The sequence below is a fragment of the Gymnoscopelus microlampas genome (assembly GCF_963454915.1).
Source record: "Gymnoscopelus microlampas genome assembly, chromosome: 8".
Taxonomy (NCBI): Eukaryota; Metazoa; Chordata; class Actinopteri; order Myctophiformes; family Myctophidae; genus Gymnoscopelus; species Gymnoscopelus microlampas.
In genome coordinates, this window is record NC_139945.1 from 43,333,628 (window position 1) to 43,621,985 (window position 288,358).

A 288,358-nucleotide genomic window follows, 5' to 3' on the forward strand; every position below is an offset into this window, starting at 1 on the left:
TATAACTATACATATATATATTACACTGTACTGAAAAATGACACCATTATCGCATTCTCTCAGCCACTGTTCGCTGTGGACACGCCACCTGCTGACTCCTGAAGATCTGATCAGTAAACCCAAACGGAATCTGCAGTTTTTTTTCTGTTTTTCAGTGGTGATTCAGGAGGAAAATCTGTGGGATTCTGCGGGGTGACTTTTTAAGGTTTTAGACAGTTATCCAGTACTATAATCAATGTGTTTGGAGCAAGAATAACAACCCTAAACATGCTAAATAAATCTTAAAGTACCACAAAGTAAGATCCATTAGTCAAACCTTTGATTTTGTCATTTTTTATTCAATACTAATTCACTCCTTCATGAACATTCTTTAGTACATATTCAATTCAAATAACAAATGTGCAATAAAATGTAAATTTGCCACTGAAATGCATTGGGAACAGGTAGATTAAACATTAATCTAAGAAAACAATAATTTACCAATGGGTCCAACATGAACATACATAAATTCATTCTCTAAATAATGTAATAAATACATAAATAAGTATAGTGCAAATGCGAGAACTGATATTTTTTTAGAACAATTTAAATAAAAAGAATTTATAATTAAACCACAGATGTTTGTTTTTTCTGTATGTATGCAAGTCTGTACATTGGAAAGGAACAGTTTACTTTAACTACTTACACTCTCTGTTCTAAGACAAATAGACCTGAGTTGCAACTGTACTTTCCTTTACACGAATTCTCTCTCATAAAAATAGCCGATCTACAAGCTCACATCGCGCCGCATTGTGACACGTTGTGAGCTTGTAGATCTGCTATTTTTGGCTAATGTTATCCCCAGAATATGGATGCTGGATTTTCTTTTTTTTAATTAAAAGGAGGGGAAAAAAGAACATTTTACATAATCGTTAAACATACATTAATTAATTTGTTCAATAAATACATTTGGAACAAATACATACAACAGATATAGTGCTTGTTCAAGAGAGGATACAAAGCACTTCCGGAACATTAAATAATCATTGAAAAACAGATGATTGTTTTTTTCTGCAAGTCTATGCATTTGAAAAGAACAACTTTAACATTCTATACAAGACAAGGCAACATTTAACAACCATTAAAGCGTGAGTGAGTCAGTCAGTCAGTCAGTCAGTCAGTCAGTCAGTCAGTCAGTCAGCCTGAGGCTTTCAGCCAGGCATTCTGAGTCAGTCAGTCAGTCAGTCTGTGGCTTTCAGTCAGGCAGTCAGTCAGCCAGCCAGCCAGATAGCCAGCCTCTGGCTTTCAGTCAGTCAGTGGGGGTTATTCTGCCGACAGTTGAATTTGGCAATAAGCATCATTGTAATGTTGTGTTCAGTCAGGCTCCGTCGGTACTGTGTAAGCAGCATAGTGTAATGTGAGAAAAGACTCAACATCCACTGAGGTAGCGGGGTGATGGAGGTACAATGATGCTAGTGGGGCAAGAGTGGGCATTCTGTCCTCCCTGGCAGCCCACCACTCCACAGGACTCACATACTCAGCATCACTCTAGTCCATGTGGACGTAACGATGTCATTCCTCAGCTGACACAAGGGTAAGGGCAGGGGCCACCTGGACATAGTCCTGAATGTTCTTTCTTAGACCAGCCAATTGCTTGGTAAAACACTGGGAGGGCTTTGAAGAGATCCATGCTGGGGTGTCTCTCCATCACAGCCTGCAGCTTTGCAGAGCAGTTACAGTGGGTGACCATTGACTTTGTCGTTTTTTTTCATTCTTCTCATGCGTTTCATGCAGGGCATGTATGATTTCCACTCTGTGCCACTAGGGGCAGCAGCGGTCTACTGCCTACAGCCCACAGCAGACAGCAAGAATATATTTGTTACTAGTTACTGTATATCCTCTCCAAACTGTACATACATTACTTTACACTTTTGTATTATGTTTTGACACTTGCTTTGGAAAATGTAAACGTATGTTTTATCATGCCAATAGCTCATTTGAATAGCAAAATTGTTTGTTTTGGGGTTTTTAGGCACTGTTTTTCTAGAAAGACAGAGAAAGATCCTGTATGTTGCTTACAGTACAAGATGTGACATTTATATTAAGCAAAATATTAAGCAAATAAAGTTAGATAGCATGATGCTGCGCTTAACATTAGTTTAATTTTAACGTCTTAATTGATAAAACGAGACGGGAAAATAAACGTATTTTTTTCTCTTGCCAATAGATTGGGTTTTCTGTTCAGCGTCGGGCAGTCAGGAACGCATCTCTGTCATTTTAGAAATGTTCAGACACACATTGGTTTCTGTCTGTCTGTCTCAAAAGTCTGTGGAGAGAGAGAGAGAGACAGACAGACAGACGTCTTATATGTTTTTTTTTTCTCGCATCAATTGTTGTGTAGTAATATTCCAACATTTTCCTGTATAAATGAAACAGCCCAGCTAGTGTAGCGGTTAAAACTGATGTCCGGTGATTTTTCGACCCGTGTTCGAATCCCACGTGATGAGCATACAAATTATTCATTCTCGTCTATTAGTTTGTATTGGCCAGTGCGTTATATATATATAATGTATGTATGATGGATTAATATATTCATAAAACCAACAGACAGACTTTTATTTTAAAACATAGCAGATCTACAAGCTCGCAAAGCATCATGGTGCAACACTTTGTGAGCTTGTAGATCGGCTATTTCCACTACTACTTTATGGGACACTGCTCTCTCTCTCTCTCTCTCTCTTTAGTTTGATGAACATTGAACCTCATAATAACATCACTCCGTTCGCGACTGCATACAGAACGTGTGTCGGCTCTGATGTTTATTAGACAGCATGGACCTCCGCTCAGGTCCTGGAATCCAGAGCCTTATGTCAAGACTTGGCTGCGAGCACATCGCACGGCAGAAAGCACAAAAACCAAAGTGGCACAGCCTGTCATGTCAGATAACCCCGAGCCACTTTGGCAGTTTTTATAAGACAGGGGTTATTGGCGTCTTTTTGGTTTGTTTTATTTTATTTCCTCGTTTATAATTATTTCCTCCTCAATATTGTTTAAGAATTAATGTGCTATCCATGACATGCTGTCACCAGTTTACCAGTTCACTGTCTGTTATTTAATGATGATCGAATATTGGCTAAATGTTTACAATTTCTTCTGTCCAAACAATGAAAAGCACTTAGAAAAGGCAAGTGAGTCTCTCTTTAATTAAGCATGATGAGCCATGTGTTTTCCACAAAACAATTGAATATCATTGAATATAATGGCACCCTTGTCATACTACTATGTTATTATAGCTTTCAGTTGGCCACCACAGGCACAGACAGTGCGTTTTAGCGCAGCGCGGCCTGGCGCAGCGCGGCGGAGTGGTTGCGTGCGGGGGGTCGGGGGGCTTTCGTGGGAGGGGGGGACGGGTGGATCAGAGCTTAACCCTAAAACCGAAATAAAGTAACAAAAAAAACTCCAATCCGCTCAAGAACCGCGCTCCCCCACTTCCAAAATTAGCACTAGCCTACAACACTGGCCCAGTCTCTTGCCAAACCGGTTATGTTAATGTATGCAGCCTATTCCAAATAAGCCAAGTGAGGAACTCTGCTATCAGGTTCCCCCTCCCCCCTACAGTACCTCTGTAGGCCTATCTCTTCTATCAAAGTATTTGTTCAGATACAAATTCAGAGCGGCCAATTTTGATATTTTTAATGCGCCTACATGAAGTTAGAGGGATGGGCAGAAATGGTGTAGGGTGTAGGCTATTTTCAACTGTTAATGGGTTTTTCTTTCTTCACAAATGAATTCTACTTTGTTGTACAACAGTGTCCCATAAAAGCTCACAAAGTGTTGCATCATGATTTGAATTCCGACTGAAAACGCCACCCTTGCGTCTCCGTGTGTACAACCAAATACGCATCTTTCCTGCACCGATGACGCTTGGGGCTTTTACAGCGCTGCTCCTACACTACCACGCACCGTCAGCAACAAGTGGACATGGAGTAAATGTACTTAGTTACTTTCCGCTTAGTTACTTTCACGTGCATATAAATGAGCCACGCGGTTTTATAAGAATGAAAACAAACGCCTCGCTGTTGGCCATGGATCACATGACGGTCGTCTGTTACGGTCATGGATGAACTCAAAATGTTACTTGAGTTCAATCAAAGTAAAAGTACAAAAGTATTGGCAAATATACTTAAAGTACTGAAATATTTGAAAATAGCTGATCTACAAGCTCACAATGCGTCGCAATGCGTTGTGAGCTTGTAGATCGGCCATTTTCAAATAGACTATGTGAAATAGGGCAAATAATGTATGTTTTATAATGTAATGATTTATATCTGCAAAGTAACTAGTAACTAAAGCGTTCAAATAATGGTAGTGGAGTAAAAGTACAATATTTTCCTCTGAGATGTAGTGGAGTAGAAGTAAAAGTAATTTCATCATGATTTGTGTGCATGGGGAACTCATTTGAAACAAGCTCTGTGCTTTTATGAGTCTTCCAGTTTAGTAGACCTTGTATTGTGAATTTGTACTTCCATGTACTGTTGTTCTCATGTCTTACTAAATAAAGTACATCAATCAATCAATCAAAAATAGCAGATCAGCATGCTTATAGCGTGGGATTCGAACCCGGGTCGTAAAATCACGCGACATCAGTTTTAACCGCTACACTAACTAAATTATTTCATTTACAGAGGAAAGAGGGACAATGATACTATACAGAAATTGATGCGAGAAAAAAAAACATATAAGACGTCTGTCTGTCTGTCTGTCTCTCTCTCTCTCTCTCTCTCTCTCTCCACGGACTTTTGAGACAGACAGACAGACAGACAGACAGACAGAAACCAATGTGTGTCTGAACATTTCTAAAATGACAGAGATGCGTTCCTGACTGCCCGACGCTGAACAGAAAACCCAATTTAAACGCTCTAAGCACACATAATTATTGCTAGTTATTATTATTATTATTATTAATATAAGACATCTATCTGTCTGTCTGTCTGTCTGTCTGTCTGTCTGTCTGTCTGTCTGTCTGTCTGTCTGTATGTCTGTCTGTCTGTCTCTCTGTCACAAAAAAAGTGACTCCAAAGCGGCACCTTGTGGTAGTATTTGGAACTTAAATTTACTGCAAAGCGGGTGAGGCAAATGAGTGAAGTGATTCTCTTATGAAAAGCGACAAAGTCAATGGTCACCCACTGTAGCCATGGTCTTCTGGAAGAGCTGAGAGTAGGCATCATGCTCATTCTCATCCAGCTCCCCCAGCTGCTCTTTGGTCCCAGGATGCCAGTCTTCAGCCCCTGCACTGCAGCCGTATTCAAACATGTAGAGGTTGTCAAGTTGACCATGGATAGTGGCAGCAGAAGGGTTGGATGTCTCCTGTTGAGGAGATGTGCCAGACATGTGATGTGTCTGGAGTTGGGGAACAGGCCATGAAGAATGATGTTGAAGGCTTTCTTCATGTAGCTTGCTGAGTCTGTGACAAAAGCCCACACGTCACTGAGGTTGATGTTGTAGCTGTTGAGGCAAGAGATGACTGCCTGTGACACAGTGTTGAAGTTGACTCTCTCAAGGAACACAATATCTGATGTCAGAGATGGCTCGCCAACGGGTTGCAGAAGAATTCCGAGGACACAGCGACCACAGGCATCTGTTGTCTCATCTAATAAAACATAGATGGCCTTTCACTCCACCGCACTCTTGATATCCTCCACATACTGAGGTAACAGCTCTAGCAGGTAGTCTGAGCGGAAGTGGGACAGAGCTGGAAGGGATCCTCCCTGCTTTGCAGCCAGTGTGGGAGCTTTCTCAAGGGGAATATCTGCCTCAACCAGTCTTAGTAAAACTCCAGCACAAACTCCTTCCTCTCAGCAGTAGATGGGGTCTTGGAGAGGCAGGCAGCCAGAGTTTGAGTCCTCGATCGTACTGGAAAACAAAGAAAGGTTCGATAATGTAAAATAAACACAATAATGCAAACCTACTGTAAGCTCACATATACAAGCCCCTCACAAATATCTGCCTTTCAGGTGTGTATTGTTGAGTGCTGGTCACAATGAAGCGCCTCTACCTCACTAATAACATAATACAGCTTTATTTTCTTTACAATTATCATACTAAACACATTACTGTCAATAGTAAGAACTGCAGTAGTGCACACATGAACCAAACTTCTCTGTCTTCATATTTGATTAAATGTTCTCACTACTCACAAAAATGTACATTACAGGTTGAGCATAATCATCCTGGCTGCTAGACTAGGTATATGTAACAAAACAAAGCAAACTGAAAACGAGTATTTTTGTAACCATCACTGGTTACAAAAAACATTCTCAATAGTCTTAGACTATTGAGAAGCAGTTGCAGTTGGGGAACAGGCCATGACCAGGGGTCTTCAAGAGGGGGTCCGGGATCCCTAGGGGATCCTCAGTGTTACTACAGAGGGGCCCAAATCTTTGCGTTACATTAACCACTTCAACCCTAGCATCCCTATTCTGAGGGGAACATTAGCAGAAAATAGCAGATCTACAAGCTCACAATGCACAACTTAACATGAATCCAACACATTAGTGCTGTCAAACAAGTCTATGAAGCTGTCTATGAAATATATGAAGATGTTTAACGTGCAACACAATTTTATACAATATGCAGTGAGGGGGTCCCTGCTTCATCTCTTAAGAGGTCCTTGGCCTGGAAAACATTGAAGACCCCTGGTCTACTATTCTCCCACCGGCTTCGAATGCTATCAATGCATTTGCACCATTCTCCTCTATGGGCTATATTTCTTAAGATAAGCACTAAAGCCGATTTACATAAAATAAAACTATTGTTTCTCTTTATAACGCTGCAGCTGTCGTCCCTCTGCCTTGCCTGGCCAGTGTTGCAAAAAATAAATAAAGTAATTTCATCAACTTACCAGTGAGCGTGGGTCTGAACACCGAGATAATATGAATGGAGCTGGACGGAGCAGCAGAGTGATTGGAAGATTGCTTTGCGGCGATATCAAAGCGTGACGTTACGACCTCACCAAGATGGCGCGTAGCGAGGGGGTGGAGACTCGGCTCCGCCCCCTCCCTATCCGTAACTTTGTATAATAATGCAAATGAATGATCGATAATTAAAAAACAGGTAATTTTCCGTTTTCCATTCATGTAGATGAAAGGCTAGAATTGAAAATCAAGCCAATTTTCGATTTTTGATTCTGGATTTCACATTGAATAATAGACTGAACGCAAGATACGGGCTTATAAAGTAATACTTGATATCTTGGCAAAAATTGTGTTTAACAAAAAAAATAAGTTAAAAAACGGGTCAATTTCCGTTTTCCATTCATGAGATGAAGCCAATTTCTTATTGTCGATTTTGGGACTTAAGAACTGTAACGGACCCGAAGGGGGGGTTTTCCATGTTTACTAGTGTTTACCTGCAACTTTTATTTTGAAGGGCATCCTGCCCAAAGTAAGGTCTCTGAGACTTCTATTCTGAAGTGTTTCCTGCCAAAACTGCCACAGATGAATTGGCACTGATTAGAAGAAATCAAGTTCACCTGTGTTGCTGCCCAGCATGGGGCTGCAGCAGAGTAGTATAAAACTGCCTTGGTGGTTTGAAGAGCAGAAAGGACTGCACAGGACATGTTTGCCAGGATGGTCAAGGAAGGACAGACACAAGGAAGGACGGACGGCTGGTCAAGCCAAACCTTGGACCAAACTGATGCGAGACACATGCCACTTTAATAGCACCTAGCTGGAAGGGGAAAAAGGTGATCATTTTATTGTTTGTCGATCTTGTTCTGTCTCTGTTTGTTGAGGGGTATTGGTCTTATTGTTGGATTCTATTGTTTATTGGTTTAATGTGAAATGTTATGGTGCAATTTGGTTTATGGAATTGTGTATTAATGTGATAATTGATTATGCATTTTATTTGCTTATTTCCTCCAGTTTCTACGTTGAGTACCGAAATAAAATCCTTAAAACTCATCAGTCAAGTCTCCACCCTCTTACTGTCCAGCTGGGTCGCTACAGTAGAAACTTCACCCAACGCCTGCTGTCATCTCACCTGCAATACAATGGACTTCTCTGAGGCACCAACTGAACTCTACTACACTATCACAGTCGCATGGATCTGGTGAACAATTGCATAAACACAACGGATACACGATGGAACATTCACAAGGTTAGGAACAAAACGAAAAATAAGGACTTCTACGGACATTGCATTTTTCTCAGTAGCTCATAAGTGTATGTAAGGGCTGCTGTATTTCAGTGTATGGTTTAAATGCAAATTGGTTAAATGCTTATCTTTTGAAGAGTTCCTTTTTTAATGTTCTATAGTGTTTGTAATACAGTTATCCAAAGTGCATATTGGTTTTATTGTCTTTGTTCATGGTTATTCACGGTCTTTCATTTATTTATACATTTGCTCTGTTTCTTAGACTGGCACTGTAATTTGAATACAAAATGGCAGATATGGTGGCCAATGAGTCAGATGGCAATACAGACTCAGAGAATAAGGTTTTAAGGCTTCTCTGCTTGTATGACCAATGGAAGATTATAGTACGCATAGTTAGAAAACAGTTGAAGGCCAATACTGAGAGCGACATGGGACTTATCATGGAAACCCTGCTTAAGAGTAAGGACATTTTGAAACTATACTCTGAAATCCGAGAACACATGACACAAGATAATGTTGTGAGACTAAAAGTAAAAGTGGATACATGTGAATTTATCTCAAAGGACATTTTTGAGTCAACTTATGAAAGGATTGTTGATGGTGAAATTGGAACAGAAGTGCAGGATCGTTTTAACAAACTGTTTGGTTGTGATCCTTTTCACTCCATTTTTTGTCATCCACAAGTTGATTCAAAGTCTAGCAGTCACTCTAAACTTGCATCTGTGGTAGAAAACCAGGTAGAGGCAGCAGCAGAGCTTGCAGTTGAGGAAGCTGTCATCCAGGCTGACTGCAATCCTGACAAAACCCACAAGGAAGGAGCAAAAGTGTCTCCCACAACAATTCACCACCCCAAGATCAAGGATGAGCTGGAGCGGCTGCAAGCGGAGAAGGACATAGGAGCAGCTCGAGCCGAGTTGGAGCTCCACAACCAGGCAATCCAAAGGGACGCTGTTATCCAGGCTGATGACGACAATCCTGCCAAAACCTGCATCCCCGGAGAGAATGGGTCCCCCAGTTTAATTCACCACTCAAAGGTCACATCAGATTATCATCCAGATGTCTTCCCCAACACAAGGAGTGAGACCGCACACAAAATCATTCAAGACCATAGCGAAATGCCTCTGCCCAAGGAGAGACTCAGTTTACCAGGCAGTCAGTTGACTACTGGGCAACTTGACCACCCCAAAGGGAAACTAGTTAAGGATGGAAGAAGGTTCACAGATCAGGACACCAAGGTTATGGAAGACGAGAATGCTGAGTGTGGCACTTTTGCCACTTTGCAGTTATATGAAGAGGAGTCGGAGCTAATTGGCAAGAGAGTTGCACTGCCATCCCACAAACCATGTCCCCTCAATGCCTTCCTTTATGAAGGTGGCGCACTCAAGGTGGGAGGGGTACTCAAGGTGGGAGGTTTGCACAGTCCTCCATACTTACCTTTAATTTTGAGAGTTTTAAATGAGTATGGGGTCACATAATTTGTAAAATCATTTGTGATTTTTGTAGGTTTTTAAAATCACTATGATTTGGTGGGAGTGTAACGGACCCGAAGGGGGGGTTTTCCATGTTTACTAGTGTTTACCTGCAACTTTTATTTTGAAGGGCATCCTGCCCAAAGTAAGGTCTCTGAGACTTCTATTCTGAAGTGTTTCCTGCCAAAACTGCCACAGATGAATTGGCACTGATTAGAAGAAATCAAGTTCACCTGTGTTGCTGCCCAGCATGGGGCTGCAGCAGAGTAGTATAAAACTGCCTTGGTGGTTTGAAGAGCAGAAAGGACTGCACAGGACATGTTTGCCAGGATGGTCAAGGAAGGACAGACACAAGGAAGGACGGACGGCTGGTCAAGCCAAACCTTGGACCAAACTGATGCGAGACACATGCCACTTTAATAGCACCTAGCTGGAAGGGGAAAAAGGTGATCATTTTATTGTTTGTCGATCTTGTTCTGTCTGTTTGTTGAGGGGTATTGGTCTTATTGTTGGATTCTATTGTTTATTGGTTTAATGTGAAATGTTATGGTGCAATTTGGTTTATGGAATTGTGTATTAATGTGATAATTGATTATGCATTTTATTTGCTTATTTCCTCCAGTTTCTACGTTGAGTACCGAAATAAAATCCTTAAAACTCATCAGTCAAGTCTCCACCCTCTTACTGTCCAGCTGGGTCGCTACAAGAACGGATATAAACTGAACGGACAATTTCCGATTTTTGATTTTGGGATTTTATTTTGAAAATCAACTGAACGCTACGTACACGGATTGGGGACACAATGACAAACTGTAATGGGAACCTAAGTTACACAAGTGGTTCAAACCATCTCGCTGGGGGGAATTAAAATGTTGAAGAAAAAACCTGTGACATTACATAAAGATGAATACACAAATCACTTGGTCTGGTTTAAGCTTAAACACCAGAGAACACAGAAGAGTGTCTCAGTGTGTATATATAGTCATTTCAAACACAATGTACAATCTATCAACAGTCTATGAGTGAATATAAGTACAATCTGTCAACGTTCAGCAATGTAGCCTACATCCTACGTCCATGTGCAACTGCGCAAGAGTACATGCAGGAATCATTAGTCAAAAGACGATATTCAGTAAAAGACAGACTGCAGGACTTAAGTTTGTCAAAATTGTCATATTGGGGTCAAATTTGGTTGCGGAGCCTGATGGATACTGACACAAAAGACTGGCTATGGCGCACCGAGGAGGGATGAGTATGTGGCTGAACCAACGTGCTCCTCCTGTCTCACCATATATTTCTACCCACACAAATCAGATATTCACTTGTAAATGTTAATGTAAGATAGAGTTCTAATATTGGTTCACAGGATATTTGAACATCGCCATGGAACATCGGCAAGAATGTTTGACAACTGGGTTCCGTTTAAGCCATTTATTTCCGTTGCACACATGAGCATATTGTTATTGGGCAAGGAGGTGATGAGGCTTCACGGTTATGGTTTTTACTAAGAAAGACAGAAACACATAATTATCATACAATTCAACAACACATTAACAAACAACAATTAAGACAATGATGAGTAGCACTCTAGAGGAATGGGTAGGCCTAAACACCAAACATTACATAATATTCTCTAGGTTAATTTGCTGCATTTAATTGAGTACTACCAAGTACATTATGTGCACTTTCAAGGCAAGCAGGTGAACTGTAACATTGATTACATTTATCACAACCCAATAATCATGAATTATCAACTGAACTCACTTCAATGACGCATAACCAAGGCCCACTGAGACACAAGGACAGAGGAGTTGCTGCTGACAAACAATAACTGAAATGACAGGCACTCAGGCAGTATATATAGCAGGCCTCTAATGAGGAGTGATTGAGGACAGGTGAGGTGGGTGGAGCCAATCAATGGGAATAGGCCAGGGGGAGGGTTGCTGTTTCTGACTAGGTTGACTCTTTTCTACAGTTAGATTCTATAAATCTGAATGAGTTGTCTTTCTCCAAGTTGATACACATGCTGAAATACAATTAGGGAAAAGAAAACAATATAAAACCGATTGTCTGCTCAGAATCCTTTGTAAAATGTACTTTCTGTATACAGTACAAAAGTGCTTGTACTTTCCAAAATGTCTCTACATAAAGCTGGCTGGGATTATCACACTCTATTGGAAGGTCACACAAGTGCAAACACACGCCACTGTAGCCAATGCTGCTTGCACAGTTTTCATTCATAAAATAGCAATGACACTGAAAGATGTTCTTTTTTCAATGTTGTTTTATTTAGTTTTTATTACTTGACACACAGAATGCATTCTGAAAGACAAATATGGTAAGTTTTGTTGATGTATGTAGACTATGTATGTTACTGTCTAAGGAGATAAAAATGTATATCTATATATTTTTTTATATTAGATTGACAGTAACAATTGTGTATGAATTAATAACCTCTGCTATCTTCTAACATGTACAGTACTGTTTACTTATAAGGCTTATAAAAGGCTAAAATCTTTTCTTTTTAACCCTTAAAGACAATATTAATTTAAATTCAACATCAAATGTCTAATTCATTAATTGTTTTTATTGCATGCATTTGATGATCATAAGCTTAAAGCCTGATTTTAACAAAACATGCGGTTACTATGGGCCTTGTATTTTATGTGGAATACAAACAAATCTGGTTGAAGATGACAAGCACTGCAACAAGCATAACATACGTTGCATACTGTAACATCAGTTGTAAGTAGTGGGATATGATGCTCATGTATATTATTTTCAGTATAAGACCATGTGCAATAACAGGTGCATAAAAGGATGACATTTATACATTAAGAATATGTTTGAATAGGTAACATACTTGTATGTCAGTAGAGTATGGGAGAACTTTTCTTTTGGCTTGTGGTGTCGATAAGAAGGAAAAGTGCATTAACTTCTTTCTAGGAACATCACATCAACAAGTGTCTATTCTATTTTAGCTTATTTGAGACAGCTTAACAAAGCTTAATTCAACTAAGCTTATTCAGCTGAAATAGGCCTGTGCGATGCATCCATCTTTAGATTTAATTTCAGTTAAGTATCATAGCAGTACAATGAGATATTATGTTAAACGCTACATTGCTGATGTGATGTTTTAGGGAAACCTTTACGGTGGTTCATCACACTCCACAGCACAACCAACACTGTGCAAATCATTGTTTCTCAACACAGGCTACTGTAATTCACTATATTAATTTGGAGGTTTCTCACCTCCCAATTATGCTGTAAGCATATGCATATGCCCACCCTGTGAATACGGTCAAATTTGCATTGGTTATCAAGAACACAGCTCTGACTGAAAACATGTCTTCTACATTCACAGCAATTTCATCCAGGGACACTGTTCCATTAGACATACAACAGTTATGCTTTTGTCCACAACATTGTTTAACATGTAGATTTTAACGTGCCTCTTTAATACAAATAAATATTGACATAGAAAAAGTTTGATGAATGAAAAACATCGTTTCATGTAATTTTTCAAAACTTGCAACTGGGGGTAAAGTGACTGAGCACCCACTGGTAGTTTGATATGGTGGTGTAAAAGTAATCAGCACAAAATGATTTATCTGACACAATCTCATATACCAATGTTATTTCTCCTTCTAACAACTGATGGAGCCATGTCACTTCAGAATGGCCCAAGCTACAGTTGGATACACAGTAAATCCTTAGTGTTTATATAACCATTTAACCACTCAACTGCTTCACCAAAATATTACTACTAGAATTGTTTTAGTTTGAAATTTTAATTACATTTTTGCCTATAATGACATTCCCAGAATTGGGATGCCAACGTTAAAGTAGTTGAATTGAACTAAATGGACCCCATTTGGTTCTATTTGGTTTACTGTCTTGAAAAATGAGGGCCTGCCCCTCAACTGTACTCCGAGCTGAAATAAACGTTATGATGATGATGACTGTGTAACTCTAGCGATCCATCTCGTCAAGCAGTGGCGTTGCATCTCCGGTGACAGACATGGGCGTGCTCTCAATCATGGGACTCGGCGAGGGTCGCGGTGTCATCCTGCTGGGCCTCTGCTTCTTGCGCTCTGCCTCCTTCTCCTGGAGCCACTGCTCTGCCATCTTACCCCAGTCCACTGCCGTATGTGACGTCGCTCTGAGGATTTGGGAACAGAACAGTAAACACATAACAAGAGAGCTCACGGCTCGTATTTATCACGCCACTCTTTTTGGGCATAGGAGTAGTAGGAGAATGTTATCAATATTCCTATCTTGTGTCATAAATGTTATAAACTTATATATACTCAGTTTATACTTAAAAGTATAAACTGAAAGCGATATACCAAAAGGTGTTTATGGATGCAAAGTACTGTATATGATCTCTTGAAGTCACTTTTTTGATATTTTTGCAGCTTTTCTGCCTTTATTTGTATAGTACAGCGGAGAGTGACAGGAAACAGGGAGAGAGACGGGGAGTGACACGCAGCAAAGGTCGACAGGCTCGTGAATCGAACCCACGACTTGCTGTTAGGCTGCAAGTGTGGTATGCGCCTTAACCACTAGGCCATCGGCGCCCCCTAACCTTTATTATTGGAAGGTTTGAAAAGTCATCAGCAGCTGTACATTTTTTGCCAATAGATTTCTTTTGCCAAAGCTACTGAGTTTGTTATTTACACACATACAAGTCATGATATTTTCAGTATTCCCTTTTATTAGTTTTCCTGAATCAAACTGAACGTAGCCTATAATTGTTGAATACATAGCACAACTATCATCATGAGTTGCATTTCTCAAGTCAGTGTCTTGATATCATTCATTCTCAAAAGAGAACTACTCTTTGCTGAAAGTGCTTGTAGGAAGCTTCATAATACAAGAGTATTTGAAGTCCTAGTCAAACTTTCAGGAGGTTTATTCCCTAGTGTGTTTCTGAGATACTTGATAAATATGGGCCCAGTTCTCCGTTTACTAAGAATTCGTTTCTTTCCAAGCAGCTAATGACGGGTTAACTGTATGCAGGCTGGTCAGAAACACTGATGTGACTTACTTTGGCTGTATCTGTGGCGTCCTGTTCCGCGAGGAAGAGGAAGATGGCGTGGAGGAGGAAGGTCGATGCCCCTGTGAGGACTGAGGGGTGCTGCTAGGATACTGTGGGGTGGTGATGCTCTGTGGTTGACTTGGGGTGGTGTAGGAATAACTGGGCGTCATAAGGGGAGTAGCAAGAGGCTGCTGGGCAGGAGTGGCAAACACCTATACGAATGCAAATCACATTCACGGATAAGTTGGGTTAAAAGTCTGGTGTAGCATAATTTACACTAGTTCTGTCAAAGGAGTCAAGAAGGTTGTGAACGTACATGGTAGGCACTACTGCTGCCCCCTCCCCCAGTGCTTCCCCCGCTGTATGCGTATTGGCTGGATGCCCACTGAGCAGGGGTCGTGTTGGGGTTTTGACCCTGGCCTGTCACTGCAGCAATGGCACTGAACATCTGAGAAGTCATGTTGGGCGGGAGGGCACTGACTGCCCTGGTCAGGTCTGAATAGAACAGAGAGAGGAACACACAATGCACAGTACGCCCTACTATGAGGTACTGAATACCATGCACTATGGTGGTGTCTCATTCATTCAAGAATCCATTCAACTCAATGCTATGACACAGATTGTACTGATTGACGGAAACAAACCTGCGATATTGATATTGGCTGGTGTGGCGTTGATGGATGCAGGAGTTCGTGTTCTACTACAACTGCTAGGTGTGATCCCTATCAGTGAAATACAAAGGGAAATATATCATTAGGTTCAAATGGCCCAGAGTCTCATTTAGTTGTGAGTTTTTTCTCTCTAGGCTCTGACCTGGCACTGGTTCCTGGTAGTGGTCCTTAAACCAGCGGAAGAGTCCATTGACTGTGGAAAAAATCTGGGCTCTGTATCTGAAGCCTTCAGGCGTGATGGTCACAAATTCAACCCTGTCAAACAAGATTATTTCAATGATTATTGGGACAATAAATATAAGGTAAGAGTAAGTAGGTCGGCATGGCTTATTGTCGGTATCGGCCGATAACGAGGGTGTCTATCCCCTTTTCAATGCGCTAGACCCGTGGGAGATGGATTGCTGAGGTAGAGCACAGCACCTACCATCAGCTCCTAGTACTTACTACCCCAGTCTAGTTACTCGTGCTACTCATACACACACACACACACACACACACACACACACACACACACACACACACACACACACACACACACACACACACACACACACACACACAGTATAATATTTTTTAACAATTGAACAATTTGCTGTTTTCTTTTTTATTTGTCAAAAATTGAAGATGTGCTTGATCCCAATTGCTCTGAACACCCTTTTTAAACAGTTTGTAAAATATAGGAAATACAGCGTAAGCATGTGAATGAAAAGCTCTTGTGAAGCACATGCTGGGATGACAGGAATTCTAATGAAAACAACATTTCAGTAGAAACCAAGAGAGAAAAAGTCTACTGCCAAAAACGTTACAGAGCTACATGTAATGAAATGTAAGGGTTAATTTGTTTGTTCAATCCTCGTCCGGTCTTAGTACGTCTCCAATGCTCACGATTTCTCTTGGCAAGCAGCACTGGCACAGACAAAAAAGCACTTCATGCCCCCCTTTCTGTCCTGACACACATTTTATGTTTGGGCGTGAGGAAGTCCAGTCTACGGCCAGCCCTGGCATAGATAGAAACTAGGCCAAGTGCCTCTGCAGCATTGCACTATGTATACAAAATGCATGCATGCTATGAATGGGTGGTCATTAACATTACAAAGATGGTGGGTGTTGGTTTGGCAGTCTCGTCTCCAGCTAACCTTGGCTTTCCTCTGGGCTGGTAACCAAGCAGGAACTTGCCTGGCAACTCTCTACAGGCAGATACATAGTAAGGGATGAAAGTAGGCTTCTCCTTCTTGCTTTTCACCAGGACCTCTTCCATTTTCTGTAATTCAGGAAGAACAGTAGCTGATGATTGTTAAAGAATACTTCAAAAATGTCCAAAGTGGTGTTGACAATCACACCAGCGAGAAAATAACATGTTCTTATACACAAAAAATATAGGCTTTTGCTCTGATACAACTGTAAATGAATTATATTATACACATATTACTCCCTTTCTGTCACCACCACTGCATTCTTGAAAATATTTGTGACCAAGAAGATCACGAGCGAATGCAGCCATCGGTTGGACGTATCGTGCAGTGATTTCATCAAGGTCTTCAAATTCCTTAGGAAACAGAGGTGGGGTATGAAAATTAGAATGAAAAGTGTATATTTAATGTAAATACCGTATGTATATCATTCATCTAGCAAGTCACAGAGCCTTACTTCATTGTTGATCCAGAGGGTGTGACCCAGGCTAAAGGCATTCTCCTTGCCCTCCTCCCGCACATCAATGTGCTGGTAGATTCCTTCAGCTACCTTCCAGGTGACTGTTAGGTGGTTCTCCCCCTTGCTGCTTGGTCTGATTATCAGGTCTCCCTGATCCATGGACTCCATCATCTTCTCCGCCTGCTTAAAGTTGATGTTATGGAAGGACGGGTGGGCGATTACTCTCTTTATGTAGGCTACAGAGAGAGAGAGAAGCAAGGCCAATATTTAAGCAACATAAATTATAGTACAGTATTCTTCATTTTGTTGGTCAAGTAAGGGTGTAAGGTCTTTACACACCGGGGGCGTTTTTCATGCTTATATATTTAAAAAAAATGTGTTTGTGTCATGAGTATATCCACACAGAACACAATGTTTTTATTGTATTTTATTCTCAATGAGGTTGAGCAAAAGCATCAAAGGGTATGAATTATGCATCAGCTATATGAATAGTTGAATGATAAATACTCACCAACACATTTTCATATAATTTATTCATCACGCCACAGGTGTGTGAAGACGGGGGAAAGCAAAGGGATACAAACTTGTTCTGTGCTGTTTCATCTTTGCCTCTTCCTCTTTCTTCACGTCTTCACTCTCATTATCAAAGTCATAGTAAGTGTCTTTGGGAAGCTTCCAGTCATTGTTCTTGTCTGACAGGTCTGATGTCCGACAGGTCAGGTCTACGCTGAGCTTCTCTATGTCAATCTTCATGATTCTACAGTGCACAGTCATGCCAACCTACAATATTGAGCACACATATTACAATCAAGTGACATAGAAGCATAATACTGTATTGGTGGTAGTCTCTATTGGACAAAGCCTGGTCAAACTATCAAACTGTTGTGTTGCACACAACGTAAGAAATTACGCTCCTGTCTCTTGCCCATAAATTAGCTTTTTGCTGTTTGCCTAGAACGAGTGGGTGTTTGGTGTAAAATCTCTATTTAAAATTCTGCATCAGCTATAAAGATCCTCTAAAATCCAGCATCTGTGTGAATAAGTAAAACCATGATTGTAGTTTCATTATTAATTTACTTATCTAACAGGTTGTCGGCAGGAGACGCTTTCCAACACCTTCTGCGGCCGAGTCAGGCCGATAATGGTGCGGTGGAGAGTTGGCTTTATAAACCCATGAAGGTTAGGCACTTTTGTTTGTTTGTTGTTGTTAATTTTTTGGGTTTTTGCTTCTCTGTTTGTACCTTATTTCTTTTTTTTCTTTCTCACTCTTCATATTTATCTATCTAGTCTCTATCTAATCTATCCATTCATTTTCTTGGCTATTTTGAGACACCTTGTTTATATACTCCATGTCCATGCCTATATAACCTGTGAGTATGTCAAAAAACCTAATACTCAATAAACAACGTTTAAAAAAACAAAAACATTTCACAACCTTGACCCTTTCCTCAGGGTGCTTCACCACTTTGTCACTGAGGAACTTTGTGGGGACAAAGCCATTGACTCCATTGTCCAAGCGACAGCGCACGCCTATAGCTTGCCCGGGACAAGAGCCACTGTCGAAATGGTTCCACACCTGGAAGGAAGATAAAGAATAACTTGCATGGAGAGTAACAGCTACTACGATTGTTACAAACATTAACATGAAAATAGTAAACGTCCCCATCATGCCAGCACTGTTGCATTTTCAGTACTTGTCCATACAGTAATGAAGAACCCCACTAAGTACAACAGTGAGATCTCTACCTCGCTGAGTTCAGGGAAGTTGTCCTGATGACAGAAAGGGCACTGCCACAGACCCGTCTCATCATTCCTTATAGCTTGGTCATAACTCTCTCCCTGCGGACGCCGATGAGCAATGCCTGTCACCACGCTGGTAATCAGTTTACCTAGAGGGAGCAATAGATCTTTTCACGACAGCCATATTGGCAAAAATGTAATGTGTAATGTTACATCCTGTACTGGTGACACTAATTCGGCTCTGTTCCATTCAAGTCAAATTGAGTCAGGGAGCTGGTCTTGTGCATGTGCACAGGGAACAGAGCCTTAACTAGAAAAGTGTGCTCCTCTGAGCACAAGTCTCCGCCAGGCCAGGTTGCCAACCCAGGGCCTGCAAACTTCGGTCATAGCCACTTGGAATGGGATATGAAAAATCAAACTATATTTGAGTGCGTTTTGGACAAAATCTGTAGGAGTAGTAGCAAAAAGCGTGTTTTGAAGAAAAGTTTATCTGGCACAAACAGGGCCTAAGAAGCGTCATGATCCAAGGAATCCAGGGAAAAACATATATTTCCCAACAATCGCTCGCTGCATTCATGATATGTGGCATTTTTAGCAAAACGGCCACCCTGACAAACTTTGGAAGCCAATCTTGGCCAATCAGACAAAATCGATTTCTGCAAAAAAAAAAAAAAAAAAAAATGATATACTGGTTTTATATTTTTATATTATTTTCTCCAAACATCATGCAAATCAGAAGACATTATCTCTATAGTCACGTGATCGAGACGGATCTGTCAAATTTTTCATATTCCATTGGTTGAGATTGGCATCTTGCAGGAGTGGCTCATTTGAACAACATGACTGTAATCATAAACGCAGCGTCCGATTGCAGTGAAACTTCACATTGGCCTCACTATTTCATCCTGATTGGCTAAGATTGACTTAGCGAATCAGAAGAATGTGCTCCAAGGAGCACATTTTTCTAGTTTGACCTGTTTCTATCCTTGTTTTTCCTTGTCTACTTCTATCTCTATTTTTCCTCACTTCATGAAAACTATGAATGAAGTATTTCACACACTTGTTTACACCTATAAACCTGTGATGTGACATGAAGCTGGTTCTGATTCTGACCTGTACAGGATGTAATATGACCCTACTATTTATGTCAATATGGCTGGGACGTTTATATTCATTATTGACCATCACCACTCGATTCTGAGATTCACATCACAATGTCGGATTCAAAACTACGTTTGCTGTCAGAGATCAGTTGAGTCTGTGAGTTTGTGTGCATTATAATCACCAATGTAGAATGTCTCTGGTGTCTCCTTCGTGACCAAGTTGAAGATCTCTTCTGTGTTAGGACTTCTGTAGTTGGACCTCAGATCTTTATATCTGCAGCTCAGTTCAGCCCGGATGTCATACAGAGTAATACCCTTGTTTCCATAGCCCTATTAAACATAGTCATTGTTAGGGTTGTAGTCGAGTCCACACAACGCGAGTCCAAGTCAAGACCAAGTCCGAGGAGGGAAGTATAGACTATAGGGAAGTGACATGCAGCAAATGGTCCGGCTGGCAAGGAATCTAATCTAATCTGTTGTGGTCAGTGGGTATCATCCCGGGAAAAAACTTTGCATTTGTTAGTTAAATGTATCTCTCTGGTGCACTTTGAGAGCAAAATGAAGAAGATAGACAGACCTATGTATAACTTCATGGGGTTCTCAGGACATAATTTAACATCTTGAAAAGTTTATATTTCCTTATTGCACCAGATTGACACATTTTCCGAACTATGGGTTTACTTGTTTTATATTTAAGTGTAGCAACAGTGTGACAACTAAGAATTCTTCAAAAAACAACTACAAATCAATGTTGCTCTTATTTTGAATTATATTAAAATGTTGTCTTATTTTTAAGTCCACCAACCGGAAGTCAAACGTTTACTTTAACCTGACTTGAAAATGTGTTCAGCTTTGCTCAGAAAAACGAACGTCAGTGATGCTGCTTTGAATCTGGCATAAGGAACTGACATAAACGGTAAAGCTTTTCATCCGGAAGGCTTTATGGGCTGTGTGCTGCATTAAACCATTTTCACACATTATCAAGTAATTCATCAATGAAAAGTAAACAAGCATTGGTCCTGATTCATTGCACAAATTAAACACTGATGGGGGCTTGTACGGACCGGACCGTAAGATGAAAAGCAGAATGGGTAAGTTTCCCTGTGCGTATTTACGCAAGATTTGGCACAACAAAGAATTGTATTGATTAGCGCACATCTCCAGACAAGCCGACGACAGTATCGATGTTTTGTTTTGCTGTCAATTTTTTTTTAGAACATTATTTATTAAAATAATCATACAGGCTACAACACACAATAAAGAAATCAACCTGGAAATCTTGCGCTGTTCATCCAAAGTGTATTGGGAGGGACACACTAAAATGATTGCATTGTATTGCACTTGGACTCGAGTGGTCTCGGTGGGGAAGAGTCCCGAGTCCCTTAGTCCAAGACCGAGTCAAGACCGAGTCAAATTATGGGCCAGACCGAGACGAGACAAAGTAAATTAAAATGCGGACTCGAGACAAGACTAGAGTCCGAGACCGGACTCGAGTACTACAACCCTGAGCAAAACAATTTTCCCTTGTGGATAATAAAGACATCTAATCTAACCCTTCATTGTTAAGAGAATTTCCTTCTAGAGCCTCAACCTCGGAAATTCAAGAAAGGCTTTGTCTGAGGATGATCTCAGGCAGTGTGAAGGTTCATGGTGAGATTAAAAGTTCAGAGATAGTCACTAAAATGTTAAACTCAATCTCAAACTCAAGAGTTATGTGTTCTCTTTTCCAGGATTACGAGGCTGGAGAACAGTGCATTACGGTAGTCTAGTTGGCTCAGACAAAGACTGGATGAGGCAAGGCAAGGCAAAGAAAAAAAAGTGTGATATATTTGAGCTAATAAAAGGCTACTACTTATGTCTTACAGACCTGCCTTTCCAATTCTTCTGCGAAAGCATCCAAGTCCAGGTCTTTCAGCCGCTCTGGATTTTCCAGGATTTCTTCCAGAGCTCCTGCAGGGTTGGCATCCTCTGCTGACTCGTCATACTCTAAAGCATCCACAGCCATCTTGCGTGCCCACTCATAGGTCTCTGGGTGAACCCGTGAGCCATCCAGAACCTCAATGTAGGAGTCAGTGCTGCAGAAAGAGATGCTAATGAGATTCTCTAAGACAATTACCCAATACTTCAGCAACAATGCAAGTGCAATTCATGACATCTTAAGACTGGACTGTCACGTCAATATTAAGTAGTAATTATTTCCATGTGGTTGTTGTTTTTCAAGTTTTTAATGTTGGTGCGTCTGAATCCTCAATCCTGTGTAGCATTTGTTCATGCACTATATCTGCACATGATTCAACAGTCTATGCCTGACCTGTCCCCCAAAGACGCTGTATCAATCTTAATGAATCCGGCACAGTTGATAAAGATTTTGGGACCCATGTGACACATGGTGACCAACTGAGTACGATTTTCCAAACGAGTGTTGTTCTGCTTCAGGATCTGAAAATCAGTTAGTGAATAACAACAGGTGCTGCAAGTTTACACTTTCACAACACATTGAAAGCAGGGCAAAAAGAAATGTAGGTAAACCAACTGCAAATGCTGCCTTACCTTTAAAAGATGGGTTCCTTTTCTAGCACCCAGTCCACAGATGTACTGGACCAGACTCTGGGTGTATGGGTGGGCCAGAGCCCGGTTCACGTCTACTCCCACCTCGTTGACCCGGTTGATGAATTCACATTGCAGAGCACTCAGCAGGTCCTCCTTCACCACATGATCCTGTAGACCAGGGGGTTTCAACTGATTGTGAACCAGGGACCAACATCCTGACTAAGAATCAACCTGGGGACCACTGTTGTGTCAGGGGGGTATGGATTTCTTCTTGTCTATTCGTGGTGGCAAAGGGCAGTCTCCGACCTTGCCCTGTACTTATTCTTCAAGTATGCCAGGGTGAGAAAACGTTTGTGTGACACTGTCATACAACGAAGAATAAAACAGTTAATTCATTTACGAAAAAGTATAAAAATATTAAATATGGAGATATAAGGTTTCTGCAAGACAGCAACGGTATGACCATGCATGTGTCAGCAATATGTTCCCACGTCTGGGATTGATGTTCCGCTGCATGCATACTACGACAAATTATTAATATCACAACATTAATATTACAGTTCGGCATAAGCACAGCAAAGCATATAGTTTCCATCACAATGTGTAAATGATCAAACCAGTGTTCTCAATAATCACTGTTCATCAATTGCTGTTCTTCTTCTAAGAACATCTGATGATTTGTACGAATCTGGTTTATACCACATTAAGTAATAGCTTGAAGAACAGAATTATTGGTTGAATTTCATCAAAATGACAATTGCTACGGTTATGGTCTGAGTCAGATGTCATTACTGTACCTGAAGGGGGTGCAGTTTCAGACAGAGGATGTCCTCATCACTGCTACACACTTGCGCAAACTCCACCAGAGGATCCTGAATCTTCCTGGCTACAGACACAGCTTGTCTCAGGAGAGGAGGGTAATCCCGGAAATCTGCCTGTACAGTGTATAAGCATAGGTACAATGAAACTAAAATATAAATATTAAGAGAGTGAGAAAGTTAAAGAGTGGTCAGTGCTGCAGACAGATATGCTAAAGAGACTATTTAATTACACATAGAGTCATGAAACAAAAAGACAGAGAACAGAGAGCTAGAAACCCCCAAAATACAAAGTGAGAGAATGTTTTGGAGTAAAGGGAGGTTTAGAAATCTTAGATGTGCAGATGACCTCTGATTTCTTGCTGTTCATGTAGAGGATGGCGAGCTCATTATCAACCAGTTCCACAGAGATGGACGGAAAAGATGCCTCCTGCTCCAGCTCACCGACTGTGCGCTTTATGTCATCAATGACCATCAAGGCGTCCCTGCGTACACAAGAAAAAGGACAGTCATTTCTGCAGGTTTCTTAAAAAAAGTGATGAGGGATGCACCAATTAATCGACCGTTACTCGCCTTGTTCACCATATCGGCAAATACGATGACCAATGCCAGTAAGTAAGTAAATAAGCCTTGCCGAGCCATGTGGCATGTTTCTGTAGCGTGAGGCAGCTTGATGTACATCCCTGGACATGACGCTAGTATGTCGCAGGGACTTACCCTCAAACCAATCCTGAGTGCCAAGCAGGGAGGCATCGGGACCCATTTTTATAGTCTTTGGTATGACCCGGCTGGGGATGGAACTCGACCTCCCAAGCTCAGGGCGGACACTTTAACAACAAGGCCACTGAGCTGATGTGCCAGTGGCCAATGTTTATCTGTTGTTTCAATAATCTATATGATAGCATTTGTGCTAATTAAAATATATTTTTTTGTTTTCAAATTTATATTTGAATGAAGATTTCTTTGTTTCCATGGCACAAAAGGGGGAAGGGATATATAAACAAAAACAAAACAAACAAACACATACAGTAAATTGGATCATATCTACAAATGATTCAGATAATTGAGTATAAAGGGGAAAATGAGTGACTAACCTGTTTTCTCCGGAAACAGCAATGATGTGAGGCTTCTTGGAGCTCAGGAACTTTTTCAGAGTGTCAATATCGTGGAGCTACAGTAATAACATATTGTTGCACAGAATTAGAGTGCTTATTGGTAACAATGCCAGCCCTAGGATTAATTCAGTGGATCCCAAACTGGTGTGACTAGTCCAGGTGTGCGTTGGTTGGGATTTTGTGACAATCACAAATTATTATTGTAATATATCTCTGCTGTACAGCGCGAAACTGCTAACTCCAAAACGCTCATTGTTCAGGAAACGAAAAAACAGAATATACGTTTTTCAGAAAATGAAGAAAACCTTATATTTTTAAAACAAAGCAATACTACCGCATCAAAGTTGGTATAGTGACTGTATATACAGTACTGTGAGATACTTGCATGTGTCATTATATTATCAACACTTTACCCAAATCGCGGGGAAATCAACACTTTACCCAGCGCGAGTGGAGTTAGAAGTTTCAGACGAGCAGAAATCAAGCTGAAATGGAGTTAGGTGTCCAAACAACAGTAGCTCCACTCACTGCTGAGAGAGAGGTTTCAAAAGGGTACAGATTCCCAAAAGCTAACAATGGATCTCCAAGCTCACAATGCATCACAACAACGTGTGAATTAATGCCCTGATGCTTCATGACACTTATTATATAGGCCTACAACAATAAACAGGACTTTAAATATTACAATAACTTCTGCTAAGAGGTAGTAGAACACTAGCGCGACAGAAATGCTATGAACGTCTTTCTTCTTATCACAATGCTCTCCTCATTAAACACTTGATAGATTTTAGAAATATAATTACTTGTTTTCATAACATTAGCGTCAGTGCTGTTTGATAAACAGGTACACTGCATAGTTTTAACAGACTACGGGGAGTCTGTTTACGTGTTCCTCCTCCTCGTTCACTGCGCAACGCGCACTGCTAATGCTGTGCTGTAGCACTGTGTAGAGGAGAGGGGGGAGTTGTTTGTTTTTGACGGACAGTTTGAGGATCCAATGGAGTTGGGAGTTTTCGTCTGAGGCGCTTTTTAATACTTTTCATTGGTTCAAATGTTTAGATTTTTTACACAGATGTGAAGGGTGTTCAATAGCGTTGATTTATGAAAAAAAAAGAAGATGAAAATGGAGTTAGCTGGTTCGTCCTGGACACCGACGAATACAACTATACAAAAAACATTTTTTTATTTACTATATCAGTACTTTGTGTACACTCATTTCCCAATACAGAGGTAAATTCTACACACCAAAAAATATATTTGAGTGTAGATCTGCTATGAATACAGGTGTGCCTTGAGATTTTGACTTGCCCATTGGTGTGACTTGGGCATAAAATGTTTGAAAACCATTGGATTGATGAAACCTGCACCTGAATTAAATACAAAGGGTTTCACCTTCCGGTCTCTTTCTTCTTCTCTCCATGCATTTCTCCTTTTAAGAAAATAGGGAAGCCTCAGGAAATCCCCCATCTCTCCGTCACCGTTCACTAGGGCGCAAAACACCGGGGTGTCCCTGAGGAGAAAGAGATAGATGGGGCAAACTGTCACGCACTGCTACAGGGATAAATAGACTCTAAAGCCAGAAAGGTGCATGACGTAAAAGCTAAATGGCCACTGTGACTGTCAATATGGTCATTGACCTACCTGCTGGCTGAAAAGGCTACTCCCAGTACACGAAAGCCCTTGCCCTGGGCCTCGGCCACCAGTTCCTCCTCCTCCTCCTCCTCTACTTGCTGATCAGGACGATAGGGCGCCACCTTCAGCCAGTTATACAGCTTCCTGCTGCAGGCCTGAGGAGTGGCAACCACTATCACAAAACTGTGGGCTCAATATACATCAATGCTCTGAGCCGCCTGCTTTGGAAAGTCAGTGCCAAAATAAGAAAGATGGTTATCAATACCTGGGATAACAATGGGATGTCAAAGAAAGAAAGATTGCTTTTGATATTATACATTGACGTTATATTTTACATGATCACCTTCAGTTTTGTCTTTGTTTGTATGTATGTACTGTATGTTGTAGTAGAAGAAATGTTGGCTGTGTTGGTTATGGAACGTGGTGCTGGTCCATCGGAGAACGTGCGCATACCTTGATAATGTTTTCTTTTGCCTCTGCAATCAGCTTGTTTTTTAGTTCTTTAGCCATCTGTGGGTAGAGGAACTGCTTAAGAGAACGCTCAATGGCCAAGGTGCGTTGGCGATTCCACTCCTGGACTTGGTGACTGAACTCGTCTCTGTAATAAAACTGCTTGATCTCCTCAAAGTAAGTCTGGTCACCATACCTGCCCAATAAGCATACATGAATGGTTCAGTACGTCAGTTTAACACAACAGTTTTACATCAAGAGCGAAAATGGTATTCATCCACTGCTCAATATCTAATAAGTTGTTGAATATCTTCCTATCAACTAATAAAAATAAGATGTACACAAGTATTCAGTTATCTTTATAACTTGGGAATATATGGCAACATTTTAATGAGGCTTTATAAGAACCAAGAAGTTAGATTAGTCTGTGACATGTAATAGTCAGTCCCCGAAACATCGTCACCTAACAGTGAGAAAGATCAGAGCTTGTCCTACTTCTTAGGTTATAGTTCGAAGGCTGTGTAACGCTGGGAACTCACAAAAAAAGCACCGCTCACATGCTTTATTGTGCACGGAGGGTGTGCGCGACTGTTCTCGCCAAAACTGGCCAAAGCGGGACGTCTGGTCAATATGTTTCAATGAGAATGAAACGCCCGGAGCAGGAAAAAAAATGTCACGTGCACCATCGTATGCGTCTGTAAGCGGCCAGTCATTCATTAACATGGGAGCGGAAAAAAAGCGGTGTCCACACACTCATGCTTGTGCGCCTGGTGGGTTTCAAGCATAACACTGGTCCAAGTACGTTAAGACATAGATGTGTACTGAAAGAAATGCTTACCCTTTCACTCCCAACAGATCAATACAGATGTTGATGGTGAGCAGTCCCTCCTCCTCTGCCTGACACATCCTGAGAAACTGGTCTCCATTCAGTTCCTTCACTGGCTTGTTCTTTAGGTACTTGAATGAGTAGCCATAATGGGCCTCATCTACATCCTGTAAGACAAACAAATGCGGCGCTTAATGTTGTTAAAATGTTGAGTCCGGGTTTTGTTTTACTTTGTTGTAAAGATATAGAAAACAGTTGAGCTTAAAGTCATCTCTCTGCTTCAACATGCCCCAGCAATGCTGCAAACATGGTAAATGTAAATAATGACTCTTTTACAACACTTTCTTCAAAGCTGTAAGGTATAGTCAACTTAATTATATATTTAAGAACAGTCCTATATTAAAATTGGATTAAAGGGATTACATTTCAAACTCCATTTTAACCATGTTAGACTCTTTGAAAACACATGTCCCTGGTTCTCATGACTGATATTGTTTCTCTCACGACTTCTAATGTGTGAGGGGGTCATGTTTTTTTAAAAGAAAAAAGAAAGAAATAAAAAACAAAGAGGTTCCAGAGGTCTCTGTCTCTCTCTTTCCATATTTGGGCATAATCAACTGTGGGGGACATCAGACACAACAGAAACCGTTGCCTAACAATGCATATCTGTGCATATCCATAATTGGCATATCTGTGCGCCTGCCCATCGATGCCCTGGTTTTTGCATTGAAAATGTTCAGTTCATATATGGGCATATCTGCGCGCCCACTGCAGAAAGACATCGTCCCCGCAGCACAACTTTAACTTTATATAGCAGATGACTATTGTAAACACATCCGTATTGGATGAACATAGTGTGTCCTTTTATTGTTGTATTTGTTATGTCATATGTTAAACCTAACCTAGATTACTTGATTAAAACAATGATTAATTCTTCAAGTGTACCTTTTTGCCTTTCTTGGTAGGTTTGGTGTTGATCTTGGCTCTCTCTTGGAATGTCTGCCTTAACACATGTCTGACCAGGGGCTCCCGGGCAAGTTGCATAGCAACCATGTAACGCGTACCTTCCAGCACTGCTTCCGCTGTACTGAACTGACTGGGCAACAACAGACAGATGAGCTGGTCAGTTAAATGTAAGCTTGAATGCAATAAGTTAACACCAGCAATGCCTAACTTACCTGCATATATATTCCTTGGCAAGCTCCAGAGGCTCAGCAGGAAACTGTTCGGTCTCATGACGCTGGTAGCTGTCACGCAGGTTCTCTCCAAACTGTTCTGGAGTCAGACCAAACTTCTTTGCCAGGCCATCTGATGAGACCAGATCAAAGATACTATGTCATATATCTCTGCTGTCCAGCCCGAAACTGCTAACTCCAAAACGCTCATTGTTCAGGAAACGAAAAAACAAAATATACGTTTTTCAGAAAATGAAGAAAACCTTATATTTTTAAAACAAAGCAATACTACCTCGTCAAAGTTGGTATAGTGACTGTATATATTGTGAGATACTTGCATGTGTCATTATATTATCAACACTTTACCCAAATCGCGGGTAAATCAACACTTTACCCAGCGTGAGTGGAGTTAGAAGTTTCAGACGAGCAGAAATCAAGCTGAAATGGAGTTAGGTGTCCAAACAACAGTAGCTCCACTCGCTGCTGAGAGAGGTTTCAAAAGGGTACAGATTCCCAAAAGCTAACAATGGATCTCCAAGCTCACAATGCATCACAACAACGTGTGAATGAATGCCCTGATGCTTCATGACACTTATTATATAGGCCTACAACAATAAACAGGTCATCCACAATGAAGTCACACTAGCGCGACAGAAATGCTATGAACGTCTTTCTTCTTATCACAATGCTCTCCTCATTAAACACTTCATAGATTTTAGAAATATAATTACTTGTTTTCATAACATTAGCGTCAGTGCTGTTTGATAAACAGGTACACTGCATAGTTTTAACAGACTACGGGGAGTCTGTTCACGTGTTCACTGCGCACCGCGCACTGCTAATGCTGTGCTGTAGCACTGTGTAGAGGAGAGGGGGGAGTTGTTTGTTTTTGACGGACAGTTTGAGGATCCAATGGAGTTGGGAGTTTTCGTCTGAGGCGCCTTTTAGTACTTTTCATTGGTTCAAATGTTTAGATTTTTTACACAGATGTGAAGGGTGTTCAATAGCGTCGATTTATGAAAAAAAAAAAAAAATGAAAATGGAGTTAGCTGGTCCCGGCTGGACACCGACGAATACTGTACACCAGGCCCTAAATAAGGCCCTAAATAATTTTCTCCAGATTAATTGCCAAGAACGAACTCATTTACAAGTTATTTCATTGTATATTATAGGTTTGGTGTTTTCTGAATTTTCACGATAAGTAATGATTTCATTTTATGCGAGAAACTGCATGGAAAATGGTGGGACATCATAATGCCTTTTGCTGCCAGCGCCTGATTATGTTTCAATACAATGACATCTAGTGGGCATTACTGGTAAGGCACTAACCCAGCCCAGCACTCTGGCAGATACTGTACATGTCCCTACGAGACGCCAGCTTCAGGTCAGGCCCTTTAACCTGCTTTTCCTCTTCCTCTTCCTCTTGCTCCTCATCATTTGGTTCTTGCTCTCCTGTGAATGTAACACATGATACAGAGGTTTTTCTTTCAAAGAACAATAATAAAGCACAAGATTCACGTACAAGAACTTGAACCTACCATCTTCATCCACTTCTTTAATCTTTTTAGACTTCTTCTGGCTCAATTTGGCCACATTTTGCATCTTTGGTATGTCTCGACCATAATATAGCAGGAAGTGGTTGTAGACATCACCCAGTTCTTCACCAGACTGGACATCCTTCAACCTGTAAGAATGGAAAGTTCAGAAACATAAGACATTTAAACTCTGGTAAAACAGCCATGCGTGAATAACAGACTAATTGGATTATTGCACCTGTTTTTGAATAATTTGTATAAGGCTATACCTTTCTAGATCTGGAGTGTCTAGTGGGCGGATACCATCAGAAAGTGGTTTATCTGGGTCTGCTGAGATCTGCTCAAACTGGTAGGCCTGCATCCTCTGGAAGAGGCGGGTCAGGTTTTGTTTACGGGTCCTCAGCTGAGTCCACTGCAAAGACAGTTACACTGGGGTTAAAGCACCATTCCAGTGGTCTGGCATTTTCAGTCCATTGACAACTCACTGAATACTTCACATTACTGCTGACCATTTTCCAAAGCATAATGCAGTTTGTTTGATTTTCAAGGAAGCCATTGGACTAAATTCAGTACGGAATAAGGATCAACTTGCAAAAACTTGAACCTTGCTTGAGATCCAACACACCAAATATCAATTGTGAGCTTATTTTTATGTTATGTTTTGTTATCTTTGCATTTTAATCTATTATAATGCACGGATAGATTGTAAAACATCTAGTTGAACAGTAATTGATTTACAAAAAAAATCAAACATCCATGAGTAAGTAATCATGCAGTGATGTTGACTCAATTATTTAGGTAAGTTCTGTAATGTTTTAATCACTTTGAAATTTTAAAAACAAATTCAATCTAAAATGGGAGAATGATCTATGTTTAAGTTAGATATGTGACTGAAATTGTGAATAGACAATTACATGTCATTAAAGCACTGTAAGTGCAATAGTCTAAAGGTACTGTATATATTCCATCAATCACCTTCTCATCCCATTGCCACACCTTCCACAGGTCATTAATATTGAGCTCTGGCTCCACATACTCTTTCCTGTAGAATGCTATGAATGGAACCTAGGAAGACATTAATAATTATTCAAATGTAACTTTAGTCCTTTGGCATTTTCAGACAATAATACAGAATCCTAAATCCTAAGCTCCGTGGTTTTGTTTCAAGCACACTCCCAAAGAATAAATACCTCAAAATGCTGGTTCCTCATGAAATTCAGAGCCTCTTTGATCTTCTGAATCATGCAGGGACCTTTTCGGCTGAAATTAGTAGCAGGGCCTCTTTCCAAATAATCTGTGTTCTCCTGAGTTCAAAGCAAGTCATGACAGATGAGTGAACGAAAGCCAACCAGTCTGCTATATTGACAGATCAATGTGAAGGTTCATACCTAGACTGTAGATTTACCTGCATAGAAATGGTGGGAGTGGAGAAGGCATTCCTGTAGATCCATTCAGCCTCTTCCTCCAGCTCATCATCCTCTGCAGGCTTCACAGGGAGGGAGCGCAACTACAAACAACAAAGATACAGATGTTTGACAGATGTTTGACTGCTTAAATCTAACAAAAGCACACTATAATTGGCTTAACATACTGTACCCAAAATGTTTCCACACATTTTTATATGGCTAAAAAACAACTCAATTCTCTACAATGTTAGGAAGTAGTTCAAGTCCTCAGTCACACCTGGAACCTCTCAGGCATATCTGTGGAGCGGATCTCGTTGTCCTGGTCTGTCATGTGACTGCTCTCCAGTTCGCTGGGCTCGTAGATCTCAAAGATGCTGCGACGGCCCACCCTCTTTTTAGCCTGCTTCTTAGGCCGGTCCCATGACTCATCTTCTGCATCCTCCTCCTCGTCCTCTCCGTCATCATAGGCCTCTGTGTCAAAGTCTGCAAAGTCGAAATCACCTCCAAATATCTCTTGGGCCTCCTGGAGAGCTCTGTGGAAATGACCTTGATGATTAGTGTTAATTGCACAATACAGGTATCTGTTTTCAAATGAATCAGCAGGTGGGCTTTCCCGTCTGAATCACTTACGCGTCCGTGTAGCCCGGCAATTTCTTCCTCCATTTGGGTTTCTTCAAAGGCTGCCCGTCGTCATCCACAATGAAGTCATCAATGTCTGAGGATTCATTAAATAAGATATTATGTAAGGCAAGGCAGTGGTTCTCAAACATTTTTAAGGCATGCATTTGGCCGCGGACCCTTATATGATATATATATATATTTTGCATCCATGTGATGTTTTTTATTTATAAAAAATAAATAGCCAATCTACAAGCTCATAAGAGCTATTTTCAAATAGCCAAAGTATAAAATAAGGTTAAAGTGGTTAAACAGATTTTAATGCTATGTTAACTAATTCTGCCGGGGACCCCATGAAACCCCCTCAAGGACCCTTGGGAGTCCCCGCTGAGAACCACTGATGTAAGTTAACAATGAACGTAACCAGTCAAAAAAGTATTTATAGTAAGGACCGTCTTCCTACCAGACTCTTCGTCCTCCTCTTCCTCGTCATCCCTCGGATGTAAAGGAACATTGACTGCTGGCTCTCCATCATCTAGGCCACTCGCACCCATGAAAATCTCATCCGCTATCATGTCCTTCTCGTGAGCCTCACGCACGTCATTGTCTCCTTCCTCATCGTCATCGTCAGACATGTCTCGTAACCGTCTGAACTTTTGCTGGCCACAGGAAAGAAAATGAGAACGTGAGATAATATGGTAGAAAATGGAGAAGAATGTGTCACTGTCATTTATATACAACACACGGCCTCTGACATTTACCCTTTTCACTTTTACTCCCAGGTTCTCTTCAATGAGATCAATATCATCATCATCCAAGCGGTCATCATAATCTGCAAACATATAAAAATGTATAATACATGTAATACATGAAAATAATGAAATTAAATAATAGTAATGCCAGAATGCACATGAAATGGGACCACGGAACGAGGAGCTGCATACTTCGTTTCCGTTTGCGGTGCCCAATTTCCTCCCCAGAGTCACTTTCTCCTTCTTCATCCCGCTTGCCTTCATCTGCCTCTTCATCACCATCTCCATCTCTGTCTAAGCCATCATCAATAAGACCGCGAAGGTTTCCATGCTCATCTTGATCCTCTGCGTTTTCTTCCTCCTCTTCATCATCTGAAAAATTAAGTTTCTCAACATCTTACCGTCAGCACAGACCAGTCATGAGGCCAGTATTGCCTTGAGATACTATAATGTCAAATGTAACCAAATGTAATTTACAGATTACCCATAGGCTGATCTTACCATCATTGTCCTCTCTGTGTTTCTTTGATGTTTTCTGCTCACCACCAGACCTTTCAAATAATTCCTCCTCTGATTCCTCAGCCTCACTTTCAATGAAGTCAGACATGACAACAGGGTCTGTTGATATGATCAGTGGTTACTTACACTGAGGAATAGTCTCTTCTCAGTCACATCATTCCTATAAGATGCATTGTGCATGATAAGGTGGCCAATTTATTTTTGTTCAATGCACCAATTATTTTATTAAATGCAAAGTCACAAGTCAATGTTCTGTTCTATTACATTTAAGTAATACCAAAACTATGTAGAAAGTAGCCTATGTTTGTTACAACATACACAATTCAATTCATTTCAATTGAATTAATTTAGCCTACCAGTGATTACAAATCTGAATTATGAATGAAGGGCCAGAGCGTTACCATGCAGTATTTGGCCTCTATCCCTATTGATTTCATATCATTACTGCAGATGTAGCTGGAAGGAAGTATTCGCCAGTGATAACATCAATGCACTTTATTCCGAATCCTGCAACATGACGACATCGACATGATACGCAACACTGATATTTCTCACGTAACAATTTGTTTAGCAAAAATAGGCTAGTTTACAACGTAGCGCGAGGATACATCAGGCCAGGGAACTCAAGTGAGCCACAGTGCAGTTCTGGGCAGGGATGCTGCTGCTCTAGCCCTGATACATGACTGTCTTATCATGACAGTCATGGATAAACTTCTACCTGGTGTTTGCACTTTTTCCAATTACGACCCGTACATCTTCTACATAAACGTTCTGATTCCAAATATAAAGTGCTTACCCTATGGCCACGGATGTTGCAATTGTGTACGGCCCCACAGAAATACCCGTATCGTCCGTATTGTTTAATGAAAAGCATTTTAATCCGACTGGTGGCCACTTTCTTCGTATTTTCACCTTGTGCTTTCAACTACGTAACCCTATCGGTTAGAAGGTGTATTGCACTCTGATAAATTATAACTCTATGAGAAAATGGCCACCGATCAGATTAAACGTTTTTTTTTTTTAACAATTCGGAAGATACAGGCACTTCTGATGGCCCGTACAGAATTGCAACATCCGTGGCCATTGGATAAGCACTTTCTATTTTAAATCTGAACGTTTATGTAGATGTAAATGGAGAAAGTGCAAACACCAAGTTGAAGTTCATCCATGGCGGTCATGACAGAACACCGTCGTGTATCCATGGCTACTGCTGCTCAGGCAGGCATGCTAACTGGCTAACACAACAGTACTGTACAGTCCACACAGATGCATGGTCCCCCTACGTCGCATTCCTTGCGATACCCAATCATTAACATACCTTGGATTTCGTGTTAGATCCTTAATCAGTTGAATAGGTCCCGTTTATAAACTACAACTGTCATTGCTTCGGGTGCTGCAAGGCTGAAGAGTGGCACATTTAGCAGTTAGGAGGACGCATAAAATGAATGCAGTAAAATAACCCACAAACTATATGGAGGAGGCGACGCAAAAACGTCACAATACCAGGTAACTGCCTGGAAACCTTCAGCCACCAGATTCACTCGCACACGCACATGTATAGCTTTGATTTTAATAGGCTTCAACAACTCAAACAACATCAAAGAATATTTCTTTATTGATCATTTAGCCAAGACATGCAGTTGAAATGATTTGTATTATACTTGTTCTGTACATGTAGAACTCAATCTAGCAATAATGTGGTAATACATTGATTCTCAAGTAAATCATATTAAATTGTGTTTGTCATAAATACATTCCAAAGTGCTGAGGACAAATCAAATGTCCAGTCTTGGTGTTCAGACTAAAAGTACTGTTCCACCGGTCTCATCTGAATGTCTCCAATCTATAAAAAGACATATCAAACAAAATGTTTGCAAACTATTACTGAACAACCATTAATATTAAATACACATTTATGCAAAAACATACAGTATCTCACACTGCATAAAGCAATGAAGGCAACATGAAACAAAGTGATTGTGTATACCTGCACATGTGGAGGTGCACTTAAGGCATAAGTGACAGCACTTGAAATGTCTTTGGCTTCCAAACACTAAGAGAATAAACAAGACACTGTTTTGGGAAGGCTAAAACCTCACAATGTTTAGATTATAGTTGTTACATTTGTGCAATTGTTTTTAGACCAAACAGATGTATGGAATATGTCACCTTTAGACTTGCATACTGTGAAACAGCCTTCTCAGGGCTGAGGCTGTGCATCCGAAAAGCAAATTCAGTCTCAACTAAACCAGGAGATATACACTGCAAAGGAAATTGACTGTTGCAATGAGCATACTTATTTTACTTAATACATGGTGGTGCACTATCAATAAACAGTTATAAACACTTTTTTAATACAGATTAATCTAAACCTATAGGCTTAATGACTCAGATTGCAGCACATTTAGCATGATGGTTATGTATGTGTTTTGAAATATGTTCAATGAACACTTTAGAACAAAGACAGGGTATCTTACTGTCGCTCTTATATGCGTCTTTGCTTCACGAAGTTCTTGTCGTAGGGCCTCTGTTAGGGCAGTCACTGCATATTTGGTAGCAGTGTAGAAGTGTGTGTCAGCATTGTGAACTACACGATGTCCACTCATGCTGCAACAGAGAGAATGGATTACACCAAAAATGTATTGGCACAGTAGTATCACTGCCACAGGCCCCTAAATGCCAAAATCTGTGTGGGCCTAACACTGGTATTGCCTCACATACTACATTATGCTTAACCTGTAAACAATATTGTAACAATCATGTGACATTCATTTGACTTAAGGGTGTTGATTAACCAGAGATGGCTGTACACATGACCTGAAAGTAACTCGAACATTACCTGTTTATGTTTATGATGTGCCCATCATCAACATTTCTCTCTTTCATTGACTGATATGCTTCACGGACGCATATAGACAAAGCAATGACATTCACCTGCAACAATATCATATGATCAGGACTGGGACACACAATCTCCCATAATTGATTACTGCCAAGTTCCAGAGGATGCATTAGACATTCCACATGGTGAAATGTCTAATGCCATGCAGAGCCCATGGCACTTTGGGTAATAACATCATATCCTGTGTTTGTAAAACATTCCACATGGTGGATGATATCAATAAATGAATGAATGAATGAATACATCAATAAAATAAACCTTACATCTGTCATGTTTCTCCAGCAACTGGTTTTACCACTTAACAGTGGTTCTGGGTGAGCCAAGCCAGCATTGTTGATGCAGACATCCACACCCTGGTGTTGGGCTTTAATGGTAGAGAACATGGACAGAATCTCATCTTCATTGGACAGGTCACACTTGAAGGGAACCAGAGTACCACTGTAGCCTGCATTTACACACTCTGCTGCCAGTTTCTGAAATGACGAGGTAGTTGGTTTCAGAGCCATAATCAGTACTTGTTGCCAGAGCTGCCTGTTACACAGAACCTTTTTTGAAAGTTGAAACCTCAACAACCTGCAAACAGCAGCCAGTGACATCAGGATGCAACGAAGTTACATTAATAGGCAATGTGAGCTGGATTCCAGCATGTGTGATTGATTGATTGATTGATTAAATACTTTATTTAGAAAGGCATGGTAACAGTACATGGAAGTACAATTCACAATACAATGTCCTCTAAACTGGATCGCGCATAAAAGCACTTGTCTTATTTAAAATGAGATACCCCGTGTAATAGTGGCTGTTTCGGTTTGAAACACTGAAACAAACATTATTTATCAATACAATGAAATATCTGTATAATGATAGACCGTTTCAGTTTCAATCTGGAGCACACCTCTACTTTCTGGACGTCCCTAGCGCAGCCTACGACTCTCATGCCGTGTTGAACAAGCTCCTTGGAGATAGCACCGGTCACAAGAGCCACTCTGCCTTTCCAGCGATCCATTGTAGCCAGGGGTGCAATGCTCAGTGGACGCGGTTGCACGCCGTGCAACCACTTATTTGGCCAGGGGGACGTGCAGGCACACGCATAGATTTAAAACTACTTTAAATTCACACTTCATCAAAGTTTACAAAGGCTCCCGACTCACGCGGTACATTAACATAAGAATTAGCCTATATGCATATCAATTGTCCATTGTGTGACCTGTACTGTAGGTGTTAAGCGACGTGCGCGTCACGTCATTAAAATAGAGAGTGCAACCACTTCTCAAATGAGCATAGCATCACTGATTGTAGCGAAAAAACAATACAATATTGTGACCAGGGAGTCAAGCTGTTGACATCTGAAAACTTTGCTGAGAGAGGCTGTCAAACGCACTTTGAACAGACAGACGGACCGGACAGCCTACCATAACATAACGCCCACCACCACCGCACCACGTGATAAATGATGGCCAATCCCAGCGCTCAGCGCTTCTAGCAATAGCATGTCGTAGGCTAGTAGGCGGGTCTTGGCAGAGCTGCATCTAAAATAACAGACCTACAAGCTCACAAGCTCACACAACTTGTGAGCTTGTAGATCTGCTATGTTCGACGTGCGACGCCGTCATGCGACGGAGCTTAAATTGTGCCTACGTACGAGCGAGGCGAGCCGCATGATCCAGGGTAACAGGAAGAGTAAGATGGACAATGGTCTTATGAGGACCCCCAGGGGCTCTTTGAGGGGGTTCCAGGGGCCTCCCAGCTAAATCAGTTAACTTAGTATGAACTTTAACCCTATTTTATTTTAAAGATAGGCCTATAGCAGTGGTATTCAACTAGATTAGGCAGTGGGCCACAATTGTAAAATGACAACAATGGTCATATTATGTCCATTATGGTAAATTATTAGGGCCTGCTTCATACTGCATTTATGCCTTTTGATGTTTGATAGTATCATTTCTGTTCCAGTTCTTTATAATGTCCTCTGCATGGTCCTTGAAACATACTGTGTAAAAGTGGACGAAGATGTACTGTAGCACAGTGGTTCTCAAACTTTTTCATGTAAGGAACCCCAAATTGACACTTATTAGCCCGCGGACCCCCATTTCAAAATATATGCCAGGGACCCCCATAAGAGAAGATTTTTTACGGCTCTAGCAGTGATTCTAATCCATTTTAATTGCAAGGACCCCTCAGTTTAACATGCATTAAGGCTACGGACCCCCATTTAATGGCATTTATACCTCTGGGACCCCCAATTTATATTGTAAAATCAATGTTAATTTAATTTGGTTCCATTTGTACACTCTCAGAGTTACAGACCCACAAGGGTCCATTTGGTTCCTGTCCATCATTTAGCTGGGTACCCCCTGGAACCCCCTCAAGTACCCCTGGGGGTCCCCGGACCCCACTTTGAGAACCATGGCTGTAGCAGATGGAAGATGGACAAAATCCCTTCAAAAGCTAATGGATGCTGATGCAGAAGGAGAAATCTTTCTTTCGTGTAATGGATAACAGCTACAAAAGAAATAGCTACAAATGGATGGCATATGATGGATGAAATGCACTCAAAACTCGCCTGTTGTGCTCTTTTATGTAAGTTCTAAGAATTCTAGTACATGATGTGCTACGGATGTGTAGCGATGTAGCTACACAGTTAGTCCACGGCTAAATACAAATACAATTTGGGAGTTCTTCTTAACATGGAAATGTATGAGAACCAGGATGGGTCCTGGCTGAGGATTCAAGAGTGGGCACTAAGGAAGAGATGTAAAATTGGCTTTTTTTGTCCAAAATGAACATGCACTGTCCGTCATTATCAGACTTAAAAGTATCCTTCAACTTCTCGTTTATACCCAAAATGATACAACTTTTGTATTGATTGATGTACTTTATTTAGTAAGACATGAGAATAACAGTACATTGAAGTACAAATTCACAATGCAAGGTCTACTAAACTGGAAGACTCATTAAGCACTGAGCTTGTTTAAGATGAGATCCCCACGCACACAAATCATGATGACATATAAGAGACAGACAGATATACACACTACTATACAGAATGTCATACAATCAGTTTACAGGTTACTGGTATAAGAGTGAAAAATATGTACAAGAGAAGAAAGCATAGATGAGACCTTAATTGTCGAAAGTTCAAGCATGTTCTAATCATATTTTACATTAAGACCATTTTCCAAATATTTTACATTCTGCCCACTCTTCCTTAGTGCCCACTCTTTTACCCAGATAGGCCTACTTCGTCTCAAACGCTATCATTTAACTAGCCTACTTCATCTTCAGGCTTACTTGAATCTATGTCAGTCCAACCTCACATATTTTACTGACACATCCTGGCTGTAGGCTATGGTCATTCAAAATTCTCTACACTGTGCACACTGTACATACTGACATACACTTTACACACATGATACTCTTTACACTTTATCAAGTTATAAGGCTACTTAACTTATTACTGCTTGGTTTAGTCATATTATAGCCATATAACCCTAACCCTGTGGTTTATTATATATTTTTGTGTTTGTTCATTTATATTGTTAGCACAGTCTGGCAGAGCAGTCCACACTTTCACACACATACTTGAGCATGCCAAATAAATTAGTTGAATCTTCAATCTTAAAAAGAGGTGGAGCTTCCACTTTTATTGACTAGATCAGAGACAAACAGTTCTTTGATAAGACATAAAGGCTTTTGTAAGATAGCTACTATCTACTACTTTCCTTTGTTGTCCAGGGCTATAATAAATGGATAAATAACTATTCAAATAAATAAAGTGGGTGGGATTAACAGGTAGGCACATCTGTGTTACAACAGTTCAATATAAGTTGGTCTGTCCTGACAGCATGATGACATTTTAATTCAGGTAGACAAGTAAAATACAATAGCAATGATTACATTTACTTTATTTGTCTGTGCAACTCTGGTGAAGATTTCAGGAGCCGGTAAGTTGGTGTTGGCTAGATTGCACTCACTGTTGCATCACTTTCACTTTTTTTGGGCATCATGTAGATTGCATTCTCTTTTACAATAGTGACAATTCTCTTGTATAATATTGTCTAGTTAACAGTTACAGAAAAGGAAAAAAACTTCAATTGGCTATAGGCAGCCAAGTCAACAAACTCTGTAGGGTTTTGTTGAGACCATTCTAGACTGTTGCACCAGCAGAGTGGAAGTGCTCTGTCCCAAAAGGAGTTGGTATTTGGGACAGATTTGGCAATTAGATCTGAGACTGCCAGTAGATGTGGACAGTTTGTGACCAAAGTGTGTCCAGTGAGTTTTTTGTAAATCAGGGTGTACCAGTGGGAATCACATCTGGCCTGGAGAGAGGTCAGGCTGATCGACTGTATGATGGCTGAGTGTTAGAGGGTTTCCGGTTTTGCAGGGTGTTTTTTGTGGCCGGTTGACATCTCTATAGACAAGTATTGAGAAGAGAATACATTATTGGAACATGGAAATTCAATACATTATAGTTTGATTGACACTGTTCTTTCTTGTGCCCATCACATCAGGGAAAACTCAATAATTTAGCATATAGCAAAGGAGTTACCTCAATTGTTTTATAAATTAAAGTAGTAGAAAATATAAAAAACGAATTTGTCTTATTCCTACTGCACATGTATTTCTGATGTGTGAGTAACTTGACCAATTTCTATCCATCTGTAATAGACTGGTGCTATGAGTCCCAGTATACATGCAACAGCACTTGCACAGGTAAAAATCAATTAATGCATACATAGGCATCTAACAGCTAGAATCCAGAGGTCTTGACACATACATTTTAAAGTACGCTAAATGCCTTTACAATTGTGTTCAGTTCTTTCTTGTTTGTTGCCCAGAACCTGATAGGTGGCCAGTGGTGTCAAAGCAATGTGACGGAATGTTCCAGTCTCCAATAAACATTGTCACAAGGAAAATGAGGACAGATGAGCTTCTCTCTCCATTCCAATTCACTGGCTATCAAGACATGTTTCGTGGTGTAATTAAAAACACCGGGCACAATGGTATCTTACAAAGAAAATATATTTATATCAATGTTTGTGTGTATTTATTAGCCCTATATAATTTGTCAAGAAATAGCAAAAATAGCTGATGTACAGTACAGGCTCAACGTATCACATTGTGATGTATTCTTTTCTATGCTATTTTTGAATTTGTTTATTTATCTAAAAACATGTAAGAAATATTTGCCCAAAATGTGGTTAAAATATATAGCACATTTCATACAATTTATGCAATAATTCAAGGGAAATATGTAGAATTGGTCAAAATAGCATGAGTATAAAAATGTATAAAGAGTTTATCACACTGTATGAGCCACATCAACTTAAAAAATGCTTACCCAAATTATCTATACTGCTCACCTTTTTAATGTCCTCATTAGTCTTTTAAGTTCACATGGCGGCTCTGATTAAAGATTTCTCATCTTTTATGACTTGAATTTCATCGTAGTTGAAGTGGACCTTCCTGTTGCTGCAACGATCAAAGGTGGAAATCTGACAGCAACATACAAGGCAATGCAACTTCATCTACATTGGGGCTCAGAACACACCATCGATGGAGAACGCTTTCCAATGGAGGTACCTGGTCCCGCACCCATTAGACCAGAAGACAAAATGTGATATAAAACCGCCATTGAATTTATACAAATACAAACAGAAATATTTATTTATTCAATCTGAAGAAATAAGTCATTAATGATCTTCATCTTATGCCATTTATACTAGATTCATATTGTCCATGTAAAAGAAGAATACAACTCTATACCTGAAGCTCTGGGAGACCGCACAGGTGTTGCAGTGCTTGGATTTTTCTACCAGGTGCTGTCTCTGTTTGGTTTTCTTTCATTGAAAAACAATACTACTACTGTTGTACTACTACTACTACTACTACTACTATTACTACTACTACTACTACTAATCAGTGGTGGAAAGTAACTAAGTACATTTACTCAATACTGTACTTAAATACAACTTATTTCAGTACTTATTCTTCTACTCGATTCTTATACTTTACTTTAAAATTGTGAGGTAATATACTTTACTTGAGTATGTTATTTTTCAATACTTTGTACTTCTACTCTAGAAACACTCATTGTACTTTATACTCCACTACTATTATTTGAAAACTTTTGTTACTAGTTACTTTGTATTTAGATTATTATTACAAAATATCCATTAAGCCCCATTTTATACTCATATTTGAACATAGCAAATAACATAACATCTACAAGCTCAAGCATTGTGAACTTGTAGATATGGTGTTATTGAAAGATTTGGACATATTTTAAAAACCTTTGAAAAAACTTTGGGACATTCTGCATAATGAGTATACTTCTGCTACTATAAGTATATTTTGATGCCAATACAATTGTACTTCTCAAATAAAATGTTCAATACAGGCCTTTAACTAACAGAGTATTTATACATTGCTACTTTGTTATACCACTTCTGCTACTACTACTCAAGGCCCAACCTGATGACTAACCACTAAAACAGAGCACACCCTATTCACTCTCTTCACATTTATTGTTGTAACATTGTAATTTATTGTTGTAATGTACAAACATGTGATTTCAATTTGCCAAGACTGGTTTATGTTTAAGTTTAATCTTATACACAATTTCAGGAATCTGAGAGCTCGAATAAGAAATACGACCCCATCATAGATGCTCTGGAAGAACTTAAACATCCTAGTAAGTCATATCTACCGTTATCTATCTATCATTATTGTGTATCATAATCTGATGGGACAAACAATGTCAATGTTTATTCTGCTGTTGGGGTAAAGTGCAACTGGTGAGTATTTATTGTTTTACAATGCAATAAAACATCTATTCACACATCTACAATAATAAAGTAATAACTAATTAATAAGATAGCAATAGAACTGTCAATCTGAACATGCAAAAAGGTGACTTTAGTAATTTGTTATTTCTGAATTCAGCTGGCAACACTACTATTAGTGGTGTGTCCTTAGACATGCTCCTTCCACCACTGAATGACAGTTCAAGATACTTTCGCTACCAAGGCTCCCTTACAACGCCAAATTGTGACGAAGCTCTCATTTGGACAGTGTTTGAAAACCCCATTCGACTCAGCAGAGAACAGGTGCTTTTCATGCAATCCTCTCCTCATTCTAAAGCAGAACTTTGACTCTTTTAAACAAGCATATAAATTGCGCCTCTTTATTAGTTTACTCTGTGTACTTTGATTATTATCTGATTTTAATGATATCTACTTATTTGTTTTCACAGCTTGCTGCATTCTCCGAGCTTCAGTTTGCTAATGGCATGCAAATGGCAGAAATATATCGACCGGTGCAACCCTTGAATGGCAGGCATGTGTATTATTCTGAAGGACATGTTGCTTCAGTTAGCTCTACATTATTCAGCGCTTCAGTTTTGGCAACCATTGGATATTTCGTGCACATTAAGAGCTGAAAGTTGACCATGCAGTACAGTGAAATGTGATGTAATATAATTCTCATTTCATGCCATGTAAACATGGCATTGTTCAGTTTCAACAATGAAAATCATAGTGTAAAGTGTACCATCAATTATTATGGGTTTGTCAAGATGAAGAGAATGCATTTTGTCCAATTTTGTATGTTCAAAATTACCACGATTTAAATAACTTAAACACTCAGGAGTGTTTTCAATTTCCTAGAACACTATGTCAATCAATCGAAAAATAAGTTGTGACAATAAATAGTACAAACACCTTGAGGTATAATCAAAAAACAACACGTGCGTGCGCGTGCACATACACACACACACACACACACACACACACACACACACACACACACACACACACACACACACACACACACACACACACACACACACACACACACACACACACCACATACACTGTTGTAAAGTTATCAATACAGCTCTGAGTATCCATTCACATTCAAACAACAGCTACGTGGATCTTGTTGACATAAGTTGGTGTCAGTTCCAGCATAAACCACAGTGTAGCAGTAGTGTATAAGCCTGGCTAACTGTTGACAGCTCACCTAGAAGTTACTACTGCACTCATCTGAGAGGCAGCACAGTAGGCTAATTCTGTGAACAACAGAGATACTTGTGGTTTCAATGTTTCAATGTTCTAATCTCTTGTTGCAAATAAAAACCCACCGATCAACATGAACTGATGCGACTCTGACTCAAAACATGTTAGAAAGAAAGAGGGGTTTTGAGTTGTACATGGACAGATGAGAAGACACAACACTGGGAATTGCCAGTCATGGTCAGGTTAGTTTGAAGTCATAGCAGGCCAGTTGCATATAGAGCACACTTGAAGGCTACCTCTCCTATTTGTCATACATTTATGGAACCCATATAAATTGTTTACTTACTCTACATTACTGTATTATGTAATTCTTATAAGAAATGTGAATCGGGTTCGGGTAGCACATTGGTAAAGTGCCTTCCCACCACCAGGGAGGTTGTGGGTTCAAATCCACCATCTTGCATCGGGCTTTGTCAAGCGTCTTTACGAACACAATTGGCCCGTGTTCGGGGAGGGAAACCGGGCAGGGAGGGTGAGATCACTGCATGTAATCCTATAGGCTGGGGTGGCACCTGTCGGCAGGGAGTGTTGGTCGGGAGGAGTAGAATGAAGGCTCTACGTCCTCCCGGTGGGGGCTCCTTGCTGGCAGTTGAGTCAGTAGGATACAACAGTAGTGATAACACACAAACATTGTGTGTGGGGAGGAATTAATTGCCATAACGACTAAATTGGGGAGAAAAAAGGGTAAGTGAGTACCTGCACAGCACGGTGTCATACACATGCTAAACATTTATTGAAATGCAATATTTCAATAAATGCTAAACTATGGCAGTGTGTGCATATTCAGTTTTCTTAAATAACTTCTTTCTCAGAAACCTAAACACACCTGACACCAAGAGTTTAGGTCTGTCCACACCAATTGTGTGGATGGCCCTTAAAAGGAGCCACGGCACCTGGTCAGATATGTAAAATTAGATCAGATCCACAATGACATAAATCCAGTGTAAGCGCTGTTCAAGTATTGTTCATTACTCTAACCGCCTAAGGGTAAAACTGTCTTTAGGTGGCTGGTCCGAGCTCCTCCAATGTTCTAATGTTTCCCTGAGGGAAGGAGAGAGAACAGACCATGTACTCTCTTCTTTTCGCAGATAAGTGAGGCTGGGACCGAGGCTACCATGTACTGGGTCGCTGGTGTCCTCCATGATGAGCAGTGGCCGATGTTCCTATGATTTTTGTAGCCATTTGATCTCTACGGTAGAGTGGTAGAAATTGATCTTAACAATGCATTTGATCTCAATGCCTAAAAACCTCTTCATAATAATGTTATTATTATTAATAATAATAATTAATTCTTAGCACAATCATTATAAAGTTCTTCACAATGTCAACAGGAACACCATTTTTGCAAACTGGTGTCTGAACTCTTGGATTTTCTAAAATCAACTATTATGTCCTTTGTTTTCTCACCATTTAGGGAGAGGTTGTCTTGCCACCATATGGATAGGTCGCTCACCTCCTTCCAATAGCTACAGGCATCCTCATTCTTTATCATTTATCAGTCCAGTCATTGCGGTGTTATCTGCAAATTTCACAATGTTGATATTTGGCAACAATGAGGTCTGCCTGCATGTCAAAGACATAACCACCACATACAGATGGAATTGCACAGACCAAGATCTCTAGTTTTAACACCAATATAGATGATACAAAAAAATGCTGAATCAATAAATAACATTTTTTTCCCTCATGATGTTTTAGTATACATGGGCCACAGCATTTTCCATGACAAACAGTAGTGAAGCAAGCTTGGCCGGATTGTAAAGATTTCATTATTACTAATGCTAACTTTGTTAGCTTAAATCTATTAGGACTTAAAATGTCCTTGGTAGCATAGAGTTGGGTCCGGGCTGATATGAAGGCAAATGAAGCAGCTTCATAAAGCATTTGAAATTAATTGTGATTAGAGTGACTGACCAATCCAGTAATATGCCTATATAATGAATGCAACACTAATCCTTTTAAAATAGATGTACACCACCACGTCTTTGCCTAGATTCAGTAAATTGGGCAGCTGTGGCTCAGGAGGTAGTGCAGGTCGTCCAATGATCCGTGGGTCGGCGGTTCGAATCCCGGCTCCTCCTGTCCACATGTTGGAGTGTCCTTGGGCAAGACACTGAAACCTACATTGCCTCCAATGAGTCGGCCGGCGCTAGCTTGCCACTATTAGTGTGGGAAAAGTGAGCACGCTGGTGTTGACTGTTCGCTGCCTCCCAATGCCCTGTATGAATGAATGAACCGTTGTAGTACTTAGAAAAATGCAATTCATTATTATTATTATTATTATTATTATTAAATGATACAGCCCCCCCTGTGTATTTGTATAGAGGGATTGATATCTCATCTCAGGGAGCCTTAGCCCACTTTAGCACCACTTAGAACCAGGCCTTTTGTGTGGAAAAGCTTCCCTATACACATTACATTTCTCAAAGGACATGTAAAAATATGCTATTATAAGGCCTTAAGGGTTTACAGAACTGTATACGAACAAGTGGCTTGTTTGCCAGCTAAAGATCAAAGATAATAAGATAATACAATCAACCCTAGTCCAATGACCTGTGAGGATTATACCCAGTGATTTCACTTGAAGCTGTACTTGTTTTGGGACACGGACGCTATCTATATCACCTTAAGTACAGGAGGAGATTCTTTACACAGAAATAGACATCTGATCCAAGTAGAGTCCCTGTCTGGGTGATCTAGGGAGATAATCTGCATGCTGCACAGTCATGCTAGACAATGCAACATAGCACTACCCTTGCTTTATCAGGGAAAGATAGATGTAAACTCATTATTGGTATTTATCTATTTATTAACATTGTGTGTTTGGGGAGAGGGTGCAGTAATTTTGTCACTATGCAACATATGAGGCAAGCTAAGATAATGATCAACAATGCAACAGTTGCAACACTTGCAACCTACAGCAATCTATCGCCAACAGCCCACTCTTGTCAGATCAGTATTGTTTTCACAAGGTCTTTTCTCAGTTTTGTGCACGCCACCCATCCCCCACTTCCTCTTATTCCACTGGTGTGGCTCTGAGGTTTGGGTTGTCTTGACAACAGAGGACACAGGCCTATGTCTATTCTATTTGTGAAGTTTCTGTTGTTGCATGCATATATTGCACATCTACTGCTGGGACGGAGAAGAAACTTAAATGAACCCCCCTTCCCCCAATCCCTCCACCATCATCACCACTACCACCATCACCACCCACACCCACCCCCAGTCAGCAGACTATCTCTGAATGAGTATTCAGAAATGTAAATGAGATGTCTTTGCTTCACCATCATTTATTTGATGCGTAATCATCATTATATATTTTGCAGAGGTAGACATACAGTGGTCAACATACAGATTGAGTAGCTATCATTGCTGAGTGTTTTGCCAGCATGGAAGCATACAGTTATGTCTCAATAGTGTGATATTCAAATGTCCTTTTAATCGTTACTTATGCATTGTAATTTTATTGTTATTTTTCCAGGCGTGATGTTTTATGTAAAACACATTGAACTGCCTGCTTGTTAAATGTGCTATACAAATAAACTTGTCTTGTAATTCAGATATATTTGGGGACACTGCTAACAAATTATGACACATACAGTAACATCAAAAAGAGTTTTGGGTGTAGTTACTGTCCATATCTGTTATAGTTGAAATGGATAATGTTTCTTTCTTTTTTTTTTCTTTTTACTTCTCTGTAAAAACAGGTGTTGTCTTGTAACGACATGACCTTAAAAGGGGAACGCAATCTTCGCAATCTTCTCTGCAACTGTGCCGTCTGTAAGTGTGTGTGTGTATGTGTGTGTGTGTGTGTGTGTGTGTGTGTGTGTGTGTGTGTGTGTGTGTGTGTGTGTGTGTGTGTGTGTGTGTGTGTGTGTGTGTGTGTGTGTGTGTGTGTGTGTGTGTGTGTGTGTGTGTGTGAGAACAGACTGTTAGACCTTTTCCTGTGTAAACCACGTGGGTGAGACAGGGTTAATATAAAGATCACACTCACTTCTGGGTTCTCTTTCCTCTGGGGAGTCAAGAAGCTGGTAAGACCCGTACACAAGTTTAAACTTAGTAGCTTTCTTTGGACAATGTATTGTTTTTCCTTATTATATACGTTTATAATTGTATATGCCGATGAAATGCCTTGATCTGTGCTTCAATTATGTATTGTATTAACATTTTGTTAAGGAGCTATCACAATGTTGTCATAGAGAGTGAAAGTCTACTTTCACTATATTTTGCATACTCTACTTGTCCTTGTCTCAAACTTCATTTGCCAGAATAATTCAGCAAGCCAGTTGTTACAACCTGCCCTTTGGAGAGACCAGTCTACTGATGTACAGTATTGTCACCCATAAAGTTGAAAGCACTACTAAACTTCTCTATACAGTGTAGTGTTTCCTACTTTATGGATGAGTATACTGTTGGCTACTGAGGGAATTCAAAGATGGAGGCCTCCAACACCATTCAAGTACTCACAAGGATTTTTTATTTTCTTTTTAACTGCTGACCATTTTGAAAAACGGATTTATTGTCCTGTAGTTGTTGTCAGTTCAATCATCTGTTGTATTTATCCATCGAATATTGATCTGACAAAGCTGGAATATTTTTGCTTATTGTAGGACAATTATGTAGCAAAATTCATACAGACAAGCGGCATAGCTGTACAAGTATCATATAGACCAAAATTATACGGACAACCTTCTATATTCAGACAAAAAATCTAGAACAATTACAAAGTTCTCAAAAAATAAGACCCTTTATTTGTATTTTTGTATTTCCATTTTTCATACATCCATGGATACGTTTATTGTTATTGGCTTCAAACAATGTTTGTTGCATATTTACAATATAAACTTCTATAAAGCTTTTATATCAAAAGTTTCACATTTTTCTTGATAAAATAAAAATGCAAAGACTATAATCAGAGGTTATGAAATGTACAAATACGTAAATAAGGCAATTATAGACATTCTACAGTCATGGTCAGCAAACATCTGAGACTTACAAGTGGGCTTTTAAGGCTAACATAACCTAGCTGTTGTTATCAGGAATAACTGTTAAATATCAGATCATATCTGGCTGACATTACATGTTATATTCATAACTTTTGGCTCATACAGTATGAAAGGTGACTCAGAAAATAAAATATAAAAATGTGTGTAGCTAAAAAAAAGAGAGCTGTACATTTGTTGAAGGTCATACACGCTGAAATGTTACCATTTATCTGTGCTTTCTGAATAAAGATGTATCTCACAAGTGTATGGGTTGAGTTTGTCTGCATTTAAAAGTAATAATCATGTAATGTTGGGCTGATCTATCACCACAGATAAACCGCCACACAAAAAGATAAGGGGGGAGGGGGGATAATAACTCATTGGTAACACTAATTCCATGGTAGGGCTTCCAGGAAGTTTGATGGCACCAGGCCCTGTCGTCCATGAAGATCGCCCTAAATTGAATTGTATGACATAATCAGATATTAAGTTGATGAGAAATCTAGGATTTAAAAACTGGTTAGCAGTCAACACAATTATTGAGTTACTTACATGATAGAAGCCATCTTGATCCACATTACCAAACACATATATGACATCTCCGGCACGAAAGGAAAGCTCTACCTACAAGAAATGAGTACTGAGTACTTTATTCAAAGACTGACACAAAATACTTGTTTTAATAATTTAAAAAAAAATGGGGAAAAAAAACTTAATACTTTGTACGGCATATAGCGAAAATGGCCAATCTACAATCTCTCAACGCCTTGCATCACAGAGCATTGTGAGCTTGTAGATCTACTAAGTTCACAATTTTTTAATTAAACATATTTAGTTTTACAAATCTGCCTAAATGCCAGGGTTAATGTGGTTAACACACATTTCTTTTTAATTGTTAACTTCTGATATTATCAAACATACTGTAAAAATTAAACATATCAGACAGCCTACATTTCCCAAAAGGAAATGCGTGTATTTCTGGGTATAATTCAGTCTGACCAGATGCAGGGGTCAAATGTATACTGTATCAGCCATAAAAATGAATGACCAGAGGGTGCCAGGGGGATATCAAAAGCATCCCCCGGCAACTCAAACCCTGGCTGGAACCATAGTGAAAACAGGACGTGGTTATCCAAGAGGCTTTATCATGTAATGCTTGCTTACTTCACTGTCCACGTTGGGAGAACTCTCCCATGGATCATAATCAAATATGGCCACCATTCTGCGAACAACCAACTCATCAGGAGTGTTGGCTGCATCAGTCAGATCTAAATCCGATCCACCTGTGGGTCAACAATACAGTACATATTTTTGTTTTGCAATATCAGGAAAGAAATTGCCATTTCTGTAATAAACATTTTAGATGAACTCCACCTTGAGTTTATGGATGCCATTGTACAATAGTGCGCAATATTGCTTAGCTGTTATTCTCTGTGCGACACCAATATTCCTTTGTAAAAAATGGGGCGATAGTTTACCTGTGTTTTCCATAGGAAGGAATCCCTGCTGTACGAGCAGTTGCTTGAGATACTCATCGTCCACTGGGACTTCAGCCACCATGTTACTTGGCACATAACCAGACAGGCCTCCGGACTCACCATGATAGAACCCATCACAATCTTGATCTCCAAACACCTAGCAAATGTACACATGGTTGATTTCTTTATTCTATTCTTTATTCTATATGTGTGTGTGTGTGTGTGTGTGTGTGTGTGTGTGTGTGTGTGTGTGTGTGTGTGTGTGTGTGTGTGTGTGTGTGTGTGTGTGTGTGTGTGTGTGTGTGTGTGTGTGTGTGTGTGCGTGCGTGCGTGCGTGCGTGCGTGCGTGCGTGTGCAGGGTGAATGAAAAAGGAGCAGGTTAGCATCAACCAGTTGACAGGAAATGAGAAAACCCACATATAGGCTTTACACATCAAGTAGGGCCTACACACGCACACGCACACGCACAAACACACACACACACACACACACACACACACACACACACACACACACACACACACACACACACACACACACACACACACACACACACACACACACACACACCAAACAGGAAACACCATTAAGCGTCTTGGAAGAGAAGTTTTAAACTCATCATCTAAGCAGGTGACTAAATAGCAGAACTGTACGACGATGCCTATAAGTTTCAAACCAAAAATATGAAAGGTTACTACTACACAAAGCGTTGCACTGCATTCATAACAACTGGGTACAGAGAGAGAGACACCCAAAATTCTTTACCTTGATTATCTGGCCGGGTACAAACGGCAGTTCTTCTGCAGCCGTTTCAGGGTTTGGAGACATTGCAGCTGGGTTGTATGGGTAGAGAGCAACAAAGAGTCTTGCGGTGGGTATAGACAACTGGCTTAAAGCCTCGAGTTCCCATTCCCTGATAGCTTCTGGTGTAGCAAGCCGTATTTCATCGGGGTAAATTAATACATCCACCTCAATCGTTTCCTCCATTTACAGCAGCGTGTGTGAAGAGCTGCACTTAGCTCTGCACTTGGCAGACAGATGGCCACTGTACACAGAGGACCTCTCCTTACCCTTATCCTTATTTGAGGTAACTAAGCTAAGCTTCAAGTACTGTACAGCTAATCCTCTTTGACATGGGTGGACGTGGATAAAGGCAATGGCTCAGCACTGCTGCCTGGACAGTGAGAGTGTACCATGATGCAGAAGAACACGAAAACAATGGGTCCTTGCTTGAAAATAATGAGTTAACTCGAGTCAAAAGTATGAGGATGTTTCAGGCCTTTAGAAGTAGATGGGGCGGGAAAAGATGAACATGTACACTTTACTTCATCAGTAATACATTCTGACTGTATTCCTGTTGTATCGACAATAATTGCTTTCTGATACCAAAAGCAGTCAAGTCTATACCTGATGTGTGGATTGTCCTTTCTGAATAAAATTGCATCTAAAATGAAATTGGTCATTTTCAAAAGCAAGCACTTCGAAGATGATGATTCATCCTTGAGTATTATCATTACCATTCCGTGCCAGAAGAGGGAGCTGTAACTAATCTGTCTATTCATGTCTTCTGCTTTGCTGTTGCTACAGCTCAGTTTAGTAATCTGCACAGAAAGTGTGCATAGAGTTATAATGTAACACACACCAGGGGTTCTCATTCATTCATTCAACCTTTATTTATTTTCACGGAAATACATTGAGGGTAGGACCTCATTTCCAATGATGCCGAGATTACAAAAAGCATAGCAAAATCATAATATTGAAATAAGAACATAATATAAAAACAGCCTCAGGTTGTGTACTGGAAAAGCAAGCAAGGAACAGAGTAAAGAAAACAATAAGAAAGACACCCTTATTAAAACAATTACAATGAAAAACAACAAGATTAGTTTCAATGTTTGGCATAGGATATACAGGTGTTACTGTATGATACATAATTTACCACCTCCTTCTGCTGTTGAGCAGTGGTGGAAAGTAACTATGAACATTTACTCAAGTACTGTACTCAAGAAGCCTACACTATATAACTTTGTCTTTGACATACATATACTGTATTTCCATCTGAGCATTTCCATTTTTCGATACCTTATACTTCTATTCCACTGCATCTCAAAGGCAAATGTTGTACTTTTTACTCCACCACAATTGTATGAAAACATTAGTTAGCAAGTTAACAAGCTGTTTTTAATAAAACTTAAAATCAAACTCACGCTGACCACACGCCCACACACACACACACACACACACACACACACACACACACACACACGCACACACACACGCACACACACACGCAGTCACACACACACACACACACACACACACACACACACACACACACACACACACACACACACACACACACACACACACACACACACAGTGTGCAGGGTGGTGGTGTATAGTCAATTCTATAGGGGGGGGGGAATTGCCTTTTTTTTAATTATATATATTTTTTGCCAATATATGGCAAGTATATGCTGCATATATGCCATATTCAGGTTCATATATGTGCATATACAGCATATAGGAAATATATGTCTCTTCTATGTCCACATATATGCCACATATGTACCGTAGATATATACATATATAGAGATATATATGCAGGCGGCCAATGGCGTTTGTCACATATATGATAAACATATGTTGCATATATAAAAAGTTCTTTGCCCCCCCCCCTCCTACTGACAGAGGCAAAAATCGCCTATGTGTGGTTTAGAGTGGCAAGGTATGGAGGTGTGTCCCACTTAGAGGACACGCGAGAACCAGACTGGTCCCAGTTGAGCGGATTTATTAGAGCTGTGATCTTTGTGCATCCACACACACCATAAAAGAAAGAATAAAATGAGAGCGGGACAAACTTGAGTGAGAGTGAGAGCGGGACAAACTTCCAGCCAGGTCAAACTATAATTGAACCAAACTTAAACAATAGCAGTTGGTATAAGTAGCTTAATTAAATGAGGAGCACCTGTGATCAGAGTAAATTAGTATGACTCAATAACCAATCAGAATCAGGAAGCAATTAACACAATTTAAGTAAGGTCGGTGTGACCTTGAGGCAATACACACTATCATTAGGTAAGGGCAGTGTGGCCTTTCTAACAGTGTCTGTCTGTACGGACAGTCGAAAACAGGTATTGTGTGTTGCATTTGTATGTTGTCGCATGCATAAGGTCCTTCCATGTGAAGAAGATACTGATATCAGGGAGTAGAGGATGCCAGTCACATGCTCCCATCTCTCTGGGTCTGTCGGACTGCATCATGCAGGTGTTACAGGGTCACTTGAGGGTGCAAGCATCAGGCATGTGCGATCATCTGCACTTCCAACATCGATCCACTTCACAACCTGTGTTCAGTCTTTTGAACTCTGGGCAAGCGTTCAGAAAGTGCTCTTTGTTCTTGCAATGAGGACAGTATGGGTTTGGGTAAGGGCTGGGAAAGTGAATCACTTGTTGTGGAGCTTTGGTCGTCAATCTCAGTTAAGAAAAATTACGTAGATGGTCTGACCGCATGCTGGTCTTTCCTTTTTGTTTGGGAGCCTCATGACTGTATAGGGCTGCAGCTCTGCCAGCTATGCGCTTGGCCTGGGATTTCACCTGTAGCCAATATGCCAAATCAGTTAAGGTGTAGGTCTGATCTGTGCCTGTCTGTAGAATGCCACAGTTCAGGTAGTGTTTTACAAATCCATCCCGGTAGCTCGGGGGCATCTTGCTCAATAATCGGTCCACATGGGACCCGCATCTTAGTTTGTAGCCATTCTGACATTCAGGTGTCCAAGGAGCACTTGATACTTGTATTGCTCACTAAGGTGTTGGTGGCTGTTCAACAGGTTGTCAAGGGCCATCTTCAGTAAGGCGAAATTGCTCTCTCTACCACTGTCAAAGTGGGGTAAAACTGGCTATGGAATGCCATAGGATGAGGCAGGTGCGCATAGTGCGCCTGCTCGGTGCTCAAGTCTTCTGCATTTGGGCACAAAAATGTTGTGCTCAAATCAAGACAAATGCAGAGGTACAGCGTTCTTCCGGGTGCTTCAAATGCACACTATTATGGACCTGTGATGGCTGACTCAGCAGCCTTATGATGGGCTGGCCAAATGAATGGGAATCAGCTGCTCCATATATGAAGCTAATGTGGATAATTGGACTGCACCACAGTCTCCCTGCACCATGGGGAGGGGCAGGGGTTATAAGAGTGTGTTTAAGTGGTAGTCTGTGTCTTTTCCCCCTTTGTGTTCACAGTGGTCTGACCCGTCCCTATATATGTCCACCTCATGTGTCAGTGAGTTCAGTTCAGTTGTATTGATCAGTTCAGATTTGTTCAGTTATTTAAGTTGATTTGATTTGTTTTGGGCACACTTATTTTTGTTATTCCTTACATGTAAATCATTTACTTAAACCAAAGAAAAAGAAATTTAAAAAAAGAACAATATTATAAAACCAACAAAGTTTCCCTGTGTCTCTCCTTCTGACCAACTCGGTCCCTGACAGATGGTGGCAGTGGTGGGATAACGGTGGAGAGCACAGGTTTTTTTTTATATATACAATTTGTTTTCCAAACCCTGATGAGCCATTAATCGTGGCAGAGGAGGAAGAGGACCACCAAAACCAATACAGGAGGAGGAGGAGGATAGTCCAGACTCTGGAGCCACTGGAGGGGACACTGTGGAGATCAGCTGAGAGCCAACACTGGCAGACTTGGCCGGTATTGTTCAGGCCCACATGGCAGGTGATGAACCTGGTCCACAGGCCGAAGCAACAGTGTCTCCAGAGGGTTCTCCAGACTTTGAATTACTCCCAAAACCCCTGAAATACAAGACGGCACCGTTAAACGTTAGCTTATCAATCCATGTGCCTCGGGATCGAATCCTTCTCATCGCACTGTTTATTTTTCATACAATAATTATTTTGTTAGAATTAAGGTTAGGTTGTCGCCCCCAGCAAGGCGGACCACTCGGACCGTTTGGTGAAAACAGACTACAGCCCCTAGTATTAAGTTAGGAAGTAGTTGGCCAAAAAACTGTTACAACGTCGGAGGCATGCCGTTTCTCGCAACGTTCGGCACAGCGACTCGCTCGCCTAACGGCTCGCTCGGTGGTGCCTCTCATTGCTCAAGTCCGCCAGAAGGAAGCGCCGTTCGAGTTATGGACAGAATCGTCCTTGAGGGGGTTCCAGGGGTCCCCATCCAAAATTGTTATTTTAGCAACAAAATAAGTTTAACCACTTCAACCCTATTTTGTACTTCAGATATTCGAAAATAGCCAATTTGGTACTTACTTAGAAACACAAATCACGTTTTTCTTTTCTTTCCCCCAGCCCAGATTGGTGTCTGCGGCCAAATAGGCCTATTATGAATTTGGGGGTCCTTGACTTAAAAATGTTGAGAACCACAACCACTGCACTAGGCCAGTGGTTCTCAACCTGTGGGTCAAGACCCCCAGGGGGTCCCCACATGATTTTTGGGGGATCCCCAGATGACAGAGAATTTAAGGACTTTTAAGACCTTTTTAATACCTCAAATAATATAAGAAAGAGGGGGGGGGAAAGCCGATCTACAAGCTCACAGCGGGAAGCAATTTATCTATGGAACCGAGTCAAACAAAATGTAAAGACTCAACTCCTACAATTCCAAGTGCTTGTCAGAGTGGGGGGGGGGGTCCCCGGAGGGGGGGGGGGGGGGGGGGGGGGGGTCCCCAGTTCAAATATGATTTTTTGGGGGGTCACGGCCTGAAAAGGTTGATGACCACTGCACTAGGCAATATGGGACTCAGTTTCCCATAAAGCCATTGTCCAGAGTGAAACTAACGGGTTCCATGTATGGAATGTTACATCACTAACTAGACACCCTCTTTTGTGAGTGATGACGCAGCCAAGGGAAAGTGTGAGGAGGGGGAAACCAACGGTGTCCCGTCGGCACGAGCACAGACAGCAGGGAACAGCTGCCGCTTGAGGTTCTAGAGTACAGTCTCACTGCATTGCGATTTAAAATATCAGTCCGTTTATTCCTTAAATTTAGAATAACGTTAAGAAGACCAATCAAATATAAACATGGTTGACCGTGAGCAGTTGGTGCAGAAAGCCAGGCTGGCCGAACAGGCTGAAAGATACGATGATATGGCAGCTGCGATGAAATCGGTAAGTGGATTCTTTGAGATGATGGAACGTGGAGCCTATAAATCAGTGTCCGCGTATCACTCAAATAACCGGGTTACGCTCGTAACCTATAGTTATCTGCTGGTGCTGAACTTCGTCTAACATTAAATTGCTCCTATATTCTCACTATATGTGGGAGGTGGGACTATTCTGTTTTATTCAGAGGTCTCTGAATGAGATCTCTTCAGCTCATTTAATATACAAGTATATAATGTGTGATAATGTGTAATTGTTCACACATGTTTAGGGAAATCGCCGTTATTCTGAGAGGTCAGTGGTTTCTAAGCCGATAATAAAGGTGGATCGTCTCCTTGGGCGGTGCCTTTCTCTTGCCCATACAGCCATACTACAATGAAGCTTTATTACAATGAAATAGCCAGTGGTACCCTGGTCCCTACAGGCCTAACATAGATCTCTCAACCGCACTGAGAGCTTGCATTTTTATGTATATTATTCTGTTGCATTTGCTCTATAATGGTTTACCATTAATGTTTTCGAACATTATGCAGTAAAACCATATGAGGCTGTTTTTCTATATTTTAAAAAAAATTCTATAAAGGAGGGGGGGATCAATTATTGCTCCCCCCTCAAGAATTAAGAAAAAACCATACTAGGCCTACTAATATTTCAAATATGCTAATATTAAGATTCATTAGATTTTTGATATATGAGAGTTCTGAACAGTTGATAAATATCTCAGTATCTAGTTCTTTACACTAAACAAACGTAGGAGGCAGTAGAATCTCTAGAATATTCTTTGTCATATTGCAGTGAGTCAATATCAGATTTGGTAGTAGGCTTTGTGTCTGCTTATATTGTTGCAATGGGGTTTAAGATTCACAAATGATCATTCTGTATACATTTTAGTCCCATTATGTGCATGTTAGCCTACTCTGTATGAGTTCTTTCTGAGTCAGGACAAATTCCTCATTCCCCATCTACAATTTGAGGAAATTCTGATTTATTATGCTGACAGGAAGGAATATTTGTCTCTGACTTGTGTATAATGGCATGGATGGCCTGCCTCATATAACCTTTCAAAGCGGATTGGCCAGAGTTGAATTAAAGGCCACAGCATTTAGAATGGCCCTTAAAATGACTGGTATAGGAATTGAATTAATTTGGGTTTGATCTGTGAAGGAAGTAACAAGTAACCTAGTAGTCTACTATTTTTTCTTAAATATGCAGAAACTTTTATCAATGAAAATCAGCAGCATTGCTTTAATCAATATTTTATTATAAAGCCCTTGTAGACCATTAGTCAAGGACAGGTTCTGGTTTCAAGAGGTGTGCATGGAGGTATTCCTTTCCCTTTAAACAATCTGCCATGTCAGTGCAGTCCAAACTGGCCTTTTTGCAAGGGGTGTGTACGCTCACTCCCTAACCAAGGGGAAATCCCTTGCCATTGCAGACAGTTTTTTCTTGATGGCAAGGAAACCCCATGACAATCTACATTAAACTATCCACCATTGTGATCTTCATAATGAGTAGGCTGCAAAAATATTTAGAAATCTTAATATAATGGTATAGCCCTAGATATCTTAACAAAATTGCTACGGAAAGATATGTTATGCTTTATAGTAGCATTAAAAGTAACGCTAGTGGTTACTGCCATGTCAGTGATATTGTATATGATTGCATATACAATTTTACCTAGCACTGAGGTATTTGTGTCAGTGTGTGATGTATGTCAGTGATTATTTTAATGACATCAGCATTATTGTAAAACAGTGAATGCATTAGCAGGCTTTATGGACATCATTCTGTTCCTGGTGGTGACCTATTTGTTTCTTTTTAAACTACTACAGCTAAACAGTTAGATGAATCCATTCCAGACAATTACAGACAAATACAATTTTAACTGATTAACTTGTGCACTCCTATGAGAAGTTGTGTATGTATGTAAGCTTAACAAGTAAAAGAAAAGGCCCTTCCATTTCTATCCTTCATGCACTTAGTGAGAGGCTGTGACGTCAGTGATGCTGCCTGCGCCATCTTTGTACTCTGGCTGGGAAGGGACTGTAACAGCAGCTCATGAGATTGAAGAAATGTTGGCCTATCGTTGAACGCAGATTTAGTCGTTTATTAGAAGCTATATTTATTTCTAAAGTGAAAAGTCCTTTGAACCATAGCCGACTATTTGTGGATTGATCTTCCGATTCTTACGCAGTTATTGATCTGATCATGTAAGGTTCTGATGCACGTTCATTGATAGGTCTAGTCATGCTGAGTAATATGGTTCGTTTGGGAATTTTGATGACTAACAGGGATGACTCTCCCTGTTTTACAATACCATGGTGAACTAATTTGAACGTGATGGAGCATAAAGTTAGCATAGAATTTTGTTTCCCTGAAATATGTATACCTCCACAGAAGGAGGTGTGGTGCTATAGGTAGACATTCAATGAAATATTTCAGGGATTCTATTATTTTATTATTTTATTTTATTCCACCCTGACCCTGATTGTATTGGAAAAGGCTTTTTAAGGGCCATAATAAGTGACATCATAACATGCTGCTTTAGACTGGTGAAAAGGTCAGAATTAGCTACAGAGAAGGTCACAGGGACATGTGAACTGCCTGGGTCAGTGATGGTTTCACTTACAGTGCAGCTGCCCCGGATTGCTCGTGGGAACATTTTAGACATCTCTAGAACTCCCCCTGCTTCCCTTCCCCAACCCCCACCCCAAATATCTTGAATATGGATTGGAACTATACTGTAGCTAGCATTAGCCATCCACGTGGCAGCTGGATCTACTGGTGCACTAAATGAACAGATTGCCATGGAAACTGGGAATTGCACATGACAAATGCAATCTTGATTATCCGACAATGCTGTGTGTTGTGCTGCTCATGCTGTTAGTAGCTTGTCTTGTTAAAACATACGTAACGGCATGCACAACAGATGCTCTTGGATATTTAACTTCTGATATATCTGTTTGGATGGGCTGCATATGGTGATGTTGTTAATAAAGAATTCTGTTCTGGAGCTACTAATGACCAACCAATCTTCCTTCTTACTCCTTTAGGTAACAGAGTTAAATGAGGCCCTGTCCAATGAGGAGAGGAATCTCTTGTCTGTAGCCTATAAGAATGTAGTAGGGGCCAGACGGTCCTCCTGGAGGGTCATCTCCAGTATTGAGCAGAAGACCTCAGCTGACGGCAATGAGAAGAAGATTGAGATGGTCAGGGCCTATCGGGAGAAGATAGAGAAGGAGCTGGAGGCGGTGTGCCAGGACGTGCTAAACCTCCTAGACAACTTCCTGATCAAGAACTGCAACGAGACGCAGCACGAGAGCAAGGTTTTCTACCTGAAGATGAAGGGCGACTACTACCGATACCTGGCCGAGGTTGCCACCGGGGAGAAGAGGGCCACAGTCGTGGAGTCATCAGAGAAGGCCTACAACGAGGCTCACGAAATCAGCAAGGAGCACATGCAGCCCACCCACCCCATCCGCCTGGGCTTGGCTCTCAACTACTCCGTGTTCTACTATGAGATTCAGAATGCCCCGGAGCAGGCCTGTCATCTGGCCAAGACCGCCTTTGACGACGCCATCGCCGAGCTGGACACCCTCAACGAGGACTCCTACAAAGACTCCACTCTCATCATGCAGCTGCTACGAGACAACTTGACACTGTGGACAAGTGACCAGCAAGATGACGAGGCAGGTGAGGGCAACAATTAAAGAGAAACCACACTCCAAAAAAAAAAAAAACGACGGGCCGGTGGACTTTGGCAACCGCTTTTGCCGACGATGCTACCGCAGCAGCAGTTCTTTATTTTTCCATGTGTTAAAAGAAAAGAATCAAAAGAGAGGTGAGAATGGAGGTTAAATCTTAGTTTAAATATATATAGAAATATATATACAGTTGAAAGGGCCTCTGTCTTCTTGATTTTCTCTTTGACCTTTGCCAAAACCACTGATATGTCAGTCAATCAGCCTGAAGTGGTCGTTGTTGGATTGAAATGGCAGCCTCACACTGGCATAGGAACTGATCTTGTTGTATCAAGATAAGCTGCTTAGTTAGGTTTTTGCGTGCATTTGAGACACTTGAAGAGAAAACGCTTGAATGGGAATGCCTCACAAAAATAGTTTGCATTGGTTCCAGTACTAGTCTGTATGAGAAAGGGCCCTAAAAGTCATTGATATTGATCGTGATATCAACCAGAAATAAAACGTTTTAAACGTACAGTACAGATGAATTTCCCAATTTACTGAAAGTTGGATTATTAAATTATGTTGTTGTGAAAAGGCAGAATGGAGAAACAAAATTACGTATTTCTATATTTCTGTCCAAAGTGTATTTGGCGTTTCACAGAATAGCACTGTCTTATCTACTCCAACTTTATCACTGGAACCATAGATTCTTTTGGAGGTGAAGATTAAAAAAGGCAGAGACTTAATATAAAACAGGAAAATAAAAAAAACTAAAAGCAGCTTCAGAGTTTGTGGTTTACTTCTGTGTTTGTTTTATTAAATGCACTTGCTATACTGTTTCTTCAGTGTAAGATGATGACAACAATAATATCGATTATTCAATATTGTGCATGCTGGTGATGTATTTATATACAGTAGCTTGACTTTATTAACTTATACTGTGGGTGTTAAGTATTCATATGATTGAAAAAACAGCCTTTGTCTGATGTTAATTTCTAATTTATTTTTTATTTTGTTATGGATTTCATTTGCTATACCAAAATGGTGATCGTAAAAATTTACCTGTAATGGGCGTTGCTATAGTGACATGCAATATGTGTATTTAATTTGTTAATGAAAGAGAAAAAAAAGGAAAATAAAAAGACACCAGGGATCACTTAATCTTACCTGCTGGTGGCCGTCACATTGAAGTACGATTAGCCTATGCTACAGTATACTTTGTTATTTCAACAGTATTTAAGTACTTTTTCTGTCATGCTATCCTGTTTTAATAATAGTGAAGTTTTCAGATTCAATGTTTCTGTTATGAATTCACAACCATGGACCATATTTTATTTCTGACAGTATAATATTTTTTCTTTGTTTTTATACCTTTTAGCTGTTCCTGAGTGACAAAATATCTTGAATGTCAGTCATTATGTAGCAGTTGCACAAGAACCTAAATAATAGCTATGATAATAATAAAAAAAATATGGCTAAATTATAAATGCACCATTTTCGTCGTGGTCTAGTGTATTATTGTCACCCATACGGAAATTTGCTTTTTTAAGAAAAATATTTTAACCTCTTGTTTTGTGCCATGAGTACAGTATGTGCTTTTATTTTGTGCCTGTATCATTATTTTGATATGCCTCATTTGCAAATGAACGTTTATGGAAAAGGATTAATCCTCAATGTTTTTAAGTTCCTACAAGCATGTGTGAAGGATGTCATTCTTGTCTTCATTGGATACTCATTTTCAAATGTGTGGGTACTTCCCTCCATACAGTACAAGTACAGTACATATGAATATTCAACACCACAACACAAATTGAATCACAGGAAAAACACAGTCAGTTTAATAGACTCTGTTATTTCTTACCAAGTGTGACAAAACCCTTAACATCCAAACCTTGGACATTAAGGAGCTGCTGACAAACACGGAAGCTGCTGACAGGATTTATTTCCATAGTGCTGCTAGTTATATAATTAGTTTAACATTTCATTCAAATGTTAGTTGTTGAGACATAATTTTTTATCTTTCAGATGTAATCACTCAAGAGAAAAACCAAAAGCCTTAAGGCTAATTCATGCTTCGGTGAAAATGTGTTGTGCGACATGTCACTAGACACAAATGTGGTATTTTCCATAGTGTTGACATTGCATGACATTTTCGCCAAAGCATAAATTTGCCGTCAAGGTCAGTCAGATAACCTTGTAAATTCAAAACTTATGCCAGTATTGAAACTCATGAGTCAGCTTCCATAACTCACTGTATGATGGAGTTGTTGATTTATTTTAAACATGGTAGGTTTTTGATTGTCAGTTAATAATGGTCTTAAAAGTTTGTATTATTTTTTATTTATTTAATGGCTGTTAAAGTCTAATGCCGTCCTGCTATTGCGCAACTGCTCAAACACTCATGCTGCTTCCTGAAGTCATAATGTCATAGTGAAATATAATAGAATGAAAATTGAGTTATCTGTTTTGAATGGGAAGATGAGAGCTATTATTTTTTTCCACATTATGTTTGAATACTGTGTCCAGGGGATTTCACTCAAGAATACATGCATTGTGTTCCCTGTTTATTTGTTTTCCATTGATTTCCTTTTTTTAAGTTTTATTTTATGTTGATCGATCCTCCTTTCTATGACATTAACAAAAGGAAAATAAAAAGCTCTGTTAATTAAAAACAAAATCAGTATTTAATCCTGAATATACTTTTGAACCAAGTTCACAGAACATATTTTTTTTTAATCTGAAGCATTTACCTTTGAAGTCTTGTGCTGACCTTAAGTCAAGGAATGAGGTGATAGATGAAAGTGGAAAACATATTGTATGCTTTGAGGACCTTTTGTTGCCATCTGTTGTCCATTAAAGTTCTTTATTTATTCAGTATTATTCTATATTGTTTATTTCTCTTTGTGTTGTGGCCATTAAATAATCATAGCAAACATGCTAAGGCCATTCCCTTTCATATAGTGTATTGGTGGGAGCAGGTTTTACTGACTGTTCAATACCAAGAGCAAAGACTCCTGCACATTGATGGAGGAAGCAATATAACCTTATGTAACCCCTTTGTGGATCACATGACCATTTATGTGGAAGTGTGTGAGAGAGAGAGAGAGAGAGAAAGAGAGAAAGAGAGAGAGAGAGAGAGAGAGAGAGAGAGAGAAGAAAGGAGTTGTAGTCTGGATAGCTGCATTGCAGAGCACATACACTGCCAGCTCATGGGGGGGAGCATTTTAGATGGATGTTTTCCTAATTATCCACACAATTAAGACGTGAAATGTTAAATGCTCCTTGTTTTACGAATGCAGCAATTGTTAATTCATAGAAAAGAGTTACACGATGTACATGGAGTCATAAATGCCTAGGGGGAAATTAAATTTGTCGTTTTATTACCAGTGCAATATTTTCTACACACAAGGTTATCTCTTATTACCCCTGCCCATCTGTTTATTTTAAAATTAGCGTGATTGATAAGCCAAGTATCAAGCTGCTGGCTCTTCCTCCTAGGCTGCAGCCTCTTGCTGCAGCTTGCTGCACTGAAGCTTTCATGAGATGGATTTCTGTGCTTTGAACAGTCCTTCTTGCCAGCCAATAGCTGATAGGCTCACTCACCACAACCACCAATCCCCTTCCTGTTGCTAGGGCTATAATAAGTATACCACTATTAGCCAGCTCCTTGCTGCACTGCTCAGATACCTATTGCATCCTCAAAAAAAGAAAAAAGAAAGATCAAGCCACAGGACGCATTAGTATTCAGTACCAACGTATCTTATATTCTGTGTTTGAATGCATTGCTATCTCTTCAGGGACATTGGCAATAGGTTATCATTTTCATTGGTATCTGGTGGGGCAATATACAGCAGAAACATGTACTGTTGAGTGGAATTAAGTCTCTGACTACAAAGAAGCAAATGCCTTCTACAACTGTTCTAGATGTCATAAAGAAAATCAGACAATCAGCAAAAATAATGTAGTGAAAAGAAATAGGAGCTAAAATAATGCATTTGTACACATCTCTTCTAAATATATGACTTCATTTCAAAAGAATAAAGTAACAAGTAGAATGTGTTGTTATATTCATCCAAGGATATGCAATGTTAGCTGATAGCTAATCACTGACCAAAGCTTTCAGGCTAGAGGATGACTTAAAGGTGACATGGATACAGGATATGGACAACATAAACTCCCACCACAGAGATGGGTTCTGGAGGCACTGAACCGTGCCAAGACTCTGATGATGCTCTGATGCATCTCTTCCTGGAACGGTTTAGTATACAGACATCCCTGGCATGTTCTATAAGCTAATGCTAATAACTTTTAGAATAATAATAAATAACGTGATGGATTTCTTTCCCAACAGAACTTGCATCCCCGCTTGAAAAGGTATACTTATACTGTCATCCCAGGGTGTGCACTGTGCATTGGACAGAGGGACTTCCCAGCATAAGTTTATCCCTACAGCTCATTCTTAACATTGAGTCACTGAGTTGTAGACATACTCATTCATCACTGCTATTAGAAGCTGTCAGGGATGTCGGTGCTCTGGCCTGGGGCAAGAGTGACAACTCCACGGGTGGACACTAGATGGCACCAGGGAGTGGGGAAGCAGAACTCTCAAGGAAATGTCATCACGATCCTGACAAAATACAATTTCAAAATAGAAAAAAAAGATAAATCAAGCAATCAAACAAACAATCAAACAAACAAACAAACAAACAAACAAACAAAGACAATTGTCTACTAGATGCGGAAGACTGGCTAGCTCTCTCAGACAGTGGTACTTATACATATGAGGTCAGGGTACTACTACTCAAGGAAAGAAAGTAGAGCATGTTGGAGATGTTGAAAATATAGATACAGTAATTATGATGGATTTGTAGAACTCATTTATACTCAGTTATACCTGCATCTAAAATATGTTTTTTGGGGGGGAGAAAATAACATAAACGCTGCATAGCTCCGGAAATATCTGTCCATTAGAGAGAGACATGATGAGAGAGACTGCATAGATGCTGAGGACAGAGACATCTCTATAAATAGATCTCCCTGCAGCCTGAGAGTCTACTGTAGACTATAGAGACATGATCTGACAAGCTAACCACTATAGACTATACTTCTTTTATAGTAGACCAGGGAACTTTTTATCTATTACTGACTGTGTTCTGTGTTTGAGGTTAGTATTTTTTCACGTGATAATTTTTTTATATGCCGAACATGGTTATGATATGGGGGGGGGGGGGGGGGGGATATGGACTCCTGTTGTACAACTATAAAAGATAAACGTTATGCATGACTGCTGCCAAATGAATTATTCAGATTTACATTTAGATGTTGTATTATTCATCAAAAGTTCCACAATGTTCAGCTGAGGGTTTTAAGAAACTATTTTTAGATATCTCTTGTCTCAAAACATTCCAATTTACAGTACACTACTCATGGGTTGGGTTCAGACCCCATGAATTCTGCTCCTAAAAACAGATGGACAACCCATGGCTTAGTGAATTAAAATCCTTATAAAAATGACAGCCTGATACTGATATCCAATAGATTATGTCATTTAATGACACCAGAAGTAGTTACTGTGTGGGGATGGCAAGGTTGGTATGATGAATAATAAGTTGAAAAAAATTTAATAAAATGAAATCTAAATTTAAGTAGTACCTCCCCCCTATTCTCACTTAGTTGGCATCCCATTGCATTTTGTTTAAACGTCTCATATTTCAGGAGGACTATTGCGTTTCTTTGGTATACAATAAGATAATAAAATATTATATAACTCGATGGTTTACTCTTTCAGAGCCACCCCGTACAAAAAGGATCTGAGAATCCACATGGGCTGGTGTACTGTAGCTCCAGTGTGGACCTCAGACGTGATGTGGCCAGCTTGTGACAAAATGGCCAAATTATTACGTAGCAGATACAAGCACCACATTTGTACACTCACTCTCTTTAGGATGTATCTCACCATTTCAGAAGGGGTGCCCAAAAATGTGGACCCATTAAAAGTTTTTTTAAAGGGAAATCCAAAATGGCTGCCAGAAATGACCCATGATTCCTAAAAGGTGATACAATTCTGTCATTTTGGCTGATTGGGCAAAGTACAACTTTTACATTTATAGTAAATTGACTATTACTTGGAATGAGATGACCTTCCAAATTAATCCTCCTCTGAGTGATATGTCAGATATACATAGATTAAAACTTCATATGACCAAAAACCCTTGCCTGCCCAGGAATAGGCGTCAAAATGGTCCTGAGCAAGACACTTGACCCCTACCTGCTCTCCTCCGAGCGGGCATCATGATTCATGACCATCTGAGCAGCCATCAGCTGAGTGAAACTGAAACAGAATTTCCCCCATGGGATTAATAATGTATACAATACAAAGAACAGACAGACAGACAGACAGACAGACAGACAGACGCTCTTAGATCAGACTCCTGCAAAGCCACACTGTTAAATAAATCTCTCCATTTAACTTAATCATCGGCTGCTTCACATTCGCACTTGTTTCAGTCCGAAACCCCATTGACTTCCATTATCAAATGATTCGGCTCTGCATACCTCGGGGTCATATGAGAACACACATGCCGAGACCGAGCGGACGGATGCTTTCCGAGTTATGCCAGGGACATCACACAGATTTCTGGGTGATACACAGAGATTTGTGAATGATAGTATAAAGATGATATAGTTATTATTGTGCTTGGTGTGAATGGCCCTTAAGGCTACAAACATTATAAAGGCTAGATAATTAATAAAAGATAGGGTGGTGGTTTCCATGTGGATCTCAGACTTCATATGGCCACTTGGCCAGTTTACGACATCATCTAATGTCAGTAATCTCCATATCTGGAGATATCTGATATATTAGGGGGTGTTGTGGACTCGTCTAATCTGTGTCACCAAAGATGTCATTCTTCTTGCGCTCCATCTCAGCAAAGTCAAATTCTCTGCCTGTCATTCTCTTGTAGATATCCTTGATGTCATCACAGGTGGTTTCGAAGTGAGTTGTGGCGTCGAATGAACGGGAGATGAAAATCTGGCTTTTGGAGCCAAGGTCAGTTGGTGCGTACAGGTCGCTGATGCTGACAAACTTCTGCTCAACAGGCTCCAGCAGGTCCAGGGCTGGCTTGATCTCCCACTCAGGATCAGAGGTCTCCACTGTGGTGCTGATGATGGCAATGTACTTGCCCTGGGCTGCCACCTTGTGAGCATAGGAGATCACGCACACATAGATGTCATGCTTCCTGTTGACCTGGTTCTGAGGGATGATGACCTGGCACGAATTGATGTCTTTGGTGTTCTTGATGGGGTGGCTCAAGATGCAGATAACCCGGATCACCTGGCCCACCTTGGTGGTGCGCTCTGTAATGTAGCTGGGGTCGCAGATCAGCTGCTTACAGCGGGCAATCTCTCCCTCTGACTTGACTCCCACCACCTTCCCGTTCTCGATGACGATCTCGTCAATAGGTTTGTTCAGCATTTGGGTCTCTCCATAGAGGGCACTTAATCTGGCAAACCCTTGGGGCAGCTCACCCAGGCCATACAGTGGGTAGAGGTATGGACTCTTGCCGTATCTCGCCAGAGACTCTCTGTAAAGCTTTATCTTGTTTATTGCATCCAAACAAGGAAGATCCAGGTATTCATCTGTGCGGTAGAGAGCGAGGGAGTGGCCTGTGAAGTCAATAACCTCCTGACCCAAGTCGAACTTCTTGAAGACTTCCCGCATCGTCGTCTTGTGGGGGTCCACATCTTCCATGGATTGGGGGTTGTTCTTGTCAAAGTTGGTAATGAAGACCAGGAACTTTTTGAAGCGCCGTTTCTCAAACAACCCCATTAGACTAGACTGCAGGGCTTCTCCCTCAGTTGAGGGGACTTTGTAGATGGCACCTTTCTTGTAGACGTAGCTGCCCTCGATCACTTTGAAATCCAGGTAACGTGTGACCTGTGTGATTAGCAGCATACGGACCAACTGACCATTGGCCATAAGGAACTTAGGGATGAGGTCCACATTCCAGTCCTTGCCTTTTCCCATTGACTCAGAAGGGCTGCCGGGGATGTTAAAGCGCTTGTACAGATCTTCTAATGGTGTGATGGAGGCGCTCTCAGCTCCATAGTATGAGTTACGGTCCATGTGGAGAACCTTCTTACCACTCACAGACATGATCCCTGACATAATGCATTCTGTCAGCCCAGTGCCCAAAACAATAATGTCATAGTCTTCATTCATCTTTGCCCCAATAGTCTTTGCTGTTGTCTGACTGGAAAGAACAACAGTCTGCAATGGATGGGCTGTTTCACAACCTTATATAGTCAACACAAACTCATCATGATGTATATGATGACTCTCAGTCATCCTTCGTCCTTCAATGGCGTTTCCAGTCATCTTGATACATCTGGCTAGCTTGCCAGTATCTTCTGCCCCTGTGTCTTTCTTTAATATCCATGAAGGTTGGTGTGGGACGCTCTTGTGATCGATGCTCGTGAGTTGGCTCCCACAGCACGTTTGCTGGCTGGGAGCTCCCGGTGACTGTGGCAGTGACCAGCCAGCCTCAGTCTCCTAGCTACCTTCTCGCTCACTCTTGTTAGCCCCCCCCCCCCCCCCCATATAGACGCTTGTTAGCAACATGCTCATTCTGTGGCCCGGTATTCACAGCCATTTAGAACAAACTAAAGTTGAGGAGATGGCTTGATATGTCAGGGGAGGTTATGATGACGTATTAATAATTAGCTCTACCACTTAAGGGCCCCCGGGCCCCTGGGCCATCAGAGAAAGTAAATACTGTATATATTTACTTAAAGGTAGGGTAAGTGATTTGCGTTGGTTAAAATAATTGTTAAATAGCTCTATATTCTGATAGTACTCATTGCTATAGAGTGTTTGTTCAGTATTAGGAGTCTCCTTGTCTCTCCACCTCTTTATAAAACAGAAAATGACAGATTAAACAAGTGAAATTGGAAGTGATGACACTAAGAAATGAGCATGCAAAATTGGAACTGGAACACTATACAAATTAAGCTTAAAAAAGGGTACTTTCTCCTGATTGGCTGAGATTTTGACACCTACCGAAAAATGTATTTTCTGTTTATTAAAGAGCTGTTTATCAAAGAGCTGGAGAGACGGGGAGACTCCTGTTACTGAACAAACACTCTATAGCAATGATTACTATCAGAATATAGTATTTTAACCTTTTAACAAAATACTTTTTGTTTTAACCAAAAAATATCACTTATCCTACCTTTAAATATGTTTTAAATATAGGTTTATGTTCAAATACTGTATGTGGGTCAGGGATAAAGAGCAGGTGCACTAGCTCCATATGCATGCTTTTTGAGTGGTGGGTGCTCTGCTGATTGAAAAATAGCCACCGAAGTGGAAAACAGCGGCACTACAAAAATGAATGGTGCAAGGCAAAAAGGCTCAGATGCCATCTTTTTATTCTGGCTAATGCGTTTTGGCCATTAGCCTTCCTCAGATCAGTTAAAAGTAAATGTAGGCGTACACGCTCCTCTTTTGTATGTGCACATAATCATCCCCACCTGTGTTGGGGGGAGGCACATGACTTAAAAGGGTGGCCTTTGTTCTTCAACGTAGTGCGAATCTGCGTGCAAAGTTCCACCGCTATGAAAGTCAAAAGTGAAAAATGCAGGGCAGATATTTTTCCTTGGCCTCTAGGGAGTGTGCGTGCAAAGTTTGATGCAGATGGTGCAGTTATAGTTAAAAATGCAAATCAGCCTGTTATAGCGCCACCATGAGGTTGATTTGAACATTCAAGTGGCATTTCTTCCTCGGCCTAGTGGGAAGGTGCGTGTGAAATTTCACGGAAATCGCAAGCTGCGTTCATGATTTCAGGCATTTTGTTCAAAACGGAGCAATCCTGCAAACTTTGGAAGTCAACCTTAGCCAATCAGAGGACACACGGACGGACGGACACACTCTCTCGCCATGCCTTGGCATGGCGGAAACAATAACGTGGAATGGCAGATTAGCTCTAATTGTCACTAGAAAATAGTTGACCTAACAAAATAAATAAATTACTGTATGTGGGTCCCTCAGCCATATACCCTCCTATATAAAATGTTTTACTATTTTGTTTTTACTGTACATGCAAATAAATATAATGTAAATACTGTAGGTCATAGACTGTAAATCCGGTACAATAAAATGTCAACAGGTGTTTTCTTACAACTCCAGTAGCATGTTTCTTGCATGCCCACCTGACTTACCATTCTGGGAATTGAGGGGTCGGGCCCGGGGTGGCGGGAGATATCTGGCCCAGGGGCCTCCTTGAGTCTTAATCCATCCCTGCACCTTTACACTGTGTGCTGCTGAATGAGTAATTCTGCAACTGAGCATCACCAGCCACCAAATTAACTTCAGAATTTTTATGGAAGGGCCTATAATATGAGCTTCAAGACATTTTATGTCATTAGTAAAATGTGCATTGCAATACTTATAGCAATGAAATAGCATGACAAGCAGAAAGACTGGTGTTGAACTGTGACTTGCATTGGGGAACTGAGCTTTGAGTAGAACGGAGTAGGCTGGTAGATAATATAAAGGCCTGCCATCTAGTGTTGGACATTCAGCACAATGAAACAAGAATGCTACGACTAAGTCCTGAGCTCTTCCTATACAATACATTTTATACATTCACACTCAAAAGATGTGTTTAATTGTATTATCTGCATCACTTATTAAAACTTGCAAAAATATATTTTATAATGGTACATACATACATACATACATATGTATTTATGTACATATATAAAACAGTCCAGTCCAAGTACACTGTATGAAAAGTTTGAAAAACACATTCAAGGTCAAGACTATCACAATATAGTAATGCATCATATTCTCTGCATATGAAGTATGATGGGAATAAGAGTGGACACTGAATGAACAGCATTAGTACAAAGTATTTGATCACTACTGCAAACATATTAAAGAAGTTTCACAGTCAAGGTGTCCTGTACTGATAAACAAAAACATATATAATTAAAATAAAGTTTTTAAACTGTGTAGGACTAGGCTTTCTAGTTGGACTCCAGAAAACCTTCATCTTCACAAAGGTCCTCCAATTCTCCTTCTCTGCTTCCCTCATTACTGATTTTCCTGTGGGTGACATGGCACAGTATGCACTATTATGTTGTTGAAGCTATGAGAGTAACACTGTATTGAATGCCATACCTGACATGCATGTCATATACGTGTGGTGTAATTCATTTGTTTATTTTCATACAATTAACCTTTACAGAACACAAGACCAAAAGGAGAGACAACACAATGCTTACCTCAATGAAGCAAGCACGTCCCAGGAACCACTGCAGTAAAAGGAAAATTATGAAGGATATGGATGATATTATCAAGTGTATTTATTGGCAAATCAACCACTTAAACCGTATGTTGACTGGGGTCTATAGGCCTACTTGGCCCCTCCTGTTTTCCTCTACACACCAAAATCGCTTCTCAGAAAATAACCGATCTACAAGCTCACAACGCGTCACAACAACCCAATGCGTTGTCAGGTTGTAGATTGGCTATTTTTGCGAAATATTCCCCTATTATGACACGCCCAGTATAGGGACACTAGGGTTCATGTGTTAAGTGAAAAGGGGGCATATTCTCACAATAGTATATATTGCTACTAGTACACAGCACAATGGTAAATCTTGTTAATCATGAAATGGGCGACTGGACATTAAAGTGTATGAGTTATACATCTGTGAGTGGACGAGGATGACTACAGATCAACATCACTTCACATGGAGGCATAATTAGCTATGGCACGGGCCTCCCACTGCTCCAGCAGTGCCCAGATGCACTTCAGACAAACCTGGCTTGTTAATGGAAACAAAGCTGCAAAACCATTTCCTCTGCCACAAGGGCTCCCATTTAGCTTATCAGGAGAGGGTAAGTGCTATCTAAGCTTGATGTAGATTTAAAGAGCCATTCGTACCACACCAACAATATTGAAACTAACAGCAGTGTTCAAAGATAATGACAGACATGATAGCTTAGACAATAACATTGTATATTGTAACAGCATATATCCAGGTTTACTACCAACAGTTGCAGGTCGTAATGGCCTATAACAACAGTTAGTTAGAAATGCAAAAGCAAAGTGTTTTTCTAATCCAATTAATGCCAATAAACATAGTCCTAGATTTGTATATAAAACTGTTGACCGTCCCTTAAAACAGTACACTTTTAATGTGTGTAAATCTTCTACTCTTTTCTTTCTTTTTTTACTGACATGGTTGAAGGTATGTCCCTGTCCCTACGAATTTGTAAATGTTTGTTGACTGCCCTGCAGATATCTAAAATAATTCAGGAATATATCCAGAACGAGTTTTAAAAACACCAAAATCATCATACTTAGATACATAAAATAAATACATAAAAACAAAAAGCACTCTTTTATGCCCACAGTATATGGAGATCCCTGATGTCATCAGTATATACCCATATATGGGCATGCCCATTTTTGAGCTCATACGTGGAGCTGAGTCATTTGTGTTTTTAATATTTGTATTTAATCTTCAGTAAATTTTTTTATTATCATTATCATTATTATTATTATTATTATTATTATTATTATTATTATTACATACATTACACACAACCTACTGCTTGTCCCATATGTTCAACATGGGCCACAACATACAGAGCTGTAGCATAGTACTGTTTATAAATTGACTGAATAGAGTGAAATACAGTAGATCCTGTCTCGCGAGACTAGTAACCGACTTTCTCTATTTATAACCTAGAGGCTACCTTTTGTTTTGTTCTGGTAGAGAACTAATCCTTTAGCAGGCACTTAGGCAACGCAGTCTTACCAGGATTTGCATGGTACTTACGTAAGGAGACCTCCAGGGGCAGACATGGACCTTTCAGCTCTTCTAGGTGGACACTCAAATGGATTACTGAATGATCGCTTCCTCAGCATTGATTTAATCAGGATCTGTATTAGGCATCAAAATGTTAAGTTTAAGATTTCCATTTCATAAAGTTACTCTATTAACTTGACCAAACGTTAAGTCTGTTAGCCTGTTCTGGATGTTATATGGTTGTTAAAGCTTCTAAGCCTTGAGTATTTCCACAATGCAGTATCGGCATGACTGACATACCACAGTAGAAAGGCTGGGGATCAATTTGACACAGTTCTGGACTTCCTCTTCAGTGACCTCCACGGCACTGCAGTGATCTTCCTCCAGTGGGAGAGGGTCTGAACCATGCTCTGTGATCCACCGATGGAGCTGTGACAATTAGACAACATACACCCATAGAACACCTTTACTATGAAAAGAAACATAGACAGCACTGGCAGAAAGATTAGAGTGTCTACACACAGTAAAGTCCTGAGTGCTCATTTACAATCAGGATGTGAACAATCTGTACACACTTGCCTCCCTGTTTTACCTTTATTTCATGGATGATGATTCTTGTTTCAGGGTTTTTATCCAGCATCAATTGGATTAACTCTTTCAAGTCCTCACTTATGACCGGTCTGTGTAACAAAACACTGAATTGAATACATAGGGTTTCCTATTCACCAGATAATTTGTGCGGTACAGCTAACTGGCAAGAAATGTTACCAGTGCTACTTAATACTTATTTGCAAGAGTCTAATATATTTCATGTTATAGTAATTTGGCAGCAGAGAGAGTCAAATACAATGTCAATGTTGACATGCCAATCAACACAACAGGCTGATGCTATGGTCATAGCCTATTGTGCAAATAACAATATAAAGAAAGCACAACAAAGTGCAATTGGGGGCTATAAAAAAACTTACAGGTATGTAATGTATATGTTACTCTTACGTTTTTGGAAACTCCACAGCCTTATTCTTGATCATATTGTGCAGCGCAACAATGAATTCATCATAAAAAGGGACCTGTAATGAATTGATCATTAAATAAATGTTTATTATATATTTGGTCCATTTATTTTTCATTTAGATTTAATTTAGTAATTCTTACATACCTTGCCAAAGACAAAGCAGTACAGTGTAATTCCCATCGCCCACACGTCTAAGGCCTGGTAAACACAGCCCAAGGATTATTTTTCATAGTAAATCATGGAACACCATTCCCTGACCCAATGTTTGTAAACACGTTGTTTAATAATAATCGTTAGTCGTTAGTAATTGTTTATTAAACTTCCTACTAAACAGTTCATGTATTTACAACTGAGAAACAATAGATTTGTCTAACCTTGCCACTGAAGCTCTGGTCATTTTCAGACATCACCTCTGGGGCCATGAATGCTGGGGTTCCAGCCGAACTGGACAGATGGGCATCAGTTCCCTCAAACTCGTTACTGACACCAAAGTCTGCAATCTTCACATGACCGTCCTCCCCCAGTAACAGATTGGAAGGCTTGATATCTCTGTGGATGATCTTCTGGAAGTGCACTGGAGATGTAAATGAAAACGCGCACAATAATGAATGGGAGCAGGAACAAGGTTGCTTATTTTACTACAGCCTACTGAAGGCTAATGTATACTTTGTCACAAATATACAGTATTTTTGTCAAACGACACTTGTCAAAAGGGTTGTGTGATAATGTCGGCCTAAACAATATACCAGAGGCTCAAGGTACAAATCAGATTTTGCAGTGCTTCTAAACTCACAGTATTCAATTCCCAGGATGACGTCTCTGAAGTAAAAACGAGCCTGCTTTTCTGTGAAAGGGCTGTCTGTGGGCACCTCCATCACTGGACTGACAAGCATGTAAAAGAAGGCAGACAAAGATACTGTAGCTACCACATCCCATAGGACCTACAGTATCACTATGCCATACATTATGTCTTGCATTCTGCAAATGTCTAATATAAACATGGACAGAACACATGCATAAGTAAAAAACATACCCTTTAATCACCAGCTCGAAAGCTAGAGGGTAAATAAACAAAATGTAATGACTCCTCAAACAATGACTCCTTAAAATAATGAAAGATGAATGAAGTCAACAAGAAAGATGTGAATGAAGCCCTACCCATGTGGAGACTGTCTTCTTTAGGATCATCAAGCACCTGCAAAAATGTGTGTGGTTAATGATCCATTTCAATGAACACAAAGGGCTATGAAATAAAAATGTGTAATGTTCTTTAAGCAGTAGACCTTACATTAACCAACTACAGACATTTTATTTTTTTGAACGGTGAAACACAGTATGATTGCATTGTAAGAGTTTATCATTCTACATTCAACACAATGTAATTTAGAATAGGAAAAGCCTGTAAGTATTGAGTCATTTTACCTCAATTAATTTAACAACATTAGGATGGTTTAGTTTTTTCAGGATGGCGATCTCCTGGTACACTTTATCTAGTGGCCCTGGAATTTTAGGTAGCTGATCTCGCTGTGCACTTGGTCCTTGAGGAGGGGGGCGTCCTAAAATGTCACACACAGACACACATCAGGGCCAGGACTCAGGGGCTATTTGAATATTCTTTAAAAGTATTACGAAAGTAAATTCTCACTCACGTAAAAATCCACAATGCCTCATCAACTTCTTTTTTGAAACGACTTTCATTGCCTAAAGAATATGAGGTAGCTATAGTAAGTAACAACATTACAAGTACACTATTGGTCAAAGAATACATGAAGCTACATAAAGTAGGCTGTAACTTACATAGTACTCTTCAGAATCTTCATTATAAGCTAATTTTACCACACCATATGAGCCCTATGGGTGTAAAATGCCAAAAGGTTAATGAACAATGTTAAATATCTTTCAGTCAGATAATTGTACTGTACTTCTGCTTCATATACTGTACATTTGATTACCTTTCCGATGTTATCCTTCAACTTGTACTGGTTGAGCTGAACACAACCCTGGGGAGTGGAAAGGTTTAATTAATCCAGTAAAGTAGCTCATGAGTAAATGTGTAACACTTTAATTAATGTCACACGTTGATGTTTCCATGAGCTATACAGAACTCTCACCTCTGCATCGGTGATGGATACGCGCCTGGTCTCAATGGTGGGCTGCCTGGCCATACGATGACTTCGCTCCTGGAGTGACAACTTCCTGTCTGAGAGGCGGCGGCTCTGAGGTGTGCTCCTTGGAGCGCCGGACCTGTAGCCATTGGGTGGGGTCATCTGGTTGGAGGCCATGTTCATGGCTGCCACCATATCCGCCAACTCTGCATTACACTCAGAGTCCAGCTCTGCCCCGCACACTGCATGAGCATTCATGGTAGCTATAGTCCCTGTTCACTCACGGTTGGAGCATTGGTGTCACGGAAGCCAGTGTCTTGAAAGAACCAAACAGCACATCATAATGCTGGAATGAAACAGGCATCCGATGAGAACTATGTACTACGATCGATGACATCAGTGTTTCCCAAACAGTGGGTCGGGGTCGCAGGTCCATTTTTATGGGTCGCGAGTAAATATCCCCTTTATTCCTTTCATTTCCTACATTTAGTTTTTAATAAAATGTAAAAAAGCACCCCCCCCCCCCAAAAAAAAAGAAGAAAAATCTAAACCTTTTGTGAATTAAAAACAAATTCAGAAATATTTCAAAATATTTTCATAAATAAATGCCAAAAATCTAAGAAATTCCATACATGTTTAAACAAATGTTTAAGAATGAGTGAAAATAGCCGATCTACATCGCAACGCGTTGTGAGCTTGTACATAGATCTGCTATTTTCACTATTTTGGGTCACGGGGAGACATTTCATTTCTCTTTTGGGTCTCGAACTAAAACGTTTGGGAACCAATGGCATACATCAAATAAACAAAAACGTTTCACTGACAATGAGATGATGTTGTAGCAACGCCTCCTGGCCTTCAATGTCTCATCGCCATTACATGCTGCTGCCTCAAGTACAGTACAGAACAGAACTGGCTCATTGCCATTACATGCTGCTGCCTCAAGTACAGTACAGAACAGGACAGAACTGAAAAGCTTCTTATGTAACCTGGGAAAAGCTTTCAGGTAAAGATTTTGCACGGAAATGAAAAGTCTTTATAATTTCTAACTATATAAAAACATCTTCAAATTCAATCATGGCATCCTCAAACAAGAAAGATTCCTGTCAACATAAATTTTCAATTGTCTGTACGAGCTTACAGTTACTTGATTGCATAGATTAGATAATGCAACAAAAGACACATTTCAAATAAATGTATTTTTCTTATTTTACTTACACATAACTGTAGGGTTCTAAATTGGAGGCAGGCGTGGGTTATCTGCATGCTGTCCTCTTATACTCAAGTAGGGAAACTCCTTTGTGTCTCAAGGCAGGACTTTCACTGATGACTCTGATGAGCCAAGGACTACGAGATCACTAGTCTTAAGGATTAACTCTGGTCAGGGAGGGTTATTTTGAGGGAAGCTTTCAGTGTCTACTTGCGAGGTAGATGATATTTTTAGGCTCAACCCCGGTAGCCTACTTTAGAATTCATAAAAAAATTAAACAGCATTCGTATACAGACAATATGCTGTATATACGGTATATAATTATGCGCTATATATTAGATACAGTATCTACAGTGTGTGTTTGTGTCTGTGTGTGTGTGTGTGTGTGTTATGTGTGTTATGTGTGTGTGTGTGTGTGTGTGTGTGTGTGTGTGTGTGTGTGTGTGTGTGTGTGTGTGCGTGTGTGTGTGCGGGCACGCACATACGTAATATGTATACACATACATACATACATACATACATACATACATACATACATACATACATACAGTACATTATATATATATATATATATATATATATATATAGTGCTTCACAGAGATAAAATACACCATACCCTAGGAGAGCACAAAAATATGAAAACATTAAAAGCAAATAAATAAATAAATAAATATGCAGCAATACAGTAGGACACAATGGGTAAAAGTCTTTAGGTAATAAAAGCGACTCTATATAAGTGGGTTTTCAGGAGGGATTTGAACCGGGGCACAGTCTCTGCAAGCCTGATCTCTAAGGGGAGGGAGAGCATTCCAGAGAGTCGGGGCTCTAAAAGCGAAGGCCCGATCACCTTTTGTTTTTTTATGGGAGAATGGGATTTTGTAGAGCTTTGTCTGAGGACCTCAAGTTGCGCTCTGGTTTATATGGCTCGAGTAGGTCGGAGATGTATGAAGGGGCCAGACCAGAGATGGCCTTAAAGGTAATTAATACAATTTTAAAATCAATTCTGAAAGTGATTGGGAGCCAATGTAGGGATGCTAGAATTGGTGAAATATGATTGTACTTTCTAGTGCCGGTCAGGACCCTGGCGGCAGCGTTCTGGACCAGTAACATATTTCATAGACCAGTAACCGTTGAATTGATTTGTTAGAAAGACAGGTATATAGGGAGTTACAGTATCAAGGCGTGAATAGATGAATGCCTGAATTACTTTAGTTAAATCGGGGGTGGATAGGAAGGGCTTGATTTTCACAATGTTTCTGAGGTGGTAGAAGGATATCTGAATGACCTTTTTTACATGGCCTTCAATGGGGATGGGGCCAAGGATCGAACCTTGGGGGACGCCGGAATGTAGGGGGGCTAAGGATGACGTTGCATCACCAATGCCAATGGAAACAAATCTGCCGGATAAGTATGATCTAAACCACTCAAGGGCGGTGCCTGAAATGCCCCCAGCTTTCCAGCCGGCTGATAAGGACCGCGTGGTCGATCGTGTCGAAGGCCGCAGTCAAGTCCAGTAGGACAAGGATGGAACAGTTTCTTAAATCTGCGGCCATTGACAACTTTCAGGAGAGCCGTTTCCGTGCTATGGAGAGCACGGAAACCTGACTGAAATTTCTCGAAAAGGCAGTTTCCACTCAGATGGCCCACGAGCTGAGTGAAAACTACATTTTCTACAACTTTGGACAGAAAGGGTAGTTTGAATATAGGTCTGTAGTTATTCATGGCGGAGGGGTCAAGGTTTGCTTTTTTGAGGAGGGGAGTGACTAGTGCAGTTTAGGGGGCGACGGCATGCTCATTGTCCCAAAGAGAGTTCTGGAGTTTTGATAGTTCTTGGCAATGAGATTGGAGAAGTACTTTGCTCTGGCATCTTTAACTGAATTATTGTAAGATTTCATGAGATCTTTCATGATTTCGTAGAACACGTGTAATTTTGTGGCTTTCCATTTCCGTACAGATTTTCTAAGTTCTCTTTTAAGTGCGCGGGTGTGATCATTGAGCCAGTGTGAGGTGATGTTGGGTGTGTTGGTACGGGTTTTAAATGGAGCGACAAGTTCATGGGTAGTTAGGCAGATGCTGTTAAAGTAGTTGAGCTGATTGTCAGTAGAGCGAGAGAGGGCAGGAGGAGTGGCAGAGGAGATAAACATAGAACTGAATTGAAAAACAGTGGTTAACAGTGGTTAGTTCCTACTGTCAGGGTTAAGTGTTGAACGAGGACCCAAATGCAGACACTGAAGGCGGCAGGTCAAATCCAGCAATTTATTAATAAACTCAAAAACGAGGCAGGCAAATTATACTGAACACACATGGTAGACATATGAGGAACTAACAAGGAACACATCGAAACGCAGGGTTTAAATAGACTCAGGGATAACAGGACACAGGTGAACTCAACTGACAATCAACACTGGGATAGGCTCGAGGACTAAGAGGACACAGGTGGAAACACAGACAAATCACAAGACAGGTTAGACAAGGCAGGTACAGTACTACAGGGGCTGACAGGAAACAATAGAACAAAACTACAAAATAAGAACCAGAAACACTTTAAACAAGACACAGAAATGCATATCCTGACAGATATGGGTGGTATGTTGGGAGTGACTGGGAGTAGTCACTCCGTGGGGGTGGTCAGCCGGGTCAGAAGAGAAGTGAGAAGTCAGTATATATATATATATATATATATATGCTTCTCTTTGGAAGGAACCGCACACTCCAAATGACGACGTCATTTGGAGTGTGCGGTTCCTTCCAAAGAGAAGCAGTGGGAAGGTTTATTTCTTTCTTATATGCATCTTCTTGCCAAACCAGCACCTCCACCCTGGATGTGCACGAGAGCTTCCTGATTATATATATATATATATATAGACATACATACATACATACATACATACATACATACATACATACATACATACATACATACATAAATACATACATACATACATACATACATACATACATACATACATACATACATACATACATACATACATACATACAGTACATACATGCATATACAGTATAGTGTATAGGACATAATGGTGAATAGAATGATAGGACATTTGACACCAAAGTCACACTGCACACTGCAGTGGCCAGAAGCCCAGGTGATAACTGAGATATGATAAGGTCAATGTGACGGGCCCTCCGGTCAGCCACCCCTTCAGCCCCCCAGAGTCTTTTTGAGATTTTAGATCTCTTCATTTCTTTGGCAGTAGTACAAGCCCTGCCCCTGCATCATCTACTCCTTAAAAATGCATAGAGGCCCGCCCATTTGCCATCTAGCTAAAATGTATTGGCCACATCTCCAGGCACACTATTGAGCATCCGGCACTCACCCGTTAAAGAAAGTGGGCTTTGGGAAAGGGTAGAAACTAAGCAACTGTAGCTTTGCTACTTGTAAAAGTGAGAGGGGATGACATTACCAGCTCATTTTGATGTTTTGAGGATCATCGAACTCCGGGAACTTCTTGAGGATGAAGGGAAACTAAATCAAATAATAAGATACAGCCAGAAGGTGAGAAATACAAACGAAATGAAACAATTGGTGTTATAATTTAGCATGTTGCTCGGTTTTCTTGTTCTCTTTTTTAGGTATGTGATTTCCTTCCTTTCTACCAGGTCTTAAAGTATTATGAACTACTTCCAGTATGTAAAGAAACCTTTCAAAAATGTATGTGACCTTTATTATCTCATCATTAGTTATTGCATATATAATTATCAGTTTCAGGGACTGAAGAGCGCTATAGAGAACATTCTAGCTTCAAATCACATATTGGCAGAGTCCAGCCTTTCCCAGAAACCAGCTTTTAGAAATACTAAGTTGCTTCTTGGAATAAAGTACCAAGAAAAGAAAAACCTTGTCAGCATCATCCAAGCCAAACAAGACCAACTTGGTGAGTTTTCATATCTTCAGTTTGTATATGTATACACATATTTCTCTCTCCAAATACGTCTAGCTATCAACTTTAATTTAAGTTTTAACTACACATTGTTAATTACACATTCATAATTTTAGAAGAAAGCTACACCATCCATGCTGCTCAGCGATCTCTCCTGAAAAAGATAACACATGCTGAGGAGGAGTGTGAGGTAAGGATCGATGGTGGTATTCTGAGTGACACTGTACATGGATGGTTCGATGTTGGATCATGATTTGATATAATGCTTTGCTGTTCATTTGCACAATGAATAGAAGTGCTATGCCTGCTGCTCCCTGTACCCTGGAAAGAGATGTGTCCAGAGCTTTTACACTGTCTAGAGTAGACCTTTTAGTTGGATTAACAAACAAAAATCATCCTGTCAGTGGTGGTCATATGGGCAAGCACTGTTGGTGGGAAAGGAGAATGCAAGAACTGTACACACTCCTGATGTTAGGATCAACATCATCCTGCTCACCCTCTGTTCGTGTGGAGGGACTCAGGACACAACCTGAGACACCACAGACCAGAGAGCATCTCCACCCACACAACACGCTTTTTTAACAGCTTTTTTCCTGCCACTGTACGCTTAGTAGCCGAGGACATTAGGGACGGTAGTCAATATGACAGATGAACTGAATCCGAGCAGATGAACTAAATTAGGACAGATCGTGATAAGACGAATTGCACCACTATTTGCACTGTTTTTTTATTTTTTATTATGACGGGCTTATTTATTATATTTGATATTGTCTTTGGTGAGTGTGGTAGGATATTATGTAGGATTGTAGGATGTACTGTATGTTCTCTCTGTACTTTCTGTCTTCTTTTTTAAAATGCTGACCCTGGGAGCTGAGCTCCAAAATTTCCTATGCACTTGTGCAAATGGCAAATAAAGTCTATTCTATTCTACACGTTAAGAGGCTGCCGCTGTGCACAAACAGGCATAAATAATCTGTGTGCTGAAACATTTTGGTTGGGACAAAATTGTAATAATGGCATTGAATATATGCAATTATAATGAATTGTTGTTATTCTAAATGTGCACCTGTACTGAAACTGTAATTATTTCCAACTACAGATACTTTTTCAAAACTTTGTGGAGGGGAAAACATCACTGGTAGATTTTTTGACGCACTATCAGAACTACAGGAAGCTCTACCACGTGAGGGTGGTCCTAGTGAAGAAAATGCAGGAAATTATCAAATATGAAAAGGAACCACAAAGATCCACAGAGATTCACAGCACTGGACATTTCTCAGTGGGTTTTCCTGAGGAACAACCTAACACCTGGCACTCTTTGTTCAGTGTAACACCCATCAGTATACCTGCCTTCTACCACCATTCTCTCACCTCTGTTCCATGCCGCCCTCCTGTCTTGCTACCCTTTGTTGACCATGTAAGCAATATCCAACCGTTACAGCATACAGCCTTTCGTTTTGATACTGCTGCTGAGCCTCTATGTCCCAGAACGTATGGACATGTTCCTAGATGGCCAGCCAGACCGTTCCGTCTGCAGCGTCTCAAGATGCAGCCCAGGACACATCCCCGAGAACCACACTAAAGTCTCAATTTGGGTTAATCTATTTACAGCAAGGTTTTTGCTTTATTTATCATTGCAACACATTTTATCAATGGGCACAAAGCTGTTGTTGGGTAAAATTCATAGTTGAAACCCTGCAGAGATTAATGTACAGAGCTGCATTTAGACTATTCCAACAGAAGGTCATAAGAATCGGGCGACATTACTGATGGTTCACAAAAATGAAGTCACTAGTTCATTTAGGGTATTTGTTTCCATATATACTAATGAATGTAATCCCATGCACATTTAAAATTGGGTTCCATGGTTGCAACAGATATTGATGGTCAGCATTGGTCACACATGATAAGACACAAGGTCATCACACATACATACAATTAGCCACCCCAAAACATCAGATTGTTGTGATTTTTGCAATATTTTTTCTTCTCTGTTTCTTTGGGTTATAAAAATCACCAACCGAGTACATTGGCTCAGTAGAGTGAACTTGAACTCCTCACCTACATGTGATACAGTAGCTCTGATCATCTGTCTGTATAGTCCTGCCAAGGTAAACAAAGGACAGTGAATGTAATTCTCTAACACTTTGCTTCTTCAAGCTTCAGTTTGTCTGCAGTAATATATGAACTCTAAACTGAAACCAATATTGTCAGAAGAACACTGTCTAGCTCAAAGTCTGGTTGTCTGTGCCAGTTTGTACTCATGAATTGGCAAGCAATCCACCAGGTTTTGCCTGACCACCCATAGGATAGGGTTAGCCAGAGTGCCATATGGCCCAGTCAAGCTCTCCATACTAACTGAGGCATGAAGAAAGCCAAGTGGCTTTACAGGAGATGATTAGCAATGAGGAGCATGTTAAAAGGCTTTTGTTACACAAGAGACTTCAGTTACATTTATGTCAGCAGACCCTATTCTCCTAAGTGACTCAAATTGGGCAATTTTCTCATCTGTCAGCTCATGATTGCATGCCTTTGAGCTCCATATGTCTCTGCTCTCTGATGAGCTGAGTGAGATGCTGCTCATTTGTGTTTGTAAAAGATGATCTACTGTATGTACACAACATTCAGCTTCCAAATGTACACACAAATTATCAGAGAATTATAGCTAAAAGTTGTTAACATGAGATTGCAGATGTGTGATACATTAGGTACTTTAGGTATTGACATAGAGTTAATTAAGACAGCCCCCTCTAGTCATTCATTTTTATTGCCGGTGTGGATATGCTTTATCCCTGCTTCTGGTCAGACTGAATGAAATACCTGCATTTCCTTTTGATAAATGTGGACTTTAATGTATCTATTTTTAGCAAAAATAGCTCATCTACAAGCTCACAACACGTCACATCGCAGCACATTGTCAGCTTGTAGATCGGATTATGAAGAAGTACAATATATGGGCTTCAGTGGTTAAGAAAATGTCTTGTCTTGCCTGTTTTTCTTTTATTCTTTATTGTTATCAAACACTGTTGTACAGTATCTGCAACAGCCTCCAGCGATCCAGCAGGCTTAGAGTACAGTGTAGGGGTTCCATTTTTTAAAGACAGAGGTCAGCTTTCCTTTGGTAGACCTACCCTGAACATCAACAAATAAAGTAGCCTACACCTGAGTAGAAACCAACTAAAAGCATATGGGATTCATGTAAGCCTTTATTTATTTATTTGATTGGTTTCTTTGTATATTTGGGCTCTGTATACAGTATGTACCCTGTATGTGTTTACTGTACAAGATTTCAAGAGTATGCCAATACACACATATTATACAAATATGTATGCAGTATGCACACTGAAATATTATCGTGTACAAAAGTTAAAATATAAGCAAAACATTAAAATACCAATTTCCATCCCAAACCTGACTGTTCATTTCTTTCTATACATTTCTAATATCTATATAACTTCTATACAATAGTTTTAGAGTATAGATTATTCAGAGTACAAAATACATACTGTATATCAGAATCAGAATCAAACTTTGTTGTCACATACAAGTAACATGCGTGAAATTCTTAATTGCGCAGGCCCATCAATGCAGTTAAAAGATAGAGAATTAGAGCATAGAAGTAGAATAAAGTGCATAAAAAAAGTGGCTACTGTACATATTATTAGTTTTATGATCATATAAGCATGATCTGCAACTGTAGCTCACTCAGCAAGACCCCCCCCCCCACGCAAAAAGCAAGAAGAAAAAGAAAAAAGAAAAAATATCAGTAGTTCAATTTCTAGCTGTCGGGAGTTTTCAGTAGTTCACGTTTAAACGTAACAGTTAAGGAGGTGAATTAAAAAAACATTTGGTGACGGAGGGAACGATATGTCCTGTACTCTCTGATCAATCAACAGGGTTTCCATAAACCATGTCTAGACTAATTGAACTTTCAGGTGTGCGCTGCTAGACATAACAACATGAGGTGCAATTGTGAGAAAAGTTGGAGACTCCCGTCACACATCATGAACAAAACAAATCCACCCTGTGTGTCCTGGGCCTTGAAGGCACCCTTTTAGAACACAAATGTCAGAATATTCTGTAACTTTAAGCCTGATTTATACATGGTTGCGTGCCAGTGTCACACGCTGAAAATAGCAGCTGTACAAGCTGTACAAGTTGGCAAATCATTGCAGTGTGACTTGTTGTGGGCTTGTAGATCGGCTATTTTCAGTGCATGACACGATGCGCAAACTAATGGGGCATTAGAATATGAACTTATCAGCTATCTTTGACTTAAGCCTAATTTATTCTTGGCCTATGAGTGCTACGGTTATAGGCTCTGTAATACCTTGATGGCAATTCATAATATTTCCTGTGTTTCCTTTCACTTCATTTAACAAGTTCCTACAGTTCATGTTGATTGCAGTACACTTCTCTGCCCATTGGAGGTAGTGTTTCCATACTGATCTCTTTATTTCCAACTTGCTTTGCTCTCTTTAATCTAAAGGCATGCTCTGCACACAACTTTCCATATCCAATAAAGCAATGTGATAGTTGTCCATGTGGCCAGGGCCCGACGGATCAGGTGTGAGATTCCCGATACTGTTGAGCTCTCATCATACCTCTCTTGATCTGCTCATACGTGACAAACATCACTATGTTCCAGGAACCCAAACGAAGGAAAGAGGGCACGAATCTAAAAAGGGAGAAAATGCAAACAAGTAAGCCATTGCTAGCAATTCTTACACATAAGTACCTAAAGTAAAATTTGGAAAATGAACATTTAACCTTTTTCTTTCTTAAGATAAGACAATAGGAACAAGGGGAAATGGCATAGACGAGAGACAGGAGAGAAGGCTCCAGAGTCAGGGACCCCACCAGCTACAATATCTCTGGCTAAAACACACATGCCAAATGTGTTCGTTCGTATGCATGTTTTCTCTCATACTGTAGTAAACAATCAAAGACTACAGTTTTCACCCTTTTTGTTAGCAACAATTATTAGATGAACTCTTATAACACTGATTCTGAAATGCTTGCTTGTGGCAATATTTACCCCTTATAGAAGGACAAAGGCCCTTCTTGAATCAGCATGGTTGCAGCACTGTTACATGCACTGCTGTACTGTCCAGGTACCGAGTTCATGAAGCGGGTCTTCACTACGTCCACTGGAGATGCCACAACAGTGGTGCAGAAGCCGGCTGCAAAGGCTGCTGTGAAGTGGCAGGGCATGTTATCTGTTGAACACAAAATATATTAATTAGTAATAAAGGACTACAGAGTCACAAAAAAAATGAAGATTAACATGTCTCTCTTGCACTGTATTCTTTGCTGAGATGGTGTGTGTTATAACTTGCCTGTCATGAGGTCATACTTAAGGATAAGCTCTTTAATTAAGTCATAGGTGACCAACTCAGAGCAGTTAACAATGGCATTCCGAGTTATGTTTGGCAGACAACCTGCAAAGACAAAACAGAACATGAATTTTACTGTATTTCTCCATAGTGGCTGTGGCTCAGGAGGTAGAGCAGGTCATCCAATGATCCGTGGGTCGGCAGTTCGAAATCCGGCACCTTCTGTCCACTGTCCACATGTCGAAGTGTCCTTGGGCAAGACACTGAAACCCTACATTGCCTCCAAAGAGTTGGTCGGCACTAGCTTGCCACCATTGGTGTGGGAAAAGTGAGCACGCTGGTGTTGATTGTTTGCCGCTTCACCTCCCAATGTCCCCCCCCTGTATGAATGATTGAACCATTGTAAAGCAGTTTGAGTAGCGCCATAAAAATACAATTCATTATTATTATTTTACCTCCAGGAAAATCAACCCCGTTATTAATTGAACAATTATTTTGAAACTGCTACATAAATATTTTTTACTCAAATTATGAACTGATGAGATACAGTATGTGTTAATTTGGTTGATTTTGTCAACGCCCCCCCTTTAGTTTACCTTTCCAGAGCCCTCTGATACCCTCGTCTCTGGCAATGGTCCTGTAGGCATCAATGGTACTACTGTATCTCTTTGCAGAGCCTCCTTCAGGAAGCCGCACCTGAGCCTGGAACCTTACTTTCACCACATCCGTAGGCTGAGCAACAGTCACTGCCATTGCCCCTGTTGTGCAGCCTGCCATTATCCGAGTCACAATTCCAGTATCTGTAACACACCAATGAATGGGACAGAACATATGGACACATACAGTACATGGTGAATAGGTCAATAATAGCCTATATAGATGCATTATGAAGACTGGGATGAAAATTGAGAAAAAAGTTGCTTCCAAAATACAGACATGTATTTCTTGTTGTTGTCATTTGTATAATAAAATAATGTGCGTGCGTGCGTGTGTGTGGGCATAGCCCGACCAAACAGCCACAAACTCGGCATGTGCGTCCCATATGCCCCCGGGGAGGTGCAGTGCCAAGTGGCACCAACGGTTTCCAAGAACCACTAATGTCTGTTTCTGTCTGTCTGCGAGACTGCCCACTGAATCTCCCTCTTCAGACTGCAAATCACCCCCTAGCACTTTCCCTGTACCCCTTCTGTCACCTTCTCCTCCGATTGATGCTAGCTACTGATCAAGATATGGCTACTATGCAGACATATCTTGGTCACTTGTTCTCATGCCTTTTGCTTCTTCTGTTTTCCTCGACCACAAAAGTGATTTAGATAGCATCTTGTGGGATGTGATTTTTAGACAGATGCTAGGTTCATTGCTTACCTGGTAGGCCTATCTTATATAGTTTCAATGTACAGAATGTTATTTAGATAGGATGTTGTTTAGGCAGATGCTAGAGGCACTGTACTGTTCTCTCTGTATTCTATGTATGTGATTAATACCTTGTTTGTCTGCTAAATGCCTAAATTGAAAATTGTAATATTGACAGCGAGGGGCTTTAAGGATGCAAATAGGCTCTATGCATAGCTGTAGTCCCAGGTTCTCAGAAGGTGGCATACTAATTTCCTGTTCCAGTTCATTTTCCCGTATCTTTGATAGCTTTGTGATTCGACTGGTTTAGCAGCAGATGCACATGTGAAGGTGTCATATTATGTGTTTCCAGTTCAAACTGCCAAGCCAGTTTCAAACAAAGCTATGGGAAAATAAACTGGAACAGGAAATTAGTATCACATTCTGAAAACCCGGCACAACAGTTATGCACATAACTGTTGTGCTGATTGTTGGTCAGTACACACCACTTGACTTTAGTCTGGTTGTGTGTAAGGAGTAGCACGCCCTCTAGTGGCTGCAAGCAGGCCTTATTTACATGACCCTTATACTGCATTCACACTGGCAGCTACTAAGTTATACATGAAGATACAAAGCCTAAACTTGCCATGTCTTGTATTACGCTCAACCATGGGACCACCCTTTTTGGGCCCTGGAGTGAACCCCTTTTCCTTGCTGGGATGTCCTATGGGTAGGTTGAAGTTTTAAGCACTTGTTACTTTATATGATATAACATGACATAAGTCATATTAAAGTTATGTTTATATATTTACTTGTGTGTTGCTTTGTGTGAAATAACGCTGATAGAGTGTATTGGATATATATTGAACTTTCACGCCTGTTTAATGATGTATTATGTTGTGATTTGCATACCAGTCAAGCATCACTTGATAAATTAGCTGTCACGTGGTAATAGGGCATCAACTATCGATTATCTTCTTAGCGATTATTCCATCATTACTTTTTCGATTGATCAAACAATCAAGAATTATAAAATATATATCAACAAATCCATTAACCACTTAAGCGTTATTTTATAATTTGTCGCACACTGCACTGGTATTGGGCAAACGATAGTGAAAACAATAGTTTTATTAAATTATCGATTATTTTTTACAATTGATTAAATGTATTAGTTCTATTGTTCTAACTGTTGCAGCCCTACATTGTTAGCCTGGTAAACCATCCCAGTCGCATGAATTCACACTATCATGTAAGAAACATGATGATGTGAATTTACGCGACTGGGATGGTTTACCAGGCTACTACATTCTATGCTAGGATATAGCAAGCTGTATTCCTTTCTCCATAGTGTGAATTGTGATTGACAGGTTAATAAATGGCTGCAAAAAAAATAAAAAAAAATAAAAAAGTTCACAAAGCTACACAGGCAGGACACAAGCAAACCTGTTTAGCAATGATTGGTATTCATCTTCTGGTATATCTGGTCACAAAATTCAGAGACAACCCCATGTTAGTTTCAGGCTCTTTTCTCAAGAACTTAACTTAAGAATTCAACCACTTAAACCCTGAATACTTGACCGGGGTCCCCCAGGGGTCTACAATAGGTCTGATCATTTGTTCCCTCTACACTAAATATTGTCCTAAGTCTGTGCTGCTGGGGACTACAGGGTGAGAGGTGGAAGTATGGCCATTGCATTGCCCACAGCATAAATGTCATTCCCAGTCTAAATTAATTCAACCTCTGTCTCTCAAAGGTACTTCCGTTGAAGAACAGGTCTTCAGAACATAAATGTCAGAATCTTATACAAGTGTCTTATAGAAGTGTAGGGAATATGAGTGTGTGTGTGTGTGAGGGGGGGGGCAGCAAGAAAGAAAGAAGTCCCAGTCAAAGTGTATGGTGTAGCTCGATAACGTCTAGAACATACCTTCTGCTCCTCTGGTGTAGAGCTGCTTCGTTGAGTCATACAGGCCAACGCGGATTGAAGCAAAGCTCATCTGCCTGTGGAGCCCTGCCACCAGGCCACTATAGAGGCTCCTTGGTCCCTCAGTTTTCACTATTGTTTTGATGGTACCAAACACACCCTTGTATCTCACATTCTGGCTCCCTGACGACGTTTCACCCTGAATCTGAAGAAGCAACAGTGTGTGGCATATAGTGTGGAAAAATCTGATCAGTACCCAAAACCATGAGACCTTTTAAAGAAAGTACAAAATCATGCTCAAGTGTAAAAAGAAATGCGATAGTTGTCAGCAATACAGGTCATAAATAGAAAAAGTGCTCCTCGTAGCACAGGTCTCCGCCAGGTCAGGTATTTTGTTGCCAGCAATGTTCGGAATTCACCAATCAGGATGGAATATGAAAAATTTGACAGAGACTTTTGGTTTAATGACCATGACCATAGAGATAATGTGTGCGGATTTGCGTGATGTTTGGACAAAATCTGTAGGAATATGTGTTTTGCAAAAATCAGTCTCCTGGTGGCGCTATGACAGGCCCATGTGAAACATTTGGGGCAGACAGAGACAGACGGACGGACGGACGGACGGACGGACGAACAGGGTGCAAAACTAAAGTCTTGGCCATGCCTTCGGCCTGGCGGAGACAATAAGAAACAAGTGAACAGTAGGGAAATAGCGCATAGTCACCTGTAGTCTAACTTTGGCTGTGTCCAGAGGGAATGTGACCAGGTCAGCAACACAACCAGCAGCTCCAGCTCCAAAGAACTTGACAGTAGTTGTAGGAGCCAAATCAGTGGACCTCACACCAACCATGATGGATTCTCACTTAAAGGTGTAGGCTACAGCAGAAAAGTTTCATTATTTCATATCCCACAGGATGGCAGTTGTATAAGTTTATGAATCACTTATACGCTTACCTTTTTTTAGCAAGCGACACTGATAATAAAACATTAAGTAAATGTATCAATACTGCAATGTAGAAATACTCTGTTACGTAGAAGTCCCGTATTAGAAATGTACTTGAGTAAAAGTACAAAAGTATAGGCATCAAAATATACTTAAAGTACCAAAAATAAAAGCACTCATTGTGCATAATGTCCCATTTCACAAGTTCAAAATGTATTAAAAAATCTTTAGAAAATAGCTGATCTACAAGCTCACAATGAGTTGCCATGGGACACAATGCAGACCTGCAATTTTCAAATGGCCGAAATATATAGGGCCTATATAGGGCACTAAGTGGTTAATGTGTTTTGTAATAATAATCCAAATCTACAAAGTAACTAGTAACTAAAGTAATTGTAGTAGAGTAAAAATACAATATTTGTCTCTGAGATGTAGTGGAGTAGAAGAAGTAAAAGTACTGAACATATATGACATACTCCAGTAAAGTAAAATAAAACTCTAGAAGGCTAGATACATACCAAGACTAACGTCAGGTTCAAGTTTTGGAGAACGAATAACTTCTTTCGTTTCGCCGTGGGCCATAAGTGTTCCAACACAGCATACCACCACTGTAAAATATAATATAGTAATGATAAGCATATACTGGAAATGGTGCATTAATATAAAATAAAAGATCATGCATGAAGAATAAGCATTTTACTTGCCTAGATAGAATATGATAATCGATGTATCCAAGCTGAAGTGCGCCCATTGAGTCACTCACAACTTCTAGATATGAACTGGAAAGTTGAGTTAAAATACCTGTTGTTCCACATCCACAATTACATTACGTGAGCAGTGAGCAGACTGAGCACACGGAAGCGCACGCGTCACGACAACTGGACAACTTTTGACGTGTCCGCGTTGAGTGGCCATGTCGATATTATTTCGAAATAGATTCTGTCTTGAACAATTTGGTCAACGGTCACCAAGTTTAATAATAAAAATAATAAAAACAAATTAAGTCATTAGCAAAAAATGTAATACTCCATTCAATGTAGGCTAAAACATATTAATGCATTATATATTAGTGCAATATACAGGGAGGATCTCTTGAGGACAACAGTCAGGCACGCCAAGCCCAATTACGAACCTCTCCCTACGCTGCCCAGCTCCGAGATGAGGTTCCACTGGGCTGGCTACCGGAATCGGTGGAACACCGGCAAAGGGTCCGTGGACCGTGGGTTACCTTTTTAGCCACATCGTATCCAAAAGCTAAAGGCAGTCCCCTAATTCTACAGATGTTTTAGGATTTTCCGGAACCCTAACCTTTCAGAACGGAGCGAAACAACCGCTTAAATAACTTATTTAGTCAGCATGTGGCCATGTTTCCCATTCCCCGAAGAACCCCCTACGTCAGGTGCCAGTACTGCTCCCGGTTCGGCTACAATGGGAAAACATGGCCACAGGCTGACTAAATAAGCGATTTAAGCGGTTGTTTCGCCCCGTTCTAAAAGGTTAGGGTTCCGGAAAACCCTAAAACATCTGTAGAATTAGGGGACTACCTTTAGTTTGTGGATACGATGTGGCGAAAAAGGTTAACTACGAACCCTTTGCCGGTGTTCCACCGATTCCAGTAGCCATCCCAGTGGAACCTCATCTCATCGCGGAGGGAGAGGTTCGTAAAGAGGCTAGGCACGCCCGGATTTCACAGGCTCACAGCTCTACCTGCAACTCTACTGCATTGCAAAACACTGCACAACATATATTCAAGATGAACTGTGTACGACTACCTGATGTGAAATAAAAACAAAAAGACTGACTCACACGATATAAACAGACTCCGACACGGATATGGTTATGTATGCCATAAATTATGGCTCATCAATAAAACCAGCAGTTTGTCGGTTTTATTTAGTCAAATCGGAAACAATGGGTGGCCAGCGATGATCTAAACTTAAAGTTTAGAGTGTGCTTATGAAAGGGTCCCGGTTCGATCCTCCGGGAAATACCCTTGAGCAAGGCTGAACCCCAACTGACCCAGTGGCTGTAGCTTACAGAGCAGTTGGGTGTGAAGCAGGACTGCTGAAAAACGCTCCAGGGTCCACTTGAAAGAGATGGAAAGTAACTGTGACTTTACCTGGTTAAATATACTGTGTGTGTGTGTGTGTGTGTGTGGCCTTTATGTATGTCTGTCTGTCTGTCTAAATGTATCATTATTATGATTTAGATAAATAATATGATAATATATGCCATTGTCTCTTTATGCTGCACATGGTAGGCCAAGATTTAACAAAATGCTTCATGCATGTATATATATTATGGCCCAGATGAATTACTAATGGTTCTGATCCAGAAACTCAAACAATACAGGTACTGTTACACAATACAAGTTCATTATTCATTGTCAAGACACTTCCTGGAACAGTGTCAACTGATGGCATAACATACACTGACAGTTGTGGAAGATATGTTTCTAGTTCACAGATGAAACCTAAAATATATAAAATCATAGGAATAACATGGATCAATTATACTGTGTATTATCGTATCATTTTGTTTAAAGCCAAGAAAACTCAGTGGGCAACAGGGCAAGGCAATAAGAGCTGCCATAGAATTTAACACATCCCCTACTACACCTACAGAGATACATACACAAATAAAATACAAAATAAATCTATTATCGAAAACACATAAATATTTATTATCAAAATAAAAAATGTTGCACTCACTTCATAATCTGAAGTCATGAAGCATAATCTGCATCAACTAAACAGTTACATCATACATGTTTAGCCAACCACTCAAGACAGATCTAACAAAGAGCAGTGAGTTAACTTTCTTCATTAAAATGAGCAGAAAATATTTTTGCTATTCTTTCAGTCTCTTCTCTCGTCATGGATGCTGCTGGTATATTGGGCCTTGGTCGGGGAGCTCGCCTATAGGGAATATCATGCCTTACAAAGCTAGATCCCTGAAAGAAAGAAGAAAGACAAGAAAGACAAAAAGCTAAAATCAATTTCTGGACTTCAGCATTTGACATATTCTCAGAAAAGTCTCCTAAACCTTTGGAAAAACTCTCTCATACCTTAGGACCTAAGGTATGATCAAAATAAACAGAAATGTATTGCAGTTTTGATATTGATACAAATAATTTAACCAACAAACAGACTAATGACTCAAAATAAACAAGCACACATCTACAAATAACGCAGTGTAGGAATATAATGACATAGCTCGCCCTCAAAACCAACTAAGCGTTGGTAACATTAGTATAATATATCATGACCACAGGAGCGACTGTTGACAGCCGGAATGTAGATGGCATTCTGGGAGCAGTATGGGCTAGCGCCCCAGGCTGTGTCTTCCGTGTGGAAGAAGCCCAACAAACCCACAGTGAGGCCTTTAGGAGGGCCATTCAAGCAATCCGCAAGTGGAGCCTGCAGTACCACCACGGCCCAAGGAACCAGAAGGAAATGTTTGGATCGGGGCGGTGCACCGGATCTGGTGCAGCGCTCAGGTCCTGGACCTGGTGAGACGAAGCAGGAGCCCGGCCAGGAGACAACCCACAGAGCCTAGTCCCTCCACGTGCCAGAGCCTGCCCGAGTCCCGGCTGAGTACTTCCGGAGAAGCGGACTGAGTGGCCCCGTCTTTCCCTATAGGACTGACCGTGGGTAGCTACTGGGACGTAAGTCGGGGCTTGATCACCTGGGCGAGGTTGTATGTTGCGAGACCCAAAACACCCGATGACCCCAGGCTACAACACTGATGATACATCCCAGTTGCATCCATGTGATGTTTTTCTTTATTATATATCATCATTAATATTTAGCACTCAAATTGCCTTCTTTGTTATATCCGTAATCCTAGTACACACAAGCTTGTGAACAAGCTGGAACCTGTTTTTCAAAAGGTACTACAAACTATGTACCAAGCCCAACCTCCATCCATCTCTTAAACTGCATAACGTAACAATGTCCACACCCATTCTTGAAATAGGATCCAGCTATGCTAGTGTATTGCAGGCATTTCTTTCCAGTTGTATAGCTGACCGGAGGTTACATAGACTACTCAACTGTATTGTGATAACACAGGCATTATAGATTATTCTGATAAAAAAGATACTACTATCCTCAGTCTCCTCAGGTATGCATGTGTATTGACATTTTCAATACAGTATACCATGTTGTTTAGATGGTGACATCCAGAGCAACATCAACTATTCCATTTCATAATAGGAGAACATCTTGTAACAGAGCCTGGTGATGTGAAACTTTTTGGGCACACGGTGCCAACCTGTGCCCCTTCTGTTGAGATTTGAGTAAAAGATTATGGGTAAATAATAATACTTTATTTGTATAGCATCTTTCATGACATGAAATGCATCTTTACATAAAAAGAGCAAAAGTTTAACAAAACATAAATCATTGAAATACATTAAGATAAAAAACATTGTCAAGAACAATAAAGCAGATAACGAGATCTAGTTAAAACAATAATGGGAAGAAAATATACAGGGCATAACTGATTGACTTAGTCCCTCTTGTAATGAAAATGGCACCTCAAACCTTATATCAACAGCAACGTGTCTATTAAAGAGTGAGTGAGCAGGCTAAAGCTGGACCCGGAAATTATCAAGGGAAAATCTGAGATGAAGAAGTGATTCATATAACCGGTTTCTATAAGGGTGTGTTCACACTGTCCACCTGTTATGAAGAAAAAGTGCTGCCTAGAGCAATCTTTCTACAGAAAATTAAAGACCCAACATCCTCCAACGCCGGCAGTGGTTAGGACCATATCACAACCTCGTCCTGGAGCTCTGTCTGGACGAAGCTCGTTTACGGCAAAGCAAGGGGCAATTTGAAGAACTGTTGCTGAGGGTTGAGCCAGCAATCTCGAGACAAGACACAAATTAGCTGATATGAAAGCAGCATATTTTAAATGCACATTTGTCAAAAGGTTAAAGGGGCTACACCATGAATTTCATTTTTTTTTAGGTTTTTAGTATTTTTTGGGCTCGCCAGTGTCTCTTGTACCCAAAAAAATATTTTTTTTTAACATTCAGTCATTCATGCTCATTTCATGGATTTCCTGAATGGGCGTGTCTGAACAGGCCATTTCAGAATGGCAGGGCAAGTGATGTCACTTGCCCTGATTTTGCATTGATGATGGCCAGACAGAATTGCTCAGTAGCTCCCCCCTGCCCAATAGGACGTTTTGGTATTGCAGCTGAAAAAGCTTGGAATGACAGACAGTCAGATTGTGAGAAAAAATATCTGGATGTTTTTTAGGCTTACAACCTGTTTAAAACGTATTAGGGGGCAATATTTATATATAATATATATTTTTTTAATTCATGGTGTAGCCCCTTTAAACTATTCTCAAGTGCTCCGCTCGGTTAAAAAAAAAGATTCCCCCCCCGCCCTCCCACTATGTGGTCTCTTTTTGGTACTTTCTCAAAGGTTTTAATGTAAAAAGGTGGTGCCTATATATATATATATATATATTTTTTTTTTAAGGAGGACAGTGTGAACATACTCTTAGAACTATGTCAATTCTAATCTGCAATCACTCACTGAAATGAGGAACTTGAATGTCAAGGGGGGGGGGGGACTGAAGAGTGATAAATACTCACTTGACTGGTGGAGGCATGGGTGAAGGCAGGAGCCAAACGCAAGGCTCTCATCGATGCCTCCAGGTGGTGAGACGGGAGGAAGAAATTGGGGATTTCCACATGAGCAGAGCTTCATTAGGGACTGTCAAAGAAAACTGCTTTTTGTGCATCAATAGAAGCAGGGTTGCAAACAAAATTAAAAAACATGGTAGCCTAATATGGTAAAAATGTGACAAACACCTGTTAAATGCTGCCATTAATAAGAAATTAGAGTATAATAACCATTGCTGGAAATGGCCAGAATTTCTGCACTGAAATCTGGGCAGGCATCAGTACCCTTTGATAGCCAGTATCAAATTGTACAGTTTATAAAAGAGAAATATAGCCTTATCCTATGATTTTGATTGGTAAAATATTGTAATTGTTAAAATATAACCTAGTTTATATCCCTGAGAAAACTAAGTGATAAATTGATTAAAAAACACTGATGTGTCTGTCAGACAGACAGACAGACAGACAGACAGACATCAAATACTGTTCCAAAGGATACAGTTGAGGTTGTGCATCTATGCTGTATGGAGGACAGGACTCATTTGCATTGATGGCATCCAGCGGGTCGGGAGACAACCTTGGAGGTTCATTTTCTAAATGAGGACTTCCGTCAGCTGTGTCGTTCATCATGCTGCCGGGGTCCAGTCTTTCTTCCTTGCCTGTAGCTTGTGGTGGCGTCTCCTCTGCACCTCTCTCTGTGTCTGAAACGTCTCCCAGTGATCCACTCCCATCCTGGGTTAGAACCTGGTGATGGCTGCTCGGTTGCCCCTCGAGTTCCCCCAGCTTCTCTTGAGAGTCAGACAGACAGACAGGCGTCTCCTGGCCACCTCTCTCAGTGTCTGAAACGTCTCCCATTGACCCATGAGAAGAGTCAAATTGTTCACTTGGACTCTCACAACTGTGTGCTTCATTCAGGCTCTGGGGATGTAGAGTATCATTCTGGCGACTGAACAAACTGCTCTGCCCACTCCCGTCTTGGGTTAGATCAGGGTGATGGCTGCTCGGTTGCTCCTCCAGTTCCCCCAGGTTCTCCTGAGAGTCAGGGTCTGACAGGACGCTGGTCCAGGGGCTGGTTTTATCCGTTAAAGAGGTCACCTCATTTACAGGTCTCTGTTCCATCACTGTCTCCTCATAATCTCCATCACCGTCTACCTCCTCCTCTCCCTCTTTTCTGCTGTCTGTCCCTTCTCCCTCTTCATCCTCAGAGTCCATGTTGTCTTCCGAGGTCCTCGGCAGCGCTGAGGGGACAGGAGACACAGCCTCTAGAGGAGATTCTGCAACACTGTGTTGACGGTCAACAATTTCCGATAAAAGGTCATGAGAGTTAATGGGCAGACGGTGGTCTTCTGGGTTGGGGGGAGTTTTGGATCTGCTATGGGAGTTAAAGGGTATTGTCTCCAAACAGGGTTCAGGTAGACCTAGTAAAGTAAAGGAACAGTGTGAGGTCAAAGCACAGGTAGACCTAGTAAAGTAAAGGAACAGTGTGAGGTCAAAGCACCATTTCCTACTAAATTGCTACTGTGAATATATTTCACAGCAGGCATAGATTGATAAACGCAGCTGAAGATAGTAACATTTAGGTGTTACTGTGTGCCAGCATCGACAACTCCTCCACAGTTGATTGATTGATTGATTGATTGAAAGGCAAAAGAATGTAAAACAACACAGTTACATTTATAATGCTTTTGTCTAAAAGGTCCGGCCAAAAAAGTCCTTGCGGGCTTGTTTCCGTTAACTTTTTGCTGGCACACAGACACAGCTCAAATAAAACAGACCCCCATCTAATGTCACTGGCTTCAGCTGTGTTTATCATTCTATATGGCATGTCAAAATGTCTGAAAAAGGTATATTTGTGATTACAGCGAGTGGGAGTGCGGTAGAGGGTTGGTGTGGAGACAGAGAGGCAGGGCTCATCCGTTTAAACGGACAGTGACGCTCACCTGTGTGTAATTAACCTTTCCCTTATATTACTTTTTGTTTGTTCAAGCTCTCAAGGGAACGTGTGGACAGGAAATACCTTATTTTGTCTCTTGCATTAGTTTGCTGAAAGACTGCAGATGCATGATTGTCTCTACAATGGCAGTTGTCCATGTCCTCCAGCGATATACAGTACTATGCTAAATGTTAGAGATAATTTCATTTTCATGTTACTTATTCATGCGCAATCAAGCACCTAAACTGGTTCATTGGGTATCTGCAGGAAGGTGTGTGTTCAGCTGTACTTCTCAAAGACTAATTTTTCCGACACAGCCAGGGGTTGAACTAGGGATACACTGAAGAAGGCACTTTGCCCCACAACAATGTAATGTTGTTCCCATTACCTCGCCGATCTTCGTTTCTGCAAGGAGTATGCTTCAGCCTTTACTCACTGCTAATGATATTGTTGACCTCTCCAACCAGTTGCGTGGACTTCAGCAGAAGCTGATGCGAGTGGGTATCCGAGTCCTGATGCTCTTCTTGTCTGGAGTGACAGACCGGCTGCTCACTCAGAGGGGGGAACGTGGGAGTGGACAGCTTACGGCTGAAGTATCTCTGGATGTCGTCGAGCTCACTCAGGTTTTTCCTGGGGGAAAAAAAATGTTGTAATATATATAATCTTTATTCCAGACTCATGCGTCCATATAAAAAGAAAAGACATCACATAATATAAAAAGAGACAGCAGTGTAAAAATATACAATGTAAAAATATACAATGTATACAAATCAAAACACACTATAAAATTGAGAATTTACATTCTCTTTAAATTACAGGCCGCAACAGAAACTAGACACCAGTCATGATGTGATACCTGAGAGCTGAGAAGAGGACTGAGCTGGGAGGGCGGATGTCAGTAGTACCACTGCTACTGTGATGAACCTCTGCCTGTTCCTGCAGACTTTGGTGATAAATACGTACATTGTCCATGTGCTCACCGTGGCGGTCACTCTCGCTAGTCCTGGGACCATTAGGAATATGAAATACAATCATGTTTAATGACATTTAATTCCGGGATCTGTCTCGTCAGCAAATCACCATTAACAGCACTTACAATAAATGTAAATGAAAAGTGTGTAAATTATAGCGTGTTTTAGCCACCTTTCACAGAACAGCCCCTCAATGTGCTCTGGAGAACAGATCTTCTGCTCAGGGTAGCGGCTCATGTGTGAAGGGAAGCTGTTGTAAGTGGCTGTGGTATGATAGCTGAGAGGGTGGGCCCGAAATAGAGCCTGTTCATGGAATACATTCACCGTTATTATGCAAGGGCCTCACACAATTGAGGCACTCTTATTAATGTTGAGTGGGTTTGATCCACATTACTTCTACATAAGGAGAACATGAACCAACTCACTAGTCTGTAAATAAATACACAACTCTCACCGATGAGTTTTTGGAGTCTTCTTCGCTCATAGCCTGTCTCTGCCCCCGAAATGTCTGGACTCCCACCAGGGGCATGATGGACACTTTGACCTGGCCTTGACACTGGCCACTGAAGTCTGTGATGTTGTACCAGCCACAGACTGACTGGAAGCCAGACAGCAAGGGGGACAGGTCTACAGAGGCGAATCCAATCACTCGCTCCATCTCTATTGGAAAAAGCCAAAGAACCAAAGATGAGAAATGTAACAGAAAAAGACCACCACAGAATTAATTCATTATCCAAGTCACACTCCATATCACCGTACCTCCTTTGTGCCAGACTTTAAACACCAGAGCTTGCTGTGGATCCACGAGCAGCTGCTTTGATAGCCTGTGAACATAAAACATGATAATAGTCTGATGTTGGTTGAGTCATTTTATACTTGCAATGGATTGGAGTGATCTCCAAACATTTCATACTTTCTTCTTGATAAGATTACCTGCACTCCTGGTGGTGGTCCCAGACAGGGCAGTCAGTGTTGGCTACAACTGCAGTGGAAACAGGCACATCAGAGTCAGCTGTGCTATAGGACACGAAGCAGCATGGCAGTCCAGCACCACGCTCCGCAAGAGGACAGCCTGTCAGAGAAAGACGACATACGCGTCAACCTATTGGACGTAAGCAGAAGAGCAGTTTCAAGAGGGGCAACACTGAGATCGTGAGCTCACCTTTCAGAGCGAGGTGCATGGCCCTGTCCACTGTGATGGTTACCGCAAACGACTCCTCCAGGCTGATGTCTGTGCACTGTGATGCTATGGAGGATTTGCTCTGCTGCCTCTCTTGTGTGCATGATGGCTTGGAGGCAGCAGCAGCAGTAGAAGAGAGACCATGATCTCCTTGCTCCTCCTCACCTGCTGAGAGCTCCCCCTGGTTGTCGTTTTCAGTACTGGGCTCCTCGGGGAGTGAACCTGTGGTGATGTGCACCCTGATGGCGGCTCCGCATAAATCTGGAGCAGAGCGACTGAACAGAGGGTACACTCCTTTAAGACAGAAAAAATACACACAGCCGTTATTGATCTAAAAAAATAATAACTGGTTATTTTCATCAACTGGTTTGCTGTGTCATTATTTATTTCATACCACTAATTGTCAGCTTGTTCCCGGGCCTCTTGGCGAGAGAAGACAGATCGACAAATGCTGAACCCACCAGCCGGTCAGTGTCATGAGGCCTGCATGTCCGGTCTTTCCTAAAGGCGACCCACAACTGTACTTCCAACTTTTCCTCTCTGAGGTACCACAACAGAGGTTGGCTGCCCCTCAGTTCCACAGTCCTGGAGCCCTGGAATGCCACCGACGAAAGGCCCTCCTTTCCCTCCTCTTCCAAAGAGGGGTGTTTCATGTGGGAGCAGAAGGCCTCTTGGTCATAGAGCTTGTATCTGAAGTAGCAGTAAGTGGAGCGCTGTAGCTCACCGTGGCCAGGCAGGAGCAGGCAGCGGACTGGCAGCCATGCTCTAGGCATCGAAATGCTTAGTGACATTGTCCTCTTAGGCGTTTCCCAGGCCTGCTCTTCATCTTCATCATCATCCTGCTCGCGAAGCTCTCTCTGGTCCACTTCCCAGCCCAGAACGTGTGAAACTTTATTGACCCTCTCCCGGTCTGAATGGTGGGCAAAGTTGATGGAGATCTCCAGGCCCCCAACCATGATGTGATGGTCATGGGATGAACCCAAGACCTGGGGAACATACACTCCAAACCAGCCTGAAATACCTGAATATTTAAACAAAATAAACAGTGGATCCATGAGAATTAGCTGATCGGTGTCATCTGTCTTCTTGTGTGGGTCAGGAAATTGTGCCCTGCAATCTATGAAATAGCAACATACCAGTTCTTTTATAGACGAGATCAGCCAATGGGACTTTCACTGTGCCCAACAATGTGTCTTCAGATTTAAGGGACTCCATCACTAAAATAAATAGCACAAAACAAGTTAGTACATTACATGATGTAACAAATTCATTGTGTTTTCTTTTATGTTGTGTGCAGAGTATGTTTGTAATTTGTAAGAAAGGTGCTTTCTAAATATTATCAAATATTTCTATAAATTATGAAAAGTTATTATTAATAATTTGATAATTATAAATGTAATTTTTTTGACATTGTAACGTATGTTCAAGGAGGGAAGACCACGCGTGATAACTCCACCCCCACTCACCTACCTATCTTTCTGATAACTGCTCCAACGCTTACCTGATATCTCCTCCCCTCATACCAATCAGTAAGGTATTTACCTATTATCTACCGTCATTTAGGCTTTGCATCTCGCATTTTATTGTTTGAAAGCGTTACTAGGGAATCTAAGCATAAAGAAAAGGATAGTATGGCCACCAAATGAAAAACATCTTGTTTAAGCAAGATATCTGCAGGTATCAGGAAGTTGCGACCTTTTTTGCGAACTTACAACATAAATAAACATGAACACCCTGAACATTAGTTAAAAATTTTAATTAATTATATAGTCGCGTCCGGCTTCTCCATCACCCAAAACAGGCCCCATTGTAACTGCTGACCTTTGCGACTGTCTCTGTTCCAGACATTAAAAATGGCAGATGCTTCTTGAAGCAGCTCAGCCAGGCTGTAGATTTCTCCACTACTCCTCTGCAGCTGTATTTCACAGGGGAATTCGGTGTGGTAGTCAAACTCCGGGCAGAAGGTCCTGGCGGCCACACGGGTGCTTCTCTTTTCACCATTGGGCAGGAAGGACAGCTGGACCGTAACATATGCGTTCACCCCTACGTCAGCATAGTACTGCAAGTTCTCATCTCGCTCTGACAATGCCCTGCATAGGAGAGTGCAGAGATAAACGCAAAGGCAGTGTTTTTAAGTCTTACAGAACACCTTTGTCCCAATTGCAACACTTGAGTTTTCACAAAGTTATTACCCTGTAATGCATGCATAAAAGGGAATGAAAAATATAATAGATAAATGCCTACACAACCACTCACAGCAATGTTTAGGCTTTTTGTTACTGCTTGAATGTGTTGTTTTAATCATGTCAAATACTAGTAAAATATGTGATTTATTAGTTTTTCCTCAGTCTCCCACTTCCATGTTTAACCCTTACATCTATCTCATAGTTTTTTGCTTTTTAGATTAAATTGAACACAGCTCCCCTCATAGTGATAAGATTGCTGTACCTTGCTGCTGCCTGCAGTCCAGACACTCTGTGGATCTGAACCACCAACGTCACCAGCCGGGAAGCAACGCCCCCAACCCTCTGTCCTTCAGGTCTGGCAGGACGTTTTTTGTATTGAATGCACACATCTAGCAAGCCTATAGGGAAAGCCACAAATAAGCCATTTTAACACTGTGTGTGTGTGTGTGTGTGTGTGTGTGTGTGTGTGTGTGCGTGCGTGCGTGCGTGCGTGCGTGCGTGCGTGCGTGCGTGCGTGCGTGCGTGCGTGCGTGCGTGCGTGCGTGCGTGCGTGCGTGCGTGCGTGCGTGCGTGTGTGTACCAGAGGGCTGAGGCTGACATCCAGAGGGACTATCGATCTTGGGCAACAGAGGAAGAGAAAAGACTTGAGCCTCATCAGGCTGACGTTTCTGCATGGTCACCATGGCGCACAGCTTGGACAGTGGGAGTATTCCCTTGGCTACAAGCTGATCTCGGACATTTGGATAATAGTATCTGCAAAAACAGTCATTGTTCACATGAAGCTGTAACTAGCCAGCCACACATATTTCACAATATAAAAAGGGGATTAAATGAATGAATAAAGCTTTTTTCATCTAATGATTTTGCCATAAGGTCTCTGGGGAGTTTAAGGTTAGGGTAGCTTTAAAATTATGATCACCAACCACTGACCTGCACCATACTTCAAACTGGATTCCCCCTCCACTGGTCAGGCCTTGACTGGACAGAGAGCTGAGAAGCAGCCTCTGGACAGGGACCCCTGCAGGAGCCAAGAGTACATGGGTTTCACTGTGGTCAAACATTGGGTCAGGGACACAGAGGGTGGTGGTAGTACGAAACTGCATCAAGTTGACACCTGGTTGGGATGAGATTAAAGGTCACATGGAATACAATGCAACACAATGAACATCATTATTTGGACATTTCTTCCAACTGATGGCCTTACTGCTCTCTATAAGGTTTGGGTCCATATTTTGAAGACGGTCTCCTTCTTGGGAGGGAAAGGAGTACTGGATGTAACAGTCAGCCTCTCCCCAAACAGTTGACTGCAGTGGTGTCAGACCCTGGACTTTCTCCACTCTTATCACAAACAGATGCTCTCTCATAGCCTCCTGTGGAGGTGTGCTCCCCTAGGGAATAGACAACTAAATTATCAAAAGGTGAACAGACCTGGTGATTTCTTGATAAAGGCAGCAGGTATCTTGTCTCTGCCCACCAATGACGTGGGTGGAGATATACAGTACATGTAATACAAATGCATGTTAACTTGTAACAGATGCAATTCACAGGTCTTTCCACAAAGAACTGTCAGCTTGATATACAAATAGAAATGTTTGGTAACTAGAATTGACTGAAAAAAATAAGGAAGCAAAATTTGCTATCTACAGCTCTGAAAGAATAGAAGCCATGTTTAGTTGTATGTGTCTGACAGTGACTGTGGAAACAAACAAACAGAACAAGCAATAACCTTTGTTTGTGAATATGGCTGATGATCAAGCAGATGGACTGGTCTTGTATGATGAGACACAGAGCCAAATTCTTCATCCCTCATACGCTGCAGAGCGACTATTTGCTCTGATTTGCCCACAGCCAAAAGGACCCTGAGCATTCCCTTGCAGCTGCCTGAGAACACATCAATCACTGGCATGTAGCAATCTACCCCTAAAACGGGGTACTGTGCCTGGAGGAGAAGGTGGGTGATCTTTGTGTCTCTGGAAAGAACAGACAAAATGATAAGTAGGACCTCGCTCCATCCACAAGCAAGCAGATTCTATAATATTATAACTGACCACATTTACCTAAAGGACATGTAGAACTGGTGGAGAGGTAGTTTAACAAGGCCAATGAGGCGGTCCTCCCCCGAGCCACCTGACCTGTGCCACACCTCAATCACCACCACATTGTTCTTCATCCGCTCTAGTAGCTTAGCGGTCAAGGCCACAGGAGTCACCTGAGAAAAGGTATACCATAAAAAAACACAAAAGCACCTGAGATGAACTACCAATAAATGCCTTTATGGAGTATTCATCATCTACTAAGAACAAAAAACAATGGCTTTTGTGTCAAATTTAACAGCTTGCTTCGGGATAACAGCTTGCTAACCTGAACAAAGTTGAAACAAGGGTTTGTCTGCCCCCAGCTGATGGCTGACCTTGCTGTCTCATCAGATCCCAAGAGCTTACAGTTCAAGTAGAAGTTAGGCGCCTGCAGAGATCCAGAATTAAAGTTCTTTCCGTCAGGCACCATAAGCAAGGCATGCAGAAGGACCACCGTGGCTTCCTCCACATGCTGGTAAGACTGGCTAAGAGATGTGTGTCCTTCTGGGTCCCTCTGGACAGTCCTTACATCCAACCTGGAGACTCTTGGAGAATTAGGTGGACGTTCAACATGGGGTTGTACATTGGGTTCTCTTTGTGGATTGGAAACAGCAGGTGAAGGAGATCTAGCCCTTTCAGCCAACCTGCTTTTGGCCGAGGAGAAGTCTCTGTTGTCTGTAGCAAGTTCTAGTGACACCTGTGGAACAGAATTAAAGGAATAATATTCAAAATGCCATATAAAAAATACTTGAATAGACGGTGGCCAAGAACAATGTCTGTGTAAAAATCCTTACCTTAAGGTCCTGGGACACATTAGTCCCTTCCAGACTTTCCACAGGTAAGACAATGGTCTGGCCCAGCTCTTTGCTCCGCAGCACAGAATGGAGTGGATACACTGCCTTACCAACAGGAACAGGCTACAACAACAGAAGACATGGTCTGCATTTAATGCCTTCAATGATTACCCAATGCTGGAGAGTTTCAGTGAATGGTTCAACATGTAAATTATATCCTGCTACTACTGTAGAGCTATAAATATGCATGGTCAATATTTGCAGGACTTTGCCAACTCAGCATACCTTCTTTTGGTTACTTTTTCGGGAATAGATCTGGAAAATTAGGTCAGTTCCCCACCACTGTTCAATTGTTGGTCCGCTGAGGCGAACAGGAAAAACACAGCTCTGCTGGAACTTCACCACTTAAATAAGATATCACAGAAGATATTACATTAGATCCCTTGTGAAAGCTACCACTAGTCAATGGCCTAGTAAAGATTTAGATAATAGTAATTTACAGTATATACTGTATATAATATCAGACATACCTCCTCCTGTAACTTTACTGGAGACAACTCTCGTCACCTCCCCTGCCATGACTTGACTGTGACATCTGCCTGAAGTGGAAGCCACAGGGAGCATGTACTCCACAAAGTATGAGCTACAGAGGGAATAACGTTGGGGAAAGGATTGTTACCCGTGATAATAATATACATCATCATCAAGGAAAATAGATCAAATATAATGTCTAATGTTTTGCTTACCATTTCTTGTTGACGAGTGGCCTTGGAGGTTTATCTCTAACGGAGGTCGTGGTGGTGGTACTGTCTGGAGGTGCGGTCAGGGAGTGTATAGTGACACGGGCCAGTCGGATTCCCCCCAGCACAGTCAGTTGGTCCATACCCAAGCCACACAGAGCATCACCGTCTTCTGGACGATGCTCATGTCCTGATTTTTGGCTACAAAGAACCACAATACAGTGTGCAATATTATGGCTACATATTCCTACACATACTGTTCATAGCAATAATGATGCATTCTGTTAACGTGACGTATTATCTAAAATACTAAGCTTTGAGACTCATGTCTGCAGTCTGGTTTAAATGACTGTCTGAATTCATGCTATGCAATGTCCTACTGCACCGTCCTGTATGTCCATGTCCATGTCCAAGTGTTTGTGCCAATGCAAATTCCTTGTACTTACATCATACTTATCAATTAAACATTTTTAAATTCTAATTAGGCCAATCAATTAAACATGTTTAAATTCTAATTAGGCCATTCATAGTGACTGAAAATACTGGGTTTTCACAAAATTGTATTTCTGATGAAAGAAATAAGTAAACAGAACTTCAGCAGAACTGAGACTAACTTACCCTTCCATTTCTTTGGCTGTGAGCAGTTTCTCTGCCCCTTTTTGGGAGCTGTTCTTTGTAGCCCTACTCTTCTTACCCTCCATGTCAGTGGCACCTGGTCCAACATCTAACATCTGAGAGACATGCAAGTAAAAAAGGGAATGGCCAATAATCCCTTGTCAGAAACGATCACTGTTGACGTGCCATCTGATATAGATATAACAAGCAGTACAAGATAAGTTAGAGGAACTCATCTACTCACAGGGTTTTTGTAGAACAGATTCTCCAGGAGGCTCTGGTCATATTGTGGGTCATTGAGCTCACTATCTCCACAGACACTGCTAAGCCCTGACAGAGATTCAGGCAAGGAGCAATCTCCATCCAATATCAGTATGGGTGATGTGTTGAAACTAACAAAAGGAAAAAGAATGGAATAAAAGTACATTGAATAGGTGATCTGATATATCAACACTAGCACACACGCATGCACACGCATGCATGAAGGCATGCACACACACACACACACACACACACACACACACACACACACACACACACACACACACACACACACACACACACACACACACACACACACACACACACACACACACACACACACACACACACCTGCCAAGGAGCAGATCCACAGCCCTGTTCTCTGTTGCAGCAAGGGAATCAGGATTGAGGTTGCCGGAGAACATAGCAGCATGAGGACACTGCAGAACGCCCGAGTCAGGCTCAGCATGCAGAATGTTTTGGAGAAATGTCCCACGGGAAGGAGGAGATGACCTGGACACATGCATACAGTATTTAGCAGAGAAACTACCATAAGCATAGATACATGTTAGGTGGGGGGTTTCCCCCGTGGAACACATACTTTGAGGATGGTAAAATGTTATCCTTTGGGAGAGGGAGAGGAGTGTCTTTCAGAGCCAAGTCACCCACGTCATATTTCATAGCAGACACCACCATGGCGTTCCTCAGCTTGCTCCCACGCTCTAAAAGAACTGAGACCAGCAACAAGGTCTTGAAGTTGTTAAAACAGGGCCATTTTTTATTCATTAATACACTGTAATACGATTTTACTGTGTAGAGGTTAAATTTGGATCTCTTTTTTTAAATATACATTTTTGGGGCTTTTCTCCCTTTATTGATAGTACACAGAGACACCGGACACAGGGAGAAAGACAGGGATTGGCATGCAGCAAAGGCTGTCTGGCTCAGGAATCGATATTCCTGAGCATTAGAGCCTTTAGTGGTATGCACCTTAACCTCTAGTCTAGGCCATTGGCACCCCTACATTTGGATCTCTTGTGATTCGGTACATCTTGTGTGAAATTATGCTGTAGCACAAACCTGAGAGGATATCGTTAGAAGTCTGGCCATGGTGAGTCTGCTGACTTGAAGGATACACCACAGCTTGTCTCTCCTGAGATCTGTCTGTTGCTGGCATCTGATTCTCCATTGACTCTTTTTTATGTTTATCCGTCTGCACCCTTTGGAAGTATAAATAATCTCTACCCCTGAAAGCATTAAATCAACATGTATATTAGAGTAAGAAAATAAATACATTCAAAGATTCATACTGCAGATATTCTGTTTTGACAAAAAGCAATTCTAACCACTACCACTATATTCACTACTGCAAACCTTGGTGTGTTTCCATTGCTGCTCCCAGCTGACTCTTTCTCACTGTTGACAGACAGGTGTCTAGATGAAGAGGGCACTATCAATGTAGTTACTTGAGGTGCTTCAATACTAATATCTGTGGTGGGAACAGAGCTGCTGCTGCTGTCGTAGGCTTCTGTCAGGGCCTCCAAAGAAAGTGACACCTAAGATAGAACAAAACACCCACAACGGTGCTAAGAATTAACCGAGTTGAATCAATTATACTGAAAGGCTGAGATTACACATTGGGAACATATCAAATATGATCCTAATGCAAATATTTAGCAAATATCTTCGCATCAAACTATTCATATAGTTCATGCCTCATCCATACAGGTTGCTGCTTTTATTTGTGGTGAATAAAATACCTTGTTCCGAATAAAATTTGTACTCAAAGTCATGACACAAACACCTGTTTGGAAAAAATATTTTCAGGCGAATTAATCGCATTGCAAACCTGGTGATGAATGTGTTGTTGCACACCTACCTGCAACTCTCCCAGCTTCTCAGATGTTGGAGACACAAGGGTATAAAACCCATTAATGGAATGTGACAGAGAGAGTCGTGGGATCCCAGCGACTTCTGCACGTGCAATTGGCAAATGGTCCGGCTTTGTCTGAACTTCCAGCACCAAAGAGCCCATGTCTGTTGAAGAATGACGGATTTGTTTTACAGTTATATGGCTGAGTGTTACATCTGACGTAAACATATCAAAGCCTGCTCAGTTACCTGTCAGGTATGAGGTGAACTGCTTTGGACCACAGCGAATGGGGAAGCGAGCCGTGGTCTTGACAGCCTTCTGTGATATCTGTGCTCCATCTCGAGGACAGAAGTAGGTCCCATTGGATGACTCTCCCCACCAGCGCAGTCTGACCAATGACGCAGGTGGAGGCTTGTGAATTGTCCATAATACTCTGCTTATTGTCACACGCAGGAAGCATCTCAGCTGGCCTTCGACCAAAGGAGGTAGACCGGTAGAGGGGGACACATCACTGGGCACTGCATAGGAGAGCACCCATTACAACATGATGGAAATTGTGTAGATCTCAGGGGATATTTAAAAAAGCCTTAAAAAGTTAAATAATTCCATCTTAGTGAATTATCTTTTCTTTTTATCTTGCAGAAGATATTATGTTTTTTTCATGGATTGTAAAGGATAGGCAATAAGCATTGATCTTCAGCCTATCATTTTTTTCAGTCATTGAATTTGGATTTTGTGTGTGAGTTGATTGGATATGTACATTTATGATGATGATTTTCTTGTAGTAAGTCCACAAGTGTTGTGTGGACACATTCATTGAAACATTCATTCATTCATAATGACACAAACAAGACCAAACGGTGTGCATGCCAAAGACAACACTTGAGTATGGTGAGAATCTATAAGAAACTTGCCATAAAGTTTTGAATAAGTGGAATATTGATGGTCTTGATTGATTGATTGATGTACTTTGTTTAGTAAGACATGAGAACATCAGTACATGGAAGTACAAAAAAAATCACAATACATATGAAGGACCAAATTTAAAACGTCATAACAAATTGACACAGGGAAGCACAAACGAATGGGGAACACAATTGACAGGTGCTTGTGATTGGTGCGGGGTAATGAATCACTCCATCTGCCAATTGTGTGTCCCAAACATTTGTGCGTCCTAAAGGAAGTTCACATATATTCAGTCCTGCACTCATTCCCGGGCCCCTCGCCCGTACAGAAAGTCGTCCGTGTGCAGCTCGTGGAAAAGTGGAGATATTTGACTAAACACACGTTTTCTGGCAGAACTTTCAAATGGATATGAAACCAGACAGAGGACAAAATATGACTCCAAGTCTTAGGAATTAATTATTGGGTGAGTACAGACGGAGTTTAGAGCACTTTTATGGCCGCGCAGATCGTCACTACACAGCGCGTCGACGAAGGTGATCTATGACTGTATTTGGAATACATGAAATGTATGTAAGATCAGACATTCTAGGGCTAAGCTTGTTTAAGATGAGATCCCCATGCACACAAATCATGATGACATATAAGAGACAGACAGATTTACACACTACTATACAGAATGTCATACAATCAGCTTACAGGTTACACATATTATTATTCGGTGAGTATTTTGAAACAATTTAGCATTTAGCATAGAAAAACCAAAGGTTGTACACATAAAAAAGGCATCACTCTCTCTCTCTCACACACACACACACACACACACACACACACACACACACACACACACACACACACACACACAGCGGTAGAGTGAAAGAAGGGGAGAAAGAAGTAATGGTGAGAGAGAGAGAATGAAAGAGAGAAATGAACAAAGTAATCACAACAACAGTAGCTAACGTTAGCTAAAGGCAAGCGTTAGGTTAATGACAGCTTGACAGCTGCTGCCTACAAAACAACTGAGCTAAAGTGCTAACACTAGCTTACCTTTCTTTTTGCTGCTTCCACCTTTGGCAGACCTAAGTTTTTTGGTCTTCATTCCTTAGTTGAGAAAATACGTATGAAGTGGACAGCTGGCATGCATCGTTTTGTAGCATCTCTGTTTGTGACTTACTGCGTTAAGCTCATACTGTAGTGTATGTACTATGTACACAGAGCGGTGCTGGTGCGCGCAAAGTGTATTCGAACTGTGTGTGTTGTTGATCGGAGCAACAGCGTCCCACAACGCCTTTCTGTCGCGCCTCCACTGCCGCTGTAGCCTACTCACTGTGGAATTGTGGGAAATTGAGTTCTTCTTCTTCTTCTTTGGTTTTATGGCGGGTCGCAACCGTTTGCTTTTAGGTGCATACCGCCACCTACTGTACCGGAGTATGTAGTCTGACTCCCTACACTTATTTATTCAGTTCGTCCGTTATTCTATTTTATAATGTGACTATCTTTTAGTGATATCACTGCACCCTGCCTAATACCTGTGATACACCCCTATCTCCTTCAGAAATTCCACTACTGCTTTTTGTGTGTCCTTCATGGGAAATTGAGTTTAAGTCACTCAATGGTTTTGAGACACATCCGGGGTTTTTGTAGCCTGGTATTGATTGATTGATTGATTGATTGAAATTTTTATTAGGCAAAAGAATGTAAAACAACACAGTTACATTTATAATGCTTTTTGTCTAAACGGTCCGGCCAAAAAAGTCCTTGCGGGCTTGTTTCCGTTGGGGTCCTTGAATGAATTTCATAGACATATAGTAGCAACCAAACAGTTCAAAAATCAACATAAGAATACAGAGGGGAAAAAAAATACCATTATGTACAAGAAAGGCATGAGAAAATAAAAAAATATATACAAAAAAAAGCATTAGAAAATAAAATAAAAAGTATGTACAAAAAAAGGGGGGGAGGGGGGGGGTCGTCTGTCTACAGGGAAACTGGTACTAGCTCCTCTTTAGGCCTCCAGAAAGATGAGTTTTTAGGGCTGTTTTGAATGGGCCCAGCGAACTGCATTTTTTGAGGGATGGGGTTAGACTATTCCATTCCTTGGTGGCTGTGCTATAGAAGGAGAATTTGCCCATGTTTGTTTTATGGGTGGGTGTTACCAGATTGTTGTTTACGCTCCCTCTAGTTTTGTGACTGTGGGTGTCACTAACTTTTTTGAGGTACTTGTACAGATATGCGGGTATAGGGGGCATTTCGGGCAAATCTGCATTTACAATTTTGAAGACCAGTCCCATTTTTTGTTGTATAACCCTGTCTTCCACCCTGAGCCAGCCTAGGCTGGCAAAGTGAGTGGGAGAGAGGTGGGTCATGGGCCCTAGTCCGAGAAGTAGTCGAATCAGTTTGTTTTGGGAGGTTTGAAGCTTAGTCTTCAGTGACACTGAGGTGTTGGAGTACCAAGAGGAGCTAGCATAGTCAAAAAGGGGCTGAATCAGGGCCCCTGATAGGGTCCTGAGTGCCTGAGGGTTGACAAAAGAGGAAACTCTGCCCATAAATCTGGTTCTCTGGTTTACTCCTTTGAACACCTTTGTTGCCATGCTTTCACCTGTCAGGTGTTTGTCAAGAATACATCCCAAATAGGTAATCTCTTCTTTGCTAGTGATGATTGTGTCATCGACTTTGACCTTGAAGTCATTTACCTTCATTTTACTGAGGGAATGTTTGGTCCCAAATAGGATGGATTCAGTTTTCCCAAGGTGTAGTGACAGTTTGTTATCGGTAAGCCAGGTACGGATTTTTGAGAGTTCAGAGTTGAGAGCTTCCTCGACTTGCAACTTGTCCTCACCCAAGATCAGGAGTGCCGAGTCATCAGCGAACAGGAACAGTTTGCAGTTACAGGCAGCATTCATGTCGTTAATGTATAAGAAACAGTAACGGCCCTAGAATGCTGCCTTGAGGAACGCCGCAGCTCACCGGGAGGGATGAGGACATGGTTCCGTTGATGTCAACCACTTGTTCTCTACCCTCCAAGTAAGATCTCATCCAATTTAGTGATGTGCAATCAAAACCAATCACCTTCAGCTTATCAAGTAGAATCTCGAAATTCGAAATTTAGAAATATACAGCCTGCTTCGCTACGTTCGACAGACTTTTTTTTCTCTCTTCGTCGAAGAGAGAAAAAAAAGTCCGCTGAACGTAGCGAAGCTGGCTGGATCCCAGGCTAGGGTTTTTGACCAATAAGCACCTTTGTTTGACCCGGCGCCGTGACAGGCTGCTGACGCTTCTCCGGGTCAAACAAAGGCATCACGTGACGTTGATCCCCTTCCCCTATTCGCTCTTACTAGGACATGACGTATGTGTAGGCAGAATTTAAAACAAATTGAAATACATTATAAGTGAAAGAACTTGATTCAATTATATGTATTTACATGTATTTTTAATAGGCCTGCGCCCTGTGCGTAGCGTTGTTCTAGTTGCTGATAAATAATTTGACGGCTAGGAGATAAATTCCTCCATCAGTGATGAGTTTGTTGTTCACCCCAAATGCAATTTTTGTTATGCTCTAAACTGTAAAACATCTGTAAACACTGACAAATTATTGAAACAACTGTGGATTCACGACCAAATACTATAATCATAATATTGACTAACATAACAGCCATAGAGATATTCAAGTTGTTCATTTTCTTCACCACTAGAGAGCAGCACTTTCTTACATTACTTTCACTATCATGAACCATGTGAACTTCATCAACTTCTGCAATCTTTAGTGTTAAAATAGTAAATGCCTTCATGTCTTTATCCCTCTAAAGTAGATAACTACATTAAAGCTCCATATCCATAGCTACTTTATTATAAAATAGAAATTGAAAATGCACTTAAAAAGTTGCCGTTCACTTACATAATTTGTGATATCCATCAGCCAGTTTTAATTTGCGCACATGCTAAGCCATTTGCATTAGATTAGAATATGTTTTGATATGTTAGTGGCAAAATATCTAATGTATAGAATCAAGACCCTCAGAAGCCATGTGTTGTGGTGCAACCATTCACAGAGTAACATATTGGCCTGCAAACCGTTGGAAAAAGTCCCACTTTGCTCCTGCAAAAAAAAATCTAAAAATTACAACGTTAATAAATAATGAAACTTACATAGAGGGTGTGCTCTGTAATTTTGCATTTTATTTTAGTGACAAAGAGGGAACAAATAAAAGGAACTCATTGATTTGATACATTACATCACAATCACATGAAAAATAGGCCATCAAATGTGACATGTGGGTGGTTTATGCAGTTCAAAATTACCCACAAGAGACACTTTACTCAACGTAGGTTCAGTTTACACTTTATTGCACAGATTTATTGTAAACTGTAATAAATCAAATCAAAATCCTGTTGTAAAACAATAATTGAGATGATTTAAACTCCACTTCCCATTCACCTTTATAATTTGCAAGCAGGAGACTCCTATCCATCATCCCCAAGAGGCTGTGCTGTTACTGTTAGAAGCATGCATCATTCCTCCACTCTATGGGCAACAACTTTTCATCATAGAGTTTATACATGTGGGTTTGTAATTGGTCGTGCCTGTGTGTGGTTGCTGTCAGTGTCCCTGTCTGACGTGTGTGTGTGTGTGCGTGTGTGTGTGTGTGTGTGTGTGTGTGTGTGTGTGTGTGTGTGTGTGTGTGTGTGTGTGTGTGTGTGTGTGTGTGTGTGTGTGTGTGTGTGTGTGTGTGTGTGTGTGTGTGTGTGTGTGTGTGTGTGTGTGTGTGTGTGTGTGTGTGTCGCGCACGTGGTATACTGGAGGGGAAATGTAGGTGAGCAGATTCGTATTCCTTCCTCCCCCTTCCCTGTCTCTCAACACTTCTTGTTTCTCAAATAGCAGACTTTCAAGGAGCAGACCACTAAAAGAATCCTCCTCACAAAGAGGCCACATGGAGCCTTGGTGAAGTCCTGGTGTGCCTATGACAACCATACATCATTATTGCAATATATACAACTATACATTTTTACAATCTTACAACTATATTTTTAATTTAATTTAACCACTTTAAACTTGGTTCCCTGTTTTGGAAAAAAAAAGTGGAAAATAGCAGACACAATGCAATGCGTTGTGAGCTTGTAGATCTGCTATTTTCGCTCTGAAACAATAGATTTTGACTTGCCCTTTAGTGTGCCTTTTGGTCAACAAAAAAGTTTGAAAACCCCCGCATTACAGTCCACCTTCCAGCTCACCCTCTGCTCAAAAACAAACAGTAAACATGAACTTTCTTTTCAGATGAGCTCTCTGACCTACTTATAGGCACTAATATCTGACTGACTGGTATGCAGACAGAGTGAGTGTTCAGACATGAACATTAGAGCAGATGGCTTCCCAGTGATTTGATTTACAGAACATGATTAATGGTGCTTGGCCTCCACAGCCGAAAGAATAAGAATACGCGGAATTGGCTCAACAATTCCACAATTCCACAAGCCACAAGACGGCGAGTCACGTGAAAACAAGTTAAAACCGTCTTTCATGACTAATAATGACCACATCTTTTCCTGTGGTCAACACTCACAATGATGGTTCCCTTTGACTCATAGCACACAGCAAAATCCGGAGTGATCATTTAACTCTTGAGGGCGTGCTGGTCTCGTTCTACATTCCTTAGCTCTGATCTAACTGATTAGATAAGAAGGGTTCTGAAACGATATCCCTGATTAGAATCATCAGGGTGGCAATTTGCATGTTGTAACTTGCAAATTCTTTGCATATGTTTTTGAAGGCTGTATAGTTCAGGAAAAACACACTTTTGGTGTCGAGGCAAACAGCATTACACAGTTAACTGAAACCAGCCCAGTGTGTGAGGGTAGAGGCCTCTCTCCATCTGCAGGGAGCGGGCAGTGGGAGCAAGAGCTGAGAGACCAGCTGCCAAAAACCTTATTACCCTTCTACCCCACCTTCCCAAAACCAACGCAGCCTTGTGCTGTTCCTGCCCCTCCAGCAGTGTCCGCTCTATGCTCCTTGCTTCTTGGAGCCTGCAGCCTGGAGCTCCAATCACACGTGTAGGCTGTTCCTTTACAGCTCTAACCTCCCCCGTCTATTCACGCGGTGAATAGACGCTCCCTCCTCTCTGCCTGCAAGCGTGCCCCTAGGAGGCTGGGTCTTGTTCTCCAAGCAGTCCAACATACTGCTCCACCCCCCTCACTCTTCAGGATCACGGCTACAGCGACGCAGGAACTCTTGGCCGTGTTCATGGATCCATTTATTCGCCACTGGAACATAAATGAACTCAATCACCCAGCCATCCAAGCAGAAGAACAAGTTCTCAAGTTTTATACTCAAGTTAAAAGTAATATAAGTAAAACCATTCTTTAATCTTTAGTAATCTTAAATAATTAACTGGTCAACACACTTTCTCTTCAATTGTTGTATTGATGAATTTGCAGGAAAAAGATACAGACTATGTGCAGAACTGTTGCCCCAGAGTTCCAGGTGACCTGCCTTTCTACCCCGGGTCTCAGTAGCGGGGGGTGGGGCGGGTGCGGGGAGAGACTGGCGAGTTGAGTGAAACGAGTTGGGGCAAACGCAGTCCCCACAACATAATTTACGATTCTGTGCCTATCGGTACATAACTCGGACGGGGCTGAGTAGGCTCAAAGCGAACTTCGCAGCGCTCGGCACGCTTTAGCACGCTCAGTGGTGCCTCTCGTGGCTCAAGTTCGCTTGAGACTGCGCCCCTCCGTCGCGGTCCGGTCCAAAACTATACTTTATCGGTGAAAAAAAGTAGTTGGCGGTTGTTTGAAAAAGTAATGTCCCAAGCAGGAATCGAACCCAGACTCCAAGCAGCAGTGGGTTGGGAGTCTAGTAGTAGGTAGTAGGGGCCTACAGGGCGGGGCTACCGAGACCCGGGGTAGAAACACTGCTCGCGGGTGGCATACGTTTCTTGTTCCAGCTAATTTTCCCATAGCTTCGTTTGGTTGGCTCTGCAGCAGATTTGAACCGGAAAGACATATGACAACTTCACATGGGTTCCCAGTTCAAATCTGCTGCCGAGCCAATCAAACGAAGCAGGAAATGGTTATGTCACCTTCTGGAAACCTAGGACTACAGTTATGCACAGAGCCTATATGCAATGCAATATGTTTCCCATGTTTAATCCTGCCACTGTGACTACACACACTTCTGTGAGATCAGTTTGGTCCTGGCCACATGTATCCAGGATGAGGTGAAATGGTGTGGAGTAGAAGCCAACCAGTAGCATATGTTTAGCATCCCAGAGCAGCACTCCAAGACTGACTTGCACTATAATACAGTACAGATGTTGTCTAGCTTTCATACAATGACTCCTGTATGATAGAACAACATCGCCATCATTGTAGTACTCTTACCCCATTTGTCCCCAACCAGTACAGGACAGCCAGCATGCAGGGTGTCACCATCCCCTTGGCCATTCCTGTGGAGATTCCACCAGAAGATGGCAGCATTCTGGAATATGAGAAACAGTGGAAAGAATAACCTCAGTTATGTTGTGAAACATATCTGTGTTCCAACTTCCAAGTATAATGAAGAAACAGTAGTTTGAGAGCTTCTACAGTCACTATATGTTCTGAATTCCCAGACAGTGAAGTGAAACCCCAATAAAATGCCAAGGGTAGGCTGAACACCACAGTGGGAGCAGTAAAGTGTCACTGTGTCAACAACAATTAATTTAACAAAAACAACCTCAGCCTCAACTTTAAACAATAGCCTTAATAGTCATGTCATAAATGTTTTTATGGCTGCCACATTCATGTTATAATGTGATTTGACCTGTTGGCATTTTGACAACTGCACAGAGTTAGGGTGTGAAAACATTCTATTGAGGCATAAAAGAGAAACTTTGTAATGCCTGACGTACTATAAGTCAGTGGTTCTCGAACCTGTCCATGTAAAGGACCCCCAAATTAATACGTATTTGGCTGCAAATACAAATGTTAAAATCAAATGTTGAAAATAGCAGATCTGCAAGCTCAGAACATGTTACATTGTGAGCTTGTATTGGCTCTTTTCAAATAGCCAATGTATATACTGTAGTAGTGGTTAAAGTAGTGGTTATTGTTTGCTGGGGACCCCTGGGGGTCCCCAGATGTCACTTTGAGAACCACTACTGTAAGTAGTGCATTTACCTTCACAACCGGGATACTGAAGTCAGCATAGATGAAGGCTGTGGATCCACCAGCCTCAACAGAGCTGAGCTGTGGGTGAGGACATTGTTATATGGTTTTGGATAAACATGGTTTGCGAGTACACTGTTAACTCACATTTCTCCAACTGACCAACAGTCAGTTGAACTGATTACATCGTCCCAAACCAACTCTGTCAGGGGTAAAGGGATATAATAAGAAATGATATCAATTTACTATCATATGCCAATTTAGCAAACTGTTACTTCAAAATAAATAAACACAAAATATATAACATACATCAAGACAAAACATTTAAATTCCAACAGAGCAACAGTTCACTCATCTGCATATCTTGTTAATAATAGTAATAATTACTAATACATGAGACATCTCAAATAGAAGAGTAGGGGGAAAAATATATAATCAGGGTAAAGGGTTAGGGTTAATCAAGCAAAAACACTGTAGAACACAATCAGGGTCTGAAAATGATTTGTGTGTGTGTGTGTGTGTGTGTGTGTGTGTGTGTGTGTGTGTGTGTGTGTGTGTGTGTGTGTGTGTGTGTGTGTGTGTGTGTGTGTGTGTGTGTGTGTGTGTGTGTGTGTGTGTGTGTGTGTGTGTGTGTGTGCGTGCGTGCGTGCGTGCGTGCGTGCGTGCGTGCGCGCGCGCGAGCGAGAGAGATGAAAAGTGATGTTCTGGAACACAAACACACTCCACATACAGTACTGTATAATTGTTTCAATAATAATTCACTTACATATATCATAAAGGTTGCCACACGATTCCCAGTTTTAAGCTTGAACAGGGGGCTTGAAGCTGACTGGTTGCATGTTGAATGGAATCAGAAGTAATTTGAAAGTTAGAAATATGCAGAGGATCACAGACTTTAACTTACAGCATAACCATAATGTCACTTTTTATACCTGTAAAATTTGCTTTGAACTTACCGTTGCATGGTCAAAATGGGGTTCATAGTGTCCACCAATTCCATAATTCACTACTTGAAGGTACTCCCCATATGGAGGATGAGCATTCAAACCTGTGAGCTTGGAAATCCGTTGGTCTAGCTGCCCAACAATGGGATGCACTGTGTCCTTGAGCCATGCACTGTAAAATATTTAATATTTAGTCATATTGTTACTGATCAACAAACATTTTACTTTGTTCATTTCACTTCTTTCATCTTCTATTGTTATGTTTTATTGGTTTATTGCATGTGTTGGGAAATTCTTCTGTTAAGCGCTTTGTGACTGTGCTCTACATATAAAAAAGTTTATTATCATTATTTAGATTTTGTATGCAATAAAAAATGGGCTATGTTATAAAAGCATATGTATATATGAAATCAGAAGCACGTTTCATACGATCTCAGGAGAAACTCCAAATTACGTAAGACAGTAGTGGAAGAATACACAAGTAAAGATTACTGATAAGAAACAGTATGTTCACATTGTACCTCTTGCTGATGCGATATCCTGCTGTTGCTTGCTTTTCTCCAGATGCCACCACAGATCTTTGCAACTGGTCAATAAAGATAGAAAACAGCCTTATACTTTCACCACTGATACAGCAACAAAGCTTTGCGCTCCATCTACACGCTTTGTCAAAACACGATTAAAGGCATGTGAGCGTGCCCAAACTGAAAACAGATATACAATTGTAGGTAGGTAAGAATGTGAAAGAAAAAAAACCTGGCAAGAACACACACAAGCTGTCATGATGGAAGTTGTGTTGATGGATTGGCTTTATCTGCCTGGCTTTTGATCATACCCAGACTCTCAAGAGGAAGCTTGATGTAAAATTATTTCACCACCTATAATGTTGTTACAAACTGTATTGCACAATATGTGTAGATGACAATAAACACCTTGAACCTTGAGGGTCTAGTTTGTATAACTTTTTTCAAATGTATCTAATAGTTGAATTAATTGACATAAAATTGTGTGCAATTCTCTGGCATTGTGGGTAGCTATATTATTATAGAACCACTCACTTCATAACATGGCTAATATAAAACATCAGTCTTCAATGACTTGCTAATTTCACGAAAGGATAACTCTCAGCCTTCTAGAACGTTAAGTGTATCTCAAAATCCAAGTCTAAAAGTCCAGATGTTCAGGATTGAGTCTATCACTCTTAATCAAACCACCAAAAGTTGTTTTCTTTTTTTTGTTTTTTCAACTGAGAAACGTTAAGAATAAAGCTTTACTTTTAGCTTTATACTTTCAGACTTAAACACTGAAATCCTGGAATTAAACAAAAGCAAAATGAATGTCATGCTGATGACACTGTTGACTTCTTCCTGCTCCAACTGACTAATCCACTGCGCCTGTTTTTAATCAACCCACAAGATGACATAATGACGGAATAAGTACAGGGCTTTCCAGCTGAGCAGGGGATGGAACTGGCCTGAAGAGTGCCAAAACCTCACAGCAGCTATAGGATATCATTTGCGTTTAATACCAGATATTTCCAAAATAACTGAGTCAGCATATATTTCTCTTATGACAATATACTGCATGCAGTAAACCTTCCAATAGCTACTGTAGTGATATGTTATAATATTGGGATAAACGTTTACCAGTGGAGCCCACGGTAATTTGCACAGTCTGAGGGACTTGGACAAGTCTTCATAGTAATGTATCCCATATTTCTTTAAGCCCCGCAAAATTGCAGAAATGTCTAATCCATTCAGCAATGTTCTACTTTCCTTTGAATGCCATCACAAAATAAAGGCACTCCCAAGTCCCAACACTGTGCTTGTGCTTGCTTGTGCGAGACTGATGGTGCTTTAACTGTTTGTCCCTGTAGGTAACCTGATACACAAGAACAGATAAGGCATCTTTAGTACTGAGGCCTTTGCATTAAAACCTATTAGAGATTCCACCAATTATATTGGTAAACTGGTCATTAATTTGCTTACACAGAAGCTGCTTATAACCAATGTAAGCAAAGTTGTACTGTAACTCAGATGAAAACCTAACATCTTAGCACAGGTCCAAAAGCTTTAACCGTGAGAAAGAAAAATAAAGTTTGATGGGAAACTTCCTAAAATAACTGTAATCCCTATAGAGCCCATACTAATACTGTGGATACCACTCTCCCCAGCAGTCTTAATATCAATCAATCAAACAAACAAACACAATGGAACAGCCAGACTACCGTAGGTGGCGTATTTTACAAATATCTACAAGGACATGGACTCAAGTTTAATAATAGATTAAAAATTAAATCTTATATGGGTCAATTGTACCCATGTATCTGTATTGATATTGCTGGTATAAAAGATTATGAGGTAATTAAGCCTAAATTGATCAATGTTCTTGTGTGAATGAGAATGAGAGCTCACTGTGCATACATACACCTGGCTGAGACAACAGCTTGATCTTCTCTGCCTCAGAGTCTGTGATGAAGTTGTGGTACAGGACCACATATGGCTGTGTGCTCAGCACTTCACGTCTTATTGGCTGCAGCAGCAGTCCAGGGTTTCCATTGGTGAAATAGTCACAGAACAGTCTGGGGTTTTTATAATGCTTTGGCTGTAGAAGAATGAAGAAAGTATATTTGAAGATTATTTCCAGTTGTGAACCAGGAAAGTAGCTTTTTTGCTTTTCTCCTTTATACAGTATATTAAACAAAAAAACCTTATATGGAATACTAATCATTTCCAAATGCACACAAAGCAAGATATTCTCACAGCCACAAGGTTGAGTAGTGAGTGCTATTACTATGAATTCATGTAGAAAATGAATTCCTGCAGAGACAGATGTGCCTTATTTGGAAAACATGAAAGATGTTAGTGCCATTTCAGTTTGAGGCTGCAGTCAGATCTCTACATTCTATTGCCACGTGCAAAAAGCATCGCACAACATTGACAGAATATGTCCAATACAAACTACTAGTAAACTGGCATCTTGACTTATCCTGATTACTTCAGGGTATACCCTCTCTCTATAATTCAAGAAACGATTAAGTGATGGATACCTGAGTGCCTTGGGTCTGACAGAGTCTCTCGTAGGTATTCCTTGTTCTTAGATAGGTGGTGTTGGGTCTCCTCAGTCCATCAACATTGATAGGTAAGGGTGGACTAATGAGCAACTTCTCATATTTCTCAACATTCTGCAAAACTCTCCCATTCATTGGATCTGAGACGAAATAAATAACACAAACCGTATCCAGACAGTTTCTGCGTTATCAGAGTTAAGAGAGGCAAGTGTCCACCTGCCGAAATACATTCAAATGTGCAGTGCACATGCTTTTCAAGCATTTATTATGATAATCATGCATGATTCTTGGAATGCATATGGAAAAGCGTAAATGCACTGTTTGTTAGGAATTTACAGTTACAAAGCAACAAAGAAATTAACTCATGCTGTTGCTTGATGCAAATGATGTTAGTTTAGACTTGTTGGATTTAGTCAAATGAGTGCCCTGTGTTTTATGTGGGAAATAATTACCATGATGGAGTAACTCCTGGGAAAGGCTGAGAGCATAGGAAACATTTCCCGTCTGAAACAACAGTGACTAAGTTTAGTATTTACGTAATGCATTGCAACGGGCTGACTGGCTTAGATCTGGTGTGAGTGAGCCTTTCAAATCCACCTTGAAGTGAGAGAAAGCCAAGTGGTCCAAAGCATCCTCTAACGTCCCTTCATTTTCTGGGCTCCAGTCCCCTCCTGTTCCTCTGAACAAACGCACTGACTCCTCCAACCACTGAACAGAGTGGTAGTAATCTTCCTGCTCATAGGCAACCTGCAAATAGCCACGCTCCATTATTCCAACATGTCATTATGTAGGCTACACTAAAGCAGAGCAATACTGTACATTTGTCCTGTGAAACACCCAACACAAATAGCAGGACAGTGAGTATTAACTTATTCAAAGGCTAATCATCAATATGGCTGATGCTTACCTCAAACAATCTATTCCATAAACTGTTTTGAATTTTGCAAAGAAACATTGACTAGTAAGCACAGCAGCTTAAAAAACCTGTCTATCTTTATAGGCATATAAAAGCAGTTGCAGCAAGCTGTTACTACATGCCAATCTGACAACACCCTAAAGTAACTAAGCATCCTGTTTAAAGATAGTCTGAGATTATCTCAGCCCCAGCTACCTCTATTGTCTCTAGATTCCTGTTGACTTTTGCAGAGTGAGATAATGTATTTTCCATACAAGGGGATCTCCCTCCCACACAGTGCCCTTCCCTACTACACAAGCACTCAAAAAAAGAAAGAGAAGAAAAAGGAATTCCTTCTGGGGAAACTTATAGGATAGGGTGACTTTTTCATATTAGCATGATAGATGAATGTGTCTAGTATAAGAAAAGTTCCAAGACATACATACAATTCACCAATCCCCTCTCTGTCTGGAATCCTGCCACAGAATGACTGACAGGCACTGAACTAATTTGTTTTACACTCCTCGGGTATCATATTAAATAATCAGTGAAACTAATTCACACAGCACCATCTGCCAAATGTCCTCACACATCTCACAGAGACACGAAGCGTTGGGCTGATTTTTGTTTTCCAGTTCAGGTTAAAAACTACAGCAGATTAAAAACATGTCAGGCTAGAATGCAACTAATCAAATTAATAATGTTTTTGATTTACCTAGAGCCATGTGTGTGCTGTGTGCCAATGTGCAAGCATAGACAGACAGTAGTCAACAGTATTGTCAATGCACATTGGCACCTACTGTATATCTAACACCAGAGACAGACATAGAGACAGAGAGACAGAGAGATAGAGAGATAGAGAGATATAGATATATGAGGACAAACATTGGGGAAACAAGGAGGGGGTGGTGTTCAGTAAAATGAATACCAGACAGACAGACAGACAGACAGACAGACAGACAGACAGACAGACATTGGGGAAACAAGGAGGGGGGTGGTGTTCAGTAAAATGAATACATGACACAAAAACTAGGAATGGTGTACCTTTCCAACCAGGAAGCAGTCATCACCAGATAGAGGAATAGATACTGTAGGCATGTAGATATCAATAGGCCTGCCGTTAGTAACTCGTTGGAAACGACCTTGTACGAGGCTCCCCACTTGAAGAGCATACACATCCTGGAGCCTCATCAGCCCCATAGCGGCCCCCTGAAGGTCCTCCAGTTTTGGAAGGCGTCCCTCCTCCTCCACGTAACTGGACCTGAGAGCTAAACAGCAGAAGGGCCAAAGGGTGTTTGGGGGTTGGGTGATGGGTGGTGACATGAGAGAACACATGGGGAGAGAGGGGAATGATGGATCGGTTGATGGAGGTGTTGTCAGATATGAGCACCAGATGTGTCTTTAAAGAAGGCAGTGTAAGCAACCTTGTGTATTCTCCTGGGCTTCGTTGCTGTGGACCACATTCATCCACTCAGACTGGAGCCTCTTGATCAGGGTGAACGCTACCAGTGGGTTTGCCATGGTGGTTGATGGTTCATCATCGTAAACACGCTGGTGAAGATCAGACACCTTTGCATAGAACCTGCAGAAGACAGCATAACCAGAAGGGAACTGGAATGGTTTAAAATGCCTTATTTCCAATGATCACTACAATCTCCTACCCTAACATCATGGTCAACATCATGGTCATCTCCCCCTTAGTGAAAGTACTGATATTTTTGTCTCCGCCAGGCCGAAGGCATCCGCCAGGCCGAAGGCATGTCGAGAGAGTATGTTTTACCCCCCGTCCGTCCGTCCGTGTGTGTGTGTGTGTGTGTCCGTCCGTGTGTATGTCCGTCCGTCCGTGTGTCCGTCTGTGAACAGCTAATCTCCGACATCGTTGGCCCGCTCGCTCCGAAACTGTGCATGGATGCCAATTCAGAACCTCTGAATTGGCCTCCCCATTTTTCAAATAGCCCTGTTATAGCGCCACCAGGAGGCCGATTTGTGCAAAATCCATTTACTCCTACAGATTTTATCCAAACGTCATGAAAATCGGTACACATTATCTCTATAGTCATGTGATCAACACGGATCTGTCCGTTTTTCCATATTCCATCCTCATTGGCTAAGGTTGGCTTCCAAAGTTTGCAGGATTGGTCCGTTTTGAACAAAATGCCTCAAATCATGAATGCAGCTTGCGATTTCTGTGAAATTTCACACGCACATTCCAACTAGGCAGAGGAAGAAATGGCACCCTTTTCACATTGGCCTGTTATAGCGCCACCAGCAGGTCTAATCTTAGCAAAACACATTTTTGGAACAAACACCTCAAATCATGAATGCAGTGTCTGATTGCCATGAAAAGCCTAAGAAGAAATGACACCCCTTTCACATTGGCCTATTATAGCGCCACCAGGAGGCCACAATAACCTACCTGACCTGGCGGAGACCTGTGCTCCGAGGAGCACTTTTTCTAGTTTTTATTATCACCTAGAGCTTTCAACTAGACCACCTCCACTAAAACTTTCATATGCACCAACATAAAACTAACAAACTGGGATCAAATGGAAATACATTTCTCATCCTGAGATAAATTGAACAATTTTACATGATTAAATTGGACCCCTCGCTCCCTTGTTTCGACTCAATTAAGATGCACACGCACACTACCACCCCCATCACCAGTTCCACTCACTCATGCACGGCGCGCACGCACGCAGCTCTCTCTCTCTCTCTCTCTCTCTCTCTCTCTCTCTCTCTCTCTCTCTCTCTCTCTCTCTCTCTCTCTCTCTCTCTCTCTCTCTCTCTCTCTCTCTCTCTCTCTCTCTCTCTCTCTCTCTCTCTCTCTCTCTCTCTCTCTCTCTCTCACACACACACACACACGCAAAACTCAAGCAACATTTTGCACAACACAAGCATAAATAATGCTGTTACTCACTTTCTTACGTCCTCCAGTCTCTCTAACTCGTGGTTGATGTAAGTTCCTAAATAACTGATCAATTTTCGTTCAACATCAATAGCCTGTTTAACATTCAGCAGCGACGTATACATTTCACCAAAGGATCTGGGAATCACCGTCAAATTCAGAAGACCCCAAATAAAATAAACATATTTAAAATAATCCATCTTGCAAAAATATTCCGGGATATCCTACTCTGCCAGCCAGTTTGAACTGAAGTGATTTCCAAAGTTTGGTCACATAATTGCGTCCCTAATTCTATCTCTGTCCTACTGTCCTGTTTTGGAGACTAGAGCTCATCAGCTGCGCTGCGTCCCGCCGTCTTGTGGAAATCAAATGCGCCTCTGTCTGTCCAGAGCTCAGAGGATCAGCTTTCACTGTCCGTCCGGGGGGTCGACACTCTGGTCCAAAGCGTTAGTGAGTTCTCTCTAACGCTCTGCCAGACGCCCTGCTCTGCTCATAGACAGAACATTCCACTACCGTGCGAGGTCTCCAACTTTAGTAAAAAATAAACAAAACCGTTTTGCTATTCACCAAAACAAAGTCAGTTTTGTGTTGTTGAAAGTCTATTCTCCAGGGTGGGAAGCCTATCAGGACCCCACTTTCTCTGTATAATACACTTTTTGGTAGAAAATAAAATATGTCCGCCAGATGGAAAATATTGTATTTGCTCCACTGCGCCCTCTACAGATCTGATCAATATAAATTACCATTGGCCAGATCTGTAGAGGGCGCAGTGGAATAAATACAATAATTTCCATCTGACCAGCTAGTCAACTTGTACAGTATCCTAGTTGCCTATGCAGAAATGTAGATTTGGTGGAGTTGTAGGCTATTTCCCTACATTTCTCTATAATTCTACACCTCTAATGACAAGGCCAAATAGCTACTGCTTATATTTTTGACCATCTGTATGTTCCTCAAAAACAAATATTTCTTATTAATTGGGCTACTGGGCATACATGAGGATGAGGAACGATCGGAGTTTGGGATTATAGTGACATCTAACGGCGAAATCTGTACTGTAACCACCACCAATGATCATTACTTTGGATGATAACCAGTGACAGTAACAAAGTATATTAGGCTACTTGAGTACTGTAGGCCTACTACTACTACTACATTTTTTGAGTATCTATACTTTATTTGAGTATTTTCTGGAACTTGGATGCTTCAATGCTGAGTAACCAAAAAGAAACACATTTACTTGTACATAACATAACATAATAATAAAATAAAGTAAAATAAAGCCCACTGACAAAATGAATCTAGAACATATTTACTAGCTCTGGTCCAGGACATTAGTTCTATAGAGAACTAATGCCCTGGAACAGAGCTATGTGTTTACATGCTTCTCATCAAGATGCATTGAAACATGATGTAATTATGTTGTAGGGTGTCAAAACCTTAGCTGGCAAATTGTTTTTATTGATGGTCTTGGCATAGATTCAGGTCAAAGAGAGGTTCTCAATTACATTTCTTGATTATCAGCCTTTTCTATCGCACGTTGATAATCTTGCACTTGAGCCCCCAACAGAACCTGAATGAGTCTGTAACGGTTAACCTGCATATATGGCAGTAGCCAATCTGTTGTGTGATAAACCCTGGGTGTGTACCTCCTTGGTGTGTCAACTCACTGACATGTACAACTGCTTTCAATGAACATACCTGTGATTAACTCAATGTAGCATTAATATACCATGGACTGTTTTCTATATACATGTTATTGGAGATTTTATGTTGTGTATTTGTTTTGTTGTCTGTTGTTGTTTTCTTTTATATGTTTCGTCTGTTTTGTTGTTGTTTTGTTTTGCTGTTTATATCTTATTCAATTCATCTTTTTTTCTTACTTGAGATTTGTCTATCCTGTTACTTAATCATTTTGACCTTTTTGAGGTACTCTGTTTTCTTGCTTCAATACTTACTGTATTACCTGTGAGTATGTAAAAAAACAAAAATTAATAAACATAACAAAAACATTTCTTGATTATAACAGAAATGCTCCTATGACGTTGCATTGCCTGGAAGTTCTGTCAGATTTGGCATTGAAGCAATCCTAAAAAGAAAATAAAAAGTTGATGTTGGAAAATAACCTTAGACATTTTCTTTTCTATAAGAAAAACACATCTTCCCATACAATTTGCATTGTTGCATGTCTTCAAATGAATAGAAAAACAGAAAAATACCCAACTTTACATAAAGGGTGGAATAAATAACAATTTACATTATACTGTATGATACTATTTGACATTATCAATCTGAGAATGTCCTCCTCGATGTTAGGATGAGGTTTTCAATGGTCTCAGAGTTATATTCCTTTTGTCATGCCACTGTCAAAAGGCATCATATGGCCAATTAGTGTCAATATGTAGACTACTTAGACTTGTATTACCTTAACCAAGGAGGTTATGTAAGGATGCCTGTGTGAGCCTGTTGTCTGTCTGTGACCCACATAAGTATCTTGAAAAGTAATGCCCAGATTTCCATGAAATTTGCTGTAAACATTAATGCTCACCACCTATTGATTTTGGTGACCTCATGACCTTTCATCTTGCGCCACCATCAGGACAACATCAGGACAACCTTTATAATGAGCAGAGCAATAATGAGCAAATTGGTAATTAGGCCTTGGTGGAGATATCATTTGAATGCTATGTTGCTACATAATGCTTTTATAATTGTGGGATCGCTAAAGCGATCACACTAATGTTATTGCCACTCTTTATTATATACTATACCATATATATTCCGGAACAGTACTTTCTAGTAACTATACTTGTTATTTATTTAAAAAATGGCCCTGTTGTTGGACTGAAAGTATCGTGCTTTATCATGTACAATCCAAATATTAATATTTTATATTCTAGACTGTATATGTTTGCTCTAAAATTAAACAGAAGTCAGATATGATATTACCATGATGATTCCCAAATATCCTCTGTGCAGACACAGCATACTGTATGTAAACAAATCCTGTCAACATGGAATATACATCTTTACACAAATGCACTTGCCATGTTTCAGTAACTGAGAGTAGAAAAACTGAAAATTGTTATAAAACGGTTTGGAGAGAGATCCCTACACCAATTAGTTTTTGTGTGTGAAGGAGAAAGAGTTACTGAAGAACACGTTTGGTGAGAACAGGGAGACTAGGGACATGCTGTATGGAAAATATTATGTCAGCAACTTATATTTTCTATAGAAATAGTTGGCACCAGTCTAGGACTTGACCTGTTATTGGGGCCCAAGAATCAAGAGTCTATAAGGTCAGTATGCTATAGAAATCTGTAGTGTGTGATGGGTGTAAAAATAAGACTTTTAGATGTATCGAAAGTTAAACTCTCAGACAAGACTGAAAAATAACATTTAAAAGTCCAACTATGTCCTGTGAAAGTTGGGTGATTTGTTAACACATAGATTCCCAGATCAGGATTTGTGGTCTTAAAAAAGAGCACCCAGGGCCTCTGGCTAAAAGGAAAGGACGTCTGTAGTATGGAGACCGATCTTATGACCTACACTGTCAATACAATGGCATAGTGACAATTCCTGGTGTAATTATTTTGCATACTCTTGTAACGAGAATGTGATACCATTTCTAAACTGCTGGACTGGCATTTGCAAGAAAGTAGTCAAGCCTTTTGGTACAAATCATTTTCTAAACTAGTCAGGGAGATAATGGACAATAGTATTGTAGTTTCTAAACTGCTGAGATGATTAATTCAAACCATGAGTGTGGGTCATTGCTGTTGGAACAATGCAGTTTCTCTTTCAGACCAAGTCAGCAAGTCCGTTATTCTATTACTGGGATTCATAATTTGTCTATGGGATATTGTAGGCACAGCTAGTATGTATTGTTATTGTCTTCGTCAGGCCGAAGGCATGGCCGAGACTATGTTTTCGCCCCTGTCCGCCCGTCTGTGCGTGTGTCTGTCCGTCCGTGAACAGCTAATCTCGGCACTGTTGGCACGATCAACTAGAAACTGCACGTAGACTCCCGACAGAGCAGAACCTCTGCCCCAAATGTTTTTATATTACTCCAACAGAGTTTGTCCAAACATCACGCAATCGGTATACACATTATCTCTGTAGTCATGTGATCAAGACGGATCTGTCCGATTGTCAGATTGGCTTTCATATTTTGCAGGAGTGGTTCAACAAAATTCCTCAAATCATGAACACAGCGCCCGATTGCCGTGATACAATACAATAAGCTACCTGGCTCTGAGGAGCAAATGTTTCTAGTTGTAGGGTGATTTAAGTGTAAAGCTACAGTAAGTACCAGTACAGGCCAGTACATAGCAGGGGTTGGTTCTGTCAACTGCCAATATGTAGCCTATTGTTAAGTCTTGTGTTGTGGTGGTGATGAAGGCCTAATTAGTGTGGTTGCCCGAATACCAGACTATAGTATATACTTTATTCTTTCTAGATAAACTTTTTTCATATTCGCTACTCCTCCCACAGTTTATTTTTCCTAATTTCGTGCCATATGTCATAATGACCGGCTTCACTGGGAATAGACTGCTTGTACCTTGCTAAGAGATTGGTTGCATAGTTTTATTGTCTCCGCCAGGCCGAAAGGCATGGCGAGAGAGTATGTTTTACCCTCCGTCCGTCCGTCCGTCCGTGTGTGTGTGTGTGTGTGTGTCCTGTCTGTGTGTTAACAGCTAATCTCCGGCACCGTTGGCCCGGTCGCTGCGAAACTGTGCACACCCACTCCCTGGATGCCAATTCAGAACCTCTGCCCCACATTTTTCACATGGGCCTGTTATAGCGCCACCAGGAGGCCGATTTGTGCAAAACCCATTTTTTCTCATTACACCTACAGCTTTTAACCAAACGTCATGCAAATCGGTACACAGTGTCTCTATAGCCTAGTCATGTGATCAACCCGGATCTGTCTGATTTCCCATACTGCATCCTCATTGGCTAAGGTTGGCTTCCAAAGTTTGCAGGATTGGTCCGTTTTGAACAAACTGCCTCCAATCATGAACGCAGCTTGCCATTTCCATAAAATTGCACACGCACATTCCCACTAGGCCGAGGAAGAAATGCCACTTGAACATTTTCAAATCAGCCTCATGGTGGCGCTATAACTGGCCGATTTGCATTTTTAACTATAACTGCACCGATCTGCGTGAAACTTTGCACGCACACTCCCTAGAGGCCAAGGAAAAACATTGGACTGCATTTTTCACATCTGCTTTTTACAGCGCCACCAGGAGGCCGATTTATGTAAAATACATTTTTGGAGATTATTCCTTCAGATTATGTCCAAAAAACACGCAAATTGGTACACTGCATCTCCATAGTCATGTGATTCTGATGGATCTGTCCGATATTTCATATTCCATCCTATTTGGCTTACAGTGGCTTCCAAAGTTTGCAGGATTGGTCAGTTTTAAACAAAATGCCTCAAAACATGAATGCAGTGTGCAATTTCCGTGAAAGTTTGCATGCAGATTCCCACTAGGCCGAGGAAGAAATGCCCCCCTTTTCACATTCACATTGGCCTTTATAGCGCCACCAGCAGGTCTAATTTAGCAAAACACATTTTTGGAACAAAATGCCTCAAATCATGAATGCAGTGTCATCCCATTGAAAGGCCTAAGAAGAAATGCCACCCTTTTCACATTGGCCTATTATAGCGCCACCAGGAGGCCACAATAACCTACCTGACCTGGCGGAGACCTGTGCTCCGAGGAGCACTTTTTCTAGTTTATATTGATTTATTAGTGCATTACATTTCCCCATCCACTTTAATGGAAAAGTGAAAAAACTCAAATTCAAGTATTTTTTTCTCAGAAAGAGCTAGAGTTACCAGATTTGGAGGGGAGGTTCATAGTTTATTGCCAAATTATTGATTGGATAGATTTCTTTATATTGATTTATTAGTGCATTAAATTTCCCCATCCAGTTTAATGGGAATTGCAAAAACTCCCATGGTTAATAGTTTATTGCAAAATGATTTAAAAAAGAATCACACCAGTCAGCCACATGGTGGCGCTATAACGGCCCACTTTACGTTTTGGCCTTTAACTCTTGAACCGTAGGTCATAAAATAAAAATATATTTTCCCTAGATTCCTTGGTTCATGACGCAACTCCCCATATAGACCACGCCCATTTGCGTCAGGATAGATTTTCCGCCATTTTGAATTTTCTGCAAAACACACTTTTAGCTCCTCCTCCCACATATTTTGTCCAAATTTCACAAAAATCGGTACACATGATCTCTGGGCCCATGCGGTAAACATATCCAAACGGCATTTTGATAGTCAGATTTATTTAGTGGGAGGGGCCTATTTCCTAAAATCAAAACGGCACGTATCGCGAAGGCAGGATCCGATCGGCACCCGATTCGAATGGCACGTCGCGCGGCCTCCGACGGTATTCCTCCCGGCGTATCCCTCGAGTCCCGGCGGCCGAGACTCGCGACCGGCGTCGGCGCAACCACACTTTGCAATTGCCCTGAATTGCGATGCGTCTAGTTCAATAATACATCTGTAATGGTGGCTGCGCCCTACTTAACACTCATTCAGTGCCAAAAATATTTCTGGCTATATCACCCCTGTGCCAGAGCCAAAAATACATTGTAAAAAAAAAGTGCTTAGGAAGCGAGATACAGCTTTTTTCAGTAAGATGTTAAACAAGAAGTGAATGGAGCAGCAAATCTTCAAACCATGATATCTTGGGTTCTGAACATTAAAAAAAAAAAAAATGTTTTTGAATTTTTTATCATTTTTTTATTCATGACGTCTCAGACGTCATTGGCACTCTGGGCTTATGAAAAACGTGACGTCTCAGACGTCATAGGCACTAAATGAGTTAATGTGTAAAATGTTCTGTAGATCAATTTACACTCTCCAACTCTGTGTTTGTTGGGATGTATATACAGTATTTGGGGGAGGGGACATATTTTATTTACATATTTGTGTGATATATATAAAAATACCGGTATATAAAACATTATACAAAGATGTTTTACAACAGACTACTGTACATATTGTATAATGTAACGTGCAAAAAGTCTCTTGATAAGGCATTCATACTACTTCCATTCATTGTAGTATTAGCACATCAGTGTTCATACAGTATGATGGTGTGTGTGTCATTTGAAAACAAAATACCATTTATATAACATTGTTTTGAATATGTGTGTGTTTTTGGATTTGTGTGTGTGTAGTGTTAAAAGAATATGAGCTATGCTTTCAGAGAAACAATTGAGAAGCTATTTCTGTTGCACTCAGGTTGACAAATCTAAAAGAAACATGTGAATGCTGACAACGTCAATGTAAAATGTAAATTTGTCACCCAAATGCACAACAATATAATTATAAAAGCATGATAGTAGTCTTGGGAAGCTGGCTAGTCTTATACAGTAAATGCAAATGGTAAATAAATACCATGAAAGACATTTACAACACATCAGTATATATTATTACATGTTTTTATATTTTATTAATTTGATGAGATGAATTGAAGTCTGTTTTTGAAACAATGATGAAACTTTAAATAGAACGTTACTAGAGTTGTTCTTGCATGCAATTCAATGGAGGATGCATTGTGACATATCCCCAGTGTAGAGTTAGAGAACATGTCCCCTGTCCCCTGCTTAGTAATTAACAGACTAGCTGATTATTAACATCAATCTCCTGAGTCTACCCTAATTGTGCAATCTCCCTTTGTTTGGCAAACAAGTTGACTCTGTTGAGAGCAGCTCCAAGGGGCCCGCCTGGTCTTTACGCAAGTCATACGTCAGTATTTAGGACTGCTAAGGCTAAGGGCACACCAAACACTGGGCCAAAAACAAAGTTGGCATTTTCGATTCCCAGCGGATGCTACATCATCAAAGAATTAGTGTATATGCAGGCTATCAAACAGAGTAAACTCTAGTAAACCTTTAGTGACATACCCAAAGTCCCACAAATCTAACAAATGTTTGTAGCTGATGTAAATCAAGCATCTTTCTTCTGAAATCCAGGAAGCAAAAGGAATGCTTGGGTTCACATTTTGTATGTATACAAAAGTACCTAGGGGTGTGCCGATATATCGTCCCACGATATATCGCGATACGTTTTCGTGACGATATGTATCGTTTTGGGGGGAAAAAATATCATTTTGAATTATTATTTTTTTTCCCAATCATTATAATCAGGCATGCAAACAGCCCCGAGGTGAAAAGGGTGACAACATGTTGGGTGTTTTTCGGGTCAGGTGTCACACTATTGCCCTATTTGGATTGAAAACGGCTATTGTAGCTGAAAAGCTCCAAGTTTGCATATCTGAATAATGCAAAAACAGAATTATTTGTTTGCATTTACTTTTTTCCTCCCCCATATATTTTCACATAATAAAAAAAGTGCGTATCGTATCGTATCGATATCGTATCGAAGTTGTGAGCCAAATATCGTATCGTATCGTTTGGTGAAATTAGTGTATCGGCACACCCCAGCATCTGCTACATGGCATTGCATTCCTGTAAATCCACATTGTCATCATTCATGTCATTCTTGAAACCTTTTTTTTTTACCCAATTTTATTTTTCAATTGTGCAAATTTTGTTTTACTTCGAGATTTTTTTCTTCAGGCATCCATAGAAAATGTGAAGAGTTTTAGAAAGCACAATCATGATTCACAATCATGATTCAACCCATAAACATTTGGAATGTTAAAGCTGCACTGTGCAACTTTCCTGTTCTACTCTGGATTTGAACACAGGTCTCGTGCGCATGTGCAGACATTTTTACCACTGAGCTAATGCCTGCCTGCTTGCTCTGGGGAGAAATTGAATTTTGACCTACATGTCTAAATTTGTGTCAAACCAGAAACAGGATCATGTCAAAGGTTGAGACTCGAGACTAAATACAACCACCCCAATTGTATTAACATATTCTACTATGATATATGTTTGTAATTATTACTATTGCTGCTACAATATCTGAGGAAACCAGAAACAAATACATTTACTCTTATGTACCTATACACAATATGTGACAATAAAGACAATAAAGAAAGTTAAAATAAGCAGAGCAACCTATCGTCTGTGGAGATTGCCTTTTTCTTCAATAAAGACACCTTGAACCTTGAACATTGATGTTATGACCACACGAAGTGGGGCACAATGGAGCCACGCCATTCCCATGTGAATAGTACTGAGAGCCACATGATTCGATTATTTTTGTGGTGTCAGCACTTTGTCTGGAAAAAAACATGTTTTATGGTGTGGCTATCTGTCTATGACAGGATGTGTGTGTGTGTGTGTGTGTGTGTGTGTGTGTGTGTGTGTGTGTGTGTGTGTGTGTGTGTGTGTGTGTGTGTGTGTGTGTGTGTGTGTGTGTGTGTGTGTGTGTGTGTGTGTGTGTGTGTGTGTGTGTGTGTGTGTGTGTGTGTGCGCGTGCCTTGTTGTTGCACTGTACTATATATAGTTTATTATACTATTTGTGGTGGGGGTGACCTATATCCGGTGTGCATTGATTAGATCGATGCACAACAGGTGTGCAGACAGATCCTGCTCAGTGTCTAACTAGAAATGGTGGCTGTGTGTCAGTAATAGTCACAAAGCATTGAAGGCAATTACAGCCAAACAGTAGGCCTGTGGAATTTCAAAACCGTGTTTGACGGTTATTGTCGCATGACAATGTACTTAATTTGGTGCAACAAACAATGACATTTGTAGCATTTGCGAATGAATAATGTGCACCGATTTGCGCGAGTTTTGGACACAATCTGCAGTAGTAGGCCTATAGCAAGAAGTGTGTTTTGAAGAAAACGCTACTTGGTGGAAAACCTAGTCAGACAGAAACGGACTCTCTCTTGTTTCGCCCAGGCGGACATAGTTTTGAGGTTACGTTTAGGCATAGTTTCTGAGGTTAGGATTAGGCATAGTGTTTGTGAGGTTATAGAATTTAAGTTTAGGCATAGTTTTTGTGAAGTTAAAGGTTAGGGTTTTGGCACCCCCTGGGCGACACACAAAAGAAAGGGGGAGTGCAAGACAGAAATGGTGGGCAGGGCAGGGGCAGGGGAGTCGCATCATGAGTTATTGGTTGAAATGTGAAGGGACCTGTTATAGCCACCATGAGGCCGATTTGATGCTGCATGCCAACTGCCAATCGGATGCGGGATTCATGATTTGTGGCTGTTTGTGCAAAACGGGCCCTTCCCACAAACTTTGAAATTCAATCTTAGACAATCGGAATGGAATCTGAAATCTGTGAGCAAAGTTTCACGCAGATCGTTCCAGTGGTGCAGGATATTAGCTGCCCACAGACGGCCACACAAACACACACAGACGAAAACATAGTCTTCGCATCCCGACTGTCCAGGCCTGGCTGGCGATGACAATTACTTTGGATTCAGGCCAGTCTACTTTCATGTGTTGCCAGCATCAGAGGAACCCCAGCCACAGAGGTGTTGCAACATTGTGCTACACTATTAGCAAAAACAAATGCTGTGCCATATAATTAGCTATTTTTTGCTGCTACAATATCTAAGGAATGTTACTCTTATATACCCGCACACAGGATGTACTAATAAAGAAGCCTTGGACCTTGACCATTGACATTGATATCATGGGCTGGCCACGTGAAGTCCGATATCACAATTTGAGGCACGCTGTGCCGATGTGGATCCCAATATCCACATGATTAGATTTTTCTTTTGTGTGGTGTCAGGTGTGGCTGTCTGGAGGCTATCCATCTATGAGGGTCTTTGTGTGTGTGTGTGTGTGTGTGTGTGTGTGTGTGTGTGTGTGTGTGTGTGTGTGTGTGTGTGTGTGTGTGTGTGTGTGTGTGTGTGTGTGTGTGTGTGTGTGTGTGTGTGTGTGCGTATTTGTTAGCTAATCTCGCAAACCACCGGACCAATCAGCACAAAACATTGCATGCACACTGCCAGTACCTCCACTAATTGTTTTTTTTACACATTATGTACAGTATCTTATTGTGTTTACAGTAATTATATGTGACAAAGACAAGCAAACGACAGCACTCCTTTGGGATATTTTGTTTGTCATTGTACAGCATACGTGCAATTTGTCCTCTGCATTTACTCATCCTAACTTTAAGGAGCAGTGGGTGCTATTAATACAGCGCTGTATTAATATGGGAGGATTGTCATGAAACTTGGAGGGAATGTTCAGTAGCACACCACACACCACTCCCACCCAGGCCCCTTGAAAAGATTAACGTTTGGGGTCGAACAGGTCACAGTTAAGGTCAAGGTCAACATTACATAATCAGACATAATGTCAGAGAGACGTATAGAGATGCTGTTGTGGGCATGGTTTGCCTGACTCTTGACACAATTGTTTTTTTTTTGTTAAAACAACCTTCAATATGGGAACTTGGAAAGTACACTTTAAGGGCCTACGGAAAGATATTACTGGCACAAATTTGGCTCCGTGAATATGATTGTACTAAGTTTCAGATGATACCTTTCTCTCCATAAAGGTATGAGTCCTACAAAAGGTTCAGATCTAAAATATGTTATTGTGCAGTTGTTGTTATTGACAAATTACGATTTATTAATATGTTTTTACTGGTTTTATAATTCAATGTACTGTAAGCTATACAGCATTCCAAATTTTGCTCTGACATACCACAGGCACACATGCATAAAACTGGACTGTACTGCTTCTGATTGTGCCTGTTTGTTTTGATAGTTGGACTGCTGTCACTGTGTAGGCTGGCCTGTTGTTGATAGTTAGCTCAGAGATACTGGAGGAGGTTACCATAATTGGTCTGACATTCAGGTTCAGACTATCCAGTAAAGGAGAAAACATGAATGGCACTTTTTTATCATGAATATGAAAATGAAACTACTGATGGTAAACAGCCTATAGTTACAGAGGACAGCTGACCAAGCCTGAAACAGAGTTGAAATTAAGCAACTGCATAACCCATCAGAAATCTATATCTTTGGACATGCCAAACTCTTAAAACCACAGTGTCAGAATGAAAATGAAAGTGACATTTCACCCCCACACTGGCAGTAATACCGTCAAAATAAGTGGAAGACTTAGTTTTAATTATATATTTCATTTTAATTTAGTTTTAGGGGTGCTGGCCTGAAATTCGGGGATGCTTGAGCACCCCTAAAACGGGTCTAAATATGGCGCTGGCCCTATCTCCTTAGGAAAGAAATACAATAGATAAATACACAATAAATATATTGAAAGAGGCTCAATGGAAACTATTCACAATGCCATAGCAGCTTAAAGAAAGCTATATACAGCTAACTTAATGAATAATGAGTCCATTTGATTTAGATATGCACTGGAGCAAGTACTGGAAATAGTCAATAGTATTGTCAATCCTTTCTAACTGGTACACCTACAGTATACTCACTTTTAATTGTATTATCTGCAGCTTACCATGTTATGACCTGTGAAAAATCCATTGTTGTTATTAAAAATGTAATTCCATCATGACTCGATCATGGTACAACTAGATGAAGATTGTGACTTACCGCGATTATCAGATTGTTGAAGCCCCATACTTTGGTTATGTAATTGTGATTTGTGAGATTACTAATACTCTACTAAACTACTTACTATACTAGGCTGGTGCTTTGTGAAATAAATGGATGACAGTATGACAGAATCAGTGTCCAGGTCTTGTTCTTATGAAAAATACTTGCTCTGCCACACCACAATTATGATCTATTCTATTGATTCCATAATTCCTTTGTGGAATTAAGTGGACAGGAAACAATGACCTGATAGGAGTACAATAATAAATGTAATTAGTAAGTCTTTCATGCTGTATCAGTGTAATATTGGGAATAATTATTTATCATAAAACTGAAATCCCAAAGAATTGCATTCATAGTTAAGTGATGTATGTGTCTCAAATGAAGTTCAACAGCCTGGTCATGTTTAAGGGACTTTCGACTTTGCAAATATGTAGGACAACCAAAACCAAAGTTCCAAACATGATTTTAAAATGTATTTGTCCCATTTGTTAATTTGCAGGAAGAACATAAAAAAGGCATTTAATTCATTCATTTTGCTCTCAATTACATTTGAATGTACACAAAGCTGTACTACTCTAGACTGTCACAACATTTTTGTCACTCACTGGATAATGCATGTCCCTAACCCTCTAACAAATACTGCTTGTCCATCATCTCAACGTTTAAGATAAATTCGTTTCAGATATTGTTTGCTTAGTTCTGGCGAGTCATACTTATTTTTGTTAAGTAAAAACAGCAGATAAGGTGATAATAAGTATGTACAAGACATGTACCCTTTAATTTCAGCTAATGAGCTTTAAAAAAAAGTGTTAAAGTAATTTTTGACCCGTTTTCAAGTTTAAATAGGTACATAGGCTTTACATTTCTTTATTGGAACACAACGTCATGATATCCTCAGCTATTTTAACGCAAAAACAATATTAATATATTTTTGTAAATCTGTGGTGATACGGGTCAAAATTGTCTCGGCAGAGAAGTGTGGCTCAATTTGCCCCGCCAGGGGCCCCTGGGTTCCAGAAGCGTACCGTTGCTCCAACCCGCACCAAACTTGGCACAAACACTGTTCAGGGGTCTGCCATGACAATAGTCATAGTCAATAGTCAGCTGGGGGCCAAAGACACAGCCAATTGCACCAAACTTTTTTTTTTAATCCCACGATTTTGTAACTCTTTTTTCACCCAGTGCCAATTTTGATCCCCAATTTTGATCCCCAGTGCCAAAAGTGATCCCCCGAAGTGATCCCCCCACCAGCCTAGGGAGCCCAGGGCAGGGCTCACGCCTCCTTCAATGCAGGAGAGCCAAATGACCTTCTTGTAACCTGACAGGGGGGAGTTTTCCCGGTAGGACGTAGCGTGTGGAAGGAACACGTTATTCCAACCAGTTCCCTTCCCCTCCATCAGGCGCCCCGGCTGTTACGGGGGAGGCGGTATAGCGACCAGGATTACTACATGTTATTGTGAGGGTATTAACTACCCTGGGAGACACGGGGAGAACATGCAAACTCCACACAGATTAGGCCCTTTCGCCAACCCCACCCAGGGTATGGGCGCTGATGACGCGGAGGAGAAGACACGCCCCCAGCGCCTACAGCGTCCCCGGCGGGAATCGAACCCAGGACCTACTAGCTGTGAGGCGACAGCGCTACCGACTGCGCCACCGTGCCCCCTAATCTACACCAAACTTGACACAGACACTGTTCAAGGGTCAGCCATGACAATAGTCACACCAGGGGCCACGTCAGGGGCCCCTGGCGGCCTCAGGCACACCATTGCTCCAATCCTCACCAAACATGGCACAAATGCTGTTCAGGGGTCTGCCATGACAATAGTCACACCAAAAAAGCCTAAATTGCACACATAGGGGGCACTACAACATTTCTACTACAACATTTCAAATATATAAGTCGGTGACCATTGCTCTGATCAGCGCAATATAAGACTGGAAGAATGACGTTGAATGATGCCAGCGGCTGCCCCGAACCCAAGCCTCAAGGACATAAGAACCAGTACCACTTGCCACACATGTGAGAAACACATCTGTAAAGGAGCACAGTAAAGCAATCACATACTGTGATTCATGCGTGTAAACACACACGCTTGCACGCACACGCGCACGCACGCACGCACGCACACACGCACACACACCACACACCACACACAACACACCACACACACACACACACACACACACACACACACACACACACACACCTGCAATAAAGATGAAGATTTAGCAAACCAGCTCTACGGGGAAATAGTATCAAAGGAGGCATTCATTCATAGTTCATGTTTGTCACCCTTGGCACCCTTAACACTTAAAGCCAACTTGGCATCACCAAGAGATCTATCCTGCCAATGTACAATTGAAGGTGATAGTGAGAGGCATTCATAGTTCATGAGAGAGAGAGAGAGAGAGAGAGAGAGAGAGAGAGAGAGAGAGAGAGAGAGAGAGAAACTTGTCCTTGTTCATTGTCTTCGTCATGGGTCAATTTATATTTTCGATTTGGAAAATAAAGTTTGGGTTTATGAAAAAGAAATGACTTTTTACCTTCTTTCCTGACATAAATGTCATACATTTTGACCTGTAACACCACAGATGTGTCATTATTGTAAATAATATTAAGTTAAAAAACAAACATAAGTAAATGTACTAAGAGTTACTTTACACCACTGTACAGTCTATGCATGTAACCTTCTGTATGCAGACAGACTACTGTACAAATACAGGAAAACAACACACACATCAACCAGTAAACCAGTCAGAGTCAATCTCCACCCATGCGTATACTGTTTGTTTGAACCGGCCCCTTCAGTCTAGGTATCAAATAGACGCACGTCCCATGCCAACGTCAACAGATCGATGCATGGTATTGCGTAGGCTAAGGTGCTGCCAATGCCTTATAAATACCCATGTTCCACACAGACTGCAGTTAAAAGCTCCAGCTACCTTTAGAGGGAACATTCCACCTGAGACCAAAACGAATCTGCTGATTTCACCGGTAGATGGCAACAGATAGTTAAAAGGTGTTTAAAAACAAGAAGTAACTTGCCTTTTTAACAATATACAGAGAGATTACATTGCCACAGATTAAGTAATATATATATTTGTTTTAATATTTTGTGTTAATAATTTATTTGCGTAACATATATACATTTTGCAAAAATGCAAGCTGCCCGCCGTCAGTGTACTATGTGCGCCACCCGTGCTGCTGGAGGACTTCTGCAAAGTCGAACGGACATTTTATTACTGCGCACCAACATGGCTGCGCTCAGGAGGACTGCTGTTTGCCTTGGATTCCTGAGGTAGGTTTTAATGACAATACAAAACTGAATCAACTTTATTTTAAATCGTTTCTTAATAAATAACTGTATTGAAGTTTTGAAACCATGTAACTGGCTCAAATAAACCGAGAATATGTGCATCGACCGCTGTCTTTGGGTTTAGTAAGATTCGTCTTACAACAAGGAAGTCGTTATTTGTTTTCATACAGAAAGCTCATACGCAGAAAATTCCTCTATTATTAGTTTACACTCAAGAGTTAAATGAGGATTTTTACTGTATAGGCTAGTGGATGACAGAGGCTGTATATATTACTAAAATGTGTGTTTCTTTCTTTCTAAAGGAGTACTGCGAGTGTCCTGGTCAGTAACAAGAGGCCTACATTCCAGAGGTTGGGCAGATTGACAGATGTAGTGCGCACTGGTGTGGCGTCTTTGACCGTCGGCACTGGACTGTGTGCTGTCCCTTTCACACAGGTGGGTTAATTCCTCATGAGTGTACAAGTGGACAGAGGGAACACTGGGTATTTGTAAATTGTGCACTGTCCGAGTTACAAAAGGTAAAATGAAGGATTTTACCATGTTGAAAAGGTAGCAGCTGTGTTATCTGTATGCACACTATGCAGATAACACAATCCTGTCTTTCAGAGAGACGTGTTTTAGGGTGTCACTTTCACTGTAAACTAAACACATCAGGAATAGTGGAATACTTTGTCAGGGCAATGCAACTGCACTAATGTGACGCTCAGAATATCAACACTCTTTAGGTGGTGCAGTGGGTAAAGTCCCTGCCCACCACCACAGAGGTAGTGTGTTTGAATCCACTGTGGTGCATCACTGCATCCTGCTTTGCTCCAGAAATGTGTGTGGGGAGGAATCAATTGGCACAATGACTAAATTGGGGAGAAAGAAGGAGTCAAAAATAATTGGCTACTCTAAATTATTATTTTTTAAATAGAGGGAAAAAAACACAACTTATTATCTGTTATATAAAGAGCAGCATCACTAATCTAATTCTATAATAAAAATGTGCTGTCTCATTCTCTGTGCAGCAAGTGGAAAACCTCTCGCATGATTCCCTCATCAGAAGAGCTGCTTCAATGGTTACAGACAGCTCATGCATTTACCTCTCACAGACCACCCTGGCTCATATAAATGCCCTTACAGAGTATTCCAAGGTAAGACTTTGATCACAATGGTTAACATTTCTCTGAAGTTAAAATCTGGCAGTTTAGTGCCAAGAAAGTCGTGTGTCTCACAACAATGTTATTTTTGTGACACATTGCACAATACTTTATCACTAAAGCATAAATCTGACCTACATAGATAGATAGATTGAAGACCTATCTATCTAGGTCAGATTTATTTTATCAAGTGACACATTGCACAATATGTTCTCAAAGAAGCATAAATCTGACCTGTCTTAACCTACAGTACAGCATTAGCATACATACTGTATCTGAGTTGTGTCTTATGGTTGATTTGTCCTTAGATGTGGTAAACATTTAGCTTTCTGTGTCTCATTCACCATTCATCAACACAAGAAACTATTAACTGAAATACTAAAATAGTTTGAACTGTTTCATATTTTAAGAGCAACTGGTTGTATCTCATTTTTTGTTTTGTTCACAGGCTGTGCACACTCTCATCGCCCTCCAGAGACGTTTTTTGGCCTCATTGGGAAAACTGACCCCTGCAGAAGAGGATTCCATATGGCAAGTCATCATTGGCCAGCGTGCAGCGGTATGTATGCGTTTGTCTCACAAACCAGAAATGATATCATGATTGAAAGAAATTTGAACTTCAACTTATACTCAAATGTCATGCTTACACCTATTCCTTTACTGTCAGTTTTTTATATATGTACTGTATGCATAGTGTCTTAAACATGTATGCGTGTAGTGTCTTAAACATGAAGCAGGTCTAGAAACTTAATCTGTACTCCTCTGACCTGACAGGCTGATGACAGACTCGATGAATGCAAGCGCTTTGAGTTAACCTGGTTGGGTGCTGTCAGCCTATGTGAAATGGCATCCGAAGCAGCGTATACTTCGGGTATGTAAAAGAAAATTATCTCAGAGAAGAACTGAACTGCAACTTAATAATATAGCTGCAAGCAGCGATAATATGGGGCCAGGAGAGAGAAATGATAATTCCTTTAACAGGTCAGTTCATGAAAGTCCTTGCGGTCTTGTTTCCAATGAGTGCCTGTGAGCAATTAGGGGTTAAGAGTCTTGCTCAGGGACAAATTTCATTTCATCGACACATTTGCTGACCTGGCCTGGAATCGTACCTGGGGCAACCAGAGTCTCTGGCTCCCTAGGCGGGCTCACTAACCACTCAGCTATGGCCACCCCTCAGAGAGAGAGAGAGAGAGAGAGAGAGAGAGAGAGAGAGAGAGAGAGAGAGAGAGAGAGAGAGAGAGAGAGAGAGAGAGAGAGAGAGAGAGAGAGAGAGAGAGAGAGAGAGAGAGAGAGAGAGAGAGAGAGAGAGAGAGAGAGAGAGAGAGAGAGAGAGAGAGAGAGAGAGAGAGAGAGAGAGAGAGAGAGAGAGAGAGAGAGAGAGGGAGGGAGGGAGGGAGGGAGGGAGGGAGGGAGGGAGGGAGGGAGGGAGGGAGGGATAGATAGATAGATACGGAATAGATTGAAGAGACATAGAGAGAGACAAATGGAATAGATTGAAGAGACAGAGAGAGAGACATGGAAACGGAATAGATTGAAGAGAAAGACATGGAAATGGAATAGATTGAAGAGAAAGACATGGAAATGGAATAGATTGAGTCATGTTTTTTGCATTTCAACTTAAATGAGTCTGCATCAAGTGAGGCTTGAACCGGCAACCTTACGGTCATGAAGCACTCTTAGGTAGCTGCAACACTACCTATAGTGCTATATCTTTGTCCAGGCTGATATTGTCTGTTGAGGATCACAAACTCTTGCCTTCTGTCATGACCCAAGCCCCTGTTTCACTAACACTAAGATCACTCGTTCACAAACCATTTACCAATGAAGAAATTGTACATCTCCTCAGAACCAAAATTAGTGAAAGTAGCCGATCTACAAGCTCACAAACCATTAAAAGTTGTCAGATTGTACATTGGCTATTTTCACAATGAAGTATGTTATACATTGAAAAAACATACTCTCATTGCTATCTGAAAAGTTGTGAGATTGTAGATCAGCTGTATGTAAAAAACACTCAATTAAGTATTTCATGTTATCTTTAACAATTGCAGATGTATTCATTGATAGTCATGTTGTGTGAAATGCAACTCAGATGAAGTCTGCACCAAGTGAGGCTTGAACTGGTGACCTTCAGGTTGTGGGGCACACATTTAAGCGAGAAGCCACCAACAGACAAGAACCTGTGAAAAAGGAGATCACACAGATCATACAGTTTCACGCAAATAGCTGAAAAATCCTGGGTTTAAGTGTTTTTCAAACTGCTCAAGATTGCGGACAATCTAAGGGCGGTGCTTACTGGTCAACGAGATAGATGTGTTCCTCATTAGTCAAGGCACATGTGTAAGCAGGTCTAATGGCTGTCGGCCAAACGAGGCATGACTTTTGCCTGTTTAAAGTTTCAATTTTCAAAAAATTGCTATAGCGCCCCCGTTTGACCAATTGGAGTAAGATTGGTTTCAGTGATATTTGGAATGGCCCTTTACATTTCTGCAAAGTTTCAAAGAATGGTAAGTCTGCATGTATGTGTTAGGGGCAGATGAATAATTGTCATAAAACTGCAATATTCATTGGCTCATTAAAGCTTCATTTTTTCACTTATGGAAGATATTTTGCAAACGTTTTTTGGTATAGGTCCAAAGTTCATGTGTAAAAAGTTTCGTGCAGATTACTCAAAAATCCCAGGAGGAGATAGGTTTTAACTGTTTTTCATATAATTCCAAATGGTGGGAGATCTAAAGGTCAGAGGTCAAAAGTCAGAGTGTGAAAGTTGTTCAGCATGAGGAGACGCATGTGTGCATCGAAGTTTCATGGCTGTAGGTCAAACACGGCATGAGTTGTACCTGTTCAAAGTTGGCATTTTTTAATTGAGTGCTATAGCGCCACCTTTTGACGAAAGATTGTGAGAATTATTTCTTGATCGTTTTTCATGACCATCTATCATATGGCCGAGTTTCATAAAAAGCGACTGCACGGTTCAGCCAGAACTGCCAAAAGTGGCAGAAGAAGAAATGGAATAATGCGAATAACAATATGGGTCCATGCTGGAAGCCTGGCCCCATAATTACTCAAGAATGATTGTCAGTTTAACCACTTAAATCCTCTATACTTGGTTAACTAATACTGAGTAGACCTGGGTCCCCCACGGCTGCTTTATCTCTCTATTCAAAATCTCTCGCGACACGTTGTGAGCTTGAAGATGTGCTGTTTTGAAAGTTCCCCCCAGAAGAGGGATGCTAGGGTTCAAGTGGTGAACTTGATATTCTCAGCCTCCCGAAACAGTGAGGATCACAGCCAGCAATGTCTCTAAGAAAGACATTGACTTGTCAGTATAAACAAAGTCTTAGAAGATAGTGTATGGCCCCGTAGTTGTTACTCTGTAATGCTTTGAGACGAGATGAAGAAAGAGCCACAGATCATGGTGGACTCCAGTTCCCGTGGTTTAGAACAAAACAGAGATGATGGACAGATGCACCTGCTTGACATCACCTAATGCCTTTTGGGCTCAAGATCGCAGATCTATCAATTCTCACCCTGTTCTCCCAGCAACGTGGCTAAGAGTGTGTTTGTTTTTCTGTTCTCGCAGGTGCTGAGCAGGCATCCATCACTGCACGGATGAATGTTCAGATGGCTCAGTCCCAGGTGGAGGAGGCACGGAAAATATCGAAGGATGCGGATAAGCAGTTAGCCGAGGTAAAGGCTGAAGAGATCCAACGGATGGCAGAATATGCTTCCTTCCTGGACAAGAATGGCGAGGAGCATGAGATACATGAGGCTTATTTGCGAGAGGACTAAAAGGAAACACCCACATTATTATTTGGATTCTGTTGTGGAGGGAAAAAAACTATTCACTGTTTTGTTTTCAGTGGTGTTCAGTTCTGTTTATGTCTTTGACATGACCTTGGTGATTTACTTGGTGATTTCTCCCTCTCAGTAGCACATGTGAAGCATTGAGGGAAATATTGGATATTTCATTTTGTAATTTTTTTGTACTTGCATCTCTGCATAAATACGAAGAATCTGCAATCAATTGAAAATATTCTATAAAAGTGAATTAGTAATTTGCAAACAAACTTGTTTGTAAACCCTCATTTTCTGTTATTCGATTATTTAAAAAAACTATTTATTTGATTAGTGTAAAGCTTTTTTTCTGGATTGTGTAAGATGATTGACTATTTTAAGGAGAGGGCTGGTCAGCATCCAATTACATTTTTTTTGTGTATGTTGGGTTATGTTCCATTGTAATAAAGACATTTTTTCATATAATTATTGTTTGTTGTTTTACTTTTTTGCATCTGGAACTAAAACTTATCTTGTTGAGTACATTTTAGAGTGTATAAGAGTGTCTTGTCTTTGGTAACTTAATTTTGTCACAAAAAAATAGAATGAATGAGGTATTAGGCAGAAAACCTGCCCAGGAAGTGTCTTTGCCAACCTTAAAAGAACTATCACTGTGGTCGTCATGGAAAATGTTCAAATTAGGTATAGATTAATTCATTAATAATTGTATTTCTGCCCTAGTGCTTATTTCTTTGTATCAGTAGGCTACTTGTTGCCTAGATTATAGTCATGTAATGTTATCCAGTTTAGATGTACAGTATGATGTTTTATTATCCACAGATGCCAAGTTTGTTATTTAGATTAGCGATTCCCAACCTGTGGGCCGTGAGGATATTGTAAATGGGCAAAATAATTGGCAAAAGATTTTATTGCTAATATAACATTGATATACTGTCAAAACAAAACACCATGATTTGTTTGTTTACATAGTTACATCCATGTGCCTTGAATGCTTAGGAGATTTTCAAGTAGGACCTGATCCAGGACACATCCTAGGTTTTATGTTTATCTGCTATCCTACTGCAGTTACTTTATAGTACTTGTTTTCTTAGCACTATTTACTTGGCCTTGTCAAGTCATTGGTTGAATAGGGTTCATGCCGCTTTCTGCTATCTTGCACTTTTTAGGTCAGTATGGTTAACATTGTCTGCTAAATGCCTACATTTTTATAGTTTTCAAGTTTCCCTATGCCTGCAATATAAAAATCAAATGCTGTACTCTATCCAAAATGTCAGGTGTTTTTCTCCTATTAAGATATATATATTGTTTGTGTTAACCTTGTTCCCTATTGCTCTGAGAACAAGTTTTGCTGTAGGTGGTGTGTTCCTTTCTTTCATTTCCCCTGTTTTCCTTCTTTATTTATATCTATGTGCACTCAACACCTTGTGTTCCCAGCAAATTACCCATGTCCTCAGTCTTTCAACTGCACTACTTTGAGGTTAACTCTCCCTCCCCCTTTCATTCTGACCGAAAAGAAAGTGAGTCTGCCAAAGTCTTCTAAACAATAACAAGAATCAAGTTACGGCCAACAGGATCGTTTTATCAGAATTATTGTTGAATGTATTTACTTACTTTATTTTATTTTGTACAGGTGGTGTGACATGCCACTGAAGACAGCCAGAAATTGTAGTCTGTTTTGTTATGTAAGTTACGATCCAGCAGATGGCGATCTAAATCCATTACAATGAAATGTGGTACTGAAATCCTGGATCGTGATCAATAGTAGTCATTAATCTGTTTTTAGTATTTTTTTAATAAGAAACAGAATTTGCTATATAGGCATTTAGCAGGTGCTCTTATCCGACTTACAAGATCAGAGTGAGTGTGATTAATTAGATGGTGCAAGGTGCACAAGCTCTGTGCACACTGAGGCAGGTCAGACAGAGAGCCACTGATTTTGATACATTTACATGGGATTGAATTCAAGTGTATGTTAATAATCTCTTTCAATCTCTCTTTGTCTTTCTAGCGTAAGTACTTAAAAATCTCTTAAAGACAAATAAACATTACCTGTAAATGCACGACTAAATCTGCACAAATTAGGAAAGTCTGAAAGCACCAGAGATCATTTGTAAACTGGGTAGCCTATTCAAGGTAGATGTGTGCTGTTTCATTGTCTTTACATGTGTCATCCAAAGGTCACTTTGGGTTGTAGAGGGTCATTTCAGAGAGAGCTCGTTATGAAGAAGGCCTCTCTGGAGCTGTAAACACAAGTGTCTAATGTCACAGCAATGAGATGACCTCTCCCAACTCTAGATGGCCATGCCTTGACTGGTGATGCACCCATGAGGGGGGTAGAGAGAGGAGGGAGTCGAGGTGTGCGTCTGGCTCACAAATGTGACTGGAGAGGAATGTTGTGTTTAACAAAGGCTGTTTTCACAGACTGTAAAACCAAATGCCCCAGACAGGCAATGGGGATGTGCACCCTGGTCACAGGAGAGGTGGTGCCAATGCAGTCTTGCCTACCCATAAGGAACTGTAATAACACATTTTCTAGGATGAACCCTCAATAAGGCAATCACAATGACAAAGGTCACATGTCATAAATGCTTATAAACCATGGCGCCAATGGGTTTATGTATTGGGTGGAGAATTTCCCTCAAAATTCCATATTGTTTTAGCAATTACGATTAAGCAAAAATAAATATTTCCGCCATGAAATAAAGTAATTAGCTATAGATCATCTTATTAGTACAGTCTCATGACTGTCTGTATTGCACCAAGACACATTATTATTACATGCAATGTGTCCCAGGAAGGCTGATTGATTGGTGAAAAGGGCAGCACTTTCACCTGGGGATTTATCACTCTGTGAGGATATAAATAAACCACCAGACGATATAAAATGTAGAAGAGGGTACAGTGTAGTGGTGACATATTATGACCTAAGCTTTAATCACCACGAGGTTCAGTCGTGACACTGTTGCTGTGGGACTGGGTTAAATTTGACAAGAAATATAGGGAACCCCTGCTGAGTTAGTATGGCCTCATAGGGGCTTAGAACTAACAGGGTAATGAAGATGTCATTGTGCAGAATGTAATGCAAGTAGAGGGTTTCTTTAACTCAATGTTAGAGGAATTGATAAGGTCATATATGATGCCAAATTAATACTATAGTATGGACATAATAACAACATACAATAGGAACATGGGTAGGGTTGCATTGTGTTTAACTTTATATTTCATGTTTTCAAAATTGAAAGGGCATAGAATGCTTGGCATGTGACTGCTCTGTGGCAGGTTGAACTCTTTAGGTGTATATTAACTCTCTCATTCATTTCCTTTTTTTCTCTTTTGGTTTAATCATCTATCAGAAAGGCATGGCATCATTGGCATGGATATCTTGTCTTTAAAAAAAAAAAGTATGCAATTACAGGTACAAACAAAATGAAACCCCCAAAGTGTGTGTGTGTGTGTGTGTGTGTGTGTGTGTGTGTGTGTGTGTGTGTGTGTGTGTGTGTGTGTGTGTGTGTGTGTGTGTGTGTGTGTGTGTGTGTGTGTGTGTGTGTGTGTGTGTGTGTGTGTGTGTGTGTGTGTGTGTGTGTGTGCGCGCGTGCGCGTGTGCGTGTGCGTGCGTGCAGTGGTTTTACTAAACTAATCTATCTACAAAAGTACCTTATGAGTTATAACACATGCTAAGGTACTACAGTAGTAACACGAGAGGGAGAGAGTGAGCTTATGTAGATCGGCTATTTTCAAATAGCCTATGTATAAAATAGGACTAAAGTTATAATGCATAATCATTTATATCTGCAAAAAAAACTAGTAACTAAAGTCTTCAAATAATTGTAGTGGAGTAAAAAGTACAATATTTGCCTCTGAGATGTAGTGGAGTAGAAGCAGAGGTGGAAGTACTTGACCCCAGTACTTGAGTAAGAGTACAGATACTCCTTGGTCAAATTTACTCCACTATAAGTAAAAGTAGCTCAGTCAAAACGTTGCTCAAGTAAGAGTAAAAAAGTAATTGCTTTTAAATATACTTATGTATTCCAAAGTACATGCTTTGAAAAATACTTAAAGTACAAGTAAAAGTAAAAGTATGTACATTTCTTAATTTTGATATCAATGAATTGCTGTAATGTTTTCACAATGAATTTGATGTGCTTGCTTGTAGAACCACTACGTTATACAAAGCCTTCAGAAACACCTATAAAAACATAGAAATGACTGAGGAACCAGAACTAAATACTTTTACTCCTATACACCCATACAAGATGTAACAAAGAGGCGAACGGAGGGGGAAGCCAGAAACACGGCTAGTGTGAGAGCAGAAGTTAGGCCAATTGCATTTTAGGGAAGAAAAAAAACAGCCAACCTAAAGACCAAACCGCCAATGCACAATGCAACTAGTAGTCGCAACTCCTTGCAACAAAACTGTTTTAAGGTCAACCACACCAATGCAACTCCTTGCAACTGCCACTGGGGGAAATGGTTGCAAGTAGTTGCAAGTAGTTGCATGGCGAAACATTGTTGTGGATGTGGAGTGGGCTTAAAAGTACTCAGTACTTTATAGCCTTCCTAGAAATGTACTGAAGTAAAAGTAAAATATTTGTCTTGGAAATGTACTCAAGTAAGAGTAATAAGTATTAAAAAAATCTAATACTCGAGTAAAGTACAGATCCTCAGAATCTGTACTCAAGTACAGTACTCAAGTACATTTACTCCGTTACTGTCCACCACTGAGTAGAAGTAAAAGTACTGAAAATAGAAACATTTCATAACTCCATCCCTGGTCCGCCACAGCTTAAAACGTGCGCGGAGGTTAGATCACATATTTTAATAGCTTTTTTATTTATTTATTTTTTTAGATCTGACTGTCTCGCTAGACGAGATTGAAATACGAGATTTCAATCTCGTCTAGCGAGACTTAGGTTTTTTTTTGGGGGGGGGGGGTTGCATAGTGTTCTGTCACTATGAAAGTCAGATCTCAAAAAAAAAGAAAAGAAAAAAGCTATTAAAATATGTGATCTAACCTAAGGCCTATCCGCGCACGTTTTAAGCTGTGGCGGACCAGGGATGGAGTTATGACATTTTTCTACTGTAGGCTACCATTCATCCTAAGATATCATAACATCATAGAAAATGTAAGAAAACTTTAGTCCAAAATTCTCCTTTAAGTACAGTACTTGAGTAAATGTGCTGAGTTACTTTACACCAATGTGTGTGTGTGTGTGTGTGTGTGTGTGTGTGTGTGTGTGTGTGTGTGTGTGTGTGTGTGTGTGTGTGTGTGTGTGTGTGTGTGTGTGTGTGTGTGTGTGCGTGTGCGTGTGTGTGTGTGTGTGTGTGTGTGTGTGTTTGCTGCATGTGTGTGTGTGTGTGTGAGTGAGTGCGTGCGTGTGTGTGTTGTGGTTGTCCTCCGGTCGGGTGGTACATCCCACGCGGATCGGTCGCTATGGAGAGGGAGAGGGAGAGGGAGGCAGAGAGAGAAAGAGGGGGGAGAGAGAGAGAGAGAGAGAGAGAGAGAGAGAGAGAGAGAGAGAGAGAGAGAGAGAGAGAGAGAGAGAGAGAGAGAGAGAGAGAGAGCAGCACAGTAACTGTTCCCAGAGAGGTAGAGAGGAGCAGCACAGAGCTGAACGTAGTGCCATTGTGCACGCAGGGAATCATGGCGAAAAGATTGAACACTTCTTTGCGATTAACTGGACTGCGAGCCGCATTATTTATCGTCGTATATGGATTTACATGTAAGTAACTTATTTTTTTCCTAAGGCTTGTTTGGTGGCCGTTGACGTTGTTGTAAAAGTTCGGTGCTACTGCTGTGGCTGCTGCTCTGTGTCGGTCCGTTAGATCCGTTAGATCCGTTAGATCCCAGAGCAAAGCAGCCAGACCTGGCTGTCCCTGATCTGTTCTGTTCTGTTCAAGTCGGTGCTGCCTGTGTTTTCGGTCACTTACGTTACGTTAGCTGTAGTAGCCATAAGCTAACGGGTTGTCCTGCACATTATTGTCTACCCCCCAAAAAAATGACGACTTTAGGCTAAAGCTGCCAATGTTGGCGAACGTTAGCGAGGTAATGTGAGTCGTGCCCTGGCACCTTTCCATTTGTTCCCACTGTAACTGAATGCTAAACTGCACCCCATTGAACCGTGGCTAATTATAACACCACAGCAGCTCAATGGACTGACCCGGGACTCTCAGGACTCCTTGGATCTCTTGTCCCTGTTGGCAACAAAGCGTCAATATTACCACTACTTCACTCTATTGCAGTGGTTCTCAAACTTTTCCATGTCAATGACCCCTAAATTAATGTGTATTTGGCCGCGGACCCCCATCTGAAAAGTTTTGTGCCAAGGACTCCCCCAGGCCCCCCAATACAAGATTTGTGGTGTTAAAAATGTCAAAGAGATATTCAAACATTTTCCAATATTTTTTTTCAAAATAGACGATTTATATAGGGCCATGGGGGTCCCCGGACCCCACTTTGAGAACCCATGCATTAGTCCACAGACCACCATTCCATTTGTACACTCTCAGAGTTACAACCACTTAAAGGGTTCATTTGGTTCCAAACTATCCGTTTATTTATTGTAAGAAATGATCTGGGTGTCAAGTCAACTGATAACGTGAAGTAAAGAGGTCTTTTAAGGGGGTGAAATAAAAAGTTTGTACAGGCATGATGACATGGGGCAGAAAGGTGGAGCATGCAGGACAGGAGAAGCCCTTTGTGACTGAATGTGTGTAGTGGCTGCTGGGGAAATGAAGACATATTTCAGTGAGTGAGAGAGGAAAGGCATTGCAGCCGCAGAGTCTGGAAGTATTGACCTGCAGTTGTTGGGCAACATGCCAAAGTACCTTCCAGTCTCACTGTCACAAATAGCGCAGCAGGGGAACTTAGCTGTACCCAGTGATGGAAGTACTCACATGTTTTACTTGAGTAAAAGTATCAATACTGCATTACTGCAATTTAGAAAAAAGAATTTGTTGCAAATAAAATTCCGTTATTCAAAATGTACTTGAGTAAAAGTACAAAAGTATTGGCATCAAAATATACTTAAAGTACCAATGTCCAATTTCACAAGTTAAAAATGTATACAAATCTTTTGAAAATAGCCGATCTACATTGTAGATCGGCTATTTTCAAATGGCTGAAATATATATAGGGCTGAAGTGGTTAATGTATGTTTTGTGATAATAATTTAAATTGGCACAGTAAACAGTACCTAAAGCTGTCAAATAATTGTAGTGGAATAAAAGTACAATATTTGCCTCTGAGATGTAGTGGAGTAGAAGTAAAAGTATTGAAAATTGGAGATACTGAAGAAAGTCAAATTACCTCAAAATTGTACTTAAGTTACTACTTAAGTTAATACTTGAGTTATTGTACTTAGTTACTTTACACCACTGGCTGTACCCCTTTCTACACAGGACCTGGTACATGCCTTATTGCCTTATGACAATAGAATGGACAGACATACTGTACACAGTAAAATCAGAGTTACAAATCTGGATAAATGAACACTGAGGATTTCACTGTGTACAAAGCAAATATGTTGCCATTGTGATCTCTTACACTGTCTCACCCACACAAGCATTTTTCCTCTGTATCTTTTTCCCCTTCTGCATAACCACAAAATATAGGCTCATAAATCAAGGCAGAAAAATGAACATTGATAAACACATTTTATTATTGTATGGATAAACATTGTATTGTTGGTGTAAGTATAACCTTAGGTCTTTTGTCGGGCAGCATGTCAAATCTCCCTCCTTACTCCAAGTGGGGCGGGGTGTGTGTGTGTGTGCGTGTGTGTGTGTGTGTGTGTGTGTGTGTGTGTGTGTGTGTGTGTGTGTGTGTGTGTGTGTGTGTGTGTGTGTGTGTGTGTGTGTGTGTGTGTGTGTGTGTGTGTGTGTGTGTGTGTGTGTGTGTGTGGTGGGGGGGGTCACTTTTCTTAACAAGAGATTTAATGTGTAATTTCCTTGACTGTGTGATTTTCAGAAGGCATGGAGTGTGTAGACAGCGTTGTGAGGAGGGGACTGCTTTAAGGTGTGGTTACAGACTGTGAGGTCTGTAATTGAGGAGCATAGTTTTGTGGTTTCTCCTCTTGGGGCTGTGTGATTCGCAATCTAAATAAATAATGTAGTAATGGAGCCACCTAAATTACAGACTCAATACAGAAATAGATTTTGGAGAAAAAAAGAGAAAAAGAAGAAGAAGCAATGCACTGACTGGGTTTAGGCCTAATGGAAGTTGTTGTGTGTCAGTGATGAAGTAAAATATGTCTACCATCCCGACTGTCAAACTGGCTATAGCTTTGTTTCGTTTTTTGATTGACTGAATACTTTATTAACAGTTTGCAAAGAAGGTAAAGTGGCTGCAACTACTAGGCTAATGCTATGCATTGCAACATAAGGGCTTCAGGACTAGTTAGTGTAGTGTTTGAATGCACAGCTGTGACTTGCAGCTGTTGTATCTATCCACTCCTCTCGTTTGATCTTAAATCTCAGTTGTGAGGCAGCAGACTGAAAGCTCCTAATCACATTTAAAAGGAGGAGGGCCATCAGCAGATGAGTGTTTTGCTTTATTGTGGGACATGGTGACTGTGTGTGCGGGATTGGGGAGCAGCAGGCTGTGGCTACTGAGACTGTTGCTTTAGGCTCCACCCTTTGCCTCCTTTTCTCCTGGCAGATGTGACTGTCAGGAGTCGGGACAAGCTACTCCCATGTGGTCCATTAGTGAATGTAGTAGGTTGACCTCCAGCCTTGGGATAAAACATCTGCACCTAGACTTGGCTCTACAGCCTTTGACTCTGGGGGGGAAAAGTGCTGTGTCTGTGACACAGCATTTTTCAATCCTCTTCCCTTAGAAAGAAATCAACATCAGTGCCTGACCCATTCATGACAGTCCAATACTAGTAGCTTGTATTATATCTGATTATTATAGGCTTACCCATCTTACCCTGTTTTAATCATGGGGTTTTTGGTGGGTGAGTACCTTTTAAACTAGCTAACATGTTTAGGCAACAGTATATCACACAAATGTATTCCTACTTTGTTGTGTCATTCTATATAGACTCATTTTAATTCACCATCTAAAATTACACACACACACACACACACACACACACACACACACACACACACACACACACACACACACACACACACACACCATCGTCAAATGAACATCTCATGTAAACTTTACTTTGTAGATCACCTATACATTATAAGCAGTCATCCTATGCAGGGATGTCTGAACTATAAAGTTGAGTAACACAATTAAAATAACTAGTTATAAGTGTTTAACTCAACAGCAGTGTCTCTGGTCTATCACTTCTTGTTAGACTGAGACCTCTATAAATGTAATCTCCCATTGAAGAGTAATCATAAGCTGTATTGTAATAAAAAAGATGATATGTTTATTTTGCTATACAGTCTGATTTAGTACTTCATGTCCATTAGTAATTATCTATAGCTGTATCCGGAAAATACCATAGTCGTAAATGCGCTATTTCAGTCATAACTCATTTGAGTCTCTGATTCATAGGAACTGGGTGGCAGAAATGGCTTCCAGATATTTTCATGCTTAATTGCCTACTGTGAATGAACAGAGGGAACCCCTTTAAACTCTTTTGCCTGCTGCTGTATTCAGGCTGTAGAGCAGGCAGTATGCAGTTCAGTATGTAACTCATGTAATGGTCACACTGAGGTTGAAACTTTGAGGTTCACTTCCACAGTAAAGTATTAAATGAGTGGCACAGAGCAGGATGTGCAGCGTCAGCAGTCGAACCCCCACAGGAGAGGAGCTCTGGGGTTATGGGAAACAGGTGTGGTCCCTTTTCACCACTCAAATCTTATGTGTTTTAGTCATTCAACTATCATGTGGTCATGACGTGTTTTGGACAAGTCATGTAGTCATGACAGTCAGTTGTACACTTATGGTACACATAAGCACAACACTACAGGAAAATACCACCTGTCAAATACTGGTGTTGCCTTTGGTAGTCTCCCTGACCAAGGGCTGACTGAGGGTTAGATTGATAGATTTTTTTTGTTCTATAACATTGCCCTTACAGCCCTTTATAGAGCAGATGTACAGTAGGTTAAAACCTTAAAAGTTCACTTTACCCTGCCTTGTTTTATTCTGGCCCCTTTTTTCTGTATTTCTCTCTTGAGTTATATCTCCTAGCACTACGTATACAGTCAGTCAACATACTTTTTATTTGGTGCGTTGGACATTTCTAATTGTCTAACTTGCCTTTGTAATACAGGTACATACCATAATGTTATTGCTCTTGTTAACATCTGTTTGCCTCCCCGATATATAATGGTACATTATTGGCATATTTCTCCTATATTCTAGTAGTGTTCAACCACAGCAACAGAAATGGTGCCACTGCTAATAAGCAGACATTTTCAATAAAAGTAAAATTACAGTACAAACTATCAAGTAACTAGCCAGTGAGTGATTATCCTTTTAAAACCTCAGTTGCTGAACTCAAATGTCATCCATGAGTGAACAAAATAGTTAATACTATTGACAAAATGCAAGCAATCAGCTATCCTACATTCCAAAGAGAGTTGCCCCTACATACTGAAATCCGATTACGATACAGAAAGGATGTAGTTTCTGGTTTTGTCAAATAGATAAATAATAACTGGTCTGTTACTGTGATAATCCATAGTCTTCTATAATTGCTATTCTGAATCAATAGTCTGTATTAGGTTTATAGCCTGAAAGTGTTCCATTGGATAAGGCATGTTTACTTCTTCATTAATGCTGTGAAAAGGTTTAGCTGCATGTCTTCAGCTTATAGGCTGCTTTTCCAGACTCACCAAGTATAATGAAAATGAGGCAATGCATAATACACGCTTGAGCTAAATCTGCCAAGCTCTCACAAGCTTTAGCATTTGCCTAGTGTGTCAAATTCTGTAAAACACCAGATTTCAGATTTGCGTATTCAAAGAAAGACCTGTTTAGTAAGTTGGACGAGCCTGATGGCTTACAGAGTTACCCAAATGTACCGCAGCTATAGACCATACTCACACAGTGGCCATTTGGCTCTTACTTCTTTCTTGGGGGTGTGAATATGCCCAGTTGCTTGAACAGGGTCCTGTGCCACCATATCCAGCTGGGACTACAGCCATCTCAACAACGCCTCCCATGGCCACATTCCTCCCCTGTTCTAAGTTTCCACTCTCCTATTTCAATCTCTGCAATCTCTGACATAATTCATTTTCAGTTAGGCTAAGATGGAAAAAGTTGGAAATATTTTCACTCTTATGAGTACAGACCTCAGTTTAAAAATATATCTTATTTTATTATATATATGTATATATATATGTATTGCATATATATATGTGTGTGTGTGTGTGTGTGTGTGTGTGTGTGTGTGTGTGTGTGTGTGTGTGTGTGTGTGTGTGTGTGTGTGTGTGTGCGTGTGCGTGTGCGTGTGCGTGCGCGTGTGTGTGTGTGTGTGTGTGCGTGTGTGTGTGTGTATGTGTAATTGTGTATATATATATATATATATATATATATATATATATATATATATATATATATTATATGGTAGATACAGTAGAACATGTTTGTATGGTACTTTATTTTTTTATTTTTACCCCCTTTTCTCCCAATTTAGTCGTTAAGCCAATGAATTCCTCCCCACTCACGTGTGTTGTCACTGCTGTCGTATCCTACTGACTCACCTTCCAGTGAGGAGCCCCCACCAGGAGGATGTAGACTAAAGCCTCAGTCCTACTCCTTCCGCCCAACACTCCCTGCTGACAGGTGCCGCCCCAGCCCAGAGGAGTATGTGCAATGACAAATATCACCCTCCCTGCCCGGCTTCCCTCCCCCGAAAAATGTGTTCGTATAAACGTTTGACAAAACCCCATGCACCGTGGTGGACTCGAACCCCCAGCCTCCACGGTGGTGGACAGGCACTTCTCCCGAGCGCCTAGGGTACTTTCTTTTGTCCAGGAGAAAGGTAATACAATATATAGAGGTAATGACAAACATGAGTGTTAGTTTGCTGTGGTTTCTCTATTTTGTCTCTACTTTGGATTGGATTGTGAAGCAGATCATAACAAAACAAGTGACTGAGTCTATATTTAGAGCTGAAGAAATAATGTCAGAATGTTCCGTATGGATTGAATTGGACCATAAATACTAAGTACTAGCCTAGGCCTACTCAATAAAAAAAATCGTACTCTTATGGCAGAGGACAATACTGTATAATGGTGTGTAAATACATTCCTGATTTCCTTTTCTCCCAAATCTAAACATCAGATGCTACTCTATGATGACATTTCGAGGGACAGCAAATGGTAGACAGACTTTGTGGAATATCAAACCGTTTGACAAAACCGTTTGTGAGTTTTATTTATATAATGTGATATCTCCCATGATAGGATGCACACAGTCTCCATCGCCATTTTCATGTTTCCAATTTAATCTGTTGAATTGTGCGTTGTTGTGGTATCTATATTACATTGAGAAACTAGGCAAACTCTTCTTTCCCAGGGCATGGACATAACTAATTCAGAAGACTGTATTTGTTGGAATTTCCCTTAGAAAAGATCTAGGGACAGGCTCTATTGGGTGGGAATCAGGACAGTATAAACTGTGAATTGAAGTCCAAGGGTTTGGCCTGGCAGATTGTCAAATCCCCACACACTCGTGTCTTCCTGTGAAGTTCTCCTGGACATGTGCTGGTCTAGACAGATGTGGCTGCTTATTCTGCGTCCCAAATGGTTCGCTAATGCATCAAATATCTAATTCTGCCAACTTTTAAAAGTAGGTGGTAACAATGAATCAGCAGGAAGAGGGTGACGGTGAGAATTGGTGAGAGTGCCAGGAAAAGGGGGAGGGACGGGAAAGTAAATTCCCACTGACCAGCAGAATGCTGGAAAACTGCCACCCAGACCAAACCACTGCTTTTATGTACCACTGGAGTATACTACACATAGCTCAGTCTTGTTTTTGTTTTGCTGTTTTCACTTCCTCCTGTGTGGTGCCACACTGACCTGATGAGAAGTGAGACTGAAAGCGAGAGACTCTATGGCCAAATTGTTTTCATTACTACACTTTTGGGTGTACATTATTTTGAGTTGTGATAAGGAGTCATTAAAGGGAAACTATTTAAAAGTGTCTATTTGCTATGGTACACATACTAAGCCTACTTGAAATCTACTTGATAAGAAATGCCTGATGGTTGCTAAGAGATTAGCAGGAATGGAATGATAAAGGGAGACTATCAGCAATGGCAGTCTAATCAAATGTTTTGCTGCAGCATAATTTCTCAAGTATCAAGAAGGGGAGGCTTTAGCTTGGAGTCGAGGCTGAATGCAGGCCTCTTCCTTAGAAACATTGTCAGGAAAATAATAATAATAACATTAAGATAACGTTTCCCTTGAATTAGAATGTGTCAGTGCCATTTCTCTGAAGTGATCGCATCAGCAACTTTGAAACGGTTAATTTAATTTATAGTTTTCTAACTCATCATTCATCAATCATTTCATCAATCAGAACAATTAGTTTTCTACTACTGGGCTCTATTCAAGGTTAACTGAGTGATTATTATGCTGCCTAAATTACAGCCTAATGGCAGGTACACACTGTAGGACCTTTAGTGTGTATAAATGCTAGTGCTTCATTCATACTTTGTCGTATGACGGTGACGCTTGCTCACAGCGTATAGCGACACATTCTGAGCTTGTAGATCGGCTATTTCCGGCGAGCGACGCCATTGTACGACGAAGTGTAAATCAGGCTTAAGGCCGTCTGTTTGAGTGGACACATTGGCCTGCTTGTTTGCTGTTCTTTCAATTGTCTTGCCAAGCATGGGGACACTTTCAGGTCTTTCTTTCTTTACTAGCCCCTATAGGAACCATAAACCATTTACTATACAAACTCTAGCATACAGTAGCATCACGTTTCACTGCCAAAGCTACGTATTTGTATCTCTCAGCTGTGTAGCTGAGTAGAGTCACAAACAAGGATGTACCGATAAAGTATTTTTAAAATGTCTTTTTTAGAACGTTTTTATATTCAGCATTAAAACATTTCGCGCCCGACATGCATGGCCCCAAATAGGCCATCCTACTATATAAACCAGGACGCATTATGTGTGACACCCACCGTCTATTGCGTCTAGCCAACCTGGGTGTCACAAATGTAACGTCCGTATTTGATTGGCCAAGCTTCGTGTGACATAGCGCTCAGATCAGCACTACTAGATTTTCAGGCTGTCTATTTTTGATTGATTGATTGAATACTTTATCAGTCAGAGATGTAAACAGCACGAGGTACAGTCAGACATTTAGGCTAAACTTCTTCATGTACGTATGATTATGTGACCCCAAGAAGACCCCTGATGATTGGGCAAAAGAAAAACCTTGAAGGACAGGAGGCAATTGGGCTGGCACGAGCAAGAAAGCAACAACAACAACACGTGGTGAGACATGCCCGGGCATGCTTATGTGGGTGGTCACGCCCCTTACGCAGGTTGTGTGGGGCGCCTGCTTGGAGGTCACGTATATATGTGACCCCCAAGCAGGCCCCCGATGACTGGGCAAAAGAAAAACCTAGAAGGACAGGAGGCTTGGGCTGGCCGCGGTCAAATAATGTATATGTATTTGACCGCAGACCCCCATCTGAAAATATGTTGTGCCAGGGACCCGCATACAAGATTTGTGTTTCAAAAATATTCCAAATTGTTCTACTTTTTTCAAGATTATTTTGAAAATAGCAGATCTACAAGCTCACAACGCGTCATATAGCGACATGTTGCGAGCTTGTAGATCGGATATTTTCAAATAGCCAATCTATAATATGATTAAAGTGGTTAAATCGATTTTTATGATATTTATTAATTTTGTTGGGGACCCCCCTGGAACCCCCTCAAGATCCTCTAGTCTGGGGGTCCCCGTACCGCACTTTGAGAACCAATGGTCTATGTATTTCTTATTTTTTCTCATTATCTTATTGTTTAATGCTGCTACAGGAGCTGAACAATAAAGATGTTCACTCTACACAAGATGTAACAATGAAGATCACATTGAACCTTAACCACCCAGCATCATATTCTGGGGAGAGCACTAGTTAAAAATGGGAGATCTACAAGGTAACAACGCGTTGTGTTGTAGATCGGCTATTTTTGGCAAAGACATTTTGTGTAGAGGGAAAAAAGTGGTCTAGTAAGTAACTCATGTCCGTTTTACTAAGAATAGAGGGTTTACAGTAAGTTGTTAAATATACAAAGGACTGGAATTTGATCAGGGTTATATATACAATCCCCATCAATACAGATCAATTAAAATATGCTTTGTAATATCTTGTAAATTGCATCCAGACCTAGTAACAACCCCAGAAATGTGTTACTAAGCATGATTGTATTAGCTATTGTGAGTGACTACCTCAGCTGAAAATGGAGATCACTTCTGTCCTTGTTATCGGTCCATAATTATATTGGCAATTCAGCCTCCTCTTGGTCCTCAAAATCTACATTTCAACATCTACTACTAGGACTAGGACTACTATATTTGATGCATGTTTACCTCTTGATGAGTAAATGTTTTTGTACAAAATTAAAAACACTGAAAAGATTAGATAAGTTCAGTGTTTTTACAACACTAGGGTTTTATACTTTGATAATATGATATTGCATTGTTAACTACTGCTAAGCTATCATGCTCTCTTTGTTTGTATTGTCTTGTTTAACAAGACATGGCACAGCACCAAATGTTGAAGAATTCTGCAGCCCTATTGATTAATTCTTAATATATTTCAAGGAATCGTATTACTTTTATCTTCTAAATTAGCTTCCCTCCATTGGGTTCTGTTATTTTTAGAACTGATTTTAAGATTTTGCTGATCATTTTTCCAGACTTGGCTACTGTAGGTGTGGCTGCTAAGGCTAGTTACATCTTAGATCTTCCCTTTGAGATCTCCAGTCCAGAGTCCAAACAGGGCCTTCCTGGTCATCTGGTCTGGTCTATGACAAAAGCAAAGCTATAAAGTGATTGTTTCATTTTTTAAATCCATTCTTAAACCCTTTGTGGGATGTGCAAGGATTCACATCACATGCCAAATAGGCCTACAGTAAGTCAGACGCATTTATTTTCCCTTCTTATAATTTGAATTTACTTTACAAATCAAAAACATGGAATATTTACATGGGTTTATAAATCACCCATGATCTCAGTGATTGTTGCAAATCTCCCAGCAGGGAAATATTTGTCCCATGGATAGGGGGGTAGCATGAGGCTTTGGCCTACGTTTATGTGACAGCCTCAATGATCATGTAAACTTACAAAATGAGGGTCATGTTGAGAAAATGTGTCAGTTGTTGGTTGTTTAAAGAAAAACGAAAATGAGACAATCATGGGAATTATTTTTAAACAAAACAAACGTATTTCCTCCAGGGTATAGCTGTGGCATGTGGGAAACTATGTTTCCACCATGACAGATTAGCCTAATGGTAATGGAAGTACAGTAGCCCATTTAGACCAAGCCAAGGTCACTGAAGTCTGCGATTAAAAGAGGAGTCTTTCTCCCCATTCAGCCCCACCTACTTCCCAAAGGGCCTGATCTATTTCTGTCTGAATGAATGAAAATTGAGCTGAGTTTTATAAGGAAAACGTGTTAGGAAAATACTGTACTTTGAGACTGTTGTGTGTATGGGAAAGTACCTATAGCCTTGTTAGCTCAAATAGTATACAGTGCCCCAGAGTCTCATCTGATCATAGGAGTGTATGTGTCCTTAAAGACGCACTGAAGTGACATTTTCGGGCATTTTATTTTGAAGGTTCAGCCTGAAACGCCGGCTCAACGACTCTAAACCAATCAGAAGGTCCCATCCCTTCAGGCTATGGGACGTTGGATCTCAATCACTTCAGCCGTGGGCAACACGGCTAGTGTTTGTTTACAAGTGAGAGAGAGACGGCCAGTGAAGCGTGTTTGCTACTACCTGGCTTAGTTCTAACCTATAATGTTTTCAGATACATATTTTAGTGTGCAGATGAAGTTTAAAATGAGTAATACACTCATCTTCAATGAGATTCAAAACGGAGTATCTCTGTAATTAAAATCAGCTGTGTTTGAAGAACGTGCAGCTATGGGAATCAAACAGGTGCACGTAATCAAGATTCTTTTATATTCATGAAGGCTGTCTGATGTCATCACGCAGCACGTTTTCGTTTACAGGAAGTAATTAAGATTGGCTTTTTAGGGGCTTTAGATATAAAAATACACAAAAATGGGTTTTTTTCATTTTTTTGGGCATCTATTGTTAGGTGTGCCCATATGATGACCACGGATATGCTCTAAAAGTGTGAAAAACATATTTTTCATTTCACTACACCTTTAAGCATGGTTCACTGCTAGCTATACACTCGAGCATTGTTAGGGAGTCTGGTGTGATGAAAAGCATATTTCTCTGCTCTCCACCCAAATGTTACAGAGCACAGCAGGACGAGTTATGATTGGTTGTTTGTGGTGTTTTTTCAGTTGGAGGGAACCATGCAGAAGCGGCTGCATTAAAACAAACAAGAGGAGTGTGATACTTTGTGCTGTTGCCAGCTAATGCTTAAATAAGACTTGGAACATTTAGGCTACGCTTTTACTGCCACAAAGATTGTCATCGCGAGTTATGCTGCCATGTTTTTGAAATGAACTCCTAATGTGTTTGTTCTGACTATGTGGGCTCAACGTGACACTGTGTGAATGATTTGGTGTTGAAATTAATTAAATGGGTAGCTATCCAACCATAAAACACTGCCTCTTCTGAATGATGTTGTATCTATCTTGTTAATTTGTTACACATTTAGACCTCAAATATTTCATGGCTGTCAGAAGACAATAAGATAATTTCACAGCCCAGAACCCATAGCCTTCTACAGGACACAATCTTTGGGCTATATTTGATGATCTACCAAGTACCAATATAGACACTTCACAAACTACTAACTTTTGCACCCCAGTTTAACTTTCAGCAGCAGTTAAGCATTTGCAGCAGCAGGCTCTCAATCCTTTGGCATCAGCATGTTAGGGATGTCATACACCTGTGCTCTAATTGAGGAACACTCCCATCCTATCCTAACCCCTGACAAGAAAGCCTCCAAATTAGATCATCTCATTCACTTGACAGGGAGAGAAATGTCTGCGTAGCTACTTCAAAAGTATAACCCCCTGGGGGCCGTCCTTCTATGCTTCCCTTGACAGTGTCCTGGAAGACGATTTTGGTGCAAAACTACTTGACTACCAGCAGGATGTTATATATTTATCTGTTTTGTACAAATTGTCTGTCTGCCTGGAAATTAAGGTTAATGCCCAAACCTAGGCCCTTAGTATTATGTGCAGATTGTGTGCATACCTTCACAAATACCTTACCCCCCTCACAACCAACCAATAACACATGACTTCAGAGCTCCAAGGGATGCTGCAGCAATGTTGGTGTTGCTATGGTACAGAAAGGCAGACGCACTGTAGTTCAGTGGTTCTCAACCTGTGGGCCGGGGGCCCACTAGTGGGCCGTGAGGATATTGCAAGTGGGCCGTGAGGGTATATTGCAAGTGGGCCCCCAAATAATTGGCAAAAAAAGACTTTAATGATAATATGACATCACAAAATGTTTTATGAAGAAACAATGTCATGGTATTTCTTCTTTAAAAGTAAACCTTGAGCTAGAAAAAAAAAGTAGAAAAAAAAAGAGTAAACCTTGAAAAAGTTCCATTATCCAAGGTGGAACACAAAAGATCGATTGATCATTAAAATAAACATGCTCTGAAAATACAGTGTTAAGTGACATGCTCAACGTTAGACCCGTGGGCAGACAACAGGAGCGGAGGGGGAGACAAATTTCTTGCGTATTGTCCGTCGAATTTACCATCCTGCGGACTGAACTCAACCTGACGTTCCTTCACCGTACGTTAGCAAGAAGTACCCGTGGCAACCTTTGGGCAGTAGTGAGAAAAAAGTTTTGCTCAGTAATAGGACAGCTAGCCTACATGCTAGCTTGCTTCCTCAGCGCTAGTTTGGTTTATTATTTGGCCATGTTCACCCTGACGTTAATCGTCGCTATTGTTGTAAAGACCCGATGAAGACCTGTGTTGTCCACCACTTCTATAAAAATAATTAGAGTTAGCATCTCCCAAAGAAGTGTTGCCAGATTTTGCGAGAGAAATAAGCAACCAGGTCTATGAAAACGGGAGGCATGCGTTAATCCGACAGACCTTTTCTCCGACTATGTGGCATCCGCGTGCGGTTAGGGTTAGGGTGCGGAAGCGACTAGGCCACATGAGCGCTATTTGAAAATAACAGATCTACAAGCTCACAACGCGTCGCGGTGTTTGTACGGGCCTTTAAGTGGTCAGATGTGTGGGCCGCGAACACTTTCTTCATTTTCAAGTGGGCCCTGCGAACCACTGCTGTAGCTCTTCACAAGTCCTAGGCTGTAGTTATAGTGCATGCTGTTGAAAGGTTGCAACCTATCCTGACACACTGTATGCAAACACTATTGATTTCAGTTTTTCCCTCTAAGCACTGATCTTTAATCAAATGCGACTAGGATGAGAGGGGCACAGAGTCTGTGCTAAAGGGGGGAGCAAGGAGAAAAGGGGTCTTGAAAAGGACAGAGTGACGTATAAAAAGGCCCGGCCTGTCCCATTGAAAAGGCCTGTCAGTTGGTGTTTGTCTCCATCATGAATTAAGTGACTGAAACAGCCTCACACCCTTGCAACATACAATGCTAGGAAGGAAGGGGGTAGATTGGAGCTGGTGTTGCTACTAATGGCTTTTTCACACTGCACAAATATCCCCTACGATAAAGACATGCCATAAAGCAGGCACTTCACCACAACACAGCCACTTGGACACTTGTGTCTCTAACTGATTGAGACAGAGTTATGGGCTACAGAAAGACAAAAAGAAAAGTTCTTGCCGGTCTTTACTGTGGGCATTGTCTGTTTTTTCACGATTCCTCAAGGGATAACAGTGAACGCCCTTTGAATGCCCATTGAGTTCTTTGAGAGCACACAAAGACAGATCGCAGGATGTGCTACCCACCTATGGTGGGTGTTTAAGTTAACTACTGATCAACTTGCAATACAGACTTTATAGAAAGTGAAAAGTTACTGCATCCTTGAGTCAGCATCATCCACTGGGATTCTGTATTTACAATGCTGCCAGCTTATCTTCTTTTTTTGCAAACAATGCAAACAAGGTGGGTGCTGTTGATTATTCCCGACTACCGAGCAATATTGGATGATTGCAGTGCAGGAGCACAAAGAATCCTCACCTCGCTTTCCCTCTCTGATTCAGGTGATGGAAGTGTCTTACTGTAAGAGTTCTACTCCGTTTCCTCTGTATTCCTTCTCATTGACTGGGACTGTGAGTGAAACAACAGACTCCTGAGAGGATAAAGTTGTCAGGAGACAGTTTAGAGAAATTGGGCCATTAAAACCCACAACATTTTCTCTTTTATTGCTGTTCTCAGTTTAGTTGCAGTGTCATTTAGGACAACACAGTAAAATATTAGGATGCTTTGCTGCACAAGTTGTAGAATAAAGACCACACAATGATGAGTTATTTTTAAATATTGACACAAAACATTATGAACAAGTTCATGCTCCGTCTCAAGTATCGCTGGAGTTGGGTTCACTATAGCCATTCAGATCTGTTGTGTCAGTCCATACCACCCTTCGTTATTAAATGGCTCCAAATGGCTATGTTTCGCTGCAAAAGCATTGCTTCAAGTGGTTGTGCTATAATGCAAATTACAAACATGAAAAGGCTGAAGTCTGCACAAAATATGACAACCTTTCAGTGCAGCATGCAGATCATGTCACAGTAGTTTTCTTATGGATAATTCTGTTTTGAAATGGTTTAATTACAAACGCACTATATTGGCTTAAAGCCTTGGGCCAAGACCTCGCTGTCATTGTCAGTGACACCTCACATTATATGCATGGCTGTAGAGTGATTGAACTACCCTGGTCCTATCTCCCTGTCCTAGAATTTTGCATAATGTGCCCGTGAACCTTTGCTATATTTAAAGTTACTCAAACTGCTTTTCATATCTGTACATCTTCTGCTGTTCTCTGACCTTTTGTCACTGGCGTTCATATTTGTTATTTTATTATTGATAGTATACAGTATGTAGACAGGAAATGGGGAGAGAGAGACAGGGAGTGACACCCAGCAAAGGTCGTCGGGATTGGGATTCGAACCCGCGACATGCTATAAGGTATTGCAGCCTAGGTGCCCGGACCGCTAGCCCAGTGGTCCGGGCCCATATTTTTTTAACTGTGTCCTTAGTTTTCCTGGCTTCACTGTATTCTTTTCTTAAGGATGACTGTTCAAAGTCTCCTCTTTTTTGTTCTTAACCACACTGCTTCTCTGTGCGGATCTCATGTCTACATTCCTCTATTGTGAGGTCTTTAGATCATTGACGTGTGAGCAATGCCTAACACAATAATCAATTCATGGAGTTTGTCTACATGAACAGGTCATGTAGTCTATTTTCTTGTTGCACATGAGAGTTTCTGGATTCAGTTCTTTCACTGTAGTCTGATCTTACACGCACAACTTAGCTTTCATTGACAGGATCTCTGGCCAGCAGACGAACCGCCTTTGGGGGAGGTCAGGGCTGAAGCTGGGTCAGAGCTGGGTAGGTGGAGACTTTGGCTCGTTGAGTGGCCGACAGCGAATGTTTGCGCCAGTTGCCTAGCAAATAGGAAGGTTTTGATTTACCATTGCGTCTTTTGAGCAGCTTGTCGCAATTAGTGATGTCAGCAGGGAGAGAAACATTGCTTTCAAAGGGCCGGCGTATCCCTCCCATGAGTTCATTCTTTCCCTGGGTTTCTCAAGGATTGTCTTCGCCAGAAAGTGCAAAAGTGCAATTTTTCTTTCCACATCTCTTTTGTTTGTCAAATTAGGTTATGCAGGCTGGGCTACATCCTGTTTTCTTTTTGCTTTTGCTGCAGGGTACCACATTCTCTCGACCAAATGTAGGGTATTGGTTAGTAAATATCAAATCATTAAAACGAAAGATGACAGCAGCAAAAAATAAATAGAAATTGTATCCTTCTTGAATTACATTTTGCTATGACAGATACAATGGATGTCCAACAATTAGCAGCACTCAGTAAGAATGGCTCAACTTTCTTTTGTGAAATGGCAAAACTTCAACGCACTGCTTACATTTAGTTTCCCTGAAGCATTTTAGATACCGTTTCATGCTGTGCTAGATTGTGCGCTCCGGCTCTGTTCTTCATGGTCTGAGCCGACAATGCCAAGCCCTCACCACACCCCCCACCCCGGCTGTGGGTATCCCATGCAGAAGCCATCTGTCTCTTCTTCTCCCCTAATGGCGAGGGTGGAGGCCGCACAAAGTACTTCCCTTCTTTCTCTCCCTTCAGTGCTTGCCCTCTCTCATCTCTCAAACGCCTACTGTAAAACAAACAATGTAGTGCGGAATGGGTCTAGTTACGTTGCATGCTTTGAGAGGGCTCAGAAAGCTCACATGGAGAGAGAGAGAGAGAGACAGATTACCTACAGCAGCAGTTGGGGTATCGTGTCAGGTGGCTTAAGTATGTAGAGCATGTTTTGGAGAAGGCCCCTGTATGAGACGCGTGTCGTGCCGGGATCAACATAATGTCATGCATGCCAAGCATAAATCGTTTACTGCTACTCCAAAAGGAGTAGATCTTTTTTTTGTTATTGCCCTGTTATCTTTATTAGTCAGCTACTATGTTCCTGTATACCTACTGCAGGATATTATGTGATTATTCAGCTTGTAGTCTGGCTCTGATTCTGCAGGTCTGATGTTTTTTTTTACACAAGGTAGCCTAGCAGAAGCACTTTGTTGCACTGACAGGGGAACGGGGAACAGCTGTTGTGACAGCTCGGCTGGCTGAGGAGTGGAGAATGCATAGCATACACTCCTCTGACCCTGACGGCCAGCCACATGAGTACACCCACAGGACTCTGACAGACGCAATACAAACATACTGGAACACATGCACAACACAACACATTATAAAACGATGTAAATTACGTTAACTAGGTCTCTCCAAGTCCTAGCGATATGAAAAGGCTGGCCGTACTGTCCAACTCTGCCGATTAGTAGTTAACCCATTCAATCCGGGAACGCATATCTGTCATTTAAAGATTTATTTGGCTATTCAAGAATAGCAGATCTACAAGCTACAAACGAGTGCCGCTATGAACTTGTAGATTTGCTATTGCACACTATTTTTTAAAGCGAACATTTGTAACTCAAATCTTTGTACGCATTTTCATGATTTTTCCCAAAAGATTGCAGAAAATATTGCAAAATATTGCAGATCTACTAGCTCATTTTTTTTAGCTTGTATATCTGCTATTTTTTGAATAGACAAAAAAATGACACACAGATGCGTTCCCGGTCTAAATGGGTTAAAAACCTACAACCAGGGGGCAGTTATTCAGGATCAGCCATAGCATGCAACAATTATTATTTCTCAAGTAAAGACCATGCCTTCAAACCACTATAGAATCAAGTTGTTTTTTTTAGATAAGAAAGGTTATGGTGTTAATATGGGCAAACCAAGCACAGAACATGGGACATGTGTGGCATAGACGGCCGTGTTACACTTATCCGGTGACATACGTAAGGATCCCCCATCAGGAACCTAAACAGAAAGGATAGAGGAGAGTGAAGAAGGAAGGGGGGGGGGGGGTGCAATATACAGAGCAAACTGATAGGAAGACGTGGCTGGGTAGGCCTATACGTCGTATATGTCTCGTTGACATGAGGGCAGAGTTGTCATCTGATCTGACTTGATTGTAGACAGGTGTGTGTTAACAGGCGACGTTATCAGGGTTGGTCTTCCCTATTGAACTTCAGTTGTACCAACTGTACCAAGACTCTACCAACTCTTTAAAATGTAGGTCAACAGTGTGTAAAAAAGAAATTGGGAAGAGCAAAGTACTGTAATGCAAAACAGCATGAAACTTTACCACAATACAGCGCAGCACGAGGCAATACTCTAGGATCTACATATCTACAAAAACAAAATGTCTGAATCACACATACACACACTAACTCCTTCCCTGTTTTGGAAGAGAGTAACCGTGTGTGTGTGTGTTTGTGAGAGAGAGAGAGAGAGAGAGAGAGAGAGAGAGAGAGAGAGAGAGAGAGATCCCTGAAATTACAGGGGACGCAAGGACGCATGGGGAACCTCAGCCTTGGCTATACTCCTCACTAGCCAAGATAGCATAGCTGTGGCTTACCACTCATATTCATGCCAAAGACCTAAAATACCAGCCAGTGGACCACTTTTATAAGCTTAACTCCATACACATTCGAGACTAGGTACTAAGTGGAAATTTATGTCTCACAAATATAGGCTAGCCTGCTCTAACTGTAATTGTGTCAACAAAACTGAGACCTATACTTTTTTTTGAATATTTGGATTGGAATTACACTTTGTAACGTTTTTATTAAAAAAGAAAACATTTCCAGTAGTTTTAATGAGGATTATCCCCCCGCCCCCTCAACAACTCAGTCTTGACCAGAATGCTATAAAAGCTCACATAGCCTCTAGTTAAAAATGCTGAAAAATATATGTGGGTATCAGTGAGTCATTTGTATTACACAGAGAGAAAAACTGACGGAGTTTGGGATGTTTTCTTTTTTTGCCCATTCGGGGCTCTATCCATAACGTGTAATTTAAGATTTATTTCAGGTTAGTTTTTTCAAATTTATTTTCCAGGATACTGTCCTTTATTTCCTCTCAGCTGGTTTGTTTTGTTTTGTTTGTGCTAAAACCAAACAAAAATATCAGAAGCAGAATACTCTCAATGTAGCTTCTATGTGAAAAGAAAAAAGTAGTAGTCCTTGACTTGCATTGTTTGTCTCCAATGTTTATTTCCTCCTCTCTTTTGTTCCAAAGTCTGTTTTTCTGCTGTCACAGCTCACGGCATAAATCACCCGATGCTCAACCCCTCTTCACTGGTTTTCTCTACCTCAACTGAATTATAACGTCCAAACGACCAGCTGCTCTCAAAACCGAGTTTACGTGTTGCGCTGAGCTTAAAATAACTTCAATGTGTTCCAAAAAAGAAAAAAAGGAACAAACAAAAAAGTTTCGTGGGCACTGGGCATAGAATCAGAATTTATGGGGGCTCATAATAGAACAAACAAACTAAATATGTATTAAATTGCTAGTTGCGTTTAATCTCGTTTCTTTATCATTTCCTGCTCAGAGGGTGCTCTGACAATTAGCACAAGGGACGGTCTAGATGTCCTGTGGTGAAGGTGTGTTGCTTATTAAGAGGGAGAGCAGAACACACCAAGGGGTGGCCCAGACAAAGTCTGGTTATCCCAGTTAAACCCTCCTTGAAAACCCCACCATTGACTGTTCAGTCTGGAAAAACACCACCTTCATATCTGAAGTATATGATTATTACAATTGCTTACGTACGACTATAGGAGAAGTAGTAGTTTTGATGATGTGCTTGTCAAAGGGGAACATGGGACCCCATAGGCTAATCCAAATAATCATGTAACCTGGCAGAGACTTGCTGCTACTCTGATATTTGGGATCACATTTGTAAAAACAGAAGAGATTTTATTTATTTATTTATTTATAATTGTTTTGCCAGGGACAGTGCACATTAATCAACATTTCAGTTTTCACATCAATGCAAATGAGCCAGAGTTTTCATCTGTTGTCCCTGGGCAGGTTGTTAAAATTGGTGATCATTAACTATCAATACAAAACAAAACTAGACAAAGTACAGAAGATTACAATTACGGTATATATATGGTATTATAGAATATCTCTGAGGCATTATATTTGTTATTCTATGCTTTATTATTCTATGCTTCATTCCATGTGTTTATTGCACTCAGGTCTATTGAACATACAGTACATTAACCCATTAAGACCATGAGAAAAATGAACCTGAGGCCAATTCTAACAGTTTTATGAAAAATGTATGTTATAACAGTGGTTCTCAAACCTTTTCATGTCAATGACCTCCAAAATGATATATATTTGGCCACGGACCCCACCCCCCCATCTCAAAATATTCCAGTTAAACAATTTCACTTTGAAATATATATTTTTTAAAGATTTGCACAAAGGTTCACGATTTAAAAAAAATAGCAGATCTACAAGCTCGCAGCACGGCACACAGTGACGCGCTGTGAGCCTGTATATCTGCTATTTTTGAAGCCAAAGTATAAAATAATGGTTAAAGTGGGTAAAATCTAAAATGACACAGATGCGTTCCCGGTTTTAATGAAAATAAAATAACTATTGAATGAAGTAATTGTGATCTCGATGTCCTTCCACTTTCCGAAAAGCAATTTTGAGCCCCTTCCAAATGAATTCTGGTATCAAACAATGATGTCTCCTTGTTTCTGAATCTTCCCACAGATGTGAGCAGTAACCAGGTGGTGGTTCCAGAAAAAGTAAACGCAGTTCTGGGGAAGAACATCACACTAGGCTGCAGGATAGAGGTGGGCTCCAATCTCAGCCTGACACAGAGCTCATGGGAACGACGTCTGCCCTCGGGCCCCATCACCCTGGCCGTTTTCAATCCTCAGTTCGGCATTTCCATCTCCAAAGAGTACTCCAAACGTGTCTCCTTCCTGTCCCCCTCGGTGTATGATGCCACGATCGTTCTGGAAGGAGTGGGCTTTGCAGACATTGGGTCCTACACTTGTAAAGTGGCCACTTTTCCTCTGGGCAACACGCAAGCGTCGACGACAGTTAACGTGTTCGGTAAGGAGTAGAACTCAATGTCAATTATGTCATTGTCACATGTCATTTTTTATTTTCTCCCTCTTTTGGACAGTGCCTTTTGTGCAGATATCATGCTGAACAAGCCATACTATGTTTTGAATTACAGTGTTGAAACTAGTTGAGCTGCATCATCTGTAGCTTAAAATATTTTTTCATTCAGTTTCATATTTTCTATACATCGGCGACATACATTACACGTTATTTGGTCTCCAAATGCCCCCCCCCCCCCCACACCCAAATGTTCATCTTAAAACTCCACCCTTGGTAACTTCCATTGTCATTGTCTACCTTGTGTGACCCCTGCCTGCACACCTGTACACCTCACAGCCTCGGTCACAGTTTGAGAACATTGTTGAGGGTGAGATTAGGGGTAGCACAGGTCGCCACTAAGTGTATGCGCCCTGGAGGGATCAATTACTCCCCAAGCCCACAAGCTCTTCAATTACTACCTGGAACAGAGGCCATTCACATCTAAATCCCTGCATAGAATCCACGGCTGTGCACAAGTCGCTGCAGTGTGGTCCCGCTCAACCTCGCTAATCTCCAAGTCACTCACACTTGACGAAATGCACTGCACTAGTAAGAAAAGATGTTAGGGTGATAAGAAACTTCCCTTTAAATACCTTGGGTTGACACTTTTTAGATATACTGTTTTTAGTGTGGAGGCCTCTCGGCAAAATGGGAGAGCTCTTCAGAGTTCTTTATAAATATTCATGTGCCTTGCCTTTGCCTCAGTACAAGCCGTATGTTACACTGATTTGCAGTCTTAATCTAAACAAAAAACACACACACACACACACACACACACACACACACACAGGCAGGCCCTCATGCCTCACCTTTCCTTGCTTTCTGCCAAGTGGATTGCATAATTCATGGTGTATACACAATAGACTCATGTACATTATTTCACACAGTATACACACATAAACCCCTTTCTGTGCTGTTCTGTGGTCAGCATATGTTTCAGGGCCTAATAATGGTTGGTTAGGTTGGATCTGAGGCTGTGCTGAGAGCTGGAGATTGCTCTGTAGGCAGTAGTTTCACATCTCTCTCCAGAGACCCAGGGAAGCTCTGATGACTAATGAGAGCAACATTAAGTGCTGCTGTGACAGCCACAGTGTCTGGGACCTCACAGAGTTCAATTACACCTTACTTTCTTCACTTCTTAGCAGCTCCAGTGGTGTACATCAAAAAAGTAGATGCTTCTTTAAAATTAGATTCTGATGTAATTAGATGTGATTACTTTAAATATATGTATTATTTTCTGCAGCATGGCAATTGAGTAATTAGGTTACTCAGTCCGTAGGGTATGTTTCTTACACAGTGCAGGGCAATTATGAAGCCCTCAACTCAGCAATTTTATGTTCCCACATCAGTGTCTCGTTCATTGCTGCCTTGTTTTAGGTTGACATGTGCCTTCTTCCTTGAGAGCATTTTATCTCCAGGGAAACATGATATTAATAGAGTTTCCATTTTATAATAACTCAGCATTCCTAAAACATGAGAAAGATGCAATGCAATTGTTCAGTGAATCAGTGAGTATATCAGTTTGTATGGGTTATTCATGCAGTATAGTTGTATGTAGTTGTAGTATGTAAACTATATATTGGGCATTTGTTTACATCCTGTCCATAATCACTGCATTGAGTATTAGGAGCACTTCACCCATTTCCTACCCATTATATTCATATAATTGTATTCACTTCTCACTAATGCTCTTCATTATAAGATGGCATCATTTCTGTCTACTTGTTTCAGAGGAGGGCTGTGGACAGTTCAGAAACCTGCCTACCAATGGCATCATCAATGGGGATTCCAGGCTAATAGAAACTACCCTTTATCTTCCTGGCAAGCTAGCATGCTGAGATAGAAGCCATTATTCTTACATATAAAAAAGAAAAAAATACCAAACCTGCCTACCGATGATGTCACTGGTAGGCAGGTTTCTAAACTGTCCACAGTCTTCCTCTGAGACACAGTAGACAGAAATGGTGCTATATTACAATATGCCTTAGGTTGTAGGGAGGTGCTTTCAGGCAGGACAGGGACAAACGCCTAAGGGCGCTTTGTATTTATTTAAAAAATAGCAGATCTACAAGGTCACAATGCATCGCTGCGCATTGTGAGCCTATAGAACGGCTATTTTTGCTACTTTTGTGACACTGTGGTATGATGAAGTAGGGAATTGATTTACGAAAAAACTTAAAATGTTGAATATGGAGATAAAACACATTCTGCCTGACAGCGACGATATAGAACTTCACAGTAAAGTTTTTTTGTATTATTATTATTTTTTTCAATGTGTACATCAACTCTACAATATACAATACTTATAATTCATAATAGTTTATAAAACACCTGGGTGCCAAAAATTGGCTGCTGTAGCTACATTTAATGAATGAATGAAAACCATGGAAGATCTTTATATGTAATACATAACGTTTCTTGACAGAGGCTCATGTACATGTACTTGTATGACTCGCTCACTCATTTGTCACTAGGTTCATGCAAACACCCCCAAAGCATTTAATCATGACCCAAGCAGTTCTGGAGGAATTGAGCTTCATGAGCCAAAGGTCCCCACCCTTAAACAACAGGAAGGAACTAGAACAGGAAATATACTAACATTGATACTGCAAGAATTAGAATGACCTTTTGTTTTGAACTGCTGCCAAGTCAGTGGGAAAGCAAATGTGCAACGACAACAAAAAACCCACAAACAGTGATTAAAAAAGCTGTATTCATATATGATGGTATTATTTGGACTAATATTGCAGCATATTCCTCAAATACTCAGCGAGCCTTAGAATTACCTGTCATCCAGCCATAAGCAGCTTAATTCACTCTCTTTTCTAACAAATACTCTGCTTATTGAAGTCAGCGCCATTGTCTGATATGCTGAGTCATGAAATTGAATGAATCAGTTGCATAGAGGGGTAACAAGAGTTCCATACTGTATGGAGATTCATGTTACCCATCGCTATATGACACCACGTAGTTGTAGACCTAATATTAATCACCTGAACGCTTTGAAATAACACAACCGGTATATGCCGTGTACCTTTGGTGCAAGTTATAGTACCAATATCCAAACCATAATGTATCACCCTTGACTTCCCAGGTAAATCCTATACAGAATGATACTGTAGATTCTCCCCCACTCTTGCTGCATTAGTGCTCTGTATGCATAAGTGGAACAGAGTGTTGCTGGGTGGGAAAGGGCCCATGCAGGCAGTTGGCTGTCTGACGGGAAATCGTTACTCTCTCCACTCCACAAAATAAGAGCCAATGCCTCCGCACCCGCCCTCCGTGACAGCTTCTCCAAATTAACACGTTCCTTTGATTTGGTTATTCTGTGGGCCTCCAGACACAGAAGAGCTACTGTGGGGTTTGTCGCAGGGCCCGGGGAGAGGGGCCGAGAAAAGCGGGTAAAGAATGCGAGGCAGGCGTCTGCGGGCGGCAGCCCTGCCCCCCTGCAAGGCAGCACAGGAGACTCCAAAGTTATTTTTGGTACGCAGGGGTGTCAGAGGTTATGAAGATTTGTTGTTGTGCTTTCTTGCCCAGCTGGCGACGATGGGGGGGGGGGCATATGTCGCGAGGTGACAGCCTTGTCTTGGAGATTTGATTGATGTGTGTGCGCGCCCCACATTTTAAGACAGCCACTGTTACAGTAAGTGGAGCAACTGTTTGTGCTGTTGTAAGAGGCAGAGATATATGGAGGGAGGGTATGGGGGTGGAGGCGGAGGTAGATGTAGACCGGAGGTGGGGCGGGCCACGGGAAGACAGGACAGGGGGAAAAGGGAAAGCCCAGGGAAGTAGCCTAATGATGGAAAAGACTGAAAGCCTACACCCGACGTTCTGGATGTAACCTGTAGCCAGCATTGGACTGAATGTGCTTTTCAGCCTAGCTATTGTTGCCTCCTACTCTCTCTCTGCACACACTCTTTTTGTCTCTTCCCTGAGGGCCACTCTCTTCACTGCACTGCACTGCAAGATCTCTGCCAAACTTTCCCAGTCAGTGCTGCTTAGAGGTTATGATCATGAAAGTGTCACATCGGTTTTTAAAGTCGAGGCCAGCTGAAGTGCTGCTCCGTTCTTACACAACAGGTAGAGAGAGGGCTGTGTTACATCGGCCACTTCCTTCTCACATGGATCTGTTATGCCTTCCTATTGAAAAAATCTGTGTTACCCCCCCCCCTTCCCCAGTTTATTCCGAGTCTTTCTCAGGAAGCCAATGTAACATTACCCTCGCTCTATAGCACTGAAACGCGCACAGTAACCCTACTCCTCAGTTCAGAACACCACACAATCAAATACAGACACACCACAGCACATGACAGTATGACTTGACTGTTATTGCCAATGCCCACCATATTGAGTAGTTTTCCAGAAATCCAATGCATATAGCTCATGCTCTGTAGCCTTTAAGAAACGTCACTATTCATTAAGAGGAGATGTTTTTACTGGTGCTTTTCGTTACGTTTGAAGAAAGAAGACAAAGTGATACAGTGCAGCTCAAGTTTATAGAGATGTTTCACTATATCCATTAAGATGTAGCGAGCCAACGTTTCTGTTCAATATTACTCTTTCACAAACACAATGCATCTTTGACGTATGGGGCACAACAATGAACACAGCCCAGTCCCCAGTGAAGTTCTCCTATGTGATCAAATGGCATGGTTCATCAATTTTTAATAAATACCAATTCAATAGGGGAAATCAATCTAGTGTTTCTGACAGCTAAGTGTACCGAGGGCCACTTCCCTCTGTCCATATTCTCAACCTTGTTTTATGGTAGCTATTATTTATTCATATACATATACAAGAGATCAATATTCATTTTGTAATCTATTCTACATTCCGTCTTTCCCATCTGTCACTCGCTGCGCCATTACCCATCTCTCTCTCCCTTCCCTCCCTCTCTCTCTCTCTCTCTCCCACCTCCTCTTGCTCCTCTCTGTTTTAGGCCTGTCACAATTATTACATAATCGCCTAATCGCAATTATTTTGTTGAAATCATAATTGTCATAGTCGTTTCAATGTTGAAAAAGGTCCATCCATTTTCAAACGTTATTCAAAAATATCAGATCTACAAGCTATTTACGCTATTTTTTACATTTGTTTTTAAAGTACAAAATTATTTGTCATATCTTTCTTATGGAATTTTTGATTACGAAGCCTAATGGCCAAACAGAAATGTACATTTTATTCATATATGTTCCAATGTTCAATGCCAAAAACACAATTAAATCGTCAATCGCAATTATCTGTGTGTCGATTAATCGCCAACTTAAATTGTGTAATCATGACAGCCCCTATATCTCTGTTCTCTCCCACAGTGGAGCCCAAGGTCTACGTGTCGGCGGGCCCCGCGGCTCTGCTGGACGGCGGCAACGAGACGGTGGTGGCCACCTGCATAGCGGAGCGCGGCCGACCCACCGCCCAGGTGTCCTGGGAGACGGAGCTGTCCGGGCGCTCCGAGGCGGTGACGCACGACGAGCCCAACGGCACCACCACCACCCAGGTGCGCTACATCTGGTCACCCCGAAGCCACGCCCAGGGACAGACCCTCACCTGCGTGGTGCGCCACCCGGCCTTGCTGACCGAGTTCCGCATACCCTTCGTGCTCAACGTGCAGTGTGAGTGTTCTGGTCAAGACTCCCAAGAAAGACCAATTTATTATACCTCTAACGTCAGTGGTTCTCAAACCTTTTCATGTGAAGGACCCCCAAAATGATACATGTTTGGCCGCGGACCCCCATCTCGTATTTTGTTCCAGGGACCCCCAGAAGCAAAGATTTGAGTTAAACATGTTCGCTTAAAAAAAAATATATATATTCAAAGATTTGCAAATATTTTCAAGATTTTTCAAAAATAGCAGATCTACAAGCTCATAGCGCGGCACTCAATTGATTGTGACGCTATATTAACTAATTTGGCTGGGGACCCCCTGGTACCCTACAAGGACCCCTGGGGGTCCCCAGACCCCACTTTGAGAACCAATGCTCTACGTCACGGGATTAAGCCAACTACACACGTTCCAGTATGCCAGAATAGTAGCTATTAGCCCCTTTTTTCGGATTTGTGACAGATATTTGAGTTGGTTTTGTGTTAGTCTTTGTGCAGTTGTCCTGTTAATTGTCAGACGCAGGTTCTGTTCATGTTGCTCGCACCCCTTGATGTGGGAGGTACAGTATATCTTATCTATATTAACCCGCGCTGATAGCTTGATTTATGAACGCTCTGCTCCCTATCTTTCCGCTGTTGCCCATAAAAGGGCCATTTAAGACCCATCTTAATGTTATAATCATTGATGCATACTTCCCTGGCCAGCTCAACTGGGAGATATTATCTGTTTGGACTGCGTGAGTGCAGGCTAATGAAGGTATTTTATGAAATATTGATCAAGCCTCAGCAGCAGCAACAGTAGCAGGGGGTTGCAGGAGAAAGCGGATGGAGAGATGCACAAAGGCAAGGTTAATACAGGAAGAAAGAGGCTTTCGAGCTCAATAAATCATGTCAAATGCAGAGGCAGGGGATTTTAAGTGCAGAAGTAGTCCAATTTCAACATTGAACTGTGCAAACATAGGTCAGAAGGTGCTCATGATCAGATGTCCTCTTCCTCGGCACAATAAGTTCCTCATTTGCTCTGCAGAGAAATCAAAAGGAGAAAATGGATATCTGAGTCACTGTTGACTTCGTTTTATTACAGTGGCATCTGTTTGGGTTTATTTAGGTAACATCTTGCTTCCCTTTGTTTGTACTGTATCTCAGTGTGCAGAAGAGGTTATTAGGCTACTATCTACTCCTACAGCACATCGCATCATGTCTGAGTGGCTGTTGTTTTCTAGCGCCCCACCATGTCAGGGAACTTGTTTGTACTCTTGGCTTCTGTCCACCAGCATAGCAATTTTTCCACTCGAGTAGTTTGCTGTTTTTGTTTTTGGTTTGGCATCAGTATAGAGTTTATAACGTTTCTTCATTCCTTAAAAGCTCATTTGTCAGCCTGCTCTCTGAGGTGACATTGACACGTTATGAAGTACACAACATTTACCCCCCTTTTTTAAATTAATTAACCTTTTTGATAATCCATCATCTTTTGTGTGAATTTACTCTCTTACAAGATGAAAGAATCCAGGAGCCACAAGTTAAATGTTTGATATGAATGTGTTTTGTCTAGTTTGTATTGCTTACAAACACAGTTTTTTTGTTTTGTTTTGTTTTTATAGTTGCACCAGTGGTGTCAATAGTGGGAAATGACAAGAACTGGTATGTGGGACAAGAGAATGTAAGGCTCGACTGTGGTGCCAAAGCCAACCCACCTGCCCATCACTTCACTTGGATCAGGTCAGTGTTATCTCTTGTAAACACATATCAGACTGGTGTCTAATGGACACACATCAGAGCACATTGAAATATGAAAAATATGAAAGTATATAGAAACTTAAACCCTATATACTATTGACCTGAGTCCCCCAGAGGTCTATACTAAGCCCCCTCTTTTTTCCCTTTACACCGAATCTCTTGGGCGAAAATAGCCGTAGATCAGCTTTTTTCACAGAATGTTTGCCTCAGAAAACGAATGCAAGAGTTTATCACATGTGGTTAAGTATTAATAATGTAACGTTTTTGTTCAGGATGGATAGTCCAATGCCTGAGGGTGTAGAGATAGCCAACAAAAGCTTCATCTTCACGCGACCTCTGGAGCGTAATGACTCAGGAGTGTACCGTTGTGAGGCGATGAATGACGTTGGTCGGCGCAGTGAAGACGTGCACTTTTGGATACAAGGTACGTTTCAAAAAAGAGGTCTATCTATTTCTCTTTCTCTCTCTCTCTCCCCCTCTCTCTCTCTCTCTCTCTCTCAACACCATTTTATTTTATTTTACAATGTGAGCTGGACTAAATCACCCTGAGGCTACACAGGCAAATCCTCAGTGTTCATTTATGGATTCGTGATTCTAAGGGTCCATTTAAATACATACAGTATGTGCACTCTCAGAGTTAAGTTAGCATTCAGGATTTTACAGTGCATAAGAGAGAAATCTCCATGCACCTCATGGTGTTTATTGTGCTTCCCCAATACGTCAACATGTAATATTACCCTAGGTTAAACAATTCAAGCAGAGTTAAGCCTCTATATAGATGTCCCTGCCCAGCTCCACTTTCACACATTCCTGGCACCAGGAGAGCAAATAACACACGTACACAGTATCAGTACCGCAACGTTTGACTGTTGTGGTTTTGGCCACATTAGATTTGTCAGATAGGACAGAGAGTGTTTTCCCCTGCCGCTCAAGAGCACAGTCAGCAAAGTGTGCACCAATGTAGCCCTCTTTCCCCACTTCTTCAAGGTCAGGTTTCAGAGTTGGACTCTATGATTCCCATTCAGGGATCCACAGCGCATGGACTGAATGATTTTCTCATCCCATAAAAAGGGGATTTTTGTGGTCAGTCATCATGCTGTTGTAATGCTCATCAAAGATGTGATTTGTGATTTATTGTAGTTCAATACCACCATCTGTTTAAAATCAACGATCCAACACAGGGTTTCCCCAATTCTGCCAAAAGGGATTTTGTTTTTGTTATTTTTTTTTCCCCTGAATTTGGCAAATTCTCTCAATTTGCCTCCTGCTCCCCTATCATGACGTCAGTATGGGTCGCAGAACACACACGCAGCACAAGGAAACATTCCTGTCTGTCTCCTCTCTCTGTTTGCGTGATTTGTTCCTGTTGTGCATTTTTCACAAGTCGGGCATGGATCATGAGAACTCTGCATCCTTCCGTTCTGTTTTCATTCTCCTTCATTTCTCCTTTTTAATCCGCGTCCAAGCACAACAACTGCTGCCTTCAGACGCACATTCCCTCGGCAGCACACACTATCCCTCCTCACTCCTTCCTCACTGTTGAGTGAGCTGGATGGACACCAAAAGGGTCTGTCAGCCTCCATCTGTTTATAGACCGGTTAGGAGTCCTGCAAGTACAGTTGATATTGTCGCTGTTGGGCAGAAACCTTGTATGTCCAAAACAGTTACTTTTCAGGAAATGGGGAAAAAAATAACTTGTGTTCCAGAGGATCCAATGTAGTTATTATTTAGTCATAAGCTCTTGTTAATACTTTTCATTGGCTAAATATTTATAAATTCCCACAGACAGACTTAACCACTTTAAATCTGTGTCTTAGGCGGAAATATTCAAAAACTGTTCATAAGTAGCCAAAATAGCTGATTTACAAGTTCACAACACGACACATTATGAGCTTGTAGAATGGCTTTTCCCACCACTTTTGTGCTACACTTTCATACGACAAAGTATAAAATAGGGCATTCATTTATGAAAATGAAAAAAATATGAAACGTGGAGATACAAGGTTTCTTCCCCGACAGCGACGATATCCTGTCCAGGAAGGACTCTTGCACTGTGCAATTCTCTCTCCACTTCTCCTGTCCAATATGAGCACTTGGACACACTACTGCCTCCTCCTGCTCCTCTCCCCCGTAGAGATGGCCAGGTTGAGCCTGTGGCCGGCACAGCTATAGTGCTCCCCCCATCCCCCATCCCCCCATCCCCCCATCCCCCCTCCCTCCGTGGTGTGACTATTTCGCATTCCCAGTTGTCTCTGTGGCCTTGTGGATTTGGCTGCTGGTGTCTGTGAATCAGCTACTTTGTCACTGTGATGCACAGCACTACATAAGGCCATGTTGTTCGTCTCCGGTGGGGAGGGGCTGGTTTTTGAGGCTGGTGACACAGTGGGTTGAGCGAGGGCTGGCGAGTGAAGTGATATGCCAATATGTTATTTCACTGACCTTGATCGGTCTTCCCTTTGTAATGTTTTTTTTTTTTTACAAAAATGTATCACACCCTTTTTAACCCATTAAGACCAGGAAAGCAGCTGTCATTTTTGATTGTAACCACTTTGACCATTATCTTATACTTTGGCTGTTCAAAAATAGCAGATATACGAGCTCAAAGTGCAGCACTCTCTGACCTTGTAGATCTGGATTTTTTTTAAATCATCAATTTTTTGCAAATCTTTGAATATATATATATATTTTTTAAGCGAACATTTGTAACTCAAATCTTTGCTTCTGGGGATACTACAAATCTCTTCTAAATCCTAGGCATTATGTTGCTATAATCAGTGGTTCTCAAACTTTCCATGTCAAGGGCCCCCAAAATGATATGTATTTGGCCACGGACCCCTATCTCAAAATATGTTGTTCCAGGGACCCCCCAGAAGCAAAGATTTCAAGATTTCAAAGATTTGCACAAATTTTCACGATTTAAAAAAAAATAGCAGATCTACAAGCTCATAGCGCCGCACTCTCTGAGCTTGTATATCTGCTATTTTTTGAATAGCCAAAGTATAAAATAATGGTTTAAGTGGTTACACTGATGCGTTCCTGGTTTTAATGGGTTAAAGTGTGTATGCAGAGACAGACCGGTGGTGTCACAGAGACCGGAGGCCAATATGGAGACGCTTGACCTGACCTTGAGCTCTGCTCGGCCCTTCTCCTTTGGCTCCGGGAGCCACATGGAGACCACCAGATACTGGCAGACAAATCGGACGCAGGGACCTCCCATCGATCACACAGTGTTTCATCTTCTCACATGACATCCTCACGGCAGGGTGAACAAGAAACAGGGAGACAACTCATACAATGCACCTGCATGTGAATGAGTCTCTCTCTCTCTCTCTCTTTATCACTCTGCCCTCTTTGTATTTCATGTACTCATACAATAGCATAAAGCACTTAACCTCTTATGCCCCCTCTCTTAAACACATAAAGACCTGAGGCCGATTCTACAAAATGTCTTCTAAATCCCAACAGTTTTCTGGAAAAAAAACTGTTTCTATATCAGTGGTGCTCAAACCTTTTCATTTCAAAGACCCCCAAAATGATATGTATTTGGCCGCCGACCCCCATCTCAAAATGTTTGTTCCAGGGACCCCCAGAAGCAAAGATTTGAGTTAAAATGTTAAATTTAATACAATATATATTCAAAGATTTGCACATATTTTCACGATTTTTCAAAAATAGCAGATTTACAAGCTCGTAGCCAAAGTGTAAAATAATGCTTTTTAGCTCAAATCAAAAAGTGACACGGATGCGTTCCAGGTCTTAAAGGGTTAAACCCCTTTTTGCTCTACAGCAGTGCTTTCAACAGACCGTATTCTATGTTAATAGTGCACTATACTATTAGAAATTCAATTAAGATTCATTCACATTTTTGTTTAATTTGTTTGTAGTCGTAGAACATTAATTTCCCAAATAGGACGGAGTAAAATGGAATCATGGGGATTCCTTCATCGCTGGTTTATTTATAAATGTCTCCCACCTCCTGCTGCTGTCCTTTCTCTTTTCTAAATGTCCTTGTCACGCATTTGATTTTTGCAGACCCGCCTCCCACCACGGCCGCCCCCACCACCACTGCATCCCTCATCCAGGATACCCTCGGTACCAGCACCGCCGTGGACCAGCAGAGAGCCCTGTTCACCTCTCCCACCCTGGCCCCGCTACCTGACAGCAGCGTGGGCACTATAGTCGGCGGGGCGGTGGGAGGGGTTCTCTTCCTGGTTCTCCTGTTGATCCTGGGCGGGGTCTGCTACATGCGCCAGCGGAGGACCTTCAGGGGGGACTACTACACCAAGCAATACCTGGGGCCGTCCGACATGCAGAAGGAGTCTCAGCTGGACGTGCTGCAGCCCCACGAGCTCCAGGAAGTCTATGGGGACAACTCAGGCAAAGGCAGCCAGGACTTGAAACCCAAGCCTGGGGGGGACATTATTTATCCCGACTACCCCGCCGAGCGCAAGGACAGGGAGGAGTGGGGCGACAGGGGCCACAAAGAGGGCAACTACTACCCGGAGCACTATAACAATACTCACAACATGCACCCCTGCGGGCCTCCTGTGCACAGTCCGACTGTGAACAACGGCTCCCCCTACCTTCCGGAGGACTGCTTCGAGAACGGCGTAGACAGCGACTATGTGTCCCATATGGATGGGTCTGTGATTTCACGTAGGGAGTGGTATGTCTGAGGAACAGAGCGGGGCATTGAAGCAGTAAAAGACACAGAATACTTTAGAAACACTCCGATACAAATAAGTTATATCGGTTCAATGAAAGGAACAAATAACACATTTACAATGGGCTGTTGAAGGTCGTGCTGCCTTGATTGTAAACACTTACTTTAAGGACATGTACTTAGATTGCATTACGGTTTTGTAGCTTCTTGAGAAGCTGGAGTAGCCTTACTGATATCATTTGTGTAAACTTAAAGAGGCCTCAGCATACTATGAAGCCTCAACAGATGTGAAAATTGTTATTTTCTGCTTGTCTGTGTATACACACCCGTCTCAGCCACAGGTCTTGGGGTCAGGCTCCCAGGCATTGTTAGTGAAGTATTTATAATCATGGCTGAGCTCTTTGTCCACATGTTACAGTATTTTAAAAAACATCTATTGGCATTTTCCAATTGGATCCTTGATCGCTTCTACTGTGTGCGAGCCACTTTTTCATAAAAGTTACATTTCTATCCTAGCTGCAAAGAGTATTCAAAGTGAAATCACGCTGCATCAAACTTTTAGGTATCACAAGTTAAAGGGAAGATTATCCATTCACGTGATTAAAAGGGAGAGCTGCCTACAGGACAATGTATCTAGGGGAAAAAACATTGTTTGAACAATTTAAGCTTGATTGATTAGGCGTTAGGCAATGATTTGGTGGCCACCTAATTAACCCTTTTCATTTCAATATTCATGTTGGATTTGCAAACCAGATCTGTCAGTCATTTATGAAACCGTCAAAACAGTATCATAAAGAGGAGCTCATGACATAATTAGAACACAGCTTGTGTTCTAATGTTTGCTCATTTGAAATGTGTTTATCTAGTAGCTGGCATCTTGAACAGTGTCCTTATTATCAAATATGCTGAAAATATTTTTTATTTTTATTTTTTATTTCCTTGTGGAATATTAAACTTGAGTAATACACCCAGCTATAAAGCAGCCTTGGGCAAGGAAGCACACCTGTACCTAATCTAAAGATCAAAGGATTGTTTTACACATTTAGCAGTGTTGACACTGAAGACCACCGGTGGAGCATCTGAGTCCTTACCATCCTCTTCTTCTGTCCTCTGATTTCGATGTGGTCAATAGAAGACTTTATTATTTTTCTTCTTTCCTTTAAAGCGATATTTCACATGGGTATTATATTTTTTATCTTTCAAAATGCCCAAGTGAGCCACAGGCATTCTGGTCTTTTCCCTTGATTCTAACAATTACAAGTAAGCAAATGATTTTGGAATGAATGCAATCCCACAACACCGAAACTAAATCCAATCATTTGGGTCCGTTAAGTTGGTATATGTAGTTTTGAAGTATGACTTTTCATATTTTAAACTACTGTAAGGTATACCACAGTTAGCAAGTGACATCACTACTGATTAAAGGGACAGCCAACATTGGTAATTTGACTGCTCAGGAATTCATGTAAACTTAAAGATATACGTGTATATGTGCTTAAAACAAAACGAAAAAAACCAAAGCGAAATATGGCTATGAATCATTTAAAACTCTTAGCTCTGTTTAATGGTCTCTCTGGGGATTTAATTATATTTTTTATAAATACCATGACATGATGTTAAAACTAAAGAGTTGATATCATCACTGATCTATTTTCTCATTGCTTGATTTGACCATGTACTTTGTGAGTGCAGCCTACAGCTACATTTCTTTCCACCGGAATGATTCAAGATTCTAAAGCCCGAATTATACTTAGTTGCACATGGGTGTCACGCACCGAAAATAAGCTCACTACGCACCGAGCTATGACGCGCTGTGATCTGTGTGCAAGCAAGTATGAATCAGGTATTAGTGGCCTGCAAAGCTTCACTATGAAAAAGGGTAATATCCTTTTTGGAAAGATCCCTATTATATATCAGGGCATCTGGCTATACACTGCTAGAGGAAGGAACTGTGTGTGTGTGTGTGTGTGTGTGTGTGTGTGTGTGTGTGTGTGTGTGTGTGTGTGTGTGTGTGTGTGTGTGTGTGTGTGTGTGTGTGTGTGTGTGTGTGTGTGTGTGTGTGTGTGTGTGTGTGTGAGAGTGAGCATACGTGCGTGGGCGGTGTTGGCTATAGCTTGCGGTTTCTTTCTTTCTTATTGGGGTTTTATAGATCGAGGGCACCCTCTTTTTAATTTGAGCTATATTATAATTCTTCCTCCTCCACCCTCAGTGGCCATGCAGTCCCTGGGCTTTGGGTGAAGAGTTAGATGTCTGAAAATAAACTACTTTAATCTTTCTCCCTCCCTTTCTTTCTTTCTTTCTCTCTCTCTTTCTTTGCTCTATATCTTCTCTCTTTCACACACACACACACACACACACACACACACACACACACACACACACACACACACACACACACACACACACACACACACACACACGACACACACCCCACACATCTGCTACATAGGCCTGTCCAGCCCACATTCAAAGGGTGCTCTTCACCTCAAAGTTCCTGGCTTTTTAATTAACCCCCCTCCTCCCCTCTCGATGCATTTGGAAAGTTTTAAACCTATTGATGTGTAGCACAGGACAGTCCTTATGCTTTTTATTATTTCATTTTTATTAGGCTGATTCATTGCCATGACTGTGTGCCAACTGCTTTTCTTAGCTTCTTCTCTGAAATCCACCCAATGCATGATACGATCCAGGTACAAACACACTTTTCATCAGCAGGTTGCTCTAACTATGAAGGTAGTTAGGCCATACTGGTTTATAGTTACATAATGAGCTAAATGTTTCCTCTCTCTCCGAGATATTATTATTTTTTATTTTACATTTTTTATATATATTGTTTTGCTTTTATAACACATTCTGGCCTATCATCTTTGATTTGGGAATGAGTTTTTGCCCACTGCCTTCCTTTCTCCTGATCATTTGTGTCATGTTCATGTATATATTTGTTAATAAGTGAGCATCTGATCAGCAGACTCATCATTCACATGTTCACACCAACCTCTAATGTATAGCTAGTGTCTTACACGGGCTGAGCAATGCACAGAAACTTTTCAAGATGACTAATATTGTTTGGGTTCATGTAAAAGTTGTTCCTGTCACCTGCTATGTCTTCCATCTTGTTATTTAAGATTTTGATGTTTATTTTCCAGACAATGGAAGTGACTAAAGGTTGACTGTTATGCCTTATGCAGAAGAAGACACATGTAACAACTCAGTTACAAAGTATCAGAGAAGAGAATTGTGATTTGTGAAGTTTCACTGGGAATTTAGTTTGGAAATACTAAGCAGGCCAGGGTCATTGAAAATATTATTGTTTTGTAAATATGCTGGCTGTTTTTGTTATTATTATTGTTGAAGAAAATATTATTTTTTCTATGAGGTCTGTAATTTTCACAGAGTATTAGTTTATCTTACGAGCATTAAAGAGCTGTTGGATGATTACATGGAGAGTGCTACTCTTTTCGCAGCATTTTATATTAGTTGTCAAGAGTTTGTGACTAATTATTTTGTACATTGTTGTCATGTCAATGACTGATTTTCTCACAAGAATCAAAAATGAAAGAGCAGTAGATTGTATTTTGTTTCCTTGTTTGCAATAAAAGAGCATCATTATTGCACTCAAATGTCTGAGTTAATGCTCTTAAGTTCCCTGAATTGAATAGAGTTACGACATTAGAATCTATTCCGTTATATCTATATTTTTTACTATTCAGCAACTCAACAACTATTTATTGGTTATTCATTTAACCATTTCGTTTTCTCCTCCAATCCATTATGGCAGGCCAGGAGATCCCATTATCCAGCTCAGTGCCCAACGCCCATTAGTCTCTGTCATCGTCACTAGCCTCCAGTGTCCACACCTGTGGTTGAAGCTAACTGACCCGTCCCATCCACCTCTCTGTCCTGTCCAAATCAGCACCCTCTTCATCAATGGCTCACAAAATAGGCAGTTTGGTGGTTGAAACCTGTCACACAGCTGTGCCAAGATTGAAGGCTGCTGGCCCACCCACAACTTGCAGCATCGCCCACCCCAAGTCCCTTATAGCCTTTTGTGTGATAAAATTGAGAGCAAGATATGTATTGTAGAACAAGTCTATCAAATTTAAATCTTTTCAAAATTGACCCTCTATTAACAATGGCATTCACAATCCACGCCCTTCCCCTCTAAGTGGCTGCGTTTAATCCCCCGTGTTAACCTGGCTTTGGAGGTGCCATGAAGGATATCAATATCTGTTGTTTAGCAAAGTGACAATCGTTCCCTACAGCCCAGATTAAAACAGAGAGGAGAAACCAGATACCAAATCCTCTCTGGCATGTGAGGGACAAAACTCCCTTCTCTGTCTCCATTTTCATCACTTGGGCAGCCACAGTGCACTGGGCCAAACACACTTACTCTATTATCACGATGTTGCCTGGCTGGGCTAACCCTGGCCTAATCCATCACTGCTACCATCTGCATGTTTGTGCAGGCTGTATGGGTAAATAACTCTGTGTTGGTGGGCTTGGGTTACCTCTCCTTTTTCTTTCTCAAGTCTTTTGCAGCTGTCTGCAAGGAACAATTTTTTTTCGCACTTAATGAATCAGTCAGCAAATGTGTTTTGCTTTGTTACCCTGTAAAACAGCAGCAGGTCCTTTCAACATTCTTTAAAAGGACCCCACCCAAGGTTAGTCTCTAGATAGGTTTTAAACAAAGGTAGGTTTTAATAAAACTCTTAACCTTTAGAAACTATTCTTGTAAATATACCGCATGTTTAGTTATGTAGTGACCTACAGTCCAGATGAAAAAAAAGGATCAAAGCTCAGGGGTATGTTGTTTTTCTCTTTTAAAAGATTTATTAATTTAGAAGGGAGTAGAGTATCTAGACACTTGTATCTTGTGTTGTGCTCCCACCCTAGCCCCCCCAAAACACTGGTTGTTAGCTAATGAACACAACCAGAGCACCAGGGAGCAAACATCAAAGGCCACAGCTGACATAGCTGAACAGACAAATTGTTTGAGCTCATGGGTTTGGAAATAATGAAATGCTGCAGAGGGTGGGAGAGTACGGAGCAGTTACAACAAAAATGTTGTCACATGGCCAGTGATCTCGCCTGCCCTCGTCTTGGTGCGAAGGCTGCGGAGCAGTAAAGTATCTGTGGCAGAGACACTGTCAATGTTCAGTGTCCTGGTCAGCCACTCGTGTAGTCCCTCTTTAGGGGAGGAGGGGAGCCCCTTTTTCAGATGAACACAGACCAATGCTGCACCCCTGACCGTGGGAGAGAGACAAAGTGGGGTGACACGGTTCTTCTTACAGCAGAGAGCTGCTGTCTCCACGGTGACTTGCCTCAATGCACTCCATAAAGCCGGCCGAGTCATTGAGAGGGTATAGACGCAGGCCATGCTTTGTTTCTCAGCATTTTCTTGTGTGAAACTGAAATCCCTTCTTCTTTCAAGTCCTTGGCAGGAATCATAGCCGGATGAGCCTGGAAGAGACCTGTGACCGCTGTTCTAAAATCTAGTGTACTCTCCCACTGTATCCCATTGGCTTTGACATGAGAAGAAGGGAGTTCGCAATTTTCATGTCTTCTGCTGAGTGTAGGATTTTCTCAATAATATGTTATGATGAAACATTAATGACATGGGCAAAGGGACTTTCTGATTGTCTGACTTTGCCCATGTTCAATTTCCTCCTTCCTAAATTTAAGCAAACCATTCCAGTGGATTGTAAGTTGAATAGAGGGGAAATTCATGGAGATGCTGATAAAACAAAAGCAGCTTACAATGAAGGCCTTTTCAAAAAGTCACTGTATATTTAGAGAAATAATCATTTAGGGAGGTGGAATTAATTGCAGGATAAAAGGTTGTATTTTTGAAAAACACAAGAGTTTTGGCACCATGACAAAAGCTCCTTTGTTCTCAGCCCTTCAACTGAGGCTGAAAGCAAAGACAATGAAGGTTTTCACTGATGAGCCACATTGTTACTCTGGATCTGCTCAGAGGGTCATTCACAGGTTTTGTGCTATGTTCCCAGCTACGTAGATCTTCTCTAGGATGAAAAGCTTGCTGTGTCCATGTGCTACAAAACAGTCTCTCCCTCTCTTTGCTGACTCAGAAAGTACCCTGAGATAGTTTAAAAGGAATGTACTGAAACAGCATCTCTTGTGGTGCGGAATGAAATTATACAATGATGACAGAGTGGCTTTCGTTTGGGGTGTAATAAATAAGGTATCAACATAAAAACTGGGTGGTGAGGAGGATAAGGAAATATCCATTGGACCATTGCCTTTAGCAAACTGATTGTGGACCTTCCCCCATTCCTGGTATGATTGCTTGCAAAGGGCAATATTATATAAGTCAAAAACATGCAAAAGTCAGAGTGCAAGGGGCAGCGAGCTGCATAGTTTTACATAGTATAAGACTGAACGTTTTTATTATGGATCAGCCTCTAATTGGGTTTGGGGCATGCAAGGGGCTGTGATCAGAATGGGTGGCCAGCCATGTTACTGGGATGTGACAGTGAGACGCCTACATCCCTTTTCATTGTTCTCCAGTGCTGGAGCAGATATAATCTTTAGTGAATTTTAATCCCTCCAAAACAATGCAACGTTCCCAGCGAAATATCCCATGGCATATATGTATAAGGAAATAACACCATTCAACAGGAATGGACACTTGAATATTGCATGGCTTTTGCCTTGTCTCATAGGAAATATGCAATAACAAAATGAGGATAGCAGCCATGTAAATAAGATAAATGTTATACTCCACATGCGACAAATTATTTGCATTAAGTAAATCTAAGACTCTGAGCAAGCCAAGTGCTATTTCTTACCACCATCCATCATTATTATTGACCTCTTCGGTCTGTCTGCATGTTTGGCGTTCCTTAAAATCTTGTGTTATGTTTGGACTTCAAGCTGTTTTCTTCACCTGACTTGTCTGTCAGTCATTTGCTACCAAGGAGCAGAAACTTAACGACCAGGCAACACTCCCTTATGTCTGCATTCTTCCCATGGACAAGAGGCCTGATAGACACATACGTGGATGCAGTCGGACAGCAGTGCATGCTTCTACTCTCTGCCCTGCTCTCCTACCGCCAACTGTGCGTTTGTGCACGTGACAGCACACATCATATGACTCCTGCCCCAGTGTGTTGTCAAAGCTAACCAGCCAAGAGACCACCACCTGAGGTTGTTGTCATTTCCATGTCCTCGCTACAGTTGAGTGGTCATAAAACTTCATGCTCTCTACCTCACATCTTTCAGTCTTATTAATCATTGGCATAATATGTTTCTGTTAACAAGATAAGAGGCTTAGATAAAGGAATAGTGCATTATAGTGTTGATTTGCTTCCTGATAAGAAAGTCTTTTGGCAGGAGGTTTCTAACAGGGAGTGCTCCCTGTATTGGACAGATGAATGAGTCTCACTCAGCTGTTCCAGGCAGATGATGTATCACCATGTCTTGGGTTTATAGGGAGGGCATATGCTTTTCTGTTATAACAGATTATTTAGCTTGACCACGTCTGATGTACGAGTATGATTTGCAGTCAGGACACGTAGGATATTGTCATGTCTGTATCTATTACGTATTGTATATTTATCACCTCTCTCTCTCTCTCTCTCTCTCTCTCTCTCTCTCTCTCTCTCTCTCTCTCTCTCTCTCTCTCTCTCTCTCACACACACACACACACACACACTCAGTCATTGCTTTTATAGTTTCACTTTACTTTACAGACAAGTTGACTTTCTTGAGATTTTAGCGTTCTATAATAGAGGCACTTTGGACTTAATTAAACATGGCCGAGATCATATACATAGTGTGGATGACAAAGGCAAATACAGACAAAAGGGGAGAAACATACCATTGTTTCACAACAACACAGACGTGTGTTCCAGGAGTGGGGAGGGTGAAGTGAGGCACAACGTATGTCAAACTTAATAAATTGCACGCAACAGTAAGGGAGGGGGGTGCAGGAGGCCCATTTAGAAGCTTTTAAAGTCGAGCAGCGTGAAGTCCTAATTACTGAGACTTAATACTGGCTGTTGCTGCACTCACGCTGTGACGGTCAGTAGGTGGAGGCTGCTACTCCTGCTGCTAGGAGGAAGGATGGAAGACTGGCTTGGCCTCAGTGAAGGTAACTTCTCAGTGTGTGGAGACAAGTTATAACAGGACCTTTCCACTGTCTCTGCCAACAATGGGGAAAATACAGGCTTATATATTCTATTGTCTAAATCAGTGGTTTTCAACCTTTTTGTGTATGGCACCCCTTTAGGCAAGCCAAAATCTCAAGGCACACCTGTGTTTAATACCAGACTTAAAAGCTCACAACACAACGTGGTGTAACACGTCGTCTGCTTATAGGTCAGCCCCCCCGCCCCCCCTTTTTTTTAATTTTGTGAAAAACAACCTTTAAAATGTAATAATAATAATAACTAGAAAAAGTGCTCCTCGGAGCACAACTCTCCGCCAGAAGACTTGTGTTGGTTCGAAGGTCGCGAAGGTCGCTATCCCTCTTGTATATGTAAGTGTCCTATCCATCCTGTCTGGGTAAGTGTCCTCTTCCGTTCATTCTGTGTAAGTGTCCTATCCCTCCTGTCCTATCCGTCCTGTCTATGTAAGTGTCATATCCCTCCTGTCTATATAAGTGTCCTATCTGTCCTATCTGTCCAATAAGACAGATAGGAACAATTGGACCGCGACTACTTGACTACTTCCGGTTCGAAGGTCTGGGAGTGAGCTAGTGGCCGGATTTTCGGTATTGGAATCTGGCTTATCACAGTGACACATGTATTTATAGGTCGCTATCCCTCTTGTATATGTAAGTGTCCTATCCAACCTGTCTGGGTAAGTGTCCTCTTCCGTTCTGTCTGTGTGAGTGTCCTATCCCTCCTGTCTGTATAAGTGTCCTATGTCATATCCCTCCTGTCTACATAAATGTCCTATCTGTCCTATCTGCCAATTATGTATCAACCATGCAGCCATTTCATGGTTCCCGTCTTACCTCACTCTGACAGTGGCAGAGACACTGTCAGAGTGATGCCATGTATATATAGGCCCGGTGGCGTCACTAGCCAATCAGATCACAGTATTTCACGTGTCACGTGAGGCTTGACCAATCGGTGTGTCATGTTTAGAAAGTGAAAACGCAGTGATAACAATACTCTCCTGGCGGAGAGTAATAATAATCATTATTATGATTATTATTATTATAAATATAAAATGATATGCCCAAAATAGGGACTCCATGTTGAAAGTGGTTAACAGATTTGCCTTTGTATTGGGAAGTGAGTGCACGCAAAATATTGATATACAGTAGTAGAAAAGAAAAAGCATAACTTTATGTATCTATCTATAAATGCACAAAATCAAGCCGGGTCAGGATGGTGTGTCTGTCTGTCTGTCTGTGTTTTCCTGCATATCTCACGAACCGTTCGACCGATCAACTTCAAACTTGGCGTGTGTATCGACCTGAGGAAGTGCAGTGCCAAATGGGTCCATAGTTTGTGTGTTTTTGTCACAAAATCTCAAGGCACACGTCTCACGGCACACCAGTGTGCCCCGGCACACCGTTTGGGAACCGCTGGCATAACAGGACCTTTCCACTGCCTCTGCCAACAAAGTGGAAATTACAGGTTGACATATTCTGTTGTCTAAATTTGTAGATAGAAACCGGTAAAGCACCATCCTGACCCGGCTTGCTTGGCCAGTCAAGGGGATAAGATGAATGTTCCAACAAGTTACACTTTTTCACCAAATCTCTTGTGTCAGTTGGAACCTTCATGCACACTTGAGTTTATTGGCAATAATGATCCCAGTTACTCCCTGCTGACCAATCACATGTTAATGCTTGCTGTTAGTAGAAGGGAGAGGGGCTCTAGAAATGAAGGGTGTGACGTGTGAATTGAGATGAGGACATATTCAACTATGACCTTCCTTTCCTGTCCATCTTCAACAGTTTCTTTACAATAATTATAGCCTCACCTCACAGCTTTTGGCAGGAAACACATTCAGATCAGATGCTCTGGTCACTAGTATTGAATTTGTTTGTGTTTTTGACCACACTAGTCTAGTGTGGTTCATTAAGTATGGGTCAAATCCAGTGGAATTTTGCCTGTGAATGGGATTTTTTAAATGGGATACGTAAGTTAAACTAGTCTTGTTTTGCCTGACTTTGAAAAAAAGCTCACAGTATAAATACACATAATTTAAGTCACATGAGTTGTAGAGCAATGACATGGTCTGTACAGTAGCTATAGGTTACTTCCAAACAGATTTAGCATCTATGCCTATAGTACTGTGTTACTAAAGTCTAGACACAGGCAATACAATTTACTATAAACGCTATTTCTAAAAACAGCCAGCAGAACGAATACAAGTTCGATCACTAACCAGCTACCGATTTACAAAGCAAATAGCATTGAAGCAACACAATCTACACCTCACTGTAGCCTATTATCCCTTAAGCAAAATCATTATGACATGAAATATTGAGCTAAAGATCATTTTATGGCCCCTGGTGTGACTGTTGTCATGGCAGACCCCTGAACAGTGTTTGTGCCAAGTTTGGTGTGGATTGGGGCAACTGTACCTGGGGCCCCTGGGGGCCACATGTGGTTTGTGCCAAGTTTGGTGCAGATAGTAACAGTGTGACTGTGGCCCATGGGGGCCCCTGCATGGCCCCTGGGGGGCACACATGACCCCTTGTGACAATTGTCAAGCCAGACCCCTGAACTGTGTTTGTGCCGAGTTTGGTGCGGATTGGAGCAACGTTGTGGTGCCTGGGGGCCACACGTGGCCCGTGGTATGGCTATTATGGCAGACACCTAACCAGTGTTTATGCCAAGTTTGGTGCGGATCGGAGCAACGGTGCACCTCGCAGGTCCGGATGTTACGTTTGTGACATCCACTGTCCGCCGCCCTCGGTCGACCGTTCACTCATTAGACAATTTTAATAGGATATAACACTACACAGGTAGAATTCACCTAAGGTATAAAAAAAATAAAGAAAAGAAACCTATAAAAAGTGTGCTCCTCTGAGCGCAGGTCTCCGTCAGGCTGGGTTGCCTACCCAGCCCCGTGAAATTTGGAAGACAGTCATAGTATAGCCAATTGGAATGGAATCTTAAAAATCTGACTGATATGTCTTGATCACATGACCGCAGAGATAATATGTATTCGGCAAAATCTGTACGAGTAGTAACAAAATTGGGCTTGAAGAGCTTTTGAATTAAAATGGCAGGCTTACGTGCTTTTTGCAAGATTTAAAAACAACCCTCTTTCTCCCAGGCCAAACATAGTATTTCTATCTACAGAATCACTCTGCATTCCATGCTTGTAAGATTCCTTTAGTTTAGAATCGAAAGGGATTTTATTGAATATTTATCAGTGGGTTGGCTATAGGGCAGAAGATTCATGCGTGTCTGCACTTTGCATTTCATCGAGAAATTTTGCTCAAAGGCTAATTCCTTTTAAGGTACAATCTGAGACTTATTTTAATGAATAAATACTAGTGGGGGAAAAAATAAAGTTATTTTAGCCAATCTGCATGGTACTGTATGTATGTTATACGATATAAGTAGTAGGCAAAAGGCATACACCTTCAGTGGTTGGAGGTTGTCTGTTCGTCTGCCTACTCTTCCATTGAGACATTTTGACCCTGGTGTCAGATACGACACTGACTGGTTGACAATGTCAAAAAAATATTTTGAAGCAGTGTGATGGCTGACTCAGCAGCCAAACATAGAGACTATAATGTATGGTAACTCTTCCTTTTGGTTTATATATTTAGTGTGTTTATTTTCAGTTGGACATTATTAACAAGTTGAAATGACATAATTTATTATTTGTTTTTCTATGAGTTTATTTGCATTTGATTTGACTGAGTTTTCTTTGAGTTACCAGTACTGTGGGAGGTGTTGACTGACAAACATGGGCTGGCCAAAGCAATGGCGATCAGCTGCTCCAGATCTACAGCTAATCGGGAGAAATTGGACTGCACCACAGTCCCTCTGTACCATGGGGTGGGGCAGGGGTTTTCAGTGTGTGTTTCAATGGTAGTCTTTGTCTTTTCCCCCTTTTGTGTTAATAGTGGTCTGACCTGTCCCTATATATGTCCACCTCCTGTGTCATTCTGGTTAGTTCAGTTTTCAATTCAATTGTGTTGTTCAGTTCGTTTTTCTGTTTAGTTATTTAGTTTAATTTCCTTTGTGTCGAGCACATTTGTTTTGTTAAACCATTTATTTTCAACAACGAAAAAAGAAAAGAAATAAAAAGAAATGAAAAAAGTGAACAATATTTTAAAAACCAACAAAGTTTTCCCTGTGTCTCTCCTTCCGACCAACTCGGTCCCTGACAAGCAGACAGCGCACTGAATTGGACGCTAGATGCACTGCCATTTTTATTGTAGTTTGTAGATTGTTGCAATTACCTCTCCTCCATCAGGAGAGAGAGACAACAGACATAAAACGTACGTATTGTATCTTTAAACTATTTCACGGGCTCTTAACTAAAAATTGAAGCATTTTCAAACACACTGATATCACCCATAGTGCCACTTGTGCTGCAAAAGGGCAATAGGCATGGTATGTTATTGGTTGTGGTCAAGCATGACCAGCATGGGCGTGCTGGGACCAAAATTCAGCTCTGGGATTTTACGAAATGTTTCCAAAAAAAAACAAAAAAACATGCTGCAGTTGTCTTGGGTGGCCCACCGGCCGCCTGGCGGCCTGTAAATGGCGCGGCCGTTCTGGAATTTTCCCGAATTTCCCAGTGGCCAGCACGTCCCTGATGACCAGTGCTGTCCAATGCCCTGGGGCCTCAGTGTTATGGCTCTTCTTACTTTGTTTTAAATTTTGACTCTTTATTGCAGTTTCTCCTTACCCACAATCACGGCGGGTAGGAAAACTGCATGAGAGGTCCCGTGCAAGACTACAGGGAGCGATCATGGCATGAACAAAATGTTATTGATCTCATAAGACAATTTATTTTATTGTATCTGGACTACTTGTGTTTTGTTAGTTGTTTCATTTGTATGATGTATTTAATGTCCTTTGTCTAATTATATTTCCATAATATACTACTACTTTAAATAAAGTTGTTCAGAAAATAGAAGTATGTTATGTGGCAAATACATTAGGATGATGGTTGGCCATTGAGTTGGTGGTTGTCTGATAGGTGTGTTTGTGTATTATGTTTGCATAAGTGGTTGGGAGTCAATTAACACGTTAAATTGGAGCTGGCTGACTGCAAAACAGTTGAGTTTTCATACAATAGAAGGGTCATGGGGTGGAAGTACCAGAGATTCACCTTTGGCTGTGCTGAGAGCTCATGAATTGGTGCCACTGCGGCCATGAGCTTCAGGGCTCTGGTAGCTGTGACGATGCACTTTCATTTCAGCCAGCTAGTAATCCCAGAATGCAATAAAACTGTCTGGGCCCGTGTCTGGCTCCAGTCTGACCAATTTTATTGAGCAAAAAAAAACTGTTTTTAGCCCCCAATATCACTAGGGGGAATTTAAGGGTGAAAATAGGTGTTTAGTGCCATTTTCTCTCTTTAGCACAAAATGTTATGTCATTAAGCAGATATTGGGCAAGAATGAGTCACTAATTATATAGGAGAGGGAGTCATAGCCAATGTTATAATGAGGGACTGCATCCCAACCAAACCGAGACACCATAATTCTGTCACTAGGGACAGGGGTCATTGCAGTCTGGTCAAGCTATATTTGTGTTGGCTAATAGACGGTTTAAAAACGGTATATATCAGAATTGGTTTTGATCTAGTGTTTGCCGTAGTGATGTGGAGTCAGCAGTCAAAGTAAATGAGCTGTACACTTAGTAGCCGAAGCTATGTTTACATGACCTCCAAGCGTTTCATGAACAGGATCCTCCACTAACAAAGTCCTGCTCTCACTGACAAATGCCTATTGAGATTTAGCTTTATGATTGATTAGATTTGGTTTATTTCCTTTACAGTCATCCATATGTTTTTTAATAGCAATGGTTTCTTTAGTGTTCCTTTCACAAACTTGACTTTATGATTTGCTTTCTTTAGTCGATTTATGCAGAAAAATATCAAACCAAAAAAATCTTTAATAATGGATAATAATGGATTTGATGTATAGGGTTTATAGATGGGGTGGGGGCCATGTCTGTCTCTGATGTGACCCCGAAACCACCAGTCACTGCATCCATCTCACTGCATTTCAGACATTTTGTCTGATATGCAGGTGAATTAATCCACTCTCTTCCCAGCTCAAAGTTAATCATAGCCTGAAGGATGATTGTGAACCCATTGTGTCTACTTGTGAAACAAAGCTTTCGAAAATGTAAGGCTTATTGAGTAAGAGTATCTGACAGGTTCTCACAGAAGTTACAAGAAGGGGAAATGTAGTTTTAAATGAATATACTGTGTTAAAAAAACAAAACAAAAAAACTACAACGGTGTATAAATGCTTGTGTTCAATGTGTTGATTCCATACACCACAGTAAACACAGGATGTTGGTTGATCTTTGAACAATGGCTCTTGGTAGAGGAGATTTATGAGCTCACGTCAATAGAAGAAAAAGAAAAAAAACAGACAAACAAACAAAACAGACAAGAGGCCAAAAAAAGGTCAATCAAGATGTGGAACTAGTGGGGGAAAAAATCACTCAATCATCTGGCAAATGCTGATTCAGTATCGTCAACAAGAAAGTCAGAGATGGTACTATAAGTGCAAGGGGAAATCTGGGTCAGCAAGTGCATGCCTTTGCTTGAAATGCCTCATGATTGGCAGTGTTTGAATGGTTGAGTATTGATCTGACATCATGGCACCTGCATTGCTCCTGCTGAGGTAAAAGCTAATAGGACAGTGTGTCTCTCTAGACATTTGTCATTGTGCTGATAAATGTATTAACATCAGCAGGCTTGTGGTGCAACTTGTTGTAGGTATGCATCAGCTGAGCAATCATCTTACGCACACACACACACACACACACACACACACACACACACACACACACACACACACACACACACACACACACACACACACTCATCCCATTGGGATTTGAGAGAACCCATATGCCTGTTTATTCTTAGCCCAAAGTTTTGGATTGGTGCTGCTCCACACCCCATCAGGAGAAAACTGCATCATAAACCATTGCTTTGACAGGTTTATACTTACTGCATGCTGGACCAATTTAGGGCTAATTTTAGTTTCATTATGATCTGATCAATAACGCTAATGATGTGAACTGGAGTGGAGCTCAGACAGGATGACACAGCACTCACATTCTTTGACCGCAGATAAATAAATCTACAATACCTGGAGCATTGTAGCAGATGTATGCCTACTACTTATGTTTGTATGTTTGATTAACTTTCTGACTCTTTTTAGGCCATGTGAATATGTGGTATCATTTGCATCATGCAAACTCAAACCTGCCTACAGATGGCAGCCATGAGCCTTGTGAAATGGATCTTTAAATCACTAAACGTATTGCTCACGTGGTGCAATGCATTGTACTGTTTTGTTTAATAATTAATTCCAATGTCTTATTATGCTATTGTGTTTTTTCTGTTTACCGTCAGGCAAGGGAATCATTGAAATATAAAAAGCCTTACATATACTGTAAACTATAAAACTGGACCCCACAATGAGTGTCTAGAGAATAGAGACCTCAAGTTATTTAGTGAGCAATGGGAAGGAGAACACAAGAAAAAGCATAATGCTGTCCATCACAAAGCCCAGGATATGTGTGAGCTTCTCTCCTACCGAGCAGAGGCTATCAAAGTTGACTTAAACTATAGCGTAGTGAAGAAGGAACATTTATGTGTGATTCAGGACTATAAAACTGTATTGATTTGCTGCTTGCCTTCACTGCACAGCCCCAGCTTGGAGTAATTTGTCCCCCAGGTCTAAGGTTGCGTGTGAATTTTCTGTTGTGTCAGCTGAGTTCCAAGCGGCAGCACCAGGCAGTACTCGCCTGAGAGGAGCTGGAACTCTAATTAGCCAACACTGCTTTAATTAAGAGCTTGCTGTCAAGGAAAGCAACATCTTTAACTCATCTTTTACCTCCAGCAAAGTGACATCCTAATGGCAGTGGGTAAAATGATCAAAATGGCAGTCTTGGCAAAAGGGTGCATCATTTTCCTTTTGTTATGGCAACAATAAGACGATAGAAGATAATTGTATGCCAGAATATTCTGCACGTGTTTGGTTCTGCCATTCTAGGAAGATTTGTGAATTAGTTTTACTATGATTCTCCCTAGTCTTGCCACTCATGGTGTGTAGCCTAGTATGTACAGCATGCAAGTACACTATGTGCATGGGTAGGTTTAAAATGATTAAACATGTCAATTCAGAACAACACATTATTTACATCCAGGGCAACATTTGAACTAACTAAAACTCAAAAGTGGAACTTCCTGTAACTGTGCAGCATCAACACATTGTGGGTGAGAATAAACAACACATACTGTGGTGTGAGACTGTCACGACAGGAAACAACTTTCTCCGTTTCTCGTAACAAAAACACCAAACACAACTTTTAACATTTAGCTTAGGGACCAAGACCTTGTCCCTGGGTAAATGACCTCAACTCTTTGATGAGCTAAAGTAAGGCACCTCCGATGCCTGGAGACTTTGCAAAATTGGCATTAGCACGGGCTCACAGCCTGCTCTGAAGAGACCTGTGGTGGGAGATGCCAGGCCTTATGCCAAGTATGGTAGGCTACACCCTAGATTTCACAGGCCTAGCCATGCCCAGCAAGGACCATACAGTCTGTGGCCAAACCATAACCATCTGCTGCCCATTTCTCCATCATTCCCACTTGACACCCTGCCAACAGCTTGTTTATTCATCTCTGGAAGGATCCTAATCTTCCGTCCACACATGATCCACCTGAGCCCTTCCGAAGAGCCCTGTCCCTTCCTATCAGCTGATTGGACGGTGCACCCAGTCCCTGCACTATAGGTGACCAAAGCAAATGGACGTCTGATTTGAGTCTTTGAAAAGAAAAAAAATACTTGAATTGTATTTCAGTGTAAGGCCCATTTCTCATAAACATTCATCCCTGCTTTATCCACCACTTACTCTAATGACAGATGAGTCAACAGCATTTGCTACTGCACTCTTCATAAGTGAGTGTGAGTAATTTCCCTCTACTAAATAACCATTAAGCACTCAGCATGTCAGATTCAATAGATTCCCCATTGAGTACAAGTACAAAGCAAGATAATGCATGAGATGCATTACCTTGAATACTGAGGCATCACATTAGAAAGAAGTTGACTAAAGAAGTTGTAGCTTGTTTTGTCTTCTTCAGTTTGAAGAGAAATCTAAACCATTATGGATATAGCGCTACAATGAAAATTAGTGTTACTTGTGCTAATCTGTTAAACATTTATGTCCAATGTGTAAATCATTGGACATTCTTAATTCTAAATATTCTCTTATTGGTTTTGAGCTGTGTCTTCCCTAGCCCGTAACCTCACCCATCACCTGAAATTTGGGTTAGATCCAAAAATCATATTATCTGTGACCATACTCTTCTGTGAGAAAACACATGCTGTTGATGCTTCCTGATAGCTTTCTATACACCTCCGTTCTACATTTTCACAAATGTCTTAAGTACATTTTGGTGCATGCTTCAGATTGCTAGCTATATATCAATCAGCTCTTGAGTCATTATAGTATTTATGTAATTGCCTTCGTCTGCAGAGGCGTAAGAATTTGGCAGCGAGGCTGGCTCAAATGAAAACAGCAGAGATACAGCACTGTTCATTCTTCCCTTTCTGATGAGAATAACAACGCACTCTTTGCCATTGCATTAACCCCTTAAGACCTGAGGCTGAATCAGGAGTTTTCAAGATTTGAAAAAATAGCAGATGTACAAGCTCCCAGCGCGGCACAAAGTGACGTGCTCTGAGCTTGTTTATCTACTATTTTTGAATAGACGCAAAAAAATCTTAAATGACACAGATGCTATGTTTTAATGGGTTAAGTGGGTTAACACAACCTTTGACAGACGAGTCTAAGAGAAGTGTCCTGTAGATTTTATGCCTGGCCTGAGCATTACCTCTTTCCAGCGTGTGTGTGTGTGTGTGTGTGTGTGTGTGCGTGCGTGCGTGTGTGTGTGAGAGATTCTTTTTTACTTTTTTTGTTGACATTTTTATGATTTATTTCAGATAGGCATAGGTCAGTGTAGAGAAAGACAGGAAACAGAGAGAGAGAGAGTAGGAGAGTGACATGCAGTAATGGTCTGGCCGGCTGGGAATCGAACCGGGGACTCGCTGTCAGGCATTGGAGCCAATGTGGTATGTATGGGCCCTAACCACTCGGCTACCGGGTCACCCCCAGAGCGACGGCTCTGGTTACAAACTTACAACTAGCAAAATCTTAAAAGAAAGAAATGGGGAAAACAATAATTTGTCCAGAGCGCCTCATATTTGTCACTCAAAACCATTCACAAAGGTTCTGCACACTTTAGCAAGTTACTATAGCACTGTGACAGCTAGTGCGGGACGAGTCAAGTTTCGAGAGCTGAGTGCAGCACTGTGAATGAGGCGGGGCTGCTATGTGGGCAATAGTGTGAGTGTGTGTGTGTGTGTGTGTGTGTGTGTGTGTGTGTGTGTGTGTGTGTGTGTGTGTGTGTGTGTGTGTGTGTGTGTGTGTGTGTGTGTGTGTGTGTGTGTGTGTGTGTGTGTGTGTGTGTGTGTGTGTGTGTGTGTGTGTGTGTGTGCGCACACATCTCCAGATGAGTGGGTTGTTGGCTATAGTTTCAGATTCCATTCTTTCATTTTGGGGTTTTATAGATTGAGGGCATGTGTGTGGCCTCTGTGTCGCTGATGAGCGAGAAAGATGCAGGTTGTTTTCTTGACTTTTCCACTAGGCAGAGAGGAGAAGTGTCATATGAGATTGCGCGGCTGGTATCAATAATGTGACTGAGTATTCAAATGGTTTCAAATGTTCTGAATCAATATGGCCTATTGAAAAACTTGCAATTGTGACAACAGTAAAACTTTTTGGTTGAGTAGAGCAGAGAGAGAGAGAGAGAGGGAGAGGGAGAGGGAGGAGAGAGAGAGAGAGAGAGAGAGAGAGAGAGAGAGAGAGAGAGAGAGAGAGAGAGAGAGGGATGCTGCACAATGTTTTGTGGAACAAGTCTCAATAACATTTCGCTGCTTGACTGTACTTATTTATATAAGTTAGTGACACATAAAACCTTCTTCATTCTAGAGAGAGAGAGAGAGAGAGAGAGAGAGAGAGAGAGAGAGAGAGAGAGAGAGAGAGAGAGAGAGAGAGAAAGAGAGAGCGAGAGTGAGAGAGAGAGAGAGAGAGAGAGAGAGAGAGAGAAAGACTATGGGATGTACTATGGGAAGAGAAAGACAGCGAGGTGAAAGTTATGCCAATAATACATCTGTAAAATTAATCCATTGTCCCTAAATGTGGATGTTTTATTGCAAGTAAAATACATTAACTTGCAGACAGTGTGCACACCCCAACTTTAAATGGAAATAAGGTGAGGTCCAGATTCCTGACTATTCCCCACAGCTGCTCTCTCCCTCTGCTTGACTTTTAGGAATTCCACTGCAGGTAACGTCATTTGCTGGAAAAGCAACTCAGGCCTTGTTACTAATGTGATCATATACATTTCACCACGGTTTTAAAGGATAGAGTCATCTCTTTGTCAGATGCTATCCCATAAAAACAAATGTGGCCTGCTATTCACTTTTACGTTTGCAATATATTTCACCTTCCAGACATATGATCATGTAGTAACTCTAAATCGCAGAATTAAACAGGAGAGAACCAACAGGAGGCAAAATGCTATCTGCTATGTTATCTTAGTTAGACCGTGTGGCAACTATTTACTATTTACATACACTATCTTGCTTGACCAATCTGTTTAATCTACACAATATCCATGCAACAGACAAATATGGGTTTCTGTGTCCTGCACGTATTCTGTTGTTCTGTTTAGCAGTCAATCGATGTAAAATACTTCAATGGAAAACAGGTGCAGGAAACCAGTTGAGGGTATTACTTGGCACGTCTTCCTGTTTACTTCACAGACAGCCAGTCATTTTTGTGGCAGTAACACTTTTGATTGACATTTCATATCTCGTGTAGCAAAATGACTATGAATGTAATGACTGGACAAAAAGAGTAAGCACTGTGTGGCTTAACATGCAACTCTAACAGGAAGTTAAAAATGGGAAGTTCAATGCTGTCTTGCCAGCTGTGAGAACCTTTTTTTTTAACTCATCTACATGTGTTGCCGTTTGCAGTTTTCCCTGCAGGGGTATTGCAATGACAAATTGCGTTCAGTGAAATAAGACCGAGTGCCACAAAAACATAGCCGTAAACCGAATTAGCGGGATATTACACTATAAAACAATTCTCTAGAAGTGACTTATTTGCCCAAAGAGCAGGGCGTGAGAAATAGTGAGCTGGCTTGCAGACAGGCATGTCTCTGAGGGACGAACTGCTCTGAATGATGCATGGTCAGGACTCACCACTTCCCAAGGCGTTGTATGAGCAGTGCTGGACTGTAAACTAAGTAACTAAGTACATGTACTCAATTATACTCATTTTGAGGTACTTTCACTGTATGTGTGTATGTCCATTTTTCAACACTTTATACTTCTACTCCATTACATCTCAGAGATATTGTACTACTTTTTACCTCACAAAAGTTTGAAAACTTAGTTGCTTTGCAGATTTAGATTATTATCACCAAACATACATTAACCAATACATCAACCCTGTTTTATAGTTTGTCTATTCGAAAATACGTTTATCCGAGTAGTTCTTCCACCACTGTATATGACTTAACAGAACATGCATCCTGTCTAGTGACTCAACGCTGAAAAGAGGCAGGAAGAGATTGAAAACAATGACATTCTTGTGTTCAATGTAATGTTAACTCTGAGATACAGTCAAAAAGCAAAAGGGACACGTGTGTTTCAAAACACATTATATTGTACATTTGTGTGTGTTTATGTGTAACTGTAAGCACATTCATGCATGGACTTTTGAGTGGGTGTGATTTTGCATGCATGCATGTTTGTACTAATGTGGTCAAAGTCAGCTGTTTGATTACCTCTAACCCCAAGCCACAGAAGACACAGAAGACGCACGCACACACACACACACACACACACACACACACACACACACACACACACACACACACACACACACACACACACACACACACACACACACACACACACACACACACACACACACACACACACACAGAGTACACACCTATTTAAATACCCTCACACAACGTTTCAGAGGCAAATGCTGTTTGCCTCTGATACAAACATGGGATGCTCAAGGCTGTTGATCTTGGGTTTTGTCCTAAACGTTGCTCATTGCTTGGAATCCATGGGTAAGTCTGCAGTTACAATCCATCTGTGACTATGTGTTGTTTATGGGGTGTTTTTTTACTAGTCCTTAAAGTCTTGTTTAACCTGTAGCATTCACAATGAACAGTGGTGCAATGGTTTTCCTTGGTGATTAGTTTAATCATGATTGCCTGCAAGCAATAAAACTGCAAGCAGAACATATTTTAAATATCTTGTTATGCATCTTGAACAACAGAGAGTAGCATAAACTGCAGCTTCAGCACAACACAATATTAACATTTACACATTTGTAGAAGTAATTTGACTGCTATTATTGTGCGATCTCCTATTAAAGACATTTTAGTCATTTCAATGTTATGGATTATGTTATTGTTGAAAATGAGGCAATGCCTCAGAATGTGATTTGTTTTGTGGTCAGGGAGTCTCTGTGATTATAGCTGATGATTACAAGTTTATCTCTAGTCTCTTGTCTATATCATTAAATAGAGGCCTTTAAATTTAAACTTGTAAAAGTTGCCTGTTAAATGCACCCACACTGACAGATATCTGCTCTCTGTCACTGCTTCATGGTTGTTCACTGTGAGAGAAGTGGCCCTTTGGGCTCTGTAAATCTAGTGAAGTACTGTTACTGTAGATGACTGTATGATTTCTGGCTGTTATTTAGTGATAAGGGACCCTGTAGGCTATCCTTAAGGTGTGCCCTTTTCATGCTTGTCTGGGTTTGGTTTTGGCAATAATTTGTAAGAGCAAATAATCTTTATGGATTACGTGCCCATAAGCCATGACATGCAGGATATTTATTTCTCCTTCTCTCTCTTTCTTCCTCAAGTGGTTACGGAAAACTAGCCACATTGTTTCCATGTGTTATAATATACAGCAAGGCCCGTCCAGTAGCCTCATACTGTTATGTTGGTCAGTGTTAGGTTCATGCAGACTCGACTACTTTAAAGTAGGTGGCTGAGTGACTGTGTGACTGAGATCTTTCCATAACCCAATCTGCTGAGCAGTCATCACTTGGCACATTATGTGGTTTTCATGTCATAAAAGTTGACCTTGCTACAATTTCAATGGGCTGATTGCGCAGATAGTGTCCTCAAGCGTACCCTGACAAAAAGACAGCAGAGGAAACAGGATGAGAGGTCCTTGGTATGCATACAGTCTACACACTGTCCTCAGGATTTATTAAAAGCCCTTTCCCTCTGATACCTCCCGAGTCTCAACAGTGAAAATGGAAAAGGTGAGCAGTGCTGGGTACAGAGCAGAGCATCACTTTTGGACTGTTTTCATTTCATTACAATAATGGACTCCTCCATTAAATCTGTACTGCTAGGACACGACCACATTTATCAAATGTCACTAACAGAGTCCATCCACATCATTTTGTCTGAGTGAGAATATGAGCATATAACACACCTTTTTTGGGATATACAGTCTATCTATTGCTTACCAAATTATCTGTTATTCCCATTATTATCATTATAAGCCTTGCACCTCAATTTGCTTTATTTTAGTGAAATGACGTTACTTGCTGCCCATAAATAAAATTACAATAGAGCGCTGTTCTGTCCAATACACACGTAATAGAGCTCGTTTGTATAGATTCTCGACTATGCCCTATTCTCTGACCGGTTCCTCGTGGATCAAAGCTTAAAACTCCAATGGTGAAAGACAATGGGCTTGACAGAGTCCCCTTTCATAGCCAAACCAATAGACATCTATCAACTCATTCTCTATCCTCTCACTAATGGGAACAACAGTGTTCTTGTCTCCCTAAACAGAAATTACATTTGCCATTGTCAGCTGTACTGTATGAACAGTGTTTATATAATCTACCGTATACGTCTGACATGTGATGAATCAATTGATCTTTCATTGCCAATGCATAGGCCTACTGGTTTCTGCACATGTAACACTGCATTGTTCTGTGTCTCAGATAGGGGTGAAACTCCGGATGTCAAGACAGAATATGATGTCACAGGGATCCTGGGAGAGGCTGCGTACCTGAGCTGTCAGTATATGGGACAGATCCCCATCAGCACTGCCTTTTGGAAACGTAAAATAAAAACGAAGACTAAGATATTGGCAGGTTTTAAAAACAACAACACCTTTAGCCGCGAATCGGACTTCTCTACCCCTGCCTCTGCCACCAACCTCACAGTGAAAATGACGGTGTCCAGCGTCGAGGCAGAGGGAGAATACACCTGTGTGTTTGCGTCCGATGAGGAGGAATTTACAAGCAGTGTGCTCCTCACTGTTTTAGGTAAGCCCATGTACTTAGGACTTGGTAGGGGCAGCAAACAACACTGCCCTTCATAAAAAATTACAAGATTAATTTGTGCATTCATTCATATTCATTCACTCATGTATGCATTTGCAGCCCGGCCTGACATCCATACACTGGTAACAGAAGAGACTGTTGGTGGGACCAACTATCAGTCAGTCTTGTGTTCTGCTGTCGGCGGTAGACCTACGCCTCAGATCAGCTGGCTCATCAATGGTATTCCTCCCATCAGTGACCATTTCACTGTGACGCTGAACAGAACCAATCATCCAGATGACATAAGCAGCATCCTCCGCTTTGCTACCCACCTGCAAGATCACGACAGCGTCACTTGTATGGTCCAACACCCTACTCTACTCAACCCCAAACTCACCACAGTGGCAGTGGATACCTACGGTAAGTTGCTAAATAGCGCTTGGTCACCAGACGGGGACTCATAATGCCTTCTTAAACCAAGCTGACTTCACATTGCTACAGTAACATCCTCATTTCTCGCATTTGCTTCACATGCTGTAAGCTGGCCATATCACAGGGACAATACATGCATGATTAGATCATACTGTGCAAAAGTATTGAATTCAAAACATGAATTCATCCAGAGATACATTATATCAAATGTGATGTACAGTCTTCATTAGATAATAATAATAATAATACCACATACTGTACAGTATGTATTCGATAATAAACTCTCATATCTTCTGGTTTCTTGCTGTTCTCTTAGTAGCTTTAGTTCTGACAGCAGCTGCATCCGACATCTGCTCTCAGCTGTAGCCCAGCCAGCAGATGGGACAGGTGATAAGTCTAAGTCAGCATTCTCTTAAACCCAAACTGCAGACCTGCAGGCCCTGTGTTTACCTAACATTTGGTTCATCCGGCCTCCCGCTCTCTGTGTTACAGAACCCCCCTCTAAGCTGCTATTAGCTGTTTTGACAGTTTCATTTACAAACAGAGCCACGATCCACTGCAGGAAAATATTTATCCTTTCCTCATTTTTCACATTTATACAGTTACTCCAAACGTGACCATTACAGCCATTACAGAGGAAGAGAGTGAATACTTTGCAGTCACCTGCGTGGCATCTGGAGGAAGACCTGAGACTGCCATAGCTCTGTTAGTGGACACTAACAGAACCGATGAAGAATTGCAAGGGGAAAATGACACAAGCTCAGACGTTCAAACAACCTCTTATCGGCTCCCTGCACAGCTGTATGAAGGACACAACATCACCTGTGTTTTTGACCATCCCAAATTAACGCACAGGGAGTTACGGTCATTTCAACTGCCTGCCTTCTGTGAGTACTGCCGCAATTTGACATTTGAAAGAATGCCCGTTGATTCTTGTGAGTTAGAAGAAAACTGAGATGCTTTTTATTCTGCAGATATATCTGAACTTCAGCTCATGCACTCGGGGCTCGTGAACACCAGCAACAAAGTCCAAGCCATAGAAGTAATGGAGGGTGAGAGGGACTTCACTATAGGTCTACGTGTCATTGGAAATGCACCCCGTTACACAGTCTCTTGTACCAAGTAAGGCCTATTACAATTTGACTGTTGTGGTGTTTCCTTTCTGTGAGCTGATTTCATTGGCTACTGCTGCAAAACAAATAGTATCGATACTACTCATATGTACCATAAGATATACCACAGTTTCAACTGACTTCCTCAAATGGGAGGATGTGGTAAAACGTTTGGTGGCAGGTAGCAGACACATTTCCGTGTTCAAGAAAGCTTGTTTTAAAGGAAAAGCCTGTGATTACAAGAGGTTTATGTGAAGTAAAACATTTTTTAATTAAGATTTACTTCTGTGAATTACACTGCATGTTTTGTTCATGTGTTTCCTTCTAGAGACGATGAGCCCTTACCACTGAATGTGGAGGTGGTGGGCAGTGCCCTCACAGTTCAGGGCCCTGTGGGTCTTCACCATGCGGGCCTGTATAAATGTGCAGCCTCATATCACACACACGGGGCATCGGTACAAATTGAAATCACAGTTAAACCAGAAGAGCCAGGTATGTGAAAGCTCTCGTATATACCTTTAATTTGACTGCTTATATAGAATTTCAATATATTAAGATAAGGAAATGCTGTCATTAAAATGTTTATGACTTTGAATTTCCTCCATCATATTGCGATGAATTATTGATATTGAACCCTCTCTGCACTCTCTCTCTTTCAATCAGATTTTATTCCTCCTACAATAACACTTGATTTGTGGAACAGACCTGTAGACAGGGTCATTGAGTGCTCAGCTGCTAATGCGGCTCCTGCAGCCAATGTGTCCTGGCTCCTACCAGAGGGTGTGGCTGATGACTCCAGGTTGAATTTCACTTCTCATAATGGAAGTCACTCCGTCAGAGCAGTTCTAGTCCTCCCTGCATGCTTGCCTCAGGAGCGCACTGTGCAATGTGTGATTGATCATCCTGTGTTCGAGGAGCCACAGCACAGAAGGATAACACTTCCACTATGTGGTGTGTTGAACAAATCAGACTATGAATGCTTTTGTTTGAGTAATGGAACTATTTTTTTAAAGATTAGGGTACCATATGGTTTTCTTTGTCCACTTTTTCTCTGTATGAATCATGTTTACTCAACAATTCACCTCATGTGTTCCCCTATAGTTCCCCCTAACATCACCACAAAGTACAGCACTGAATGGAGAGGAGATGAAGAGCATGCAGTGGTGCAGTGCCACGTGGAGAGTGTTGCAACTGCAGCAGGCATATCCTGGCATACCGGGGAGGCTGACACAGACAATAGCACAAGTCATGTGGAGGAAGTCGAGACGCAGCGTGAGATCCAAGCCAGTGGCCTGGTGATGGTCTCTACTACTAGCACCGTGCGATTCCCATCCACTGCGCATTCTGGACAGAACTTGACATGCGTGGTGGAGCATCAGAGTCTGGAGGAGCCCGAGAGGAGAGAGATACACATACCTTTGCTGAGTACGTTATCCTGAAATGATGCAGCCTATAGATGTGTGTTGTGCACTCTAGAAACAGTTTCTGTTCTATCTGTATGCCAGTCCACACCCCCCCCCCACACCCACACACACACACGCACACGCACACGCACACGCACACGCACACGCACACGCACACGCACAACGCACCCACATACGGTTTTCTTTGTCCACGTTCTCTCCATATGAATCCAGTTTACTCAACAATTCACCTGTGTGTTCATGTGTTCCACTATAGTTCCCCCTAACATCACCACAAAGTACAGCACTGAATGGAGAGGAGGTGAAGAGCATGCTGTGGTGCAGTGCCGCGTGGAAAGTGTTGCAACTGCAGCATCCATATCCTGGCAAACCGGGGAGACTGACAGTGACAATAGCACAAGTCATCTGGAGGAAGTTAGGCAGCGTGAGATCCAAGCCAGTGGCCTGGTGATGGTCTCTAGCACTGTACGATTTCCATCTACTGCGTATTCTGGCCAGAATTTGACCTGCGTGGTGGAGCATCAGAGTCTGGAAGAGCCGGAGAGAAGAGAGATACACATACCTTTGCTGAGTACGTTATGCAGTCTAGATGTGTGTTGTGCACAATTATGCACCCCCCCCCCCCTCCCACACACACACACACACACACACACACACACACACACACACACACACACACACACACACACACACACACACACACACACACACACACACACACACACACACACACACACAGAGATACACACATGCCGACACAGAGACAGAAACTCACGTCTTTCCTCTCTCCCCCCACCTTTCTTTTTTTCAGAGTCCCCTATGCTGAGTGTTTCTGTAGTGACACAGCAGAACTCCCCTATCTGGCTGGCAGAGTGTGACTACAGAGCTGAGGGTGTTAGGGCAAACCTCACCTGGCTCCTACCTGAAAACAGCCCAGGCCAAACATCCGTCCAGTCTATGCATGAAGGACGCACACTGCACATCAGGCTGACATACCAGTTCCCACTGGCTGCTCTTGAGGGTCAAGATCTAACCTGTGCGATACAACGTTCTGGGATGATGGACACGAGGACAATACATATCCCCAGATACTGTAAGTGTGGGGGACACATCCTTAAACATCCTCCAAAGAAACTCCAGGAAAACTTTAAATCATGCAGATGTTATGGTTCAGATGTTTAGTAAGCAAATAAGTACTTCTTGTTTACTCAGCATTATGAAAAATCCATTATAATACCCTTGGGAAATTTAGATGGTTTTATTTACCTTGGCTCATCTGGATGTCTGTGAGTTGTTTTGTACTGAACCAATCTGTGTGATTTCCCTCTTGTAGACATCTATGTAGGAATGCTAGACCATACAACTCAACTGCAAACTCGCCATGGCAGAGAACATATGATCCACAGACTGGTTCTCCAAAAGAATCTGCACAGCGAGAGGTTATTGCTCAATGTCAGCGGCAATGTGCCAGCTTACAACCTTACCTGCCAAAGGTGCAGTAGCTTAACCTCTCTACTCACCCTTCTTCACTATGAGATTGTGTTTGTAAACACTGGATATAGCAGAGTTCTGTTGTCTTAACCCCTTTGCTTTATGAAGGAGCCATTATATGTAGGTATATTATGAATGAGGAAAGGTGGCTTCCTTCAATGTCATTACTTTATGTTAATTAGTGGTTATGGCTGATCTCCTCTGTGATGTTTTATGTGGGTGTTTAATAAGAGAATGAAATAGGTGTGGTGCCATAGCTTTTATGAGGAATTAAGGCATCATCAGAGTTTATATGAGGCAAGAGGAGTCCTGATTGATGACACAGACTGGCACCAAAGAAGCCTTTTATCAGAGAGGATGAGTTACTCAAAAAGACCTTCACGACACTATCTTCAGTTACTTCCTCTCATACATCCACACAGACTCTTTTGATATGGATCCCAATATTTAGATAACCAAGATGCACAATGTTTCAAGTAAAATGACCACATAATTAAAAGGCAGAAGTTGTGTTTCAGGAGTGATGGCTCTCTAGTTCAGATGAAGGGTGATGCTCTGGTCTTCCAGTCTAAAGTCACAGAGCAGGATGAAGGCATGTACCTCTGCAAAGCCGAACTCTATATTCAAGTAGAGGTTGTGTCTGAGGTGTCTGAGGTTGTGTCAGAGGACAAGCAATATTGTGAGTAAATACAATGTATTTTATGTTCTGAATAATATCTATCTGCTCTAGCCTTACAGCAGTGTTATGACATATGTACAGTATATAGATTGTATGTTTCTTTGACTATGGGAATCTGCTTCAAAACTAATATAGCATAATAGAAATAAAAGTGAAAAATGTTTGTTAATAAATCTGTCCATTTCTGTGCTCTGTGTGCATGTTCATGATGCAGCGATTGTCATCATCATCGGCATATGTTCAGCCACAGCGTTCGCTCTCATACTTGGTGTCACGCTATGGATGTTATGGTGAGTAAAATGCCACTGCTGGTGACAGGTTGCAGCTCGACAAGTGACCTATTGATGGGTACATGATGACGACAAGGCAGCATGTGAAATGTGATAAAGTCAACAAACAGGATGTGTGAATCGTTAACCCAGCTCACCAAAGCCAAAGTTTCACAGTGCTATTCATAAACAGGATGCAGTGTGGCAGCGCAGACAGGTACAGGTGCCACCACATCCCTACGTCTAGACACAGGTGTATGTTCACCCTGACACTGGGGTAACAACAACAGATTTATTGTCCAAATTTCAATTTGAACAAGTCTGTCTTTTAGCCGTGTTACACATAGTAGTTTCACTAGTCCGTCTTCCCTTCATCTGTATACAGTTACTTGTGCCACTTTGATGAACGGAAGCTGCGGTAAGCGTTATAACAACTCCACATCTGGTTAAGTCGTAGCTAGATAAATACTGAAGCAGATTGTGGAATGAACATTTAAAATAAGTACACTTTTAACTTATGCTATTGTTGGAAGTAATAATATAAGTGTCTCATTATTCCAGATAAGGGATATCTCCAATGATCCAAGACATTATTTATTAAGAGGATCCTGTTTTTCCACTTCCCACGATTGGCTACATCTAACTTCTCAAGAATGTACACATGTCTAGACCATCAGGACTCTGAGTGCAGACATGGTGAATGCAGAACCACTGTGTGACAGAATAGCAGTTCATAGGCTATTTCAATAGGTTTATTTCTCTGGTCAGAACATTTGGTCAAGGTGCCATTGGCGAGTGAGCCTCTGCCCCATTATCCCTTGTTCCTGGGGGAGGGTCCTGTCAAGCTAATTTGGGAAGGTCAGTCAGATAGCATACACAGAGAAAACATGACTCCCCAGGAGAAAACCTATTTTGGGATTTGCCGTCACCTCACCGATGGTAGGAACACGTTTTGACAGGAGCATGTCTTCATTGGCATGGTTGGAGTCATTGGGGTCATGACGTGTGCTGCTGCTTCTGACATCAGAAGATCAATGATGATGACCGGGGTCACCACAATTCTTTATTGATATTCCTGTCACATAATGCATTCACACTTGCAGGTAGCGTGACACTAATCTATTGGACTGAATCACAGTGCCACTTATAGGTGTTTGTCAGTACTTCAGCAATGTAATAATGCAGAAACGATATTGCATTTTATGATGAATACATTATCAATTGTTTTTATCCATTTTTTCAGTAACCGAAACAACGGAGGTCGAACTAAGGTAAGGCATGAAAAAAAATAATCTTCTCATTAAATCTTCTGTTACCAAGAGTGTTTCTCTGATTTGGTCACCAAAACTATTTACACTGCACTCCCTTAAGGTTATCAACCCGTGTAAATTCCTCTTCTACCCTCCCTTTCCTTTGTATGTGTACATATTATGTTTAGAAAAGGGAGTCCCTTGCAGCCTTGACTACTTTGATGTCACCGCCTTGTTCTCCGGAGCTGAAGAAGATGGAAGGAAATGGGGAAGAGTATGCCCAGCTGGTCAGCTACTCCATTGTCATTGATGTCACGTCTACTGTTTGAACAACCAGCTTACATTGAGTTACTAGGACTGCAGTTTGTGAACAAACCATCACTGTCACTGATGTGCTAAAGTGAGCGGCATGAGGTGAGCTGTCAAGGTGTAGCAGCATCAGCTGAGCTGTGTATTTTAGTGTTTGTGCTATATTGGTGGGAACTGTGATTAGTTGGTTACTGAGCATTGTTGCAGTATTCTTCCCAGGATAGCTGGGTAAGACTTAAGCTGTGATTGGCTGTCGATTCATGAGGCCATCGGCTGTTTGGGGCGAGTACTTGCTTGCCTAGTGGCTCGCTCAGGTGCACCTCACGAGCCTCAAGGCCTCGCTGTCGGATCGCCTGACTAGTTGTCAAGTAATTTAAAAAGTTGTGCATTTGTTGTATAAAACATTGCACAAATGCAGGACCAAAAACGAGCGTTCGAGACATCCTTGGAAAAACAATAAAGCTTACCTGAGCTGTGTAGTTTGCTGTGATTGGTCTACTTTTATAGTGACTATGATTGGTGTGTCAGTCAGTCAGTTGAGTTGAGTAGTTTTCTGTGACTGGTCTAATTTTGTTGGGACACAGATGGTCTACATTTCTGGGGACATACCGGTACATACAAACCAACCCTGTTCTAGACGGCTGGTCCCTTGGGTACCACACCATAAAAATGTCTTTCTTCAATATTCAAAAGCATTTTATGTAAAATGAACATCTGGTGCTGTCTTACACACAGTATTAAGAGATATCGTTTTTTGTTTATGTATTGAGGCAGCAGTTTTTTTAAAAGGCATTATATTTTTTACTTGAATTTCAGATTTATGCTTTTCATTTCTAGTAACAGTTTCAGGCAATATTATTTTGACAACTTTAATTCAAGTAGATTTTCTTTGCATAGCTGCAGTACCTGCAGGCATTTGAAATTTGAAAGGCATTTGGATCACAATATTTTACTTGTCATATACATTTTGTTGGAATAAATTACCTAGCTTTAAATTGGTTTGGTCTTATCTTTCTGAGAGGTATTTCCCTATTAAATTAATAAATTCATTTTTCTCCCTTGCTAACCTTAAGTGGTTTGCCCCAAGGCTCAATCTTGGGTCCCATTCTATGTAGGTATACTGTGTGCAGGGGCGTCTGCTATCAAGGAAAGCTCTACTCAGTTCCAAAGTCTATAGCAACAAAGGGAGAGCAGGCATTAGTCAAAGTTATGGAATGACCTACCATTTATACTGTGTACAGTTACTTTATTATTGCTTATCTTCTTACATTTTCTATCTTATTGTTTTATTCTATTTACCCTATTTTACTCTATTAATTGTCTGCCATTGTCTAGAACTTTGTAATGTTAAGAGCAAATGCTATATAAATAAAGTTATTAAAATGTATTATTACTGTATGTACATTTCCTTGACCTTTTTCCAGGCCCTCCACACATAAACTATGTAGCCTACTCCCACACAGTGTTGCTTATAGCACACAGGGGAACACAATTCTAAACTAGTAGGCTACTCTTTTGCAACAATTGCCACATCACAGAACTAGTAATACAATGTGTATAAACTGTGCACAAAAATCTGACAATACTTAGTGCACTTATGTCTCCATCATTCAATATAATGACAAGCTGCACTGAACTGCGGTGTTATTCCGCCCTCTTGTGGTGAATGAGTAGCCTATACATCATAGAGGTATAATATAACGCTATACATACACAAATGAGGTAAAAAGCTATGGTCATAATGACAGTGATAAATCTGCTATATTTCAGTTGATAAAGTAACCAAACAACATATGGAACCGTTATCTAACTCATAACCAAAAAAGTACCAGATCAGAATGTGAATCTTCACTGATAATCTCATCTCTGTCACACCAGCACTGAGTTCTGGTAAAGTGTAACATGGCCTACTATGGTGCCTAATCCTGCGGATTATACCATTGTCAATTTACTTTATGTGGATTATGCGGTCGACACACGCTGACACTTTGCACCTTCATCCCATGTATAATGTGCTGACTTTATTTTTTTCTCGCACCTCCATAGCATATCAACTGGGGACCCCCCAAAATAATCATATTTGACCTGGGGACCCCTAAAATAATCATATTTGACCTGGGGACCCCTCAAAATAATCATATTTGATCTGGGTACCCCTCAAAATAATCATATTTGAGTTGAGGCACTACATTTTGTTTGACTGTTCCACAAATAAATATTGTGAAAATATGCCTGGCAACTATTCTCAAATTCTTTTCCACTTTCTTATATTATTTGACAATTTGGCCAATGTTTGACCAGTTTTGATAGCAGGCCTATAGTTTGTTGATTACTTTTGGTGCAGCAATTTTTTCATTTCTTTACTTTTTTTTTAGGTATGAAAAAGGTCTTAAAAGTCCTTAAATTGTCACTTCACCGTCAGCTGGTGACCCCGGTCCTGACCCACAGGTTGAGAACCACTGACATAGCCTTCAGTATACAGTACTGCTGCTATGCTCACGCACCTGTCTTACATCAGGTACTTACCGCACCAGCTATACGAGTAAATATGTAGATCATTTGTTTTCTTTGATTGATCTCTTCCCCCTTCTTCAGTTTCTTTTATGGAACAAAAAACGATGGAGCATGCACAAAAACGAATTTCACCCAACCCAATGGACAAACTCTACCTCGCTGAAATACATCTTTCGAAAGAAACCATTGACAAAACTATGACACTGTGCAAAAACAGTATGAAATGCAAACAAAACCTTAACACAATGTCCAAGGTAACCCATTACTCGCTTTTAATTATTCACATGCATTAATGGATGAATTGTTAATGCATTAACACGTTACAATATTTTTTGCCATATGATCAATTATCAAGAGACAGCAGATAATTCCATATAAATGTGTATTATAAATAAATACAAATTCAATAGTTTCAAATTATGTATTCATATTACTGAAATATGAGTAGAAAAGTACCCACATAAAGCATGTCATACATGGATCACTAATAAATCACTTCTGTTTAAATCTGCACATAGAAAGCAGAATCTAGGCACTGGGGAAAATGGGTGATCAGTACTGATTTGACAATACTATATTTATAGAAAACGCTTCCAACTGGTACTTTTGTAAAACATTAACAAATGACATCATTTGCTAATTTGCTTTCTTTTTCATTTGTCATCTTTTCTTATAGACACATGGCTTCAACTCCAATCTTGACTTCTTTATATTTGCTGGAGCATCTCCTGTCTTCACCAATTCAAAAGTGTAGAAGTGGGTGTTCTCTGTATCCTAAAGACAATTAAAATAGATTAAGAAACAACAAAAATACAACCACAGACAATACAATTACCATTGCATGCAATGAGTGTTTGGTGTCCTGTATCTCTACTTGCCTTCGACACCAACTTGAAACCAAAACTTGCCAATGCATTCAAGAAACTTCTCACATTGTCAAATCTGCTTGCCACCTCCGCTATTTTGAGGATACCCCTACAACAATTGTACAGAAGAGTTATTCAGATGTACAGTAGATGCACAGAAACTAAATGGTATTGTTACAATAGCCAAACATATTTTACCCCTTCACCAAGACACGATTGGCTTCTGCTAAAAAATCACACAGGTTGGTTCCCATGAGAGAAAGGCAGAACACAGCAATGTCCACAGTGTTGTCTCCAAGAGGGACCTGTACAGGGAGAGAGAGTATATTTTATTTTAATAACAGAGACAGTGTGCAGTACTAGTCATTAAATACATCGGTCAACATACTCACTTTGGCCATGTCGCAGACAGTTACAAGATCACAAATGGGCGCCAAGTCAAAGCTATGCACTTTGTTCTTCACACTGAGTGCAATCTTACAGTCACCACAACCAAAGTCTGCAACCACCTGAGAGGGAGGCCTGAGAAAACATCACATGTATAAGCAAATACGGGACTAGAATATGGAATCTGAAACATTGTACCAAAATAGTTATTAGACATATGCTGCAATATCTACGTCTCACTTTTGCCGAATGAAGGAGATGATATCATCCACAGGATTTGATGGCCATCTCTGGACTTGGTTAGTGAAGCCCCGGTGGTAGACCCCAAATGCCTCAGGGTCCTGTTTGAACATGCGCTTCGCTTCACCGCTAGACGTTGTATACAGAACCTCATTAAGGTAACGGAAACGAGCTGCTTCCAAACGCTGCTCCATCCGGGCTCTGAGGGATGTAGAGTGGTCTACCTGAGCCTCCTTGACGTCTTCCTTTGCATGCGTCTCCTCTTTCTCATCCTTCTGTTCTGCAGGATTGTCTTCTTTGTCTGGTCCATGGCCCTGGAGCAGTCTCCGTAGCTTCTGTCTTTTGAGGACCTGCTCTTTGCTCAACTCCAGTTTCATTCTTTTGCTGGGCTGTTCATCACCTTCATCTGCTTCATGTTTCAATTGCACCGAGGATTTCTTTGCATCAATTTCTTGTTTCAACTTTTCCACTGAAATCATGACCTGCTCATCTTCTCTGGGTGTTTTTGTGGAAGGCAAGGCCTTTTCTATAGTTTTCCTTTTTTGTGGTTTGTGTTCCGTTTTCTTTTGTTGGGCTGCTTCATGTTTCGAGTCTTGCACCGAGGATTTCTTTGCATCAATTCCTTTTTTCAACTTGGGTGTTTTTGTGGCAGTCAAGGCCTTTTCTATAGTTTTCTTTTTTTGTGGTTTGTGTGCTGTTTTCTTTTGTTGGGCTGGTGTTTCAGAAAATGTTTTCTCATTGCTGTTGCTAGCCGAGTTCACTTTTTGTTGTTCCTCTGGGTTGTGTTGCCCTGGAATGGCTACTTTAATTGATTCTTGTTCAGGGTTATTCGAGCTGTATTTATTTTTATTCTTCTTTTTGTTCTTCATCTTGTTTTTCCAATGCTTTCTGCTTAGTTTATCTGTGTTCTGTCCTTCCATTTTGACAGCTGATTCCATTTCTTCAATTTTGCCTATAACTTCATCTGTGTTCTTGGCCTCTGAAGACACTGGAAGACAAAATACACATTAATTCAGACTTTCGATATTTCTTAAACATTTTGGCTGAAGTTCTCTCATCATTTATGTTGCCATTTTCTGCCTTTTTGTTTGCTTTTTGTTTGTTTGTTTCATTCTCTTGGCTTGTGAAGAGACCATCTCTGTGTCATTATCATCACTGCTCTTATAAAAGGGACATCTTTCTAGATAAAATCAGCTTATTTCTAGGTAACTTTTTAATTACTCACCAGATTTGTTGTCCTTTTTTGACTTTTTTGAAACCTTTTTCTCCTTCTCACCATCCAAATCTAAGCCATTAGTTCCTCCCTCTTCACCTGACAGATCAGGTTTTTTTCGTATTCTGCGTCTTTTCTTCTTTTTCTGAGAAGGTAATGACACAGTTTCTCCCTCACTGTCACTGCCATCCTGAGGGGCATCACTTCTCCAGTCTGGTACCGATCCCAGTGCTTGGAGGGTCCGTATCAGGATCTTTCTATGGCTCTTCTTACCTCCCCTAGACTGTTCAGAGGAGAATCAGATTGAATACTCCAAATAACAAGCATTTAATTGGTAAATATCAACATATTACTTAACATGATTATTCAATTATACCTTAATATTTGTGATGTTATCAGACTCAGACTTCTGAGTGATGCTGAGAACAGCATTACTCAGGGCTTGAGCACCTGGTTCATCGTTCCACTCTTCATCCTCAAGAAACATATTTCCCCAGTACCTGAATGAATAAGTAAATGTACAGTAATGCGTTAATGTAGATAACTGTATTATAGTATCTGATTGATTGATTGATTGATGTACTTTATTTAGTAAGACATGAGAACAACAGTACATGGAAGTACAAATTCACAATACAAGGTCTACTAAACTGGAAGACTCATAAAAGCACTGAGCTTGTTTCAAATGAGTTCCCCATGCACACAAATCATGATGACATATAAGAGACAGACAGATATACACAACTACTATAGAATGTCATACAATCAGTTTACAGGTTACTGGTATGAAGAGTGAGAAATATGTGAGAAAGTGAGAAAGTGAGAAATATGATAGCCAGTGGTGTAAAGTAACTAAGTACATTTACTCAAGTATTGTACTTAAGTAGAGTTTTGATGTGTTTTTACTTTACTGGAGCATTTCCAGTTTTCAGTACTTTTACTTCTACTCCACTACATCTCAGGGGAAAATATTGTACTTTTTACTCCACAATAATTTGAAATATTTTGTTACTCGATACTTTGCAGATTTTGACTATTATTACAAAACCTACATGAACCACTTCAGCCCTAAATACGTTTCGGCCATTTAGCAATGAAAGACAGAACATACCTGACTCGCCAACCTGAGGAACGCTAACTCCACAGCACGGCTAACGCTAGTTATTACAGCTATCCAAAACGACTTGACTTTACGGACCATTCAGCTTTAGATATTTATTAGCAGTGTTGGTACATGGATGTTTCCAGTCGTGAATGTTTAGCTAGATCAAGTTGAAACATTCATTTTTTGCTCAAGCCACGTTGGTCCACTTCACAGGGATCACAACAGCTGTGTTCCGTCAGCAACGATAAGGTGGCAACAATAAGACTTCCGGTGGACGATCTCTTCAGAATAAGAGTACCCTCTAGAGCAAAAAGGAGCCATTGAAAAACGGTTAATTTGCACATTAAAACTATAAATTCAGCATTTAAACGACATATTATGTTTCTATACAACACATATTATGTTTCTGTGTAACAAAAAGGGATTTAAAACATTAATAATTTATATAAATGGATAAATGCTGTTCAAAGGAGTGCATAGCCTATACAAATTGGACACTGCACAGGAGACGGCTCCGCGAGGCAACACTTTGGACATAGGCACGCGTTCAGGGAGACCTCCTCTACAATACCACACTCTCCGCTAAGCGGGAGAGGTGTAAAAAAAAGTGTGGCGGACAATCCAGTGAGGTCAGAGGTCAGAAAAGTGCCACTTTTAGACAATAGTGGGCGCTGCACAGGAGACGGCTCCGCGAGGCAACACTTTGGACATACGCACGCGTTCAGGGAGACCTCCTCTACAATACCGCACTCTCGGATAAGCCCGAGAGGTGTAAAAAAAAGTGTGGCGGACCGTCCAGTGAGGTCAGAGGTCAGAAAAGTGCCACTTTTAGACAATAGTGGGCGCTGCACAGGAGACGGCTCCGCGAGGCAACACTTTGGACATAGGCACGCGTTCAGGGAGACCTCCTCTACAATACCACACTGTCCGCTAAGCGGGAGAGGTGTAAAAAAAAGTGTGGCGGACCGTCCAGTGAGGTCAGAGGTCAGAAAAGTGGCAAAAAGTGCCGCTTTCAGACAATAGTGGGCGCTGCACAGGAGACGGCTCCGCGAGGCAACACTTTGGACATACGCACGCGTTCAGGGAGACCTCCTCTACAATACCACACTGTCCGCTAAGCGGGAGAGGTGTAAAAAAAAGTGTGGCGGGCCGTCCAGTGAGGTCAGAGGTCAGAAAAGTGCCACTTTTAGACAATAGTGGGCGCTGCACAGGAGACGGCTCCGCGAGGCAACACTTTGGACACACGCACGCGTTCAGGGAGACCTCCTCTACAATACCACACTCTCCGCTAAGCGGGAGAGGTGTAAAAAAAAGTGTGGCGGACCGTCCAGTGAGGTCAGAGGTCAGAAAAGTGGCAAAAAGTGCCGCTTTCAGACAATAGTGGGCGCTGCACAGGAGACGGCTCCGCGAGGCAACACTTTGAACATACGCACGCGTTCAGGGAGACCTCCTCTACAATACCACACTCTCGGATAAGCCCGAGAGGTGTAAAAAAAAGTGTGGCGGACCGTCCAGTGAGGTCAGAGGTCAGAAAAGTGGCAAAAAGTGCCGCTTTCAGACAATAGTGGGCGCTGCACAGGAGACGGCTCCGCGAGGCAACACTTTGGACATACGCACGCGTTCAGGGAGACCTCCTCTACAATACCACACTGTCCGCTAAGCGGGAGAGGTGTAAAAAAAAGTGTGGCGGGCCGTCCAGTGAGGTCAGAGGTCAGAAAAGTGCCACTTTTAGACAATAGTGGGCGCTGCACAGGAGACGGCTCCGCGAGGCAACACTTTGGACACACGCACGCGTTCAGGGAGACCTCCTCTACAATACCACACTCTCCGCTAAGCGGGAGAGGTGTAAAAAAAAGTGTGGCGGACCGTCCAGTGAGGTCAGAGGTCAGAAAAGTGGCAAAAAGTGCCGCTTTCAGACAATAGTGGGCGCTGCACAGGAGACGGCTCCGCGAGGCAACACTTTGAACATACGCACGCGTTCAGGGAGACCTCCTCTACAATACCACACTCTCGGATAAGCCCGAGAGGTGTAAAAAAAAGTGTGGCGGACCGTCCAGTGAGGTCAGAGGTCAGAAAAGTGGCAAAAAGTGCCGCTTTCAGACAATAGTGGGCGCTGCACAGGAGACGGCTCCGCGAGGCAACACTTTGAACATACGCACGCGTTCAGGGAGACCTCCTCTACAATACCACACTCTCCGCTAAGCGGGAGAGGTGTATAAAAAAGTGTGGCGGGCCGTCCAGTGAGGTCAGAGGTCAGAAAAGTGCCGCTTTCAGACAATAGTGGGCTCAATCATTTGTCATGTAGGCTCTGTGGCCAAAGCCGGACACCTCTGGGCACATTTGCTTTATGACAATGTTGTAATTAAAGCAGATGATACAAATATAAAGATCCTCCAACCAGCAAATGCATTGCAAGTGGCAAAACCACATGGGTACATTTATTTCTATGTGAAATGTAATGATGCACCACTTAATGCTGGCATCACAATAGAGGACAATTTGGAAGATATTGGCCATGATGTGGATGTGTTTTTTTGCAATGAAAGACCAAATCACAATATGTGTGAAGCCATACCATTACCAATACTAACATTTCTAAAACAGACATCTGCTTTCCAAAAATGTCACACACGGCTAGCAGCAGCAGCAGCAGCAGCAGCGCAGTCCCCAGCATTGTTTAAAAAAGCGCTTGAGAAACTCAATGTTGCCAACACTCAGGTGGTGTCATTAGTGTCTCGGCAATTTTCTATGACAGACGTGTACCACATATTAAACAGCTTTGTGGATGACACACTTGGGGCTCCTTTCCTTGGAAATGACCTGCTTTGCCTGAAAAATCTTGGTCACTATTTGTACTCAATGTGGTGACCAGGCCGTACCATGTAGAAAGAACATGTCACAACTCATAGTGCAGCCACTTGAAGTGTCACAAAAAGGCATCTTGGACACAGTTGCAAAAATATGTTCTGCTCAACTTTCCACAATTTTTAACATTCACAATTATAAAGAATATAAATAATGAAAGAAAATAAACTTTTAAGTGCATACTTTTAGTGGCATGTCTATTACATCATGTGTACCTACCAGCTTAATATCAATCAGGCAATGGATGTGGAGCCATTTCAAAATGTGTGACATTTTCAAAGAGAACTCTGGAACTAATCTGAACAAGAATCAAGAGGGATTTATTTGTCACTTACTCAATAAAGGTACAAGCAATGTACCCTTTTCTACAAAGTTGAGACCTGTTTCTACAAAGACTGTGCTAACACAACCAAACAAAATATGTCAGTAACAAGTAACAATACTGATGTAATGAAGTAAAAATAAAATTATAGATAACAGAAATAAAATTAAAGTACAGATGGAATGGCCGGTATGATAAACCTTGTGCGTATGTCACAAGTGCCACGGCAAATAGCTGTCTCGTGTCCAGCGTCCAATTTGTAAAGGCTATGCACTGAAAATGGCCCTTTTCTGACCCCTGACCTCACTGGACGGTCCGCCACACTTTTTTTTACACCTCTCGGGCTTATCCGAGAGTGTGGCGTTGTAGGGGAGGTGTCCCTGAACGCGTGCGTATGTTCAAAGTGTTGCCTCGCGGAGCCGTCTCCTGTGCAGCGCCCACTATTGTCTGAAAGCGGCAGTTTTTGCCACTTTTCTGACCTCTGACCTCACTGGACGGTCCGCCACACTTTTTTTTACACCTCTCGGGCTTATCCGAGAGTGTGGTATTGTAGAGGAGATCTCCCTGAACGCGTGCGTATGTTCAAAGTGTTGCCTCGCGGAGCCGTCTCCTGTGCAGCGCCCACTATTGTCTAAAAGTGGCACTTTTCTGACCTCTGACCTCACTGGACGGTCCGCCACACTTTTTTTTTACACCTCTCCCGCTTAGCGGACAGTGTGGTATTGTAGAGGAGGTCTCCCTGAACGTGTGCGTATGTCCAAAGTGTTGCCTCGCGGAGCCGTCTCCTGTGCAGCGCCCACTATTGTCTGAAAGCGGCACTTTTTGCCACTTTTCTGACCTCTGACCTCACTGGACGGTCCGCCACACTTTTTTTTACACCTCTCGGGCTTATCCGAGAGTGTGGCGTTGTAGGGGAGGTGTCCCTGAACGCGTGCGTATGTTCAAAGTGTTGCCTCGCGGAGCCGTCTCCTGTGCAGCGCCCACTATTGTCTGAAAGCGGCAGTTTTTGCCACTTTTCTGACCTCTGACCTCACTGGACGGTCCGCCACACTTTTTTTTACACCTCTCGGGCTTATCCGAGAGTGTGGTATTGTAGAGGAGATCTCCCTGAACGCGTGCGTATGTTCAAAGTGTTGCCTCGCGGAGCCGTCTCCTGTGCAGCGCCCACTATTGTCTAAAAGTGGCACTTTTCTGACCTCTGACCTCACTGGACGGTCCGCCACACTTTTTTTTACACCTCTCCCGCTTAGCGGACAGTGTGGTATTGTAGAGGAGGTCTCCCTGAACGTGTGCGTATGTCCAAAGTGTTGCCTCGCGGAGCCGTCTCCTGTGCAGCGCCCACTATTGTCTGAAAGCGGCACTTTTTGCCACTTTTCTGACCTCTGACCTCACTGGACGGTCCGCCACACTTTTTTTTACACCTCTCGGGCTTATCCGAGAGTGTGGTATTGTAGAGGAGGTCTCCCTGAACGCGTGCGTATGTTCAAAGTGTTGCCTCGCGGAGCCGTCTCCTGTGCAGCGCCCACTATTGTCTGAAAGTGGCACTTTTCTGACCTCTGACCTCACTGGATTGTCCGCCACACTTTTTTTTACACCTCTCGGGCTTATCCGAGAGTGTGGTATTGTAGAGGAGGTCTCCCTGAACGTGTGTGTATGTCCAAAGTGTTGCCTCGCGGAGCCGTCTCCTGTGCAGCGCCCACTATTGTCTGAAAGCGGCACTTTTTGCCACTTTTCTGACCTCTGACCTCACTGGACGGTCCGCCACACTTTTTTTTACACCTCTCGGGCTTATCCGAGAGTGTGGTATTGTAGAGGAGGTCTCCCTGAACGCGTGCGTATGTCCAAAGTGTTGCCTCGCGGAGCCGTCTCCTGTGCAGAGCCCACTATTGTCTGAAAGTGGCACTTTTCTGACCTCTGACCTCACTGGATTGTCCGCCACACTTTTTTTTACACCTCTCGGGCTTATCCGAGAGTGTGGTATTGTAGAGGAGGTCTCCCTGAACGTGTGTGTATGTCCAAAGTGTTGCCTCGCGGAGCCGTCTCCTCTGCAGCGCCCACTATTGTCTGAAAGCGGCACTTTTTGCCACTTTTCTGACCTCTGACCTCACTGGACGGTCCGCCACACTTTTTTTTACACCTCTCGGGCTTATCCGAGAGTGTGGTATTGTAGAGGAGGTCTCCTGAACGCGTGCGTATGTTCAAAGTGTTGCCTCGCGGAGCAGCGCGTCACTTCGTGCCGTGCTGCGAGCTTGTAGATCTGCTATTTTTTTACATTTTTGAAAAATCTTGAAATTCTTTTTAACTTTTTCATTTGCAACACAAATCTTCTCTTCTGGGGGTCCCTGGCACAAGATATTTTCAAATATAATACAAATAATAATACGATACAATAATATAATACAAATATATATCAATTTGGGGGTCCTTGACATGAAAAAGTTTGAGAACCACTGCTCTAGTTTAAGCCATTTAAAAGACATACATCATAAATGTATTTTTTCAATAAATGTGTGTCTTTAAAAAAAAACCTGGCAATTAGAAGTGTTCTAGTATGCGCCATTTAAAAGACACACATCATAAATGTATTTTTAAAATAGATTTGTGTCTTTTGAAAAACATTAAAATTGTATGATCTTATTTTGAAGGCAACCGGAAACCTTATTGTTGCTAGCTCAAAAACCGGATGTCCTATCGTTGCTGACGGAACGGAGCTGATCACAACAGAACTGAAAGCATGCTTCCGCAGCGCATGTCAATGACGCAGTACCGTGAAGGCTCATGGGATACCGAGTTTATGATTGGGATGTTATGAACTACACTCGGTAGAAATGCAGTGGTGGTAAAAAGTACTATTTTTTATGAAGTAAAAGTATCAATACTGCAATGTAGAAATACAATTTTCCGTAGTTTTACTTTTCTACTCCACTACATCTCAGAGGCAAATATTGTACTTTTACTCCACTATAATTATTTGAAAACAATAGCAACTTCAGCTCATATATTTCGGCCATTTGAAAATAGCAGATCTACAAGCTCACAATGCGCCGCGATGCATGCATTGTGAGCTTGTGGATCGGCTGTTTTCAATTTTTTTTTTGATATTTTATACATTTAAAAACTTGTGGAATGGGACATTCTGCATAATGAGTACTGTCTACTTTTGGTACTTTAAGTACATTTTGATACCAATATTTTTTTACTTTTACTCAAGTACATTTTTAATTGCAGACTTTTACTTGTAACAGAGTAAATAATAAAATAAAAAAGTAAATGATGTGAATACTTTTTCCACCACTGCAAAATAATGTAAAAATGTAGCCTGGGGGAGTGAATACTTTGCAGCTTGCTGTCTGATAGAGGGCGCTAAATATTTTGTACAGTCTGGATCCCATAGCTTGAAGGTAGGATAGGTTGTGCTCTGATTGGCTAGTTGGTTGTTAGGCAACTGTGTTTTTGTCATGGTTTTTACTTCTTCTTTTTTCTTGAATCTATCGATTTGTATTACAGACTGACTGTTTGTGAAGTATATTATACATTTGATCTCCTAGAAATATTTGATGAATTTTTAATTTGTCCTCGTCACTGTTTACTAGCCAACGGCGTGAGCCAATGGCGTGAAGAGCATCCCTCCGCGCTATGGGATGTATACTTCCAAATAGTTACCACGTACGGAGCGGAGGGTGTGGACGTAGCACGGCGTTCAATCTGATTGTGCATTCAATCTTATGGAGGATATACATGTATTTTACATGATTTTTTTGTGTCATTAGATGGCCGCGTACATTTGAACATAGCCGGTAGGTCTCTTCTTGCCTAAGAATCTCTTATTTGTCTCTTATTGTGTTGTTTAAAAGCTCTAAAGGATGGTTTTATGCTTCCGTTTCTCATCAAGCGTCAAGACAACTCGGTCAGTTAGCTTGTTAGCAAACCAGTGTTGCCATGTCGGCTTATTATAAGCTACTTTGGGTTCTTTTTCTGTATAGTTGCTTGTAAATATTTGTTAGTTGTTGTGTTTTTTTGGGGGCTTGTCTCTAAAGTGTACTTGCTTATTTAGGGCTTTTAATTTTAATTGTTATTTAAACTAGTTCTCAAATATTTCCATGAAAATGTTTTGTGCCCAAGGGAGCATTTGTGTTAGAATATTTCATAACATATTCCAAATATTCCACATTTTATTGCAAGAGTTTTTGAAAATAGCAGATCAAGCTCACAAGCTCACAACGCGTCGCTTGTAGATCGGCTGTTTTCAAATAGCGGTAGGTTTAAACTTTAAAGTGATGCATTTGGCCTAGTTGCTTCCTTTGGGCTTGCTTCCCTTTTTCCTCCGAGGTGGAAAGACTGGTGACGCGAGGTTATGCTTCCCTAGACCTGGTTGCTTATTTCTCTCACTAAATATGGCAACACTGTAGCAAAAGTGACTGAAGCCAAAGCTGTTTATACAGTCTATGATTCTATCCTATGATTCTAACATAACAGACACTTTATGGACCGTTTCACGATACTATGAGGGCATAAGTAGCCTATCTATATATAGTATACAGGTATTACAAAATGTGTTATTTCTTAACTCTTGAAGTAATTGTTTATGGAGCTATTGGGCAATGTTGGAAGTGGAACTGTTAGCTTCCATCAGATCAGATGTTGCTGTGTAGAACTGGATGTTATCCAGAGACGAAATATTTGATATTTTCTTTTCTTTGTTTTTGTGAAAGAGTTAATGACAAGTGAAGTTTGGTCTACGTGTCGTGTTAATCGTCCTTATATCTGGGCTAAAAGTTAAATTCGTAAAAGTTTGCTCACATTGAGTCAGAGAAATCATACAGTACAACAGCACAGAGGTTGTTGTGAGTCAGTCATCATGACCAACTTAAGTGTTGAATCACATCATTGCTAAACTCTGATCAGTCAGCTGCATACACACCCTGAACGGTTAACTGTAGATAGCATTGCACAGAATGCACACCCCAAGTTTCTTGTTAACCTCCTGGCTGTGTTGTGTCATAACATTGCTGTTACCATTCTTTTCTTTTTTTTATGAGTAGCCAATTACTTTTCCTCCCTAATTTAGTCGTTTTGCCAATTGATTCCTCCCCACACACATTTCTGTGTTGGCACTGCTGTTGTATCCTATTGACTCTCACCTGCCAGTGAGGAGCCCCCACCTACTTTACCTACCCAACACCCCCCGTTGACAGGTGCTGCCCCAGCCCGTAGGAGTACATGCAATGACCAATATCACCCGCCCGGCTTCCCTGCCCCGAACACGGGCCAATTGTGTTTGTATAGACGCCCGACAAAGCCGGTTACACCACAGTGGATTTGAACCCACAGCCTCCGTGGTGGTGGACAGGGACTTAACCACTGCGCCACCCAAGTGCCCGCTGTTATCATTCTAGCATTAGTTGAGATAATTCAGAATAAAAACTGGAAATGATCTTGGTTATTTTGTTATGTACACTAGCACTAGCTAATGGATATTGGGTGTTAACTGTAACTAATAAAACTTGAATGTTCCTTCTTCTCTTCTAGGTCTGTGTGTGCCAAGTGATCATCCCAGATGAGGGTCGAATGCCTACCAGGCCACATTTGATTTCCCTCTGGTTGCCTCTTTGTTTGTCCCAGTCATTCCTACCCTGCCCCTTACTTGCCCCCAGAAGTGCAAGTGCAACATAACAGGCAGGGTAATCCAGTCATCATGGATGATATATTTACACAATGCAGAGAAGGCAATGCTGTTGCAGTTCGTCTATGGTTGGACAACACAGAAAATGATCTCAATCAAGGGTGAGTCAAGTGTGTCACTTTCTTTGAAAACCTTTTTTTTTTTTCTCTCTTGCTGATAGGAAAGTAGTGATGTTGAACACTTTCAAGTCCCTAAATATTTGGCCAGCTAATTGATAGTGCTAATTTAGCAGTGTTTGTGAATGAAGCTCCTACCAACTACCATCCAATAATGAACCATCTTCTTTCATGGTCATTTAGATATTTTTCTCTTGCCATCTTTCTTGATCCAAAATCAAGGTCAGCTGGGCTTATGCCCGCAGAGCATGACAGTACAGTATGTTAACTGTAAAACCTTATTCTGCAGTACACCATCAATGGAAGCATCTACATTCCTTTCCACACATTTTTATCCAGGTTCTTCCTTTAATTTGTCACCTTTCTGTTTATGAAAACTGATCTAATGTGACTTGTTTATCACAGCCTTATTTATTCACGAAGACGATGAGAAATGAGAAACAATGAGTCTGTTACTTGCTGAACAGCATAATGACACAAATCAATGACCACTAGAATCAAATACTGTCATGCCTGTATTTTCTTGGGCCCCTGTTCTGCCAAGTTGGTTTGAAGTTCTGCCAGAATCAGCTGTGTGGCTTAAGACGAACTTGAGCAACAACATGTACTGTTCTGAAAAACTGCCTTAGGGCGCGCTCCCACCGCACTTTTATTTTACCTCTGGGGTGGAATCTGCCAATGCTTTGTGAATGCAAATGTGTGGATTCTGGGAAAAATGCACAAGACCATGAATCCATGCATTTGCATTGACAAAGCATTGGCAGATTCCGTCCCAGAGGTAAAATAAAAGTGCGGTGGGAGCGCGCCCTTAACAAACACAAGCGTAGTCCAGTTGGGATTTCCTGACAGTGTAGAGAAGGAGTTTGAGGATGCAGGCAGCATGTGCTGCTGGCTGCCATTACTCAGCCATTCTGTGAACTGACGAATGTCGTTTGCCGCTTTTTGTTGTGGTTCCATAAACTTGTCAATGATGCTCAGCTGAGAGAATTCTACCACACTGCCTGAAGCAACTTTGCTTGGAGGCCAAGTGTCATGTCATCCATGTTTGAGTGAAGCACAGAGGTTGTTTGCAATGCCAGTTCAGCCCACCTTGCCACTTAAAGGGGTGTTCCACTTTAAAAGACTTCTGGAGTCATTTTGGCTTTTTTGTGCAGACAGACAGTTTTTTAGTTGCTTGATTCAATATTTAGATATTTGATTTTCATTTGATCAGACACGCCTTCCCTCTTATAAAAACCCATTGTAACTCCATTTTAATCATGTTGGATTCATTGACAACAAATGTCCTTGGTTCTGATGACTGATATTGTCCTTCTAATGCTTTTTTATTTATATTTTGGTAATTAAAACATTTTTATAAAGTAAATGAAGAAAAGTAATTGAAAAAATATGGCCTCTCACACATTAGAAGGACAACATCAGGCCCCTGAACCAACAACTATAGGGGCATAAAAGGGAGACACAGACAGACGGGTACAACGGGTATTCTGACAACAGGTAATGCATAGCTTAGTGGGGCATGCATTATAATCAATTTAATTTATATAACTGTTGCACCATTGATTTAAAAATAAATAAATAGAAATCTACATCTGCCCTATTCTCATGTGATCCTGACCATCTGCCCTATTCTCATGTGATCCTGACCTGAGGAACCCATTTCCTTCTGGACACATGACTTTCTCATGGGTCCCCTGTTTTGCTGTAATTTACTCATAACCACTCCCTTTTTTTCTTTAGTCTTTATTTACGGAGTGCATTTAGTTTTTTACCTTTAGTCTTTTAGATGGAGAGGAACTACTGTATGAAGACACAAATAATCCTATGCTGTCATGCATAAGGTATCCTTGGTAGCAGAAACTAATCCACACTTGGTGCAGTAAAACATGAGAGGCTATATATATATATATATAGGACTTATATCAGGCTATTATTAAGAATATTCCATTTGATAGTATGAAGTCCTCGTCTGGCCTCCTCTATCCTTGAATGACTCCAGAAAGCCATTCAGTAGAAGTTGAAACTACCGCAATTACTTTTTCAAGGGAAAGTTGTCATTTTATGTCATTTGTCCTGGATTTAATGGGTTTTTATTCAGATTAAACAAGAAGGTAATTGATTTAGTTTTTTTGTGCTGACACACTATTCCACAAGTGTTCTGAATAGAAGTCCACATTGCACCCTGAAAGTGCATTGAGATGTGTGCTATTGAAAGGACTTGATCATTAGCTATCAGCAGCATGTAGAATCAAGCTAATTTCTCATGTGGAAAATGCTTTGTTTTGCCCTGGAGAGAATTACGTTCAAATGACAAACATTTAGAGTACTTGTGCATACATTTGTAGTATTTCCCTTTCACTCTAACAATTTTCACAAGTGATCATTTTTTTGCTCTGTTATTTTGCTATGGGTTGAGCTGAAGTGGGTGCACCCCCACATGTAGACCTAAATTATTTTCCATTAACTGATTGCATGTCAAGTTCCTTTTCCTGGTTGATATATGTTTCCCAATGGGGTAAACACAGCAACTCTGGCATTTTCCCCTGCAGTACTGTAGGATTCAAGATATACATTTCGCCTCCATGCCTTGCCGTTTCTTAGGCCTAAACTTCTCAATATCCACCTTTTTGACTATAGTATTAACCTTGCTTATTTCTGTCGGTGTCAGTCGGTTTACTCAAATGTGAATCCAGGACAAAGTAGTAGTACAATGCTGTGGAATAGTAGTAGTGGAATGAATCTGAATCTCCATACAAGGAATAACAGAAACACACAGGCCTCAAGGGAACAGGGGGAGGACATTATTGTAGTGGGCAGGCCCTAAAGAGTTATGAGGATTTGCGTGACGGTGCAGACAATTCTGAATTCTCATCTATGTATGCATGCAACCGTGAAGTGTCAGAATTTTTTGCTGAAGGAATGTACAAGTAGAGCATATCACATTCCCCTGTTTCACTGTAGTGTTTCCGGTATTCGTCTCCCAGTGGTATTAGATAGTGCCACTCATTTCCCCTCTGCATTTCCTGCTGGTTGAGAAGAGTTAATTATAAAGTTTGGAAAAAGGGAGGCCATATTATAGATTTACAATGCTGCTGGCTTTGCAATTTTCTACGCAAGAATAAACTATCCTCCATAAATCATCAGGGAGACCAAATATAACATTGCTTTTAAAACAGAACACTAGATTTGTGGGATTCACATTAGTTTAGACTAGAGCACCATGCTGGTCTAAACAACTGGTTTATTGTCTACAAATGGTTATGACTATTTATCATACATAAATATACTGTAGACTTTTGTGCCGTGTATTGGTTAATTTTTAGGAGTAGGGGCTCTTGTACATTCGAATTTTGTCTAAAGTCATTCAAATGAGTCACAAGCATTTGAATATTGTTTTGTACTAAAACAAAATGTGACGAAAAATAAAATGTGTTGGATTACCTATGTCGGTCAAATTTCAAGTCTCTGAAAGTTGTATTTTCGATACAGTACTGAAATGAATGTTAAACATTGGCTTCCTCGAAGACCAAACAAACTACGGTATGCTCAAATGGTCAACAGTAATGCAGTGAGTCATATTAAATAATGCCACATGCCAGACCACCAGTATTGTCCTGATAATGGAAATGGTGTTTATCACAAAGTTTAAGTAGCGAGTCTCAGTGCCCAACCTTCTCGCTCCCCCTCATAATACCCTACTTGTTTTTTGGTTGTGCTCTAAATTCTTATAGTGGAGTGACTCCTTTAGTGTTTTGATTGGCTAGGAGTGTGTTATCCATGGTTAGCATGGCTTTCTGTTGAGCCTCTAGAATTGAGCTAGAAGGAAATATGGAAGTAGCCAAACCTTTCAGACCCTGATGCCCTGCTCTATTAAAAATGAATTCTTCTGATGACGGAGTTCCTTGGAATTATTTTCCTTGTTAGTCTGCAGTTTGTAGCATTGGGGAAACAAAGCAGTACTTCCTGCACCTTTTGTTTTCATGTATACCATTACCTACGTGTTTCACCAAAGAGCACCTGTCGAGAGAGCCACTGACTCTTTAATTCTTTAAGGCTGATCACGCCAAGACGCGTCACTAGTTGCAAGACACTTGCAAAAAACATGTGGAGCCGGACCTGCGTGTGTAACGAGTGTGTAACACGAGTGATAAAATAATGAATCACACGAGAACATTTTTATTCAAGCTGAGAATATTTAAACTTTAATGTATATCTAAAATGTGCTCGAAAAATGTGACGTGTAGCACAAGGGAGGAGCCCAGTACTTTCCACTATGATTTTGCTGGGTCTGAACTGACAGTGGGGCTGGGCTTGGCTTCCCCAGGTACCATGGGGTCATCTCTAACATTTTGTCTGTTAGGGACAGGTCAGACTCCAGCCTCTATATGGCCAGCTGATGGTAATCCAGCAGCCTTTGTTCATTGGAATAGTAAAAGGTCTCTTAAGCCTGATTTATACTTCATTGTACGACTGACTGTGTCCCTTGCAGAAAGTACCTGATCTACAAACTCACAACCCATTTCATCACGGTGCATTTTGAGCTTGTATATCTGCTATTTTATGCCTAGCAACTAGCCTGGTAAACCACTCCGGTCGCGGAAATCACATTTCATTTGATTTCAGCAGAGGCAATGTGATTTCCGCGACCGGGGTGATTTACAAGGCTACCTAGCAACACCATTATACTTAGTATAAATTAAGCGTGACTTACTGAGTAGGCTCATAAGTCATGTGACATTTGTGCGACTCTGTAATAGGAAGCTTGACTCATCATATCATCTTATGTTTATGGTCTTTTTGTTGCGTTGTTATTCTGTATGGATGACATCTCTTTATATGAATCTGTTCTCCATCCCATTTCTCTTCTTTTGTGGCCTGACGGTGACGGTCAGTGCCCAAACACAGAGTGTAGATTGGGTCTCTTTGCCGGGCTCATCCGTCTGCCAATCTGAGTGCTGTCGGCAGGTGGAAGTGCCTGAAATAAATCATCCAGTTGAAGGGGGAGAGGGTGAAAACCCCGGCACTGAACTCCATTCGTAGGCTATGACCACTGCCTTCTATCTAATTAGCTACTAACCGCCCTATGTTAAACTCCCTTTTATATTTTTCTTTATTTCTTTGGGGCTGTGAAGCATAATGGAGTCTGTATTTCGACACTTTTACTATGCAAAGACCTTCACTCTTGTCGCCTTCACTAATGAGTCGGCAGGCATTGACCCCCTCGTTCCCGGAGGAAATTGCACTCCAGGGCAAGTCCGGTATTGCTGCAGCAGGTCACCCAGATGCACAGATGAATGTGTGTCCCAGGACTGAGGGTCTCTGTGGGCCTCAGAGGCTGTTCTCACTGGACCACTGCTGGGGATATGTATGCGTGTGAGCCTGCATTAATGCAAACTGTGCATTGGTGGTGAGGGCAGAGGGTTTAGATTCCTTCTAATGTCACAATACCCCCACAGTTCTCTGTTACAGGAAAACATGATCCCACCCCCCATTATGAATTTCAACTCGTCTAACTTCATTAATATGGAGGCCAGAGGATTGTGCATCGTCTTCACACAAATAGTAAGCCTGTGTGAGAGCCATATCAAAATTCGGGAGTGAGTGGAAAATGGGACGAATTGCCAGCTATACTCTTGGAAAAAGATTTGAAGAGGCTCTGATGGTGGAGGGTGGGACAAAGGCCAGGCAGAGAGGAGAGTATTAGGAACGAGATTATGATGACATAATGGTGCAGAGCAGCTGGAGAGTGTGTGTATGTATGTGTGTATGCGTAACTGTGCCGAAGGAAGTCTCTGGACCTTATTATAAGGTTGGCAGATAATATTCTAGTCACCCTTAGTTTGTTTCACTCCCCTTTCCTGATTTCTGTTATTCAGATCTTGGGGTCTTTTAACTATTTTTTCCCCCTCTTTTTTACAGAGGAGAGAATGATAGAATTACTTAATCTGACACAAGCCACTACTTCCCTTTATGTGCTCACACAGCTGTGCTTTGTGGCCCTACTGTGAATTGCTCAAAGTTTACTTAATTATGCAGGGTCATTTCTCCTCCTTTAAGGCCTATAAGCTATTTGAGGGCTTACCTTAAGGCAGTCAGTGTGTGTATTCATACATTAGGGACAGTCGTTAATGCAAAAGTAGTTTGGCTTAAAGGCTTATCGCACCTTCATGACTATGCGTTTGGGAGCATTGCCACTCTGTACTAGTACTTCTTGGAATTGTAAAAGGTTTACTACAAGAAAGGCTCCTTGGAGGAAGATAACTACGCTACTATTGCTCAGCGAGAATAACCAATTGTGTTGAGGCTGTAATATTTCCCTTCAGGCCATTCATGAATTAAATAAAATAAAACTTATTTGCTGCATCATTACTTGCAAAGTACTGTATGTCATTTTGGGTTCGTTTTAGGCTTCTGTTTAGCCTGTGTTGTGTTCTCTTGTTATAGGGACGACCATGGCTTCAGTCCCCTCCACTGGGCATGCAGGGAGGGCCGCTCCAGCGTGGTGGACATGCTCATCATGAGAGGGGCTCGCATTAACGTCATGAACCGAGGAGATGACACGCCTCTGCATCTGGCTGCCAGCCACGGCCATCGTGACATTGTGGGCAAGGTGAGGCCCGTGCAAACACGCAGAGCATGTGCAGACTGCCTCACAAGTTCAGTGAGAACCTCAGCAGAGGAGGTGTGCTGATCTAGGATCACCAATCAGGATTCATGACTATAAGCTTCATAGGATTTCAAACTGTTCTCACATAGGCTCAGCTTTATTTAAAGATGAGTGGAATAAATATCCATCATATTAGTGTTTGTACCTCTCACCACTAATGACTGAAAAAGGATACATCTATATGTTCTGGCAACCTAAAGTCTTTCTGCAACCTATCTGATGGATTGGATAAAATAATCTCTGGTGTAAAGTCTGTATTTATTTCTTTTAAGATTATACTAACTACTACACTACAATAAATATATGATGTGCTAAAGGTAAGCAGAGCAAACTTTATTCTAGAGGCACAAAAATGTTTATCTCTAATTTCTTCTCATGTAAAGGGTGCGTCAATTACATTTTCCCCAAATGTTGATGTAGCCCTTTAAGTATGTCTTATGAAACCTAGGAACTCTACTGAACAACAAGTCTTGTCTGTTCTTGTAGCTCATAACTAAATAAGTCATTTCACAAAGAGGGCAGTGCTGGCAGAGGTTGTCAATGTTGGAGTATAAATTAAATATTTTGATGACTGTTGCGCAAAGAGGCTATAAAACTAGGTTACTACTTGTGAAGGAAAATAGAGGCTGGAACAATTACAGTATTCTATGAAACAATGCATTTTCCATTTTTCTTTATTTTCTTTTTTTTTAACATTTACGCAAGCTCTCCAAGTTCACCAGAAAGTGTTTAAAAAGTAGCAGACAAGTACTTCTGCAGTTCTTTAAGTACGTTGTAAATCCATATTAATTGGGGTTAGGATGCATTGTAAATCCATAGTAATTAAGGTTATGGTTCATTTGAAAAGATTCACAAGTGCATTTGAGTAGGTTCAGATGCCTATTGTTTGAAGTGCAGTTTATCATTGAGTACTTAATTGTAAACTAATCAATATTATAAACATTCAAAGTTACAATGGCGCTGAGGCCTAAATGATTAAATATCTGTGTAATATGTATAGCCTTAAAACATATAGGGCATTTACTCTGCCATACGGAATAAAATGCTATTAATGTTAACGTTTTAAGACATTTGCTACTGTTGTCTATTAGCTTTCCTGTTTCCTTCTATTTTAGTTTTAGCTTTTTTGTTTGTTTAACCACACAAACCCTATTGTCCCTGTTCTAGGCATGGCATAATACGCAAATATTCTGCGAAAATAGCCGATCTACAAGCTCACAACGAGTTGTGACGTGTAGTGAGCTTGTTGATCTGTTATTATGAGATTTGGTGTAGAGGGAACCATGAGGGGACCAAGTAGTATAGACACCTGGGGGACTCCAGTAAACAAAGTATATAGGGCTTAAGTGGTTAAATTGCTGCTGGTGATCATTATGCAGTTTAATATTAGACATGGCAGTGTGGAATGTTACCACAGGCAACAAGAACATCATCATCCAGGCTTATCATAGGTGGCAATAATTCCATATCTGTATACAGTCCAAACACAATCTGACCAGTCTTGTTTTGTGTACAATCGTCTCTCTGTGCTTTAGCTTATCCAGTGCAAAGCTGACACAAATACTGCCAATGAGCATGGCAATACACCACTGCATTATGCCTGCTTCTGGGGCCAAGATCTGGTGGCTGAGGTTAGTGCACCCTCTGGTGGTCATTACTGGGACATATTTCTGTTTAATGTTGATTACTACTACCATGATGGCCGTTTGAACAGTGAGTCTTTGAAACTTCTCTCCTTTAGGACCTGGTGACTAATGGAGCCCAGGTGAGCATCTGTAACAAATATGGAGAAACTCCCCTGGACAAGGCAAAACCTCACCTGCGAGAACTTCTCAAAGGTACTCACATTGTCTAGTCTTTAAACTGTCTACAGTGTTTAGATTTCAGAGGTTTATCCCTTGATTTGCATTTTGACTTACTTGCGTCCAATTTCTTCTCAGAGAAAGCAGAAAAATTGGGACAGAACTTAACCAAGATTCCGTTTAAGGACACATTCTGGAAAGGCACCACTAGAACTCGACCCCGTAAGTCTCACAAATGCACAAACACACAGTTTGTGCAGTATATTAGCTGGCGGGTTTCCATGGCTTGTTTTTCAATGTGTGGAAGCAGTGTGCAGCACACATGCATGGAAAATGTGCTCAAGGTCCCCCTGGTAGTTCCTAAAGTGTCTTCTGAAATTTCCACTGTATTTGAACTTGCTTATCAATATATGTTAGATAAGTTGTGGGTTAAATTTCATGTGAAAAATAGGGCCTTTGTCAGAGTTATTTATTACTCAACTTGTCTGCATCCTGTGTTTGCAGGCAATGGCACTTTGAACAAACATGCGGGAATTGACTATAAACAGCTCTCCCTTGTGGCAAAGATAAACGAGAACCATTCTGGAGAGGTATTTTTTTTAAATTTATTTTGTTTCATTGTGGATGTTCTGATATAGCTGATTAAATGAATCGGTTACAATTAGTGTTTGTATTAATGCAAAGCAGTGTTGTCTTAGTTAGTTAGTAATGAACCTTGTTCTCTACCTCTTTTCCATAGCTGTGGCAAGGGCGCTGGCAAGGGAATGAAATAATTGTTAAAGTGCTAAAAGTTCGTGACTGGACCACGAGGAAAAGCAGAGACTTCAATGAGGAGTATCCCAAGCTCAGGTTAATATTGGCGATTCAACTCTGTTTGGTGTCTTTGTCCTCTATTGTCTCTGTTATTCATTTCTCTGTTTGCATTTCATTGATCCGAGACTATTTTGATTTTTTTATTTCGGATTTGCACTTCACGTAAGCCTCCTGTTTATGTGGAATCATATGTGTGTTTGCCGCTTTCTGTCTCATCTACCTCTCTCCCCTGTCCCCGTCCCTCCTTGGCTCATCCCAGGATATTTTCCCACCCGAATGTGCTGCCCATGTTGGGAGCATGTCAGTGTCCACCCGCCCCTCACCCCATCATCATCACACACTGGATGCCTTATGGTTCGCTCTACAACGTGCTGCATGAGGGCACCAGTGAGTACTGTACTTCTCCGCTCACAAAGCCTTAACATATCACCTATTACAGTGGTAAGGCTGGATCTGTCATTTACAGTGCAGCACTTAGTGTGTGTCATTACATGGTCTTATCACTGTCTGTTAAGTAGTAATAAGTAAAAGAGTTATTGATGATGTGTGCAAATAGCTGACATGTGAATTTGTTGTTGGTCATTCAGATTTTGTGGTGGACCAGACACAGGCAGTGAAGTTTGCCCTGGACATTGCCTGTGGAATGGCCTTCTTGCACACACTTGAACCTATGATACCTCGCCACTGTCTCAACAGCAAGAGTGTTATGGTAAGACAGTTTTTCAAGGCAATACTGAGCATGACGTGTAATGATAATGGTAGTATGATTAAGTTACTGTAGATAATTATGTGTTAGCCTTTCTGAATAAAATGAGATCGGACCCGGGTGCATGAATATAATGCTAATTATATTTAGTCGTTGTGCCTCCCCACACATTTCTGTGTTGCCACTGCTATTGTGCACTACTGGTTCACTTGCCAGTGAGGAGCCCCCTCCAGGATGACATAGTGCTGTTCAACACCCCCGTTGACAGGCACGCCCCCAGCCCGTAAGAGTCACTAGCACACCGACAGAGATCGCCCTTCCCTCCCCCGAACACGTCCAGTTGTATTTGTATAGACACTCTGCCAAGCCGGATTCTCCGTGGTGGATTTGAACCCCTAGATTCCGCTGTGGTGGACAGTTACTTTGCCCCTGCACCACCTTGAGCAGCTTGTTGGTGGCATCCTTTATATGTCAAAGAGACTCTTCTGTTCATGTGTCTGCAGATAGACGAGGACATGACTGCTAGGATCAGCATGGCAGACGTCAAGTTCTCCTTCCAGTGTCCTGGCAGGATGTACTCTCCTGCATGGGTAGCCCCTGAAGGTAGGCCTGGCTCGTGAAATAAGTACCTGAAGTGAACGCTCAAGAACAAAAGAAGGATATAGGAAGCTCTATACTGCCTCTGCGTATTTCAAAGCTGTATGCAATTGAATCATTAAGACACCAAACATCAAGACAGTGAAAAAGAACTGCATTATAAAAGGACTACAGGATATATTACAAAGAATAAGAATACAATTACAGTGCAGAAGAAATCATTTTTTATTAAAGAAATAATAATTGAGACCTGAGGTTTTTGGGGATTTGTTGCAGATATCTGATGCATAAATTCGATGCTTTATTTATTTATTTATTTTAAATGCTTTATAGACCAACTGTAGTATCTTGAAACAATTTATTTGAGAGACAGGAAGCCAGTGTAATGAACTGGAGTGATATGGTCCACTTTCTTGAGAATAGTTAGGACTCGAGCAGCGTTCTGTATCAACTGCAGTTGGAGACCTATAAAGACAAAGCTATAATAGTTGAGTCTGCTGAAGATAAATGCATGGACAGGTTTTTCAAAATCCTGCTGAGACAGAAGTCCTTTAATCCTTAATATATTCAGAAGGTGATAGCAGGCTGAGTTTTGTCTTAATGTGGCTGTTGAAATTCAGGTCGGATCCCGTGACTCCCAACATTTCTCTGGCTTGGGTTGTGGTTTAATAATTGAAGCTGAGTACTGACTTCACAATCATTCTTCTTTGACTCCAAAAAACAATTACTTCAGTTGTCTTTGTTTAACATTCTGGCACATCCCATTGTTGATTTATACATCCTAAAAAGATATAAATTGAAACGCAAGGAGAATGACTGGAAAATGAACATGAGAAGAATGTATCAAGTCTTTTATACCCTAAGAACCAAGGGGAAAATGACTACCAAAACATTACTATTTGTCTGACTATGACTATGATGAGGTATATGTCATTTATTGTTGAATTTTGTTGCATAATTTGGGAGACTATGATCAAAACCATTATTTCTTTAACTCTTTATTTGGTATAGCTGAATAACTTTAAATCAAACCTTGTAATCTTTATTTTAAATACCAAATTCATTGTGCACCGTTGCTTATGAAATGTTTAAATATGGAAAAAAGTGATTAGACACTATTTTACTGTCCAAAGACATGATGTACCTGTGAGGACTAACTTTTCTTAGGAAGAATATAGAAATGTATGTTTGCCAAAAAAAGAAACATTGCTGCGTACATGTTGCTAGTGTTATGTTAACTTGGTGCTCTTGGTCCAGCCCTCCAGAAGAAGCCTGAGGAGATCAACCGTCGTTCAGCTGACATGTGGAGCTTTGCTGTGCTGCTCTGGGAGTTGGTCACAAGAGAAGTGCCTTTCGCTGACCTGTCGAACATGGAGATAGGCATGAAAGTATGTAGTAGGGCCACTAAACTGTGTTGTATACTGTATACTCACACTTGAGACTTGTTATGATATGCTTTTACTCCAAACTTTCAATACACTCAATGCAGAAACAATGTGAAGCCTAATTTTGCAAATGTGTATTTGCCAAATGTGTATTTTAACTCATTGAGTGCCATTAACGTGTTTCACGTGTTTTTACCGCTATGGCTCAACGTGCCAATGACGTGTTTGACGTGTTTTTAAAAAAAAAACATATTCAGAACCCAAGATATCATCATCTGAAGATTTGCAGCTCCATCCACTCCTTGTTTAACTTAGAAATGAAAAAGGCTGTATCTCACTTCCTAAGCACTTTTTATTTTCTGTGAAAAAAACTCTGGCACTGGGACAACATCATTCTGAAATAATTCTGGCAATTCTGGCACTCAATGAGCTAAGCAGGTCCTTCTCTACAGCACCTAATACTGTCTGTTTTGCCTTTAGGTTGCTTTAGAGGGCCTGAGACCTACCATCCCTCCTGGGATTTCGCCCCACATCTGCAAGCTTATGAAGATATGCATGAACGAAGACCCAGCCAAGAGGCCTAAATTTGACATGATTGTTCCAATTCTGGAAAAAATGCAGGACAAATGAAAACACCTCTGCCCTCTTTGAATGAACCCCTTGGAATCCCAGATATCTCGCTTGTGATATCATTCAGATGTGGTGGTGTGGTGCTTACCAGTATTGCCTTAAACTCTTATTCTTACACTACCGTTGCACTCATTGCCACTGTAGCTTCTGTCTCTGAAATGAATCTAGCAGCAGCCACTTATTTTATTCAAGTATGATTTTTATTTTTGTTATCAAGACTGCTATTTTTTTGTTCATCTTTGTCACTGTCACATGATGTCTTCACAGCAGCATATTGCAAGTATTGGGTGCTCCTACTTAAAAGTTGTGTTAAAATTGCAGTCTGTAAATGTTATGTTGTCCTGATGAGAGAGTTGATTGCAACTGTAACATCTGAGATTCAAACACAGTTTTCCTGTGTGTGTGTGTGTGTGTGTGTGTGTGTGTGTGTGTGTGTGTGTGTGTGTGTGTGTGTGTGTGTGTGTGTGTGTGTGTGTGTGTGTGTGTGTGTGTGTGTGTGTGTGTGTGTGTGTGTGTGTGTGTGTGTGTGTGTGTGTGTGGGTGACCAAATCACCATCTACCACTCATTTAAGAGAGACTCTGCACTTGGACAGGGGCTGATATGGGGCTTATGAGCTTCAGACAGGGCTACTTGTTAACCAGTATGTGTCCTAACCAACACCAGGGTCTAAATTCTTCAATGTAAGAGTAGGGAGAGCACCTCCAACCCCTGAAGATGTGCTAGTTGTATCTTAACGTACTCTACAGATTGGTCAAAATACTGTTTTCATTCAAATGTGTTGCAGCTTTAATGTGGGCTAAGAAGAAGCTTCTCTGATTGTGACTGAATAACCTGTGGAGGTCAGGGTGACTGCCTCTCACTGCTTCCCGGTAATTTTATTCATTATTTGTACTTCTGGAGAGGGCTCACTATCCAAAGGTCACACTGTAATTGACCTGCTCCCTATAATGGAAGCGTTTAATAAAACAAACACATGCCGTATTAACCCAAAGCTTGTCTTCTGAAAAAGTGTTTGATATTGTTACCTGTTATATTTTGGACACGTTGTATGCAATGGGGAAGTATGACTGACTACTGTCTGACATCAAGCATTTAAACATTGCTTAACAATGTAACATTAAGCAAATCATGAATGAGTCAATCCCACAAGTATTTTTACAATATTGCACCATTAACTTGGATTGTTGATTAGGAGAGACTATTTTATCAGAATGTTGCCAATCTGGACAAATTTACATCCTTTGTATGTATCTTTTATCTATGTATCTTATGTGATGTGTGGAAAATGCAATGTTTGTCCAAACAAAAATGTATGCTTTCTACAGCAGAAGATTTCTGTTCAAGTTGATTATTGTAACATTGGCCAAGCTGCTTTCAAATTTGTATACTATAGATCAACAATCAACTTTCTTTAAATTGTAATTAAATTAACTCAAATAAATTACAGTATATTTGCATCAAAAGTCCATAGTTAAATAGAGAATGTACTACCATTACACAGACAGTGATTTGATTGATATTCTCATTAATCTACCACTTGATCATTATTTTAAGATCTGAAACATTGTTGAAATAGATTTTTCTTAAGGCTTTGAAGTAATTACTGCAACAACATATAACCTTGTGTTTTGTACGGTATATGTTTTCAGATTACTCCGGTCCTAACTTATTTATTACATAAATGTTATAAGCAGTTCTATTGGTTGAATTTTTCAAAGGCCATGCCAGATGCTACACTGCCAACATTTCACAGATTGCCTAAACAGGGGTAGCATTAATATTGTTCAAACTGTCACTTTGTTTCCTGCTTGTATTTAACTTTGGACTGTCACCTCCACCTGTTTTGACTGTTTTTTTTTTCCTCCTCTTTTTCTACTTCCATTGTTTCTGTGACTCCAACAGCTTGCTTGTTTGTGTTGAAACACAAAGGGGTAAAAGCCAAAATCAAGCATGCCTTAAACAAATGTATTTATATAAGTATATTAAAAAGAACAAGATGAGCAGCTTGTTTGATAGTCTAGCATGATTGTATATTATCCGGAATGCAATAGAGGATTATTGGCTACATTGGCACAACCTATAGAGACTCTGAAATTAATATAGACTGTTAAGATGTGATGATTATCTCCACCACCCTGTTTTCGTCCATGTCTTATCTGTGTGTCTGTGAATCCAGAGCTAATCTTGGAGTCTACTAGACCAATAGAAGCAAATTTTTCATTCAGGCTGCCAGTAGGCCAAGGAAGTTAGACCCCACATTATTCAAATGGACCTCATGGTGGTACTATACCAGATCGCTTTACGTTTTGCCCATACAAGAAAAAATAAAATTCTTGCAATCTTTGGATCATGATACTCCCTAGATAGGCTACACCTAGCCTGGTAAACCATCCAGGTTGCATGAATTCACATTAACATGTGTCTTCTGCATACCGGTCTGCCCCCAAGCGACACAATTTTGCAGTTTTATAAATAATCTCTGGAGTCATTTGTAAACATATATCATACATATTTTTGCCATTCTGATTGTCCGATTGCAAAAAAGAAATCCAAAATCATTGTTTGATCGACTCAAATTTTACACAAATTTTAATCACGTAATCACACAAAAATCAATCACTATTTATTGCAGAAACAAAACATTTTATTTTATATTACCAATCTTCACCATATTGAGTACATTTTTTTTTAAATGGTCACGATTGGGTGAAACCTCATTATGTCCAAACGGTTTCTTTTTAATAAACGGAATGACATTTTTCAGAAATGGTGAACAATATGTTCACTACTTTTGCTTGACACTTGTTTTATGAAGAAGGGCAAGAAAAAGTTGACATATGGACATACAAGGTTTATGCCCGACGGCAACAATATCCTATACTATATTAAAATTGCCCAAAGGGTGGACGGTGGACGTCAAACATAACATCCGGGATGATCCGGACTTGCAAGGCGCACTGTCACTCCGATCTGCACCAAACTTGGTCAAACCCTGTCATGGGGTCTGCCTTGAGAATAGCCACACAAAGGGCCACGTCCTCTGCAGGCGTACCGTTGCTCCAATCTGCACCAAACTTGGCACAAATGCTGTTCAGGGGTCTGCCATGCGAATAGTCACTCCAGGGGCCACATATGGCCTCCAGGGGCCACAGGTACTCTGTTTCTCCAATCTGCACCAAATTGGCACAAACACTGTCTAGGGGTCTGCCATGGGAATAGTCACACCAGTGGCCACATGTGGCCTCCAGGGGCCCATCAAGGTCCCCAGGGGGCCACAGGTGCACCAAGGCTCCAATCTGCAAACTTGGCACAAACACTGTTCAGGATAGCAGAGGAGGGAGTGTGGTGCCCACTGTCGAGTCGGTTGGATAAGTGATTGTCCAGATATGTCCGTTTTGCCTATGTTGGTATGCCTTATCATGAATGGATGCGATCAACTCCATTTAAAATGCATATTGAGGGGCCTCTAGAGCACGCCTCAAAAAGCGCTTTCACTTCCGAGTTCCAACCATGGGGGCCACAAATGCGAAATGTTCCTCGGGCCCTGAAAGCTGCAGCCCACAACTTAAACACCCCTGAGTATAGGCCATCCAGCCTGGTGGAGATATGCGCTCACCAAAAACAGATTTCTAGTTTTATTTTATGATTGGTGAACATGTGAGAATCAGATTGTGTTAAGACAACAAGCCAACTGTGCCATTGTGTCCCATTACATTTCCGGGGTCACTGGTAGGATGGATGTGTTGCTTTGCTCTTCCACTATGGCACTGGGCTGGCTGTGCTGTCCCACTGTGGCACTGGGCTGTATTTTCTGTGCTGTCCCACTGAGGCACTGGGCTGGCTGTGCTGTCCCACTGTGGCACTGGGCTGTATTTTCTGTGCTGTCCCACTGAGGCACTGGGCTGGCTGTGCTGTCCCACTGCGGCACTGGGCTGTATTTTCTGTGCTGCATTTTCAAGAGAACCATCAAGGTCTTAGACACCAAGCTCATACCATCATTAATTGTAGCATTTTGGAAAAGTATCACTTTTTAAGCTTTGATAATTTAAAGGCTTTTAAAAGTCTCTGCTTTGTCTATAAGTGTCTACATGTCATGGACTGGTCACTGGCCCTGATTCAGCCCCTTTTTGACTATGCTAGCTCCTCTTGGTACTCCAACACCTCAGTGTCACTGAAGACTAAGCTTCAAACCTCCCAAAACAAACTGATTCGACTACTTCTCGGATTGGGGCCCATGACCCACCTCTCTCCCACTCACTTTGCCAGCCTAGGCTGGCTCAGGGTGGAAGACAGGGTTATACAACTAAAAATGGGACTGGTCTTCAAAATTGTAAATGCAGATTTGCCCGAAATGCCCCCGATACCCGCATATCTGTATAAGTACCTCAAAAAAGTTAGTGACACCCACAGTCACAAAACTAGAGGGAGCGTAAACAACAATCTGGTTACACCCACCCATAAAACAAACATGGGCAAATTCTCCTTCTATAACACAGCCACCAAGGAATGGAATAGTCTAACCCCATCCCTCAAAAAAATGCAGTTCGCTGGACCCATTCAAAACAGCCCTAAAAACTCATCTTTCTGGAGGCCTAAAGAGGAGCTAGTACCAGTTTCCCTGTAGACCCCCCCCCCCCTTTTTTTGGTACATACTTTTTATTTTATTTTCTAATGCTTTTTTTTGTATATATATTTTTATTTTCTCATGCCTTTTTTGTACATAATGGTATATATTATTTCCTCTGTATTCTTATGTTGATTTTGAACTGTTTGGTTGCTACTATATATGTCTATGAAATTAATTCAAGGACCCCAACGGAAACAAGCCCACAAAGACTTTTTTGGCCGGACCTTTTAGACAAAAGCATTATAAATGTAACTGTGTTGTTTAACATTCTTTTGCCTAATAAAAATTTCAATCAATCAATCCTCCAGTGTGATTTTATCCACAGGAGGAGAGATACCGGACGTGGCACTAGGTCAGACACCAGAGGGGACTGTGAGGTCCATCGTAGGCAGACCACTTTTGGACAGAATGTCCTCTCCATCAAGGGAAGCCCACGATGGAATAGCCTCCCAGTCACTCTATTACTACTGCTGCTACTCTACTTTCAAAATACAACTAAAACAATGGTTAAACATGTTTTTAGTTGGGTTTAAACTAGGTAAACTAGGTATTCTCAAAATTAGTTTTTAGGCAGTTGTATGTTCTTTCAGTTTTGTCATGTTGCTGTGGAGTATTCATGTTGGACAGTGGGAAATGTGCTTATGGCTAAATCCGGCACATTTACATCATGTTTATTGTTTGAAATATTCATGAATGTGCACTGTCCCGGACAAATATGAATAATGTAATAAAAGTAAAGTAAAAGTCCCACACTGTGGCACTGGACTGGCTGTGCTGTCCCACTGTAGCATCGGGCTGGATATGGATTAGCCTTGCCCTTGGATCAAGACTGTCATAGATTTATTTTGACATTTGTATACACAAATGACAGAATCGAAGGCTACGATCCAAGGCTACGGTCTGGATGTGCTGCTGTGATTTGCCACTGTGGCTTTGGGCAGTGGTGTAAACTTTACACCACTACTGCCCAAAGCCATAGTGGTGGTACTTAGTTACTTTACACTGTAAAGTAACTGCGTACATTTACTCAAGTACTGCACAGTTAAGTACAGTTTTGAGGTACTTTTTACTTTACTAGAGTATTTCCAATTTTCAGTACTTTTACTTCTACTACTCCACTACATCTCAGAGGAAAATATGATACTTTTACTTTTGATTATTATAACAACACATTCATTAACCACTTCATCCCATATATGTACATTTCGGCCATTTGAAAATAGCAGATCTACAAGCTCACAACGCGTCGCATCTTTCAAAAGATTTTAATACATTTGAAAAAAATATTTGATAATGCATTTGAAAACTTGTGAAATGGGACATTCTGCATAATGAGTACTTCCTACTGTTGGTACTTTAAGTACATTTGGATACCAATGCAATGCTTTTATATTTTTTCCTCAAGTACATATTGAATTCCGTACTATTACTTGTAAACAGAGTATAGTTCTACATTGCAGCATTGATACTTTTACTTAAGTAAAACATTTGAGTACTACTTCCACCGCTGGCTGCTGTCCCATCATCATGGTTCACATGACGCTCGTCTGGTCTGTCACAAGCGTCATGGCGCAACTTGTTCCTGGTTTTGAACATTTCTCCATTTACAACTCGTACATCTACATAAACTTTCAGATTTCAAAAATAAAGTGCTTGTTCACGACCACGGATGTAATAAGTTAAAACGCCTGAGTCTAAGTACCCGTATCTTCCGTATTGTTCAATAAAACGTATTTTAATCTGATTGGTGGCCATTTTCTCAAAATGTCTTTTACCGGTATTATCCTTTCAACTACGTGGCCCTATCGGTTGAGAGGTGTATTGCACTCTGTTACATTTTAACTCTATGAGAAAATGGCCACCGATCGGATTAAAATGCTTTTTATTGAACAATACGGAGGATACAGGTACCCAAGCGTTTCAACTTATTACATCAATGGCCGTGGGGTCAACACTTTATATTTGAAATGTGAACGTTTATGTAGATGTACGGGTTGTAAATGGAGACATTTCCAAAACCAGGAAGAAGTTGCGCCATGACTGCCATGATACGACAGTCATGTTTCAGGACTTGTGGGCTGGCTGAGGCTGTGACGGAGCTGTGACGCAGGTCGCTCCTCCATCACTAGACGAGCCCCATAGCAGCAGCAGCAGCAACACTATCTGGAAAAGAAATGAGCTCCTTCGATTGATGGAAATATGTAGCGGACATATCCGAACATATATTAAAAAACACGGGGTCTGACATTTGGTAAGTTGAAACCAACGTACTTATCGTGTCAGTATTCAGAACATCACGAATACTGTGGATTTTATCGGTCGGAATGTGCACGTTAGCTATAGCTAAGAAGCTAACGTTAGCCAGAATGACGATGATGATGATGGCGGACGGTGCCCGTTATTTGTAGCCTGAAGCCGCCCTGTTTTTAACCTAAACTGGGATTTTTGTTTGGTTCTGTTTCTGGATCTTGGTTTTTTAAGTGCTCAGTTAAAGCTAATTGAGGATGATTTGATACCGTTGGTCGACGACATTGCTCATAACGACTGACCTCAAAATCAAAACAAATGCCAAAGGCTTCACTGCAAGACGAGAGACGGTTGTATTCGTGGTTGACACGAAGTCAACAACGTTCATACGCATATCAGGAAGATACTAATACTAAACTAACTGCAGTGGTGGAAGAAGTACTCAGATATTTTACTTAACTAAGTAAAAGTCGCAATTCCACAATGTATAAATCAAAATACAAGTAAAAGGCCTGTGTTAAAAATGTTACTTGAGTGAAAGTACAAAAGTATTGGCATAAAAATATACTTAAAGTACCAAAAGTTAAAGTACTAAAATGTTTGGAAAATAGCAGATTTACAAGCTCACAACGCGTTGCTATGTGATACATGATATATATATATAGACCTTTAGTGGTTAATGTATATTTAGTAATACAAATCTAAAAAGTAACTAATTACTAAAGTTTTCAAACAATTGTAGTGGAGTAAAACGTGAAATATTGGCCTCTGAGATGTAGTGGAGTAGAAGTAAAAGTATTGAAAATTGGAAATACTCCAGTAAAGTAAAAATACCTCAATTGTACTTAAGTAGAGTACTTGAGTAAATGTACTTAGTTACTTTACACCACTGCTTAATTCTTGACTCCAGTTGCTAATTAGTTGACTTGACTAATTGACATACTAACTGTATGGCTGTGATACACACACACTCGAACAAGTTCATTCTCTCTGATATCTGCCACTGAGCCTAAATGCTAATGAATGTTACTTGTGTTACTTCTTTCCTTCAGAGCTGTTTGATGGTAACGTTACCATGGGTGGGCATGATGACGACGAGACGGCCTATCTAGTCAATAAACAAAGGCAAGACGAAGAGCTGAAGAACAAGCTGAATGACAGCAGTCATTGGGGCGACCAGGACACCACTGGCAACAATACCAAATGGCTCAAAGAAGGCCAGAACCAGCTGCGGAAAGTAGCCGAGAACCAGCAAGAACAGGACCTCAACTGCAATATCACCAACGGGAACCAGGAGGATTTCCCTCATCAGAACACCACTACTCAGGAAGATCAGCAGGGAAACGAGGAGAAGACCAAATCTCCCAAAACTGTAATAACAACCCCAGGCCTCAATGATGAGGAGTCCAAGAACATCCTCAACGAACCACTGCTCATCGACACTCTGGAGGCAACAGAAAACAAAGAGAGGGAAGAAGATGACAAAGAGAAGGAGGAAACAACAGGAGAAGACGTAGAAGAGGCGTCAAATGATATCGCAGGAGAGAAAGAGTTGGAAGAAGACCCGAGTGACATGGAGTCTCAGAGAGATGGAGGTGTTGTGGGGAGGAATGCCTGTCTCCTGTTCACCAATGTGAACGGGGCACCAAGTGATGAGGAAACTAACTGGTCAGCACTGTCTCAGGACAGCACAAATGACAGCTCTCCAAATGGCAACAGAGGTAAGGAGAATAGAATAGGCCATGTAAATGCTGAGTTGAAATAGGAAGTCAATTTTGTGGTACAGCATGAGTGTTGCACTGCACACATCATCAGCCAAGCTAAGGTGCTTTGTTTTATATTCTGCCACAGAGGCAAGAATAAAGATACCAAGTGACCTTACAAACAATCATAAGTGTGTAGCATGTAGTTAACGGTAACACTTAATTTATACTTCATGTCATGACCTATTCAACAATTATCTCTTGACAAAAATGACATTTTCCTCCGAAAATCTTGTTGACACAAAGCATACAGGGCTGTCCACACCAATCATGCCAACTACAACAATAAATATGTAAGCATCCACATAGCTTGAGGAACCAAATATAACATGGCACCACTTCTCCATTGAACTCAATGGACCCGGCCGCCACGTTCTATTCGGTTTTGAATGGTGTCCGCATTCTTGATAGTTGTGATATGATGACAATGGTAGAACTTTCTAGTTCAAGGGTCTGATGATTCAGAAGCACTTCCAAATGGATGATGCTTATTGCTTAGTTGTGACATCATATTCTTGGTGTTTTTAGAGTCATTCTGGGATTCCAATGCCTTTGAGACAGACACAGACTTACCTGCTGGCTGGATGCGGGTGCGAGACACATCAGGCACCTACTACTGGCACATACCCACTGGCACCACCCAGTGGGAACCTCCTTCACCACTGGACAAAGTTGGGGACTCCATCATGTCCTCCAGTATGTCCTTGGAGACCACACCGTGTGAAGAACCTGAGGTGAGGTCTAACACCTTTTCTTCTATAATGTTATACATTTTTATATATTAAAAACTGTCTAAAGGCAGTAATAACACCTTTTTGTAAAATTTCTAGGAGTCTTGGCTTCAACTTGATAACCCAGATGACAGAACTAGTGAAGGGGAGCTGTGGAAGGTGAGTCTAAACTGAATTAGTTTACTTAAGTGAGTGAGCTGATATTTATGGATGAGCAATGTAAATTAAAATAGTTTACCATTAAACCCATTAGACAAGGGTGTCCTGTTTCTGCTCAAAAGGATGGCATTTAGGTTGCTAAATATCAGCTTTTATGATTATATATTTAATATATTAATTTAACAATAGAGCTTTGTATGATTTAAGTTTAAGGGTGACAGTGCCCTTCACACTCCTCTACTGTAGTGATGCCTTTGTTAATAACTGTATCAAGACCGGTGACAGTTTGGTCAGAATGAATTTATGAATCCAAAGACCTTTTCTGCCAAAATGGTTGAAAATCACTGTTAATTAAGGCCTGCCTTTACTACAAAGGGGCGGCCGGTGGGCAATTGCGGCATTTGAAGATGCCTTTCTTTTGTTTTATTTTTCCAGATGTCAATGCTAGATGCTCTTCAAATAGGCTATCTACAAAGGTTATAGCTCTGGGTACTGGGTAGTTAGTTTGATGCCCTTAAACATTCTTTGTAATTTGTGTTGCCTTGTACAAGGGACAGCTGCAGGCAGATTTAGGCTCTAATATGTCAACGAGATGTCTTTTTTTCTAGCAGAAAAGCACTGTGAGGCTGGGAACAAGCCCTTGGAAATAATGAGGCACTAAGCCAGTAATGTAATATACTTCTAAATGGAAATATAAAACACATAGACACTTAATCAGGGAGATTGTTCCAGCCAATGTGGTCCCATATACTAGTCTTTCTGTCTTTGTTGTGGTCATTTTTGTTCGCCATGTTTTATAACTCTATATGACACCTGATTAGGCCTATGATCATGTTTTCATAAGCCGTGGCTATATGTCTCAGTTTGATTATTTGCCGTGATCCTTTACTCAAACATAGTGGCAAGGGTTGACGTCCTTATCTAACGTTTTGGTGTTATATTTGCAGGAGGGTGAAGAAGGGGCCTCTGACCAAAGCCTGAAGGAGTTTGAAGGGGCAACTCTGCGCTATGCATCCATTAACTTGAAGTAGGCATTGGTTAAGCTTATCAAATGAAATAACCAAATATATATTGTTTCTCAGAACAAGTTTTATGCCATCATTCTCTCTGTCATTCTAGCTACAACTGTTCTCAGTCTGAGGAAGAGGAAAAGCTTGCTCCACTCTGCACAGACCTAGAGGCTAAGGTATAAAGACTAGTGCTAATAGATGCCCAGACTTTAATGCACTACTCCCACAGGAAGAGGGTGGTCTGTTGGCTGTTCCGCCTGTCAACACATCTGCTCCTCCACCCTTTTCCTAATTGGCTTGTTTTCCCCCTTTCCCCTCTCCATTGCCCGTCTACACCATTCCAGTGTTTCGCTGTGCGCTCTCTGGGCTGGGTGGAGATGTCTGAGGAGGACCTGGCACCGGGAAAGAGCAGTGTCGCCGTGAACAACTGCATCAGGCAGCTGTCCTATCACAAACACAACCTCCATGACACAGCTGGTATCTGGGGAGAGGTAGGGATTGTGTTTTTCCTTCAGTAGGGGATGGAAAACCTTTATTTTATTTTTACTGCTGAAAGAGCAAGCCACTCCAAAAATGTAGCAGAGTTTGGCAGGTGGCCAGTGTTTAGGTTCAAGGGTTTTATTGTCACATGCGGCTTACAATACAGCTGGCACAACATTGCAGGCAGTGGAATTCTTGTTTATTCACACCTTGCACGCCACACAGGAAGTGAATTGACACACCCTGTCCACGTAAAGCCTAAGTACTTCCCAGGTTCTTTTGAGGTCATGCAGCAAAGTACTGATTACTAATTCACATTATTTAGTTTTGTTCTTAAACTGCTTTGAGATGTTTTCTTTAGATAATGGCATGATTAGAAAAAGGGGGGAAAAGAAAGAAAACAATACTATTGGTTATTTTTTGATGCACCACTGTTTGATTCAAGACTATTGCCAATAATAGTAAAGATATTAATGATCCATAACTAAATAAGTTTTACAACAGGATCTTTGGAAGAGCTTGCTACAGTATATATTTTATTTTTGTATTTGATTATCTTGTTATAGTATGCTCAGTCATTATAAGAAGAGTGTGTGTGTGTGTGTGTGTGTGTGTGTGTGTGTGTGTGTGTGTGTGTGTGTGTGTGTGTGTGTGTGTGTGTGTTTTTTTCACAGGGTAAAGATATGCGCATGGTGCTGGAGAATGACACCATGAACTTGATTGACCCACTGGGCCAAACTCTGCTGCATGCTCAGCCCATTGCCAGCATCCGTGTGTGGGGTGTAGGGAGAGACAATGGCAGGTCAGTGTGTCCACAGGATGTGGTCAAATGGAGACCAAGGCTAGTCACTGTCTGACCACAATGCTTTCTTTTCTATTTTAGTAATGGCTTTTTTTTGTGATACAATAGTTACACTTTCTATGTGATAGAAATGTTCAATGTTCATGGTTTAGGAATAGGAAAACATATTATTAAAATGTTATCCGTAGTTTGGATCACCTTTTCCACCCAACCAAAAATAGAGGCTACTGGGCAAAGTGTAACATTTAAAAGAAAAGTATAATAATTAGGAGCTACTGGAGCCACTCATTTAGGAATTGTATAGTAACTGTTGCTGGTTGTGAACTTATACCCTGCACTGAAATATTAGACACAGTTTGTATTAATCATTTACAGATATATTAATCCTATCCTAAATTGCCTCACTATAGACGGTGCCTATCATAAACTGCTGGATAAAGTAATTCTTTCCTGGCAAATCTGAACACAGTGGTTATTTTTGCTTTAAAATGTAGGCTATGTATAGCCAGCTGTAGTAGTCATTATGAGTCACACCAGAGGCGCTTCATATTCTCTGAAATCCTTGGTTGCAGTCATGCCCCAGCCACAATACACTACTGCTCTCTGCTGGAGTATGTGTAGTATTGCAGATGCTCCTCAAAATACTGTCTGTACTCATTTTACATAATAACTGTCCAACTTTCTGATACCTAACTCTTTTTTTCTTTCATGCTGCATTTGCTGTCATTTACAGGGAAAGGTATACTTCAGTTATTATTTATAGTAGTGGATTATTGTGCTTGTGGTACCTGTACTAGCATCTGTACTATTATTTGCCTGTTGTTTCTGTACTAGTTTCTGTACTTGATTCAAGTGATGTTGATGGCCATGTCGCTACATACAGTATATTTATACTATATATGTATGTGTGTGTGAGTGTGCGATGTATGTATATAAAAATATTTTTTGTGTTGCGTTTCAATTGCAGAGACTTTGCATATGTGGCTCGAGACAACCTGACCCAAGTCCTCAAGTGTCACGTTTTCCGTTGTGACTCACCTGCCAAGAACATTGCTACCAGCCTGCATGAGATGTGCTCAAAGGTCAGCCACCTATGCTGAGTATTTTGTCATTTACTTGTGTGTAATTTGTAATTATGTGTTTTCACATATTTCTTGTTCCAGTAAGCATAAACTCCTCCTGAACCCTCCTGTTTTCCCTCCACCTCTCCTCAGATAATGACAGAGAGGAAGGCATCCAAGCCAGGTCTGAGTAGGCTGAACTCCGACCCCTGTAAACCATTGGGCATCCCAATTGAAGGTACGGCAAGGCTTTCATCCCTGCACAATTTAATATCTATACTATAATTTACCAAATCTCTGTGGTGTCTTTCACTCTGTGGCCGGCGTAACTCGGAAAGTGTCCGACTGTACGGTCTCATACTTTTCTCATATGACCGCGAGGTGTACAGTGCCGAATGGCAATTTGGATGGACCAACGGTTTCCGAGAACCAAAATATTTGTATCTGTCATCCCTCGGGTCTGAGGAGAACGCACACATTCTCTGTGTGTTAGGGAGATTGGTGGAGCGTCATGTCACGTTTGTGCCGCTAAGCCAGCATAAATACCTAATTGGCTAATCCGACCCGTCGGTTTAACTGATTAGCCGAGTTTCAGATAACGTTTGCCAATATAAATGGAATGACTTGCATCGTTACCGACATGCATGGAACCAAGTTAGTTTATATTTCATAACCACACGAACCACTGGGCATGTCATAATAGGCAAACAGGAAACATTCGACCAAAAATAGGCCAACATTTTGGTATAAATACCAGATCTAGGTTGCGATGCGTTGTGAGCTTGTCGACTGGCTGTTTTCGCTATTAGCGTACAACAAAATGTGTAGAGTAAGTGATTAAAATGTGTAAATACTATACATCTGTTCCAACGTTATAACAATCTTAACAAACATACCCTATTATATGATCTACCACAGAGTTTCCTGTCCCCAAAAATGAGCTCTTCCAGCATTTCCATGTGTACTACCTTGGTAATGAGTGTGTGGCTAAGCCAGTAGGTAAGTATCGAATGGATCTGAAAGGCTTTCATGGATGTACACGTAAAAGTGAGCAAGTTGACCATGTAAACATATATTGCCTGTGTTTCTATAATTTCATTTGTATTTATCCCCTGTGCATTGCTCAGGCATGGAAACAATCAACGTTGCTCTGGCGAAAGCAATGGATGGCAAAGATAAACATGACTGGACTCCTGTCTCTGTCAATGTCGCCCCTGCTACTCTTACCATACTTGCAAGACAGGTGACTATACACTACGTAATATAATGTATCTCCCAAGGCCATAATGTGCAAGAAATATTGCTGTAAGGCATAAACCATGTATCTCCATATTGCATCCCAAATAAATGAACGCCATATTTATTCTTTACTTCTTTTTTTTCACAGACTGAGGACGTGCTGTCAGAATGCAGGGTGCGTTTCCTGTCTTTTATGGGCGTGGGGAAGGACGTCCGCACCTTTGCCTTCATCATGGCTGAGGGTCCCAGTGATTTCATATGTCACATGTTTTGGTGTGATCCTAACGCCGCCAGTCTGAGTGAGGCTGTGCAGGCTGCCTGCATGGTGAGTGAAGGTGTCAGTTACTGCATGAGATAAAAACAAAAAAAGAGAGATGGACTGATTTGTGTTTGATATGCATTGGTGATTTGAGATATTTATGACCACGTGATCGTAACTCTCTTTCAACGTGTGTTATTTGATCCAAGCAGACTGACATGTGTTTTCCAAAGAATCAACTCAATGTCAGTACATTAAGATCTCCGCTACTCATGATAGCGAACATGGCTGGACTGGAACCAGTGTTGATTTTGACAGCAAATTTTGATTTAGTTATAGTCATAGTCTTTTGAATACAATTCCATTTAGTTTTAGTCATATTTCAGTCATCTGAAATGTTTGAGTTTTTGTCTGCTTTTAGTCGACTAAATGTACAGTTGATTTAGTCAACTAAAATGTATTTTGGCGGGCCTTGATGGCGTGGTAATGCCTGATTTTACACTTGGTTGCATGCTGAAAATAGACGATCTACAAGCTCACAACACGTCGCACTGTGACGCGTTGTGAGCTTGTAGATCTGCTATTTTCAGAGTGCAACACCTGAGCGCGACCAAACATGAAATGACTTGTCTTAGTTCTTCTGGATCTCTTCTCCACTAGTCCCTCACATTTTAGTCTAGTTTTTATTTGTTGAAAAAATTGTCAATATATTTAGTTTTAGTCATCATAGCTTAGTTTTTATTTATTTTTCGTCAATGAAAAAAGGTAGTCGACGAACATTTTTCGTCATAGTTTTAGTCTACGAAATCAACACTGACTGGAACATGCACATTTCAGGAGATTTGGTTGCAAAACAACAACTACAGAGACTTGGTCATGTCAATGACACAAATGCTAAATGTAAAGTATTTGCTACTACGATTGCCAATTGTAAGAAATAATCAATACCCGTTCACACATTTAGCTACTTTCTCTGTTGTTGAATTTGACCAATTATTTGCGTCCAAAGGTTTTGGTTACTTTAAAGGTGTAGGGTTCATTGATAATGAACACTGCTAAACACCCCACCTAGAGGTATGATTGTATTTGCCCCCCAAAAAATCTGGCCATATGCAATCTATATTGTCAATTGATAAACTTGAAAAAACCCTGTATTTGGCCTTGAATCTTGTTACTGTAATAGGCCTTGATCTATCAAATGGGAGAGTACAGGAGCACATGGAACTTCTTATAGACTTCTTTAGGTTCACTTAATGAAATGATCTAGATTCCATTGTGCCATTCTTAGAGCATCAGGCCCTCATCATTACAAGAGTACTGGCCTTAACCAAATGAACCCTAGCGTCCTATTCTGGCGCGAACATAGCAGAACTACAAGCTCACTATGTGTAAGCAACGTGTTGCGACATGATAGATTTACAGTGGTTAATCTGAGTTCTGTTGGTGTGTTTGTGTCTGTGTGATTTCTGGCCTTAGCTGCGATACCAGAAGTGTCTGGATGCGCGACCCCCCAGTCTGGGCTCTTGTCTGCCCACTCCCCCTGCTGACTCCGTGGCTCGCCGTGTCAAGAAGGGAGTGCAGAGTCTGCTGGGCAGCTTTAAGAGCTACAGGTCAGGCTCTCAGTCCCCCTGAGCAGGAAGAATGTTAATCCACTCCTCAATGAGCACCAACAGCCCCTCTCACTTGTATGTATCGCCTCTATCTCTCTCTCTCTAATTCTCCCTTCCTGCTCATTGTTTTGCCTTATCCTGTCACTTGTCTAGTCTCTGGTCTAGTGCTTGGAGTTGTTATCGAGGGGAAAGGGTGAGAATGCAATGATTTTCTTCTCTTTTGTTGTTGCTGTTCTTTTTTTCTTTTTCTGTAATTCTCTTTAGCAGCTCTCTCCATTACAAGAAAATGAACCCTGGTGTTTTTATTTTATCTGTCACTATGAACTATGTTTGTGTTTTAACAGAACCTATGCTAGGAATGCCAGAAGTGGATGTAATATCACTAACTACCATGAACCTAGCAACTTGGCTAACTTGGCTTGATTTAATGACAATATTCAATCCCATTTTCTCTTCAGTGAAATTATTATCTTACCCAAACACTCCTTTTTTTTTAACCGTATTTGGTAATTCAATCATGGAACTTACTTCTGATTATCTTTTTGAAAGGGATCATTGCCCTTCACTCTGTCTTGATTCCTGCCCAACTTAGGTTGTCACAATAGTCTCGTTGAAGTGTCCTGTCACATAGTTGTATGTCCCCAACACCCAAACAATGCATTTTAGTCTTCCAAAGAAGCGTGCGATCATTTGTCACATAGTGAGCAACCACTGATTTGAGTGTAGTGGTGTTTCTCATACATTCTGCATGATCATTTGCAAGTGCAGTGCTTGAGTGCAATAATCAGACTTTTCCTGTGTGGTGAAAAGTAGCTATTGGGCTGCCTGCCACTCGTTAGCTCAGAGTCAGGCGGGATTTGGTGCCAGGCTTACTGAACACCACAGCCATACTGAAAATGGATAACTGTTGATGGGTGTAATATTAACAGTAATCACAAACTCTGGACTTTTCATCTGAGTGAGTTGCACATAGGCATTTTCCATCACCACTGAATTGTACTGTAGGAACTCACCACAAGCTGCATGTTTTACTAGCTTAGAGTTATAGCAATGGGGTAATTGCTGCTTGCAGCAGTTTAGTGCTAAGACCTGTTAATGTATCATAGTAGATGCTGTATGTGCTTCTGTGTGGTAAGGGGGAGGCTCCAATTTGATGTGTTGTTTAGTGTTTATAAGGCATGTCACTCTAGTTAGTATCAGTGTTTATCTATTATAAGCTAGCAAAAGTAGATTATACTTCCCTGTCACTTGCTTGAGGTTAAAGAAGCGAGAGCAAGTTGGTGTCTCCCTTAATTTACAGTTGTGGGAGAGGGGAAACCTTGAGAGAATTTCTCAAATGTCCAGTTTACATTTTCCTTTTTCCGTTTTTCTTTTCTTTTTTGCCACATTTTGAACCAAGTAATATATTTTTTATTGTTTGCATACACTAAAATGTACTCTATTAAAGCAAGTTGCGCATTTGCTCATTAGATTTACTTTTTTATTATTATAAAGAACAGATGAATTTGTGAGAAACTGTATTTTATGTTTGCAATGTATGTATTTGTAATAAGTATTTAGCACAATAGTAATTTCATCTCTAACATATGAATGATGCGGTTTGTAAGTTTTTAAGAAACCCCAGATGTCATTTCTGTGGCCACTCTGTCTTAGCCATTGCTGCTAGCTTAAGTTAGATAACCTCATCAAATACGCAAACAAATGAAAGTTATGCTACAAATTGAAAGTACTGGTGTCACAAATGTATCAATAGACACTGGCAGAAAGGAATGTATTTAAATGAAACAAATGTAGTTGTTCCTTGCAAATGCTAAAAGAAACCGTTTTTAAAAAAACATCCAAACCCATCAAATCAGACTGGTGTAAGTACTTACAGATGGCCGGAGGGCCGAAAACATTTATTCATTTTGGCATGGTTTCAAATTTAAAAAATGAAACTACCGGTAACCTGATTTTGTTGAGTGTGATCCTTGTATCTTTATAACTATACACAAGTACTTACACCACTGATTTGAGGCCTTATGATGCAGTGCTAGAGTAGGGCTGCATTATAAGTTGTTTTTGATTTTCTTTCTCCTCTGCTTATTACAACAGCATTGAGCTGTTCAAGTGGCCCTTCATTTAAAAAAAAAAAACGTTTTTGCTGTGCAATCCTTGAAAATGCTATCCCTTGGTGGAAAGTTTTTTAAACAAATTACACAAAACGGAAATGAAAACAAAGTGGGGAAATATGTGTGTATTTAAAATATATGTGTTGAAAATACTGCCATCAGTACACACACGTGTCACTTGCTTAGCCTCCCCCAGGAGAGACGACTCCTACGGCTGTAGCTTCAAGCTGCATTGTTGTCTTTTGTTGTGGTCTTACACACTATCATTTGAAAGCCTTGTAGTCATGACTCTTTGATGACTGGGTTTTCACAGATGAGCTTCATGTATTGATTCCTCTCAATTTTATAACCATCTAGAGATGGTTAAACGCGTAAAATCTTGCAAACGGCTTCTCTACATAGTATGTGTAATATGTAAACACTAACTGATAGTAGACTAAATTGAATTGTCACATGTACTAAGTTGTCACTTACCTGTGTCACTCAGAAATGTGATGTTTTTATCTGATATGTTTAACAGTGTCATCACTAGAACAGAATGAGTTACAGAACACTAGCAAATTAATTTATTTCTGTTTTATGTAAATTAGGTGTATAAAATGTATGTATATAAAAGTCTGCACAATAAATGTGAACATATCATGATTATTTTTCATGCAGTCTTGTCATTTATGATGAGTCAGTGACACAATTTGCCTGTCGGCTATTTGAATCAAATACATCTTGAAAGATTGGATTCTAAAGGGCATTTGTAGATTAGATCACTCCCAAATGTTTCCTTTGGTATGCTTCAGGAACCATAGAATCTTTTTCCATTTTTCAATCAATAGCTTTATCTGTCATTGGCAGCTTTTTCCATTAAAATGTAAAAGAAGCCACGTAAACCTGCCTGCACCTTCTGCATATTTATTAAAGCTGCTGACATTGGTTTTACCATTATATATTGACAGAGAGGAGTGCATGAATAAAATGCAAAATACAACCCTAAGTCCACCGATTCAGTTTATGCCTGTGTTGCTGCCCCCACCTGGTGAGTTCAAAAGGAATGGTATCCCTCCTTATTGTTACCCTGAGCGATGGCTTTGGAGATGAAAGGTGCACACCCACTGGAATCCTCAGCAGTCCCAGACTGGTAGTATTGGGCTCTACTTCGCAACACAAATATCAAGACTGCCCTTCCAGCAGGATTGCACTGCTGTCCCATAGATCAAGGCTCTGGCCATAATCGCTCCCTTTTGAAGAGGTAGACCAGTAACCTTACCTTAAGTTAAGAGATCAGTCTTTATGTTATTAAGTCTGTTATGTAATTAGCATCTTAGTGGATATAGGATAGGTGGGCACTGGGGACATCTGGGCACCTTGATGTAAAATGGCTATAGGGCATCGCAGTTGCGGCCACTTCCGGGTTCCACTGCAAAATACTCAATGCATTTTTTCCATTGACATTTCCAAAAATATTTATATCAATTAATTTAAGCCTAGAATCAAGCCATCCAGGGTCCTGGTGAATCATGACCATTAAACATTTTTTTCTGTGATTTTTTAAAATTTTATATTTAATTATATGATATACTATATTTAATAAATACCCTTTGTTTTGCCGTTTTCAAAAAAGTTTTTTCACAGAATCAAACGTTTTATGGTCATGATTCACCAGGACCCTGGATAGCTTGATTCTAGGCTTAAATTAATTGATATAAATATTTTTGGAAATGTCAATGGGAAAAATGCATTGAGTATTTTGCAGTGGAACCAGGAAGTGGGCGGGAACTGTCTGCGATGCCCTATTTTGTCCAAAATGTAAAAAGAATATTTGAGGAGTAATGTAAAGTATACATGATGTGAACAATGAACATGCACGGTACATCATTATCAGATTTAATTTTATACTTGTTTATGCCCCAAAACGACTGGATATACTGATTTTGTAGCAATTTGCAGCAATTGTAGAAGTATTAGACCTTAATTGTCAAATGTTTAAGCATGTTCTAATCATGTATACTTTACATTTGCCAAATATTTTATTTTTTAACATTTTGGAAATAATAGCCAATTTAACACAGAGGTGCCCACTCGTCCTTGGTGCCCACCTATCCTGTTACCATTTTGGTAATTGCCCACATTAGTATCTTAAAAAGCATAAATTATACACAATAAATACTGCCCATTCTGCAGGAATATCCAAACCATCGCAATACCGTATTTTCTTGAATTAAGTAGTTCACAGTATTTGTGAATGATAATGTAATAGAATGATACACAGCAGATATGTCACATGGGTTTTGTATTATGAATGTGCTCTGCCACCCACACCCTAAATCCCTTTGTTGTCTCTGTTTTCTCATGTTTGTCATTGTGCTGAAGCACATTTACAACACCGATAGTCTTCTGTGTGTACAGTGTGTTTGTGTGTGCACGATAGTCAGACAGGATTTATTCATTCCCATGCATGCATGGTAGTCTTCCACATTCGCTTGGTGTCAATCACAATTTAGATAGTTTGGCCCATGGAGAAAATAATCACAATTCTAATTATTCCTACAGCCTAATTATGCATACGACATTTGCGTAATGGAGGTTTATTTTGAGTAATGAATGTGTAGTCTTGTGGAACATTGCTTTTCCTGTCGGTGCAGAGGAGACACTTCTATATCCTCTGCTGGGCCCTTCAATCTAATCACCTATCTACAGTAGAACAGGGTGGATGAAAGAAGCCAGCACAAGCTTAATCTTGGTACCCGGTATCAAGGTCTGAGAAAGGTGATAGAAATCCAGGTAGTGCATAGCTTTCTTATGCTGAATCACATTGCAATACAGCTCTTTGTACATATTTGTACATGGATCATAATATCCTTTCCTGACATTCTTTTGGCAGTATGCACCTATTAAATGTATGCAGCTTTTTTGTTTTGCTCGAGGTCTGTGCTTCTTGGTAATTAGAAGAGCCTCTGCAGAGCTTTAAGCTTCGGTCAGGTCACAGCAAATCAAACATGGCCACAGGAGATGTGTGAACATACAGAGATGTCCCTTATGTTTCATGCAGCTTTGTATGTAGAGGATGATAAAATGATTTTAGCTTTTAACTGGTTCTAGTAATGTGAAATGTATTATTATTATGAATAGTATAAAGAACTGACTGAAAGTCAAACAAATTCAAGCTTGCCTGTTGGTTTCTGTAGTAATCCAGTGATTCCACAGACAAATCTAACAATACAGACTTACAGAGCTGCATACTCTTAACATTGTGGGTAATTATTTATAATTTCCTCAACAATTCCATCAGTCAAAATGTGAAATATTTCTTTTACGCAAAGAAATGGTAGAAATCACAGTGTTAGATTACCTTTTGATTTGTTAAACTTTATTTTGAACTTGCAGGTAAAATAAAACAAGAACCAATCAATAACAATGAAAGCCACAATATAAAAAGTAAATAATAATGAACTTGAGGTATATTTAAAACCACCGACTTACAGGTTTAATGCACTATACTAATTGCCAACAACGCCATATTGTAAAGTTAGTTTGATGTTCCAGAGATGTGAATGAATGGTGAAGAATGGATGAGACATCACTCCAATAGTGAGGTTCGTTGCTTCCAGTTTATTTCATCATAGTACAGACTTTCTATGGAGACCCTGAGGTCCACCCAGGCGGCCCTCCGGCCTGAGACACACTAAGTTAGTTACATTTCAGTCAGTCCTTTATAGCAGTGGTCACCTTTGAGATCTAAGAGTAGGTACGTGTTGGGTGTGTCAGCCCTGTATGGTGAACCCCCACCTCCCCTGGCTCTTCCACATTTGCAACTGTAAAGAGCCAGGAAAGGAAGAGGTGTCAGCCTTGATGACAAATGCCTAGACGCACTGTCTCCATGCTAAGTGTACCCCACACCCAGGCTGGAGCCAACAAATGGTAATACACTCCTCTGTCTCTACTGGCCAAAGTGACTTGTAAAGTTAAGTAATATTAACAAATGACTTAAAATGTGTACATTAAGTTAAGAAATATACAGCATACCCCCCACGGGAGACACTAAAACGTCTCCCGCAAAAACGTATATTTCCAAAAGAAAAACAAAGAACCGCCCCCCATGAAACTTACTGGAACACAACCAGGACAAAAATAAAACATTCAGGAACACTAAATAGCAAACAATATCCAATACAGAATAATGCACATACAAGAACCAAAATTACATAGTACAGTGACAAGGTGATCTACAAATAGACAGAAAACTCATTCCCTGATTCCAATTAGCGTGCAGGATCCCTCTGTTAGTCCTTTAAACTCCAGGATAAAACATTACACAGCTAACAAGCACAATGGAAGCTGACAGCATACAGTTGAATCATCACTCACCAACCGATAACACCACCCCCCAGGTCAATGTCCCCCCCGCCGAGCCACCAAATTATACTCAAAGATAGCCTAATACTTATCCCTAAGCTTACACTGTACCTTCAAGGACAAATGACAGCTACGAACGGAAGTGCTCACAGTGAAAAGACAAGGCAGTGTACCCCCAATGAAATAACAAAACACAAAGTAAGCTCACATTAAATACCAGAGACCAGAAAGTAAAAAAATATCCTCACAAACGCTCGCGCTGTGGCAGCCCTCGCCCCACAGTTTAAACCCCCATCATCACAAAAATATAACCCCAGGTCCCGTATGTTCAGTGTCCCGCTCGATAATGTTTCTCTGTAGTCTCCCTCAATGTAATTTTCTCGCCCCAGCCGCTCTCCCAGTGCAGTTTCCAGATTGTCCAACAGATAGCTGCAATTTTTACAACAGCACGCTCTACTTGCGATCGTCGAAAATGTTAACACACTCCCTACGAAGAACCCCTCATCGCCGGTTCTACGTTCTGCTGGCACCCGCTGTCTCCCGTCCATCCTCACAACATTACCCGCCACGAGAGAACCCCTCCCATCCACAGGTTCCCCGCTCTGCCGTCAGCACCGCAGCGCGCTCCTTTAGCGATCGCAGAAGATAAGTTGTGCAGCCAGATGAGTCGTAACAGCCATCCTAGATCTGGTCATGACGAGGGCCTCTCCCCGTAGATCCTCGAAAAGTTGTCGTCATGTCGTGCCGATGTCCCTCTTGCAGTGGTCCCCCCACGTCGCAGGAAGATAGCTTGATCCTTCCATCCACCGCAAGGCAAAGACTTCCACCACCCGCGCATGTCCTTTCGACGCCTGGCTCAGTATTTCTGGAGATTGGCGTCCCCATATAACCAAACCAACGCGACTGCCGACAAAACCGCCATTTGAGGTATATTTAAAACCACCGACTTACAGGTTTAATGCACTATACTAATTGCCAACAACGCCATATTGTAAAGTTAGTTTGATGTTCCAGAGATGTGAATGAATGGTGAAGAATGGATGAGACATCACTCCAATAGTGAGGTTCGTTGCTTCCAGTTTATTTCATCATAGTACAGACTTTCTATGGAGACCCTGAGGTCCACCCAGGCGGCCCTCCGGCCTGAGACACACTAAGTTAGTTACATTTCAGTCAGTCCTTTATAGCAGTGGTCACCTTTGAGATCTAAGAGTAGGTACGTGTTGGGTGTGTCAGCCCTGTATGGTGAACCCCCACCTCCCCTGGCTCTTCCACATTTGCAACTGTAAAGAGCCAGGAAAGGAAGAGGTGTCAGCCTTGATGACAAATGCCTAGACGCACTGTCTCCATGCTAAGTGTACCCCACACCCAGGCTGGAGCCAACAAATGGTAATACACTCCTCTGTCTCTACTGGCCAAAGTGACTTGTAAAGTTAAGTAATATTAACAAATGACTTAAAATGTGTACATTAAGTTAAGAAATATACAGCAAACTAAACAAACATTTAAAATGCGATCATTGATCATCCCCAACATGTTCAAAAAGAGTAGGAAGAAGCTAAACTTATTTACTCCTACCCCCGTCTTATTTAACATTCATCATCCATATAAACAAGTACAACTGTAACTTTATATCATATAAATCCTATGATATCTGGCCTTTAATTTGTTGAGGCCAAAACTAACCATATGATAATTTGCAGTTGTACTATCGTTGAGTGCAACAAAAAGTGGTGCTGGATACATCAGAAATGTAAGTTATGTAGCTCAGTGCTATTCATTGTGAAAATGACCAACATTACTTCAGGTTCAAATCCTACAATCTAATTTATATCAAAACAAACAACATGTGAACAATACAACCTCAAAGGTTCACTGAAAAACACACAAAAGAGGAGATAGTCACTATCTCACTGCACACTATCTGATAGTGTGTAGTGTGCACACATAAGGTAGAGGCTGTGAGTTCAATTACATGAAGCCCTTGCAAAATGACACAGCAGAACACAAAACAGATTACCTTTTTTTTTAAGGTGAATACTGTAGCTCTGTGGATGAACAATGTGGCAAATGTGGACAGAAGAGAACAGGTGCATGACAAGAAAATTGTCGTGGAAAAATAGACTTTTCCACATCAAAAAAGTGAAACGTTTATATATATGTATCGATTCATTATACATAAAGTGAAATATTTCATTTTTAATCTTGATGATTATGGCATACAGCTCCTGAAAATCAAAAATATATCAAAAACATTTGAATATTACATAAGACCACTTAGGGAAAAAAAGTGTGGGGGGGAGATGTATAATACAGAAATGTCGACCTTCTGAAAAGTATGTTGGTCGGGGATCCTTTTACACAAATTACTGCATCAAGGCTGCGTGGCATGGAGGCGATCAGCCTCTGTGGCACTCATAGACATATAATGGTGGCACTGCTGAGGTGTCAGCAGTGCATTGGTGTTCCAATAAAAAAGTAAATGGTACTTTTTACATATCTCAACTTGAAAATGGGTCAAATTTGACCTAAACAAAAACGCCTAAACGCAATCATTTCCATGTCTATTGTCTATATACAATTTATTGTGACAAAAAATAAAGCTGCAAAATAAGTGCAACACATATATAATGGCTTGAAGCATGCAGCAAGCCATTGACCTGTGATTTGTGCTCCAGGATAAATATTTATATGAATTGATTAATTAATATGATCTTATACTGTATTAGGTGAATATTTATTTGGTGCCTGTTGGCTTCTAACCTAGCCTGGCTCCACCCCCTGGAGTGAAACGAAATGAACATTCAGGCTGAGTGTCAGGCTACTTCTAACCTACAACCAGTTTAGTTTTGTATTAAAAAACTCTTGAGCAATTACTATGAGGAATAGTCTTTCTAATAAATAAATAAATACATTAATACATTCATTATTTGATGCACCACAATGTCAGTGGAATCTTTAATCATGAAACTTGAAATGACAGTCACCCACTTTATATTGGTCAGCATATTGTGTAGTGTCAGCCTCTAATATTTGTATCTAGTTAAGGATGACACATTCCCTCAGTGTAACAGAGGACACATAAGGCCTAGAGCATCGCTTTCTTTCCTGCAAGTTCAATATGAGTTTAATTTCCAATTTTCACGAAAGTCCTTTGAGCCTTGATTTTTTTCGAGCTGTTTGATGCAATGTGCGTGTCAACATTTTTTCTCTGCACAAGTGCACTTGTTGATTTGTTTACAGGTGTTGTCATTAATAGTGCGATAAACGTAGTCAAAGACAAGGCCTCTGAGAGGGCAACAACTTTCTGCTTCAGTCTCCAGTGGGCCTGACTCCAAAGAGTCGACCAATCTCACATTCCAATCCTCCCTAGGCACGCTGCAGCAAATTGCATCGTTACTTTGCAAATTTGTTCAAGTAATCAACTCGATCTCACTTGGGGTACCAATCTGACAACAGGAATGATTAGAATCCTGGGCGACTCGTGCTTGTCGCTTGGGAGGTAGATGAGAGGAATAACAATGAAGCTTGAAATTGTGTGTTATTGTTACCTCCCATCGTTCCTATCTTCTCCCTATCCAGCCGTCACCCGCGCCCGCTGACTGTCCCTTCCATTCTATACTTGGTAGACGTGGTAATAGGGTGTGGCTGTCAGATACAAAGCTGGAGTGTAATTGTCTTAGATGGGAGACTAAAAAAGCTCCATTGCAGTCTTATATTATAGTGCAGTCATTGCCAAAGTGGAAAACCCCTTAATTCAGTACGATGTGAAATATGTAAGATCTGAGTGGAATTGAGGAATTAGACCTGATTGGTCCTCAAGGTGGTTGAGGTGGTCAGGGACTGTGCAGTTTAAGAAAAGCATATACTTTAAATATAATCTTGCATATCAATTCAGCAAAAGAGGCTTTTGTCTTAGTCAAAGGCTCTTTACGTTTGGACAAAATACATTGAAATGACCTCTGGCATTGCTATAAAATGCAGAGGGTGGCGACAGATAGCTCTTGAGTTGCTATATATTCATCATTTTCTCTTCACATGTTGCCGTTGAGAGGGGCAGATGAAATAACCTGACGGGAGGTGAAGAGAGGAGGAGCAGGCTGTTGATTCTCATTTCACCGTTCCCATCTCCCAGCAGGGTTGTCTGAGACATAGATAAATACTGCCAGCGGTGCGATTTATAAGGTGTGCAGCAGACACAATTTCACCTTTTACCTTACTGACTCATAAGTCCCATACACCGAGTCCCCTGCACGCAGACTTTGGGGATTCCAGCGACCTTTGCCATTCTGTCCACTTTTGCTGTCTCATTACCACCACTGGTGGAACAGCCTTTCCATTGGTCCTGTTCTACACATAATATTTTAACTTTAGAAAAAAATCAAATGGTGTTCTCAGGTGTTCAGTATCTATCTATCTATCTATCTATCTATCTAACTATCTATCTATCTATCTATCTATCTATCTATCTATCTATCTATCTATCTATCTATCTATCTATCTATCTATCTATCTATCTATCTATCTATCTATCTATCTATCTATCTATCTATCTATCTATCTATCTATCTATCTATCTATCTATCTATCTATCTATTAGCTGTGCAACGATACATTTTAACAGTGATATGATACGCATTGCGATACATGGTTGACGATACGATAAATGGACGTGGAAATTTGTTCATTTATAGCACGATACAATATTTAAAATCAATACAGTGTGAAATGTATACGTGTGTAGTACAGAATTTGTCTGTTTTATTATTATGGGTATAAATACGTAAACATAATGATTCTCTGACAAATACATCAGATATTTCATTTGACCAAATATGGACAAACTCACACCTTGACAGGCATGCAGAGATTCCATGTATTTATATGGAACGCAGTGTGAAGTAATTAAACCCCTCTTGTTTTAACATGGCTAAATACAAGCCACTTAGTTTCAATCTACAGTATCTATGTCTAGCAGATGTTAAAGGAATACTTCACCCCAAAAAATGACTGTTTGTCTCCGCCAGGCTGAAGGCGTGGCCGAGACTATGATTTTGCTGGATCATCAGTAGGCTCATCACAGTGATTATACTGTGAGAGTTGATTTGGCGTTTATATCTTATACAGTTTAATTTTGGTCTCCTACCGCAGCAGAATCCTGAATTATTGAATTATTGGCTCAGGAATGCGACAAAAACAAGAAATCTTCATGAATTCAAGGCTTCATGGGGTGAGTAATTGATAGGTGAAGTATCATTTTTGGGTGAAGTATTCCTTTAAATAATGGATATAAAATGATTCCCTTCAATTGAATTATGACAAAATAGAAATTCTTAATTGGCCCAGATTAGTCCTTTATTTAACAACGTTAGGCCTGTCGCTAAAAACCTCTGTGTTTTATTTGATTGCAGCCTGAATTTTGGAGAGCCATGTTAACAAACGTGTGCAGACGTGTTAGACACCGAAATCATCATGCTTTTATTTATTTGTGCCTTGACTTGCAATGTTGTTTTAACATGCCTTCAGCAAATACACTCAGCAAAGAGACACTCAGGACTCAGCAAAGAGAACATATTACTCCTATTTTAAAGTTCCTACATTTGTTGTTTGCCTGTCTGCTTTAGGATTGATTTTTAAGATTTTACTACCTAAAGGCACTTTTTTACCAGCTCAGTGGCCTCGTGGTTAGAGTTTTCGCCTTAAGATTTGCAGGTCGGAGTTCGGCCGGCCGGGTCATACCAAAGACTAACCAAACATACTAGCGTCATGTCCAGGGGGTGTACTTGTACATCATGGCTGGGGGATGTACTTGTACATCAAGTCGCCTCACAGAGATCCCTATGTTCTCCAGGTTCTATGTTCCCGGGTTCTATGTTCCCCTCTTACCTTAGGGATAGGGTGGCTTACAACTATTAAGTTGTCACTATACTACTTTAAGGCACTATATGGCCTGGTCCCTAAGTCAAATAAATGTCTGTGTGCAGCCTGAGGTCATCAGGTCGTTCCTGAGTCGAGGCTGAAGACAAATAGTGACCATGCCTTTCGCGTCAAAGCTCCTCGACTCTGGAACGACCTGCCTGAGGAGCTACGGCTTGCTAATCTGGTCTTCTTTTAAGTCACTTCTTAAAACATACTTCTAAACAAAAGGCCATTCAGATGTACGTTTTTTTCTAATTTCATTGTTTGATTTTCTTAATGTTCTATTTCTACAGTTATCACAGGTTTACAGGTATAAAATGTGGGTGAAAATCTTTGCCATACAAGCTCCCATCATTGCAGTTTTCAAGAAAGGGGAAAATAACAGAGATTGAAAGATTTGTTTTGTTTAAACTAAACTAAATAGCAACAACAAAAGCACCCATTAGCACCCTAAGCATGGTGTGTGTCCCAAATGAGGTCCTCCTCAGCGTGTGTGCCGAGAAACTTCTCTTTTAAAGATCTTTTTATTGGTTTTTAAGTACAAGGCCCAAGGGCAAGCATACTGCACATACACATATCAAATTGTATTACAAAGACAAAGAGTACAATACCACATACCCCTATCCCACCCTCCCCCACCCCCCACCCTCATTCCCCAGGACAGTTGTAGGCACAGTTGTGAGAAAATCAGAAATAAAAAGGAAAACAAAAAGGCACAAAATTAATCAGAGCAGATAGAATATGTAAAAGCAGATATAGAATAAAAATAATAAATACGTTTTAGGTTTGCTGTGAGCTGCGGTCGCAGCAGGCATACGCCACACTATGCACCCTGAGTATTGTGGTAAAAAATCATGAACAGACCCCAGGTCTTATTAATTTTTTTCTCGGAGCCGGTTATTGACCGAAAAACTTAAAGTCACTGACCCTCTCCACTTCAACACAGTCAATGATGATAGGGGCTTGCTCTCTCCTCAGCCTCCTGTAGTCTGCCATCAGCTCCGTGGTCTTGTTGATGTTGAGAGCGAAGTTGTTCTCCTGGCACCAAGCGTCAGTGATCTGACCTTGTCTCGTCGTCTGCGACAATCCAACCTATCACTGTCATATCGTCAGCATACTTGATGATTAGCACTGGAGCTGTGCATACTAGCCATGTCGTCGTGTGCTGAGGGTAATAGGGTCTGATGTGATGTTGCCCATTCACACCACTTGGGTTGCATATGCTTGGGTGCAGGCCTGTGTCTCTGAGCTTTGTGTCGAGCTTGGCAAGAACTATTGTGTTGAATGCTGAGCATATTCCAAGGACTATACTGTATGCACACATTTTGTTCTTCTTGTGTAATCGTGTGTTATTGCTTGCTTTTGTCGAAGGACCTTTCCATCATTTTTAGATGTTGACATTTTATTGTTCATTCTCTCAATGTTTTTATTTGTTCAAAATTATCATACATTTAAATATTTGTCAATCACACCAACAATGGATTCACGACAGTATGATTAAAAAGAGACATAGTTTGGCATTAGACCTCTGGCAACAGAGGCAATGAATTGGATCTCTGCATTGCGGGCTATTGTGTTTTCCATAGTATTAAATACCACTGTCTTTCCCTCATACTCATTCAAAGTCAAATTACTCCTTCAAGGCTTGCCAGTAATATGGGTTAATTGTTCTGGATGGTTGGATCACTTCCAAGCAGTTCATCCAATTTCCATTTAAATTGAGCTATCGGAGCGTGACATGGTTGAAGCTTGGCTCATACTGTCACAGACAGGCATCAGAGGCACACTCCCGGGCTGGGATGCGGAGGAACTTGTTTACATGTCGTCTTTGGGGACTCTCAAGTGGCATGCAAGCGCGCACAGTCGCACACCTTGCTCGCATCCGAGAGAGGGCTTTATCAGACAGAGCCTTATGTAGTCAGAGGGGTCAGTTTGTGTGCAATGCATTGTTTCATATAGTAGTCAATCTCCTGGCACCTGTTAGCACTGTGACCCTGCAAATCTGAACAGCAAATGTATTAAATGTGGTGTTACATTTTTCATTATTTTCCATCTATGTTGTACTTCACATGTAACAGGATTTGGTACATGCTACAGAAGCCCATGTTTTTTGTGCTGAAAAACGTAATTACTTCCCGTTGTCCTGAATTAATGCTCCCCCTTTGACAAAAATAGGAATTGCTCCAATCTTAGAGCTTCTGGTGAAACTATTCAATAGTAATTAATAAACTTGGAGCATGTCACTAGTCATTAATATCTTCTGAAAATGTAATTTCTTAAATGCCCTAACTTTCTTCCACAACATCATCTTTAAAAAAGGTCCCCCTGTGTAATGCAAAAATTGGTCTGCAGATGTTAAAGGAATACTGCTTTTAAGTCCCAATCCTAGCATGCAAAGTTACTTATTTTCCATACTTTTTTTCTCCCATACTTTTTTTCTATCAATGTGAAATTGTTGTAGCCTATGTCTCCCTAAAAAGCTATATCAAAACATGCCTCCTAGCCTTAAAATGTTCTACTCTTGTCACCGCATGCTCTGTGGATTAGCTTGGATGGCTTGCATCAGTCATGTCCCCACAGCTGAGCAAACCCAACCGCTCATAAAAACCAGTCTACACATTCTACTGTATATCATCGATTTGGTCCCTTCTAGAAATGAGCCCCATGTCGCACTTATTGTTTCTAGATTGAAAAGGAGTTGGAAAACGTCTGCTGTAAATCACAAACTCCCATTAACCAGAGTAATCCATTCTGCTGCAAGACAAGAGCCTTTTTTATTTTTTAGAATGGTGGGGGAAAACCATTGTCTTGGTTTCCCTTGTCGTTCTCCTTAACCTTAGTTGGTCAGGCTTTCCATCACTGTCTTCGCCATCAGAAGCAGGAAGGTCTGGCTCACGCAGGACTGTCAGTGTTGGTGTGTGAACACAATGATGTTAGGCACTGCATTAAAACACTAAACCAAGCAGGGGGCGCATGCTGACCCTACACTCCCTGCATTTACAAACAGGTCAAGATGAGAAAATAGAGGTCACATGACATGCAACGCATGTTATTCCAATACAGTATACACTGAAAGACACTAGGATGAATGGAAGGTCAAAACCACCGCAGAGACTCAAAGTTTGACCTGTCCCATCCATGTATTTCTTTTTCATTTTCACTGAGTTTAGACTGAGGGGGCAGTGACATTTTTGGGAATGGAGAGAGCCCCCCCCTGATAGATGCCCCCCCCATATTTCATTGTGTTCACAGAGGAAATGGCTATGCATTTATCTCAGTATGCTGCGTATTCTGTGAATGTGACTGAGTGTGTAATAGTGTAAGGATTAGAACCAGAGACCGAGACCCATTTTTGGGTCTGATGCTGATCTCGATTTTGGAGTCTTTGACAAGCCAAAGTTTTGACCGATGCTGTCAAAAAAAAGAAGTCGAATAATGCTTGATGTATCGGTACCAGTCCCAGACCGATTTATTGGTCGGACTATAATAAGGACAGTATCAGAATTGGGCCACTGTCTGCCAGTTGCCAATTTAAATAAGACTCAGGTCTCACACATTAGCAGCTCCCCTTGAGCTGCCCTTGACTTGAACACACTGTGAGCCTGAGGCACAGGGCTGGGCTGGGCTCCCCTCCCCCGAGGACACGCTGCAGGTTGCCTGCCTGTCTGCCTGCAAAAAAATACATGTCCAGATACTTCTATTGTTCTACTGCTCTGATCTTCACACAGGTTGCTAAAACAAAGCCCAGTTATTAATATTTATAGTCCCTCTGATGGGACGGGATCAGTGGGGAGAGGAGTAAGAGAAGAAAGGGTGCGCCTGAATAATCATAATCCATCTACTTCCATCCATCCCCTCCTCTTTCCATCTCTCTGAAGTGGAAGTGATGTTTGAGAGAATTTTGTGTGTGTGTGAGAGAGAGATGCTGAGAGAGAAAGACAGGCAGTGTGTGTGTGTGTGTGTGTGTGTGTGTGTGTGTGTGTGTGTGTGTGTGTGTGTGTGTGTGTGTGTGTGTGTGTGTGTGTGTGTGTGTGTGTGTGTGTGTGTGTGTGTGTGTGTGTGTGTGTGTGTGTGTGTGTGTCTTTCTGGCTCTCTGAATTGAATATATTATTTCTCTACATCCTCTCTAAAATGTAGGAAAGAAAGAAAGCGAATGTGTTTGCTCTGATAAATGTAACAGATTTAAACGTATCATTTTGTATAGAAAACTACTTGAAAACCTGTAGGCGTACCTTAATTTTTGAAGTTCCTTCCCATGACTTTAGCATAACTCTTCCTGTCTGACTGAAGTTGTGTGGGAGAGTGTTGAGAGCAGGTTTGCAATGGACCCCTGGTATCTTCATTGACATGCCCAGCATGGTGGAGCTCCAAGATAAAAGCCTGACAGCTTGAGACAGTTGGCTCTGTGTCTTTTGTAGGTGGGCAAGGTGCCCGGTGCGCAGTAAGCGAATTAGGTGGGCAGTGTGCCCAACTCCCACCCTTCTTGACAGACAGTAGCCCTGCCGTGCAGTCTTTAGCTGCACAAGGAGAAAGCTATTAATCAGAGGTGTTTGCTTCTTCCAACTCTAGCTGTTCCAGTGAGAGGGGAACCGCAGACCAGCTCGAGTCATTGGTGATGAATGCTTTTACTTCTGTGTTTTTAAGAGTACAGTTTATCCATAAAGAAGGGAGCAGCTTGTACACGGGCAGAGGGGAAATTGCCTTTGCCTTTGACCTGCCGCCAAGAGAGGAGAGGTGAGCATAAAGGGATGTGAGTGTCTAGCCTCTGAGGTGATGTATATGGTGCAAATTAGAGGTATACAGGCCTTTCAATCTCTTGCGCTTTAGCTTCTTCCATCCCGACTCTCATTTGTTTTCAGTCTTACGCTCTGACCCATTCCTGCTGTTCCCTCGGTTTCCTAATCTAACTTTTCTTTTGCTCCTCTTTTTCGACTCTCTCCTCCTCCTATCCCCCTCACTGCTCTGCGGCACGGCGCTGGGGCACGTGGGTTGACAGACCGAGCTCTGGGAGGTCAAGAGGGCAAGGACAGCATTTGCTGTTTCTGTTGGACAGAAAGCTGAGACAGCATGGCCTTGTGTGAGAAAGCAGTGAGCAGCAGGAACAGTCAGACCAGGCAGAGCCACAGACAATGATGACCTTGAGCTGTGAAAAGACCCCCCCCCAACACACACACACACACACACACACACACACACACACACACACACACACACACACACACACAAATCTATCTACATGCTCGCTGTGCTCTGGGTATGTGTGCAGACTGAGCACCAATTGGCATATGGTGTTTTGCTCAAAATGGATTAGACTGAGCCCCTCATGAGTTGTTGTGAATGCCCAGGATATTGCACTGCAACATTGAGAGATGTGATAAACAAATTAGTGTTTTATTTTTTTAATCATATCTCGCTTTAATTGATATTCATGAATTCAGTGATTCATATTCCACAATGGCTTCAGTGCAATGCAAAACATTTTGATTTTTATTATTAATCACCATTACAGTCATCCCATGGGTGACCACTCTCTCTCTCTCTCTCTCTCTCTCTCTCTCTCTCTCTCTCTGTCTCTGTCTCTGTGTGTGTGTGTGTGTGTGTGTGTGTGTGTGTGTGTGTGTGTGGGGGGGGGGGGGGGGGGGTCTCTCGCTCGCTCTCTCTCTCTCTTCCTCTCTCACTCTCTCTCTCTCTCTCTCTCTCTGTTAGCTATTGGCTATTGTTCTATCCTGTAGCCCTTTCCATCTAGACATAAAACCTAATTATGAATCTAATATATTATGAATCCAACAGTAAAAGCCTCTTGTACTTGTATCCTTGAATAGTATGCAACTTAATCCTTTTGGCTTGTCCAATAGGATGCTTACAGACTGCTGTCAAAATTATATTTTGACACCTTGACGCAAACTGCAGAAAACAACAGCAGTTTATATGACTTCTACTGTTTATGTGAAATGCTGCATAAAGGGTGTGATGTTTTCATGACACACTCTGGAAATTATATTTGGCAACATTCCAAATGACATGGAAACTTACACAGTAGGTTTACATTGTCCACGTGCACTGGCCTTTCTGCTTTCATGCCTCCTTGCCTGGATGTTGAGCCTCAAATGATCGAACATTGTATGAGAGCTTCAATAAAAATGACATACATTACATTACATTACGGTCATTTAGCAGACGCTTTTATCCAAAGCGACTTACAATACAGGTATAGAAATATGTCTCTGGTAATAGTGTAGTTATAGTTTAGTTTATTTGCACGATATAGAGGGTACTAGTCCATTCAACAAAAGATGACATTTAGTCACAGTGTAGGAAAGGAAGAGTCCACTCCTTATTAAACATACTAGACCGGTGCCCGGTCGGGAATGATGCAAGTTGGGAATGCATACCCCACCCAATTATGCAATAGATAAAAATTAGATATTACAATCAATGGGTGATTTATACAGTAAATGGGCACTGGCCTAGTAGGGAACAATGCAAGTCATGAACGATTTAAGTTGGGAATACATGCCCAACCCGTTGCAATACCCGTTCTGCCTAGATGAATAAAAATGAATGTCTCATGATAAAAAGTAAATAGAATAAAATAAAATAAATACAAATTGATCTACAGTTTACAATTGTATTTTTGCTCATCATTGACAGCAGTGAGTATACACAAAAAAGGTGTAGATGGATAATTTCTGTTAGACTGTGAAATTATCCATCAACTGAGTATTAATACACTGGAGTCTCATATGGTACAGGTGCAGAAAAAGGATGGTCATTTTGTATTTATATACGCAAAACGCCAGACGCCAGAGGTTAAAGGAGTTTTGGAACTACAGTGGAGCACTTATTTGGGTGGCAAACAGCTGTTGTTAATGTTATGAACGCACAGATTTTTCTTCTCCTTTTCACTGCCTAAGTGACACACACTACCACTGTGCAAATTTAAATATAATATCTTGCCTGGCAGCTGGCTTGAGCTCTGGCAACTGTTGAGAACCCCCATTGTTCTCACCCATGAGAGCAGTGTCTTTCAAGCAAACACAGTTGTGTTTGCTCGCTGCTGAAGAGGGCACGCTGAGATTTTACACTATCATCAGTCTTGAGAATGAACAAGGAGTCATGATGGATTAATTGTGTCTCATACAGCGTGTGTCTTCCAGACATCAGCCGAGTGAGGTTTTTTATACTGGGAGATTGTGCCGGACAAAGCTCTCTCTCTCTCTCTCTCTCTCTCTCTCTCTCTCTCTCTCTCTCTCTCTTTCTCTCTCTCTAGCTTTAACTACACTGGCCACGCAATGAGAAATGATGTACAGCTGAGCTCTCTGCTGGGTGACTGCTTCCCTGGGAGATGTCGCTCATTTTCTGAATTGCATATGAATATGTGCAGGAAAATATTGGAGAGTGATGATGATTTATGGTCAACTGGGAAGCTGCAGCTGTGATTTTCAGAAGCATTACGTGGAGAGTGCACAGTAAAATCCTGAGTGTTCATTTAACACACTCATATGATATTCATGTTTACACTCTCAGAGTTAAATTAACACTCAGGATTTTACAGTGCAGAAAATGTATCACTGTCCCCTGCATTCTTACCTTGCCTCTGAGCAGGGAGACCACAAACAATTCAATGACGCTTTCTGTGATTTCTATCTTTCATTATGATTGTAATGTTATCTGTTTCACAAAGAATATTGAAACCACATGGTATTGCTCCAAGCTGCTGCTTTACTGGTTGCAATTGTCGTTTGTTTCTGCAGTGGACACTCCTGTATCTCCAATCTCACCGTATCTCCTGAAAGAAAGAATGACACGAACAAAGGAAATCAGTTGTGCTGACATAATGTACAAACAATATTGGCCAGAGAAGCCGTCCATACATCACCCAAATGAATTTTGTCTCATCAATTGTGCACATTTTCAACTTGTCATCTGTGTGAGTGAAACTCTGGTTTCTGAACCTTCACCTCCAGTGTTTCAGTATTTCAAACCTATTGTATTGTGTTTTAGGTCTTGCTTGTCTGAGCCTGTTGTGTAGCGACATATCCTTTGGGACTGCAGACATGAGGTTAAAGCAATTCAGCGCGGATTAAATTGGAACCTGCTTTGGCACCAGTGAGAAATGGGCAGAGACAGGCAAGGATACCAGATGGCAATGAATCTGTAATCAGAATTCTCTGGTGCGAAATGAGGGACTGGTGGAATGCAATATCACAGCGGTTTCAAGCTTTACCCTTTCAAACTGTCTTTGTTTATCTGTCCAAAGGTAATCAAACTTGTTTCTGAAAAGCACAATTTGTGTCAGTGTCTGCTGAGAAAAAACAACATTTCAAGGACAGATCACAATGCTGCCATTAGACCACAGCTACAGTATGTTAGTGTTGATGACTTATATTTACATGTGGAACAGCAACAGCAATTGCCAGACTAATGAGATTTAAACAGGTTAGAGATGGACAAATAACCTCAAACTGAATTCAAATGGGACACTCTAACGGTTCCCAAATGGAGAGTTTGGTCTGTGTGTTCCCCACAGGGGCTCACCTGTGATTTACCTCCCTTACCTCTGCTTGTGACAGGGTGGCACAGTGGCACTGTGTGCCCCTCCCCTCTGACCCCAAGTGCTCCCACTCCCCCAGGAGGGTGCATAATTGCCTAATTAAACGGAGAGAAAGTGGCCCCAGCACACCTCATTAAAGACATCGCTCCATCAGCTTCTGCCTTTCCTGCCCCTCTAAAAGACACCACTCATCCTGGCAGAAAAGGTCAAACAAAGACAGTAAGGAATTGGAAGTAGTTGCTTTTCCCACTGGGAGAAGCAGGAGTTCCAGCTCCTTGCCAGAGCTGGAACCAGTTTTCATGTAGCTCCTATTAAAGATAGAAGGGCTGTTCCATTGTCCAGTCTTTTTAAAAATATCACGTTTGAGGGAATCTGTATGATAGCTCATGTCCTATCAGAAACACACTATACAGGTCAATGGAGTCATGCTGCACATGTGATAGCTGGGATTGGCCAAAAACTTGTTGTTTACTATCTCTGATCCAGCTCATGTAATTAAGACAGTCACACAGATGCAGGCTTCCTCCTGGTAATCTACTGACTAGCATGATGTATGGTGTTTTGTTTTGCTTTCACAGCCAGCAGGTAGCTGTGTGTGTGTGTGTGTGTGTGTGTGTGTGTGTGTGTGTGTGTGTGTGTGTGTGTGTGTGTGTGTGTGTGTGTGTGTGTGTGTGTGTGTGTGTGTGTGTGTGTGTGTGTGTGTGTGTGTGTGTGTGTGTGTGTGTGTGCTCGTGCTCGTGTGCGTGCAAGCAAGCATGCATGCATGCATGCGTGTGTTCATGTACGCATGTTTGTGACAGACATGACAACTAAAATTTGAATCTAAACTAACCAGTCTGGGAGTATACATCCCATGACATTGTATACACCCATTCATTGTCAGTGATAATTTATCACCTTGTGCCTAATAAACAATATGCTTTGTTTGACATTTTGTCACAAACAAAGCCGGTTTTGGTACAAACAGGAAAAGAAAATGATTCAGAGGAAAACAGACAATGTGGTTGGATGAGAACTTAAAGGGAAACTTCACAGATTTTTCACCCAAATCCCATTTGCATGAAATTGAGGACATAATATACATGATTTTTGACGTGATGTGCTTTGTGTTTTTTCTTTGTGTCTTTGTGTTGGACACAAGAGGTTAACGTGAGCCCCCTCAGAAATGTCAGTGACACCTCAGGCACCATGCTGTTTACAGAGCTGGGCACCAGTTAGTTTGGGATATGAGACTCCGTTAGGCATAGCTGCTTAATATCCTATCCCTCATGAATAAAGGTGCCATGAATACGTACTCAAGCAGGAATCATTTGTTCAACCAGGTGCCTTGCTGCCTTGGAGGTTTAGGAAAGAAAATCAAAGGGATGTCAAAAACATTTTGTTACTTCTGGATGGCACTGCAACCTGCCAAAGAACTGTATTATAAACCTGTCATCCTATCTACTGATAGACTAGTTGGCTATAGATTTTTTTGTCACTGTGTAAAAGTAGCCATTTGAAATTGTTGTTAGTCTTAAGGGAATGATCATACTGAGGTGAATGACAATGTCCAGCTCTCATCGTTTCCCTGAGATGGACATACAGCTTAAGTGGGCCCTACAGTTTTTTTTAGTTGAATCGCTGTCTAGATCCTGCAGCTTCAGGGAATAAACAAACTCTGACTCCTTTGAAGGCAATAAACAGTGATGACCTTATTCAATATTGCCATTTCTCTTTCATTTCTATATTTCTTCAAAAAATGAATTGGGACACTTTAGCCACATGCAAATTGACCAAATGAAAAATGCTGGCATCACAAAATATTTGAATCAAAGAAAAGGATGAACAAGCACATTTTGGTGCATTCTGGACAGCATTTACAGTCCCTAATGCACAATGAATGATTGAACTGAACTGAAATGAAATGAAAGCATTGCTATATTCAGATCACTTTGTTTATTTGCTTCTCTCTTGTGCTGATGGATGAATGTGGGCTTGCTGCTTTGGTCCATGCATTATTCATCACACAGAAATTTGTTTCGGAAGTTGGCTCTTTGGCAACACCCATGATTATGGTATTGTTGGATAGCTGTGTTAAGCCAGGACAGAGTAATCAGTTGATCCAACAATGTTAATTGTTGAGCGCATTGCTCATGGTACCAGCTGTGGGCAAATAGCATAATCCATGAGAATAAAAAAGGGTTGTTGTGCGGCTGTACCACACATTGTTGTTATTCAAAAGATCAAACACGTAAAGAATTTTCGCTTCATGTCATTTGTTTTTCCCCACATACAGCTCACAGCAAGACACCCAGTATCAACATTCACCTCAGTGAATTGTAAGCCTGCTGATTTATTTATTCTAGATCATCTTTTAATAGAGAGCCAAATAAACCACCATAAATCAGTCAGTCTATCACTTTACAGTAACTGAAGCCCTCCTACCTAGCCTGGAAACCAGACGAATCTGCCAGTGCAGTGATAGTAGTCTGGCTATGGCAGGCTACTGACAGCTGCAGATGGATGGACACAGACCTGACCAATAGAGGGAGCCTAATAGCTACAGTATCTCTCCTCAACTTGAGACAGGGCCACACTATTATTTGTTTAGATACAAAGTAATGTAAATGTAATGTTTAGTAATGTAGACTATGCTCAAATACCTCAGTGTCTGTCTTTATGAAGATTCTGTTCACATGATATAACTTTAGACGTTCACTTGCTTGAAAGACAGAGAGGCATTGACAAAGGGAAAGAAGAGTAAAGGTTTTGTTCCAGCAGCTGACCACCGGGGCTATAGGAGGAAAGAGTCTGGGGGCCTCCGACAGTAGGTACGCGCACAACTCACTACTTAAATGCTGTCGAGATTTCAGAGCCTTCCAGGGGTTCCCAGGCTGGACCTGTCAGCTGTTTGTGTCAGCCCTGTAAAATAGACAAGGGGTCTCAAAGGGCCACAGAGCTTTTCTATTACTACAGTGTTCATGACTGTCTCAGAATGTGTTACCTCACGCCCGTCACGCTACACTGATGCTCTAGGTGTCTGCTCTCTACCATTTATTATCACATGTAAACCCACTATATATTATGTACAATAGTCTGAGGGTGGCTCATTACACATCCCCTAAAGATGAATGAGCTTGTAGCTTCATCGTGACTTTCGTGGTTTGGCAATGATGACATTCAGGATTCAAGACCAGGCAAAATATAATGCATACAGTATTTTACTGATACTGCAAAATCTTTACAACACAATGATAAAGGAAACTATGTTCCCTCAAAATATTAGTTTAGTAACATGATCCACCTGGCCAGTGATGGTCGATGGACTTAATATATTCCATTAAATAAAAGCTTTCTATTTTTTATTGCAGTCAAACATTACAGTGGCATGTTGTTGAAATCCCACACAGCACAGTTATTTCAATTTGAAGGGCTCAGGAGTATTACGTCAATAAATATTTGATGAAAGACAGAGTTTTATCGATTCATTACACAGTGAGAGTGATACTTGTACAGTATGTGTTCATTAGGCTTCTTCGGAGTTACTGTGTTTAATATTCTTTGTTTACAGTGGAAGGTCACATACAGGGATCTATGAATATGGAAGAGGTCCCCTCTGCAGCTCTTCTCCAAGCTTGGCCCAGATGCTTTTCTCATATTCTCACATGCCTGCATTATTGTGCATACATACACAGACATACACACAGAAACATCCATGTGCAAGCAAATTCACAATGCATGTATTGAATGCATGCACGCATGGTCGCATGCTCATGCGCACGCACGCACACACACACACACACACACACACACACACACACACACACACACACACACACACACACACACACACACACACACACACACACACACACACACACACACACACACACACACACACACACACACTTACCCCACCTGCGCACACCCAGCCTTTAATTAAAACAATTAAATTTGGTTTGATGACATGCATACATTTCCATGATTGGCGGAGAAATTTCCCTCTGTCTGGTTGTTCAGTTAACAACCTCTTGGGCTTCTCTGGTCACTCCCAGCCCATCTCTCTGTTTAAAGATGTAAGTCAGATTATAATTGCAGACAGCACCTCCTCACTTTATAGAATGAAGTGGAGCATTGGAGGAAGGACAGGAAAGTGTAACATAAAGTAAGGGGTTGTTGAAGATAGTGTGTGTGTTTTCAAATTAGGTGTGCACCTAATTTGTAGCCATCATCATACAACAATATCACGCACGCACGCACGCACGCACGCACGCACGCACGCACGCACGCACGCACGCACGCACACACACACACACACACACACACACACACACACACACAACAAAAAAATGATTTTAAAATGAAAAGTGTTTTTGTTTGAAACGTTTTAACCATCGTATGGCGTAGTATAAATTGATTGGGGCTTTAGGCTTGGTTGGTCTGTGAAGGAGAAAGGGGGTAGTCTTTTTTTCAAAAGAGGGGTTTGGGCTCTGCCCCACAATAGGGTCTCCTTCTATGCATGCTGGCTGTATCAGTGGGAGATAAGCTTGGGGTGCTGAGAGATAAGGCTGCATTATGCTAATGAAAGATGAACGCAATTCTACATGTACTGTACAGCCCCCCTTAACTTTCTAATTTTATGTGGCTTTTATTTGGAGCCACTTAATTCCCCCTTCCTTGCTGGTATTGCTTCATTATCGAGTTCGGAAAGGTTCCTTTCTTTTATACGACTGGGGAGACATATGGCACATTGCACCATTTCACCACGGTAGAGACACTGTTGAATTTCACAATATCTCCTAAATTTGCCATAACCGGCAGCATTTGCATAGGACCTGTGTGACAGCTTATAATGAAAGTTTCTATTATCTAAGGGCGTATAAATGTGATACTCCTTTAATTAGTGCAGATATTATGACATATACTGTATCTAGCAGTGCCAGGAAGACACAGCAGGGCTTTGTTTTGTTTTTTGTCCCTGTGCTGTGGATGTTGCTGGGAGGCAAAATACAATTCACTCAGGTGATGGTTTAGTATGAGTGGATGCAGAGGGGGAGCTCGATCTGTCCTCCCCGCTGACTCCTCCAGCCGTCTCTGGCATTAAGTCAGCCCAGCTCTGTACCAGACGACAGCGTGACAGCTGTTTCCTATGACCAGGGGAAAAACACATTGATTCACTTCCTCTGTTGGCCTCATTTGGGAAGAGATGGAGTGTGGCCAAAATGCTCTCCACCGGCCGTGAGATGGGGACAGTAGAGAGGGGTCACATGAAGAAATGAGAGTGGAGTGGGAGGCATGGGGATGCCTTAATTGTCACCATGCATATCTATTCTTCAAAATACAGTGGAATAACATTATGAACATGTTGTTTCAGCCAGTATCAGACTTGAAAGAAAATTATTATAGTTTCTCAATATGTTTTACTCAGAAAATCAACAAGCATGCCAGCTCCAGGTGTATATTTTTGATAATGTGCTATTAGAGATACCAGATGTCTGCAATCAACTGCAGATTTTTTTAATTTGTAGAACTGGAAGTATTTCAGGAGTGAGGCTGACATTTGTATGCTGCTGTTTTTAATTATCTGAAGATAATAAGCAAAGTTTATAATGACTGAAAGGGAACCAGAAAGCAAACCCTTAACTACAAATTCAGCAGGTGAAATATTATCAGGGAAAATGTTATGTTTGCTGACTATTTACAGTATGATACAACTGCTGTGGCCACAATTGAATCATTAGTTTTGACATAGGAGTCATTCATCAAATGGGGTGTTGGTGTCATGTCAGATAGGTTGTATCATTGGTATAAGAGCTCTGGTATGTAGCCTTCAATCAATAGTGCTCTCATGGTGCTTCAAACATTGATCCTCTCCTTCGAGATTTAATTAGTTCCTGAATATGTTCAGTGTAACATGAATATTGTGGTATTCTCATCGAACACTTGGGTGATCTATAGTGTATTTTCCCAGGGATCAATTATGAATGTTGTAATTTGGTATTGATGAAATTGATTACTTTGCCCAATTATACTGGAGACAGTCATCAGCCCTTTTATCTTCAGTTCAGTGAGCAACACATCACTGGAGCATTCTTAGGAATAACAATAGACTAGAATACTACAGGCCTCATATTGACAGATTTTTTCCCCCTCAAAATACAAGTCCCCCACTGAGTATGGTAGGTTCACCTACAGTAAAGAATTACATGCTGTTGCCACATGTTGAGTTACAGATGACCAGGGGTAATCAACCCCTTGTGATGCACATTTTCCTCAAACTATATTTTTGCCACGGGCATACAAAATGAGTGGTCAATAATATTACCGTAAATAAAATACTAAATGTATACTAGTCCAGTAGACACGATGGACAACAAATACTGTGTTTTTAAAGAGGGAGAGTACTCATCCCTTTTGAGCTTTATTTGATCAAGATAGTAAGTAGGAAAGCTGACAGCAAATATTTGTAACCCATTTTTAAAAATTGCTTTAAGGTTTAAGGTGTATTATTGTTATTATTTCCATGGCCATCTCTGTACTTTTGTCTACTTTCTACTTCACTTTCTGAGATGACTGCTCATAACATGGTTGCTATATTATTTTCCGCCACTAGATGGATTGTCTTTCCCGGAACATAACTTGACGTCCGAGAAGTTATAATGACGTCAGTCAAGCTCAGCCCGTATGGCTCTGCTCAGCTCAACACAACACAACACAAAGAACAACAACAAAAACATTACCGACTAGTACAAACAGAATTGATCTGGAACTCATGATGTCATACCAGGTAGGCCTACTATGAACAGTGAAACACATGTGTCAGCGGATAGACTCGGCAATGTAGCAAAAATCAACAGGATATCACGTAGCCTAGCCTACCTGTTGTTGAACTGTTGAACTCACGCACCTTTCAAACATCAACGTTCAGTGGTGGAAGAAGTACTCAAATGTTTTACTTAATCAATACTGCAATGTAGAAATGTTACAAGTAAAAGGCCGGAATCCTACATTTATTTGAGTAAGAGTACAAAAGTGGTATCAAATTAAAGTACCCAAAGTAAAAGTACTCATTATGCAGAATGTCCCATTTCACAAGTTTTCAAATGTATAAACATCTTTGGAAAATAGCAGATCTACAAGAACATATTGTGTCAGCTGAAAGATATATAGAGCTGAAGTGGTTAATGTATGTTTCGTAATAATATTAAAAATCTACAAAGTAACTATAACGTTTTCAAATAATTGTAGTGGAGTAA

The 288,358-nt window shown here is 41.0% G+C and overlaps 15 protein-coding genes across 18 annotated transcripts; 6 read left to right on the plus strand and 9 right to left on the minus strand.

The window, feature by feature from the left end:
- Positions 1 to 11,959: 11,959 nt before the first annotated feature.
- On the minus strand, positions 11,960 to 34,625 carry LOC311050746 (transcription elongation factor SPT6-like). Its single transcript, XM_084064885.1, has 37 exons — positions 34,522 to 34,625; positions 33,186 to 33,302; positions 32,877 to 33,056; positions 32,694 to 32,764; positions 32,396 to 32,591; positions 31,945 to 32,029; positions 31,592 to 31,847; positions 31,314 to 31,415; positions 31,099 to 31,212; positions 30,884 to 30,973; positions 30,178 to 30,320; positions 29,912 to 30,057; positions 29,703 to 29,825; positions 28,377 to 28,506; positions 28,144 to 28,294; positions 27,211 to 27,365; positions 26,376 to 26,568; positions 25,932 to 26,077; positions 25,683 to 25,800; positions 24,270 to 24,346; positions 23,525 to 23,660; positions 23,155 to 23,292; positions 22,358 to 22,525; positions 22,119 to 22,246; positions 21,675 to 21,882; positions 19,990 to 20,137; positions 18,711 to 18,853; positions 18,400 to 18,540; positions 17,549 to 17,744; positions 16,962 to 17,200; positions 16,747 to 16,860; positions 16,451 to 16,575; positions 15,457 to 15,569; positions 15,288 to 15,365; positions 14,960 to 15,138; positions 14,653 to 14,855; positions 11,960 to 13,764 (listed from the first exon to the last, which is right to left on the minus strand). Exons 2-37 carry the CDS (start codon positions 33,289 to 33,291, stop codon positions 13,575 to 13,577), a joined length of 5,229 nt encoding a protein of 1,742 aa, XP_083921011.1. The 5' UTR covers positions 33,292 to 33,302; positions 34,522 to 34,625; the 3' UTR covers positions 11,960 to 13,574.
- Positions 34,626 to 34,851: 226 nt separating this feature from the next.
- Positions 34,852 to 37,111, minus strand: LOC311050799 (dehydrogenase/reductase SDR family member 11-like; the record flags this gene model as incomplete). The annotated part of the gene is made up of 7 exons (XM_084064961.1): positions 34,852 to 35,046; positions 35,191 to 35,256; positions 35,373 to 35,465; positions 35,681 to 35,810; positions 36,043 to 36,137; positions 36,369 to 36,578; positions 37,001 to 37,111. The coding sequence occupies 7 exons, from the start codon at positions 37,109 to 37,111 to the stop codon at positions 35,005 to 35,007; spliced, it is 747 nt and encodes a 248-aa protein (XP_083921087.1). The 3' UTR covers positions 34,852 to 35,004.
- Positions 37,112 to 48,343: 11,232 nt separating this feature from the next.
- On the minus strand, positions 48,344 to 51,532 carry LOC311050822 (RIMS-binding protein 2). The gene is made up of 5 exons (XM_084064988.1): positions 51,412 to 51,532; positions 50,647 to 50,803; positions 50,333 to 50,451; positions 49,721 to 49,792; positions 48,344 to 49,623 (listed from the first exon to the last, which is right to left on the minus strand). Exons 1-5 carry the CDS (start codon positions 51,472 to 51,474, stop codon positions 49,558 to 49,560), a joined length of 477 nt encoding a protein of 158 aa, XP_083921114.1. The 5' UTR covers positions 51,475 to 51,532; the 3' UTR covers positions 48,344 to 49,557.
- Positions 51,533 to 56,576: 5,044 nt separating this feature from the next.
- On the plus strand, positions 56,577 to 63,297 carry ywhag2 (3-monooxygenase/tryptophan 5-monooxygenase activation protein, gamma polypeptide 2). Its single transcript, XM_084063877.1, has 2 exons — positions 56,577 to 56,777; positions 59,825 to 63,297. The coding sequence occupies exons 1-2, from the start codon at positions 56,691 to 56,693 to the stop codon at positions 60,479 to 60,481; spliced, it is 744 nt and encodes a 247-aa protein (XP_083920003.1). The 5' UTR covers positions 56,577 to 56,690; the 3' UTR covers positions 60,482 to 63,297.
- Positions 63,298 to 67,337: 4,040 nt separating this feature from the next.
- LOC311050766 (rab GDP dissociation inhibitor beta-like) lies at positions 67,338 to 68,678 on the minus strand (the record flags this gene model as incomplete). The annotated part of the gene is made up of 1 exon (XM_084064915.1): positions 67,338 to 68,678. One exon carries the CDS (start codon positions 68,676 to 68,678, stop codon positions 67,338 to 67,340), a length of 1,341 nt encoding a protein of 446 aa, XP_083921041.1.
- A 2,807-nt stretch (positions 68,679 to 71,485) lies between these two features.
- camkk1b (calcium/calmodulin-dependent protein kinase kinase 1, alpha b) lies at positions 71,486 to 83,075 on the minus strand (the record flags this gene model as incomplete). The annotated part of the gene is made up of 17 exons (XM_084064682.1): positions 71,486 to 71,564; positions 73,310 to 73,413; positions 73,580 to 73,708; positions 73,872 to 73,959; positions 74,276 to 74,349; positions 74,439 to 74,492; positions 74,669 to 74,868; positions 75,088 to 75,176; positions 75,328 to 75,349; positions 75,453 to 75,489; positions 75,717 to 75,850; positions 75,944 to 75,995; positions 76,092 to 76,145; positions 76,247 to 76,294; positions 76,406 to 76,671; positions 81,975 to 82,040; positions 83,003 to 83,075. 17 exons carry the CDS (start codon positions 83,073 to 83,075, stop codon positions 71,486 to 71,488), a joined length of 1,569 nt encoding a protein of 522 aa, XP_083920808.1.
- A 1,948-nt stretch (positions 83,076 to 85,023) lies between these two features.
- LOC311049949 (dicarboxylate carrier UCP2-like) lies at positions 85,024 to 92,052 on the minus strand. The gene is made up of 8 exons (XM_084063905.1): positions 91,752 to 92,052; positions 91,566 to 91,655; positions 90,829 to 90,980; positions 90,108 to 90,309; positions 87,444 to 87,647; positions 86,851 to 86,952; positions 86,550 to 86,730; positions 85,024 to 86,189 (listed from the first exon to the last, which is right to left on the minus strand). The coding sequence occupies exons 3-8, from the start codon at positions 90,952 to 90,954 to the stop codon at positions 86,075 to 86,077; spliced, it is 930 nt and encodes a 309-aa protein (XP_083920031.1). The 5' UTR covers positions 90,955 to 90,980; positions 91,566 to 91,655; positions 91,752 to 92,052; the 3' UTR covers positions 85,024 to 86,074.
- A 1,311-nt stretch (positions 92,053 to 93,363) lies between these two features.
- Positions 93,364 to 111,487, minus strand: c2cd3 (C2 domain containing 3 centriole elongation regulator). 2 transcript variants are annotated; one of them, XM_084064198.1, is made up of 33 exons: positions 111,270 to 111,487; positions 109,568 to 109,837; positions 109,326 to 109,483; positions 108,821 to 109,002; positions 108,527 to 108,693; positions 108,048 to 108,177; positions 107,798 to 107,959; positions 107,430 to 107,577; positions 107,189 to 107,301; positions 106,577 to 106,771; positions 106,361 to 106,473; positions 106,116 to 106,234; positions 105,831 to 105,953; positions 105,323 to 105,733; positions 105,019 to 105,170; positions 104,688 to 104,931; positions 104,166 to 104,349; positions 103,892 to 104,075; positions 103,542 to 103,714; positions 103,224 to 103,359; positions 102,597 to 102,865; positions 101,912 to 101,992; positions 101,170 to 101,796; positions 100,758 to 101,069; positions 100,529 to 100,667; positions 100,355 to 100,419; positions 100,050 to 100,255; positions 99,768 to 99,898; positions 99,481 to 99,627; positions 99,061 to 99,254; positions 97,191 to 97,929; positions 96,662 to 96,770; positions 93,364 to 94,000 (listed from the first exon to the last, which is right to left on the minus strand). In XM_084064198.1, the coding sequence occupies exons 1-33, from the start codon at positions 111,319 to 111,321 to the stop codon at positions 93,860 to 93,862; spliced, it is 6,576 nt and encodes a 2,191-aa protein (XP_083920324.1). In that variant the 5' UTR covers positions 111,322 to 111,487; the 3' UTR covers positions 93,364 to 93,859. The 2 variants fall into 2 exon arrangements, with proteins under 2 accessions (XP_083920324.1, XP_083920323.1); XM_084064197.1 differs by having other exon boundaries at positions 97,191 to 98,109.
- A 2,901-nt stretch (positions 111,488 to 114,388) lies between these two features.
- Positions 114,389 to 126,651, minus strand: p4ha3 (prolyl 4-hydroxylase, alpha polypeptide III). Of its 3 annotated transcripts, XM_084063734.1 has the most exons (13): positions 126,188 to 126,649; positions 124,692 to 124,849; positions 124,312 to 124,535; positions 122,970 to 123,119; positions 122,825 to 122,876; positions 122,352 to 122,512; positions 121,730 to 121,906; positions 119,824 to 119,888; positions 119,315 to 119,474; positions 119,125 to 119,187; positions 118,371 to 118,439; positions 117,594 to 117,690; positions 114,389 to 116,477 (listed from the first exon to the last, which is right to left on the minus strand). In XM_084063734.1, exons 1-13 carry the CDS (start codon positions 126,373 to 126,375, stop codon positions 116,407 to 116,409), a joined length of 1,635 nt encoding a protein of 544 aa, XP_083919860.1. In that variant the 5' UTR covers positions 126,376 to 126,649; the 3' UTR covers positions 114,389 to 116,406. The 3 variants fall into 3 exon arrangements, 1 of the variants encoding a protein (XP_083919860.1); XR_014601248.1 differs by lacking the exons at positions 114,389 to 116,477; positions 117,594 to 117,690 and having other exon boundaries at positions 121,726 to 121,906; positions 126,188 to 126,651; XR_014601249.1 differs by lacking the exons at positions 114,389 to 116,477; positions 117,594 to 117,690 and having other exon boundaries at positions 121,717 to 121,906; positions 126,188 to 126,651.
- Positions 126,652 to 141,837: 15,186 nt separating this feature from the next.
- diabloa (diablo, IAP-binding mitochondrial protein a) lies at positions 141,838 to 147,400 on the plus strand (the record flags this gene model as incomplete). The annotated part of the gene is made up of 6 exons (XM_084064271.1): positions 141,838 to 141,977; positions 142,298 to 142,430; positions 143,006 to 143,131; positions 143,586 to 143,696; positions 143,912 to 144,008; positions 146,721 to 147,400. 6 exons carry the CDS (start codon positions 141,838 to 141,840, stop codon positions 146,927 to 146,929), a joined length of 816 nt encoding a protein of 271 aa, XP_083920397.1. The 3' UTR covers positions 146,930 to 147,400.
- Positions 147,401 to 152,517: 5,117 nt separating this feature from the next.
- Positions 152,518 to 189,326, plus strand: nectin3a (nectin cell adhesion molecule 3a). Its single transcript, XM_084064094.1, has 6 exons — positions 152,518 to 152,655; positions 173,330 to 173,677; positions 179,041 to 179,340; positions 180,931 to 181,048; positions 181,339 to 181,490; positions 185,099 to 189,326. Exons 1-6 carry the CDS (start codon positions 152,577 to 152,579, stop codon positions 185,740 to 185,742), a joined length of 1,641 nt encoding a protein of 546 aa, XP_083920220.1. The 5' UTR covers positions 152,518 to 152,576; the 3' UTR covers positions 185,743 to 189,326.
- A 17,662-nt stretch (positions 189,327 to 206,988) lies between these two features.
- LOC311049957 (uncharacterized protein) lies at positions 206,989 to 217,287 on the plus strand. The gene is made up of 15 exons (XM_084063916.1): positions 206,989 to 207,092; positions 209,003 to 209,329; positions 209,447 to 209,746; positions 210,361 to 210,645; positions 210,733 to 210,880; positions 211,199 to 211,362; positions 211,534 to 211,821; positions 211,972 to 212,295; positions 212,551 to 212,865; positions 213,106 to 213,387; positions 213,628 to 213,787; positions 214,304 to 214,464; positions 214,679 to 214,754; positions 215,977 to 216,004; positions 216,172 to 217,287. The coding sequence occupies exons 1-15, from the start codon at positions 207,002 to 207,004 to the stop codon at positions 216,310 to 216,312; spliced, it is 3,090 nt and encodes a 1,029-aa protein (XP_083920042.1). The 5' UTR covers positions 206,989 to 207,001; the 3' UTR covers positions 216,313 to 217,287.
- A 1,780-nt stretch (positions 217,288 to 219,067) lies between these two features.
- Positions 219,068 to 222,835, minus strand: rrp8 (ribosomal RNA processing 8). The gene is made up of 8 exons (XM_084064310.1): positions 222,624 to 222,835; positions 221,889 to 222,012; positions 221,525 to 221,795; positions 220,300 to 221,287; positions 220,065 to 220,194; positions 219,871 to 219,977; positions 219,685 to 219,781; positions 219,068 to 219,580 (listed from the first exon to the last, which is right to left on the minus strand). The coding sequence occupies exons 2-8, from the start codon at positions 221,997 to 221,999 to the stop codon at positions 219,467 to 219,469; spliced, it is 1,818 nt and encodes a 605-aa protein (XP_083920436.1). The 5' UTR covers positions 222,000 to 222,012; positions 222,624 to 222,835; the 3' UTR covers positions 219,068 to 219,466.
- Positions 222,836 to 229,471: 6,636 nt separating this feature from the next.
- On the plus strand, positions 229,472 to 246,204 carry LOC311050289 (scaffold protein ILK). Its single transcript, XM_084064296.1, has 13 exons — positions 229,472 to 229,601; positions 231,334 to 231,588; positions 238,048 to 238,213; positions 239,806 to 239,901; positions 240,012 to 240,108; positions 240,211 to 240,294; positions 240,577 to 240,662; positions 240,812 to 240,921; positions 241,145 to 241,272; positions 241,473 to 241,594; positions 242,095 to 242,194; positions 243,446 to 243,576; positions 244,054 to 246,204. Exons 2-13 carry the CDS (start codon positions 231,500 to 231,502, stop codon positions 244,201 to 244,203), a joined length of 1,359 nt encoding a protein of 452 aa, XP_083920422.1. The 5' UTR covers positions 229,472 to 229,601; positions 231,334 to 231,499; the 3' UTR covers positions 244,204 to 246,204.
- Positions 246,205 to 250,961: 4,757 nt separating this feature from the next.
- Positions 250,962 to 262,948, plus strand: apbb1 (amyloid beta (A4) precursor protein-binding, family B, member 1 (Fe65)). Its single transcript, XM_084065125.1, has 14 exons — positions 250,962 to 251,082; positions 252,131 to 252,799; positions 253,370 to 253,575; positions 253,672 to 253,731; positions 254,679 to 254,758; positions 254,851 to 254,917; positions 255,086 to 255,232; positions 255,896 to 256,023; positions 256,991 to 257,105; positions 257,238 to 257,322; positions 258,003 to 258,083; positions 258,212 to 258,327; positions 258,472 to 258,648; positions 260,059 to 262,948. Exons 2-14 carry the CDS (start codon positions 252,154 to 252,156, stop codon positions 260,212 to 260,214), a joined length of 2,064 nt encoding a protein of 687 aa, XP_083921251.1. The 5' UTR covers positions 250,962 to 251,082; positions 252,131 to 252,153; the 3' UTR covers positions 260,215 to 262,948.
- The last annotated feature ends 25,410 nt before the right edge of the window (positions 262,949 to 288,358 follow it).

Bases quoted from the DNA above. Each gene is read 5' to 3' on its own strand.
- LOC311050746 (XM_084064885.1), bottom strand. From the start codon at position 33,291: ATGTCTGACTTCATTGAAAGTGAGGCTGAGGAATCAGAGGAGGAATTA. The intron at 21,883-22,118 runs GTCAGGCATAGA...CTCTTTCTGCAG, and splicing joins ACAGCGTCTTTGGGGGACAG to CACTGACTCCTACATTGAGG. The intron at 15,366-15,456 runs GTCAGAGCCTAG...TTTCACTGATAG, and splicing joins CTACCAGGAACCAGTGCCAG to GGATCACACCTAGCAGTTGT.
- LOC311050822 (XM_084064988.1), bottom strand. From the start codon at position 51,474: ATGTCTCCAAACCCTGAAACGGCTGCAGAAGAACTGCCGTTTGTACCC. The intron at 50,804-51,411 runs GTAAAGAATTTT...TACATTTGCTAG, and splicing joins TACCCGGCCAGATAATCAAG to GTGTTTGGAGATCAAGATTG. The intron at 49,793-50,332 runs GTAAGCAAGCAT...CATTTCTTGTAG, and splicing joins CTCCCAACGTGGACAGTGAA to GTAGAGCTTTCCTTTCGTGC.
- ywhag2 (XM_084063877.1), top strand. From the start codon at position 56,691: ATGGTTGACCGTGAGCAGTTGGTGCAGAAAGCCAGGCTGGCCGAACAG. The intron at 56,778-59,824 runs GTAAGTGGATTC...TTACTCCTTTAG, and splicing joins TGGCAGCTGCGATGAAATCG to GTAACAGAGTTAAATGAGGC.
- LOC311049949 (XM_084063905.1), bottom strand. From the start codon at position 90,954: ATGGTTGGTGTGAGGTCCACTGATTTGGCTCCTACAACTACTGTCAAG. The intron at 87,648-90,107 runs GTATGTTCTAGA...GGTGTGTTACAG, and splicing joins CTACACCAGAGGAGCAGAAG to ATACTGGAATTGTGACTCGG. The intron at 86,731-86,850 runs GCAAGTTATAAC...TGTGTTCAACAG, and splicing joins TAAGTATGACCTCATGACAG to ATAACATGCCCTGCCACTTC.
- c2cd3 (XM_084064197.1), bottom strand. From the start codon at position 111,321: ATGAAGACCAAAAAACTTAGGTCTGCCAAAGGTGGAAGCAGCAAAAAG. The intron at 102,866-103,223 runs GTACAGCAATCT...TCTCCTATGCAG, and splicing joins GGACTGCAGGCAGCAGCAAG to GGCATTGTCAGAGCGAGATG. The intron at 94,001-96,661 runs GTGAGTATTTAT...TCTTTCTTTCAG, and splicing joins CCCATGCCTCCACCAGTCAA to GGATCTAGCTTTGTAAGGCA.
- p4ha3 (XM_084063734.1), bottom strand. From the start codon at position 126,375: ATGGATTATTTTAAATATGTTTATTTTATTTGGGGTCTTCTGAATTTG. The intron at 121,907-122,351 runs GTATCCATCACT...ATTCTTCTACAG, and splicing joins GTCAGACCCAAGGCACTCAG to CCAAAGCATTATAAAAACCC. The intron at 119,188-119,314 runs GTAAGTTCAAAG...ACATGCAACCAG, and splicing joins CCCATTTTGACCATGCAACG to TCAGCTTCAAGCCCCCTGTT.
- nectin3a (XM_084064094.1), top strand. From the start codon at position 152,577: ATGGCGAAAAGATTGAACACTTCTTTGCGATTAACTGGACTGCGAGCC. The intron at 179,341-180,930 runs GTGAGTGTTCTG...TTGTTTTTATAG, and splicing joins CTTCGTGCTCAACGTGCAGT to TTGCACCAGTGGTGTCAATA. The intron at 181,491-185,098 runs GTACGTTTCAAA...TGATTTTTGCAG, and splicing joins CGTGCACTTTTGGATACAAG to ACCCGCCTCCCACCACGGCC.
- LOC311049957 (XM_084063916.1), top strand. From the start codon at position 207,002: ATGCTGTTTGCCTCTGATACAAACATGGGATGCTCAAGGCTGTTGATC. The intron at 211,363-211,533 runs GTATGTGAAAGC...TCTTTCAATCAG, and splicing joins AGTTAAACCAGAAGAGCCAG to ATTTTATTCCTCCTACAATA. The intron at 213,788-214,303 runs GTGCAGTAGCTT...GTTGTGTTTCAG, and splicing joins TACAACCTTACCTGCCAAAG to GAGTGATGGCTCTCTAGTTC.
- rrp8 (XM_084064310.1), bottom strand. From the start codon at position 221,999: ATGTTTCTTGAGGATGAAGAGTGGAACGATGAACCAGGTGCTCAAGCC. The intron at 221,288-221,524 runs GTGAGTAATTAA...TTTGTCTTCCAG, and splicing joins AAAAAAGGACAACAAATCTG to TGTCTTCAGAGGCCAAGAAC. The intron at 219,978-220,064 runs GTGAGTATGTTG...CTCCCTGTACAG, and splicing joins CTGTCTGCGACATGGCCAAA to GTCCCTCTTGGAGACAACAC.
- LOC311050289 (XM_084064296.1), top strand. From the start codon at position 231,500: ATGGATGATATATTTACACAATGCAGAGAAGGCAATGCTGTTGCAGTT. The intron at 231,589-238,047 runs GTGAGTCAAGTG...CTCTTGTTATAG, and splicing joins GAAAATGATCTCAATCAAGG to GGACGACCATGGCTTCAGTC. The intron at 240,663-240,811 runs GTATTTTTTTTA...TCTTTTCCATAG, and splicing joins ACGAGAACCATTCTGGAGAG to CTGTGGCAAGGGCGCTGGCA.
- apbb1 (XM_084065125.1), top strand. From the start codon at position 252,154: ATGGGTGGGCATGATGACGACGAGACGGCCTATCTAGTCAATAAACAA. The intron at 252,800-253,369 runs GTAAGGAGAATA...TGGTGTTTTTAG, and splicing joins CTCTCCAAATGGCAACAGAG to AGTCATTCTGGGATTCCAAT. The intron at 258,649-260,058 runs GTGAGTGAAGGT...TTCTGGCCTTAG, and splicing joins CTGTGCAGGCTGCCTGCATG to CTGCGATACCAGAAGTGTCT.